The sequence below is a fragment of the Bactrocera tryoni genome, chromosome 3 (assembly GCF_016617805.1).
Source record: "Bactrocera tryoni isolate S06 chromosome 3, CSIRO_BtryS06_freeze2, whole genome shotgun sequence".
NCBI lineage: Eukaryota > Metazoa > Arthropoda > Insecta > Diptera > Tephritidae > Bactrocera > Bactrocera tryoni.
In genome coordinates, this window is record NC_052501.1 from 2,656,030 (window position 1) to 2,944,387 (window position 288,358).

Consider the following 288,358-nt stretch of genomic DNA (forward strand, 5'->3'; position numbering starts at 1 on the left):
TAGTAGAAGAAAAGTGTTTCTTATCCTTGTCACAACATTTTAGGAATATGAGCCAAATTATTTCATATATATTTTTAACTTTTAGTAATAATTTCATTTTGGCGCCATCTAGCGAGTTTGAGATTCACTGGAACTGTTTCCAAGCAGTTATTAAAGGGATATATCCACTTGCAAGGCACAAAAAAATGTGTTTTGTGCATTTTTTTGGAAGAGGAATTTTATTTTAAAGAGAAATGAAAAATGTTTTTATATAATTTAATGTACTTTATGTTTTGAACATTAGTGGATTCCTTGTCCACGCAGCCGATGTCTTGGAAAACTTCCGAAAAAATTGTTTGGCGAGTGAAGAAGATTTTCCTGATTAAAATTAACTCAAATGAAATCCAAAAAACAAAAATATTTCTTATTACAACAGATGACTACAGGAAGGATTCGTCGAAATTTTGATTTTTCACAAAATGACGGCTTCCAAAAAAAGTTGTTTTCTTTTTGAAAATAAAAAGATTTCAGCTGGCTAAAAAAACTATTACCAGAAGTCTTATTCCTCCGATCACTACCTAACATATGTATAATATATATCTAAGAAGGTGATCTGAAAATTTTTAGTTAATCGGTGAAGGCGTTTTGGTGGAGTGGAGTGTTCTCAGAGAGCAGGAGTGCTAGTAGAAAATCGTTTGGACCTCCCTTGTGTTTGTTGACGTGCGTTTTGTTGCACAGAGGCAGGTGCGTAGCTTCGCTGCAAGATAGTCCAAGTCAATCTTAGGGTCTCGGAGCGTACGCACGTCGAAAACACTGGATACGTGTCTTCCATCTGTCACAACATGATCGGCCTGGTTGGTGACTTTTCGATCCGGAAACAGTCAGGTAGCTTTATGAATTTTTCTTTGCTGGAATCTAGTACTACAGATAACGATATTTCGGGCCTCTGTGAAGCCGAACAGTTTCAATCTATTTGGGGATGTTTCATCTGGAGGCTGACCTTCCCGACCGTTGTGCCAAAGAACCTTCCATCCTGGCGTTTAAGTCGCCAAGCACGATTTTGACATCGTGGCGGGGACAGCTCTTATATGTTAGCTCCAAGCGCTCATAGAAGACATCTTTGCTTACATTGTTCTTCTCCTCCGTTGGGGCGTGGGCGTAAATCAGCGATATGTTGAAGAACCTCGCTTTGATGCGAATTGTGGCTAGACATTTATCCATGGGGGTGAATGTCAGTAATCGGCGACAGAGTCTCTCTACCACATCGAATTTGCGTTCCTTTATATGGCACCATGACCTACTGGTCTCAGTCCTTGTCCAATCTATCCCATTTCTTGGACGGTGGTGATGTCAGCCTTTACTCTAAGGGGGTCATAAACCAGTTCGACAGCGGCACCCTCACAACTAGGAGACCGGATATTCCAGGTGCATGCCCTTAAATAGCAATTCTTAATACGTTTACAGGGGTCGTTATCAAAAGGAGGGTCTCTCATCCGGACTGTTTCTTCCTTTTCATTGTGAGCGTTTTTTAAGTCGCAGGTCCCAAACCCAGCGCACAATTTTGAGTAGGGATGGTTCGTCTTCTCACTTTAGCTTGTTTTCAAACGGATGTTATTTGGCTGCCCAGAGTATACTTGGTCTAAGACCGAAAGTCCTGAGCTGCTTGTGCCATATATAAAAGAATATAAATTATATGGAAATTTTATGTGTTCTTATTTTGATACCCATCGCTTTATGGGAAATTCCAAACATGTCACGATTCACTGGGCGTTCGAGTTGTTTGTGTCGCAACTGTAAACTCAATACCAACATATGCCAACTGTCAGCCAACAATCGCAACAAAATTGATTTATGTGCATGATATCCAATAAACGCCCACAAATGCCAACAGGGGCTGGTGTGGAAGATGTATGCAAATTTACACCGTTGCGAAGAGAATTTGAGGCGCTTTGTCCACGGATAAAAATGAAAATTTGCGCAAAAAAAATAACAGGTCCACGCTTTTAACGAATATCACTAGACTCACCTAGGGTTTCTGGACTACAAATGGCTAAAATTTGTCTGTACTATTTTTGTGTTTCACAAGGGATACACAGGAAACCTTCTAACCTCACTTTAAAAATAAGTGTGGTGAGCGCCTGAATGCATGCTATACCGGAATCTTGGCATGCACATCCGTAGAGCTTGAAAATCATAGAATTTTACGCGCTGAGACTCAGTTCAAAATACTGCTTGGTTTCAAGTCCACGCACATACACTCAAAAGCATAAATGACGAATGCGGCAAGGCAAAAATGCAAACAAATATTTATATTCACATTGCACATATTTCAAACCAATGCGTCGCAACGCTCCAATTTGTGTGCGTGCGCTAGTGTGTGTGCATGTGTGTGTTTATGAGCTCACGCGCAGTCGGCGCATAAGTTCTGCAAATTCCTCGTAATTGAATAAAATTATGATTGAATATATTGTCGGCAGTGTGTGACAGTCGGTCGGATTTGTCGCTCAACGATTGCTAATGAGAGCGCTGGATCAACATGCACAAAAAAGGAATTTACAATGCAATTATGATAAGAGCTGTCAAGCATTTATGCATTGCAATGTCCTTGGCCACAATTAAAATGCTGCAAATGTTGCAAATGGTGGATAAATTACATTTTTGGTGCGGACTTTTAAATTAACTGCTCACTGCGTAGCGGAATTCAAATTAAAGCGCATTCTTTCGATTGGTGTGATTTTAATAAATGTGGACGAAATTCGAATAATTTAATATTTTTTGCATTTCAGTGCAAAGTTTATTATTCTTCGCATAAAATATGTAATTCGAGCATAAACTTTGATTTTAATATAAATTTCTTTGCGTAAACAGCGTGACCGAAGCGCGGTTATTGCTTAGCGCCTAAGAGTGGGCTTCATTTTAAATTCCATCAGTGCAGCTGTGAGCTACAAGGCTTTTTCAATTCATTTCGTTTAAAGTTTTCCCAATATTTTCAAATTTGCCAAATTAAAGAAGCTTTAGGGCAGCATTTGGCATTGTATGTAAGCAATAAATTTCAGCCAAATAGTAAGAGAGACTTTTTTACTTCAATAATTTACCATCTGATCAAATTTGACGCAGACTGGTCATTTAAATTATGGGCGCAAAACATATCGACACAATTTTTGTTTTGATTGTGTGGTAAAAGCTTTTGTTCAATAATCTAGCAAATGGAGCTCCAAAAATCAGTCCGAACCTCCATTCTTTGATGACCGTGCTTTAGATTAGATTAGATAAGTATGTGAGGATCACACCGCGATGTAAGGACTATTATGTCCACTCTTAAGTCACAACGTCTCAACTAGCCTCAGCAAATTGATAAGTTCCAATATACTGCCAGGTGCTATTGAGGCGATGTGATCCCTATGTGGAAACATGGGTCCAAGGTCCTTTATCCTGCGCCTACAGACTGCTGAGCAGTCAATTAGCAGATGTTCTAGAGCTTCAGACTCCAAGTCACAGGACCGCCAATTCGCAAAAATAGCTAGGCCCAGGTTAAATAAGTGCCTCTTGAGCTTGCAATGGCCTCATATAAGTTTGATGACTCGACAAAAGCTTTTGCAGCATGATTGTTATATGCTAACAAACCTACCATATTCTCCAGACATGGCATCTTCGGAACATTACTTATTCCGGTCATTGCAAAATTTTTTAGATGGGAAAACCTTCCCCTTAAATCAGGTCATCAAGAACCATCCAGATTAATTTTTTGCCAGCAAGAACCAGAAATTTAATAGCGAAGAACCAGTATCTTGCCCGAACAATGACAAAAGATATACAGTGGAGCGGGGTGTTATCAATCAAAGATGCTTCTAAGCAACAGGCGCCCTTAACCCTCTCAAACCACTGACCTTGCACAGCCAAAGGCACGCGTCATTCGTGGGAACTTCTGTCATTGCGCGAGTTATTTAATTTAAAGTAAAAACAAGATTACTATTGCAATTCAACAGCGATGTACTTGCTTATTCAAATTTCATCAAATGCAGCAGCTGAAGCGAGAAGGAGTAAAGGCAACAAATTGAAAGTACCGTGTAGACAGCAAAAGGGCAGAATATAAAAAGTATGCCGAAGAGACGCAGCTGCATTAAGTATAGAAATGCAAAATTTGAACACAAATGTATGCAAGTGTAAATGTTAATCACAGAAAATGTGCAAATTCAAGTGCAAGTGCAAACTTAAATCACGAAGCGCAATTCGCAGTCAGAGAAAGTCGCTAAGCTCAAATTTAATGAAGCTGAAAATTGTTAAAAAATGAAAATTTACCTAGAAAATCACCAAACATGTAAATTTAATGCAAATTGCGCGACAACTCGAAATTCTCTTGCTCTCAAACTCAAATTGAGGTATATGCCCAGGCGCTGTTTTGTGAATTTTAGAATACAGTGCAAAATATCCAAATTAATACTCAATTACGTTGATGAATTTTCTAATAAGCAGCATTTTTATATAAATAATTAAATGCGTCATGTTCAAGAACCGACTGAGAGCATGAAAAGAAGGGAGAACATTGTTGGAGTGTGTGCCACAGGGGTTATCGGTTAATTTATCAAACGAAATGGCCGTCCAAGCAGGAGGTGAGAGTGAGCGATTTTCGTTGCGCTCGCAGCACATAAAACATCGGAAAATGAATAAAATATTAGGGATTTCGTTTATGTGCGCAGCTTTGTTATTGACAGCAGATAATTGCTCGCCGCTTGGTGCGCACTCCTCCCCTTCACGGTCAGACATGTTGGATTTGGTGGTATTAGCACCATTGCTGTTGTTGTATATTAATTAATTAAATTTCGTAGCTTTCGCGTTTTTGAAGCGGACGCTACTAAAAAGTGACGTTAATCAGTCGTGACAGTCGCTGTCAGGTGACGATGGCGATGTTTGACGCACTCGTGTCTGCGTGATGTCAATGCCGATGAAAATGCTGTTTATGATGATGGTAATTGTCTCAGTTTGGGAGATATATCAAATATATTTGAGGAATAAGGGTAGCACATTTTAAAGGCAGTTTAATTATGAGCTTGTAAGTTTAGTTATACTTGTATGTATACTCAAACAGTTTGGAAACCACTATGTAAATCTAGTTATCTTAAACTCTATGTTAACTGTAAAATAAGAGCGTTCGAAGTTTAAAGAATGATCATATCCATAATGTCTCTGAACACTAAAACCTATTGCGATGTATTATTTACTTATAAGATTCTGTAAATTTCGAGTTCGGGAAGAATGCGATAAAAGCAAAATGCTTCCTTGCTGTCCTCGAGAGTTTGTGTAGTTCCAATCGGCAGTAATTTCCATATTGGCAATATTTTCTTTCTCTAAAACAGACTTGTGGTCACGCACAAACCAAATACCCCTGTGGACCGAAACTACCAAAAGAAAGTGACGCTGGCTTGGGCATACTCCGGAAAGAGAACCAGCCAAAACCACTAAGAGCTAGAAACCAACAAGACAGCCTATGGAAAGGTCGACTCGCCTGAACCCTGAAAATGTATGCGGACAGCGAAATATCTAATTTGCATCAAATCAAAAGACCAGCGCAAGATCGATAGAAAAGAAAGAGTCTCTTAGTCGCTTTTGTATGCCGCAGAGTCATAAGATAAAATGTAAATTGAAAACTAATTCTATTAGCTAAAACTTTCTTATTATGTTTAGTTTTCAATTTCAGTATTTGCCAGTGATTAAATAGTATTTTTTAAAACTAACCTTATATCTCATTACCCTCGAAAACATCTGAACTAATCAAGCTTAAAGGAAAGCATATGAGAATGATCAGAAACTTTACAGAAATTATTAATGACCCTTAACGAAGTCAACAACTCTAAATCTCAAGGGCTTTGGAGGGGTTGTTGACTCCCCAAAAGAAAATAAACTCCAAATAGGTCGTTGAATAAAGTTAAGGAAAAACGATATTATTCTCGGGAACGGGTGTTTGACTTCGCTAAATGCTACTAACCTCGAAATGGGTTGTTGACTTCACTTCAGAATGGCCTGTTAACTTCGCTTAATGGGTTTGACTCAGCTAAACGCGTTAAAATCACGAATAAATTAAAATATGTTCATGCTTCCTATAAAGAGAGGTTATCGTGAGATCCAGATATTACAATGCGTCATTATCAGCATTTCGTAAAAGCCTGTTATCTCTAATAATCTCTTTTTTGGCAATTTACAGTTAGTAGCATGTGTAACGACCTTCTTTCATAAGTGACTCCAATCTCCCAATCAGTTGTCGTAATGCAATTGAAGCTGGTACTGCATCGCGTTCAACTGCGCTTGAGCTTACTATGTAATTGAGTATTTGTCTAAATGCTATCGATACTCTCATTCACGCTGATGATTTTTCGCTGGCAAAGGATTCTCAATCGCTGGAATTGCAGTGTATTCTTTGCAATCGGACTACCAATGTTTGTGGCGTTTTATTTGTATAATGATTCAATTGTAATCCTGCTAATTAGACGACACTTTGACGTTGTTGTAACAGCCATACTGAGCGCGACACATAATAACAAGATTGCAATGAAGCGAAATATAGGAAGCGCTAATGAATAGAAACTTAACTAAATGGTGCCGAGTACATACACGAGCACATGCATACACCCATGCGGGGGCGGGCGAACCATTTTAGCTGGAAATTTGTTGCATTGCACAAGGTCAGCCGAAGCCAGCGTGGCGACCGATGGATGCGAGCAATTATTATTTTTCTCGCTTCCAACGACAAACAGTTCACATTCGCCCGACCGAGTGGGTGTGTGTGTGTGTGGCTGTGTAAATATATGAATTAGCATTGAGCTGTTTCGATGGAGTAGAAACTGACCAAATGTTGAGCTGATACTTTACTAGCCTTAGACTACTTCTGAAGGAATTACGTACTGTTTGTTTTTGAAAATTTTTTGAAAGACAAAAATGGTTTGAAATAAGAATAATAAGAGATATTTTCATGGTGGTAGTTTGGGTTAGGTAATTTATAAAGACTGACCTATACGGCGGAGACCACATTCGGACATTTGTGGACCGCTCATTTGAGATACCGAAATCCTTTTAATATGGCTCGCTCACTGGATGATAAAGATGTGAAGCTTTGGTTTTTAATTACAGTCTTCCAAAAGCTGGACCGTCTGGAAAAAGTACAAAGATGATTTCACCACGCTTTCATCCAAACAATTTTAACAAGCAGAGTAGAATTGCTAGACTGACCGCTTCAATGTCGGGTTAAACCTCCAAGTCCGAATGAGTTGCTCATGTTTAAATAAATATGTATGGGCAAAGAGTGAACCTCAGCTGGGATGCAGCGGAGCAAAAACAGAACTATAAAACTGAAAGTTTTTCAAAGCGATTAAACACAAGAAGTAATAAAAAACAGAAATGAAGTAAGGAGATAACAAATACAAAAGGGCGTAAGTCGATATAAAACAAAATAGCGAGAAGTCCGAATTGTATCACAACAAATTTTCCAATTACGATACAACAATGTATGCGGATATACCTACATACATTCACATGTCTTCAGCTGTGGCTTGCAGGAAATTTTGAAAGCAGCCAGTGAGTCTAAGGCAATGGAAGTCAGAACAAAGCGGCAACATTTAAAGTAGTGAAAATAGTTGCAAATGAAAATAAGTTCTTAATAAATTAGTCTACCAAGTCAACCTGCGTTCCTATGAAGTATTTTTACCATATGCTACCGTTGTCAGTCTTCGATTCACAATTTCCTTGTCCGTTATCTTTGGGAGCTCGTTATCTCCTGTAAATTTTTTTTCCTTAGAAGGAATTTGAATTTAATACAAAATAGTAAGCGGTATAATGCCATGAGGTCACTAGTCCATCTGTTCGGGTGGTTTATTTCGTTCGATTCGCTACTCTCTAAACATTCGGCGAATCGGTAGAATAATGTGTAAGCGTTCATAAAATCTCATAATGTAAAGCTGTAGAAATATAATGCATAGCAATTCTCTCTTTAAGACGTCAAAATCATTTCTAGGTCATTGCGTAATCATACACACTTCCGCCAGCGGTTCTACTGGGCACTTTCTTTGTTGCACATCGCCATATTTCCACTCCATGTATGGTGCATATGTTGCAGACACTGGTGTGTTTATTCATTTGTCTTTTTAACGAATTTGGCGTTGTTTTCTGTTGCTGCTTTCTTATTTTCGTTATTTGTTTTCATCATTTTCATTTTTAGAAAATTGCACTTAATTGAAATGCTTTGTCGAGTGTAAGACAAAGGCGGATTTGGGTGTAATGGAAATTAGAAAAGCGAAAGGCAAACGGAGATAAGCAGATATTTTGAGCGTCTCTCTCTCTTTAAACATTGCCTTTAATACTCTTTATAGCAATTTAATTAATTTGTTGGCAATTTTAATAATGATAAAGGATTTTTCATTAATAATGACAAAGAACATACAGAAAGATTTCGCCTCTTGTAGCTACATATAGCGCTGTAAAGCCAGTTCCAGCTTATTTGTGCAATTATTAGCTGATTCAGGGTTGCTTAATACGAAGCAGTCGAACATTAGTTCTCCACTAAATTTAGATGAATGGTATTGTAGTGGATAAGCTTTTAGAGAGATGACAGCCAAGTTAGTCGCACTTAAGTACCATGTGATAAACAATACTTCGCGGTGGCCTTCCATGTAAGATAAAGGATTTACAAGCATTCACATTTCAATTATTTAAAATAATTTTTTACCAGAATAAGAAATATTTTCGACATATGTCCATTTGTAATGACTAAACCTATTGCCACTCTCCGTGTATGGCTTAATTGCTTTTACTGTGAAAAAGGCCGAAAATTTGCTCTCCTACATACATACACACACATACACATATAATAATATAAAAATATAATATATAGACGTATGCTTTGCAGCCTTTTTCCAACTCTCCTAATGACCGATAGACATATGCCGTTAGGCAGTTTTAGGTCGTTGAAATTTTATTCAATGTTGGCTGATGACATTTTGCACTTGCCTTCTAATAAAAGGGTAGTTCTTGCTATAATTGCTCATCGCTGCTGTCGTTGGCGTAGCCGAGAAAAAGTAGTGAGCCTGTGACATGCTGACATGCTGAGCACTCTTCTGCCATTAGTGCTCATTTAAAATGCCAATGTGTAGCCAGTCAAAAAAGGCAAAAATTTATCCTTTCTCTGCCATTTGACATATTTATTTCATATTTCACTTAAGCCTTAGCGTACCCTGAACAGCGGAGAACGCAAATAATTTGTTTTTGATCTATTGAGAAAGGTTTCTTGTAATGGGTGATCCAAGTACTATAGGTACTTTTTAACATTACTTTTTCAAAATCCTTTTTTTGACAGATCACACGTGAGTTGTGTCAGGCTGTTTTGTTATTTTTTTTTTAGTATTGTTTGGCATTTCATCATGGATAAGCTTCACAAATCGTTCAGCTTTATTGGGAAAGTTCATGTTCGGCCTTCTGTACCTACTATTCGCAACACCATCTCACATCTTGAGACCCAGCATTCATTATTGGTTAATAAACGACCGAAGAGACTACGTCCAGCACGTAGGAAAGAAAATATAGCAGCCATAGCTGAGAGTCTACGCGAAGACCGTGGAGAGTCGATTCAACGCCATTTGCAGCAACTTGGATGACGTATAGAAAGGCACAACGCATTTAAGTCGAGATCTTAAATTGGAAGCGCACAGATTCAGCTTGTGCAAGATCTGAAGCTGCTCGTCTTTCCTAAGCAACATCGTTTTGTTCTATTGGTTTTTGAAAAGTTACAAGAAGATCCAACGTTTTCGAGCCAAATTTTGTTCAGTGATGAGGTCCATTTCCGGCTCATTGGGTATATAAAGAAGCAATTGGGACAAAGAGCAATTTGAAAAGATTCAAGAGCTGCCATTTTATCCAGAAAAAAGAAAAATAACGGTTTAGTCTGGTTTGTGGACCAGTGGAATCATTGGTCAATATTTCTTCAAAAATGATGCCGTTGTGAACGTAACCATCAACCCCGACCGTTATCACGCCATGATAACCGACTATTTGATGCTTGAAATTGAAGCTCGTAATCTCGGCGAGATTTAGTTTTAACAAAACGGCGCCACTTTCCACACATCTCATCAATCATTGGATTTATTAAGAGAACACTTCTGTGAGAAGATAATTTCACGCATTGGGCCGGTAGTGCAACATCACACTGTTAGACTTTGTTCTGCAGGGATATTTAAAGTCTAAATCTATGCGGACAATTCTACTTCGATTCAGGTCTTGGAGCAAAACATCACGCATCATTCGCCAGTTACCATTCGAATTACTCGAATGAGTCAACGAAAATTTTATTCGACGGATGGACCATCTGAGTCGTAGCAGCGGCCAACATTTGAAAGAGATAATCTTCAAAAACTAAATGCCAAAGAATGTTTTTTTGAATGACAATAAATATTTCCTAATAAATTTGAAGATTCTGTGTTTTTCTTTAAAAAAGTAAGGAACTTCGAAAACGATCACTTTTTATATTATCTGCCATTTAGCAATATAAAATGTTGAAAGCCAAATACTATCAGTTTTGGTACAAGCTATTATAAAACTTTGCTCGGAGAACGGTTTAAAATTTTTAACCTTTAATAAATCGAACTGCTAACTGTCATGTATTGGAGTACTTTGAAAATGTATAGAATCCAATGATCATAGCTTTTTCTATTTATTATCGATTTTAAACCGAAAATTTTCAGAAATGTAACATTTTTGTTGTATGCTCCAACCTAGAGCGTGATATTAAGAGTGCTTACGAAGAGTATTCTGCTCAAACTTCCTTAAACGCTTTGATGTTTTGTAGCCTTAGATCTATCTAATTGAATTTTACATTTTGAATTTGGCTTCACTTTGCAAGCCATTCTACTATGCTTTCAGATTTACGCGACCAAGACTTATCAATTTTTAATACAGTAAGCCATTCAAATCCATAACAGCGGCTTATGGTATTATTGACAGTTCTCAAGAAAGGACAGCTTGTCGATTACATATTACAAGTATATTTCTTTGATAGTTTCTTCTAGTCAAAAACAGTTTAAACATTCTGAAACCCGTAGTGTGTTCTTATAATAAACAAACCGTGATGAAGGTAGACAAGACTTAATGCTGAAGGACAGCAAAGTGCTGAATTTTTAAACAATCAAAAATGGCGTAAAAACCGCAAATCTAAAAAATTCATCAACAGAGTCTGTCAGACGAAGGTTCACTGCTAAATTGATTAAACGCAACACCAACCAAACCAATTTACCTACAAAAACACACAAATGTGCTTCCACTCAAATACTTTATTTTCAGATAATTATACACAAAAATATTTCCGAAACAAAATAAAATAACAGAATTTTCGGTTATTTTAATTGCGCGCTCGTTCGGTGTGGGCGAATAAAATACACCATTTAAACATAATAACAGCCAAATTACAGAGTTTAACCCTTTCGGTGTATTATCTTACACTCACATGAGCAACTGTGCGCTCTTTGTTAATTTCGGTTAATTTGGGGGTACCGTTATATTTTTAATAGAGAGTGAAACCAGCAATTCACCATATTTTATTGCGTGTTAAATCATCATCAGAATACCGCTATGATTGAGGCGAAGGTAGGTGCTTGCTATGGCTGATATATGAACGAGCGATTTAGAGAGATCAGGCCCTCTAGGAATACTCGATCTGCAGAGTAATTTTATGATGTGGAGAAATGCTATTTGCATAATTTAAGTTATCATCAGCTTTATTTCCAGAAGATGTTCAAAAGAGGCTCTTATGGATGAGAAAACAAGAAATGGACAAAATGTTCCAGAATGAAGTTGTTCCAGAATGCAGAAGCTTTAAAGATGTCAAGGGAATGCGTTAGACTCATTGTTCCTAAATATTGAAAATTTAATGAATTGAGCTTCAACCCAACCACACCACATTATCCGGCTCAGCCCTCCATTGACTTCCTATGTTTCCAGACCTGAAGACAATTTTTGCTGTAAAGAAATTTAACATGAGCGGTTAATGCCAAGTTGAGACCCTCGTGAAGCACTCATTCGACTCTGAAAGATTAAGTACCAATAATAGTTATTTTCTTGTTATTGTTGTTGTAGCGGCAGAAATCTGTAGAGTTGACAGTTCTTGGCCGGATAAAATTTTTTTCAGGTTACGTAGACCCGACTGTCGTGGGAACGGCGCATTCTTTTGATATTTCCTGCGGTTCTCCTTTCCAACGGTGCTCTGACGCAATTACTCTACCTCTCAACTCAAAAACTTTCCGACTTGTTCGTGTTTCCCTGCAGGGTGCCTACAATTTTGGAAAACGTAGAGTCCTTTTCGGACTGATTTATGTATATCCCGGCAACGGAAAGTTGTAGCCCCATCATTGTTCGTCGCAAAAAACCTAACACTTTTAGCGGCCCACATATGTGCGTACATATGGAACCTGGCAGTGAATGTGTGTACTTAATGGACTTGTGCTTATCATTAATGGCACAAATAATTATATAAAAGAGCGCAGCGATTAATTACTTCAAAAATCGAGCGAGTGTTGTCGGGGAAGAATTTCGGCTATTTTTATGTATGTGCAAATTGCGAGGCTTGCGAGCGTAGTTATGAGCCTAAGTTGTGGTGGAGTGCACATTCTAAAGTTATGTGCTCCAGACAATTATTCTGATGTTTCCACAACTGCGTGCGAACCATTTTAATTATCGCCATAGAGAGAAGCTATTATTTATGAGAGTCGTAAACTTTTTTCGGAGAATTTCGTGGTCCAAAAAATAATGACGAGAAATAAACAAAATATCGTGGAACTATTCTAAATTTATAGTAAAACTGGCACTTTGCGCGCAATTCGCAATTTCCTTATAAAATCAGCAGCGAACGAGCGCATATTTGTCGCCATAATTTTAGCCGGATATTTCGCGTTATTCCGTTATTCACTGGAACCGCATAAGTGCTGGCACCGTTGCACATCAGCACAAACACACGGGTCTACGGGAGTGTGTGCGAGTGGAAGCGGCATGTCGAAGCTGCCACAGGTTTCAGCCCCCTTGCGTGCTGCGGAAAAGTGTTCATATTTTTATGCAACGCTAACATTTTTATACTCGCTGCCAACAGATTTTCCCCGTTATTTTTAAACATCACAAGCAGCAACAACAACAACAACAACAACATGAACGGAAAGCCATTAGCAAAGCGAAATGCAACAGACACTGCGCTGACAAAATCAGAAACTGAAAGCGCGCGGTAAAAATGGAGGAAAACCAAAACAGGAACAAAAGCAATAACAATAACCAGCTAGTGATGGCAACAATGACACTGGCGTGTTCGTCAAATGCAACATTTGCCGCTGACAATGGCGACATTAAAAATATTGCAGCTGGCGTTTAGTCTTGCTGTTCGTGTGTCTCGCTTAAACGTTTTGCCGTTTAAAAAGAAATATGCGGGCGTAAAAGAGCAAATGCGCGGCAGATGCAGATGCGGCGGTGGATGGATGGCAATTTGTGTAAAATGGGCAATATAACGGCGAACGTGCTAAGGATGGACGTGAAAAGGAAGGAGATTTGAGTAAACGACATAAGAATAACGGTATTATGAAGCGTAATCTATTAACGCTGTTACCGCGTAGATAACGGCAAACCGCAGTTCGCCAGCTCAAAACCTAAAATAGATGGACATCTGGCAAAATGCTCTGTCATCGGCGAGCTTTAAGCTGCACTGACACAACTTCGTTGGGACAACCAAAAATGGATTCTGGCTATAAAATAATAATAAATTGGTACGAGGAGTTCTATAAGTTTTGAACAGATTTCAGATTAGTCGGTCGTTAGCAGTTTGCGTCCTCGCGAACAGCTTCAATTATTTCATATTTCTTAGTTATAGATGAAATAAATTTTACTGCTGAGGTGTACCTCTTCGGACCTCTAAAGTTCAGTACAGTCTAGTGAGCTACAAGAAGCTTAAATAGCTCTTACCAGTTCCCATTCCATGCTTGTCCATGCAAGCTCAACAGGCTTATACTTTCCTGCAATATCACTATGGCCGGCACCCAAACCAGTCTAATGATAAAATAATTCGAAGCTAGAGCTAAGGAGTGTAGACATTCTTTCACCAGTTTCGAGCGCATTGTCAGCGTACTCTAGGCTAATGTCACTGTCCTACTATCGGAGTGGATAGTCACTACTCTGACGAAGGTTGCGCTTCGGAGCGGTAGATCTATTGCCACCACCGCTTGGAAGAAGTTGCAGGGGCCAGCAAGCCCAACATTGGAACTGATGGAAAGTTATTGATTGTGTCCCCCTCAACCAATCCTCCCCGAAAGCTTTGCTGAAAAATAAACTCACCTCTCCTATACTCCTGCGAGACCTTCCTTCCATGCCTCTCATAAAGGTAAATGAGACAGCTAGGGCCAGGTTTATCGACCTATTAGTCCAAGTATTTTTGGGTGAAATCAAAGTGGGCGCGAATTTAAGAGTGCTTAGTCTCTCAGTCATTAAGTATCCAGGTTCTTTGAGTCTAAGGTTAGCTAGTATATGCAACAAGATCTTTAGTGCCATAGTTGGTTCGGTTCGTAAAGCACCACAAGTGCTGATGAAAGCCCACTGACCAACTTAATCTTTTTTTTTAATTTTGTTTCGAACTCCTTGAAAATCAGGTCTTGAGTTTCTTGTACGTGTTCGTTATATGTATATTTATATTCTATTTAGTTTTTACCTTGGGGTTCCTGATGACAAAACTACTTTGTTCAAAGCTTGTTGGTCCGTGTGTCGTGTAAATATATTCGCCATCTACGAAAGAAAATGCGTTTTGGTTTGAAGGACTGATGGTGACCTTAGAAGCATTAACAGGCTTGCTTGAGGTCGAGTGGTAGTCTGTTTCGACGACAGCGGGGTCTACATTCAACTCGGCAGCATTACTCAGGGACCGCGTGCCACAGATATTTGCCTGGAGAATTTCTATGGATCGATGAGAAGGGAAGATATGTATGAATAATTCTTATTTTCAGCATTCGATGCGTGTTAAGACGGCCCTGCGTGTCACTATCGGCACACAAAAAACGCACAATTTAGCTGACCGAACCGAACTCTTAAGCCTCTGCTTATCTGAATTGCCATATATCGTCTCGTAAACCGCTTTAATGGCAACCCGCTTAGGAAGAAGCTGCCACTGAAAACCCATTACCATTACCAGTTATACATTTATTACCGTAAATATTCAATTCACTATAGTGAACATCATTATTTATAAGCATTGTCATAAACTTTCGAAGCACTCGAACCACACACTGTCGGCATGTGCACGGCACCCCGCTGGCTCACACCGACAACACCTGCGACCCGGCGCGAGTTAAAATCAAATTCAATTTGCGTTTAAAATTTTCATTTTCAATTCATAGCTCAGCTGAAGGTTATTAACCCTCCGTCGGCATGAGTATCTTGTTTAGCGGAATTTATGATCAACGCGCGCACACTCACACCTCTTTCGCGTTGGTATGGCGGAAGCCGGCACTTGCCTTTTGACTTTTGACCCTCCTTTGTGGGGTTACGTTTGCGTGTGCGAGTGCATAGTTATTATTTTATTATTATTAATGGCCATTTGGCGTCAAAGTGTTTTGCAATTTATGATAATGAAGGCATTTATGGACCACTTATAAATCCAGAAGCGACACAGACACACACCCGAATCAACGAGCGCGCGCTTACACAAATAGGTTTTGTTATCGACTCGAAGATTGAAAATGTGACAGGACTACCAGCGAGGCACATAAATGAAAGGAGTAAAAGCGTCTTTTGTTACTTTATTTGAATTCTTCTTCATTGCTGCGCTTCTTAGCGGCGATTTGATGTGCTGAGTCTTGCTTTGTTTGCGTGTCACAAGTGTCGCGTTATCATAAATTTTCGCTTCGTACATAGTCACACACACATACATATGTGCATTTCATGTTTATGGGTTTGATTCTACGATAAATCGTCAAATTTGAATTTGTGTGGACCATGCAGATTTCAGACGATTCTGACTTTTGTTTGCGTACGAGAAGTGTGAATACTAAGAATGCGAAAAAAATGCATTTGAAAGTTGTCCCTCCGCCAATGGTATATTATAATTCAGCCAAAATGTAGGCAACATATTTGGTGTTGCATACTTTTCGACGTCTCCAATGAACTTTAGCGGAAAGAACGATTGTAACAACAATAATTTGTAAGCATTAAAGCTTCAGTAGTGGTTTTACGAGATATCAGTGTGATTACCACTAGATACAACCTACATTTTTGGTACATTGTTCACTTGTGTGTGACTGGAACCAATATACACTACATTATGCTCATATATGTGGATCTATTTGAGGTGGACTTGATTATTTTAGTTATATGAAACCTATGGGAAGATGTAGACTGATTTCAGCCTTTTCAGGAACAATCAGCATATCTCAGATTGCGATCGATAAATATATTGTAAGGTTAACGGATGGAGGGAGTTCTTCACTTTCTGTACATAGTGTCTAGTAAAGGTAATTCATGGCGTCATTATTTAAAAAGTTACCTCACCTTATTAGTTTTACATAATGTCAATATAAGCGATATTTCCGGTCTTTCATAAAGATATATTCAAGTATAAGTAAGGTTCAATGGTTCTGCGAATGACGATCCAACGGCGAAATCTACTTATTCACCGATGGATCAACGGTTTCATAGAAACAGGAACAGGAGGAGGTTTCTTTTCAAACTAAGTGACTATAATTTAGACTTTCAGTCCGAAATTGTGGAAATAACAGAAGGTACCAAGTGGACTTCTGATCAAACTATGAAGTCTATAAATCTTTTAGTGGACAGCTAAGCGGCAATTAAAGCTGCCTGTAGCGCCAATACTAAGTCTCAAGGTTTTGCGAGCAGAGAACAGCTAGATTCTCAGTAGGTAACTCGGTTAACATCATCCTTGTACCCGGCCGTATGGTAACAGAAGGAAATGAAAAGGCGGACGAGCTAGTCCGCTCAGAGACAGCTGGAGACACAAGCAACAGAGTGCTTACCACAAAGTTTCTTTGGGTTAGTATTGATGGTGAATAGATCAAAAAGCTCCTACTTCTAGGCAAAACAGAGCTTAGTAATATTGTGAGGGTCATCACAGGACACCTACCCTTAAGATCGCTGCAGAGAATGGGAAAAGTGGATTAGGCGGAATGCAGAAGCTGCGCGGAGGATGATGGTACGGTGAAACATTATTAAGACTGTAAATATCAAAACTTCGAAAAAGGAAATAATAAAAGTTCTATAAAATTGTAACCATACGCTACATCGATGATCCACAGTTTGAAGATTTCATAAATACGCGAAGAATATTTGCACGACTGAAATGCGTCCATTAATAACACATTTCTCACACCTTGCTGGGCGTAGCCAATTCCACATTTCAGCACACAGATCTTCGCTGCAAGAATGCTTCGCTTCAGCGCCTCGCTCAGTGTTTTGCTTCGATGAAAACGCATACGAAACCGCGACGGAAATGCAAGCGAAGTCAAGCGCTCGCCACGCCAGCGTTGACAATTTTATCAGCGGATTCTTTTCCGCGACACCCGCGGCAGCTTTACTCCCGGGCAGACTGCTGCACGTTGCGTGACGTTTGGCATGCGGCACGCGGCACGCGGCACGCGGTCTCATACAGAGACACTTGTACGGCTGGTATTTGTGCTCCTCGCAACTTCGGTATTTGTTTAGTCGTGTCATTGTCGCCGCTGCTCTTGTTGTTGTTTGGCTGTGTGTGCGTGCCGACGCGTTGCGCTTGATATGCGTGATTTTGCGTGATTTATGTGTGCGGCGTGGCATGCAATGTTAGCCCCTCGCATTCTCATTCGCACATGTTCGCGTTCAGCTGTGTGTGTGTGCACGTGTATTAGTGTGGCGGTTGCTTTCGTTGGCTGTGCATGCAAATAATTCGCAGCTCATTAATCTGCTCTGCGTGCTCACGATGAATCCGTTGATGACTGTTGTTGCTATTGTTGTTCTCGCGTTGATTTGGAAAAATGTAGCCGGCAATTTTGAGTTGACTGAGTTGAATCTTCGGTTGCTTTGATATTTCCTTGGCGCATTCTTCGTGGAAAGTTAGCAAAGCGAGGCTGCGAAATGATTGTGTTGAAATTTCTTTCCGCCTGATAAAGTGACAAATTTATGAGGTGCTGACGGTAGTCCAGACCGCATTGTGTGGCAAATAAGATGAAGAGAAACTAACATAAATAAAAACAATAATGAATTGAGCGTGGAGAAGTTGAGCAGAAGTGGAGAAAGGGTGCTTTCTCATCGTAACTCGAGACAAGTCTTAATACCTGCTTTTGATCGGAACTTTTCCATATTACTGAAAAGTTACAGTTACTTAAAATTCTATATCTTATAACCGATCTGCCCAATTTGATAAAAAATAAATTTCCAAAAGCTCTTCCGTCCCTTTGACTCTATTAGCCATTGTAGCATCGCTTTGGCTCAAATCAGTTTAAGGCCATGTCACACTTCGTGTACAACAAATATGCTCAAACTACTTTTTTGAGAAAAAGCCCCAACACTTTCCATTTCACTTAGCACTTTCTTGCTCAACTAACGAGACGCTCACTTGTAAAAGTTTGAATTCATCGCCGCTGGCAAAGTGAAAAAGTTCGTGAAGAAATGGATTTACGGCTAAGTAGGCGAAGTCATACAAACAGCACCACTACAAGTACAAGCGATAGCGATCCTCCTCGGACAATGCGAGTTTCGTACCCGCCCCCGAAAATGCAATAAAAGTACACAAACGAAAATAAAAGACGACAAATTGTTGCGACTTTGCAGCATAGCGCAAGGCGTTTTGACACATTTGGAAAGTGCATGCGAGCCATTTAAGCCATCACCTAGGCGCCCCGAAATGGTCATGCCAAATGCTTACCGAAAGCGCTGCGGGACCCAGTTCGTGCTCGTTGTGAAGCATGGCTGTTGTCAGGATTATTATATAATAGTTGCATTTAAAGTATCGGCGGGGAATAGCACAGAGCAAATAGTGGCCACTCTCCGCACAACAATGGATAAGAAGTTTGTAAGAATTTCCGCAAGTTAGTCGCCACGGGAGAGCTAAAGCAAAGTGATTGCCAATTGCGAAGTTTTGAGCCAATTTGCACTTCAAAACGAGTGTGTGTGTTTGGTGTATTCTATGCAACAATTGCAGTGTAGCAGTGCGCAGGCGAATATGTGTATGTCTTCATCAAATATGAAAAAGTAACCAAGCTTTATGCAAAATTGTTGAATTTAAAATATATTTTTACTGCTTTGTTAAGATATTATAGTTCACTAGTATTTAATAATCGTACTTGAATTTAGTGGTCACTTTAAAACTCAAATAGTACTCAGTTGTCATGATCTCCTGATGCTGTCGACAGAAATAAAAAAGCGAATAACGTATGCCCTTAAAATTTAACGGCGCGCAGAAAACTCTTAGGTATATAACCGACCGATAGATATATAATACTTAATCATACATCTTTTGGCCGACTATTTCGAAGACTGAAGTCCAGCGCATACTTAAATTATGTTGGGAACACTTCGACAGCCTTCTGAATGGCAGTGAATGTATAAAGCCAGGCGAAGGCGAACTCGGTTCCCCAATCAATGACGATACAAAGGACATTCCATTCCTCGACCATGAAAAAGTACGAAAAACAACAAAACGGCAGGGACCGATGGATAGCCGTCCGAGCTACTCAAATACGGCGGCCAAGAACTAATAATGGGCATGCATTTGCTTCTTTGTAGAATATGGTCGGACAAAAGCATGGCCAACGATTGAATATTAAGTGTGCTCTGCCCAATCCACAAAAAGGGAGATCCCACAATCTGCGCCAACTACCATGGGATAAGCCTCCTTAACACCGCGTATAGGGTTCTATTGAGCGTAGTGTGTGAAAGACTAAAGCCCATCGTCAACAAACTGATTAGACTTTATCAGTGTGGCTTTAGGCCTGGAAAATCACCAACTGACCAGAATCCAAATCTGGGAAAAGACCCGTGAAAAGAGGATCGACACACACCACCACTTCGTCGATTTCAAAAATGCTTTTGACAGCACAAAACAGACTTGCCTTTATGCCGGGATGTCTGAATTTGTTCTTAGTTCTGTTCTCTTCAGACTGGATAAGAGGCGAACCAAATGGCTCTGGTAGTGAACGAGGGCAAGACGAAATATCTCCTGTCAGTCGTTGCAGTCGCGACTTGGCTCCAAAGTCACTGTTGACTGTCATAACTTCGAAGTCGTTGATAATTTAGTCTATCTTGGAACCAGTATTAACACCAATAAGAATATCAGCATCGAAATCGAACGCAGAATAACTCTTGGAAATATGTGCCACTTCGGACTGAGTAGGCAATTGAGAAGTAAAGTCCTCTCTCGACGATCAAAAACCAAACTTCATAAGTCACTCATTATTCCCATCCTGCTACTAGGAGCAGAGGCATGGACGATGACAAAATCTGATGAGTCGACGTTACGAGTTTTCGAGAGAAATGTTCTGCGGAATATTGGAATCTTGGAATCTTCAAATGGTGCTAAACAGTGAAAAGAAAGAACGACTGACGTGCTGTTGTAAACTCGGCGTAAGCTGTGTCTACTCTAATAAAGAAGAAGAAGATTTCGAAGAAGGTCGATTAATCGATACTGACAAGTGCCTAAAATAAATAATCGCTCAGAATTCGAAACAGTTGTAAAAAAACCAAAACCATTTCCGACAGTTTTTTGTGTTCGTTGAGGAAGTGTGCTTATCGGCGCATCTTTGTTGCTTATACAAACATATGTACATATAAGAGTTATGATCCCCCGAAAAGGAGGTCAAAAAACATATAAATCAATGCCAATAAACAAGTGACCGAAAACAAAGCCAAACTACTTGTCAGAATCAACATTTGTCTAAGCCAACAACAACTAAGCATGTAGATATGAGAAACTCTTGCATATACGTATGTACAATAACACTTATGAACTAAATCGCGGCACAAAAACAATACGCCGATTAAATCTGTAAATCATTTAGACTATGTACGCTGATAGCGCTTAGCATGAAGTGGAGCGCATGGCTTCGCGCCAACTAGCGAAGCGAAACCAGTTTTTCGCCCATCTTCAGCAGCTCAGTTAGTCAGCTCATCGCGCTTTGTGTCAAAAAGTTGAATGAAGCCAAACTTTCGCAGCTCCCCGTGGTGAGTGCTTCGCTTAACTGTTTCGTCGTCGATCTACCTTGCAGCCGGTGGCTTGTGAGTAGCTCGTGCGTGAATATGATTGACTTTGATGCCGATTACCAGCCTTGTTGTTGCAGTGTTATTTCTATTTAAAGTGGACTACGCCGCGTTTAAATTAATATTAATGAGCACTGACGCGACGTTGACTGGCAATTCTGCGTCAATCAATTGGTTCGCTTACAGGTAACGGTTTTTATTTTCATACCAGTGGATATTAGCATATAGTAAGATTTTCTTTGTGTCTTAGCCTGTTGATATCTGCATTTTGTTACTGGTATTTGCGTGTAAAGGGTGGTACGAAAACAAGTTGAAAGCATTAAATCTTAAAAAATAATTTGAAAGTAATAAAAGAAAGATTCTTTAAAAGAACTTGATTTGGATCGATCACTTTCTATGGCAGCTTTATGCTATAGTGATGCTAATTGAACAATTTCGTCGAAGATTACACCACTGTCTTGGATAATAGCTCATGGCAAATTTCAAGCAGATATCTCGTCAAATAAAAAATCTTTCCATAGAACCATTTGAATTTGAACATTCAGTTTATGTGACAGCTATAGTGCACCATCTCTTAATAGTGGTCTGATAACAGCAGTAATGACAAGTGAGTACCTTCGTAGGGAGAAAAAGACGTGAGCAAAATTTCATATGAATATCTCGATAACTGAGTAACTAGTTCATGTATATATAACCAAAAGTTTTATTATAGTTCAAGAGACAAGAAATTGAAGCTGTGAATTGCTAAATATTTAGAGAAACGAACCCTTTACAGTAACTTAAAATATTCTTCGCGACAAAAAAATAGAATTAAATCGGGAACATTTTCACGCGATTGTTTTTTACTACTTCCTACGTGCTTATCAGCAACAGTGTATGGATGAACTCAACTTTTGGCGATAAGGCTCCATCAAGGACCAGTGTTTATCGATGGTATGATGATTTCAATCGAAGCCGTAGATCACTTCAAGAAGAATATCTTGCAGGATGTCCGAAATTAGTTTTTCTTCGCGAAAAGTCATATTGCAACATCGACCTACCGTGTGATTGAGACAACTATAGGCGTTTGGGAGATCAGACTACATTCAACATTGCATGCACATTTGATTGTAGAAAACATTTATTCACGTTGGAACCCAGATAATTTGTCTATCGCTCAAAAAAAGGCTCATGTCGATCGTGGAGAGAAATGTTAATATACTTGTAATACGATAGCGGTACCTTGAAACACGACGACATTGTGTAAGGTTATGAATCGTAGATTCACGCGTATGATCCGAAAGTAAACAGCAGTTGACTGTATGGGTGTTTTAAAAGGAGCCAAATCCAACAAACGTTATTCGCGCACGAAGTCTGCCTTTTTTTAGAAGAATTGAGCTCGCCGCCACCTTACCAATAGAACAACAAGTAGATTCAGAGTGCTGCACAACCAGTTGGTTACCAGTTGTCTTTGAAGAAATCTGGAAAACCAACCGCCGAAGACGGACCACTCTTCACCACGACAATGCGAACTCTCAAACATCGTCTGAAATAACAGTATTTTTGAGCTCTCAAAAATCGATTTGAGGAGCCATGGACTGGAGAGTCCTGACTTGGCTTTAAATGACTTCCTTTTATTCTCGCACGGAAAAAATTAACTGAGAGAAGCGGTTGATACGTTTAGAACGCATATTTTGGAGATAACTCACTCAGAGTGGCAAGAATCAACAGTTTGTCCAAACACACAAGCGTGTCTGGAAAGTTTTCAGCTCCCTCGAAGCTGAATTAGCTTCATAAGCTGCTTGTTTTCGACCCACCTTTTGCTTTTATGGAATGATGTAGAATGCAAAAAAAGTAAAAAAAAAACTTTCGACCACAAGATTGAATGACTTATTTGTAGTTGGATTGGACTTTAGGAAAAAAACTGTAAAAATAAAACAAAGTGAAACTATTTACATGTATTCTGTCGAAAGCGGGAGTCCTTATAATATCTTTCGAACACATTTGCGGAACGTTTTGTGACATACTTAAATAAAAACCATTAGTCATCTATTTTTTAGTGCGCTTTTGAAATTCAAATAAATTTCGATAGTGAAAGCTTTGCGGTATTTTTTTGCATGGAGAAATTTTTTGTGCGAAATTGAATGAATACGAGCTCTCGTGCTCTTGGCAAATTATGATATAAATTATTATATATGTCCAATGACTTAGATCTCTGTGAGGCCAGATAATTGAAGAAACGAATGTATAAATAAGGATCTCTTATACAAAGTTTTCTTAAATCCTTCTAGATGTTACTTATTTACTTACATAACATTTTTACGCAAATAAAAACTACTTTGTTTTTTTTTGCATTTCTTACAACCTCTCACTCATTAACTTGACGATATTCCGATTATATTGCCGATTTCTCACACTTTCATTTAGTCATGTGAACAACGATGGCTATAAAAAGGCAATGTTGAGGCAAAATGCGCCCATTTGCTAAATAAAAGGTGGTGAAACATTGGTCCAGAGGGCAAATATCTCAAAGTAGATGATATAATTTTGACTTGTGGAATGAAAGAGATTCGTACGATTCTACTACTCGCATTGTTAGTGTGGCTAACGAGTCCAAATGCAGTTCAAGGTAAACCAACTCAATAAATATTAATATTTCATAATATTCTAATCAGAGCTCTTTGCTCCTAACACAGCGCACCGCTATGTTCTGCGTCCATTGAGTGCACGCGAAGTCTATCGGCTGCTCGCCAACACAGGTCGTAGTAATGACATACCGCAGGGTCGCATTATCACACAGGGTCTCACGTTCATCGGTGACATCACTCGTCGTATAATCGGTGTGGGCACGGAACCGCGCATAACTACGCAAGAGGTTTGCTATGAAACGCGCAGCGCACGCAGTCTAGCCGAGGCTGAAGCGGTCTACGACTCTTATGTAGCGGCCAGTAATCGACCTGAGCCTGATAGACAGCATAAGCGAGTGCGTAACAGTGAGGTGGGACGCATTTTGAAGTTGAAGAAGCGTAAAAAGTTACGCGTGGACGAGGAACTACGGGGAAATCAACGCATTCGAAATGAAGATAATGCACCAATTAGTCTGCCTGGCTTGGGCTCCCGCACGACTACACCCACTTATAGTACGGACTCTGCCATTTATTCCACACCGCAGCGCTCTTCGCTCACTACGGATCCAGCTGTAACAACTATGACGACCAAAAGCGATGCGACGGTGACGACGAACCCCACAACAACAATGAATCGGAATGACGATGCCACAATTTCGACATTCACAACATCCACATCGCCGGAGGGCTCCATTAATTGCATTGTTATTAAGAAGAATGAATAAAATGAGTGAAGAAAATGTTTAAGTAACCTCGTAACTTGTTTTCGTTTAATTTTAGCTTAGTCGCGTGTGTTGTGTAATAAAAGAGTTTGGCAAAAGTAGGTAACTAACTGTTTGGGTGGTGATAGCAGAAGCTCAGCATTTGCAGAAATATTTTTAGCGGCAATGTTGACTGCTTTAATGCGCTACATTTCGGTTGAAGGCGAGTAGTCTTTCGTTCAATGTTATCCCTTTTAATCCATCCAAAAGGGGCGAGGTAGCATGGCCATTGAAATGTTTCAGAAAGTAAAAAAACCCTAAACGCAATTGGACTCCATATAGATTAAGTGCTTGCCAGAGATTATAAGAGTTGCTGTCGAAAACGAGTTACTTAAATTCGAACAAATATTTCGACAGCAAAGAAAAAGACCTTTCAAACCACAATTCTATTAAAAAGGATGCCTGTATGGATCCCCATCAAATGGGTTCAATATGGATAGGTACTTTATGACTGGTGATAGACCTTTGCTCAGAATATTTTATTTATTTATATTTTTAGGCTGATAGTCGAAACTACTGTATCTCCAAAAAGATCCAGTGTAAAGTCCTCTGATTCTTTGGACTCACTATTGCCAAGTGTAGGGTATATGCAATATTCGAAATTCGCATTTTAAGAATTTACGTAACACCGCGATTTAGTGGAAAAATACTTTCGCTATCGTTGGGTGAAATTAATTTTTCATATCTATGCGAAAGCGTTCGTGCCGCTCATTATGATAGTTGTCAATAAAAGATGTGCAACGGCTGCGCGGTGGTTTAGTCAAAGAGCAAAACTTTTGCGCAGAAGATTTAGTTGCGAAATTCCACGCGCGCGAAACGGTCAACGGAGCGAAATTAGCAACAAGATATTGTAGAAATATATTTGAGACAGACATAAATTTGCAAGTGGAATTATGCGGCTTGATTTTGTGATTTCGGTGTTCGCGCTTGCGTTAATCAGCATAACTTTGCCGGCAGAAGGTGAGCTTTTGGGAGAATGTGATCATTAGAGTAACTGTAGAATTGTTTTTGGAGTAGTTCGAGGGTTTAAATTTTCAAAGGATAAATTTCAATAATTTTTAACCTCTAAAGTCAAGCGAGATATAAATTCTCAAGTGAGAAAACGAAAGTGATACGAATTAGAAGTTCTATTCTGAAATGATCGTTTTCACCAGAAAGTTGTCCATATTTATTTGTCAAATATTATTAAAATTCCATTTATTGGTCCGAATTTAAAAATTTTGTATTTCTTTTTTTTCAATTCAGTAACACTTTTCAAACAAGTGGCAATCTTTTCCACAAACATCGCTTTCAGATGTACTGATTTCTAAATATCTGGTCGAAATAATAATATTTCAAGGATTTTAATTGAAAAATTGTGGTTTAATGTGCTTTGATATACCTTCCTTCATATCCAGTGACTAATTTCGGTTTTTATTTGCAGGCAAACGTGTAACCTTAGTTCCCCTGCCGGCCGGTGAGGTGTATCGCTTGCTGCGTGAGGCAGGCCGCGAGGATGCAGTGCCCGAGGGGCGCGTGGTGACGCAGGGTATAGCAGCGGTGTCCGGTTTTGCCGTTGGATTGGCTAAGGGCATCGGTGGTTCATTGCTGGTGGACTTGGCTGCTAATCTCTTGGCAGCAAATGGACAGAACGTAACTGGGGAAACTGAAGAAGTCTGCTTCAAAAGTCGCAGCTTGAATGAGATCGACGACGGTGATGATGATGAGGACTCGGAGGGAAGACAAAATGATGACGACGCAATTACATCGGCCGATTATTCAGATTATGATAATTCAAATCCGGTGAGGAGCGAGGCTTCCTCGCCATCTGTTACCAACGCTGGCATCGACTATGGTGATGACGAAGACATTAGGGCTGGAGACGATACCAGGAGTAGAACAATCACAACTACACAAACAGGACCGGGTGATTCAATAAATTGTGTGCTGATAAAGCAATGAGCACTCGCTGTGTTGGGTTGAGTCTCTTTCTAAATATTAGTTTAATAAATTATTGTATTTATTTATTTATTTAATGTGTGTAATAAAATTAAAATTAAATCACTTCGACGAGGTGTGTATTAGGTTCGGGGGTATCATACAGCACTTTTAGTTGAGAGACAGCGAAAGCCACTTCTGATCATGCCATCTTTATATATGTATATATGTAGCTTTATCTACCTGAGGCGCAGAACTAAATGTTTGAATTTTGCCGGTATCAGCTAGTGTCTGATCATTCCCATATCCAGTTCGGGTCGCCTGTTTCATGCTACACATGGTTGACAACGTAGTTTTCGGTTTTTCTTCTTCACTGAAATATTAGTTTTAATAATCCAATATTGACAGAAAAATATGTAACTGGCCCAGGTTTCCTACAAGTAGTACGCTAGTAGGGCTGCTACATCGGCCAACAGACCTGCCATTAACACATACCCGTTTATAACTGGAGCCGCAGGACTGTAGCCGTAATTAGCATGTGAACAGACGGTACGACCTCCATCGCAGATAGTGACTTTGTTTTTGTGTAGGTACTCAGCTTTGACCTTATCAACTTGGTAGGAGCTGCCATAAGATAAGCTACCGCCGCCATTGCTCACAAAATTATTGTTTTTACTAAGCTCTCTTATTGGGACAAGCCAAAAATTGTCGAGTTTCTGGGATTTACAAATAAGTATCGGGTCTTTTCAAAGGGACGCTACAAAAGTAGACTGTTAGGAACTATAAACGACGCCACCTTTTTTCCCACTATTTTCAATCCAAAAGCGAGTTGAAATTATTAAAAATTACTGCCGAAATTCGGAGTCAGTGCCTCAATTTCAAATTTGTGGAAAAATTTGAATTCACACGCACAGTACAAAATATTCGCGTGCCAGTGAGACAAAAAAGTGACCGTAGTGTCGAGAATATTACTGCCGCTAGCGCATCAATTGAGGAGGACTCAAATCAGTCTCTTACACGTCTTTCTGAAGCGTTGAGCATTTGTGTGATGTCGCTGTGGCGAATTTTGCAAAAAGATCTTGGCCTACATCCTCACAAGATCAAACTGCAGCCGCTTGATCACCAGAATCGTCGTAAGTTCGTGAATTGGGCTGAACAACAACTTGAAAATGATCTGGATTTTCATCGAAAAATCATCTTTAGTGATGAGGGTCATTTATGGCTAACTGGCTTCGTCAATAAACGAAATAGGCGTTATTGGTCGGGCATCAATCCACACGTACTCGATCCGTCACCATTATATACCAAAAAAAAATTACGGTTTGGTGCGGTATATGGGCCGGCGGCGTCCTTGCACGGTGATCAAGTCCAGCACGTAACTGTGAATGGGAATCGCTACCGCTCAATGATAACCGAATATTTTTGTCCCAAATTGGATGAAATGGACTTGGACAATATGTGGTTCCAACAGGCGTCACAAGCCACTCAGCGAATGCCACAATCGATTTATTGGAAACCAAGTTTAGTGAACGTGTTATCTCACGAAATGGCCCGTCAATTGGCCGCCTTGGTTTTGCGATTTGATGCCGTTAGACAATTTCCCGTGGGGCTACGTTAAGTCTATGATCTATGCCAACAAGCCAGCGACGATTGATAAACTTCATACGAATATCGGACGTGAAAACCGAAAATTGGGTTCAGCGTCTGGACTTCAGTAAGCGTGCCGGTACAATGTGTTCCACTCTATTACAATCTGGGATCCAGTGCCTTTCCGACGCTCAATTTTGATTTTTTTCCATCCTCATATATACAAAATACGTCTGGAATAATTGAGTTTATCCGATGCGTGCCCTGCAAGTCTCCTAAAGAGAAATATTGCATCTATAGGGAAATATAATTTGAACAAGAGATTTTGACTTTGAGATATCAGCCTTATGAATAGAAGTCGCAAGACTATACTTTTAAAATGTACCGTTGCACCACTATTATTCCAAACAAAATTTTTGTATGGAAATATTTGTTCCTTCCGCTGTACACTTTAATTCAATTATGAGGTTCTGCGCTGACATACAAGATTCTTCCCAAAGGCGGGGCGGTTCTAGCATTTGGCGATGTGTTGCCGGTGTGTGCGTGAGAAATCGTAGCAAATAATCGCTGGCAGCAAAGCCAAAAGTGCCGGTGATAAGCACTTGAAGGAGCACAGCGTAATAAAAACAATAAAAACAAAAACTAACAGGACGTGCATATAAGGATGAAGCCTTGAAGGAATTAAGAATCGCTATTTGTGTGTGTCTGAGGACATAAAAATGAGCTTGGTTATGCATGACCAGCAGCACATCAGCGCTGGGATGACCAACACACACGCATGTGCCATTTTATTATCCATCGGATTTGGGAGTGCTTGTATGCGTGCGCCTGCATGTGTGTGTGTGTTTGTTGTGCATTGTTGTACGTCCACAATTGTTTCGTCGGCATTACGTGTTGGTGGAAATTGCTTCAAACGCTTCTTCGCCGTCGACGCAATGCCTTGTTTCCGCACTCCACTTCGCGCCTCTTGTTGTTGTTTGTAGTTGTGCCGATTTGTGATTGCCACCGTGATTTCATTGGCCTCTCGGCCGTGCCAAGTGTCACTCAGGCTGCGCAGGGAGGGGATGATGGAAGTGCAAAACACTGTCAAATTACGCGTGCTGACTGCTGGTTACTGATTGTCGATTGCTAGTGCATGTGAGTGTGTATGTGAGAGTGGAAATGTGTGTTTGGCTCGCTTCTTCTTAGCTCAAAAGGCAATTGTCTGCTCGGCTGTCAGCGGTTTTTTGTGTTTTTGCTTCACCGATTTTCCTAACAAGCACAGGGGTGAGGAGCCAATCTACCGAACCCACTGATGTGGGTTAACCGATCCAAATACACATACGTGTGTGTGTGGGAGTGGGTGAGTGCGGGCATGCAAGTATCGCCGTCATCTGAGATTCTCCTTTTTGATGAGGGACAGATAGTTGACTCTTTTATTTTACGATTATTAAGTGTATGCTACCAAAGTGAGCATTTGTGAGTGTATATGTGTGTGTGTGTGGGTAGTAAGCGACAGCATAATAAGTGGACGCGGTTGCAGAGAAACCATCTAGTGCTTAGCTTCTCAGTGTGCTTATTACCCTCTGGTTCAAAGGCTCAAAATATCAAATAATAACTTCGCGAAGGCACACCCCTCAAAGCAAGAACGAACCAGGAAGGTGAACTAAAGCGAAACGCATAATGATATTTAGTCATAAAAACCCATAACGAACAACAACAAAAAAAATTGTATAACCATCGCCTACAATAATCAAGCAATAGAAATGCGTTGATGAGTAAATTTGCAGTTCACATTTTGGTTTTTTGTTGGTAATTCGTTTCAATGACTCGGTCATTAATTTTCATGGACCTTGCACACACACATACACACACTTGAGCACTTTCACACGTACATATTAATGTTTATTTTCTTATATATGTATTTAGCTGTTGGCGAACAAATATAAATGAAGTTGTGCAGTGACTCGCAAATTTAAAGCAACCTCAAACGGTGGGGAGCCGCCCCCTCCCCCTATCCCCGTAAAACGCCAGCGCGATTGTCAGGTGCTGAAGCATAATGGATTTGTGTATTTTTCGTTTGTGCTGCAGAAAGCTATTATGTCTTTTTATGATTTATGTCTTCACGACGACCTTTACTTTGAATAATGGAAAATGGAATAGGATTTGGTGGCAACAATCAAAGCGCTTTTGAGCAATTGTTTAATTTATTGCTATGATTAGGGTGAGGGGTACTCATAAAAAACCAGCAGCTCGAAATTATTACATTTGTGTAAATAAATAGGATGTTGATTTACTTATCAATTAATTTCCACCTGAGTCTTTTCAGTGTAACATCGCCACGCGACTGATAATTCTAGAGTTAAGGTATATCACCAAGTGAGTTACTATCTTTCCAATTGTACATATTATACGAGTATATTCATACCAATCTTGTTCCTTTTATATTTGTCTATAACTCTCCATGTAAAATTGATGACATGTGCGTTTGTAATATGGCAACCATTTGACAATTACTTTCTGACAAGCGTCTGAGAGCTGACATCTGTTATAAATTTAGTATCCAATTGTCATCCGAGTGGTAGCTGACAACCTTCGATCATCTGACATCCATTTGGCAGCTGTCGACTCATTTGATAGTTTTCGTCTGACATTTCTTTCATAGTTCCCATACAATACTAATTCGGCAGCTGCCCTTTAAGGCCAATTTGACATTCGTTTGATAGTTGTCATCTGACTTTAATCTGATATTCATTTGCCTTTAACCATTTGTCGGCGAATTTGATATATATTTGGCATCCGACCTGTATTTGACAACTACCATCTTCCATATATTTGATAATATCTGTCTAATGTCAACCTGACAGCTGTCAATACAGTCCCTGACAGCTGTCGTTTTGTGTCAATCTTACATACGATAGACAGCTGACATCTGACGTCAATTTTACTTCCGTTGAGGGCTGTCATTTGAGGTTTATTTGAGAAAGACCAGCTGACTTCAATCTGACATCCATTTGACAGCTGTCAATCTAATTGAAATTTCTCTTGTGACATCTCTTTCACCGTTACCATCCGACATCAATTTATATGACTTTAATCTGTCATCCTTTTAATAGCTGACCTTTGACATCCATTTGGTAGTTGTCATCTGGCCACAATATAGCATCTGACGTACATCTGACTGCTGCAATCTTACGTACATTTGACAATAGCTATCTGACAGCTGTCAACTGTCGCTCGTGTATCATCCGTATGGCAGCTAGTTGATATCTGACATCTATTTGACATATATTTGACAGCTGTCATTTGACGTCCATTTCAGAGTTGCCAATTGACTTCAATCAAACATCTGCTGTGTCTGACGTAGAGGGCAGTTTTGATAATATTACTGAAGGATTTATTTCTAGGGCTTTAACCCACCTTTTTTACTGTTGAATCTGGTTTGATCTCAGAATTATCAGCAGCTGTTTGTTTGATAATAAATAAGTTAATGGATGTCATTGTTTCAGTTGAAAGAACGTATAGCTTCGCTAATGGCTTAAGGACAAGAGTCCTATACACAGGTTTTGATTCTTTATAAATTGAAGCTAACATCTAGGATCACGTGGACAATTCAAAGAAAAGTGGAGAGATTACTTCTTTTATGAAAGAGGAGAAACCCCGAAATCAGCGGACAATTCTTCTATAAAACGTACTCGGTATTAAAATTGTGTTTCAACTTGTTTGGATTTTTATTTTCAATGTTACAGGCGAAACTTGTATTTTAGTTTCTTTGTATTTCCAAAATGCAGAAAAGTATTAAGAGAAATTCAATAGAATTTGTAATTTTTAAACGACTGTTGGATTCAATGACTTTACCTCTCTCTCTGATTACAACCCAGCCTCTTCCTCTAATACTGCAGGAGTTCGAGGAACTGCTGTCTCTTTTCAGCTCTCTCTGTCTCAGCACATTTAATAATAAGTTCACGATGAAGATGTTCTTAGAATATAACATGCCATGTCGAACAGGTATATACTTCCAGGTATGTGTGTGTGTGTGTGACATGTACGCATTCAACTTGCAACTTAAGAAAACTTAAGTAGGTAAATAGTTGGCAAAAAAAAGGACAGAAACTGAATGTAACAAATGATATGGGAGGAAAGTATCAGCAAAAATGGCGGCGAAGACTTCTTCAGGTAGCAAAGTGAAAGAATACTAATAAACTACTCGCAAAACTTGCTTGTGCGAGAAAATTCTAAACTTCGTCGTGTTCTGTTGTACTTTGTTGGTGTACTTAACAAGAAACCCTATTAGGGTGGGGAATAAGTAACTGGCACATTTATCGCCTCAAACAAATTGCCTCAATTAAAAACTTTCACTTGCAGTGCAATCGCGAGAAAAAGAAAAAGCGCAAAGTAACGGCAAGTCTTGCACTGCTAATAAATGTTTGTTTGGGGGGGGGGTGAGTATGAAAATACAAGTGTTTACTTATGTGTATGTGTAGAAGTAAATTAATGCACACTTTATGCTGTATTGCAATTATTTATATCAATCAGGTTATTTTAGCGCTCGGTTTGTTTAGAGTTTGTTAAGATTTTAACAATCACTAAGTTCTAGTACTGCGGGTATAAGTATATATTTGGGTCGAAAAAATACCTTCGTATTTCTAATCAAACTTCAACTTATGTTTTTACATTTATAATAAACTTTAATGAACTAAATATGTACCATTTTAATCACCCACTTTTTGCCATTTTTCCCCTCGAGACATTATTCTATGCATCAAAACTTCCCAGCCAAGCTCTCCCAGTTTTTGCCGAGTCATCAAAAATGTGTGTGTGGTCTAGCGTTGCCTTGGAAGACGAAGCCCTTTCCGTTGATCAGTTCTAGCCGTTTTTTCAATTGCTTGCTTCAATTTCAATAGTTGTTTCCATTAATGCAGAATCAATGGTGTGACCAGGCTGAAGCAGCTCATAGTGGATGATTCCTTTCCAATCCCACCAAACACTCAGCATAACCTTTCGAGGCGTCAATCCTGGCTTTGAGACCATTTGTTGAGCTTCTTGAGCATTTGGACCATGATCTTTTTCGCACATTATTGTCGTATTTGATCCTCTTTTCGTCTCCTGCTACCATTTGTTTCAGAAATGTTTCGATTTCACTTCGTTTCAGCAAAGAATCGCAGATGTTAATTCGGTCCCTTAAATTTTTCATAGACAATTCATGTGGTACCCAAACAACGAGCTTCGTTTTATGTGAATATAACGGAATTCTCGGAATTTCCATCAATTAAGGACACAATGAATGTATCTGATCAGCATTGGAATATTCGTTTAGAGATTTGTTTAAGTTATCAAAAGTCCAAAGAAAGCAGGAGAGTTTCGTGGACACCTTACACAAAAATGGTCCTTTAGAACTAAAAAAAAAAAACAATATTTTTTTTAAAGAAATGTACAAAGGCACCTTCGAACCCCTAAGCTCTAATGCTAAATATAGGTTAATGTTGTGATGTGTTATCAATCAAAATGCTGAAAGCCTTGAAGGATTAGAGACAGTTATTCTACGATAATATTTATTTGAATATCTTTATGTTATAATTTTCCACTTTTTTTCTAAAGTGAAAATCGTTCCTTAATTTGGGAAATTTGGATATGGTAAGTTTTAAGGATTATTTCTCTTTGGTCATGTGTGGTGCGTTATTTCAAAACTATGTGGTGAATTTGAAAGAGAGCAAATACTCGCATGCGAAAAATATCCGACACTGAGGGCCGTTATAAGAGAAGGTTGTTTTTCGAAACTTCGAAAGAAATTTCGAATATTTCTTTAACTGACCTATGACTGATAAAAGTTATTGGCGCACTTTTAAAATAAAATAAAAAATCTTTGAACAAGAAATTAAAAAAAACTGTTTCGAACACGAGCATAAATTATAAATATTTTCTACTTCTAAAATATGTTTTCGCATTGAATGAAAGCTTTAAAAATAAATTGTTAATTTTTCAAAATTCACGCCAACTTTCATTGAAAAACTAACGAATATGTTTCTGAATACCTTCTATGTTTTTAACTGTAAACTACATTTCCGGTTTACTCTGTGTCAAGCGATAATCGTTAAAATTTACACCGGTATGCGCGAAAACAGGCATGCCAATTCGCTTGTTGTTGTATGTTTTCGAACTTGCCACTCTTTACGCTCTTCCATTGTGCTCTTTGCTCATTTCCGAACAAAAGCCATTCGAAGTGTTTACTCGTTGTTGACATGTATTCACTTCGTTTGTCATCAAAGCCGCACGAACTGTACACGGCTCGTGTACTCGTTTTTGTGGCGCCCCTCTCGCGTCTGCGGCAGTGCGCTCGCACAGATTTTCCACGAAGCAGCGGCTGTGCTGTGCTACGACAGGCTGTTAGCTATGGCCGCAGTTGGAGCTGGTAGCCAGTCAGTAGTTTCATGCTGTGTGTCGAGTGTGTTGCACGCATACGCGCGTTCGTGGCCAAAGCAAATGCAAGCGAAATTAATTTTGTTTAAAAAATGCAAAAAATTAAATTAAGTAACAGCAATAATCGCTGGTATAATTGTTGCTAGTGAAGTTGTGATTTTCCAAAAAAAATATGTTCGGCATTAACGTTGAGTTTGTGTAGTGACAGCCTAAAAGCATGCAGCAAGCTTGCAAAATACTTGTGGCCCAAGCAGAACTCAAAATCTGGAGCTTGCTTAACGCCTGCATTTGTGTGTAAGTAGGACTTAAAAAAGTTGCTTACACCAGCTTTGGTGCTGCTGCTGATTTGGGGCGTTAAATGCTGTTGCCTACATGTAGGCGCAATAAGATAAATGACATCTAGGCATGATTTCGCCAAGCCAGTGTTGCCTCAGCATGGCTGCACAGCTGAAGTAAATGAATGAGATTACAGTCATCACCAGTGTTGGCAGGTGAAATAGCGAGGGAAACACAGGAAACAAAACAAAAAAGTAAGGAACAGCGAAAGCCAAAATTTTATGCGAGCAAAGTAAAAAGTAGAGCAGGTTGCTCACGACATTGATATAAATTGAGAGCCATTTATGCTTGAAGTGAAATATTATCTGAAATAAGTAAGTGTTATAAATGGTGTGGCATATTTTTAGGCGCCCAACAGCATAACTGACAGGCAAAGCCGTGAGCAGAACAAAAGTAGACAATAAAAATTTGAAGTTGAGCAGTTTTGCCAAACTAATGGTGTATATTATTTGCTAATTGAATGCATAAGTAGTGCGTGGATAGTGGTTTTAATTGATATTGACGACAGTAGTGCCTGCATACATCAAGTGTTGGCGCTGAAAAGTATGCAATAACAAATGTTAGTATGAAAGCGAGTTGTGAAAAGTGTCGCAAATACTGAATGTGTGGAAATATTAAAGGAAATAAATTGAATAATTTGCATTTTAAGGCGGCGATGCGTTAAGGAGCGCAAGCACGAAGCAAGTGTAAAAACAGAAAGAGAAAATAATTGCTCTAATAAGTGTTCATGAAGAAAATTTATGCTGTGTCATGTTGATGGATGACCATACAGATCGTGAAGGTGTTGTTGCATGTGCCATTGGACCAAACGTTATTACCATATAATGCGCTACAACAATAAGAGTGGTTTTGAAAGTGCCAAGGGGTTTTAAGAATAGAAAACAACGCAACTGAGTGAACGTAAAAAATTTGTTTTATAAAAAATCAGCTGTTAAAGTTACTTTTTTAACAGAGTTATAAATGTAAGCCAAGAAAGCGCAGAAAGAAACCGCGAGTACTAAAACTAAATTCAATTTGACCCATTTACAGATTGTCGCGTAAACACTGTAACGCGCTGAAAGGCGGTTAAACCGCCATTAAAAGAACAATTCCCTGTTTGTGAGCAAGAAGTGCAAAAAATACACAGAAAAGAAGCGGCAGTCACGGGGAAAAGCTGCAAAAAATTGTGAAAGAGCGAAATCTCGTCAACAGTAGCAAAAGCAAAAATTACACCTACACCAGGCACTCAATGGCAGCAGCAAAAGGGGCGAGCGCTTGAAGTCGAGTTAAGTGTTTACTGCGCGCCCGGAGGTAGGCAACGAATCGCGTGGCGTGGCAGCTGAGAAACGGCGAGTGAGTGGTTTGGGGAGCGCTACCAACCAGCCAAACAGTCTACAATTCAAGCTTACGTCTGCCCGCCTGGCTGTCTGCTTGACTGCCCACCGCGTCTCCACTTGGTCGCTAGCCAGCTAGCATTTCGCTCGACCCAACAAAGCGCACAAAGCGAACAAAACGAATGAAGTGAGCAGAGAAAACATTTAGGAAAAGCGAGAAAGTGAGAAAAAGGAAAAGCATTTTGGGTTATTAGTCCCGTGAGTGTTTTTTAAAAAGACCATTTTTCTGGTATTTCACTGGCACTAATTTGATGAAATCTTTAGTTGGCATTTTTGAAGCAACCCCCGCGGCCTGTGTAAGCCACTGTGACTGCTGCGGCTGTCAGATTTGATGTTGGCATTTTTTTTTTGTTTTTGTAAAATCGGAAATTGTAGCCATCGCGCCGAGTCATCATATTAGCGGTGGCACGGTTGTTGGGGGAAAACGAAAACATTGTTATGATTGTCGAAAATGTGCACAAATATTAGAGCGAAATTGAAAAATCAGCACACTGAAGGTGGGGTGGTGCCTGGCCCTAGGGGGTACGCGTAAGCGAAGCGCTGATAAACGCTTGAAATACTTGCTCGCGACGCTAAAGACTATTTGGGGACGTGTGCCGAGGCTGGCATAAGCGACGTGCGCTTGTTGTTGTGCGCGCGCGTGTTTTTCAATTTGCTCAAAAACTCCCTGCCAATCGTCTAACGGCAACGAATAATCAACGGAAACAACGCGGCAACGCTTGGTCGCCTGCTCGTGCGGCGCCTATTAATTCATTGCAATTAAGCAGGATCCTTGATAGTGGCAGTGTCTCAGCGGAAGCGGCCACGGGTGACAAGGTGAAACTGCAATTAGCATCAAATCAAACCTTTCACACACACACATACACACGCGCTCGCGAATTGCGCCGCGCGCCACAATGAGTTCTTCGGGTGCGCTGCGCGTGGGTGGCGCGTTCAGCTCCGGTCTGCAGCTATTGCTCCTCCTGGCAGCTATACAAGGTGAGTTGGCAAAAGCATTGTTGCTTACTTTAATTTAATTTGACTCTGAAACACCTTCGTTCTCCACAAACGCAAGCGCGTCACCTCGGTGGTGCGCGTCGGTGAGTGTGTCTGTGTGAGATTTAATTTGCGTTTTTCATTCTCGGCTGTTTGTTTGACAATGTTTTAATTTGAATTTGCGTAACGACAAAAGCTGGCTGTCGCGATGTCAGCGCGGCTCTGGTGAATTGCTGTGATGGCTTTCCATAACGGTATTGCCTCCATCACTTCTTATTCACCTCCCGCACAGACTTTGCGCGCTCCGTTACGTCAATTACAGCAAAAGTTATGTCTTTGTAAATATGAGTGTGTGTGTAGGTGTGAAGGCCGCAGCGAAAGTTTTCATTTGTTTTGTTTGACTGCGAATTCGTTTTGCTTGGAATTTTTCAATTTAACAAAGAATTCGAATTAGTTGCGCAAGAAATATTAATTTGCGAGAATTACGCAATGTCAGGCCGCTAACAAAACAAGGCGCGAAATTCCCTCATTAAATTCAGCTCTCGACGAGCTAACGCTTTGGTGAGGTAAGAGCATCCAGTTGAATAATGAAACTTTGTGAAATTGAATTAAGCCACAAATAAGTGGCGATTCATCACTATTTTTTGAAGAAGATTGTCTGTAAAACTTTCAGATAGAGTCTGTTACTGACGAGTTTACGAGAACTATATAAATTGCCTAGTATATGGATACAGTAGTTACGCCAAGCTGTAACTCAGGTTACACCAGCTTTGATATCAAGTGTTAGGATTTATGTTGAATCGAATATTTTTCTATAATTTTTTCCTTTTGCGCAATGGACGAAGTGTTTTACTTGTGGCTTTGATTCTTAATATTAGCTTTCCAGAGCAAGTTCATGGAAACATAAACACATAAACACACGACGGAACTAAGAGGTACCGAAGCGGCATTAGCATTTACCAAAGTATCTCCGACAAAAATTACTCTTATCCTTCTTAGACGGATATTTATGTTATAGTAATTATCAAAAATTTAGACTCGGCTTGACAGAAAAACATTTTTCCGGGTTTTCCGGTTTCTGCGCATTTTTGAAGCATTCGCTAGATTAATGGGCAATTTAGACGTCTTATTCATAAACCCCCGTCTCGTCACCAGTAAAGGTTGTTGTCATGACGATGATGTTGTAGGCTTCTCAACTCTGCTGTCAAGTGGTTTTTTCCAACTCTACTCAACGCAGTTGTTTGCAAACGTTACTGTCTTTTGGTATGAGAGCAACATTTTCACGTTTCATATTTTGAATGGTGCCGCGGTCGTGATTTCTTTGGAAACAAATAATTTCAGAGAAGCTCGTTAATCATTTAATTTTTTCCATAGTAAAAATCTCCAAAATCATTGCCAGGAGTGGGAAAGAAAGTGCGTTTTTAGCAAAATTAGATACAAGAATCGTTTTGAGCCTACCAGACCACTGCAGTGCAGTGTCTTCCAACGGAGATCTCATCAATTGACGACAGGCTCCTTGTTCTGAAAAATAGTGAGATCACGACAAGGAATATAGTTACATATATACACATATTGCCAAGAGGCTTTTAAATCACTAAAGCTAAGATTAAGAAAGTATGCCTTTGCCTCCTAGAGGATCTAGGATAGTCATATTCCTGGCAACTGTGCAACCAATGAACTAGCCAGACTCCTTAAGGAGGGAACATGCTATAAATATGTATAGCTATATCTCGTTGGAATCTAGCCCTGACTTGTTCAACGAGTAGACAAACTTGGCGTGAATGGAATATGGGCCGCACATGCCGACAATTAAAATTTAAATAGAATGAAATAAGAACTCTAGTAGGGGTGCTGACAGATCACTGTCTAATAGGCAAACATGTCAGTATATAACAACTATTGTAGAAGCTGAGAGGAGGTAGAAGAGTTGGAGTGTATTGAGGAGATAATAGAATGAGGGGATTTTAGTCCACGTGTTTTCACAATGAGCCTCCCAAAGGACTAGGTACGTAGTCGGACAACTACTACACCTATGTATGTACATACCTACAAACAACTTCCAAACACACACTAATTGACTTATGAATATCAAGTTTCCCACGACTGAAAAAGAAGTTTGTGCCAATCTTGGTAACTAGTTTTAAGTGATTTGTTTGACTATCAAAATGAGACAGGTGACACCTTCACTAAAATTTGCTTCCATTGATTGTATCGTTGGCAATTTGACATGCAACGGCGTCTTCTCCTAACCGAAGGTCGTGCAGGTCAAAAAAGTCATTAAATAGGATTTTGTAAACTTATGGTCGGCTTCATTTTTGAATAAATATTGACGAATTATTCCCTTTTATCATAGAGTATACCAAAAAGTTGTGGATGTCTCAATAATAGCTTGCGAATTATCAGCACTCCAAATGCGATAAATTTGCTGATTCACGTACCCATTCTTCTGATTCGAAAAATTATTTTGGTTATATGTTTGCACTATTTGGATTTTTTATTATTGATTCATTTCAAATGATGATAGCGGAATAAAATCCTTACAAAAATACGGTATTTGAAAAAATATGTAAATGACGTATTATGAAATCTCGATTATCACTTTACCATGCGAGAGTATAAAATGTTCGGTGACACCCGAACTTAGCCCTTCCTTACTTGTTTATTATTGATTCATTTCGAGGTTCCCTAGTTCCATACGGCAGTCCAAGTGGCTGCGAACAGCGCCGAATCGACTCTCCACGGTCTTCGAGTACACTCTCAGCTACGGCTTTTTTCCACTTCGTGCTGGACGGGGCCTATTCGTTCGAATAGTATCCAATAATGAATGCTGGGGCTCAAGGTTGGTGATGGTGTTGCGAATAGTACTCTGAGTAGGCTGATTATGTTGACCATAAGTTGAGGCAACGCGCGAAACACATTCTTAACAAAATGTGAAATTTCGTAATAAAATTGAAGGATTTGCTAACGTTGTTTAGGCGTAAGTCTTTCCATAATGAAATGCCACAGATAACATGATACCTTGACACAATCAAGCGTGATCTGTCAGAAGAGGGCTATTGAAAAAGGTACTTCTACTTAGATCGTTCGTTATAATGGCAACCAAAGCTGAGAACAAAACAAGTAACTGTGCGAAAAAGACCCACTCCGAAAAGGTATTGCCTCTCTGAAAACCACACGTCAAAAAAATATCCGTAACACAATTCTCAACTCCAAATACTTGGCAAAAATTTCAATATTTCCTTTATTTCCTTAATTGGTAATATTAGAAAAGTCCTAAATTGAAATCTTATCCGCTATAGTCATCCTATCACGGCTAATTAGCTTCATCACATCATTTGATAATATAAATTTTATAAAATATTTTCTAATAATTTTTCAAATTGCGAATATTTTTTAACTCAATTAAATCAGTTTCAATAGTTAATAGTGCAAAAAATTATTTTCATATTAAATTAAATATGAATTTGGGCCATAAATAAACGCGCGAAAGTTAAATAGCTTTTAAAAACACTTTCTATGAAATTATTTCCCAACATTTGTGCATACAGAAATACCATAGGCATTCAAGTCGCTCATTATGACAAGCAATTAACGTTGGCTCTAATTTAAACAATTTGTTTTTGTATGTAATTTTTTTTTTAATTTTTTTTATTATTATATATTATTTGCTAATCACACGACTTAACGGTGAAGCCGCTTTAGTCATGCTGCAAGCTTGGCAGGCGGATTAAGCAAATAATTTCTATTTAAATTTATAATTATGGAATTCGATATCGAAAAAGTTGCGCAAGTTGAGCTTTCATTGGGAAAGCGCCTAATTATATGCAATTAAATTGGTTAGAAGAAAAACGTCAAAACCGTTAGTTTTTCCACACCTAATTTGGTTTTTACGCGGCTGTGATTTTTGCTGTCGCTGCGGTTCGTTATCACTCGCACATACACACACACATACACATACATATAAAATTACTCCGTGTGGTCCGCATTTATTTTTTATTGGTATTTGAAGCCGCGTTGAGCTGCGGTTGAATTCGCTGATTGTTGAATTGTGGAAAATTGTTGTTGGCGATTTTTGAGAATTTTGCGCTTGTTCTGCTGTTCTATTCAGCAGCCGCACAAACTTTTCACGTGACATAATTTTCATAGAAAGTGCAATTCTGCGTTAGAAAAACTGAAAGAACCGTTGCCCTTGAGGTGCTGTGAATTGAGTTATTCATGGCGATATAGCGGGTGCAGCATTTGGGGCGCTTCTGTAATTAATCTAATGTAAAGGTGGTGGAAAGCCACGATTTTGGAGAGAATTCGTTTTTTAAAGCCCGCCTGCTGCAGGTTATTGTTCAGATAATAAATTCTTGCTGGCGCCACTTTTTTCTTATGTTTTATCCATGGAGAAGGCCGGAATCATTGCAATCAAAATCAAAGAACACTTTTTCAAACCATTTACGGTTTACATTTTGAAAACTTGATTTTCCAGATGAAATTAAGCTTTTAGCCGTTTTGAAGTATGAGCAAATTTTCACAACAATGAGAGGAGTTAATTCTTTCAAATATTGGGTAGTCGAAAAATTTCGTATTTCGTCATTTCGTATTTTTAATCAAATTTCAACTTTTTTTTTTATATTTATAATGAAATTTAATGAACATGTACCATTTTGGTCGAACACTTTTGGCCATTTTCCGCTAGAGACATTATTCCATCAGTGTAAAACTTTTCTGGTTTCTCGGCGAAAAACTGCGATAAGTAATTTTCACAGGCTTCTCTTGAAGCCAACTTTACTCCATTAAAAGAGTTCCGTATTGACCGAAACAAAAAATAATCCGATGGTGCAAGGTCGGAGTTATATGGTGGATACATAAAAACTTTCCAGCCAAGCTCTCACAGCTTTTGCCGAGTCATCAAAGATGTGTGTGGTCTAACGTTGTCCTGATGGAAGATGAAGCCCTTTCTTTTGATTAGTTCTGGCCGTTTTCTTTCGATAGCTTGCTTCAATCTCTTCAGATGTTGATAGTAAAATGTAGAATCCATCGCTCGCCCAGGCTTGAGCAGCTCATAGTAGATAATTCCTTTCCAATCCTACCAAACGCTCAGCATAACTTTTGGAGGCGTCAATCCTGGCTTTGCGATCATTTGTTGAGCTTCACCACGCTTAGACTATGATCTTTTTCGCACATTATTGTCGTATTTGATCCACTTTTTGTCTCCTGTTACCATTCGCTTCAGAAATGCTTCGACTTCGTTTCGTTTCAGCAGAAAATCGCAGATGTTAATTCGGTCTATTAAATTTTTCACAGAAAATTCATGTGGTACCCAAACATCGAGCTTCGTTTTGTAGCCAGCCCATTTTAAATGGTTCACAACCGTATGATGTTGAATGTTGAGTTGCTTAGCGATGTCATGGCTGCTAATATAATGGTCTTGATCAATCTTTTCCATAATTTCAACGACTTTTTCAGCGATACCAGAGCGAGGTGCATCTTTCACATCGAAATTTCCAGAACGAAAGCCAGCCAACCATTGTTGTGCCACACGAAATGATGCAGCATTGTCTCCGGAAACTTTACTAATTTCGTTGGTGGTTTGCGTGGCATTCTTCCCTTTTTTATACAAAAATTTCAAAATATGGCGAATTTTTTCATTATTTTCACTTATTTTTGAACAGCTGTAACTTTCAACTTCCCCGAATTTTTTTTTTTGTAAATAAATAAAGCTTGAAATCTCACCTTTCCAACACTATATCGTATGACACAATGTGATTGGTAGCATTGGAGATATACTTGTATGACTGCAACGTCATCTATTGACAAAATACGAAAAGAAATTTTCGACTACCTAATATTTCTCTAATGCAACACCGTGTATTTGCATTAATGTGATAAAATATAAAGGCATTGACAATTTAAATGCATCAAAGGTATGAAACTGAACTTAAAGCTGGCTTAATTGAGAGCATGCGAAGCACATTGCCGCTTAATACACACACACATATACACACCACAACACAACAGCTTTCACATGAAAAAGTGCAGGAAAGTAGAGCAATTGCAAAAAGTGGAAACAATCTTGTGAATTCCTATACACCTCAATGCGTATTGATGTACGCACACACACACACATTGTATGCACCCACACACACACGCAGAATTTATATATACGACTATTCATGGCAAACGGAGCGGCTTAGACTTTCGCTCGACTTTGACGACTTTCAGTGAAGCGCAAAGGACATTGAAACGGCCGGACAAAGGGTTGATGCGAGCAGAGCAGCGAAATTGTTTACAATGAAACAGAAAATGGGAGAAGTGCAAAAAATAGAACGAGTGCAGAAATATGCTGGCAGCTGAGCGCATAAAGTGTAGTGGTTATGGAGCGTAGAAAAACATGAGAAACATAAAAAAGACACTTGAAAACTATCAAAGAAAGGGCAAATGCGCGCACGATTGGACCAGCTGCCGCGCCAAGCGGTGAAGGTTTTGCAACGCGTGTGTTTGCTGTGTTACGCGCTTGTTGAAAGAGGAAGTGGAAGCCGGGGAGGGGGAGGAGGAGGAGGAAGAGAGAGATGAATTTATGCTTTTTATTGTCGGTTTGTGTGCAAATGACACTGACATGCAAATCTCGAAATGTTCAACTTGCAACTTGAAACATGTGTGTGTGTGAGTGTGTGTGTGCGTGCCCTACACTCGCCCATTGTTGTGCTTTAGTGTGAATGCATGCGGTGGCAGCAAGTGAAGCATCAAAACACAAGTGCGCACTACACTGGTCAGGGCCGACACACTTGTCCTCCCTCGGCCGCTGCTGCTGCCGCCGCTGCACTCGAGCGCTTACGCCTGAATGGCAAGTCGCGTTATCTGGACCACAATAAATATTAAATAAAAACTCTGCGGCAATGGGAAAAAAGCAAATGTAGATAAAAATTGTGCGCGCAAATGCAGCTCCGCTTGCAATATTTATGAGACACCGCGCGTTGGCCCATATCACTCACTCAACGCGCGCATGAATTGCTGACGCTGAAGTGCGCCTAAATGCATGCTGCGGTCGCCGGCGAGCTCTGCTAATGCAACTGTTTGTGGCGCACCCCATGTGTGTGTGTATGTGTAGTACGCGCACTTGCATATTCCATTTTGTGTCTGTATATGCGTCCTAATGACGGCTAACTGGGAGCTGCGCTAAGCTGCTGTCATTGCGGCCAGTTATGGAAATAAACCCGCTCCTACAAGTGGTCTGCGCTGTTTAGCGTTTAATTTTGCGCAAATCACAAAGCATATTTGCGCGTTTAATTGGCCTGCTGCGAGCGCAATAAAATTGCGCTTTTATTTTCTGTCTCTTCCCTCAACTTATGAATGACAATAAACTGTTTAGAGCATATCTCCCGGTGGCCATAACATTTATAAATATGACTTAAGTGTACCATCACAATTATCCCATCGCTAACAATGATCCTTAGTCACCATCACATTCTTTTTAAATATTTACGCCATTTAAATACTTTAACCCAAGGGCTCTTCATATAGAAAGCTCGAATGGTTTTGACTTCTTCAGGAACTATTGTTCCATCTCCATTACTTATGGAGCTCATTGTATTTTCCGTAGGTTTTTTCTACGGCATTTATTTTCATTTGCATGGGAGGGAGTTCAAGTGCGATTATTTGAAATTGAATTAAAGTGAAAACAATATTATTTTTTTCATAAAAATATTTTGCATCATTTACTGAGCCGTTAATTACACATACAGAGTTGTGTCTGTTGCTAATCCTGAAAATGATTATAAAGAAATAAATATTCTGGTACTGTCATGGGAAGCTCCCAATATCACTTGAAGGTTGATTTGTGAATGACAGATACTTTATTAAAATATTTTAATATTTTTGAAAAAAATATCAGGTTAGGTTGGGTTAATCTGGTAGGCCAATAAGCCACGCATAGACCAATTTTGGTCCTTTGCGATATCAGATGGAGTTCAGTTGCTAGGTGCATGAGGAGTGGTCATCCTTAAGGATGTCTGCGCTTGAAGCCAATTTCAACAGACTTTACTATCGATAACTCCTTCAGTGTATCATACCGTGGAGACGCCAAATGCTTGTAGCTTAGTCTTGTCAATGTGGCACAAATGCCCAAGAGATGCTCTATTGTTTCCCTGGTGCACTAATCTAGACATTTACTGCAGTGTTCTCGATTTGCAGCCCTATTCTGCGTGCAGTGACCAGTTGTTAATGCGATCATGTTCTTATAGTCTTTCCTATCGAGTGCAAATATGAAGTTTGTGTACTTCCGATCTTCCGTTTTACACATGACTTGAGTGTTGATCACATTTTCGGGTGTTAGTCGTACACTATCCTTGCCAATCTCGTCCTTTTTTTCATTGCCCTCGATGCCTTTGTGGCCTGACATCCACTAGAAGTAAAATTGCTTGCTTCTGGCAACACTTTTCACTGCTGCTTAGCTCAAGACACGCAGACGTTGACTCTGGAATTGCCTACAGGTGCATTAGAGGCCAACTTCGCGACTTTCACATTAGCAAAGGCCTCGGCTTGAAATGTATTGCAGTGGTCCGGCAACTTAAAAGGCTGCCTTATGACTAACTCTGGACAGTATATTCCCGCACCAACTCCATCGTCCATTTTCGAGCCATCCGTATAAATGTTTAGGGTGTTGCGCGTAGCTAACAAACATTTACGTCAGTCGGCTTTCTTTTCCAGTCGAAAAGTGGGATCATATAGGCGGTCTTTGTCCAACCACCATTATCCACCGAGCTATGCCCAAAGGTATTATATGCAAATAAAAAGTGATCAGGACGGGATTTAAACAAAAGTTATGGCTTAATTTTTGTATACCCTGAACAGAGACGTCCGTGTGTATACAGCGTTTGTCCGGAAAGTAATAGGACTGAGTAAATTTCAAAAATATTTATTGAACCCATCGTTATAATATTTTAAAAACTTACAAAATAGGTTCCTTCTGCGCCGATGCAGGACTGTCAGCGCGATTTCCAAGAATTGAAGGCGTTACGGGAGGCATTCTCCGGAATAGCCTTGAGAGCCGAGGTGCTTGCTGCTTGGATTCCCTTTCATCGGGCTTTTCAGGCAAGGAAACAAAAATAAGTCCGTTGGGGCCACATCTGGAATGTAGGGCGGCTGTGAAAGCGTTGAGATGCCGGCCTTGGTTAGGCAGCTGTCTTGTCGGACCTTATTGATTCTTCGTTGGAGTCTCTTGAGGACTTTTACGTAAAACTTGGCGTTGACGGTTTATGCAGAAGGAACAAATTCATGGTGGGCGATGCCTTTGAGCATGTTTTTCACTTTGGATTTGCTCATTCTTCCGGTCTTCATCAGCGATCTTTTCCCGGCAATCCAAAAAGGCCTGGTCCCACCGAAAGACACCACTTCAAACGCAGATTTAACGAGTTTCACACAGAATATAATCGCGTACCTCTGCTCTAACGAACGCTGCATTTTCGGCTTGCATCACTCACTGAAACACGTCGCAAGAAAATGTTTGTTCTGACTCTCCAGGTGCTCGGACACAACTGACCAGCTGCTCGTTCGTTAGCTAGGAGCGCCCTCTACCGAATCCAGTCGGTGTGCGCTCGCTCCAAAGTATAGTCGCGGCGGAAGAAAATCCAAAAGGACTGATTTTCTGCTTTCCAGACAAACTTTGTATAAATGTATATCGACATAAAACATGGCGCGCCTTGTATAATTTTAAATATTAATCAAACTTTGCATGTGAAGTAACAATTTAGCAGTGCTTAGTACAAAAGCATCCCTGGACAACCATTTCGTCACGATTTGTTGGCATACAAACTGCGCCGGGACATTGCTGTTGCACAAGTTTGGAATGGCAGTCGTCGTTGGACTTGGCCCGCGCGATGCTCGCAAATGTTTGGCAGAATTTTGGCAAAATACTGGAAAAGCCAAGCAAATTTGAATAAAAGCTAAATGCAAATACATTTGTTTCGTAAAATATTCAGAGCTGAGCACATTTGCACATTTGTTCAATAGCGGATTTGTTGCGCTGAGTGCTCGGGAGTTTGGAGCACTCATTAGCGCAGATTCATGCAGGCACGCACGCACATGAAGCGCTAGCAAAGAGGGCAGCGCCGGCGGCAGATATTCAAGCACGTTCGACTGTGTGTTTATGTGTGGCGCGGTTGAGGACAGCCGTTTGCGGTGCTCCATATTTTGCACTTGATCTAGATCGGGCGGCCATCGGCACTGTATACACTGAACCCACACAAGCACCGACAGCGGAGCGCACTACAAATTCCACGCGTGAGACTCTGCAACATTTCGCTCGCGCGCTCGGGTGTGTATCAATGCTGCGACTCTCCACTGTGCCACTTGCGGGCGCTGCAAAATATTTGGTCCATTAAATAAAATGCGAAAACCCAACAAAAAAATTTGGGTTCGAATATTTGCTGTTTTTGTTGCAGCTGCTGCCGGTACCGCTAACAGCTTGTGGCAACAATATCGGCGCGGTTTTACTCGCTGCCAATGTGGGTTTCCAATTTCTAACTGCCGCCAAAAACACACATCAATACACACACACAAATGTATGTGTTCTTGTGGCAGTTTCGGTTCGCTGTCGATGGCCAGATGCTGCATGCCACGTTTCGCCAGTTTCAATATTCGCGGCCTGCCTCAAGCGCTTCGAGTGCTTCTAGTTCAGTTGGTGTAGTTCTGGTCGGGGGAATCGCAGCTGCTCATCCTCTGCCTCACCGCACACCGCCCAGGGCTGGCCATATGAAAAGCAGCCTCAATTTATTTACATTTGCATTACACATGTGTGCGTATTGGTGTGTGTGCGTGCTCCATAATGTAGTTGCGAAATTAAAAGTTGGTTGGAAATATTGTTGAGTGCTCAAATTCCTGTTATATTTCGTCTCCCGCATCGCCCTCATTTCGCATGTGCTTTGCCCTGGCAACTCTGCACCCTGCACTCGGTAATGGCAAGTTTTCAATAACTTCACGCCGCGTGAGTGGCGCTCGTTTGCCGCGGTTTGGCCTGCACATTCGCCGCATCCATTTGGTTAACTATTCAATAGAGTTTCGAGCATCGTTTTGAGTGAATTTACTGGCGTGAAATGAAATGTAAAAGTTAATGCCCGTGCACGCTCGTCAAGTTGTGTCGGCATGTTTCGCGTAAACAATTTAATATTTTAATTTAATTTAAGAGAAATGAATTCTGTTGGAAGAATATATAAATGCTGGTGCAGCGTTCAGTTTTATTAAGATCGTTTTGAAATAAAAGTAAAAAAAAATACAAGAAGAAAAAGAAACACTTTTTTGTGGGGTAAAATTTGACTTTTATATATATAACATTAATTCAATCAAGATGACTTAGCTTGACCCAATCTAAAACTTTAAAAACTTCCAATATTCCGATAGTGCTTTCATTTATATATATCATTCTCTGATTTCATATCCTACTTTGTAGTATTATTCAGATTCTTTAAGTTTCCTTCATAGGAAATTATTTAACTCATTATTTTGTAGAAAAAAATAGGGTTTTATAACGAATTGATAGCAAAAGCTCATGTGGCCCACTTTTGGCTCCTGCCAAAATAAACTTCATTCGTTTGTATATTGGGAATGCAGACCAGTGAGTTCAGAACTATAAATGGATAACATCCGTGTCGCTCACATTAAATATCTACGCAGTTTTCAAGCTTTGTGTATCCTTCCTATCGCCAGAACTGGATGGTGTATCAGTATTATTCAGGTGAACTCCAATTCTGTGAACTGTTTCCTGGAAGTTCGTTACACACTTTCAAGTAGCAGAAAACATTGGAACTATTTCCCAGGAATTATTGAAAATTCCATGAAAACAGTGGGCGGTTAAGTTTGAACAATACGTACCTTTCAATTTTGCAGGTGTACGGATAAAAAAAAAATTAATAATAAAAACCAAAAAATAAATAAAGTAATTTAAATATTAAAAGAAAATAACTTTAAATAACAGAAAGAAAATAATCAAGTTTTGAAAAGTAAAGACGTTTTTTCCAATTTTCTTCCTCAATGAAGCTTCCAAATATGCAAATAATTTTACAGTTGGGTGAAAAAATTTAAATTTGTTTTCATAAAAATATTTATAACCTTTTAAATAACTAAAATATAACCCCTTTTATACCCCTTTTATTTACTTGCTTGTCAGAAAATGGCGTTTTTTTGTGTTAATGTACATTGTATTTCAGAAATTGGATTTTCGTTTTGAAAAGTTTAGAATTCTTTTGATCCCATCAACGATATACAAAATAACCTCCTAAGGTACAATAGACCTATGATCGCGGTGCATTCCTCATTTGTCAATCAATCAACCTCAAAACATATAGTTCTATCGCTGAAAAACATTTTTCTGCTGAAAATTATAAGAAACGCACAAATAAGAATCTTGTTGTTATTTTGATGATTACAGGTAATGATCGAAGGAGTAGTAAATGTTGAAATTGTTGACAATGTGGCGGCTTAATGGCTTAAAAAATCAAAATTGTGTTCAAAAATTCCTCCAATTCTTCAGTCATCACCTACAAAATTTCTCAGCAGATAGTATGAAAACTTTTGTCGTTTCGGTGAAAATTTCTTGACCGTTTTTGAAAGCAGCGCTTCGGAAAATATTCGTTTTGGTTGCCGCTTATGCTAAGTTAAAAATTTAAAAAAAAAATTAATATTTTCCGAATTTATCTCAAATTTTCGGATCGAATTTGGGAACAATCGATATACAAGGTGCGTTCCAAAGTAAACAGTACTTAAAAAAACAGAACAAATGGCTTTTTCGGCAAAATCAATTTATTTTATTCTAAATAGTCTCCTTCTGCTTCAATACAGCTTTTTGCACGGTCCAACAGCATGTCGAACGAGTGTTTTAGCTCGTTGGCCGATATGGCCGCCAGTATGCCAGTGCAAGCCTTTTGAATGGCCTCTTCGTCTGTATAACGCTTTCCTTTCATGGTCAAATGCATTTTTTCTGAAAAGGAAGAAGTCGCACGGTGCCATATGGGGAGTGGTTAATGGTTAGAGTATGATTTTTTTGTCAAATAATCGGTCACAAGGGTCGATCGATAAGACGGCGCATTATCGTGCAAGAAACGTACACCGCGCAGTCACCTTTCGTAAGCCCAAATGTTCGGTCAAAATGCGATAAATCGATGTTTTGGAGATGTTTAATTCCATTTCCATGAATTTGAATAATGACTTCGGCAGATTTTTTCTGAATTCACGCACAGTTTCACTGGAATTTCCGATGATCACGGATTTTGATTGGCCCATATGTTGATTGTCATTTATGTCCTCGCGACCACTTTGAGAACGTTGAAACCACTCGTTCACTCTGCTACGGTGTAGGCAATCAACGTTTCGGTAAAAGTTTTACCAACTTTAAAATAAAATTTAATGTTGGCTCTTTGTTCGCAGCTCATTTTTGCACCGATAACACAAACTTACTGACACTTAAAACACAATAACTTCACTTTCAATCTATGAAATATCATGAAATTCTCACTGGACAATCGATAAAGATAGCAGATTCTAACGTACCAGTCGACATATAGATAGCGGTACCAGAGGGAACTAGATTTAAAAAGTGCTGTTAACTTTGGAACGTACTTTGTATGAAGTTTGATCTGTTCCTATGCTTTATGTGTATACTGAAGAGTTTGTCGTTATGCTTTATAATATACATACCTGTGCCCAAAAAATAAGGTCACATTTGAATTTAAACTGCGCGCGTCGAAGGATTTGGAGAATTATTTTTTTTTAGGTTGGTAGGACTGTCAGTCACATTTCTGTCAAATTTCATGTCAAAATATTAATTAGTGTTTGAGATACGTGTCGTTATGTGAGCTGCTAAAAGTGAGTTTTTCGTTTTTTGCGATGTCGAAACTTTTTAAGCAAAGAATTTGCATTAAATTTTGTTAACGGAATCTTCTGCTGCGGATACGTTGAGGATGGTGCAGAAAGCCTTTGGTGATGTCTAAAAAAAAATGTTTACAGGCGGTATAGTGAGTTGCAAGCCGGCCGTGAACGTGGCGAAGACGAAGAGCGCCCAGGGCGACCATCAACCTCAACCGACGAAGCTCACGTTCAACAAATGAAAGATTTGGTGTTGAAAAACCATCGATTAACAATTAGAGACCTTGCTGATGAAGTTGGCACATCGAAAGGCTTAGCCAATACCATTTTGAAGGATGTTTTGGGCCTTAAGCGCGTCAAATCTCGACGTTGAATTTTTTGGAAAAAAGGCGTCGCTATGAAGTGTGTGAAACGATGCTTTCCGACTACCAGGGTGTCATGAAACGCATTAAAACTCGCGATGAGACTTGGATCTATGCTGACGACCCCGAAACAACCGATCAATCGAGCGAATATCGTGCCAAAAGAGAGCCGAGACCAAAAAAATCGCTTCAAAGTCGCTCAAAAATCAAGATCATGTTGACTGTTTTCTTCGACCATCGTGGTGTTGTGCATTATGAATTCCTTCCAACCGGTCAAACAGTCAACAAGGAATATTATTTGAACGTTATGCTCAAAAACCGCTCCGGGGAAACCGTTTTTATACGATAGAGGAGATTCAAGCCGCAGCGAAGACGGAACTGAAGGCCATCCCGGAAAGTGACTACAACCAGTGTTTCGAAGATTGGAAAATCCGTTGGCATAAGTGCATTGCATCGGGAGGGGATTACTTTGAAGGGGATGAAATCGATTTGGAAGAATAAATAAAGAATTTTCAAAATAAATACAATGTCACAGTATATATCGTACAAAATATGTAGGTTTACACATAACCATATAAATTGATATAAATATATAAACACACAACTGCAATTATGTATATTTTATTTTCTGACCAATTGAGGTTTTTAAAGTAACTTTGTTTTTGTACTTTAATTCATATTTGGATTGTAAAGCTCGTTAAATATGCTGACAGTGGTCACTTATTTGGATTTAACTGACAGAAAAAGTACAGTTGAGTTTATTTTTCGAAGAGCTTTGCATTAATAAATCATCAATCGAAAATAAGGAAGAAAATACAAAAACAAAAAACATTTTCGCAATTCGAGTTGATTTCCACATATGCCAACGGAGTCACAGTTGCTTCGCCAATAGTGTCGGCTGTCCAGCTGAGCAATTACTGCAGTCCATTAATACCGTAATAATATCGTTGCTACGCTTGCCTTGCTTGCGAACGAACACACAACGCTTGTTTGTCTAACTCTGCGCTAGCGAAATCACTCATCTATTATTTATGTGTGTCTTGACTTCAATTTGCCCGAGACCTGCCATCCACTTCACTCGCTCGCTTATCCAGATGGATTTATTTATATTGCACTGGAATTAGAATCAACATTGCAATTGTTGCTCGGATGCAATGAACTGAGAGTAAGCACTGTTGTTGCTATTGTTTCTGTTGTTGTTGTTGTGATTATGTGTTTACCCAATGAAAGTTGCAAAGCAAAGAAATGCAAGCAAAACAAAAGCAGCAAGAAGAACAAGCATTGAAACAGACACATAAACAATGCGAACAGTTACATGGCCCACAACAATAACAACAACTGTAAGCAATAATTTGTAGCTGTTTGCTTATTCGCCAGCATTTCTTTTCGTTTATCTTTCTGCTTGTTTTCGCACTGACACAGCGCAAAGTGTTGGCAATTTCCGCAAAATCCTCAACCAACCCACCGCCGTTCCTTGCACCTTGACCTCACCGAACGCTGTACATCCGTCATGGCTGGAGGTGGCACCGCTGGCTTGCACTTTGCTCCCTGCCTTGGCACCGCTCGCCCGCCGGGGCGTATGAGCAATTTGTCCGAACTTGTCCGCAGGATATTACCGTTACAAGCGTTGTCGGACACACAGCGTTCGATTGTTGGCGTTGCTGCGTCAGCTATTTGATTTTGTGCTTTTTATTGTTTTTGCTGTTGTTGTAAACCGTTTATCACAAACACCTCCCCCGCACGGCTAATCGAGATGGCGGCAGGCGCTGGAGCATCCTTCACAGAGTTCGTTGTACGCGAGAGCAGATTTTTAATTTACAACAACCACACACACATGTACCCACATGTAAATGCTCGCTCACTTGTCGCTGCGCGCTGCACGCGAATGCGATCGAAAACAAGCAAACAAGCGCAGACAAACAACCGGCGGGCATTACACTGAACAAACACAACAACGACGATTACAACAAGTCAACAACAGTCAACAGCGGTTAAGTACGGATGACTTTTTTCTCAAATTTCATCATCTCCATCAAACACGCACACTAATAAATCTCGATGAATGTGTGTAGGAGCGTGCATGTGGGAGGGTTAAGTCGTTGCCTTCTGCTGATTAAGTCAGCCGTGATTGCCATATTAGATTTAGCGCAATATTTGCTTAAATTACAGAAACAAACATTGGGTTTTATCATTAAAGAGGGTTTGATTTTTTCCTATTCTGTGGAGATACTTACCGAATATTAGCTGAGTTGTTTAAAAGTCGACTTCTGCGAATTTATGGGTTTTTTGTTAGTCTGACCGTCCATCTGTATTGATTCTCATTCTTGTCGCTTTCGGATGTTTTCTTTAGATCAGCAGTTTTCGGTTACAAAGGTAGCTCCGCATCACAGCTTTGAGATAGTCGGGAACTTTAAATCTTTTTTCTTGAGCGCCGATAATTTCCAATCCAACGCTGTTGAAGGCATTCCTGACATCGAAAGTCGTCAATAACACTATTCTTTTGTATTTAGGGCATCTACGCTGTGCGGCTTCTACACTTTCAATGACGCATTTTATGGTTCCTAAAGTTGATCTGCCGGTTCTAAAGCCGAGTTGTCTAAGGGAGAGTCGTCCAGTTTCGTTGATAGACTCTTAAAGTCTGGGTTTAAGTAGTCTCTCATAAAGCTTTCCCGCTGTGTGAGTGAAGCATACATAGTGGACGGCATGCTGATGGCCTCCTTTTCCTTTTCCCAGGGTTCAGGGAATATTCCGGCTTCGAGGCAGACGTTGTACATATTCAATAGTACTGCCGGTCGCTCTGCAGCGTTTATTTTCAGGATTTGTGCTGGAATCTTGTCCGGCCCGTGTGATTTGTTAGTCTTGGACCTTCTAGAAAATAAAATGGTGAACCGGATTGAACTGAATGGCTACCCTTTGACTGGCTCTAACTCAAAAACTATTTGAGATTCTATTTTAAAACTTTATTATGTCATTTCTAAAGGTATAAACTATACAAATATGAAAATTTCAAGGTAGGTGTGCCCCATAAGACTCCACGCAAGTTGGCTTTGTGAAGTAACGAGCCAAACGTAGCTCGAAGGAGATGAGCCTCTTCGAAAATTTAAGCGCTCGGTTGCAATATTTTGCGTGCTTTCTGGGATCTTTATTAAAGATAATGTGTATTATTATATTAATTTTAAATTATTTTCCGTGTGCTATTGAAGATTATTATCATTTTGTCTTTCAATAAAGATTTTGTAATTAATTGAAATACCTTTAACTTGGATGAGTGCTACTAAAAAAAAAAAATAAAAAGACCATTAAATTTAATTAATTTCAAAATTATAGCACCGTGGTTTTAAGTTACTGTTCACTTTTTACTTTCACTATTTAACAGTTTGCATTTATCAATGGTATCAATGGAAATAAATCCGCTATTTAAGCCACAGCCGTACTTAATGTCAAAGAGAGCGTAAAAATAGCAAACAACATTTGTCATTTGCCAGTTGCCAAGTGCCAAGGGCAAATTAATTGTGGGTTAATATCACGATATGTATGTAAATATATATAAAAGATTATACAAATACACCGTTTTATCAATATAAAAGCACTTTATTCATACATTTTCACTTATTTTTCGATTACATATAATTTATTTGAATATGTGAAGGTTAAAGACTGACAATAATAATTTCACTCATACAAAAACTGGCATTTAACAGCATAATTGTGCTTAGTAAATACGTATACAACGTATACAATCGAGGAATAATAGTCTACCATTTAACTTAATTCCTTTTAAATGTCGGCAATTAAATGCGTCGTAGATAAGAGTTGAAAATACGCGAGCCACATCCAAAAGTGGGACTTCTAACTGTTAATTGTTTTAAATTTAATTACCTGAAAATAATACAACATTCTCAATATACCAAACCACATAAATACATATTTATAAGAGATATGTATATGCTCTTATAGAGAAGAGAGGTTTATATAGAACTTTGGTAAATATATAGTTCTTAAAATTTCTATAACTGAATTGTTAAAGAAAATTTTAAATTTTGTGCTTGCAATTTGAAATTAAAAAAATAAAAAGATGTTATTTTAGTCGGTAGTGAAGCTAGAATAGCTTTCATACATACAAAAGATTTCTTAGAAGAATTTTTATCGGTTAGTTTGTATGACAGCTATACGCTACAGTGGCTCGATCTGACCAATTTCTTGGGAGATTATGTAATTGCTTTCGAAAATAATCTAAGCCAAATTTCATGAAAATATTTTGTAAAATAAAATAGTTTTCCGGACAGAGCTTGATTTTGATGGCCCAGTTTGTATGGCTGCTATATGCTATATTGGTCCGATATAGATGATTCTGACAAATGATCAGCTTTTTGAGGTTAGAAGAATGTAAAATTTCAGACGAATACATCAATCATAGTCAGACAGATCAATGAACATAGCTAAACGACTCAGATCGCCTCGCTGATAATTTATATACTTACTTCCGGGTTGCTGTCGTATATATTTGATATTATTATTCATATAATAAACAGTGAAAATTTCATTAACGAATAAAAGCGAACTCGTTTTTGACGGTATAAGAATCCAGAAGATGGTACTTGAGGTTTAATTTTGGATATGCTCATACAAATAAATGTCAATGGAAAAAATAACAAATTTAAGGCTGTTTCCTCAGTTAGGTTAACAGCATCTGTCAGTTATATTAAAAAAAAAGTTCTTTACCGAAAGAAGCGATCAAAAAATCGTGGGACCGGTCAATATGTTAAGGGATATGTCCGGTTAATAGAGCGTCCATTTAATAGAGCTTTCACTGTACTTCTTATTTATGAATTGTTTTGACTATCCTATCTTCTAAGTCGCTTCGAACTGGACACAGTGTGCTAAATTTTGCTAAAATTAGTGCAGTAGTTTAGGAGTCCATCGCGGACAAACAACGTGACACGTAAATTTTATATATAAAGATACACTTTATTTAATCTTCGACGTTTCTTTCTAGATGTTTACTTCGTGGTGCCCTGTTCTGGGTATTAACATTGTCCAAGAAACATAACCTACAATGCCCCATCCAGCTGTCTATGAATAGCACTCTTACTTGCAACAATCTTGTTTATCGTGGATATTGCTACTCGTGATTGTTTATTTGCTCAGCTGCCAACACTTCCATGAATATTGCCACTTCCATGAATTCAAGCCGCCCCAACGCAATTGCTGCCGTCTATCTGCTTGTTAGCCTGCGGTTATAATAAAAGCAGAAAAATATTTATAGAGTGTCAATCGCATTTATTATTTGCATCAAAGCTAATACAGACACATATGCCCAGCTAACTAATACAAAGAACACTTGATTTCATATTTGCTTTCTACCGCAATCGCATATACATACGCATTTACAAATGTATGTATGTAAGTGTGCTCGCCCAAATGTTCGTTTGCATTGAGTGCAGAGGTGTGTATTTATGACCAGGGGGAAGAGGGTCAAACACTCTTTTATGAAATTGTGCTAAGCCTATTTGTTCATTGCCTATATCAATATACATCATGGCTATTTATACACACGCACACAGTTACATACATATATGTATGTATACATATTTTTCGATTAAAGTGAACGCTTGTCAGAGCTGGCCTCGGCCGTGACAGGTTTTTGTAGTTCTTAAATGTCGCTCCAGGGAGAAACATGTCATAGTGAAATATTTGTTATTGCATTTTATTGATCACCGCTGCAGGGTCTAGCAATAAAATAAAATTTCAAAACACAGCCAAAAAAAACTTTTTCTAACGCCTGCTAATTTATTAAGCATATTTCCATTTCACTTGCAATGAAGCGTATTTCAGTAAATTTCCAATAAATCTTAGTCACACCTTCCTCTATATAATGAACTATAAATATGGCACATATTTGCATTTATTCACACAAACACACGCACACACATATATACATATACATGCGAATATATTTACACGCATATTTTTTCGGAAGCACATGTGCTGCAATCTCCTCGGCAGTGTATCACGCCAACGGTTTATTAAACACTCATTTCGTTCTGCGATTTGTTGATCCCACCTACTTTTGGCCACAAAACTACCCACAGATTTCACTGCTATTAGTCAATAATCAAACTATTTACTAAAGCAACAACAATGGCCGAGGCACGGCTTGATATCGGCGCGGCTCCCACGCTAAGTGCGGCTAATGCCCAAACTTTTTCCAATATATCACATCATGTCAATATCAGTTAACAGCGTGTACACACGTCGTCCCACGCACGACAGCTCGCGTGCAAATATATGCAGGCACCAGCTGTACAAAAGCTACAAAGTAGGGTAACCGATAAGTGGATTTCACATTCTCACTCGTGTTTTAAATTGTCTCACAAATAATATCAATTTCGAAGATTGACTCTGAGGATCTCAATTTCAATTTCAATAGCAATCTCAATCGCCATCACATTCTCTGACTCAATCTGATTTTCAGTCCTAGTTTTCTATCTCATTCTCAGTATCAACACACAGTCCCAGTTTTAGCTGCAGTCGAAGACCAACTTCGGTTGCTTTCATGCTATTGATTACTGTTACTCTCTGAAAAAGTCTTTTCATAGCCTTTGTGATTACAGTCTTTTAAACTGAGCTTGTGCCACACTATCGGCATAATCGGTAGCTAGTCTCATTCACACTCGCTTTCTCTTTTCATCGGCGGAACTAAATATTTCCTGCAGGGTTGTAAAAATCTTTCACATGCGATTTACAAGTGGGATGAAATGTCCATAAGTGGGTTTGTTATTTCCTGGGTGTGCCTATTAGTCAATAAAATGCAAATGTTTGCCGCCCATTCACTCGTACAGCTGCTGAAACGTATACACGTTGGCAGCACTTGCCTACACACACACCTAATCGCACACATACACAGAATTACATACACACATACAGGATTACATACTGGCTGAAAGAAAAAGGTCATATTCCTCTTTGGATTGTGCAGAAAGTAATCAAACGATTGTTGAACGTGAAATCGAAGCTGCTTAGAGATATATACAGATATGTATACGTACATACTAAGGTCACGGGACACAACCAATTTATGGGAGACGGTGGTTTGGTCGAACATATGCGTATTTCTAGGTAGGTTTCTCTTCCGAAGTTTTTGTTCCTTTTCAGAAGAATAATAGTAAGCAGGTGCGTGTGAGAAAAGTTCCTGAGCAGAAGATGGCTTTAAGAAATTTGCACCATCTGTATATTTGTATATGCACAGAGAAAAATTTCACTTGAAAATAAGTTCAATCCATAAATACTTAAACAACCTAGTCGGCTTGGCGGCCAGTATATACTGTGTGAATATAGGAAAAATCGTTTCTTTCACTTACCCATCATATACTTCTACAAGCCTTCCATTTATTAAATAAGACAAAAGGATTAACGCTTCTAAAAAGTAATGAGGAATTAGTTTGCTGCGTGCTGTTTCAATATATCACAGCTGAGATGAGTCTCTGTCTTTTACTGATAAACATCAAATCAAAAGCATTTGAGCGAAACTTTCACACGAGACATTTACATATTTACAATCGCTCAAAAAATCATTCAGATTGCTGCTGTCTTCAAAACGTGAAAACATATGCTAAATTTTATTGTCAAGCTTCGGGTATTAAGTTGAACAGGTTAATTTTTTTTAACGGAATTTACAGGGATCACGAACAATTATGTGATGTTAGTTTTTTCCAAAAGCTAGGGGAGGAAAGAGAGAGATAGTATTGGATAAGAGGGTGACACAAAATAAGCTAAGAAAGGATAAGATTGGATAAGAAAGGATAGAATTTCATAGATAGGGAGAGGTAGCCTAGACAAGGATATGATAGGAAAATATAAGAAATGTTAAGATAGGATCGGATTGGTTAAGATATGATACGATCCGATAAACAAGAATAAAACAGTAGTAGGTACGATAAGATGGGATGAATGGATTAGACCAGGAATGAACCAAGAGGGATGGGATTGGCTGAGATAGAATAACTAGTCGTTAGAACTAACGATAGAATAAAGTAAAGTGCGATAGCATATGATCGCTGAGGGTTAGAGAGGATAGTAGAGAGGAGATAAGGATTTGATAAGAGAAGATAAAGTATGACAGGATAAGGTAATGAAAGGATAGGATAAGGTAGAAAATGATAAGGTGAAATAGGTTACAATATTAATACAATCGATGAAGAACCAATTCTTTGAATATCAAATCATAAAGTTCTGGCCTATTTAACAGATACGACAATATATTTCCCATAGGTTATTTTAACGAGTCGTCAATTGTAATAAAATTACGACAAGCGCTTTGAAACTGCAATCCTGCAATCTCACTACTCAATGCCCTAAGTCTAAGCTTGACATGATCTCCCTATTGTGCCGAAAAGCGCTTGTCAATACGGTACCAGCATATCTTGCGAGCCCTGACTTTATTGGCAATATTTATAGGCAAAACAAATTATTTTTTCCGCACATTCAGGCGCTTTTGCAAATAAATTCGCGCAGCAAGCACGCACTGATAAGCGTAATCACACATGCCAGACGTGTCTTCGCTGTTGTCCCACACAACCACAGCGCCTGTCGGCCCCTCATACCCCACTTTCCCATCCCCGTTGTCATGATGCACTTAAACAGCAATGGAGAGTATCTCCTTGCGGCAGCAACTCCAGAGCCTTGGCGCTGACTTCACAAGGCAGTAGGAGGAGGAGGACGACATTAAACGCCGTTTAATGGCATGTACTTGTTGTTGTTGTTTTCTTATTATTGCATTTCCTTTGCTTGTGATGCTGCGGTAGAGCGGCGGCCTTCGTTCTTCTTTATTTTTTCCGAGTATTTTTTCATCTTTTCAATTTGTTTTCTCATTTATGTGTGCTTCCGTGCTTCGTCGTCGTCGTCGTCTTCTACGTGAGCGGATCGCACACCCGACCACACACACAGCGCACAATGCCACGTCATATTTTTTGTTTCTGCTGCTTATTTTTCGGCAAGTTTTTGTCGCTGCCTTGCCACAAGCGGCACGTCTGTTGCCACATATCCTTTTTTGACATTTATATGACAGCAGCGCCAGCAGCAGCAGCAAAAGCAGGGATTGCTCGCAACAGTAATGGCTGTGTGTCAATGTGCTGGCAAGGAACGACGACCTTCCTCGGCCGTCTTCAGGGATATGCTCACTCCGGCTCACATGCGAGCGCATTTGGCTTTGCTTACGCCATACTGTCGATGCTTCGCCTTCGCTTGGAAATCTCTCTCCTCCTCCGCGAATTCGTTGCGAAAAAAAAAAACAAATTTCTTTGCACAAATTTATATGGTTTGCTTGTTGTAAACCTTGAATTTGTGCCGGACTGCCTTTGGCCTGTCTCCCGGCGCCTTAAAAGCCATAAAATTGTTTTCGTGCTTTCCGTGCTTGTATCGGTGTGGGCAGAGTGGTGGATAAGGTATATTCCAGGTTGTTCCGCAGGTCTGCAAACATGTTTTCAGTTTTTTAATCAGGAAGTGGCAGTGTTTGTTGTTGTTAGCTACTTCAAAGGAAATATAAGCAATATGCTTCTAAGTAAATATGTTCGGCGCATTGAAATTTATCTATGAATCACCCTTTTTTTGCTCATTCCAAATAAATACCTATGCAAATATAAACATATTTTTCGGTTTTGGAATTTATTTTTGCTTTATTTTTTTTTATTTATTTTTATTTTTCTTCTCGAAAATCATTCAACAAACTAGTGATATAGAAAGTATTGACTTTACATGAAATAGGGTCCTCAGTTTCACAATATTGGTTGCTGCTAGATTGTTGTTGGCAGCCGTTTTTAGACTACATTCATATTTTTATTGTGTGGGTATGTGTGCGTGTGTGAGAGTAATAAAGTAAAATTACTCTGAAAACAGTTTGTAAGTAACTGTGATTTTCCAAAGAAGCCATAGAACTTATGTGGGCTGATGGAAGACATTTACTAATCCCAACCAATTTTAGGCCTTATCACAATATTTAATGTGTTTTAGTTCTTTATATTACGTACTAACTGATATTCTATTCGGAACTACATACAAGGTGCTTACACTGACACTTAAAACGCAATAGCTTCACTTCCAATCAATGAAATGCCATGAAATTCTCACTGGACAATCAAGAAAGATAGTGGATTCTAACGCATCAGTCGACATATAGATGACGCCACCAGCGGTCGTTAGATTCAAAAAGCCCTGTTTATTATGGAACGCACCTTGTAGTATAGTGAACTGTATGGTGGAACTCAAAACTATGACGGATTTTGCGTGGTGTTTCAGAATTACTTTAATCTAACTCACCTCATACAAATTCATTGTTTTAAATTGTAGCCATATAAATTTACCACTTTTAAATAGGAAACGGAGATCACAACTATTTTGTAGAGCGTTTTGAAATTCACCACATGCAAATTCACTAATTAAAAATTTAGTCATTTAAATTCAGTGCTCCTAACTATATTTGTATTCACCGCATTGAAACTCACCACGTTTAAACTCACCACACAAAACCTCACCCTACCCAAAATCAACATGGAGTGTCTCAAAGCAGAATTAAGTTACAATACACTTTGTAGATTTTAAAAGTCGATACCTTTTTATAGTTTTGCATATAAATTATTTGTCCAGAATGCAATAGGACCAAATTATACATATTCCTCACTCCTAAATATATTTAACTTAGTTTTATGACTTTTAAATCTCAGTTCAACACATTTTAACTCACCACACAAAAACTCACCATAACTAATTTCTACACGGATTGTCTCACGTCAAAAACTAAGTTAACATAGACTTTGTGGATTTTTAAAAGTCGATACCGTTTTATAGTTTTGCAGATCAATTATTTGATTAGAAGGTCCCCTTAGCGAAATATATCACTAAACTGAAATATTCATCACTCCTAAATTTATTTTACTGAGTTTTATGACATCAAATCTCTACATCTGAATTCATCATGTTAAAACTCACCACACTCAAGCTCACCATACTCAAATTCAACAAACATTTACTCAAAGCAAAAGGTAGATTAAAAATACTGAATTCATCACATTAAAACTCACCACATCTGAACTCACCACACCTGAACTCACCATACAAAAATTTAATATAGATAGCTCACAGCAAAAGCTAGATCAAAATATACTTTGCAGGTTTTTTAGAAGTCGCAACTATTTTAAAGTTTTCCACTGAAATACTATGCACTCCAAGCAAACTGCAAAAAGTGAAATATTTTTTTAATATTAATCGGCAATCAGCGGTAGTTTGTGCACTATGGGTTCTATTTTTTTGTTTTGTTTGAATCTGCTTTTTTCTTTAAAAGCCTAACAATAAGTTATAAAATCTTAAATCTATTTAAAAACTAGACAAGCTCAAGCAAGTGATTGAGCTGTTTTGGTGATATGATGCTCCTTGGTACGCAGCCATATCTATGGGTTCAATGAGCTCCGAAAAATATATGCACGCTAAATAAACGGTAAATACGTAAATACTTCTGTGCATACAGATGTATATATTTAACGTGGAAAATGCTTGACAAAAGGAAATAAAATCGCTATTAATTTTTGTATTATTTTGAAGAATTTTTATGTCTACAAAATGTTACTGACAAATTAGGAAATATCGTCTCGCATACACATTAGGTGATTACAACAGCACTAATGGGCGTGAGTCTGTGTGTGCGCGGTATGTGTGCGCATATATCATTGCCAGATTGCGTTACTTTGGCACGTGTGGCTTCCTATTGTCGTGAGCTGTTTAAATATTGCGGCGGCAGCTGCCAACAACTTTCGGCAACGTACGCATTTTCCGCAGCAAACCACACGTGAAACGCACACACAAACACAAACACAAGCATATGTTTATAGGCAAACAAATGCACGTGTGTTTATGATCAAATTCGTATTTGCGTGTTGCGATTGTGAAAATACGGCATCCACGCGTGTCAAATTACACGCTGCTGGCGGCTGCACACACTCACGCACACATGCACATTTATGCGAGGTCTGCGTGTGTGTACGTGCAGGAAATGAAACACCTTAAGCGATATTTAAAAGAGTAACGCATTTCGAGATATTTGCCAAATGCTCATTCTTTGCATAACTTTCGGCGCTTTGTGTCATTGTTGACTTTTGTTCATTAAGCCTTTGTTTGTGTGCGTGTGCGAAGTTTGTTTGCTCGTCGGCTTCATATTATTTTGTTGTTTTTCGCGTGAAAATGTGCTCTCGTTATTGCCACACATTTTATTTAGACTTCTCAATTTGCTTGCCACTTTCTGTGCCCCTTTGAGTGCAACACACACACGTACACATAGAACACACATGTATGCATAGTCGCATTAGCTTTCAGCCCATTACGGTATTGTAATTGTAGGCGACGAAGCATCTGCATTGCTTTGTCATCGCTTTTTGCAGACATGTCAGCGCCTACACAATTTCCGGCACGAAGCCGTTTTAATAACCTGTCACTCCAAGCACACACACACATATATATACACATTCGGCAGCAGGCAATAACAGCAAAAACCAACAAAGCAAATTTGTAAGCGTTTGCTGCTCCTCACACACACCGTCGCACCATCTCGTCTAATGACATTGCGCTTGTTGTTGTCGCCTGCCGACTCACTTACCACCATATGCTCTCCACTCTCCACTACATTGGCCCAGCCGCCCGTTTCTTCGAACTCAACAATCTGCTCTGTTTTGTAAATTTCTTTCAGTTCTTCGGCAGCTCGGCTCATTCATTTGCTTTTGACACTGAACGCCCTAATATTGCCTTTAATGAGCTTGTGCGTGTGCTTGTGTGCCGTGTGTCTCCAGCATTGTTTTGGCGCCTGAAGGACTGCTTTGCATTTCTACTGCTCCTCATCCTGCTCCTCTAGCAACTACAGCTTCTGCTGGCAGCACCTTCTCGTAGCAGCGCTTATGTATTGGTGTGCGTCTTTCCCCTCTTGGCCCGCCATATTTTCATTAGACTTAATTTTTTGCAGATTTCGCCGCTTTAAGCCAATTGGAGTCGGCCGATTTTCATTAAAGCCTATTAAAATGAAATTCCAGCAGTGCACGCGCGCCAACTTAACTGTCAGCTCGACTGTGAATTATGTTCGGCAACGCACGAACGCACCAAATCGCTTCACATTTGTGTGTGTGTGCGAGTCTGTGTTTATGAGCCAGCGCGCGTCGAGGAAAGCATGAACATAATTCAATTTTCGCCGCTTCTTTGAGTGAACGGTTTATGGCAGCGTTTTTATGAAATACGAACGCCTCTATTCTATATGTGTTTATGTGTGTGTGTGTACGCCCTGTAACAAAACGTATTTGGTTACAAGGAAGGCAACTCCGTTGTGTGCTGCAAAACTTTTCCACGTTTTTTAGCAAAGTGCGCTTAGTTAGTGGATATTTTGAGTTAAATTAAATGAATTGAGAATCAATTCCGCAATCCTCTTTAGAGAAATCTTTCAACTTGAATTATTTATTTTACAACTTGAATTCTTTCGCACTAAATAACAAATACAGGATTTTAAAAATTCGAATTTTTCGGAGAGAGCTTTTATTGGAATGATACATAAAGCTGTCAGAAGAGTATATAATGAGGGAATTGAATAACACAAGCAGAAAGCAGGTAAGGAAGGGATAAGGTACACTGTTATTCAAATAACCGCTCTCTCAATTTCATTATAATAACTCCCGAGTTGAGCGTTGTGGTATGCAATGTCTTTTCGACGATCTCCATAGAAGCATGGTGAAGAAAATCAAAACCTGCCTGCCCGTGAAAAATTGCAAAAGTTATGCGCAAAACGGTAGATCGGAAGTACACAAAAATTTCTTTTGGCACTCGACAGAAGAGACTTTAGGAGCATGATAGGAATATTAACAGGTCGCTTTCTGGTGGCGATAAACGCCCGCCAAATGGAGCTGATAGATGGAGAAGACTGCAGGAAATACAATAGAGCATGCCTTGTACAATTGTCCCGTATTGCCAAGACTACGCTATAAGCATCTGGGGTCCCCAAAGTATGATACACTGGAGGAGGTTTCGGCAGTGAGGCCGCAGACTCTGTTGAAATTCGGGTCAAGCACTATCCTAAACGATGACTACTCCTCTTGGATTTAGCAAGTGAGCTTCATCTGGTATAGCCAAGGACCAAACTGGTATATGCGTGGCTTATTGGTCTACCAGATTAATCTAACCTAACCTAACTATACGTATACCATGTTCGTATAATTACATGGAGTTGAGAGATGTATTAACCTAATTCAACCCTTTCTAGCACACAGTCATACTACTTTAAGGAAATAATTATTTCCAAATTTCCAGAAATGTCAGGACAATGTAATGTCCAATTTTGACTTCGGCTACTCTAAAACCCTCTCTTATGATCCTTGGTATAGTTTTAATGTCTTTGGGGAGCAAGGTCCTGTACCATTTGTTATTACATAATTATATGTTTTCGCTTAATGGCGTTTTGTGGGCCAGACACTGGTTTGATTATGATTACGTTTATCTATAAACTGGATCTCACTTTGTTGCCAAGCAATACGTGTTCCCGGTTCCTTTAGAAGTTTGCAATTTTTAATCAAGTTACAGCTTTAACGGACGGACGGATTTCAACTCGTCTCATCTGCCCTATCCAGGATACAATAAAACTCTCCGATTCGCTGATTTCATCTCAGCAAATTGAAACAAAGTGCAACTTTTCTGTAAATAATCAACTGAAGTTAAACTGGTGCATTTTCGCAAATTCTTCTTCTCATTTCTACATTTAAATTTTTGTTGACAAATACAAGGTGCGTTCCAAAGTAAACAATCTTGTGAATCTAGCGACCCCTGTTGGCGCCATCCGTATGTCGACTGGTGCGTTAGTATCTGCTATATTTATCGATTGTCCAGTGAGAATTTCATGACATTTCATCGATTATCGATGCGAAAATGAGCTTCGAACAAAGAGCCAACATAAAATTTTGGAAGAAAATTGAAGAAACATGTTTATGGTGAGCAGAGTGCACGAGTGGTTTCAACGTTTTCAAAGGAGTCCTGAGGACATAAATGACGATTAACAAAGGCCAATAGGATATCACCGAAAATTCCATCGAAACTGTGCGTGAATTCATCAAAATTCAGACGAAATCATCATTGAATTTCATGGAAATGGAATTGAACATCTCCAAACATCGATTTATCGCATTTTGACCGAACATTTGGGACTACAAAAGGTGTGTGCACAGTTTGTTCCGCACAAATTGACTGACGACCAGAAATTGTTCAGAATCCAACATTCGAAGGACGATTATTTGACCATTTTAACCATTAACCATCCCTGTATTCATCTGATATGGAACGGTCCGGCTTCATCCTTTTCGGAAAGATGCATTTGCCCATGAAAGGATAGCTTTATGCAGACGTAGAGCCATTCAAAAGGCTTGCCCTGGTATACTGGCGGCCATACTGGCCAACGAGCTAAAACACTCATTCGACATGCCTTTGGACCTTGCAAAAATTGAAGCAGAAGGAGACTTTTTTATATGAAATAAATTGATTTTGCCGAAAAAAACATTTTTCCTGTTTTTTTAAAGTCCTGTTTACTTTGGAGCGCACCTTGTACATAATACTATGGAGTTTGCCATAGAGGAAGGGGATGTCCTTCGATGCAAAAGATTAGTGGTTTCCTCCTCTCCTCCCCTATTCAAATAACGCAATTCTTATGATATTTTTGAGAGATGTAAAGGAAGAGAGAGCTTTCTATTACTATTGCGTTCAAAATTCGAAGCTAAATAATTCTTGGAACAATTCTCAGTGTATTAAGCTGTCATATTTTGCTTCTTAGTAAATCTTGAAGAAAATGTCTGTTTTTGATATTTCACAGAAGTTTGCTGCATAATCAACTTTCGTAAAGGCTGGTTTATTTTTTTTACTACCATCATGAAATAATAAAATTACAGCAACAATTTTTATATTGCTTTTCAGATATTTATTACGATATGTGAATCTGTGCCCTAACAATTAGACAATTTACACAGCTAAACTTTGTTAATAAATTTTATAACGTTCTCCCTCGTCACAAATAATACCAAATAAAAAATTTTATTATTTTAAAATACGCCGCAAATAAAATTGCGGTCTCTCCCGCTCTCTCATCATCCTATGTGCGCGCACAACGGCACACCTGCTACATTTTCAGCCCTCACTCTTCAGCCGCGCCGTTAGTAACCACAGAATGGGCCTAAGGTGTTATTCTTTCCAAGAAACGTCAATTCTAATTGGCCATCACATGGCGGCAATGGCAATGACAGGTGGCTCCCAGTCGCACTCCCGTCGTCTTCTGTTGTATAAGTTATTTATTTTCGTTTCCACTTAACTGTTGTTGTTATCTTTGTAAATAATACCATCGCCATTAATTCTGCATAGTTTTTGGGACAATGCCGCGCACAAAAATAGCTGATTTCAAATTCAATGGGAAATTTAAACCACAAATTCAAAACGCTGCGGTCTCATTTGCCTTGTCGTAGTATACTTTTAGGATATCAGCAGCTGAGTAATTTATCTGTGCGTGAGAGCTGGGCCGAGGGGTATGCTTGGGCTTCATTATATAGTTTGGCATTAATTATTTAGGAAATTAATGCTTTAATGGCTAGCTGGTTGGCTGGTTGGATGGTTGGTTGGTGTCGCAACAAGATGAAGCTAATGACAGTTGCTCTCAAAGCAGGAAATTGAATGGGATGATGATGAGCTTGGCTTGTTCAACGTTTCCAGAAAAGAGCGCAACATTTGGCAGACATTTTTGGTTACATTTACTCTAATTATTTGAATTTTTAATTATTCAGTATATGTTTCATACTGGTTTCGATGTTATATTGGGTAGTCGAAAAAGATGCACCTCGCTCTGGTCGACCTATCGTTGAAAAAGTCGATGAAATTATGGAGAAGGTTGACCAGGACCGTCACATAAGCAGCCATGACATCGCTAAGGAACTTAATACTCATTATCAAAGGGTACCACATGAATTGTCTGTGAAAAATTTAATGGGCAGAATTAAAATTTGCGATTCTTTGCTGAAACCAAATGAAATCGAACCATTTTTGAAGATAATGGTAATAGGAGACGAAAAGTGAATCAGATACGACATAAGCGAAAAAAATCATGGTCCAAACTAAACAAATGGTCGCAAATATAGGATTGACGCCTCGCAAGGTAATGCTGTGTGCTTGGTGAGATTGGAAAAGAATCATCCACTATGAACTACTCCAGCCTTGTCGAACGATTGATTCTATATTTTACTGTCAACAACTGATGAAATGAAGCAAGCAATCGAAAAAACGGCCAGATCTGATCAACAGAAATAGCTCGTCTTCCATCAGGACAACGCTAGACCTCACACATCTTTGCTGACTCAACAAAAAGTGGAAGAGTTTGGCTGGAAAGTTTTGATGCATCCACCATATAGCCCTGACCTTGCATCGTCGGACTACCATTTGTTTCGGTCAATGCAGAACTCCCTTAATGGAGTAAAGTTGGCTTCAAAAGAAGCTTGTAAAAATTACTTGTCGCAGTTTTTCGCCGAGTAACCAGAAAAGTTGTACACTGATGGAATAATGTCTGTAGTGGAAAAATGGCAAAAAGTGGTCGACCAAAATGGTACATATTTAGTCCATTAAAATTCGTTATAAATATACAAAAAATAAGTTGAATTTTGATTAGAAGTACGAAAAAACTTTTTCGATTACCGACTATGTTGTAAAAGTATAAACTTAAATGATGGGGAGTCGGCGCTTGTTGAAGCCGACAGCCTTTCCATTTTATTTTGGTATACTTTGGAAGGATTGAAACGGCTGTGAATATGTTTTCTGTAAGCGCCGAATATTATCCCAGCAATTCTGCCTTTTTTTTTGCAATTTTTCCTGACATTTTATGTTGGGTTTCATTCAGAGCTTTACAACAATGCATGTGAATAGATATACAGACAGTAGAGGAAAAGAAGGCGAGCACTTGCGTACAACTGTGGTTTGCTTCTTATTTTTCCATTTTCACATTCGATTTTATTGCCTTGTTCTACAATTATTTACATTTGTTAGCCTGCGCGCAACTGGTTCCAACAGCTGACGGCCTGCTGTAGGAGGGTCGAGCTTGCAGCGCCGCAATTATAGCTGGTTGATTTTGGGCAAACAGTAAGAGGTGGGCACGGATTATCCACATGTTGCAACGTTTGACAATTTTAACGGGTTGATGAACTCTAAAGCATGTAGGAGCTGGAGCACGGCGTAGTAGTTGAAATGTGTAGAGAAACCAAGGAAGTTCAGCGCGAAACCAAAGAAGGGGGACTGTATGAATGAAAGGATAACGATGTCCTGATGTCGTGATGGTTGAAAAACAACAGTTACAGGAAAACAGCAAACACTGAGGCAATGACTGCGTGTTCAGGGGAGCGCCAAACGACAGCTGAGCGCCACAACCCTACACTGCCAGCGTCGGCTAATCAATGTGCCTTTGCTTGTGCATATTTGTTGTTGCCTCTGTTTTGGCGCATCGCCAGCAACGTGTAATTAATCGTCAGGGGATGAGCAGACAAAAGCGCTGCAGCCAGAAAATGTTGAGGAAGATGAAGAGCTGGCGTTGAGGCGCTGTAAGGAGGAAAGCGAAGTGGATGCAGTTTATCAGCCGCGATCGATGCCGCGGCCCAGCGGAGCGCGAATGGCAACAGCTTGCTGCTACACTAGCAAGAGTGCCGCATGCTGCTTGGTGGCCATGCGAAGCCCAGTTTGCGTTTAAGCGCCTTTGCGCCGCTGAAAGTTTTCGTTGAGTGAAGCGAAAATTATTTAAAATTTTCAGCTTTTAAGCGACGCGGCAACAGCGCACACAAGACAAGCCGACACACGCGCGTTGCGAGACAAACTGGCGCACAAAAAGAAATCGCAAAAGTGCAAATTTAACGCTGTAAACTTCGCGACTAGCGTTGGTGAGGAGAGCGGTGCCTTCAGCCGGTGGCGGATTGTCAGCGCATCCAAGGAGGCGCGGCGTGCGCCGTCAGCAGTGAGCATGTAACACTCTCAGGCAGTGCGTTACAAATTTTAACGCGATAAAAACTTTTTAATGCCTTTTCACGATTTTACTTCGCCCGTGGCCAGAAGTTGCGCAAAAAGCGCGGCAGTGGAAAAAGTGAAAGTATTACAACGAATTACATGTCAACAATCGGGGCGATAACAATGCCGAAAGGAAGTGGTAACAACCTTGCTTTACTCCCTCCCGTAGATGTGTGTGAAACTCTGTGGAATAAATTTTTGGGCCGAGAGAGAGAGGTAAAGAGAGCTCCTAATCCAGCAGGGGAGTATTTATCGTTAAATTTCTATCGCTAGGTTGAACTGAGCACTAGCTAACGATTAACAAATAGATTGTATTGCTTATGTGTGACTAGTCTTGTATTAGGAATTTTAAGTAGTAAAGGGTCCTTAACTATTTCGCCTTCTTTAATATGTTTTCTTCTTATGTTCTGGCTTAGACAGTATAGCCGAATTAACAACAGGCTGTTAATTCGCTGAACCATGTCAATTTCGTCGTATATCTCATACACTTCATCGTTCCATCGAATGCGGTACTCGTCGTGGCCAATGGTCAAAAATCTTCCGCAGAACCTTACTCTCGAAAACTCGTAACGTCGACTTATTCGATGTTGTCATCGTCCATGCCTCTGCACCATATAGCTGGACGGGAACCTGTTGGTAAGAGTTATTCTGCGTTAGATTTCGATGCTGACGTTGTTGTTGCTGTTAATATCCGCAACTTCGAAGTTATGACTATAAACAGTAACGTGGGAGGCAAGTCGCGTGTGCGATGACTGTTTGTTTCGTCTTGCCCCCGTTCACTACCTCACGCATTTGCTTTTCTTCCTTATCCATTCTGGAGAAAGCAGAACTAACGGCGCGGTTGTTGAGGCCAATGATACCGATGTCATCGGCTTACGCCAGTAGTTGTACACTGTTATAGAAGATAATACCTTCCCTATTATTTCTGCATCTCGAATTATTTTCTCCGGCACTAGATTGAAGAAGTCACACGAAAGGGAGTCGCCTTCTCTGAAACCTCACTTGGTATTGAACGTTTCGAAGAGGTCCTTCCCGATCCTGACGGAGGGTTTACGGGAATACCAAATCCATTCATTTCAAATTGCCAAACACGTTTTATTACTCACGCGCTTGTATTTCCTTCGACTATCTCCTCCCATATGTCTCTCAAAACTCAATGTATGGGCGTGTTCCCACCCTTGCAGAAGTTACCATAACTTGCAACGTCATTAACACGAATAAATACATATGTACAAGTACTTGTTTGAGAATACTCACAAGCAAGCGAGTAGACTCATCAGCATATAAGCTTAAGGCAAATGTGGGTGTGAGTATGTGCTTATGCGAACGCGGCAGATAACGCAACATTGCACGAGTTGTGGATGATCGTAATGTGCTTTTAATACAGTTACGAATTTTCGGCTACTAAAGCGTTAAGCTGCTACTTTTATAGCTGGCAAGTGCTGACTATTCGCGAGTGTATTAACTTTGCTCTCTCGGGTGCAGCAAGGTGATGACGAAGGCAAATGCCGTTGTTGAGCGCGGTGGGTTAAAATCTAAGCGAAGCGCGTAAGATGTTGAGGTTTAGCACATCTTAGGATTAATTGAGTATTCATAATTGGAATTTAGTTAGCTGAGTAGGTGAGCCTGTAGTGTGATAGGGTCTTAGTTACTCATGAAGGGAGGGAGGTAGCTGGTTTAAGTGAGAGAGTGAACCATGTTGTTAAATTTATGTTAATATTACGCCTCCCACGCCAAGTAATATGTAGGATATTAGGTTGGGTACATGAGAGTTAGGTGAATGTTAGATGTTCATATGTAATGTGTGGCGTCAGGAATTATTATTTAAGCAGATTTAATAGGTATCACAAAGGTAGCTATGGGAGATTGTGTGGTATAAAACTCAGTTCAGTCCTCCAAGATTATTTACCAACTCCTTCCATCCATTGTACTCAAATATTTCGACCGATTTGGATCCATAGTCGAAAATGTAAACTTCGAACTGGGCTTTGTGATTAGAAACTGCTCAAGCTCATACTTTTAAATCGTCCGTTCCAACATATTACATATGATAAGCAAAGCAACTTATGTCGCACACATGAGCGAATCTCCAAGGTTCCGCGGTGTGGCAACAACAATTCGACGCAATTGCAGACAAACTCCAAATGGCTTAAGTTGCTTGTGCGAACGTGTTGCATGACTTTCGACGTTTCGAAATTGGCAAGCGAAAGTGAGGTTATGCAGCATTTATCCAGGCCATCGCAGTCAGCAAGGCAGTGAACACACAGAAAATTGCTACAAATTGCAAAAGGCAGAGCAACATGAAGCTACAGCAACAACACACATTCTTCGCTTACAGTTACTCTAATAACAAAACACACATGTAACAGCAAAGCAATAACAACAAGACGGACATGCGTGCGCAAATGTCAAGACGAGATGAGCACAAGAAGAGGAAATTATTTTAGATTGCCTCGGGGAAATGATTTCGTGTTCTTACGGTGTACCACTCCTCCCACTTCAAGCACTCAACTACAGATATGTGGCACGCATGTATGCTTTCCGAGTATTGCTCACAAATTGTTTTCTAATTTATACAACTTTTCCATGGAATTGCTTGTATTGCGGCCAACAAAGGCAAGCACGTAAACACATACAACGAATACAGTTATGTGGGCGTGTGAAGTGCTATTTCTTGTGTGTCCCCCTGGTGTCCCTGAGTGTGAATTTGCTGTTTGACACAGTCCAGTTTGCTGACATGTTTCATTTGTGCGAAATTCCAATTGGACCAACCGCTGATCATAAGCAGAGACAGAAAATGCAGCTCGCACTTAAATTCGAAGAACACTGGCACTCCCCGGTCTTAAAAGTGGTGATATGTGTTTAGAGATGTTAAATAACCTCACATTTATCGCAAATTTTGTTGAAAATAGAAAGAAGTTGATTTTGTATAAAAGTTCAGCATTATTATTTTTGTTTTAAGTGTCTGGTTAGAACATACAATAGCATTCAGTGCTAGTTTACACGTTGCACCTGTACGCATAGCTGATAGGTGCTTTCAGGTAAAAACTCCTTTAAGCCTTCGAGAAGCTGGGTGGCACTTTGAAATTCTCCACAACTTTGATTCTATTCCTTACAATGTAGATCACTGTATCACGGAAACTTCACCCGGAAGATCCTTTTCTGCTGAGACTCCTGCAAGGGATTTGTGCTCGACCGAAGCCGTTGAAGATGAGCTACAGGGAGCTTCGTCAGAAATGCATCTAAGTGAAGAGGGAAGGTAGGAGTTATCTGTCTGGAGCTCTTCATTAACTCTAGTTCTATGTGGCTGCAGAATTGGAGCTCGCAGGCTTAATGTTAGTCAAAGAGGGCGTGACCTTATTACGAACAGTTTCAAGTTTTTCGATATTGCGCTCACAGGGGAATCGCCGAAAACTGAAAAACCGATGAACTTGCTAGCGAGGACACTCCTGTCCCAGTTTCACCCGATTGGCACCGATAGTCGGTGGTTCGATGTCTCTTACCGCTTTAGCGCTGAACCTGTGGACTTCCAGTGAGCTTGTGTGACTACGAGATCCTATTGGTCTAAAGTAAACTAGAAACGATAGTCGGTGATCCGATGTCTTCTTGCGCTTTAGCGTAGTGCCTGAGATCGTTCAGTGAACTTATGCGATCCTTTTGGTCCAAAGCAAACTTTAAAAGGTCTAACAAATTGCACTTAGCAAAGTACATAAATTTCACAGCTATTGAAGTTTTCTGACTGGATACTGTCCAATAGGTGTACATATGGGGTGGTTAAATATTCTGCCCGACGCTCTCTACAAGTTTCAATATTTCTTCAAAGCTGAAACCTTTTGGTATGTCCTTCATCTATCCAAAGCCAAAGTAGTACTCAAAGTGGGCTGTATTGATGGTCTTTCAAAATTTGAAGTGTTCGCCATCATCCTTTCCTTTCAAACAGTCTTTGAAGCAGCTCGAAAATCTTGAGCATCTCATGAGAACCACGGCTCGGCCGCAGCAGGAAAGACGAGGGTTAACTCGTCCGCATTTTCACTGCCACCTAAATCTTTTTGATTCTCAACTCATTTTGCGAGATTTTAGGTACTCGGTAACCGTTTGCTATAACTCAGTCAAGCTGTAGAGTGGAACCATCACTAGAAATGTGGATTGATTTGAACCCCTGAAGTTATTTTGAATCTGAAAATATATTATGTTACCTTAGAAAACATAGCACATACCTAAACTGAATGACATACAACAACAGCTGATAAGAATTACTACCGCACAGCTCCAAAAATGCTCAGCGAGTGTCATTCTCTGACGTAATGATGAGCTGTTATGTCTTTTTGGTTTTCCAATTTGCTATACAATTTCCTCTATGTAATGAAAGTGTGAGAACTAAAATCACTGATGCACTGTCAGAGGGAAAAAATAATGAAACCAAATATTTTCTCACGCCAAGTACTTGTCAAATTTCGCATTTTATGCCTTGCCATGCCACATTTAGCTTTTATGCGCACATTAAACTCCCTTCCACTAAGCACAGCATCACAGTGCGCCATAAAAGTATGAGCACGCATTAAAACGAGATTTCAGCTGCCGAGCTATGGAGCTAAGTGACCACTGGAAGCGTTTAGAGTTTCATTTAGCCTCATATGTCCGAGCTGGCTCCGCACGCCGCCACTTAACGCCACAGCACTAGCAGTGGCATTCGCTACGACTCCGTACATGTGGCAACTCCTAATCTCTCTGCAAATATACACACACACACACAGGGAGAGCTGATTTTCGTGCATTTGCATTTATGTTTATGTGCAGGTTTCAGCGTTCCCCCATTTATTTTTGTTGCTGTTTTTGCATGTGGTTCTGATCTTTTGCTGCATGCATGTTGTTCCTTTTGTAGTTATTTCCATGCAGTTGGGTTTGCACAAGCACGAGCACTTGTTATGCGGCATTTAAAGGATGACGGAACAAATTCGAGGCGAAACGAAAAATATTTTTAAGCCAAAAGTATGCAACCACACTCAGAACGGGCTGGGACAGAGCAGGAGGCTTTGAATGCCACTAACGCAGTGAATATTTTGTATTGTGTCCGCCCTGTGTTCTATGTTCCTGCATGCGCGTGAGCTCGTGCGTTTGTTCTTATATGCATGGCGTCGTGTGTCGCTTTGTTTTCCCTGTCATTGGCGCCGGCAACAGTTTTCAGGCTTAAACACCAATTATTGCGTAGTCGGGATGAAAGTATTTCTCAGACTTTGTCCGGCGTATCGCCGCTACAGACTTCGCCCACGTCAGTCTCGGAACTGGCTGGCGGCAATCAATGTGATATTGCAACTATGCGCAAAGGCGGCCCTGTAGGAAATGGAGCACTAAAGCTGTTGGTAAGGAGTGGAGCTGTGAAATATTGCGTCAGCAATAAATTCATTCTTCAGAAAAGTCAGCTCGTGCTGGGTATATAAGTTTGTTCCCTTAAATGGAAGTGAACTCATTTTGACTACTTGGAGACTGGTTCAATGTGAGCTTTTTAAATCATTCGCATTCATATTGCTTTTCCTGCTGCGTCGCTTTGTTGTTGTTGTGCAATGTGTGGATGTGTGTTAGTGTGTCAACGCTTGTTTTAGCTGCGGAAGTAAATTTTAATGAAAGCTGCTGGTATTCGAAGCGCAAACAAGGCGCAGCAGCGGATCAAGTGGCGTGCGGAAGAAGCACAAGAAGGCGATCCGCGTGTGTGGCAAGATGCATGCAGCGGAGCGCGCAACAGTCTTTTATTGCGTCAGCCATTGCTGGCGCTTCTGTGGCTGCAGTTGCCGTGTCTCTGGCATGCGATTTCTTGTTGGTCTTGTTCCGCGCCGGGATTACATTTATTATTATCCGGGCATATAAATTTGTTAGTTGCACGCGCGCTTGTTGACAGTGTCCTTTACCGTTGCAGTGGCTTAACGGTTGTGTCGGTTTGTATCAGTGTTGCGGCAGCGGTTTACAGCATAAATTAGGCATGAAAAAAGTGCGCGAGTTAAGCCCTTGCTGAGGCAATTAATTAACATCTTAGCTGGAAGATATTTTGCGCCAAAAGTGTGGACGTCGGCAGCAGATTACTTCGCCTTTTAAAATTGAGCACACAAATTCTCCACACATACGCTGTGAGCTCAAGTGTGCGGAGCGGCGTTGGACTGCGCTCAATGCCTTCCCCTCAATATGAGCCAGCAAAAATACGAGCAACAACGCGGTATGAATTCCGCTGCCGGATAGTGCACTACGAACACTGTTCATAAATTTCTTTTTTTTTGTTTTTGTTGTAATTATTGTTATTGTAATCATTATTACCCAGAGCTGCGAATTTTCGCGATAAAATAGAGAAAAATCCTCAAGGCTCAAGTTTGTCAACTAGTCTGCATGCAGGCGCGTGTAGCGCAGCGCCAACTGAAAGTCAGCGAAGTTTGTTTACGCATAGTTGCGACTGCATGGGGAACTTCCGTCCGCGCTCACGCACACGCACGCACACACACGTGCGCGCTGCTGCAAAACTTGACATGACAAAACTTTAAATTGCTGCTTCAAAATCGCAGAATGAGACTTTCATGCGGAGTTTGGGGGAAGAAAATGAACGTATGCACACACACACACACTCTCGTATGCAATTATGCATGATTCAGCGCCGCACACAAGTTGACAACGTGCAAAGCCTGCCGCAGCCGCACTGTTGTCCCCAAAGTGTCACAATTCGCCCATAATTCTTACCCACACCAACACGCAAGCACAAACACACACACGCACACATGTATATATGCAAACAAACACATGCAAATAGACAACACATTCATCAGCAGCGCTCCACACACGCGTGTGTGTGCTCGCATGTGTTTTGCGAAAGTTGCTTCAGATGCAATCTTCGGCATAGTTTTGCGCCCACTTGTTATTCTGCAATCACTCCGTGTTTCTGTGTGTCTCTGTGCGCTGCAGCAGTTGTTGCAGTTGTTTTTTCATGGCTTTTCAGTTGATTTTACGACTTTTTTCGGTGCTTCGAACTAGGCAAATGGGTTTTTGCGGAGCTGGCGTTGCTGCCCGTGTGCGTGTGCGTGTGTGTGTGTGGCAGCAACATGTTGCAAAGTAGGTCAGCGCTAATGAAAAGAAATTATGCGTAAATAATGAAAATATGCTGCTAGCAGCGTTGCCAGCCTGCAGTTTTCGCATTTTGTTTGCACATACGAATATGCTTTTATTCGCCATTTTATTGGTGACGCCGCGCTATTTGTGAATGCATCGATGCAATTGTGGAGCTTTGCAGAAAATATGTTGTCGGTGGGTTTAGTATGGACTTGTTCTTGGCTGGTATAGAACTCTCCGTTTATTATTATACTTGTTTGGCGTGATGTAGGGGTTGTGTGTAGTTACTTGTCAATTTCAAAAAACTCGCTTCTGTTGTTTGCATATATCGAGTATAGATATATTTTGAAATAAACCCCGAAAATTTGAAGTTGATCTGAGTAATTAAATAGTTTCAGAGATATGGGCGCACTTGTAAGCATTTTTTGTCTTAGTCAGATTTTCTCCCAAAACATTAAACGCGTTTTCTCGAATACCTGTTATCAAAAACGGCGGCAAAAATTTTTCTGAAACGGCTAGACCGGGTACAACGAGGCAACGCATCCCCATAGTTGAAATCCGTATGTCCTAATAGGTTTCAATGTTTCATTGCAGACTAACATTTTTTTGATGTAGCAAAGGGTGATTTGCTGCCGATTAACAAGTTTATTTTGTTGTATATTAGTTTTAGTTCTCAAACCTTCTTTTATATATGCTCCTTCCATTTCAAATTTGCATCCAGCGTCATGGCAAAATAATTCGCAGAGGTGGAGTACGGGATTACTTCATTCCCAATATGTAAGGGGATATACTTATGTAGCACTTTTGTTTGGATAGAGTTAAAGTACCATTTCTGTTTCCATTCTACAATTTGATTTAGTGAAGATTGCATTCTGTTCGACGACTCAGCTTCCTTTTTGGCAGTCGTAAAGATGCAGGTACCAGCTGCAAATGTGGCGATTATGCAGTATGGCGGCGTCGGCATGTTGATAACAAACGAAATGTATAAAAGTGGTCGCATGACACTTCTTTGGGGTACACCTGCTTTTATTGGCTGAAAAATAGTATATGATTGTCCCTGCTTGACTCTGAAGAAGCGGTTGCTCAGGTAAGAGGCAAGTAGTTCAGTTAAATACTGTGGAAAGATAAGTCTTAATTTATGAAGTAAGCCAAGGTGCTATGCTCTATCGAACGCTTGGGAAGCGACAAGAAAAATAGCTGTGCAATTGTGCTTTTTTCCTTCGCATCTTCTGGTATCATTAACTAATCTAACATCTAATTGAATCATTAAAGCTAGGTTCAAACCAAAAAAGGCTCTCGTCTTTGATTTGGTGACTGCTGATATATTAAAAAAAGTAACGGGAAAAGCATTTGCCAAGCTTATATCGATGATAAACGCTTGCTTAAATCTGATATACATACGTCCAATTTTCATGGAAGGTATCTGAAATTATTATGGTACAAAAACCTGGCAAAAGCGCGCATGAGGCCTCGTCATATCGTCAAATATCACTGTTACCTATTTTGTCCAAGCTACTTGAAGCTGTAATTATTATATAAAACTACAGAACATAATTGAAGAAAAGGGCCGTATATCAATTCCTCAATTTGGATTTAAGCCACTATGACGTTACTTCTTATACAACAAACGATTTTTTAGGAATAAAAACCCGTTGCTAGAAGCCTTAGATCTCTGATTTTTTATATTTGATTTTTTATTGAAAAAAGCAGAAAGAAAACACTTACAGAGGACAAGCTTTGTCGCATAGCTATGCCATTTTTTTCACAACAAACACTCATAAAATTCAGAAGTTTTTTCACCATTATCCTTTTTCCTCCTGCTTTCTCTCGCTATTGCTCTCTTTCTCTCCCTCTACTATGACTGTGTCTCTGACTCTGCTGGTCGGGTTTAACATGTTTGGTTTCACTTGATAGACTAAAAAGCAAAAACTCACTATAATATTAGCATTTAAATGAAATCGTATGACTTAACTATATATTATATAATACTTATGTCAAATTGTCATAAGGCAAGGTAGTAAAATCAACACATCACAAATTTTTACACTTCTTTGAAAAAAAAATGTTGCTGAATTACATACATAAATGAGTTTGGGCAATCACAATTCTCAACGCAATTTTTTCTGTTCGTTATAGTTTATGATTTCGTGAGACTATATGAAAGCCCTAAGCGATTTTAATTAAAAGTTGTTACAAAATAAAAAGAGGCTGACAACTTTCAAATTTGTTTATGAAATATTTTTTTCTAAATATTGCTTTCAAATTCATTACAAAAGAGCGTTGCCAGATTAAAAGAATTCATACGCAGATATTAACACAAATAGAAGAAATGTCAATTGCAATAACATTTGGCAGAAAAAAACCTTAAAGCGTATATAAAATTTGGTACAGTTGCTTTTATATAAGGTCAAAAATAGTTCTCAAATATCAAACAGAGTTTTCCCGCTCGACATACATACATACATATGCATATATTCAGCGCTCTCGAATAAAATTTATTAAAATAGTTAATTTTGCCGCTTGAAAAGCCCAAAAGTATGCATCGGAAGTCAGCGAGCACATAATCCACAGCCGTCTCTGCCGTTTTACTAGCTCGTCGGCATCATTTATGCAAACTCAACAGCAATGCAGTGGCAACGCAAAACAGAAAATGAAACCTAAAATTGTGAATTTGTGAGAGATAGCGTTAACGAGGTATTTTGTTAATATTTAATGCATGGAAATTACTTTCAACTTTGCGCATGTCAACTTTGGTCTAAAAGCAGAAAGCGAAATTTAAAACATTTCAACAAAGTTTCCCATAAAGTCTGGCGACCGACGCTACATATATGTATGCAATATATAATGTCCTCTAGTGACTTGGTGGAACATTGTGGCTCCGAGGGTAGTTGTGGCAACTCATGCAAAGTCGCATTTGTGGCAGTATTTGTGTAATGAATATATGAATACAGACTTACATACATTCACCGCTGGACTTTGATTCCCAAGCGCACTCATACATGTACATTAGGTAGCTCATTATTTCCTCAGTAGATGCAGTCATATAAAATAGGTTACAACTGAAACAAGCTCTTCATATTTTTTTATCAAACTTTGCCTAAATCACTTTTCTTTTCCTTTGTGCATAAGATGAGATTTTTTAATAGTTTGCATGAAATAGTAAACTTGCAACTTTTACAAGATTATAATCTAGTACGAAGGTGTAAATAATTTTTTCAATAAACCTTCACCTTCAAAACTTAGAAGTAGTTCGTGTTATATATCAAGTTCACAGATGCTCAGCATGCTGCACCTGAATATGCATACAGTACACCATGGCGTATGAGCAACACATAATTGATGAGGCACTTGAACGAATGTCCAACAGACTTGATTCATAAGTTTAATAGCGAATAACTTCTGAAAGAATTATTTAACGAAGAATATATCTAGAAACGATTTTGCAGAGCTAACATTTTTTTTTATTAGAATATTATCTTTTCAAAGTTGTAGGTTTGTTTTATTTAGAGGTATAAAATTTCTAGCAAAACACCGAAGCACGCTGAGTTAAATATAATGGCTTTTTTATAAAATAAGAAGAATGCCACGCAAGCCACCAATGAAATTTGTGAAATTTACGTGGACGATGCCGTATCAGTTCGTGTAGCACAACAATGGTTCGCCTTTTTCCGTTCTGGAAATTTCGATGTGAAAGATGTACCTCGTCACATAAGCAGACACGACATCGCTAAGGTACTTAACATTCATCACAAAACAGTTTTGAACCATATAAAAAGGCTGGCTGCAAAAAAAAGCTCGATGTTTGGGTACCAAACGAACTGTCTGTGAAAAATTTAATGGACCGAATTAACATCTGCGATTCTTTGCTGAAACGAAATGAAATCGAACCATTTCTGAAGCGAATGGTAACAGGAGACGAAAAGTGGATCAAATACAAGCGGTCCAAGCGTGGTGAAACAAAAAAAAAGATCTCAAAGCCAGGATTGACGCCTCGAAAGGTTTTGCTGAGTGTTTGCTGTCAACAACTGAGGAGACTGAAGCAAACAATTTGAAAAAAAACGGCCAGAATTGATCAACAGAAAAGATCTCCCATTGGGCAACGGTCCCCGGTGGTCTAGCCACACACATCTTTGATTAGAAGTACGAAAAGACTTTTTCGACTAACGAATAAGGGAAGAGAAAATTGATTTAGGCACGATTAAATTGAAAATAAAGAGCTTGTTTACATTCTATGATTTTTAGGAGAAAAACTGACTTTCAGCAAGCGTTTGTCAAAGAAAAATCAACTTGAGCAATAACGATCACCCTAATGTACAAATATTTAGAACACATGCTTTCCACACGTCTACTTATACAAGTGTATTTAAGTTCTGCAGTATATAATGCACGTACATACATATACGTATATTACATTTAAATTTGTATGCAAATGCATATGTGCGAGTGCATGTTACAACAACTAGTTGACGAATTATGCTCACACTTACGTTGAAAGATGGTTGTGCGGCAACAACAATAGCAACAATCCACTTACATGCGTCAAAACTTATTTTCTCCAGCGGTTGACAGCAGTTGCTCACGCTCTATTTGCAAGCGTGCGTGCGAGCGTGTGTGTGTGAGTTTCATTATTTCTGACAATTTATTTAAGTGCTGCGCGGCACAAATCATTGCAGCGACATATTTGCTTGTTTGTTTGTGTGTGTGTGTGCCTTATTGCTGTTGGTATGACAGTTGCGGCATGAGCAGCCTAAACATTTGTCTTTCGAAATTGATTATGAGTTGTAAATTTCAAAGCAATCTCTGGCGTTTGTTTAGCGTGTCAAGAAAGTTCGCAATTCGCGGCTGCAACTTTACTTTGGGATTTGCGATTAATTGGGAAAGTTTGCGCGCGTTGACACAAGTAATGCGCAGCAACGAGATTCGGCGAAACTATTTGCACGAGGCATTAGAACTGTTAGTTCGCGAGGCTTTTGGGTGATATTGCGTCAGTTTCAGTTTTAATCCCGACGGTAATGCTATGGCCATGTGATAGGGTTGGGGGCATCTGAAAGTAACAGTGAAGTTATAAGTGGAATTTGATAGTTGGAGAAGGGGAATTTCATCAAGGATAACAATGAGCTTGAAAAATTAGTCGTATATATGTCGTTCGTATTTATAGATCAGAAATGATAACTAACTAACGATTGAAAGACGCAACAGTTAGTTGTCAAAATTATACGTTCCTCAACGTACAAATACGTTCTTCAAGTAAAAAAGTTGTACTCTTTGTTAAGAAAATGTTTGGAAAATGGGAAAATGCTATGAACTCGACTTGTATACTAACCATTTTCAATGTATTTTCCAGATTGGCTTACATATATTACTCGTTGTTTCAAAACTCAAAGGAAAGCACTTTTGGAACAAAAGTTACCCTCATTAAAGCCTAGAATATTTTAAGGTTGATGTGACTTTTACTCCAAAAATATTTGATCGAAATGCTAGAATATTGGAACACTAGACATAAAATGCCTTTGTGTTAGAACAATACGAGATTTACACAATACCACTGGGTCTCTTACTGCTTTAGAATACACAAAATATTAAATAAATGTCGGCGACCATATAAAAATTGTACGAGGTATGTTAAAAAAATGGCGGGAATTCTCCTAACAAAAGGTTTTATTAACTCGCCTGTATTAAGATTATCGCCTTCCAAATATTCTCCAATACTGCTGCAGCAAAGTAAGCAGTGAATGCAGCTGAAAATTGTATCATACTTAAGGAGCATATGTATCTCTATACAATATTAAAGAAAATAGACTCTCCAGACCTGAAAACACACAGGTAAATGCCAATTGTTTTGCAAACCACCTAGAAAAGGTATTTCAACTTAATTTCCCAAAGAATAACTTTAAGCTGTCCGACTTACCCAACACAGCTAATGAGTCGCTCGAGTTTTTACGACTTCACTTTCTGAAATTATTAGAATCACAAAAGAACTTAATCCACAAATGTCGCCAGGACTGGATAATTTTACCCCAAAAATGCTAATGAGTTAGCAATTATTGCTGTAGGGGTGCTCTCTTTGCTCTTCAATGCAATTATGAGTTTCGGATAATATCCAATTTCATGAAAAAGGTCGCAGATTATGTTGATACATAAACCTGGGAGACTTAACACAGCCATCTTCTTATAGACCAATCAGTCTTCTACCCTGTCTTTCTAAAATATTTTTCCTCCACGAAAATAATATAATACCAGCGCACCAATTCGGCTTTCGTGCTAAACATGGCGCTGTAGTGTAAGTAAATAGAATTACCAACGAAATCAGGAAAGCATTCGTGCACAGAGAGTACTGTTCAACTATATTTCTAGACGTGGCTCAGACGTTTGTTAAGGTGTGGCATGAAGGCCTGTTATATAAGATAAAAAACTTCTAACTCTAGAATTGTATCGAAAGTATGAGAAAGTAGGAGATTTCATATCTGGTGAACGCCAGAGAAGGGCTGATGTGGCAAAGGGCAGTGTTTTAGGCCTAACTATATATATCACATATACAGCAGATCTGCAAACAGCTAATAATGTATTGGCATCAACTTTTGCGGAGGATACAGCTTTGGTGAGCCGTAACAAATGCCAGATGATAGCATCAGGAATATTAGCGGAGCACTTGAGTCCTGTCGAAGAATGGCTAGCCAACTGGCGTATAAATGTGAATGAACCAAAGCCGTAAGCATGTTACATTTTCGCTTAGACCAAAAATGTACTCGGCATTAAAAATGAACAATATTTTAGTTCCCCAAGCGAACGAAGTAACTTATCTTGGCATTCACTTAGATATAAGGCTCACGTGGAGAAAACATATTTCTGGCAAAATAACTTGAAGGAAGATTAGAGCTGCAAATTTAAATTGGATTTTAAGTAAAAACTCTAAACTTAGCCTAGACATCAAATTGATTTTATACAATTCTGTGAAAGAGTTTTTAATTTGCGAAGATTTTTTCCGGGAATTTGGTATGGATTATTTTTCAAGGCAATGCTACAGTTTCTGAGCATATTGTTCAAAACGGAAAGCTACAGCATATAGCTGCCATTCAAATTAATTGATGGACATTTTCATACATTTTCTTCTTTCCATACTTTTTTTCTATTATATTTCTATTTCCTGTAATATTTTAGATTTTTAGATTTATAAAGTTATAAGTAGAAAAAATAAAACAAAAAGCAATTCTAAGAAATGGTTATTGTTTTTTGCCATTTTACCCTTTACCTCTTAGCCTTAGTCGCTTGTCCCTTTAGAATATGGCGACCTGGTGCGAGTTCGACTAAAACATATTACTTGCGCATTAACATTTCGTTTAACCGTTAACCTGCATAAATACTGAAATGTCTATAAATATAACAGTGAACGCTTTTGCTAACGAGCGGACTTTTATTGCTCCTGGAATTTCAAATTGCGTTTTAATCATTTTGTTCAGGATATTAGCAATTTTTATAAAAAAAAAAAATAAAAATTCTTCGAACAAAAAAAAGTTGTGCCGCATTCTGCGCAGCAGATGACACAACAGCACGCAGCAGAAGCGTATTAAGTGGCATTTTTACACGCACTCCACTTAATTACCTACATACCACACGAGCGCCCAAAGCCGGCTAAATAGACACCACGCAAATCAATCACTGCGGCCCGCATCCACACCCGCGCCGACAGGCACGTAAACCGTTACAATTTAATGTTTCGTGATTGCTTAGCAGCGCACGAGCGCCCAACTGAGATGATTAGGCAACGGCAAAGCTTTGCGCTTTTATCTGCGCGCTCGGCTGAGCAAACGATGGTGAGGCTGGGGTATGCTTTGTCTACTTGGAAGACTGTGTTGGCTCGTATTATTTACATAAATGCGAGAAAGGACACAAAGCGGCTGTCAAACGGATGTGCAAAGAAAGACTCAACGCAAGCGAAAGCAAAGTACAATGGAGCGCACGAGAAATGAACACAAAGGGCAACAAAGACTGAAAGCGTTTATGTTGTTTGCGCAAACGAAGCGAGCTTTCATTTGAATTTGTCACTGTCATATCAACATCTTGGCACTGCCATGCAATTAAAATTAATTTCGTTTACACAATACAATGTTTATTGCCACCTACACACACACACACAAGTAATCGTGGCGACATGCCGGGCACATAGCGATGTCAATGTAACGCGTAAACACATATGTGTTCGTGTGTGTGTGTGTTTGCGTACTAATAACAATAATACACGCTGCCTTCCGCCTAGGAGCCCTATTAAGAGCGTCGACATCAATGTCAGGCCTGCTATGTGATCGCCGACTATGCCTAGAGGCGCTGCTGGATAGCGCAAAGCGACAAACACACGCACACAAGTTGTAACTAGCTACTGAAGACGGCTAACTAGCGCTGGTCGACGGGCGGCGGTCGACGTTCGTTAAATTGGTGAGCATCATCAAGGCAAACGCCTCCCTGCTCTCCTCTCTCCTCCTTCCCATTGACAGGCAGAGAGTGGGGGTGCATAATCACTTCGGAGCTTCGCTGGTGCGATAATTTCATTTACACAACAAGCTGGCAACTAATAAGCAAATAAACGTGGCAGAGCGCGTGGGAGAGCGCGCAAGCGGTGAGGACATGACATCAAATCTTCGATTACGCTGATTGTGTTTGATATGATTTGTTTGTCACTTGCGGCAGTGAGCGATAGCGAAGTGAGTTGACGTGCAGCGTTTCCGCCTTTAGTTCGGTTGTCAAAGCGCTGGATTTCCGGTATGCAGATAATTAAAAATTCTCACGAAATTTCAGAAGGGCGACTCAACTTAAATACGCCCTATTTAATTTACTTAGTATACTCAAAAGTGAAACATATATTTTTTATTTTTATGGTACAAAGCCACTCGTGCGTGCTGTCTATTTCTTTTGGGTGTGAATTTTAACCGCGATTCGTCGTAATTTTCTCGGAACCGTGTGAAATATTCATAAACATGTGAACCGACATATGTCTGCTATGAAATGTTTGTACACATAAAAAGTGAGAGACACGCATGTTAATAGCTAAATGAATAGAGCAAGAGTTAGGAGCCTCTACTTAGGCGAACATCGGCGCAGCTGTCAAAATAAAAATCAAGAAGAAGAAGAAAAAAAAAATGCACAACAGTTTAAACTCAGTCACTAATACCATGTATGACGGAATAGTATTTTATAAGTTTCATATTCCAGGTTGCGTATCTAATATTTTTATACAGCATACCAATACAAATATATTGGATAGTCGAAAAAGTCTTTTCGTATTTCTAATCAAACTTCAACTTTATTTTTTTATATTTATACCAATAAATAAATGAATATGTATAATTTTGTTCGCCATTTTTTGCCATTTTTCCGCTGGAGACACTATTCCATCATTGTAAATCGAAATTTCGAAATTTCCGGAACGGAAGCGAGCGAACCATTGTTGCGCTACACGAACTGTTACAGCATCGTCTACGTAAACTTCACAAATTTCATTGGTGACTTGCGTGGGATGCTTCCCCTTTTTATAAAAAAATTTCAAAATACAGAGAATTTCTTCATTATTTTCACTCATTTTTGAACAGCTGAAACAACTTAAATTTTCAATGTTTAAATTTATCATTGAAAAACATGATATTACACTGGTCTATAAAACAGTGGCTTTATTGTATAATAACTATTTTGGATATACATATTTGTACCCACAATTCTTGATACTGTCAATGATCTTGTAAGACTTGCCCCTGTTCATTTTCAAAACACAGTTAAACGCCTTCATAAGCTTTTTCTTTATAGTTTTCTAGTTGACAATCTCTTTAAGGATTGTCAGTAAACGGTCATAACCAGATCTTCCCATTTACCTTAAAACCTTTCTTTCATCACTTTCAGCTCCTGATGGCACCGCACTTTGGTTCTAATTATAATTTCCAAAGTTAGCCGAAAACTTATCCAGTTGATTACGCAAATAGTCTAACTTCATATTAATATTTGCGCCTAGTATCTGATATTGTTTTTGCATATTTTGCGCATCTTCTTCATCATTTGGTGCTTTATTGTTAGTTAGGACTAACAATGTTTTCAACTATCAACATGAAACTTTTTCAAAACTTCCTTCCCAGAACGGTCATAATTATGATAATAAATTTGTATCTTTTATTAATAGCTGTATTCGAGGACCAACAAGTTCTCCACTTCACAACGTCTGCATCCAAGCTTCGTAAATTTTCTATAAATGTTACTAAAACAATATCCTTCAACGTCCAAACAGATTTCTTTATCCTTTATTTGATTACGTTTCAAAGCCCTCTCACTTACTTTCACTGGTAGACTGTGCTGATTTCGGGAAATTTGGCGACATTTCTGTTTTGGAGGGCATACTCATTACCTTTGAAACCAAAGCGAGATTTTCATTGTATGTAGGCAACTCTAAGTGAGCTTTTTTTTTTGTGTGGGGGAGCCTAATTTTGAGGCTTCAAAAAATCGTTTTTTGAGGGCGGGCAGGATAATAACTTATCTTCTAGAAAAATAAAGAAAATTTCAAAAATAGTTTCAAATTCTACAAGTTTTAAAAAATTGAAAAGAAAGTGGGCTTTGACCAACAAATTTTTACTTTATGTTGCTTAAAATATGTCCAAACATTAATTTTCTTAGCTTTCTTAATTTTAATAGAAGATAATTTATTGCCAAAAATAATAAACTTTGCCCCAATTTCATACGACGTTTGGTTTTTTTCTATCCTGCCCCCCAATTAGCTCAAAACTGGTATAGAATTATTTTAAAAGAGTTTCTTTGCTCCAAAGTGGAAAATAAAATTGGTACTCATACTATGATATATTTATCTAATAGGGAATAAAATTTGTCTTAAAAAGGGAATACTTTCAATCTCTATTGAATGCATTCGAAACAACCAATGGCATTCCCATTAAAAAACAACTTCTAAAATTTTTTCACATTATTTACTTGTTTTAGGGTTTGTGTGAGTCATTAGTTTTACATTGTTATATTTAGATTATTTTCTCCATTTGATAAACAAATTTTTTTTCTGTATGTAAAGGAGCGCATTAAAGTTTGTGGAGAGTTTCCCAATATTATAAGAGTCTCCCTAATTCCAGATTTACATGTCACATTTCCGCTGACGCAACTGGCAAATTCGCGGCACACGCATCCGCGTTAATTATGTTGCATGCGCGCGCAAACTGGGTCATCACTAAACGCCAATAAAGAGAAAATAAATAATCGAGATGTGTGCCCATATGCATTCTTACTCCGGCGTGGGTGTCTACGTGTATGTAAACATGAAATTATTTTCGCCAAGGCTGTGTGCACTTCGTGAGACTCACGTGGTTCTTTTGAGCACGCAATAACGGTTTTTCGTGGCATTCGTGTAATTAACTTTAATTTGTTTTACTGCTTATTATTTGCTTTGTTGCCTCCTCAGTTGTTTCGCACTTCTCTCGTTTTCCTTGATTTATAAAATTTCCAAGCGACTGCGTGTGGGGTATTATTTGCTTTATGCCCGGTTTAATGTACACACTTTGCAAATATGAATGCCGTTTGCACTGGTTCTTATGAGTGTACTCAAATATTTACTTTCGGGAAGGCTTTTAGCTGGAAAAACATATGAAAAATTAATTATGAGCACAAGGAAATTAATAGCTTATTGAGGTTTGTTTTAATTTCCGTGACACGTTTGGTTTCAAATTCATGTGGTAGAAATAACAAACAAAACGGAAATGGCTCGGTATTTGTATTACCTTTCAGCTTTGAAGATTTTAAGAATTTCGTGGGAGTTTTTGATGAAGGGAAAATTTTCTCTTAAGGAAATTAGAAAGGCTTAAAAATGCCATGTTTTTGAGGTGCTGAGTGGGATGAGCGGAAATGAAAGTGGTGGGATATTATGAACAGCTAAAATGCCTACGCAAAGTATGCAGATTTGTGGGCGTTAATTCCGTGTTTAGAAATCTGTTAAAAGAAATTTCTAGAAACTTTTCTGAAGATAGGCGAAAACTTAATGAAAGAAGTCTTTATTGGGTAGGCAGAAATGGGATGCAAATGAATGGACTAAGCCGATATACATATTTACTTATGTCTACAATATTTTCCACAAATCATTTATAAAGATTTTGAAGACTGATGAAGCCTTTTTTACGGTTAGAATAGTATTGCTTTCTACTTTCGATTTACTTTGAGTTACCTAAATATTAATCATTGCTAAGAAAATTTTTCCACATATGAACGTGAGGCTTTATACCTTGTGGAAAACATCACGATTTCTTTAAGGGGTTTGTCATTATTTTCTAAAGAAGGTAGCGAAGTTCGTAAGTTGATATAAGTGAGGTCTGTAATTAAGTGGTGTGACTTAAACAACTGTGACTGCTTGACTGACTGCTTCTTTGAGCTCATTGAAGTAAACATAATAATAAGCAGCAGCTTTCAACCATGTGCCCCAACATGTTATGTATGTTATGAAACTGTTAACATGCGAAAGCCAAGTGAAATGCTTCATCTTAGGATACATTAACAGCAGCCAGCATATTAGATTCTGCATCCGACACATTTGATTGATTGATAGACGAGGGATGCACCGCGATCTTAGGTCTGTTGTGCCCTCTCCTAAATCACAAAGACTCACCTAGCCCCAGCATATTGATGAAGTCCAATTGAATTGATTGTTAGCGAAGCGATGTGATCCGTAACATTTAGTAAGGCTCTGTCATACTGATTACTTGCATTGGAATTATTCGAAATAGGTAGTATACGAATTAGCAATTATACGTCTTGAATTGAGTATAAAGTGTAACTCACCATTTGGCCAAAGTAACGTCAAACTGTCGTTAACAAAGGCGGCTACAGCGGTAGAAGTTGCAACATTGAAAAAAAAAAAACTTTTTTCCCGTTCCTGTAAATCACTCGTCAATACTCCGAAAATGAAGTTCATGGCCAGTCATTGCTCTAAGTCGGTTGTCGCATCTACATACAAGTATATCTAAATATAATTATTGACAGATTTGATTTTTAGCTCAGTTAAGACGTTTTGTGTAGAAGAGGCACGAAACTCTGTCCCCACCTTGATTCACAGGGAATTTGTTAGTTGGTATATTTCGAAAAAAAATTTTACAATTGGATTGTTTATTCTTTTTAACGGTATATTCGCTTTGAGGAACGTTTCATAAATATCTATAGCAAATGTGTGTCCGTCTTATGGCTGATATTTTGTTAGCAGAGTTTATGCTTGTGAGGGTTTTCGCTTCACTGTATCTAAATTGAACATAGTCGTATCTATAAATACAACAGTCTTATCTATAACATACAAATACATATAAACGTTTTATTAATTATATATTTAGCTATTAGGGTGAGCCAAAAACTAACCAATCGATTTTCTAGGTTAAAATAAACCTATAAACTGAGAAAAATATTAGAATTAAGCCCAATTTTGAAGGGTGTCGGACAGTATTCAAAGTTTCCTATATAACCATCACGTGAAAACAATTATTGGTCAATCTTATTCGATGCTAATCGCTCACGTGAACTGCTCCATGGATCTTGTCAAGCACAATTCTCTCTGGAATGCTCCAAACGTTCTCATTTTGGTTCGTCATCGTCTATATTTGATAAGATATATGATAAGATGAAAATGATAAGAGACTTAGAGCCATCGTTGGGTGAGATATTAACTTCTCGATTGCCTATCGATCGCCATAAGAGAGGTTTTGCGTTGGATCTTCAGCCTCACATTGTTAATGATTGCTTCAAATTCCGCCAGAGCATAAAATTTTCTAAAATACCTAAGTTTGTGTAATATTTTTGAAAGTTGTTTTTGACTCACCCTAATATATGTATATACACAAAAATATACATATGCTTTTTCTTTCAACAGAAATAACTCAAGTGCGGAATATATGTGTTTTTCTGATCGCACAGCATCAGATTGAGGCATCTACCTAAGGGAAAATTACTGTCACACACAAATGAGAGTGTATTATAAAGGATGTCAAGCGAAATGTGCAAAATCAAGCATTTTACTGACGGAAGTGCAAAAATATATTTTGCTCGGCAAATAAAGTGCACATTTTAATATGTCGCCTAGCTTAACGGTTGTGGGCGCAGGCCTTTACTTGCGACGCACTCGTAAAAGGTTAAGATGATATTAAGACCTGCTCACTTGACACAGGCCCTAGACACTTTATCGTAATTAACCGACTGCCACGACAAGCCATTACGCCGCTATGTACACGGACACATATACTTTACATGTATATTATATGTTACATATGTGGTGTGCGATATTTGTTTTGGGTTTCGCTTACGTTCGATACTTGTGCCACTTTCACGGAGAATAGCTGACGTTTCTGCCGCGTCAAAAGTCAACATTTGACAATTTCCTTTGAGCTTGGGCTCACAAGTGCGCACATACATGGATGCACACTTGTAGTGGTCGTGTAGGTGTATGTATATGCCGTGTAGGTGTATGTATATGCAGGTGCTCTGTTGTATGTGTATTAGACTGGCTAATAAGTGTGCAATATTTAATTTGTGTCATCAGCATAAAATGTAACTTGCTTGCCAGTGCCGGATCACATATAACATTACTTTTAATATTATACCCAAATATCTAAGTAATAGTATTAGTATCAAAACGAATATGCGTTAGCCTAAGTGGGTGTTTACGAATCTTGCGCAAAATGGCTCTGAGATGAGCGAGTGCCTGTCTTTATTGCTCTTTGGGGGACATAAAGGGAGTTTTCAGATTTTTCGTACTAAAAATAGCGTTATGATGATATGTATAATCTTAAGTATATTTTGAGATTTTATGGGTATGAATGGGCAGTATAATTTTGAGGAGTCATTGTAGAAATAAAGATTGTAATTATTTATTTTATTTGCTGATTTTCATTTTTGTATTTCAGGTAAGAAATATGCGTTGGTTGAGCTTGAAGTTGTGAGTATTGCCGCCTACAACCGCCAAATATTGTGACTTTTATGTAAGTAACTGTAAATCTTCATCTTTGGAGCTCAACCTAGTTTCTTTACAGGTAACTAATTGATTTTACGGATTTGGTTTTTTCCTGAATCTTTTGCTCCTACTATCAGTTACTTTTACTTTGCTTCCTACTTTTTGGTTACCATTTTCATTATTTGTTGGTTCTGCATTTTTTACTAAAAAATATACCTCTTACCCAATCATATTCCGGCCGCATTCAAAAGGCAGGCAGGCTACAAACTTTCAACGCAACAAAAATATACACGAGCAGGTATTTATGAGCATATTCAGATACACACAAATGCTTTGTGTATGCTTTGCCGCCTGTACCTCTTCAAAAGTGGTCGAAAACTGTAAATATTTGGCCGCAAACCGAAATATTATGAAACCCAGAAGATTTCTAGTGAAATAAGAGGAGCCTGCTGGAGGGGAGAGCATTCCAAGAATAACTGGATTCGGCAAATGCACCGTGGTCGCTCTCTGCGGCTATTAAAAACTCATTTTCCATTAATATTTCCGAAGCGGAATGCAAACAGGACTTAATGTGTGGCTTTCAAACCGCAGAGCCATATATGCGCAAATAAATACAAACACATCAGATATATATATATATTTATATATATATACATACTTATATGTACACGAGTACCAACTTTGCGCACTCGTATATAAACAGCTGGAACAATAGCAGACGCACACTTTGCAGCCATCATATAAAGCCAAGTTGAATGAAAAGAGAGCAAAAGCCTGTGAATCAGCGTGTGTGCCGCAAATAATAGTGAGCAAATAGTTTGCTTGGCCGCAGCTATGCAGTCTGTGCACAAATTGTTTGCAATTTATTTATGGCCAAATGAGGGCAGGGATATTTGTATTCACTTGAGCCAAGTTAGTTGGCCGAAGTATTATTATAGTCCATAATAGTTTTCAATTTAAATTAATATTAGGGAATATTTGTAAATTATTATTATTGCACATTTTAATATATTTTTCTATTCTTATTTTTATTTTTATTTTTATTTCAATAGTTTCCATATTTGACTGCAGAAATTGAAAACGTTTTTTTATCCATAAAGTGAAATCATATATGCATATATGTATTGATAGAAGAAATTGTGTCTAATCACTGACATTGAAACATAACGAATGTCTTTGCTGATTAGAAAAGACTTAATACATAAAAGTTACTCATACGCCCTATCATACTAAAATAATGCTAACGCAAGGCTAATAAACAAAATTAGAAACAATAAGAACACTCGACTTAAATGCCAAAGAATTTATAAAGAATGATTTATTTTTCCCTGTCTTATATTATAACCTGAACAATTTTTAACACCCAGAAGAAACAACAGAGCCCTGATCAGCGGAAAGAGCACAAACGATTTAATCAAGCGAACTAGTCCCTCAGTTTTTAAGCTATCAATCTAATATTTTGGCCTCGTCCGTTTCTCGTCAAAATGCTGCCTATTTGCCTAAATCATCAATATCGGACGACTATAGCATATAGCTGTCATACAAACTGACCGTTCACACTCCAGTTCTTGTATGGAAACCATTTCTATTTGGCAAGCTATCTTCACGAAATTTTATGAGGCTTACTGCCCAAAGAAACAAAACCGTCTCGGAAAAAATTATTTAAGTCGGAACAGTATAGCATGTAACTGCCATACAAATATATCGTTGAAAATTAAGTGTTTGTATGCAAAACTCCGGTATTTGATGAAATATGCTCACGAAATTTGTTACAGAGTATTGCCTCAGCAAACGATACAATTTTGTGAACAAATTTTTTTGATCGGTCCTCTATAGTTTAAAGCTGCCATACAAAGTGACTAATAAAAATGCATTTCTTATATGGAAAAATTCTTTATTTGACAAAATATCTCTACGAAATTCAATATGGACACAACGCTTTATTGTGGATCAGATCATCGTTATATACTTAAAAACTTTTTTCCTTCTTGTTCATTTTATATTCACCAGAGAGAGTCGGCGTATACGCAACATATGAATTTCTAAAATATTATCTAATTATAAGTAAAACACTATTGAACTGATTAGCAATTTTTAGGAAAGTTTTATTATAAAAAACTTATTTGTGACTCACTTTTTTGTTTATAAGCCGGCCTTTGGTGTATTTGGCCACAAAATGTGTAAAACAATGTGCGAGTTTGTGCACGAAGGGGGCATGTATTATGCAGTTAATGTGTAGAGCTGGCATGAAAGCTGCGCCTTGAGTCTCGTAACATAAATTTGGAATCTCTTACGCAGATTGCGTAATAATTAAACTTTTACGACCAAATTAAGTTGAATGAATACCAAATTTAGCCCAATAAACTGGAGAGCGAAACGGCAGCGGCAGCAGTGCGGGCAATTAGTGCAAACCAAACAAAATCGACAGCAACAAAGCGACTATTATTGGCCTTGACGTGACCCTGTAGGCACATGAATCACAAATATATGCATATGTGCATGCGTGCAAAGAAGAAAGATGGAAAAAATTATAATTATTATTGGAAAAAAGAGCAATTTGATTTTTCGCAAAAAGTTTATTTTCTTAAAATATTTTTCACTTTACCTTTTTTGTTGCTTGTCGCAATTAGCGTTTGTCAATTAGAAGAAATGCTTCAAGCGCTTTAACAAAAATGTGATTAATGCGAGACGAAGAAAAATGTCAGAAGATCAAAAAAAGCAGGCAGTGTTTTTGCGCCGCACAAAGCCTGTGTACACGGCGTATACGCAACATATTTAATAATGTTATAAAAATCTCATTAACAGCCGCCTAGAAAGAATGCCCGCCATCACAGACGCTTCGGTGGCAGCATTCATCAGTCAAATTGTCTGGCATGTATGTAAGGGGTCCAAATATGCGCGTCTTGCCTATTTTTATGGCGTTGCGTCAGACAGCCAAGCCCTGTCGCTCTCACTCTCTTTCATTCTCAGTCTTTATGTTTCGCCCTCAAACACCTCTGCCGACTGCTGAAATGCCATAAAAGACTTTGACTTTGTTGGTTGGTGGGCTTTTTCGATGTTTGTTTATATTGCTTCATAGTGTCTAAATGGAACTTAGGGCCTCAACTTTATTTCCCGTTTCACTGTAATTCTTCTGCTGCGTCTACTCTTCCAATGCTGGTAGTGTTGGTGGGGTCTTAACGACTCTTCTAGCTGTTCTTTTTGATTGCATTTTAATGCTTTTGTTTTGCATTTTTATTGTTTTTCTATATTCAATTCCGTCTGCGCCCGCACGCGGAGCACGTACGCCCGCCTTTTGCCGCTTTCTCGGGGTAAAATAATATTTTCATGGCTATGTAAATGTATTAATGCAGCCAATTCGTATGCATGTGTGCGCACGTGCGTGAGTGGAAAGAAAATTCTCGATATGCGAGAACATGTAGATGAACAACAACAAACTTGTTGTCGATTTGGCTGGGAATGCACAAGAAAATGCCGTTGTATGGACTTTCTGTTTTAATATCAATATAAATATTGAGGATTTGTAAAGAAATTTCTTGACTTTTGAACGTTGGAGACTCACTTTTTGCAGAGCGGAAGCCTTAAAATGTCTTTCACAATTCTCAATTTATTAATAATCGCATGAAGATCTCTTTAACCTTGTCGTAAACAGTTCCAATTTCAAGTTTTTCATAATCGTTGAACATTTAATGAACATGTCGACATTTTTCCTTATCTAAAAATTTTTTCAGTTGAAAACTTCACCTGTGTTGTAAGCCAAAACTTTTCATCACAGTATTTTAAGAGCTTTATGGGTCTGCGAACTTATCCAACTTGTATACAATCGCCTTAAGGAATCGTCCTACTAATCATGTCTATATTTCAAAGGTTATGTTAAATAAAAAGGTATTTGTTGGGTAGTCGAAAACATCTTTTCGTATTTCTAATCAAACTTCAACTTCATTTGTTTTATATTTATAATGAACTTAATGAACCAAATATGTACCATCTTGGTAGACCACTTTTGCCATTTTATTTAATTTATTCCATCAGTGTAAAACTTTTCTGGTTTCTCGGCGAAAAACTGCGACAAGCAATTTCCACAGGCTTCTCGTGAAGCCAAATTTACTCCGTTAAGGAAGTACTGCATGGACCGAAACAAATGGCAGTCCGATCGCACAAGGTCAGAGCTATATGGTGGGTGCATCAAAACTTACCAGCCAAGCTCTTCCAGTTTTTGCCAAGTCATCAAAGATGTGTGTGGTCTAGCGTTGTCCTGCTGGAAGTCGAAGCCGTTTCTGTTGATCAGTTTTGGCCGTTTTTTTCGATTGCTTGCTTCAAACTCATTAGTTGTTCGCAGTAAAATGTAGAATCAATCGCTCGATCGACTGGAGCAGCTCATAGTGAATGATTCCTTTGCAATTCCAAAACACTCAGCATAACCTTTCGAGGTGTCCATCCTGGTTTTGCGACCATTTGTTGAGCTTCACCAAGTTTGGACCGTGATCTTTTCCGCACATTATTGTCTTACTTGATCCACTTTTTGTCTGCTGTTAAAATTCGACCAGAGCGAGGTGATTCTTTCACATCGGAATTTCCAGATCGGAAGCGAGCGCACCATTGTTGTGCTGCACGAACTGATACAGCATTGTCTCCGGAAACTTCACAAATTTCGTGGGAGGCTTGCGTGGCATTTTTGCTTTTTTTATAAAAAAAATTTCAAAATGAAGCGAATTTTTTCATTACATATTTTCACTCATTTTTGAACAGCTGACACAATGTGATTGGTAGCACTGGAGATATACGACTGCAACGACATCTATTGACAAAATACGAAAATACTTTTTCGACTACCCGCTCTTTCAATTATTAGCTGTACCCGAAACGTCAGTTTTAACTCTGGTGAAGTTTTCATATGAGATCTCTGCAGTTTTTGAGTTTACTCTCCGCTCTCCTAACTGTCGGACGCTCTTTTTATCAGCGCTCTGTTTGGCCCTTCGCTTTTGCACATGACAAATGCATCTACCTCCCAAGCACTTAATAAAAATAGTTACAAATTGATTGCATTATCCCGTTATGGCAGAATTTCTTAACCTCTGCGTACCAAACCGCAAACGCCGCGCCGTCATTTATCGTTAGCATCAATCAGACAATATAATGTAAATGTTACTTAATTTTTCGACTTTTTGAATTTCTGCAAGCAACCGCAACGAAGTGACCCCAAAGCGAACCGCAGCCTACTTTTCATAAATATTGACTTTGGCCCATTGACCGGAATTCGTTTATGGAAATTTAACCAAATTGCTGTGCATCGATGAGACGCGCCACTGAGACGGGCAGCAATGCCGTTATACGCCAGCGATGGCTTTCCGAATTTTAATAGAGCACACTGACACACACACATACACACTTTGCATATGTGTGTGTATATTAACTCAATGGATGTGTTTGCCGGACAAAGCTTTGCTTGCTCGCCGGCGTGGTTCAAGGCCATTGGCGTTCGATAGGTTCTGTTTATATAAGCTGTTTGAGAGTTTTTAATATTTGCCATGTATCGTCGGCTGCGGCAGCTGTTTTAAATATTTATTAATTTTCCGTTCAGGTCTGCTGGCAACGCGAACTCGTGTTGTTGGCTTTATGTTTATATGCTTGCCGCGTGCAAGTTTCGCAGCGCGGCAGCCAACTTTAGTGCTCACAAATTGCGGGTGCACATCGTCATAATTAGAAAGCTTCGAAAAGTTGCCTAAAGTTTGCTGCTTGGATAGATTAAATTTGCAATTTGTTAAATCGCTTCAGTTCATTTTGGTATTTTTATAACCGAACTTGCTCGTATAAGTGCGTATGCTATTTCGAGAAAGAAATTTTAGACTAATTCAGACATACTTTTTTACAGCTTCCATCAGGTGCTCTTTCTCTTGCTGTGATTTTTTTTTGTAATTTGCAAGACCTGCTTCACCCAACTAAAGCTTGCCTTGCTGGCACTCACAGTCCCTCGCTGCCTTCTCCCCGCTCATTATAAATGAAAGTTAACGGTACGCAGTGCAAATATTTTTTTACGACGCAATTTATTCTTCCGTCAGCCAAAACTGACTTCTAGACTCCGCTGTCTGCCTAAACACACAGCCTCCGCGCCCATCTTTGCCTCGTCAACTTCAGCATTTTTCTGCTACAAATTAATTCGTGTTTTTCCGCTCGTCACCGTTACGTAACTGTGTGCTGTCGGTGTGTTACATTGCCTAGGTTAGTCTAATTGCATTATCTGTGTACAAGGTTGTTGCCGAGTCGGCCTAAGGCTGAACATTTCCACGTCATTTTGCGCTCTCAAATGAGAAGTGAGCCCAAATTATATTTTCATGTTTTTTATTTCTTCTTGTCCCAGCCACTCGCACAAGTTATTAGGTTGCAATTTAATTCAATTTACTGGTAAAATGCCTCATCTTCAAGTCGCACAAAATGTGTCTGCCGAGTTAGTAACTCCAACGACTGCTGGAAAGCTGGAGATTGCGGTACATTGGTGCAAGCAGTTGGTGAGTTGCCACTCGAGCATCTTTAGTTGTGGCAGCCTGAAAGCGCGCAGCTGGAAAATATCTCTGCATTAAGTTAAAAATATATAAATAATTCATAGTGAAATAGTCAAGTGGGTAGCACATTCGGTTAGTAAAAGAGCACCTTTTTTTGACTGAGAAATAAAATAACTAAAGCAAATAAAGGACTAGCTGAGGGAGTGAAACATAGAAGAGTTAAAATGTTTACCAAATTTACAAATATAATTTTGTTCTGCGACTACTCTCATATATGGCCGCAATCGAAAATAAAGTGTTCTCTTCTTTCCAATCCGGCACAACTTCTTCTCATTGAACTAAGTAAGCAAATATGATTGATGTGGAGTTCTTATGGCTAGGAATGAATATAAGACTTTATCTACTTTTGATTCCATGGGAACGAGTGATGAATATATCATCTTCTATGCTACCTGTTTGGAGAATGCCGCTGACGATTCGGTATATATGGAACCACCGACTCTAAGTCGATCTAAAGAAGATTTCTTACGTGTCAAGAAATCTGATTTGCTAAGTTTTTTTCGTTCAAAAATAAGCTGATTTTGGTGTGCTTAAATCTTCTCACATCTAACTAAAAAAATAAAAATGAATATAGTTTAAAAAAACTAAAAAACACGCTTTTAAAACATATCAAACTAAAAAGTGAAAAATAATTCCTGCATTATTGTGAGAAAAACCTGGGGTGATTGGTCATATATCGAGCATTCCACGCATATTGGTGCTTTCAAGAAATAAGCAGAGTCTTGATGACAATGTGTGCAATATTTCTGCTCGATATCTCAAAAACTGAGAGGCTGGCTCGTATAAAAACATACTATTACGAGCAAAAAATCTTTCTTCATAATTTTAAAATTTTTAATTTATTCTTCAACCCATTTCGTCCCCCTCAAAGTAGTCCCTCTTGGCCCTTATACGCTTATGCTAACGTTGTTTCTAAACCTCGAAACAGTTATTAAAGTTATATTCCGAAATATATTTCAAAGGTTTACGTTTAACGTCTTCCATTGACTCGTTTGAGTTTGCTGAATAGCCAGAAGTCACACGGAAGTAAATCAGGCAAATATGCTGACTGCGGCACGATATTGGCATAAAATTTGACATCTTGGTATTCGAAAAGTATTGTTTCACAGACGTTAACGGGATTTGGGTGATTTTGAAGCCGATCCTGTTTCACTTTCTTAGGCCCAAATGATCTTTCATATTGATTTGGATTCTTGGCTTTAAGTGGTTTTGGATTTAACATTTGTTTAAATATCTATTAAACTTGACATTTGCTCATTTCTTCATAGCTGTTACGGTTTTGGACTATATTCTTTGTGAGAATGACAAAATGTTTTCATGTTTTTCTTTGCTTTTGTAACTTTCACTTCTATTTTCAATTCCACCGTTGGACAGAATTCGCCAAGTCATCTTTTTACGCTGTTTCCATGAAGAGCTAAGTGCCGACCACTTTTTATGAATGCTCTAATGTACCACCTGCAAAGCAGAAAAGAAAAGAATTATGTGTTGTAAATTCGAGAGGGAACTGGACTGCAATGATTAAATGAGGCGCAAATGTACCGTAATCATGCCCTTGGCTACTCAGATTACCCGTAAAGCTGCTCTGCTGAGCGCATATTAATACCGGTGTGAGTATTTCGGTACATTAGAGAGCATGAGCATGGCCTGAAGCTGCCTCGAAGCGCCAAGTAATCAACTTTTTCATATCGTGTGGCGGAAAAACTAAAAAGGAATGCTGGAGACTTTGTCACTTTAAGTGTAGCTGTGCCAGCACGGCACTGCCCGAATTTAGTGCAAACACCTATTCTTTAAAGCTTTGCCCAATTCGCTTTAGAAAGTTATAACTGCGCTTGGCAGCTGTCAATTTTATGTATACGAGCATTCAATGCGACCATATAGATACCGTTAGACGCGCCGGGTGCTCGTCACTTAATTACACTACACAGCTGATATTTAGGCCACTGAACCGGCTGTAGTCAGCGCAATAAAGCGGAGAGGAAGCAAAGCGCTCATCAGCCGAATGACAATATCATTCAGACGCCGTGTAGCACTATCGGTGTGTGTGTGTGTGTGTGTGTGTGCTCAACCGCAAAGTCAGTCAACTTTTGGGCACACGCACACACACATATTCGCACACACCCGCTTGTGTGGCAGTCAGCCTGGCTGCGTTGTCACTGTCAAATCCTCGCAAGCGCTATCAAAGACCCCATAAGTCATTACTTAACTAGGATTTTCACGCTCATCCCTTGTAAAGCTTCACGCAGACAAAATTTCTAATAAGTTTGGTTTAAGCTTAAGTGTGCCGGCGAACAAGTGAGCTAACCCACTGTGTCTGCGCGAGTGTGTGTGCTCGCGTCCTACATTGTAGCTGGCGCGCGCTCACATGCGCGCCAATGTATTTGGGTTTATGTGAGTCGCTCATCCATTTAACCGAGCACATACGCGTCAATGTACGTTCACTTTGTTGTAGACGTGCTGCATTTGTTTTGGCGCACCAAAAGTAGTTTCAAATGTGTCAACATGCATAAGTGCTAAATACTCTCATCTGCTCAGCCATTCTGCCACACTCTCCGTCCCGCACCTTCGGTTTCACAGTTGGCGCAGCTGCGTGATTGTCCGTTGAGGGGCACCCACCGTCCTTGCAGCGCCCGCACCAAGGCGCCAAACGACGTCTGTTGTGCCCCAGCGGGAGCAAAAGTTATGAGTTATGGTGAGCACTTAGAAATGGATTGACGGGGTTGCCCAACCAAAGTGGGGCCATAGAGCAAATAATGAATAAATGCGGATACAAGCTTTTTAGAAATACAGCGATAATGTTACGAGTGCTCAGGAATTTTTGAATTGAAAGGCAAGAGAGCTTTTTATAAAAATTAAAGGATGATTTAAAAATCCCTTACGACTTAACGTGATTATAAATATTCGAAGCAAAGTAGATTTGACGATTATTGAATGAATCAATTTTTATAAAGAAGCTCAGCTTTCAGCGTTAGCTCTTTGTAAAATCTCTCCACTCTTCCCTCAAAATAAAGGCGGATGCGCGCGGTCGCAGCATCTAAACACAAGCGCAGCGATCTCAGGTTATGGCTGTCCGCATTACTAGGCAAATTAGTGTAGCAAAGCAGTTTAAACGTTTAAATAGTTCCTGACAACGCCGGCTTAAATGCGAGCAAAGAGATTACAGCAGCAGGTAAGAATAAAACAGAGAAACATCGCAAAGAGCGAAGCAAAACTGCGAATTACACAAGTTTTGTGGAATTAGCGTCGATAGCGGTACTTGATTGCGGTAGCGGTAATTTTCGGTAATAATAACTATGCTCATCACCGCTTGGCTGCCTGCCGCGGTAAATGATGTGTAAAATTATGCAAAACATAATTTGCTGCTTCTGGCGACAGGTAAAGTTATGACGCGGAACAAATGAAGGGGAGGGTAGCTGGTTAGGCTACTTAGTGGAAAGTTGGCACAGTGCCCCAGACGATGGCACAGACTTGAGCATAACAATGGCATTTGTTTTAGCTGTCGCTTCAGAAGAACTACTTCAAAGTAAACTTTATCATTTCTTAAATTTTCTTCTCAATTCTTTAGCAGCCTGGAGAGAGGCACGATTTGCATACAAAGTTGCGGCTACTGCAAAGAAAATATGAATTTTTCCGAAATGAACATTTAAGTTACTACAGACACTCCAACACAACTTAAATGCTTTCGTCTTCGTTTTCAAGGCTAAATGCTCGGCATATTTTTCTCTTTTGCGTGGCTTCTTGAAAGGTTTTGCTTCGAAAGGACAATAAAAATGCATAGCAATAAAAGTTAGCTTAAAACAATAAAACAATAACAATAATTTTAAAAATCTATAAAAGAGGCTTGTTTTCAAATTGGCTACGTATTAGATAATTTCTAAGATCTGTCTAATATTAGAATGGTCCGATAACTTTTGAAAGCAACAAAAAATCTCAGTAAGATGAAAATCATTGGAAAAGGAAAGTAAAATAATAAAAGTGAAAAGAAATTATTAAAAGAAATTTCCAGTACTTCCTCTCAACCCGAAAATCTTCCAGAGCTTGGTAAAATAAAAGTCGACCTATCGCTTTGTTGCATATAGTTAAATTGCTATTTAGAATATATTGTAAGAGCGACTCACGTCTGGTGGTTATATAATAGGGTGCATGTTAGGATATCTTCTTTTTCGTTGTCCTTGATTAGTTTTTTAAGTAATGCCGGTGGTACGTCCACGTCCTGAGCCATGTGGGCTGAGACCAAAAAGAAATGGGTTTTCGTTTGTTCCACCTTTAACACCGTGGTATCTGCTGTGCTGATATTTTTGCGGATTAGACTCCCCTTGGTTTACCTTCGTTACGTGTGTAAAAAATATTGTTATTGCTGCTGTTTAGCTCTTTAATGGTCTTCGTCAGCCGCACTGGAAGACTTTCATTCTGGCCTTGCGAATCCCGAAGCTGATTTTGTGGGCAGACTCCTGAGAGCCTCTATGGAATCATCGCATATGGCCACTAGTATTGGTCTGCTGACTTTGTTTGGTTTCTCTTCCTTTATCACCTGCCACTCATCTGTGCCTGGCAGCTTGATGCACGTGAGGACTTTTTCCCCAGGCTCCTCTTCTGTGGGCAGCCAAATGTGAGCACGAGGTCTCTTCGGAATGCTCTTGGTGGGTGTAAGCCTGAGTTGTAGGCCTACAAAGGCGTCGCTGATTTTAACAACGCCACCCGTTAAGAAATCCAGAGATACCTGATCCGCGCACTTTATGATCTTGCATCTCCTAAGGGTTGCAGAGGAGTCAAACTCCGAGTAGGGATTCGTCAAGTACATAGCTTAGCACCATACTCGACAATCTGACGTCAATCTCTACCCATCTTTCCTGCATTGTGCTTGGTGAGGAGGACTTGCCGTCAATAACGGCTACTTGTAGGAATGTCTCTGACTACATCGCAGAAATGTCTTGCTGTTGTTGAGCTGTTTTTTTCACCCTCACTCTGGTTGGGTTTTTTGGACGGAGTGCCTTGCCGATTAATGAATGAGCCATTCGTTTTTTGAGAACAGCTCGGTTTTGTGCTTCAGGTTCGGATTGCTTCCTTTTCAGAAAGCTTTCGTAATCCTTCACTGTGCCTTTGAGGCGCTTGATTTCTTCCTCATAAACTAAGGTGCCGGCTGCATGATCTTTGGCAATCTTTCCTAGTACAAAACCTGCCCCCTAGTACCGGTTTTTCCTCCGTTGGTTTTAAGATTTTTTGCGTTTCTTGCGCTGGTTGCCTTCTTTAGCTTCCAACTTTGGTTGGTGCTCATAGTGGCTTGATATGTGGAGGCTTTCACCTCTGGTTTGGTAGTTTCTGCGGCTGTCACTACCGGTATACGGTGGCTAGTACGTCAGGTAATACTCTTAATCGTCTCCTGGCTGGATGTGAGTAGATTGTCCTCATCGGATTCCGTTACTGTATTCCGATATGTCACAGCTGTTCCATTAATCGCAGCAGTTGTCGTCAAGTTGATTATCGTTGTTATTGGTGTATGTTTATTCATATTCTGGTCCCACGAGTAAGCCGGAAAGGTCTGGTCGCTCGTGCGCAGAGTCAGTATGTGTAGAGAAGGCATTTTAATACCTCCAACCTCGACCGGGCTTCGGAGGGGACCGTTAGCGATCAGCTTTTCCTTACCGCCCGCTGACCATTCAGCCATCGGCAAGGATACCTCAACACCTTGGTGGTGTTGGTGCGGGTGTCCTCACACTTCCACAATAGGAGATGGGCGTAAAGCCGAGGGTTTCTTCATCCATATCATTATTGTGAGAGTTATGAGGTGTTGCTCTTGGTTAATTTGTTTTCAGAGTCACAAATAATATTTTCAAAAACACAGTTTAAAGAAGGCGACAGATGAGTGCACCTTCTTCATTTAGGGAGCCCGATCAGGACTTCATGAAAAAAAGATAAAGCTTAAACAAGGGCTAACACCCTTGATACAATTTGTCATAAATAAATTAATAACTGTATTTCCCGACCTTGCCGCCTCTCTGAGTTGCCACATTTCATAAGCTCTGCACAGATAGCTTTGTCCATTCGGCAGAACTACGGATACTATTTAATATTTTAAAATACATTGAAATTGCCTGCTCCACTTGGGTTATTTACATTTCATTTCTAAAGTGGCAAGAAATATTCATTACTAGTACAAGTAAGTACTTTTAGCGTGGCGCCTAGCCTGCATGCCTCTTACCGCGGATTTTTAATTCTTCGAAATCAATAATTGACCAAACTCCAAAGCATTTAGTAAATATGTCAATAGCTGATTTCACCGCAGGGCGCACATATATTTCTCAATCGAACTGGAATTCCAAATAACTTTTATATTTTTATCGTGTATGTGTGCGTGTGCGTCTTTTAAGCATTGAGAAATGTCAAAATCTTACCGCAGCAGCAGGCATTTCCTTTGGCCAAACTGTAGTCGGAGGTTTTGACTGCATGCGACGGCAAACGCTTCCATAAATAGGCACTCATACAGGCAAGCAAACAGAAATACATGTTCGCATGTGTGTGTGTGTGTAGTGCTTGTACTTGAGCAGACGGCTGCGGTTGTGGCATTAGGAAAAGCGGCAGATAATTGAAAATTTGAAAAGAGCTTAATTGGATTTTCGTCAAATTTTCATTTGGAATTCATTTTATTTCACTTGAATTTCAATGGAAATGTCATAGAATTGTGTTGCGTTCAAGAAATAAATACCGATTCATCAAGTGCTTCCATTTTCTGCGAAAATGTGTGTATATTCATGAATATTATTCCTATCATTTCATAAATATTCATGAAATCGTTTAAAAATATTCTAAGGAAATTTTTTGTAGTCAGAGAAAGATATTTTTAGCTCGACTATCTGCAGTCAGGGAGCTCAAATCATAAAACCGCAGGATTTGAATTATTTCGGAGTAAAACTGAGGGATTTTTCGTCTTCTCAAATATACTAAATTTTTTGGCATTATTCTTTTTTCTACTTACTTCAGAGTTGCTTCAAATGGAAATTAAGGCCTCGTGTCTTCTATCTTTAATTGCTCGAGTGTCGAAAATGAAGATTTTCTTTAACAACGACATATTCTTCTAGGGATTTCAATAACTTGAGATACTTTGAGATAGTCACTTATCCATAGATCAAAGCTCAGCATAAGAAAGGCTTCCAGCTTTTCGATTTTATGTTTGCTTTTTGCATTTTTGCTCGATTTTATTATTTTTTTTTCTCATTTACTTTTAAATTTAATAAGCAAATGCCAATGTTGACTTGTTCTTGTCGCATTGCTTTGTCGCCCTCAGTTGACACTCGGAATTGTGATAAATGGTGCAGTTTATTGAAATTTTCCTTTTCTTTGGTATTTTCATAATTTTGCATTTTTATTCGCGTTCGCTGAATTTTTTCATTGGCGCAGCGCTACTCATGAGCGTACTCCGCCCGGCGCACAAATGACTTTCTTTCAGCTTCAAGTTCATTTTTGTTCCACACACCCCCACACATACACCTTCACATGCAGAAGTGCGGGCATTTTTATATGAAATACTTTTTTTTGCTCGCCTTGCTGCTCGCTGATTGCTGCTAGCGCGCTCTTTGCAGCTGCCTGAGTGGCTGCGCGCATGAAATGAAATAAATGGCCAACAACAAAGCGTCAGAGCGAAAATTTAAAACAATTGCCCACAAGAAATAAAAATAGAATTAAAATAAATATGATAATTTGACAGAAGAGAAGTTAATGCGAAACTCAAGCCAGCAATGGAAAAATTCCGAAAGCCACAAGCCATAAATCACAGCGGATTTGTGAAATATACAACCGCAGTGAAATTAAATAACGGCATATGTGCACATGTAATAAGCTAAAAAAGATTTTTTTATATTTTAGAATTAAATTTTATTTTTTGAAGCTTTTAAATCAGTCGTAAGTGAAGGAAAAAAGTTAATGTGAAGAACACACCGAGGAAGAATTTAGCTAAAGGAAAGCGCAAAATGCGGATTTAATCAAAAATAAAAACTTTCGTAAATTGAAAGGCATAGAGTAGGGTGTAGCAGGAGGTAGGTTGGGTTGCCAACTGAATTCATAGATCTTTGTTTTACCAAATAACACTTCTAAAAAGTCTCCAATTTATGGATGTTGTAAGTAGTGAGTTTCAGTGCTTCAATAAGGGATGCCACCGGAACTTCTCCAACAGTCTACGTTACAACTAAAACATTCATAAATACATACGTGTTGTATTCATCCATAGACTTGAACAGACGGATAGATAGAAAGAGCGAAACTCAATCGTTTTCGATAGTTTTGATATATCGACCATCGGCATTATGGACCTTACAATTAACGCAGCTATAACACCCTTCATAGGTGTAATTCTTTTAGCATAAAAGGGTATAAAAATATTTGCCATAATTCTTGATAAGCGGTTTAGGATTTTATTCGCTTTACATTACAGTGTATTCTTAGTGATTCTTAAAGCTTTGAGTCTACTACATATTACCCCCCCGATACTAAGGTTGTGGCTATGAATGAATCTTTCTTTACTTTTGTAGTACTTCAGACCGATACTTCAGTAATAAACTCATTGAATCGGAACCATTGGCGTAGATCGTTTTTGCACTCATTTTATTTCCTCCGGAAGTCATCTACATAGATGTTTAGGCACTGCTGCTGTTTCGGGAAATATCCCTTCTTTTAAGCACACATTGTACATTTTTGTAAATAATTTTAATTTCAGAGTCATGGTTCCCGGCTTGGGCCTTTTTTTGGATTTTGGCATATACGTTCTGTATGCTATTCTCCAAGGGTCTTCGTTCGTTTCTTTTTTGTGGCAAATAAAATACTCTACGCAAAATTTCATGAAGATATCTCGTCAAATAAAAAAGTTTTCCATAAAAGCATTTGATCTATACATGATCCCATATAAATTGAACACTCTACCCGATATCTGCAGTTTCGACTTATTATCAGCTTCTTAACGGGAAAAATATGTGTACAAAATCGAGCTCGATTTCTTTAAATCTGATGGATTAGTGCGTATATATACAGACGACGAAAGTAAAGACGGATAGCTGAAGGGATATGACTTAATCGACTCAGTTCGTGGCGGAGATTACAAAAAGTATATAAAATATTTTCTTCTGTGTTTTAAAAATTCGTGCCAAACTTATAACCTGCTTAGGGTATAATCATTTAATTTTCAGTGCAACCTACAGGGCGATCAAAGGAGGAAAAGCAAATGAAGTAAAAGTGAAAGTGAAATAATGTTGTTCTGATTATTAATAATAGCGTGACTATCGAAGAAGAAGAGAAGGAAAGAAACTTGTAAAAACAGTCGCATTTCAACACACACATGCCACGCGTAAAGATTGTGAACTTTTCTATGCGGTATACGTATGCGGCAAGCGGTGGCAACAGATGACACAAATCTTCAAAACACGAATTCACACACACACACTCGCGCATGCTCGGCATGAACGAACGCCCGCACGATTAAAAATGCATTTGCGTCAGACACTCCCACATACACACACATGCACAAAGCAGGGATCCATTTGCGCGGCGCGAACACATGCGGGCGCGGAGAAGTCTACGCCATTGTGTTGCAATGAATCTAAAGCCAAAACATCAACAACAACAACTAATGGCTGTGAAAGTCAACACAATAGTTTGCATGGCGGCCGGAGTTGCCACAGTGCCTCGACGGAGGCGCGGCGCTAACAACTGCGCATGCAAATGCTGCTCCGTAGGGGTGTGTGCGCAGCAGAGCCTGCATCAACTATTGCCCGAGCAAACACTACCAACTGTAGGCCACATGTTGCTAACTGTTTTTGTTGTTGTTGTGTCAACTGGCGTTGCAACTTTTAAGTGACAGGCATTAGTCGGACTGCCTGGAACGGTGGTTGTTGCCGGCACTCGCTTGTTGCCGCTGTCACAAAAGTGTTGTTTACATTTAGAACCGACTCGAACCGCCCATGTCGGATGCGTGCGCTCCATACAAGTGGCTTTATGTTCGCTTTGCAAGTGCTCGTGTGCTCACAATTACTAATCTGCATGTTTCTCGCTTCAGTTTCTTTTGTGCGATTGCATTGTTGCCTGCCGCTCCTCGCCGTCAAGTCGCAAGACAAATGCGCGAGAGTGGGCCAACAGCCAGCAGCGCCTGGCTTTGTCTTCGCATGACACATATTTGGCACAAAAGTCGCCCGCTTTACCCGATTCGGCTATTGTTTTTCGCTTTCGCGCTCGCTTTCGGCTTGCTTTCGACTTTACTTCCACTTTCACTTACGCCGCTGGCCTTGTTTTCAAATCGCTCGCGCTCTAAGTTTTCTTAAGTTTATGAAAACTCGGTGCCGTTGCTTGGCCTTTGGCGCTGCCGCTGCGTCGCGCTTCGTTCAATGGAAGCTCCTTAGCAGTGCTGTGGCTGTGGCAGGGATTTATCTGGGTGCACCCGCATATTTATGGCAGAGAATGAGTGCGAAAGCGAAATTGTTCGCGTGTTTTGTTATGCATTTACTTGCAGAAATTGCGAAAGTTTTCAAGTAGTCACAGCACTGGCGGCATGTCGCACATGAGAATGTGGGTCTTGTGCTCAAATTTCGGCGGTTAAATAAATGTATCAGTAGTTAGACCCGTTAAGAACGTGTAGCATTTAATTTTTGTGTTCATCTAAGCAACTGGCGGAGTTTGATGAACCAGAATTTTCTTATAAATTACTATTACTAGCGGGATCTTTCACCTACCTGTATCGCGTGGCATCGTAAAAATTAAAATAATGAAGATAGAAATTAAAAAGTAGTACTCAAGGTAGGTCATATAGACCCCTAAATGCGGAGAATTCTGAAAGAATAAACCGCTTTGTAGAGCATTCGTTTATCACTAGTAGTGAATGGAGAAAAATATAACCGGTTTTATAGGTAATTAAGTATATATGCGACAACCGAGTACTTGAAGGGCTATGACTAACTCTAATGAGATTAAAAAATATATATTGTCAGATATCTCCCTTCCACTTTTTTGCTCTTTATTCAATGCTTTATTATGGTTCAAATATGCGCCGTTTCGTTCGATGATCTGTTTTCATCTAAACGGCAACTTCATAATACCCCCTTCGTAGAAGGCCCCCTCCTTATTTGCGAAGAACTCGAACAGCCACTTTTCACAAGCCTCTTTTGAGTTCAACGAGGACGTTCGCCATGGATAGGAACAGGTGGTAATCACTTGGCGCTATGTTCGGGCTATATGGTAGATGCGATAAAACCTCCCATCCGAGCTCCCGTAGCTTCTGAGGAGTCATCAGCGATGTGTGTGGTCTGGCGTTGTCCTGGTGAAACACTACATCCTTCCTGTTAGCCAATTATAGACGCTTCTGGCCGATCACCTGCTTCAAGCGGTCCAGTTGTTCGCAGTAGATGGTAGAATTAAGCGTCGGGCCATATGGGAGTAGCTCATAGTGGATGATTCCCTTCCAATCCCACCAAACACACAGTAAAACCTTTATGACCGTCAATCCCGACTTGGCCACTGTTTGGGACGATTCACCAGCCTTCGACCACGACCGTTTTCGCTTGATTTTGTCGTATGTGATCCATTTTTCGTCACCAGTGACCATCGGCTACAAAAATGGGTCGAGTTCGTTCCGTTTCAGTAGCGTATCTCAGGCGTTGATTCGGTTCAGAAGGTTTTTTTGCGTCAAATCATGCGGCACCCAAACATCAAGCTTTTTGTGTATCCATCCTTCTGCAGATGGTTTAAAATGGTTTGGTGACTCACTCCCATCTTCTGGGCGATGCCACGAGATGCGTCATACCGGTCTAACTCGATGTTTTCTATGATTTGATCGGTATTTACCGTCACAGGTCTTCCGCCGGCTGGCTTAACCATGGTGTCGTTTTCACCCGCTCTGAATCGTAGAAAACCATTCCTCCGCAGTTCGAAGTGATAGAGTATTATCCCCTAAAACACCATTAATCTCACGGAGCGTTTCTCTAGCTGATTTGCCTTTAACGAAGGAAAACTTTAAAATAACGCGAACTTGGGCGTTAGTGAACTACATGTTTACACGTCTATAACTGTTGAACGCAATATCCAAACTAATTATACATAGCGTCCTTTTGTTGGTTATGTGAAGACCTTTCAAAGCTTTATACATAGCCGCGAAATTCAAAAGACAAAAAAGCGGATATGTGACAACATAATATATCCATCTGATCATTCAACGAAAGAGAACCAAATAGTAAATGTTAGAGACTAACCTCTTCTGACCCAATTTACACTAGCTAGTTGTTCGCTGCAAATCTAAATCTTCATGCTGCACCACTTTTAACTTCGAAGTGTGACAGATTTTTTGTTATTCCTTTACGCAAAATCCACTTACTGTTTTTGGACTCAGCACAAACCACCAAGCTAGCACACATAAGCTTCCTATGCAAGTCATGGCAACGTAATTGAGGGAATCAGCAGGAAATGCTTAATTCCGGTTAAGGAGAACACCCAATTTTGAATTCATGTCAAAATATGAGTAAAAACTGTTTCTATTCAAGCACTAACCACAACTCTAATCAAAAAATTTCTTTGTTTTGAGCAAGCATAAAGCTTATCAAGGTGCGGAAGGAGCAAGTGGCGTACATGTGTGTACGAAAATAATCTCAAAAGCACAAATTTCACAAAAAGGACATGTGAAAATAACTTATCAAAGTTTCGGCGCCTGCAGGTCTGCAATAGATTTGCCCCATGCACAGATATTTTCAATTCCGCTGCTTGGCTGATTGGAGCTGTGTTGATTGCTTGCATAGCTGTGGGTGTATATGTGTGTGTGTGGGCGGTTGAGCGGGAGTTCGTTGTCAACACCGCCATTGCTGTCATTGGCCCCGTTTCCAAATGGCAACACAAATAACAAAATTGGCACAGACAAACGCACAGGAACGTGTTTTTGTTGAGCATTTAAGTTGGAGCAACTATGTACATACAAGACATACTTGTATATGTATATAGATATGTATACGTATTTATGTAGTAGTTGCTTTTGTTAAAATTCTATACTTTGTTTTGCTCTTTGTTTTTGTTGGTATTCTCTTCTTTGCTGTTCTTTACAGTTTGGCTGATTTTCTTACACGTTCGAAGCGGAAGTTCAGTGTTTGGTATGGCAACTTTTGACCATTTTCTTCGCAAAAAATCCTACAACAAAAGCTGTGAAATTTTACTGTCTTCCTAACTTGTTTGTGTGCTTCTTTGCTGAGTGATTTGGCGTGGTGAGGAATAGTATTTGTTTGCAAGTTCATAAGCTGCCACCTTAGGCCAGCAAAGCAGTTTCCTGCTTCCATATCGCTCTGATATTTATGTAAAGATTGCTGGAAGATCTTGTGATTCCCTTATTTTATAGGTAAATGTTTTTGTTTAAAATACTTATAGTAAATGTCGTTTGTTTATGGCGATAGCCCTGTGTGTGCTCGAAAACACGCACATTATAATATAATTATTAGTTTTTTATAAAGTGAACAGGGCAAGCTAAGTTTGCTTCTAAGTTTGTAAGAGTTAGTTGTTCAGTTTTTGAGAAAATGAACTGAAACTTAGCAAACGCCTTTTCAGTGCGAATGACGTTCTGATTTGTTGGAATCACCGATAGCAAACTACTATAGCAGTTCGCTGCCTTAATTCCTCCCTACACACGTGGCCACGCAAACCTTACCACTATACTTTTGAATTTGTTTCATTTGTTAAGGATTTTTTAAGTTTGGTTTTTTTAATGTTTTTGGTAAGCACCAGTAAACTTAATTATATTATCTAGTTATAATTATAGTCTTTAATGTAAGTATTACCTTTAATGAGTAAAACTCAAATTAGCTTTCCTTTGCTTTTACAAAAGCGGCCGACTTTATAGTTTTTAAAGTAATACCGCGACTAAACTTCTTGTTTCAATTAAAAAAACCGAATATAAAACATTTATTTCAAATATAGTGTAAATAAAATTAAATTAAAAATATGAAAAATATCTTTTTTTCATCGCATGTAAGTCGCTTAAATTTCGAGCTCATTTTGTAAAGCTCACTATCTTTCTAACGATTTTGTCTATGATTGAATGTGTTTTGTTTTTAATTTTTAATATTTTTGATAAATAACATTTCACTAATTTATTTCTAAATAAAAAACTTCTATACCGCAAAACTTACCGCTATAAATATGCACACACTTGAAAATTTTTAGTGGTAAGCTTTGCGCGGCCACGAGTGTAAATTCGTTTTTCAAAACCAAGTCCTTTTGTGGAAATCTTGTTTATTTGACGAAATGGTGAAATGTTCGAAAATATGCCTCTGAGAGGACTACAATATATCTGTCATACAAAGTGACAGATCAAATTCAAATAAAGTAATTTTTATACATATTATGCTAAAATAAATCATTCGGTGAAGGTTACTAGAGCTTATTTTGTTTTCGAATAGTTTTTTTTTATTTATAAATAGCATGTAATAACTGAAAATAAATATGTTTACGAGTAAAAGTAACTTGGGAAATTAGAGTCATGTTTTTGGATATATTAAAGTTTTGCCAAGAACGATTTAATTTACAGGAAAATATTGAGTCGTTCACTAAGTAAATTCGATTTTTTGTTGCTTAAAACATTTTATGAAATGATGTATTCTAGGTTTTGATTCAATACCATTTGACATCTTTGAGGCAAGATATTGGTTAAAGGCTCATAAAATTTTTGACCTTTGCATGCAAAAACTGGTCTAAGAGAATTTGACATCTTCGTTTAAGGTGAAGGTTTTCCCATCAAACGTTTTTGTAGAGACCGGAACAAGTGATAGTTCGAAGGAGCCAAGTCTGGTTATGGGTGTGGTAACATATCCTATTTAAGCTGCAAAAGCGTTTGGCGGGTCATCAAAATTACATGAGATCTCGCATTATCCTGCTGGAATACTACACCTTTTATATTGATCAACTCTGGCCTCTTATGTTTCAGTAAATCATTCAATTTGTCCAGCTGATCACAATACACTTCAGTAAAATATGACAAAAGTGCTGGTTTCGATCTTCAATTTTCGACAGGGTTTGTAAAAACAACTTGCTTTATCAATAGTTCAATTATATAACGGTAAAGGGGTTAAGTGTGAAGTTGGCTGCACAAAAAATCAATTGAAATTACTTACTGAACGATTTATTATGTTAAAATATCTCGTTATTTGCTGACAATAATGTAATTTCATTAGAATATCCGATTCGAATTTTATATTTTTGAAAATTAATGCCAAAAGCTAAAATATATTATTATTATAATTTTTATTTAAATTTTATTATTGAAATTAAATTCACTCACTAAATTTGTAAATTTTGTCTTCTTCACAAATTTCAGCCAGCAAATGCATTAAAGAGCCAAATGAAAATTTGTGAAAGTTGTTGTTCGAACGCTTGGAGCTAGAACTGTGTACTAATTAATGCATTCACTTTCAACTTGGCAAATTGCCCGTCGAACTAAAATGCGCACTAAACTCGCACCACCACCATCCGTTAGTGTGTGTGTGTGTGAAAGTGTGAATGGTGCTCGTATTTCAATTAAGCAATCGCGCAAATGTCGGCCATCAAAGCGCAGAGAATGGCGTTAGGCACTCGAACACAAGCATATATACGTATATACTTTATGTGGTATATGACTATCAGTTTCCATTATTAGAAACAAGTATTTGCCACAGCGTTGGCTAGCGCGCTTTCGCCTGATTCGCCGTTATGCTGGCGCTGGCAATCGAATGCATTTCGCAACGCCTCGTTATGACGTTAATTAATTTTATTTGCACATCTAAATTTATGTCCAAATCATGAACCCAATCAACGATGGCGGGCAAGGCACATAACACACATACCACATATCTATATACAAATGTTTGAATGGCTCTGTGTGTGTGAATGCATTGTATGAATTGGTCAGCTGCTTTGTGTCGGTGTGTGTGTGTGCGACCGTTTATCAATAAAAAAATTCATATTTTCACTAAAAGCTTTAGAGGAGTTCGTGAAAATAAAATCAGCTCACACACATATTTCTAGGATAGTAATTTTGGTTGCTTTATTTTTTATTAGTACACAAATTGGTTTGGAAGTTATTTAGCGCTTATTTGCCAGTGTCAGCTCACTTATGTATATGTATGTGCAATTAAAACTGAACGATACCCCACTTTGCTCCTAAACTTTCTAATATATTTTCGTTTTTTGGCGCTATTTTACTTACTGAATATAATTTTTTGGAAAATAATTGCAAAAAATCATTGTTTTATTACTTTTATTTAATTTTTGATTAATCTAATAGTTGGCAACCCTATTATACCAATCGTTATCCACTAATCAGCCTTTTTTGCGTACCAAACTTATTACAGTTATATTCCCTCATCATTGGTTTTGAAGAATGTGGTAACGCTATTAAGAATATTTACAGCATTTTTGCAAATTTTTTTCCAGTATGATCGTTTTATGTATAGGCTTTTAAATTTTCCTTCATTAGTTACGAGATAATATGTAATATTTAACAAATGTTTGCTTTAGCCTAAGTATATAGCTAAGGGCTAAGATCCTTCAATATTATACGTTCCATTAACTTCCCCAAGATACAGAAAATAGATCCGAAGTTCGAAAATCTTTCCATTAGCTTTATGAGGGCTAAGGAAAATATTCACCCGGTTTTTGCCACTGAGACACATGAGCACATACTCAAAAATTGAAAAATATTTTCGGTAAAAAGTCAGACATAGAACAAAGGTCCCCATATTCATCAAATGGGAGCTTGAAAAGTTGTCGTACAATTTTGGCAGCTTTAGACGCAAGATGGGATACTTTAGAACTTTTTGCGCAAAGATTTATTTTGATAGCTTCATTGGTGCTTGATTTATATACAGAAAAGAGGAAAAAGGGTTTGAATTGGCCAAGTATAGGGTTTTCCAATAACATGAATATGATTTAATACAAAAAAAAATCTTTGTTAAGGAAAATAAATGTTTTTCACTTAGAGTGAGGTGCAATCGACACAATTGAGTTCTAAATATAATGTCATTCAAATTGCCACGACTTTTTTGCAAGGAACGAATTTGATTAATTCATTTTTGGAATATTTTTTCCACAAAATCAAGTTACATATGATGTATTATGAATAGTGCGTTCAGTATTGTCTTCAAAAGCTTGGAGGCCAATCAATGTCACAATTTCTTGGAATAATCAAAACTCTCAACTTTCGGATTTTCCACGTGTTGTGTGGCACGTATCCCCGTCTTGTTGGAAGCAGATGTTGCCAAGATCAGCTTCTTCCAATTGTAGCCAGAAAAAGTTGCTTATCATCGATCCGTACCGCTCTACATTGACAGTCACTGTGTCACGAGCTTCCTTTCGAAAGAAGTAGGGACCGATGATTCCTCCAAATCAAAAACCACACCAAACTGTCATTTTAGTTGAATCTAATGGTGGTTCATGAATAATTTCTAAATTTTCTTCGCACCAGAATCGACAGTTTTATTTATTTACCGCACCACTCAGATGAAAGTGAGCCTCATAGGAGAAGATGATTTAAAAAAAATCGTTACCTTTTCAAGTTGTTCCAAGGCAAAATCAGCAAATTCACAACGTTTACGGTGGTCCAATGGCTTCAGTTCTGGAGTGAAAAAACTTTTCTCGGATTCAAGCTCAAATCCTTTCTAAACATCCACCAGGTTGTGATTCGAGACAGTTCGAATTCTTAAGAACGTCTAAGAATCGACAAATTGCGGTCTTCAGCAACACTTGTCTGAACGACAGCAACACTTTCGCAGTTCCTTGTCTTATTGGCACTTGAACATTATGTAAAAGAAATATACCTTCGAAGTTTTCAGCAATTTGGGCAATAAGACAGGTGGACGATTAAAATGGCAAAAGCGCATGAAAAGTTGCAGTTGGAGAACGAGTAAGTTTGGGGAATAGATCTAAACTAACTTGGAAGGCAGATGCATTAAACCTATTAGGGGGCGTGGCAGCACCCACTTTTTCTTACAGTTTTATACAGGGTGTCAGTAGTTTGATTTCCCCCTACGATACCAATATTCTCATATATTTACTCAAGTTATATCGCTTCCACAGACAGACAGATTTCAACTCATCTTATCATCCTGAACATCTACATATATATAACTAATTCTCTCCAGCTAGTGCTGGATGAACAAAACCAAAATACTCTATAGCAATATGCTGCTAGAGCACAAAATTTAAATAAAAACGATGACATGACCAGAGATATTTCATAATTACAGCTTTTCTTCAAAGAGCGTTTGAGTGCTCTTGTGTAAATAGAAAACCATCAATGAGTGCTTACTTAAGCGTCACATTCAGTTTACTTCAAAATCGCTTGTCTGGCACCACAGAGCAGCCATTCATTCATCAATTTACCGATTAAGCCAGTAAATGACTGAATGAGAGGAATTATGCTAAACAGTTACATACAACAACAACTGATGTAACCGATGTGTGTGTGTGAGGCGGTGGGTTCTATATCCGTCAGACGCAATGAATGCTCAATCAAATAGAAAATTAATTTTTGCAGCCCAACACATATTTTCATGTATATAACTACGATATAAATAAGTTAATTTGCTTGCCTTCAAATTCATATTAGTGTAAGTGTGTGTGTGTGCGGTCTATTGACGCATCAACGCTAATCGAAAGCGAGTTGCTGCATAGCTGCCTATGATGAAGTCATAAAAATTCAAATTATTGCGCTAAGATAACTGCTAGGTGTGAGAGAGCAGAAGAATAGAAGTTACGTATACGCTCAAGTGCACACTCAGACATTCACGTTTATTGTCATAATAACAGCGCTCAAAGAATGCTCGAAATGAAAGTGGAAAGCTAAGTATTTTTAGAGCAGCTGCCGTGTGAGGGCGTTGTCTCAACTCGCTCAACCGTAAGGGCACACACATATGTATATATAAATATACATATATATATTTTGTGGTAAATTTGCTTTATTTGGCGCTAAATTTGGCTTTCCTCAATTGATTGTCATTAATACATTGACTTGCAGACGATGAGAAAAATCACTCCTGAACTAACAGTAAACATTATGGCATCCGTTTGCTCAGATAGATATTGATATTCCTAAAACTTTTCCTGTGTAGGTGTGCATATGAAAATCGCAAAGAATTATTTGCTTGGAAAAATGCATTTATTTTAGTTTCTGTGAATTGAGTGACAACAAAAAAGGAGAGTTGTGAAACTTTATTAATTTCACTCCCTTTTGTTCAACTCAGAATAGATTTTGCTGTTGCTTTCACAAGCAAATACCTTGACAAGTCAGTCAAGCAGAGCAGAGGTAGACACAAGAGCAGTTGGCAGCCCTTTTGTGTCTCTTTATTTCATTTGCGTCAATGGAAAAGCACTGTCCCCCATTTCTTCAGAATAATAATCGTATTTTCATTCACTCATGAAAACTATTTTTAGTTTTATTTTCTACGAATTTGCGTCCTACAGATTTGTGCGCTCTCTGTGTGCGTGATATGACATTATTCCGGGGGTAAAGATTAATTAATTCTTAGCTAAAATTTCGCTTCGAAAGACAATAAGCAAGGACACCATTGCACTTGTAGGCAGACCGTGGGAGGCTGCCGGTTTAACAAGAGCATAAACTCGTACTTGTGCAGGAGCGTTTTCTGCCGAGTATGTGGATTTAGAAAGCTCGACAACATGCTGTTATACCAAAATCTATACAAGCACACACCCTCAGGCAATAATTAATTTTCGAGAGGCCGAGTGAGGAATAGTTTGGAACATATTTTTTAAAAATAAATCGTTTGAAGCCGCTCTGAATGGAATGTCTGCACTTTTACCTACCACTGTAAGTGTTTTGGGGTTCACTTATAAGTTTCTCTTGAAACGTATTTCATGGAAACTTTGTACCTTCAATCAAGTTTACAAAAACGAAGACTTTAGGAAGAAAAATGAAAGCAATCGAAGGTTGTATAGTCAAACTTTTGATGACTAACTAATCTAGAAAGCAGGCGAAGTATATGAATACGCTCGAAAAACAGTACCAAAATTTCAAAATTTGATCACTATTGAATATAACATCGGGTCTCCAGATTTCTTCCACATTTCGGCCACATTTATATTTACAGAGTTTCGACCCATGAATAGGCAATTACAGTAAATCTTAGGCAATTAAAAGATTTACAACTTCATATTAACAGATTTTCCACATAACCTCAAAATTGGTGTGAAAAATTGAAATAACTCATACATTGGTTACCACATGTCGGTTAAACATATCGTTCAAGACGGAGAGACACTCACCCGGACCACAACTTGTCTCGTCATCCTTGTCATTTGGGTGATTTAGGTTTTTAGGTGATACGTACAACCGGTAGGTGAACAAAACTACATACTCTATAGCAACCAGTTGCAAGAGAATAAAAATAGAAAATTGTCGAATTACAGGCCCGTGAAGTGGGGAAATATTTGTGAATATCTTGTTTAGGAATATAAAAATATAATTTCAACAAATCAATATTGTTTTTACAGATTTATAATTATTTTTCTGCAGATTTATCTGCCTATGCACAATACATAAATTCATCTATCACTGGAGTGCTTTACAGAATGAAGAGCGCTGTTCGCAAATATTTTGCACCCACTGTACGCTGTGTCGCAGGTGTTGGGTGCGGGTGCTCCCTTTGGCTGTTTTGTGTTGTTCGGCGAGCGCTTATACATGCGACTCATTGAGTATGACAAACATGTCGCCTAATTCGACAGGCATTTGATGTGTTGGAGATATGTTTTTTAGCCGCGCATTCGTCAACTTGTGGCTCGTCGAGTATGTTTTGATTAATTGGCAATCGTGTTGCCCCTGCTCTCAGCATGCATGCAGACGCTCTCGTGCGCTTTCTTCTTGTTCAAGCAATTAAATTATTTTTGTGGCATTTACACGCGTTTTTCTGACGAATTGATGTTTTCTGTGTGCGCCGCATGACAAGTAGGGGGCATGGAAACGGCGACACGTATAAGTGGCTGCAGAGGAAGTTTGATTGGCGATCTCATCCAAATGGATTCTAATTGATTGTTTTCCTTGCTGAACCGTGGAGGAAAGGTCACTGTTTGATTTATTACTAAAGTAGAATTGTTTTACTCATTTCGGCTTGTGAAAATATTGAAAATAATCATTTATAATGTAATGACTCTAGTTGCTTGTGCTAACTAAAATGTTTGTCCTGCTCAAGCGCCCAAAAGTAGCTCACAAACTGCACACATAACTCCAAGGTGAATTTGCTGGATTTATTGCAAATATTTACCTATTTTTGGGATATATTTCAATCTTTAATAACGAAAAGTTACAAAATGCTTAAATTTATCTAGCAACGCACTGACTATGCGAAAATCGTACGCGATTGCTGCATGTTGCATTAGAATCAATCAACCGGGGGATTCGCTCGGAGAACTCAACGTTCTGGCGTGTTGGTCAGCGGGCGCTTGCAAGTGGCAGCGCAATTTCGAATGTAATTTTTCTAGCTGTCAGGCCAACGCGTATGTGTTCCTGTGAGTATGTGAATGTGTGTGGTTCCATACACCCTTCAGCAATTTATAACCTGACAGGAATCGGTTGGTCAAGTCGCCAATCATAAATCAAATAAACCGCTTCAAATGCGTTGCGGTTATTGATAACCGAAAACCAAAGCTAAAAGAGGGTTACATAAAAAATTAATAAAATAAAAAATAAATGAATAAAGAAAAATAAAATAAATAGTAATAAAAAGTGCAGACGGATTGTTTCAAATCAGTGCTTAGCAAAGCTTAAAAGCTTAGTGGTAACGCTCTGATTCTTTGGAGATGAGTTGGGTTGAATTGAGTTGAGTTGAGTTGAGTTGAGTTGAGTTGAGTTGAGTTGAGTTGAGTTGAGTTGAGTTGAGTTGAGTTGAGTTGAGTTGAGTTGAGTTGAGTTGAGTTGAGTGAAGTTCGAAAACTGTGTGGGCATAATTATACCCTGAACAGGGAATTTTAAGTTTGTCACGAAGTTTGTAACACCCAGAAGGAAGCGTCGGAGACCATATAAAGTATATAATTAAATGATCAGTATGTCTGTCCGCTTGTATATATATGAACTAGTCCCTCAGTTGTTGAGACATCGTTTTGAAAGTTTGCAAACGTCATTTTCTCTTCAAGAAGCTGCTCATTTGTCGGAACGGCCGATATCAAGCCACTATAACATATAGCTGACATACAAACTGAAAGATCGGAATCAAATTCTTGTATGGAAAACTTTCACATTTGACAATGTATCTTCACCAAATTTGGTACAGATTATTTTCTAAGGCAACAATGTAATCTCCGAAGAAATCGTTCAGATCGGTTAACTATAGCATATAGCTTTTCTTGAAAAAATAAACAAATTCAAGAATCTGCACACATTCCAATACTTCCATACGTCATTGGTTTTGAGCTTATAGGTATAAAATCCACAAATATTAAAATATAATAATAATAAATAAATAAAAATAGTTTTAGGGACTGTCTCTATTTATCTTCATTTGTGGCAATTGCTGTTTTATTAAGGGGTTTTCAATTTCACCCAGAACTTCACAAATTTTGAGACGCCAGCACTACAACTGCGTACCCACAAGGACACAAATCGCCCGGGTAATGATCAGGAGACATTGTTGTTGTGCGTGCAGAGAGACATTCCAAATTTATTTAGTTAACACTATAATATATCGAAGCCAAAATCCATACACGTGTGCAACCCACACACATGCAGTTATGGGTGCGCTGTTTGCTGCGGCATTGGTGAATTTTCCACACTTTTATTGCAAATTTCAACTTTACAACATGAAAATCTGGTCGGTCTTTGTATTTTATTTATTGCAGCAATTTGTTAACTTCGGCAAATGTTTGCAGTTTCTGTGTGAAATATAAAATAATAAAAGTGAAAAATTTGCGCAATGCATTAGGCGGGCGAAGGAAAATTGATTGCTGTGGGACTCTTTATCAAAATGTGTTTACGAAATTTGTTTGCGCAAATTTATCTTTTACAGCCACGTACATACATATTTACATAAGCTAGCCATAGCTCAAGAATAGCAAGAATAAAAATAAAATGAAATTATAGACATTAGAATAGAATACAAACAAATTTGTATTATTAATCATATGCAATTGATAGGAAAGAAAGAGAACAACAAAAAACACAAATGCGATAGAAATATGAAAAATATAATTATTCAAGTGTAAAAGTTCTAAGCCCATACTCGTAGGTCTAATCGAACATCGTAAAATTAATAATGAGAAACATTGTAGTATCAGGAGTAGAAAAAGTTCAATTCTTGAGTCCCCTTGCGCTTTTGGTTCTTGTTATCTCGCTGCTGTCAACAATATCCTAAAGATTGCGGTCTGTAAATAGTAGCTTTATGCATGAGGCTTTTTGTTGCAAAGTTTGAGCATTTATTTAAGTAAGACATGTACATACATGTACATATTATTCAAAGTATTGTAAATCTACAAGTATATATCTATAACAATTTTACATCCTTCTGGCAATTTGTGGATTCTATACCAGAAGAACCGCATCGGCTTTGCGGTTAACAAATAATCAAGTAAATTTTTATACCTTGTTCTGTTGAGAACCGTTTTTCAGTGGAGGTCTTCTGCAATGACCGGATCAAATGGTGGTCAGAAAGTCTATAAGATGCGTGAAGAGAATTCATATGAAACTCAATTACCCTGCTTTTGAAGCTTCTTTGCTGCTTTTAAAATGGTTGGTTAAGTGCTAATAGAGTAATGCTGTCAGGGTTTAAAAACTACAGGACAGGATAGACCTTCAAAGTAGCGGACTTTAAACGGCTGAACAATATAAGCACTATATAGTAGACTGTCGGGGATATGCGCTCTTTTCTAAAATGGTTGTAATTTTTTTTACATATCGTACATAGAACCACAAGATGGTTAATTGACCATAATTTCGTTGAAAAATAATGCATTGCCTTATGACTAATTTTCTAGAATAGGTAATACATATGATATGCAGTTTACCCAATTCAGCAAAACGAAAAATCTGTTAGCCTTAATTATCATTTCAAAAAATTAGTCCAGGTATTCCACTAAAGAAGAGTGACAATTAGATTTTTTGTAGAAAAAAACTTGGTTAGGATTATGAGATACCTAGGCGAAATTTTGGCTCAGCTCCAAAGTTATTGGATATTCAATCTAGTAGAAAGCCCAACAAAACAATTGAAGAGATTTTTTTGTTTGACAACATTTTGAGTACTGCGTATTCTCTTAGTGACAGTCACCATATGTCTTTTTTACTTTAGCTTTAAAATAAACAGCCTAGTTATGTGAAACTAAAATAAACATGTTCATATCTAGAATATTGTTTGCTTATATATTTTCCATATGTATTGCGCAGTAATAGTCAATTGTATCTCACTACCCTTTTTCGAGACCCCCTGTAGGAAAAAACAGCCACACAAGCTCGTTCCTAGCTTATAACCATAAAAACTTGCTAAAAAATATTTGGCTTCACAAAAATTTCAAAAAAATTATAAACTCCACACTTTAGACTCGACAATTTCTCTGCTGTCGACAATTTATGAGGCATCGCCACATCAAATCTGCACGGACATGTACAAATTCTGGAAGTGAAGCAAAATAATATATTCTTGGCATATTCACGCGCTGCTCCGAATCATAACACACATAACATAACAACAACAAATATGCCAGCAACATATTCAATAATTGAGAGTTCAGCAAGAAGCTGACAGCAGCAAGCAGCAGCAGCAAACCATTTTATGCTCGAGCATTGTTAGCGGTTTTTCTGACATTCTCATCTAATTTTATATTCTTTTGCATCGGTGCATCCTACACTCTACTAAAAAGCCACACTCGGCAGCGGGCACCAACTGGAGTTTTGCTGATAACATTTCAGCGCCACAAGGCGTACATGTGTGTGTGTGTTGGTGGCATGAAAGAATTGCAACGAAGCAAAAACAGAGTGAATTTTGTGGCTGCAACCGCATAAGTGACAATTGCGGGCTGTTGCCGGTTGTCGGTGCATTGTTGCATGAATCTTTTGTTCCTCGCTTCCTTTTCAATGTGATAGAAAACATTCAAACGGTTTATTATAAGGCATATGCACTTCTGACTGACTGTTTATTGTGTTGCGGTTTCGTTTGTATTTGACTTTCTAGCAATTTACAACTACAATTTTCCGTAATTGAAAACTCAAGAATTGTTGCAATTTTTTCTTGTATTTTTATTGATGGGTTTTAAGGTGCATTTATTGTTGAATAAGAGCTGTGTGAGCTTAAGAAACAGAAATGTTTTGCTTTTATATAATTTACTTGAAAAATCGGTTGACATTAGTGAATGACAGCAACCTATTTCATATATCATTATATTCACCAAAATGCTGGGAAACAAATGAGTGTTGAAAGGTCTACAATTATTTATGACTGTATTGTATAGCATATATATATGTATGTATGCACATATTCAAATAAATACTTTAAAATAATGCCTCAATGGTGTGAAAACTGAGGCCAGGAATGGGCTTATGCGCCCTAAGCAATCGCTTTTCTGAAGGGATGATGCTTAGAATTTCATCTCTTTTATAAAATCAAATCAAAAATAGTTAAAATCAATTTTTTCATGATTTTTAAAGTGAAGTTAAATGTAATTACTTATAATGTACTTACGTACACACATATATATATATATATATGTACATATATTATTTACTTAAGGGGCACCTCTGGCGTAACAGCTTAAATAAGCAAATTTTTCGAATAAAAAAAAATATTATTATTTCGAAGTTTTAAAGCTATATTTACTCATATTTTATGTAGACAGAGTAAAATTGTTAAAGGAAATTTTTTTTCTTTTTTTTTGTTACACGAGATCTCCTACCGCGCTAAAGAAGTTCTTTTACAGCTGCATTGATTCCGTCTTTCTTCGTGTATGAAACAAAAAAAATATTTGTAATATTATAAACTGATCTACGGTCAAACAAAAAACTAAAATTAACAAAACGACTTTTTTGAAAATGTGTTGAATTTTCCAGTAATTGTTATCGTTTTGGCCTCCCAAAATTCGATTCGAACTGATCAAAACACTGGTAGGGCAACATATCAAACTATTATATATACAGAACAAACTGAAGAATTTCATAGTTCTCGGACCGATTGTCTTCAAGTGTTCACTCAAGCAAATTTGAAAACTGTTCTGAAGAAAATGCGTTTAAAGGTAACCAGACTGGCTACAAACTTTGGACGCAATGTGTCCATGTTTAGAAGTGAAAAATGAGCCGACCATCTTTTTGAAAACAGAGATCGTTGGCGTCGATTTGATCAAATTCCGGAGAGAAAAAGCCGACCAACATCTTGTTATAACACTCGCTATTGCTGTTAACGGCATATTTAGCCTCATTTCAAAAAAAAAATAAATAAATAAGGCACGATGCTGCCACCCCACGACAATCTGCACGAAGGCGTAAATGTTCAGAATGTAATTCCGCTTCCTGCACCGTCCGACATCTACTTGACTCACCCCGATAGCGAAAATTTTGTTTGTTGACGAAGCCATTAATCCAGAAATGGGTCTCATCTGAGAAGATGGTTTTTTCGATGAACATGCATTTGGTAATTTTTTGATGAACGTGAATTTATTTTGGCGTTTATATATTGGATCAATTCTAAGCATTGTACCAAGGTGTAACGTAAGATAATGAAATTAAAAATCTTACAGAACTAACACTAATAAAATTTGGTACAACTCCGTAAAGAAACACGCCGCCATGAGCTGTCACAATCACGCCATCCCTATTGATGGACGTTGTTTATAGATTAAGCTCTTCAATATTTTCACATCTAGCCTCTTTGAAAACTAAACAACTTAATTTTTAATACACGTCTGTTCAAAACCAAGGCTTCATTCGCACTGAAGGGGCAATCCCATTTAATGGTCTCTTTTAAGGGATTTTTGTTTCTAAAAGTAAAGATGCAAGTTTTTCGTTTTCCATTTGAGTTTTTGCCACAAAAAATTTAAATTTGGGGAATTTTTCGTTAATAAAAGTTCATTGCACGTTTTTAAATGTACTTAGTGTACCCCAGAAATTTCAGACAATCGATCAAGCTGGTTTAAAAGTGTTTAAACACTCCGAGAGCCAACTTAGCGCTCTGCACAGCTTCTTCTTCTAACTGCTGTATCTTTGAAACGGCTTCGAAGTTTTAGAATTCACTTCACTATTATTTTCTATATTTATAAGTATTCTACACATTTAAAAAAACAATTTAGAAAACTTTAATTTTTGAGCCCTTAAATAAATTCGTAGTTCCTTTTACAATCCGAAAATCCCTATTTGGTTTGTATAACGGTATGGTGTGAGGGTGCAAATTTTATTAAAATAAAAAAATCAAAGAAAACTATTTTTGATTTCAACTGAAAACACGCAAAACGCACACACCTTTCTAACCCAGAAAAAAAAACATCAATTTGATGTGAAAAATTCACTTTTTCTCGCAATTATTTTTACTGTTAGTTGTGTTTGCAGTTTTTGGGAAAAATGGTCATTTTGCACGGTGCCGTGCTTGTGGCGTGTGTCTACAGCTTTATTTACTGCCAGTGTCATTTATTGTCCGAATTTGAGTTTTAGAATACAGACATTGCGGCAAGTGACAGGGAGTTTCACCGACTTGTCCACCTGCAAATAACAAAAAATAAACTTCGTATAAATTTAACAGAAATTCTGTTTACGAGCATTTATTTGATGACAATCATATGTCCGAAAAATACAATGAATATGCTTGTGCGAGAAATAAATTTGATTTTTGGTTGAGTAAAACAACTTTATGCAAATTTTTTGACGAGAAGTACTGTGTCATGTTTGTGAGTGAAAATTATTTGTTTTTTTATGAATTTGCAATTCACATCAACCGCTGGTCAAAGGTTAGGGTGGATATGGGTTGGATGATTGTAGAATTGACTTTTTAGATATCAAAAATCTCCTAGATATGGATCAAGAAATTCTCATGTAGGAATAACGTGCCTCGAGGCCTTCAAACATCGGTTGCGGCAAATAGTTTCGATGTCATGGGTGTCTGAGGGTATAAGATGCAAAGTGTTTTAACCTCGGGTTATCAAGAAAATATTATGCTTAGATATTTCTAGATTGCTTGATTCAAAACTTGGCATCTGCCACATTCCTAGCAACACGGGTTGGGTGGTTATTGAGAAATTAGTTGCTAACTTTTTTACAACCATTGTAAGATGAACTCTGCAAAGAGTAGGAGTTCAGCAGACCTTCTTTGGTCTATATAAAGAGTTTGTAATAGCGCTCACCGAGCTAATACGAAGCTTATTCGTCAGTATTAACTGAATCCAGATGGAGGAGCTACAACCCATTCCCAACTAATAATAACACAACGAGAGTGTACTTCATTGCAAGAATCATGAACTTTATGGCTTTCCACAAGAGGCAATATAATTTCCCCATATTGGGAAGTCGAAAAAGTCTTTTCGTATTTTGTCAATATATGTCGTTTATGTCAAGTGCTATCAATCACATTGTATCCTACCATATAGTGTTAGAAAAGTGAGATCTAAAGCTTTATTTAACCAAAAAAAATTAAATTCGGAGAAGTTGAAAAAAAGTTACAGCTGTTCAAAAATTAGTGAAAATAATGAAGAAATTCGCTATACTTTGAAACTTTTGTATAAAAAAGGGAAGAATGTCACACAAGTCACTAATGAATTTTGTGAAGTTTACGGAGAAGATGTTGTATCAGTTCCGGTAGCAAAGCTATGGTTCGCTCACCCCGTTCTGGAAATTTCGAAATTTCGATTTACGCTGATGGAATAATGTCTCTAGCGGGAAAATGGCAAAACATGGTCGACCAAAATGGTACATATTTGGTTCATTAAAGTTCGTTATAAATACGAAAAATGTGTTGAAGTTTGAATAGAAATACGAAAAGTCTTTTTCGACTACCCAATATAAAATTAGCTAAGACATCTCCCTCTTGAGGAGTATAGTCAATTCAATAGCCTTTTATACGGATAGTGGCGATAGTCGGGGCTACAGCATCAGATCTCTCAGCAGAAGCCCTGATGGCCTCCGGTAGACCATTTGTGCTGAGAAAAATGTGGCTAGAGTCAGTTAGCCTGGTATTGGGCATATTAAGGCAAGAGGTGCTACAATTTTCGGGGACCTCTTAAGTTGTTAAACGATCACTCACCAGCGATAGTGGCATCTGCTTTGATCGTTGCTCGTAAGAACCGTCTGCTAAGCAGACTTTGTGTTCTTCTCCGGACCGACCAAAACGCAGCATGTTTTTTGGTATTAGATAACATCTTGAAATGTTGCGTAATTTAGACTGATTACGATTGTAATCTTGCTGACGAAATAGGCTAAGGCACCACGAGCAACAGGAGCGCATCCCTCTACTTAAATTTAACTACAAACTATTTTGCTTTGTGGTTAAAAGTGATGAGCAGCAATAGACCGCAAGCTTGCGCTCCCTACCCTTGAACGTGCTTCTTATATACACCCGCATACACTCACACACTTATGTGTACACTCAAACATACAAAAGCCGTTTATTTGGGAATTAAGTGGGATTAAATTATTATTACAAGTACTTGTTGGCGAAAATGCCCGGGCGTATGCAAATGCGCTCAACTCGTCTACACGCTTGGCTGTGCTTGTGCGCTCACATATTTCCAGAGAAAATAAATACTTCGCATTGCACTGCTGATTCGTTTATTGCGATTTTTTGCTGCTTTAAAATCTTTGCATTTTCTGCATTCATTTCTTCGCACTTTTGTGCTGCACTGTGAGCAAGCTGCTTGAAGAAGTGCGCACTTGACTCGAGTGCTGCACTTAGTGTCGCCGGCAGACAGCCTCACTTTGGCAGGCGGCAGGTGGCAGGCCGTGGGCAGGACAGAGGCGCTCAGCCGACAGGCGGCAGGCAAAAGAGTGAGCGCTGGCAATGAGTGTCGCTCATACGCCCCGCCGCCCAATCAGCGCGCGGCACATACAACGCACATACAAAGGCTTATGAGTCTGAGCAGGTGATTGTGAAAACTAAGCACTCAACATGCGCATGTGTGTGTGGGACTGTGTGTGTCAAGGGCGCGGACTTGTTGTCGCTGTTGCTGAAAATACGCAACTAAGCAGCGCACTCGTTCTCCGAGCGTATGCAAATAGTTCTTCCATATTTATTTATAATCATTTGACCTTGCGCTCACTTTAGCTTGCTTATCCGAAAGAATTTGAGTGGCTGTGTGTGTGTGTGTGTGAAAATGAATGTTGCTTGCTTATGAATGAATGAATGAATAAATGCACTTAACTGTGCACGGATGCAGTTTTTAAGTAACTATAATGTAGCGGGATTCATGGCTTTGCTGTAGACAACATTTGCTTGGCTCCTCCACCACTACTCGCCTGTTCTCAATCTGCTCTCCTTATCCTCAATGGCAGCGACAGAACGCGACTTGACTGCGCCAGCTGCTTAGGTAAGCAATTGCTGACATTTGCGTCATTACAACTCTGGAATTCTTCGAAGTCTGAACGAGCGTTCTATGGGCTCACGTGGTTGTTAGCTTGCCCGAAGGGTTTACAACATATCATTTTCATTAGTTTGCATTACATGGTTACGAACATATGTAAGCAGAGTACTTGTGGCATGTCTAATGATACAGTTATGTTTATATACATTTGAAACATAGCTTTGAAAATTGTAATTGCGCAAACACATTTTTGCATACAACAACAATTTTTTAAAAACAATTGTAAAAATTTATGATTTTATGATTTTACGATGCGTTATGACAGGTTGTAGGTACACCCTAAATATCTTTCATTCGAATTTTTCCTAAACTAAAACAAAGAGGGAGGATACAAAGTTGTGTCAACAACTGATTTTTGAGTTTTAAGAAAAGTTCAGGATTTAAAAATAGATTTTAAAAAGTTTGAGTTCGCAATGAATTAAGGGATCCCTCCGAAAAATCACTGATTTTCGCAATTTTTTTAATAATGTTGAAATTAACTAAACTGTCCGGTTTTGTTTTTATAAATAAATTCATCACAAATACAAAATTATTTTTGCTTATGTTTTTTTATTGGGTGTATAATAGTTAAATAAATTGTTGAAATGACACTAAAAAAAAGTTCTTGCACGATGTCTACGATTGCGGCCGCAATTCAAAAACAATATTAATCTGTTTAGATTTTCCGTAAATTTCACACTGAGACGACCTCTTAATCAAAGCTGAATAATCAAAGCTTTAACACCGGTTGGTTGTTGCGGTGTGAAGCCTTATTCAAAGGTGAACTGTATCACACTCATATTCTTTTCGATGACCTCTTTCATTTGGCAGATAAGATTTATTACTTGATGGTTAGGTATGAAGCGTACATACATTTTATCGTTTTCTAATAATAACGCTATGCTTTCGATCTTCTAATTAACTATAGACCTCCCAATATATTTAAAGCAATATACTCCTGTATATATGTAGCTAAAAGTTTCGGCAAATAAGTATGATCTTAAGTATGCTATATGTTCAGTCTTTGATGCTTCTAAAAATGCGGTCACTGTACGCCTTTGCTATGTACAAACGCTCATATTTTTCCCGTCTTCTCTTACCTCTGCATTCACTATTCTTTCCTGCTTAGCTCGGTGGCATTTTGATTTATTATTATTATTTCATTTCATATTTGCATATCATCGTATTACATAATCTCATTGGATTTGTGTTTGATTTGGTGACGTACTTTTTGTTGTTATCATTGCTGAGCGTTGACAGGAGTGCATTGTTGTAACTCTCCCCACCAGTTATACGTTTTGCTTTCGCTACTTGACAACTTTCACTTTGTGAGTAAAACGCATTACCCTGAGCTTGGTCTCCTTCGCCTCCGTCCCCTTTCACCGCTGTTTCTTGTGTTTTTTCGTTTCTCTGGCAACGTGTCGCGTCGTCGCCCGCACTTTTGTGACTGCCTTGTGGGGAGAGTGCACTAAACTAAAGATCCAATGGATTATTAAAGCGTGTGTTGAGTTCTAAATATTATTAGTTGACTCCTTTCGCTCTGTTTTTCAAAAGCTAGCTTCTGTGACGTGATTTATGAGCAATTGCAAAGCTTTGAAAAATCATTTTTTATATAATTTTGCTTGTGCTTGAATATGCTTAGAATGTAACACACATAAATAGAATATTATGACAAGCATATTTAAGAGTCGGAGGTTATTGTTTTTCTTTCTTTGAACATAAAGTTTCGTTGTTTGAAGTAAGATGCAAAGATATTGTGATGCAGTTATAGTTTTAGACATCGAGAAGGTCTTAGAAGACAATAGCTGGCTCTAGGTCGCACTGAGGAACAATTTGAGAATTAAATTAAAATAAGTGGAAGCCAGATTTTCATCAAAAAGACAGCAAGAAGAGATAAGTAATGAACAAATCCCAACTTCATGGGGTTTTTTACTTCAAAATTTCCTTCCTCAAAAAAGTTGGTTGGGAATAGAAAATACAGAGAATGCAACAAACGTCATCTAAATGAGGATTTTATAACACGTTACTGTTTCTTCAAAGCGTTTTTGATTGTTTTTCTTTAAGAGTTGAGATCTCTTAAAAGTAGAGCTTTCACACAACTAGCCTATAGAAGCTTTAGATAAGCGAATATGCTTAATAGACTATTGTATTACCGCACAACTTACTCTTCTTCTTCCCTAAATAAGGTTATATTTATTTACTGAGTTCAAGTTTAACTTAATGCGTTGCCAGCTACGTGACGGCATTTAAATTACGAAAACATAACAGAACATTTGTTTTCTAAAATCGCAGCACAGCCGTAAATATGTGAGTCGAAGGTGGAGGAATATGCCAGAATGAGAAAATTTCGCCAAATTCCCTTTGTTTTGTAAACATACATATGAAAGCATGAGGGCGCTTCGTGGAGGAAATTTCCATGCACCACACTCTGCTCAAGATAGGCTTTCCACGTCACGCCGCCTTTCATATTCGCTCGGTGCGCTTCTCCATCTGCTGCTGTTCGAGTCGCGAAGGCCACGAATTTACGAGTATTGTTTATCAATGTTCATCAGATTTATGTAAGGAGCTAATTTTAAGTTTATGCCAATTACGTACGTGACCAAGATTTCACGCCCATTGCGCACAACAACAATGCGAATATCGACATGGAGCATAGCGCAACAACAGCGTGGGTAAGTTCAGCTGTGAGTGGCGAAAAGTTGCCTGGTGCGCTTCAAAAGGGCGCACGGAGAAATCGCTTCTACATTTTTCTAACTCTATATGTTTGTTGTTGTTCTTCTTTGAGAGAAATAAATAACATCCGCTTTGTAGAAATTTATTTTATGATCGTGACTCCAACGCGAAATGCGAGCACTGACGTGCTGCGCCAGTTGGCTGGAAACTGGAGCGAATAACAAAAAGCGAAAGTTCCTTTCAGAGAAAGTTAAAAGTATCGGTTAAACGAGGGCGGTACGAGCGGTACTTAGTGCAAAAAGAAGAAGAAAAAGTATTTTACGTGGCGTTTGCAATCGGCAGTAGAGCACCGAACAATTCTGATTTCAGTCTGAAGTGATGTGAAAGTCATCTTAACTTACCTATTTCTCAAAACTGTTGAAGAAATCACAGAGCGATATATATTTACTTCCAATGTGTCAGTATAGACCGTGACAGTACGCGTTAGGACGCTTCAAATACTTCATGGTAATTCGGAGAATCGAACAGCCCATCTGTGCTGAGCACATCGGGACGCATCGTGTTGTCCGCTCAGCTCTTCAAACAAAAAAAATGTATATATACTATGGGTAATGAAGGCTAAACGCAGTCTTATCTGAAAGTGCTCGAACTCACAGAAAACTGAGCTTGTTATGTAACTGAAAGCAATCCACAAATTTTGTCACTTCAGCATATCTAATAGCGGAACAAGTGGAAGCCACTAAAGTGTATATTTATATTTTATAGTTGCAAGTATAAATATGAGATTGATGTGAATGTCCATATGTATTTTCTATTGTAAATTTCCACCGCACAAAGAAGGGCATATGCAAATTCCGCCACTTTCTCGAGAATGTTTATGAAACACTCGAAGAGCTTGTGTCGCCACGAATTTATTACCGCACCAGTGTTTCTTCTTGTCTACACTGTGCAAATATTTCCGCCACTAGCGGAGCATTGACTAGTATTCACATACATACACATGTTTATGGTTCTTTTATATTTATGATTTCTTACAACATTTCGGGTTACTTTTTATTGATCTTCGGAGGCTTGGGAGTTTACGATTGTACTTCCATTTTTTCGCCGTATTATTGTTTGTGTGCCTTTGTGCTGCTGCCGTAAGTGACGCCAAACTAAAGTGGTGTCTTATTTTACGAGTATAAAAGCGGCGCTTCGCATTCCTCTTGAAGTTCGGCAACTCTTGGAGGTACTTAGAAGATACTTCTAGCTTTTAGCATGAATTATAATCTAATGGATGCGTCATATTAAAACTTTGAATTGTCAGTCGGTGGGGCATAAAATGACAGCGTAGGAGGTGAGGCCACTTAAACTGCGTTAGCGAGAGTTGAAAGGGATCTGAAGATGTTCATAAAAGACAAATTAATGGTTTGCCTTTATTACTGCGTATTTTGAAGAGTAGTTTACATATTTTTGGTGACTTGGGATAAAATGAATAAGTGTAGAAGGCTTGGCAGTGTTAGTTCCGGAACTTCATAGATTTGACAAGTCTGTTTTCCACTTTATCTGTTAGCTGAAACGATTATGGTAGAACAATGTTTCCTCAAAAGCGTTCAGAAAAAGAGCATAGACGAAATTACCAACTACGACTTCCAAGTTATGACTGTCAAAAGTGACGTGGGAGCCTAGTGTCTGTTTGATGGCAGGAGATATTTCGTCTTGTCCTCTTTCACTACCAGACCCATTTGCTTCGCTTCTTTATCCATTCTGGAGAAAGCAGAACTGACGGCGCGGTATTGAAGCCAATGACATTAATATCATCGGCGTACGCCAGCACCTGTACACTCTTAAAGACCATAGTACGTTCCCCATTTAGTTCTGCAGTTCGAATTATTTTCTCCAAGAGCAGATTGAAGAAGTCGCATGAAAGGAAGTCGCCCTTCTGAAACTTCGTTTGGTATCGAATGGCTCGGAGAGGTCCTTCCCGAACCTGACGGAGCTTTTGATATTGCTCAACGCCAGCTCACACATTCGTATTAATATTGCGGTGATACCAAATTCAGATATCGCGGCATAATGCAGCTCCTGTTCGTGCTGTCAAAAGCAGCTTTGAAATCGACGAAGATGTGATGTGAGTCGATCCACTTCTCACGGATCTTTTCCGAGACTAGGTGCATAGTGAATATCCGATCAGTTGTTGATTTCCAGGCCTAAAGCCACACTGATAAGGTCCAACCAGTTTGTTAACGGTGGGCTTAAGTCTTTAGCTCAGTACGCTCGATAGCACCTCATATGTGATGTTGAGAAGGCTTAACCCATGTTAGTTAGCGCAGATTGTGGATTAAAAGTTTTAAAGTAACTGGGTTTACAATTTTCTTCTGAAGATCATAATATATATACTGTACACACATGTCTTGGTTAAGGAGTCTATAAAATTTTGGAAAGTTTATATTTCATGGACTACCCTAGTACGTTTCCAAACATAGTGAGCTATCAAGCGTAGTTCAGCCGTTTATAAGCTTACGCTTTCCTTTTCTTTATTCGGTTCACTGAGAAGTTCTCCGATAAGAGTTCAACAAACTTTCGACACACACACACTTGAACCGCATGCGATACCCCTTTGCAGTAGTTGTTTTCAAAGAATACAGCATTGCATTTAGTAAATTCATCACTCATGGTGATTGCCACTAGAAATCCTTTTAGCCGCACGTGGCGAAAGGGGAAGGGCAACTGCAAAAAGAAGTGAAAGTATTTGTTGGGATTAAGATGCGCGAAACACGCTGGGTGGATGGGTGGCTGCGCTAGAACAATGATGAAACTTTCAGCGCGCATGTTCAACGCCTACGGCAACGCTCGTCAAGCACACATATTTTCCGCGTTTCCACGGAAATCCGTAAAAATTTAAAAAATCAAAACCTCAAAACAGTTGGCGTTTCGTGAGCTCACAGCGAGAGCGATTTTAGGCACACACACACACATTTTACCGTTAAATGTTTTGTTATTTTTGTTGTCTCCTTATCTGGCTGTCTTTATCCGCCACTCAATTGCGTATCCGCTTCGGCGGCTTTCTGAGTTCGTGCCTTGTCGAACAACTCACGCGGCAAGGTGAGCAGCAGGAGGGGGGGCTTGAGCGGAAAGGAACACAGAAAGCCGCATGAAATTATAACAAGAAATCAAACAAAGGCGGCATACTCCGGCATTAAAAACATCCTTCCCGTCAACAAAGCAATTGAAAACACTCAAGCTTTTTTCTCAATTGCACAAAGCATGCGGGCTTCGGCGTGGGGTGTACGGGCGTCATGTGCATGTGTGGCATGTGGCATGTGGCAAGTTAACTGTTTTGTGGCACAATTTGTAAAGCAGTAAATCTGCCTTGCGGCGCAAAAAGGATTTTTTCGTCAAGTCTTTATAATGATTTCCGTTATTTATTTTCGCTGTCGACACGTTTGCGGCAAGGCGCGGGCTTAGCATGTATCATGGCGTCAAATAAAAGGCAATAAAAGTGAAGAAAAGATAAAATTATAAATAACAATAAAAAGCATATAAAACTTTGTTGCTATATTGTTCACGAATGGACTCGAACACATGGAAATGAAAATGTGAAAAATGCCTCAGTCTTCTAAGAGTTTGAGAAGCGTGGTCATGCTTTGTTGAAGGTTATCTCAAAGCTCGGTTGCGTATTTTTTCTGATTTAATGTCACACCTCGGCTTTTAATAAGGCATCCCATTTAACTCTTGTGTTTTTCTTTGTTTTTGCAGAGTCGCTGAGCTCCTACTCGACCACAACTTCAACGACGACGGTGTCGCCAGCGAACCTGCTGCCCTACTTCGACTTCGATGTGCCGCGCAACTTGACGGTGACGGTCGGTCAGACGGGTTTCCTGCATTGTCGCGTCGAGCGTTTGGGTGATAAGGATGTAAGTATTATATCTCTTGCAGTTATATTTCCAAATTGTATGCAATGTTATTATACAAATTTTTCTGTTTGTAAATATATCAGGATTCTGATAGTTTTGGATTGAGCTAGGCTAAACACATAAAGCTTCAAATCCAGTAGTCTAAGTGGCAAGAAAGTGACTTTGAGCGAGTTTTGGGTATGAGCGAATACCTTCATTTGAGCAATCGAAACAGCTTAAGGTTATACTTTTATCTATTTGTGTTTGTGCCTAATCAAACTCAATACTTGAGGTTTTACTCCAGTTCTAAGGTGATTAAAATTGTATACCAAAATGCTTTTAGTCTAGTATAACAAGATTATAATTGATCACGTTTTTTTGATTGATCACGTGTGAGTATTCCCAAGCTCTCATAGCAAGTCTTATGGCTGAACAACGTTTAAAAATCGTTCAACTTTATTTCGAAACTTAACATTCTGCAAAGAATGTGTTTTGCGCCTTCACTCAACATATGGTCAACATAATCGGCGTATTGGGCGTACTATACTCAACGCCATCATCTATATTGAGACCCAACATTAATTATTGGATAATATTTGGCCGAATAGACCACGTCCGGCACGCAGTGAAGAAAATATAACAGCCGCAGCTGAGAGTGTACCCGAAGATCGTAGAAAGTCGATTCGGCGACGTTTGCAGCAACCCAGACTGATGTATGAAACGAGTTGGCGCATTTTATGTTGAGATCTTAAATTGAAAGCTTACAAAACACAGCTTGTGCAAGAACTGAAGCTGCTCGACTTTCCCAAGCGATATGGCTTTGCTCTACGGGCTCTTGAAAAGTGCCAAGAAGATCCGACGTTTTCGAACGAGTTGTTCAGTGTACAGGCCCATTTTTGGCTCAAGTAATCTGAAGAGATTCAAGAGCTGCCATTTCATCCAGAAAAACAACTGTTGGATTTATTGAGAGAACACTTCGGTGAGCAGATAATTTCACATTTTGGTCGGGCGATTGACCACTTAAATCGTGTAATATCACACCGTTAGATTTTTCCTGTGGGGATGTGTAAAATCTAAAATCCATGCGGACTATCCCGCTTCGGATCAGGCCTTGGACCAAAACATCACGCGTGTCATTCGCCAGTCAACGGATGGACTATTTGAGACGTAGCCACGCACACCATTTGAAATAGATAAGAATGTTCTTTCGATTTATAATAAACCAGCCCCATTAAATTTAAGGTTTCTGCATTTGTTCTTTATAAAAGTAGGAAACCTCGAAATGGATCACCCTTTAGCTGCAACAACAATGATATTTAGAAGGAAAAGAAAACTTTAATCAATGCTTAGCTAGAGCCACGAGAACAACAAAAAAAGCAATCTCTAAGTAGTTAAGCTTTGTATTTGAATATGAGTTTCTCTAGTTTGTTTAATTTTTGGCTTAAACTAGTGAATGACTGTATCACGTCTAGATTTCATGTTACCTTCTTTTAACTGTCCATGTTGCTTTAAAGAATGATCAGTTTTACAGCTTTGGATATAAATTTCTCCTGCTTAAAGACTATTTAAATTTACACAGCAAAGACTAACTATTCGCCGAAAATTTGCATCCCCGCCGGTTGTTTTTCTTCTCTGCTTTTTCAAAGCAACCATAAAAAATCACTTTGACAAAGTAGAATCGCTAAATCCATGGCTCACGATAAATCAACCCCACTTTAGACTCACGCGATGACGAAGTCTGCATTATTAATTTTCCAAGATAAAAAGAACAGAGTTTTTAAACATCTTAAGTGCGGGACGTTTTGCCTACGATGCTGTAAATCACATTCGGGTTGCTGGTACTCCCTTACACAGAAAACACCAGACAACAACAATAAAAAACTGTTAATTTGTCCATGTTGCTAAAAATAAATGCGTTCGCAAATTTACTGTTATGCATATATACAAAAACATACATTCTCGGATGTGAGCGTTCGCGAACACGTAGATTTCATGCTGTAAAAGTTGCAATCACTGAGTTACTGTTTAGTCCACAACTAGTACTAAGCCGAGCAGTTGCTTTGTCGCTTTTGGAATATGAAGCTCTTTTATTCCTTTGCCCTGTGCGCTGAGGAGCCAACTTTCTCAGCTTTGGAGGCTGAACGACCTGCGCAACATTTCAGTGAAGCATTCTCTACAAAAGACGCGATGTGAAATCGATGTTTGAATAAGGAAATCAGCTGAAGAGTTAAACATGCTGAGCTGAGCTTGCTTCGGACTAGTCTGAAATTGGCTCAGCGGCCGCGTGGTTATTACCATAGTATACATAGGCAAATGAGCATGTGTGTGTGTGTAAGTGCGTGCGTGCGTCTGCTGCGTAGCAAATGGCATGCAACGTGATTGATGGTTCATAAATTAGTCATTTTGGGCGGTTGTTGTCGATCCTGTCGTTATTTCGAACATCGCTGCCGGTCATGGCGAACACAAAATAAATCGCAAAATGGCGAAGAAAACAAAGGGTGCGAGTGTGGAGGAGAGCGTGAGAGATGGGCAGGAGCGAGCGGCATATTGCCTCCGGCTGCTTTACGGTTACATGCTCACATGAAATGAACCAATGTTTCTTCTGCACTTTTGTTGCTTTTGCTTTATCTTCATGTTGACAATTTGTCGTGCGCTGCCAGAGCGATTTCACTTCGCTCCATCCGGACGTACGTGTGTGTGCGTGGCAATTTGTGCTGGTGTTTTTGAATTTCGGGGCGGCATGAAGTGCTTGTGATGTTGACATATTAGCGTAGCCATGAGGGCCAACATGAGGCATATGCCCAACTGGGCGAGGCGCGCCTCCAAGAGAGAGAACCGATTACCGTTACGAAAAGCAGCATCAGTCGAAGATATTCAAAATACACACATACACATACACACACACACACTTTGAGTGGACAGTGGCGCCCAAATGCGTGACCGGCTAAGATAAAGTGTAATGATGTCGAACATTCATTGCGTTGGCCTGCGAGTGAAGGAAACTAAAGTACAAATAAGAAATTCAGGCGTGTGTGCGTATACAAATGTGAGGGAGAGCAGAAAAAATTCAAACAGGCAGCGAAGCGAACAGGCCAAATGGATCAGCCGAACGCAAAAGCGATAAGCAGTCAGGACAGTGATTGAAGTGCTATTGAAAGCGACGGTGGCGATAAGGATTACGTTGATTTAAGCTGAGAAATTAAGAAGACTGGGCCGTAATCAAATGTGATGCATGAGCGATGCTTAACTTGCACCCTTTCAATACCGGCGCCACCGGAGTCAGTGAAGTCAAGGACACGCAAGGCGTTCGAAATAAATAGAAATCTATACATATCCGAACACACACACAAACACAATTTTTTATCCACAAAAAGCGTTGATTAAATTTAAGTAAAAAAGCCGCTTAAAGTAGTCGCACGCGTTCGCTCTCACGCTCCACATATTTCCGCAACTTAATACTATTTTAAAATTAAAAATTTCAAATTGATGTATCGCCTGTTGTCGTGCGTTCTCAGAATTGATGATTATCGATGACACTTGCCAATTAAGCAATTCAGTTAGCATTTGGTTTAATGGGTTGCTGATAATCCCGGACGACTTATAAGTAAGTGGGAAAATGAGGATTGGGAGGATAAAGTCAAGGCTTCTTCAGTCATTGTCAGACAAACATAGATCACACTCTAAGAAGTTGATGCCTGAGGTTTCTATTGTCGGTTTAGTGGTCACAGCACCTCCGGGTTCGTACGTGCTTAATAGACAATTTGTTGGGAATATTCCTTGACTATGCGATGGACGGTAGAGCTTCTCTTGGCGGAAGCGTCATTAAGGAAAGTCCATATGTACCCTTTGCGGACTTTTTTCGATCTTTTGTTTTAAATAACTTGAAAAAGCATCTCTTGTCTATCAACCTTTAACCTTGATCTTTTTATAAAATTATTATTTCATCTTTTCATCTCCTTTCCTCCATTGCCTATCAAATGTAAACTACGGACTGGAGAATATGAGTCAGCGCATTTGGAAATCCTCAGGATAGTCTACAGGATAGGATTGAGTCGATTTAAAAAAAATTATTGAACCAAACGTTACAATTCTTTAAAAAGTTTCAAAATAGGCTTCTTCTGCCTCGACGTAACGCTGCCAGCGCGATTTCCAAGCATTGAGGGCGTCACGGAAGGCATTCTCCCGAATAGTCTTGAGAGCCGAGGTGCAAACTGCTTGGATCCTTTCTGTCGTCTCAAAATGGTTTGTCCAGGAGGAACAAATTCATGGTGACCGTTGACTTTGACGTCAAAAAAGACAGATGCTCATTTTCACTTTGAATTTGCTCATACTTCCCTTTTTTGGACGTGGAGACGCAGGCGCGTGCTCATACTTCCTTTTTTTGGACCAAGAGACGCCAGCGTGTGCCACTGGAAAAGAAAAGACTTGGTGCCAACGAAACACACCACTTCTTGCTTAAGAAACGTCTGGGTAAACCTGCTTGATCATGTCAAACGTCTCAAAGTTTCAAATAGAATTTAATCGCGTACCTCTGCTTTATCGGATTGCACCACTCACTGAAACACGTCGCGCGAAAATGTTTGTCCTGACGCTCCAGGTGCTCGGAGACTACTGACCAGCGGCTCGTTCGTTAACTAGGAACGCCCTCTACCGAATCCAGTCAATGCGCTCACGCCCCGAAGTACAGTCCCGGCGGAAGAAAACCAGTGCTATTACTTTCCGGAAAAACCCTGTAAATATTGATAGCGTAGTGTTTGCTATGCTACTTTTCTGCTGAGCGTCATTGGACCATTAACTATATTAATTATTTTACTAAAATTTATTACCAGCACATTCCCACTTTAGCAGTTAATTACGGAGCTCTTCCTACTTTATTCACTTTACATTTCTTTCACGTTTATCCGTCTTTCCTGCAGCAGACAAGCGTTACATTACATTACCGTTAACTTCACAATTCCTTATTTAATAATCTTCTATTGTTGTGGTCTCAAGTAGTAAATAAGATTGAATTTCTCCCATCCGAGTGCTGCCGGCCCACTCAGCATACCGATTATGTAACACTCAATTGTTTTGATTTGATATTTTTTATTATTTTATACTTGTTGTTGTGCAACGCTCCGCTGACCAACTCCCACGCCGGCAATTGTATACTTTTTCCGTGCGCACAAAAGCTCGGCAATAAATTAAGTTTTCACTCGAAAATTTATTATCAAAACAGAAGAAATAAATAAAGAAGAATTGCCGTTACAATGGCGAGTTGTCAGCGGCGTGTCATGTCATGCTTGCTCGCAGCGGGGGTTTACTGCCCCGAGGGAAGTTTGTAGAACAAATGAACAATAGCTTTGCTTAATTTACATTGGGGTGTCCTTAACTGACGCAAATTTGTAAAGAACTCCGCACTTGAGGACAATTAAAAATTGACAGTACAAAGAAAAGCAGCGACAAGATTTATATTTGTACTTCATATGCTATTGAAGACTTCAAAGCCAGTACATATCTTAGCTGGCGGCAACCACATGAGCACAAATATTGCCAGCGCAGCACAGACGATTATGTTAAGATATTTGAACTTTAAACTTACTGATTAATCTATCATTCGACTAAGCTCGTATTTTCTTCGTTTCAATCCAATAGCTCTTCCAATTTGAGTTGTTAAGTGAACAAGTTCTTCTTATCATCTCGAAGGTTCCAAAATCTATGAGAAGTTGTATTTCTAACTATGACTCTAGGAAAGTGTGGCAAAATATATACATCTGATCCCGTGATACGTGTGTAGCAATGACACGCTTCATATTCAAAAAAGTAACGAAAATGTATTGTGTGGCTTCACAAGAGATGTTGAGATCCTCCGATATTTTTCTAATGCCAACAAGACGATTTTCAATCACTCACTCTTTAATTTATTCGATGTTATCGTTATTAACAGTAATTGATAGCAAGTATTCGATGTCTTAATAATTTTGACTTCACAAAACATTTCTGTGGCATTTTCAACCAGTTCGTTACCTTGATTCTACTGGAAAGACTAACTCCTCACGTCGCATACGAACAGTTGCCACATATTCAAATTGACATATGGCGATCAAATTTTATACGAAGATGAAAAAAGGGCTTACGTCGCCAGGAATAAAATGTTTATCGATTCGATTCAGTTTAGTAGATCAGTCCGGGTCAAATTTGATCAGATGGTAATTAAATGTGTGGAAGTGTCTAACCTCGCAATTCTTCGATCATTCAAAAACAAGGCTTAAATTCAGAATACAAAATCAAATGCTTTAAACAATTAAATTTTAAAGCTATATTTGAACATAAAAATTTTTATAGACAAACGAACACACGTACTAGTTACAGAATAGAATAAAACGCGAACTCAAATCGCCTGTTTTCTATTTATCCAAATTTTTTTGTAGACGTCGACTGCTTTTTGTCTCTTCTTTGCTCGAGAAAATGCCAATATCTGAATTACCAAATATTGCATATTTTCACAAACTCGTTCGTCCATCCAGTATGGCCCTCACTTCAATGTCGGAAAGCCCATCAATGCTAGAAATAACGCGAAATTGAAGCTCCACAAGCGCAATGAGTGCAGCAGTCCAAGCACACGTTCACCTATATTCACCACGAACTTTCACACCACAAGCCACGTAATGCATGATCTCCGATATTAACCAACTGTCAATGATGTGCCCCCCCGACCGCTTGACACTTTCCCATCACGCACCTAAAGCATCGTTTCGAATTCGTAGAGGCAACCCTCGAGCGGAATCTCAATTGTGGCACACGTTGTCAGTTTATTGCAGTGGAAGGCCACAGCTGCAGCCACGGCTGCCCCCTTGCAGCTGGCCATTGCCCGTGGTGCTTTGCCGCAACAACTCAATGTGTCAACATCGTCGGCCCCAAAGTTGCCATTGTCGCCGCTGCGTTGCAACTCAATGCCGCTTAGAGATACCGGCAGCTCAACGCTCTCCTGTGCATTGCCGATATGAACCGGTGGTATACTGATGGCAGCAAAGGTTGGAGGTATGGGTGGGCTTGCGTGGTAGGGCTGCTGCGGCGCGTGTGTTTCTGAGGCTTGCGGTGCAATGGCAGTTGTTGATGCCTGATGTTGTTGTTGTTGTGCCATGTCAGCCATATCGGAGAGCTCCTGTGCGAGCAGTTGGTTCTGCAGCCGTCGATTCGGGCGAAATTGGAAGGGTCTGCGGTTTTCCAATATTAGTTTGATGTCACGGGCCGATTGCCACCACCTGCAGTTAAGAGAATGTGGGTATGAGAGAAACGTGTAGGAAATGAGCAAAATGTGCATTAACGGTTTGACAGATGTGGGATTTTATGTGACGTATGCTTAATATCCGCTACGAAAATTAGAAGACCATGTTTTCGCCCAGAGCCATGGCAAGTAGAGCGTGACAAATGAGTATGTGTTAAGTGGTATTGCCTACTACTAAGTAGTAGAAGCGGTTCTTTGGCCGCAAGTGTCGAATATGATCAGGACCGCTAACTGAACTTAATATACTTGTATATGTTTCACTTCAAATAGCTGCCAAAGGAATTGGGTTAGGAGTCGGATGGAAAAAGTATTAACATGGTGACGTTTTTGTGTAAATTGAAACTAGATTTTGAAGATAATAGCTAAGCTTTCTTTGCACTCCACTAAAACATATGGTAGTCGAAAAAGTACTTTCGTATTTCTAATCAAACTTCAACGAATATTTTTTCATATTTATAATGAACTTTAATGAAAAATATATGTACCATTTTGGTCGACCACTTTTTGCTATTTTTTCGCTAGAGATATTATTCCATCAGTGTAAAACTTTTCTGGTTTCTCAAAGAAAACCTGCGACAAGGAACTTTCGCAGGCTTCTCTTGAATCCCCCTTTACTTCTTAAAGGAGTTCTGCATTGACTAAAACAAATGGTAGTCTGATGGTGCAAGGTTAGGGCTATACGGTGGATATATCAAAACTTCCTAGCCAAGCTCTCCCAGTTTTTGCCGAGTCATCAAAGATGTGTGTGGTCCAGTGTTGTCCTGATGTAAGTCGAAGCCCTTTCTGTTGATAATTTTTATAGTTCTAGTCTTTTTTTTATTGCTTGCTTCAATCTCATCAGTTGTTGACAGTACAATGTAGAATCAATCGCTCGATCAGGCTAGAGCAGCTCACCTTTCCAGCTATCGTTTCCCATCCCACCAAACACTCAGCATAACCTTTCAGGGCATCAATTCTGGCTTTGCGACCATTTGTTGAGCTTCACCACGCTTAGATCATAATCTTTTTCGCACATTATTGTCGTATTTGATCCACTTTTCGTCTCTTGTTACCATTCGCTTCAGAAATGGTTCGATTTCATTTCGTTTCAGCAAAGAATCGCAGATGTTAATTCGGTCCATTAAATTTTTCACAGACAATTCATATAGTACCCAAACATCGACCTTCTTTTTATGTGTTTAAATGGGTTAAAACCCTTTGATGATGAATGTTAAGTTCCTTAGCGATGTCATGGGTGCTTATGCGATGATCCTGGTCAATCTTTTCCATAATTTCATCGACTTTTTCAACAATACGTCGAACAGAGCGAGGTGCATCTTTCACATCGAAAATTCCAGAACCGAAGCGAGCGAACTAGTTTTGTGTTACACGAAGTTATACGAGTACAGCATCGTCTTCGTAAACTCCATAAATTTCATTGATGGCTTGCGTGGCATTCTTTCTTTTTTCTTTACAAAAATTTCAAACTAAGGCGAATTTCTCCATTATTTCCACTCACTTTTGAAAAGCTGTAACTTTTTTTCAACTTCCCGGAATTTAATTTGTTTTTGGTTTAATGAAGCTTAAAATCTCACCTTTCGAACATTATATGGTATGGCACAATGTGATTGGTAACACTGGAGATATACGACTGTAATGACATTTATTGACAGAGTACGAAAAGACTTTTTCGACTACCCAATGTTTCACAAGTGAGTCGTAGTTAAACTTGACTAAGTTTGTGTTCTAGAGTTTGGAGTACAAAACTTGTTTATGGATCGGTCTGAATGCTAAACTACTTTAATATCTACATACGTCTTCTTGTCAGCAGCCATACTGAGTGGCAGACAGGACTTGGTTTCATAAAAAGAAAATTTCTTGCAAAAAAGCGAAAAAAGGTAGTAAGGGGCTTTGAAAGTTTTTTATTTCGAAGTTCCTAGTAATTTCACCTTCAAATGACATATCGTAATAACGATTTTCAGAATCATTGCTTTCAGAAATTCACAATCTTTTTATTTAACGAAGCTCAGGCATCTATCGTGTATGAGACTCTGGTAATAAAATTCAAAAGCAATGCTTGCATGTATTTCCGAAATAGAAAACCGACTGAACTTTTCCTGGAAAAACTCACTCGTCGTATTTATGAGAGAAATCTGTGAAATCAGTACACTTTGCCATACTTACTAGCCGAGTGTTGTTCGAATTCGTGGAAAGTACAGTTCAGGAGGATTTTTGTAACGAAATTCTTTGATGCTATTATACTTAATTAAGGGAATGGGGAATGAATCGGAAAATATGAAACTGCCTTTGTTGGGTGTTTATATCCAATTAAATTAAGTTCGCAAATTTGTAGCAAAGAGTCATGAAACTAATAAAACTCACTCTGAAGAAGGTCGAAGCGCCATCCCTGGTAGGGAGTTGTCACACACACACACTCCGAAAAAAACAATAAAAACCAAACATGTGAAATGTTTATGGTCTCCAGGGAGACGTGGAAATGATTTCGCAGCTTGCAACTAATTGAGTTTGCATACAAATTATAACGGTATGATGGCGATGTAAAAGGAATCGGAGGACGGGTGCATGGAAAAGCATTCTACATATGAGTACAGTTAGCGGTGACAACATTGTTGTTGCTTTAGCTGTTGTTGCTGCATGCGGACATGTAGTCTTGTTGTCTGCAACTTTTTGACAATAAAATCTGAAACAAGCTGCTGCAAGTGCGCTCACACACACATGTTTGCATACATATATTTTTATATGTTTCAACTCTTAGTGAAATTTACTTGCCACCAGAGACCATAACTGCTGTCGGATGGGATGTGCAACCCGGCATACGCAAGCTGGAGCACACCGCACCCTCCCGAATGCACCGACAACCAGCTTCAAAGCCAATTGGGAGCTTTTAAAGCAGCGAACAACAAAAAGCTAACAAAAATCAGTCAACAATGTTTGCCACGCTTCACAGTTAATCCTTTTCATTCGGCAGCTTGACTATTTGACTCTCATTCGTGCTTATCTCTGCAATTTCGATAGAGTGTGTTTTTGTTTCTGACTTTATTTGTTGTTGTTTGCATACGCTGCACTGACACGCGCTGGCTGCAGCTTGTAATCTGTGCTGTTATCGCGTTGCAAGCGTCCAAAGTAAATAACACAAATCAATTCGTGGAAATGGCAACTGAACTCTGCAATGAGAGTGTTGTGTTTGAGAATGGATAGTGGAACCAATGCTGCAGCAACACAAAGAGGGAGATTAAAAAAAAAAATTATAAATTTAAAAAAAATCCGATGAAACCATCGTTATTATGGCAGTATGTTTATCTCTTGCTTTGGCTGCTCAAGAGGTTCACCGAATACTTGCACTAATTAATATTTTCGTCTGTCGCTTGCCGCACTTACATATACCAGGGGCTCAACTGCGACTTGAGGATCATATAAATATTTATGAAGTAAATCGTCAGCTGAAATAAATAAAAAAAAATATTACTTGATTTATTTCGAGTTTTCCGAAGTTTCTAAAAATTTATTTAACATACCGTTGTGAATAGGAAGAATATCAGCCAGCCCTTGGTCCACATGCGACTCAAAAGCCAGGATTGCCCCTGCAAGAAATAGTATTGTATGCCAACGAGTAGAGTTCCGATTATGCCGAAGGCGACCAGCGTGAGCAGCGAGAACATTTGGCAATCCTCCTAGAAGCGAAAGCATAGCGAGTGAGAACGAAAATATATGCTGCAATCAAGCTTTTTCTTTATTATATCTATTTCAATATAAATATGTATTTATTTATATGGGGCAAATATATATACTTCATATATAGAATATGTGTATTTAAAATATGTACAATAAGATCAGAAAACGTTCGTGGTTTAGCTCTCATCGATCAAGCTTAGAATAATTGGAGAAGCTCGTAGAAAGGCTATATTTAAAACGCTGCATACAGTATGAAGAGCAATCACGTGAAACGTTCAGATCACTGAAATTAATTTATTCCTGCTGTGCGGTCATACTCACCTGCAATGCACGGCGGCTCATTGAGCGGGAATACCACATTCGCAGCGATTGAAAGCACGTGTATCTGTAATAAAAATTTTTATTGAAAATAGACCGATCAAATTATACACCTGCTTTTCCAATAAAAGTGATATGATTTCTTAAAAAAAAAATGCACTAATTGTTAAGAAAATCCAAATGTTTTTTATTTACTGTGAAGTACAAGCGACACAATTAAGTTCTGAATATAACGTCATTCAAATGGCCTCCACGACTTAGTTTGCTCGAACGAATTCGATGAACCCAATTTTCGAGTACTCTTTTCTCTAAATCAAGTCATGAATAGTACGTTCAATATTGCCTTCTAAAACTTGAAGAACGACTGGTTTATTGCTAAAGACCAGTGACCTCAAATAAACCCACGAGAAGTAGTCTAATGATATTAAATCACAACTTCTTGGAGACCACTCCATGTTATAATTTCTTGAAATAATCGATTCTCCTAACTTTTCTCGCCATATTTCGGTTTTTGCACGTGCTGTGTGACACGTAGCTCCGTCTTTTTGGAACCAAATGTTGTCAGTCTCAACTTCTTCCAATTGTGGCCATAAAAAGTTGGTTATCATCGATCAATACTGCTCTCCAAGACAGTAATGGCGTCACCAGCTTCATATTGAAAGAAAATACCACACACCACACCAAACTGTAAATTTACGTGAATGTAATGGTTGTTCGTGAATAATTTGTAGATTTTCTTTGCACCAGAATCGACACATTTTTTATTTACCTCACCACTCAGATGAAAGTGAGCCTCATCGGAGAAGGTCAATTTCTTAAAAAGTCGTTATTGTTTTCAAGTTGTTTAAAAGGAAAATAAACAATTTCACGACGTGTACGGTGGTGCAATGGCTTCAGTTCTTGAGTGAGAATAAATTGTAAATTGTGGTTTGAAACAGTCTCAGCTCTTGAGAACGTCTTGGATTCGGCAAATTGCGATCTTCAGCCACACTTACCTGAACGGCAGGAATATTTTCATAACTTCAAGCGGTTCTTTGTCTTATTTGCACTTGACAGGACAGATTAGAAGGGCCCTATACGACGAGTACGTCAATATGTGAACTAAATTGTGAGTGCAGTGTTTTAAGGATACATTCAACAAACAAACATTTTTCTAAAAGCAAAACAATGTTCTTTTTCAGAATAAGTTTTTTAGATGAGACAATCATTCCCAGATGTGTATGTATGTATGTGGTAGTAGTAAATGTAGTAAACTAACGCATATTAAATGGGGCAGAGGTAAATCCAAAGAGCTGTATACTCAAAAGAGCAATAATCATGCATTTTAGCCACATACGCATTCGCTATATATGTATATATATATGTATGTATTTGTGTCCAGAAGAAGTTCTTAAAATTATAACAGTGAGCAACATATGCCATTATATAACCTACAGATGTACAAAAATATAAGTTAGGTTGGCTCTTTGAAAACCAAATTTAGTATTTTTTGGAGCTCTCTTTTCAAAGGGCCACGAGGCAGGCTGGAATGCACCTCAATCAACAACAAAAATATAAGTGTTTAAGAGATATTATTATTTTCCCGTGTTTGAGAACAACCCTAGCATGAGTACATACATATGCGGAAACTCAATATTCCACACAACACGCACACTCCGCTCTCCGCTTGCATTGGCTCGCGGTTAACTTGATAAGTTATGACTTTGCAAATCAAAGTGTGCACTGACAGTCCGCGCCTCACTGAGCAATCGGTATTCCTAATGTGAACCACAAATCGAGCGAATAAAGCTGCCGAATTTGCTTGTTCCACACATATTTGGCCGATTGTGGATCATTTTGTATGACTAAGCAGAGCAACAACAAATTTGGCCAACAATAAAAGCCAGCATGTGCTACAATTTATTTGCACACACACACACACGCAAATGCGACCATATGTGGTTGCGGAATACAATTTTTCAGCTCATTTGACACCGTTACTTGCGCTATACCCGTTTTCAACAGCCACTCGTCCAGCTAAACGCTCCGTAGGGGCGGTTATGGAAGGGCAGGGGAGAGTGGTGGCGATTAGGCGATTCATTTTGTAGAGCATTCATATGTATGTATGTATCCCCGCAGCTGTTGGGATATATGTATGTGTGGAAACACGAACAATCCAACAACGCTTCAATGAACATAAGGCGCTGGCTGATTGTTTGGGCTGGCAACGCCCCCACATTCGGCCCAAATGCGTGTTAGACGCATACCCGAGTGCGTGAAATAAAGCGTACATTGTTGTTGTGTTTTGGATTTTCCCCTTCCTTTGTTGCAGCTGCGGCGCCACACACGCCCTTTGCCACTTCGATGTTGGCAACACTCGCGTCCTAAATGCCATTTACGGGTTTAATTTAAAAGGAAATGGCATCTCGCGCGCGCTTTTAACATTATCCCGCGCCACATACCCACACACACACACACACACTCTCAAGACCACCGCTTGCGAGTGAGACTACAATGAAAATGAAAATGCGAAAAATTAGAAAACAACAACAACAGCAGACATTGCGAAGCAGCGCGCGTTGCCATGAGAGGGTATTATCCGCATGCAGAGCTTCACGGGACAAGTGAAAGGACGCACGCCTCGTCGCTGTTTAATGTTGACCGAAGCATTGTTGCTGCCCTTGGCGCTGTTTTTGCGTTCGACCGGATTTGTAGCGGCGTGGATAGCGCGTCAATGCGTCGAAGCCTACGCCCTGATGTATGGTGAAGCGTAGCAGGAGGCTGTAAAACCAGCTGAGAAAGCATTTAGGAATGTTCACATTCATGTTTTCAATTTCACGGCAGGCAACGCAAAAAATCTGAACACGCGCGCTTACAACGGTACTTTGTTGCGACTTTTATTTTACTTTCTACGCAGTTTCTGTTGTTGTGTTCCTTGTTTGAATCCCCTCTTCTTTATTGTCTTCATATATGTCGCTCTTTCTGATTCTCTAACTTGTTGGTTTAAAGGGTGATAGCCACTTGTAAATAAAAAAAAGATATACAGAAGTATTTGCTTATATGTACATATGTATGTATATCGAAAATTCACATATTTGAGAATACTAACAAGGTTTTCAATAGAGACGCTACAATAGTAAACCGATAGGGGCAGCAAACGACGCCAGATTTTTTCAGCTCTTTCGACATTTCTTTTCATTAAGGTTTGCCATTTTGTCATGGAAAGATATACGATCCAGCAATGAGTCGAAATTATTAAAATTTACTATCGAAATTCGGAGTGGCCATAACTATAAGAGCGCTACGTCCAATTTATTGTCGTCATAATCATCCTGTCTGATCAACAATAGAGTCTTGCGAAAAAAATTCGAATCCACAGGCACAGTTCAAAATGTACCCATGCCAATGAGACAAAGAAGTACCCCTAGTGTCGAGAATATTGCTGCCGCTAACGCATCCATTGAGGAAGGCCCAAATCGGTCTCTCACACGTCGTTCTCAAGCGTTGAGCATCTCTGTGACGTCAATGTGGTGAATTTTGCGGAAAAATCTTGGCCTATATCCTTGCAAGATCAAATTGACGCAAGAGCTGCAGCCGGTAGACCACCAGAATCGTCGTAAGATCGTGAATTGGGCTGAACAACAACTTGAAAATGCTCTGGATTTTGCAAAGCAAAATATGCGTTGTTGATCAGGCAGCAATCCACAAGTATGCCATGAGTCACCATTGCATTCCGAGAAAATTACGGTTTGGTGCGGTTTATGGGCCGGCGGCGTGGTTCGGCCGTACATCTTCCGTGATGATCAAGACCGGCACGTTACTGTGAATGTGAATCGGTACGGCTCAATGCTAACCGAATATTTTTGACCTGAATTGAATGATATGGACTTGGACAATATGCGGTTCCAATAGTACGGTACCACAAGTAGCACAGCGAATGTCACAATCGATTTATTGAAAACCAAATTTGGCAAACGTGTTTTCTCACGAAATGGCCCGGTCGTACGATTTGACACCGTTAGAACATTTCCTGTGAGGCTACGTCAACTCTATGTTCTATGCCAACAAAGCCAGCGATAATTGATGAACTTCGTACGAATATCGAACGTGAAATTGCAGCATTATCGGCCGATTTACGCTTGAAAACCGTCGAAAAATGGGTTCAGCGTGTGGACTTCTGCAAGCGTGCCTGTGGTGGCCATGCAAAAGAGTCGAGATCTAGATCGAGTTCCATACATTATGGCATTGAATGTAATTTCAAACGTTATTAAAACCGTTTTCGTTTTATTTTAAAAAAATTTTGTAGCACTTTTATGGAAAAACCCGTTATATTGAATATGTACATATTTGAGAATACTATTTGTGAGAATTTTGTATCTTAGTGAAACCGGCGTGTTTCTCGAAATGCTGTTTTCGAAGTCGGTCAGGAAAATATCTCCGAAACGACCAGATCAATAGACTGATATTTCTACACGACCATCCTAGAATAACTTGTAAGGTTAAGATATAAGAAATAAGATTTGTGATAATAATCCCGATTTTTTAAACTAGTCTCAATTGAATTTTTTCCACAAAATAATAACTGTTTTTGGGAAAACAACATTTTGTCAAAACATCAAATTCTAATAATACCCTTCCGTTATTGCGTCAACTATAACAATAATATATCTTTTTTTTAATCATTGGTTTGAGACAATTTTAAGTAGATAAATATTGTTCAACAATCGACACCATTTTTCGTGAGTCCTCCTGAAGATCGGCTACGTCATCAATAGGATCTAAGTACTTATCATGCTTAGTTACTAAACAAAATACCAACTCAAAAAGCCAATTAACGAAAAATCGGGGTATTCTGACTTGCAAGTTGATATAACATCCACATTTACCTAACATATAATCATACGTATTGAGCAAAACAAATCCATTGAGCTCCTGAACTATTTGATAATCAAAAAGAAAGAAAGGAAAAATAAGATCTAATCAAGAATCCGTAAAAAACTCGTCCATCAAAATAAAGGGCATCTAGTACTCACTTCCTAAAGTACTTGTGTTATCCAAGAACAATCATCAGTTGATCAAATATTCTCGAAACAAGTCTGTACGGCTTCTGCACGTGTTTCTAAATGAACCCTGCGTCATTTAACGGTCTTACTAAAACATCAATTTTATTTCTTACTTACACAGAGCATATGTCGATAGCAGTTCTAACGATTAGCTCTCTGAAATGGTGAAATAATAAAGCCAATGATAGGCGCAAAATCGGTTTTGATAATAATTGATGGGGTACCCAGCCGCAAACTTTTTGATTCGAGTGCTAATAAATACTTAAAATCCAAATTTTGTAGTCTACTTTCCCACAAATACAAGTACTTGAATGGCACAAAGTACTCATTAAAGGTTCTAATGTTATTGAAAACTTTCCGCGTAGATCCACTTCTGCAAATGACCATAACATCGAAAAAGTGAAAGCAACAGTGCTTGTAAATCATCGCGTGGGTATCAGAAAGATAGCTGAGGATATCAATATCTCATATGAATCGACGACAATTTGGTTGATGTTTTGGGTATTAAGCTATACAAGTCTTGACTTATCTATCGTTTTCGCCAGATTTGACTTCCAGTAATGTCTTTCTGCTTTCGAATTTGAAAAATTCGCTTCGCTTAACGTTCTGTGAGACTATTGACTCAGTCTATATGTACCACCAAACTGTTTGTGTTGTAAAAAACATCAGTCAAATTGATATTCCTTTGAACATAAAACGAGATTTCTTGTGAAGTGATTACGTTTTTCGTACCAGCTCTTAATTTCGATCGTTTCGTTTGTACGGAAGGTATATGCTATAGTCATCCAATATCGGCTGTTCCGAAAAATGAGCACATTTTTGGTAAGAAAAGGACGAGGGGCAATATTTCATATCGCTATCTCAAAAACCAAGGGACTAGTTCGACCAAATACAGACAGATGGACGTACAGACACGCGAAGTTGGCTAAAACGACATAGTTCGTCACGCTGATCATTTACTTATACACCTCTCTGTATGTTGAAAACACCGTAGTAAACTTAATATACCCCATTCTGGGTATAAAAAGGTTGTACAAATCTCGGAAAAAATATTGTTCCTATTTAGTTTGCGCTCGCAGGTGTATGAACCAGTCCGTGTTAAATTTGATCTAGTGTGTATGTGCTTAATATATAATACATTAAATCGAGTATCCCAAGTCCTAGGGCGTGGTGTACCCACCTTTAACCAACTGTCGAATCGGGCGCTCGTGTTTAGCGCGCATATTTTCATAATTCCGCATGCGACAAAATGCAAATAGAATTATGTTTTAATTACTTAGTTGCCAATGTCAATATTTGTGTAACAGTGAATATTTCGGTTCTTTACAATCGCGCTGCTCCCAATTGAATTCACTGAATTCACCAGCTGTTGTAATCGCGATTCATTAATTAGCGCAAATATTTTCCAATTACCGAACCGATATGCAAAGATAAACAGCGCGCAAATTGCACACCCCCACCCAACCCTTCCGACGAGGGATCTATCCCGGAAACATACACACACCCACACTCACCTCAGCGTCTGCACGGTGTTGTACTGGAACTGGCAAAGCTCGCAGACGGTGCTCCTCGAGGTGCTAATCCAGCGCTCCAGGCAGTGGATGTGCACATATGTCAGCGATCCCTTGCACAAACACGGCGAAACTAATCTGCGCATAGAAATATTTCAAATTAAATTGCATTCACATAAATTAATATATTTGCAGTGTGTTTTTTGTATTTGTTGTAAATATGCGTTAATGCTATTTGATTAAAAATCGCTGATAAACGCTCGCCGGCACAGAGATAACACGCGCTGCAGGCGCCGCCGCGTGCACCCGTGTGTGCTTTGTGGAAATTTCATTTTGAATACATTTTTAGAAACAACAACAAGTATAAAAAAATGAAAAAAATAAACAACTAATTATTGGCACTTTTATGTAAATTTAATTAAATCGCAAAATATGGCAAATAGTGCGAGTGGCAGTTTCGGTTACATTATTGGTTATACAAGATAATATTTAACTAAGCGCTTAATATTTCATGAATTTTCAAAATTTGTACCTCCTCTTTATTGTCTGAGCGCTTAACACTACCAACTCAACATATACCGTTACTTGCGCTTCTGGATTTGTGCGCAAAAACTGGACAAATATTAACTGGTCGAAAAAGTCTTTTCGTATTTCTAATCAAACTACAAATATCTGCGAATATTACCATAAGTCCAAGACTTCTTCGCAAACTTTTTCGAACTCCCAGACCTTAGCTAAGGGTCGCTAAAACCATAAGGAAGTTATCCAAAGGGACTACGTCGACAAAGTCACTAAAATTGTGGAACCCTGCTCGCTGATAGCAGACATTTTTCTTATCTTTCCCGGATAATATACACCTAAAAACGCTAAGAACTCTAACGGTATAAAAAAATTCGAAACCACAGAAACATTTTAAAGCTAAAATTGGGTACTGGGTGTCTACCTGTCCAAATACAGCTTTATGTATTCGTTAGAAACGTGACAACTAATGTTAGAACTTCGCGAATCCATATTTTCTTCTGACAAAATAATTTATTACATTTTACAAACTCTCACCTCTCGGGATCTTCAGAGTTGTGACAAATGCGACAAACCAGCGAACCGATCGAGCGCACGGAACCTGTGGGTGTAGTCTGTGGCGCGCCTTCTGCATTGCCAACCGCTGCTGACTCACTGCCTTCCGCACCTGTCATAATGGCGCCATCCCGAAGTGCCGTTAAGCTCTTCTGCTTGATGCAGCCGCTACCGGCCTGCAGCACTAGCTCGTGGGCAATACGCTGACTCGAATGGCAGTCGAGCTCCACATGCGCGGTCGTTATCGTTTGTTCCGAGTGCGCCAGCAGTATGCGGTCAAGTGTCTGATTGGCGACAAATGTTTTCTCATCGGTCGCTGGTGGCGCGAGCGCCTTCAATGCATTATTTTCCGATTGATCGGACTGTAGCGTACAGTCGGAGTCATCAGATTTTTGGCTAAGCGGTTTATCGCTACACTCGCGGCCAAGCAGATTTAAGGCTGTCTGTTTGGCTATTGCCACGAGCTCAATGGGCGCTGTTGTTGTTGTTGTCGTGAAGGTAGATTTGGTGTCCTTGCTCATGTCTGGCACCGCTTTCAATTTGGCAGCGGCTTCGGCTGCCAGCACGGCGAGTCTTTGTAGGTTCAGCTGCTTCTTCGCATCTGCAGGCGCTGAAGGAAAGAGAGACAGTGTGTGAGCTAACTGAAGGAATATTATATTAAAAGCATTAAATTTGAAAGTTCTGCTGTCCGTTTGTCCCAGCCGTGGGTCATTTTTGTTGAAAGACATGTGCTGCAGCTAATTAAAGTAATTATAAGTGCTTTCCACTCATGCAACGTGAACGTCATGCTGCCGCTTCGACGTATGTCAACATCGCAGCTCTTATTGAGTTTTCCTTGAATCAGCTTAAAAGCATTTATATGAGTGTGCGCGGGGAGGTGGAAGCTGCATTAAGGCGCTTCTGTCGTGCAATTCGCAACCTTCCTGGTGCCTCTTACCATCGTGAGTGCTGCCCCTGTCGTCGTTGACTTCTTTAGTATTCTCAGCATCCATTCTCTTCTATTCCTTTTGGCTTGATCTTGTTATCCGCTTTCGTTTGTTGCTGGCAGGAGATGGAACGCTTCCTGTTAGTATGCGATTTTTATATGATTTTCTTAGATAATTTACGAACAATTTTGCTTCAAAATTACAATTCAGTCACAATACTTTTTGTTTATGCTTTTTTCTTTTTTATTTGTTCCGTTCAGTTTTTACTTAAATTGCAAAGTTCATAAGCTTTTCGATTAAATCGTTCGTAGTGTATGAATAAGTCAAGCGTGAGCTCATTTCTTTCATTTTATAACGAATATTTTGAAAGCTCGTTTGAGTCCTTGGTATTTTCATTAAAGTTCCATTTGCATTTGAGCTCTTCCGGAATCTAAATTGTTTGGAGTTATGTTCGCTAAGGTTCTCGAACAACAGTTCAAGATGGCTTTTTAACTGCCCGAAAACTTGAGCGATATCACACATGTTATAAGTATATGGGACTCAAATTAAAGTAAATGAAGCAACTGAAGTATCCGTACCCATCTGTTCGATACTCGATACTTTGCTATATCTTCTAGAAGTATTTTAGAGGTGGTAAAGAGCCGATTTATGGGTTTACATGGGTTTCCTCGGGTAAAAAACAGTATTTTTTCAACAATTTTGTTCACATTTAGAAAATGAAATATTTTATTAGAATTTTTGTAGTTACAAACATATACTATTAACAAAGAAATTCTGAAATTTCGCGAAAAACTTGGCCAAAGTGATACAGGATCATTTAAAGTGACAAAATACGTGTTCTAACTAAAATCTTAACTAACAATTTCGTTGAAAAAAAACTGAAAATTGGATTTTTGGCAGTAATTTTTACAAAAAAAAAATAAAAATATCGTCACATTTTTATCAAATAATTGTAATCGAAGAAAAGTCCTTCGTCCCAGTCTTTAAGAATTGTCACCCAAAGATCTGTGTAAAATTTCACGAAGAACGGTTGAGCAGTTCTCGAGAAATCTGGCCAATCGCCTTCAAAAAGAGTTTCGGGAAAAACGCGTTTAAAGACGGCGCACTTGGCCTAGCTAGCCTCAAGCGCAAGTTCTCAAGGACAGGAACATTTAGGACAATGTTCTAAAGGTGTTGTAGAATTTCATAAGGCAATAAAAAAATCGATTTTTTAAGCCCGTAAACGCATGTAACCCCTTAAGCCTATCTAGCTGAGCTTGGAGTATAAAAGGAAATATTATATGAGCTAAAATGTTTTTGGGTTAATAATTTAAGAAATAGGAAACCCCTTGACTTCTTTTTGCACTGAACCTACAATACCTTTCCCAAATGCAAAAGCTTTCCAAACAAGCACTTTATTCCAATTATTCAGTTTGTATGGCCGCTATATGCTCTAGTCATCGGATGCCAGCCGTTTTGACAAATGAGCAATTTCTTCGTGAAAAAACAACGAGTGCAATATTTCATTTTGGATATTATAGAAACTAAGGGATTAGTTCGCATTTATACAGACAGATGGACGGACAGAAGGAGGGACAGACGAATATGGCTAAATGGACTCAGCTCGTTACGCTGTTCGTTTATATATATATTTTATAGGATCTCTGAGGTTGCCTTTTGGGTGTTATAAACATCAATTGAAACTTAATATACCTTGTAATGAGTATAAATAAATTTTTGTCCGCAGACATAATCTCTTTCATGAAAAGTGCATTTTTTGGTTCCATTTTAACCTCCTCATTTAAGTGAAATCCGTTTTCAACGAGCCCCTTTTTGAATCTGTGGATTCTGGCGAATACGTTGGGTTGAAGTTATCGGTCAGTTTGCAAGACGAGGTTCAAAGAATGGTACATATGAACTATGGGTTGTTTTAGTTTTCGAAACTGACAAATTCATCATCAAACCTAAAACTTGTAATATATGTGTCTCTCTTACCGGAAATTATGTAATTTTTTAACTGAAAGAAACTTCGCTCATGTTGGCATTGACATGCGTCCAATCTAAACTAGTGCTCTGCTTCTTCTACCCTTCTCACCTTGTGTTACTCAAATTCTTAATTTCATTTGGATGTTTAGTTTAGATTTATAATACACTGTTAAATACGGAAAACCAGAATTTCTGAATGGACTGGAATTCCATTTAAATAAATCACAGCACCAGTCACGTAATAAACGAAATGAAGCCATTCAAATCCAAAGTCAAACACACAAATTTACAGATATAGAAGCATAACGGTAAAGAACAAAATTTATGTGCACAATTCACAATTTTCTGGCACACTTTAGCTTTGATTTAAGCAAACGAGTTTCTAATAAGTTTCCGGTCAGCGCGCCACAGAATAGCACCAACACAGGCACGCACACAATCGGCCACACTCGGCCACGTGCGGCTATTTACAAATTCGCAGGCTTTTCGTTTTTGAAGTTTTTGTTGCTGAAAGCAAACTTCCGATCAACAAAATCCGAAGCGGATTTCATGCATGTCTATTTGTGTGTGTGTGCGTATACAGGGTGCTCCTTTCTAATAGTACAGCTTATTTGATTGTATGTGTGTTTGTTTTATTTGGTGTATAAGCAAAACTCACCGAGCGATAAATCAAAGCCAACAGGAAGCCGAAGTTGTACCATTTCCGGCCACGAAAGTATTGTACAATAAGCGTGCGTGAAACCAGCGGGCAAACCGGTGCCTGGGACTAGGAATTCGCAAAGTTTTCCGCAAAGCGATAGCAAATGCATACAAAATATCTTGTGGTGACCTTGTAGGAAAATCGAAAAGCAGGAAGAGGAGTCGGATTTTGCTCCTCTCTTTAATGTTCTCCTTTGTGGCATAATTCGCTTAATAAACGGAGTAAACTAAAATATTCATATTATTTACTAAGTTTATCCATTTTTCTTTATCTCAGTAACTAATTTTTTTAAATGCAAAGTAAGTCAAGTGAAATTTTTTTTTCTCTCTCGTTTAAAATTTACTACTGGGTACCTTACCTTAAATAAAGTCTAAAAGGTATCTACCATTTTGCTTTCTACTTCGTGCCGTCATTTGCAACAAACCGGAATTTCTATCCCTTTAAATACCTCATAGTTATCGTTCAAATTTTGTTCCGACCACAAAGAAGTTGATGAGCCAGCTTTAAAACACTTTCAAGCGTTTGCTCGCTCTCCTATTCACACTTTTGCAACGAAGAAGTGAGAAAGTAATATACAGTAAACAAAAACATTGAGTGAACAATCTCTCCACAAGTTCCCTATGTGGTGATCACTAATTCAGATATAACTGTTTTTTTTTCATACCCAATTATATACCCCTGCACAACTTAATATACCCTAAGTTTGCACGAAGCTAGAATACCCAGAAGGAAACTTCGCAGACCCGCGAGATTGACGAGATATTTTCTCGAAATTTGATGCAATATCCGAAGAAATTGTTGAGGCCGAGTCGCTACAGCATATGGCTCCCATACAAACTCACCAATCAAAATCAAGATGGAGGTCTTTCTACATCATTTTATGCACCTATGGAGCGTATAAGAGCTTCAGTGGGGCGGAAAATAATGTTTTTGCTTGTTTCATGTGAATTTTACGTGGAGATTCATTGTAAAAGTAGTTGCTGCGGACAAAAGTGATGTTGATATAAAATTTTAGCCAACAGCTCTATTATTCTCGAGGTTTGTTTTATAATATGTATTTTGGTTTGTATTACTTTTCTTTAGTTATTTAGGAGTAATGTGGACATATTGGAGATAATGATTTTGATGATCAAGAAAAAAAGGAGAGAGAGATTAAACGGCAGAGAGATTGGTACTCTACTAAGAGATAACATCAATGTGACAACTATATATCTGGGAGGATAACTCGGTCTTCAAACTGTGGTATTTTGAGAATTAGTCATTCAGTAAAAGAAAGCAGTTCCTTTCGTGATTTTGTGGTTTTCATTCTCTTCAAGTGATGGTTTTAAAGTGAAGTCTTTAAGTTTTAAAGAGTCATAAAGTCTCTCAATGAACTTCAGAGCCTATTACTCCAGTTTTCTTCTGTACATACATAAACACATTTAATACTTAAATATTGCATTATCGCAAACAATACAAAGACTTTTCTTGTTGCTAAGCCATTAATAAATTTTCCACTCGGAACTTCGCAAGGTCATCAACTTGCTTTAAATATACCACAAATTTCTTATATATAACGAATTATGCACTATTATGTAATATTTAGAAAATCATATAATTATGAAAATGGATATTTGTGACAAGCTGGTTGCCATAGCTGCCGAAGTCATAAAACTAACGGTTGCTCCTGTCAACAGGCATGCACACCCGTGCCACCAGCACCCCGGTGACCAAGCGCTAACGAGGCCGGTGAAGACTCTTTAATGCAAAAACACAGAGAAGGGAATAATTTTTCTGAGAAATTGGCTACTAAAAGTTCAACAAATATTTATATTTTCCCTGCGGCAAACAGTAACGGTAACGGTACGGTAAATGGTGAAGCCGGCAAGCGAAAGTGAAGGGGGAGTGGAAATCATTGCAAAGTGAAGCGAGTGAAGATGGCTGATGGCCAAGGTCAACAACCAACAACAAATTGCGGGGTTTGAAGAAATTTCATGATTTCTTAATTCTAATTTCATTTCCTGCCTATTTGCTGGGCACGGCTGTGGTCAGGGCGAGGAAAGCTCCTAAAGTATGGTTTTCAAAGATATTTTCAAGGGACAGCAATGCTACAAAAATGTTAATGTGTTTAATGCACTCTAAAGGCTTCGAAAACTTAAACCCTTTAAATTGATTGATGGTACAGCAAATATGCACGACATATATACATACTTACATACTGTTCAACTATGGTTTCATTTATTTGTGCAAAATTTAATTGGTGCTGATCCAGAGGCCATATCGATAAACTTCCTGCTTGCCGCCTACATACATACACATATACTCTATACTCTTATAGACATCTCCACATGCGAATGCATATTAAGCTAGGAAATTGTTGCTGATTGGCAGGAAGATATCACTCGGCCTAACTGTTTTTGTTGTGGTTTTTGTTCACACTTGAGGCACTAAAATATCAGAAAAGTTTTAATGCATTTTTGGCAAACATTTCCCCAACCTGCAGGCCAGCCCTTTCGTCCAGCTGTGCGCTGCGCAATACAGCGAAGCATTACGTAACCACTTAAACTAATTCTTGGCAAGTAACTAAGTACGAGAGTGTCGCACACAGTACACGATATTAATAGCCGAACCACAAGCGATATGCCACAGCTTACGACCGAGCACCGGCACCAGCACCTTTGTAGCATCCACACCAGCGGCAAGAACTCAAAGTGCAAGTGATGCGCTTACCGGGAGCGCAATGAGGCGGTCAGGGTTTGTGCGGCATCGTGACATGAAAAATTACCGGCGATAACGAAATTCTGTTACACAGTGTAAAGTGAAACTACTGTACAATTTATTCAAACCTAAAAACCTTATTAAATTGTTCACAAGCAAAAGTTTTCTTCTATAACCACCGGGGGAATACAGCTTCACCTCACACAATACACACACATACACGCACACATATAGAGCGTGGTTGCTGGCCAAAGTCACACCTTCCAACCGAAAAGGCGCTTCATTATGCCGCATCGTTGGACGACGGCTCGTTTTTAACGCTTCCGTACACACAAAGACGTCGAGGCGGCCAGCGGTGCGGTGGTGCGAGCAAAACTTTTCACTTTTGGAATTTAATGAAATATTAAAATCTTTTAGGGTGTTTTATAGTTTGCAAAACTTTGTTTATGTCTTAAGTGCGACCGAGACTCATCCTTGATATCATAGCCTGCATTTGCGTGTAATCCTCGCAGTGTGCTCTCCATGTGCTGAAGTGGTGTTGGGTCCCATGACGGCTTCGAATAATGTTAAGCAATACAAATCTTCTTCTGCTATTAGTCCAACTTTCTCGTAGTTGGTGATGGTCAAGTGTGGCGAAAAGTTTGTTTAGAAACGCTCTCTTAACTTAATCAGAGGGAATGGTGCGCCCCACAGCATCTATAACTTAAAAAGTACTTATATAAGTTTGACTAAGTAATATGCGGTCTTGTGAAAACTGAATAGTTGAAAATCTGTCTTGTTCTCTTCTGACTGATGACCAATTTATCGCCTATTCTTATGTTCATAGCCCTATCAAACTCTTCTACTTCATTTAAATGACTACAGGGGCTGCCTGTTTCGAACTCTGCAGGATCTAACATAAAGAACTAGGTACGCGACATAAGTTACCTTTAACCAACAAGTATAAATCTTCTGGATACCTTCTTCTTTACCAGCTTAGACACCACTTACATGGTTATAGTCGATTTTCATTGGGAAAAACTCTGGGAAGGGATGGTTTGTCTTCTCACTTTGGTTCGGCTTCAAACGGATGTTTCATGGCTATCCAGAGGATACTTGGTCAAAGACCGGAGCTCGTGAGCTGCTTGAACCATATGTTAAAGAACCGTTTATGGGTACTCCCAAGTCTCTCAGAGAACTTTCCTTACTTGCATGAAATTCTGCACGTGACTCTATCCTCCAACCTATATCGAAATTTTAATACCCCTCACAAATATAAAAGATTCATTTCAAGCACTTGATCGGTCAGTTTGTAGGGCGTTCGCTTAGATAATGCAAACACCGATAATAAAAAACTGACGGACGGATATATAGACATACAGACGGACATGGCTAAATTGACTTAATTTTTCACGTTGCTTCTGTATACATATATTTTACAAGGTCTGCGACATTTCCTGCTGGGTGTTACAAACTTACTCAGTTCAGGCTATAAAAAAATAAATTTAAAGACCTTTCTCAAACTTGAGTTTATGGAGAAATATAGCAAACCTGACCAGCATGAGCCGAACAGATCGTCTTCTAAATTCTGTACATTTCGACATTTTCTTGGTATAGAAAACTGTTTATAAAATCTTAAAAATGTACACTGCTTATGAGAGCAGAACTCTTCAAGTCAGAAAATCTCTTTTTCTTGTTGCTTTGCTTCACTCAAACCCCCACTTCCTTGATAATTGCGTGAAGTGATTAAATTTAAGTGAGTGAAAGCATGTGAAAATGCAAGGGTTCGCATTGTTTTCCTTTCTGCCGGTGTGCTCCACAAATAAAAGAATAGGAAGCAAACATACAGCAGCGTGGTGTGGGCCGCAGAAAGCGGAGAGCAAGCAACACGGGTGAAAACACTTGTTCAGCGCGTTTTTCTAATTTCTTAGTTTGCCGACTCGGACCCTTTGAGTTTCGCAAGCTTTCAATTGCGATTAAAGTTACCTCACGGCTTGTGGCCGTTAGCTCTTCACTTTTTTGTTTTCACTCATCTTTGTTGTTGGTACGCGCAAATACCGTTAAATTAACATAATAAGTTTAAGGGCAGAAATGAAGAAATTGAAGAAAAAGTGAAAGAAGTCTTCCCTTCCCTGGCGTAAGTGAAAGGATTAGCTAACGGTGAGTTGGTGCAGACGTTATAGCGGAAGCTTACATCGGGTTGAGTTGCTGTTGAGGATAAGCGATGAAGCATTCGAATTTTACTCGCTTCGTCGGTTTACGCGAAAGAAAGGAAGAACGAAATGTTTGCTTGCTTCGTATAGTTTTGTTGTTGCAAAATTTTTACCGTTTACCAACAAAATTTTTTCAACATTTCGCCGTTTGTACTGCAACAGATTCTGGAGATATACATATGTCATTGTCCGAAAGGCTCACTTGGGCGCCATAATTTATATTGCGACTTCACTTACTTAGCTGCTGGACCGTCTCACCGTTCGATTTGAGTAACTAAAAGTTGTTTAGGAGACCAAAATGATGAACTAGCTGTGTTCCTATCACTTAGTAGTGGCTTTGAGAATAAATTGAACTAAACTCCGTCCTCTGAATAACGTTCCTCTCATTTTTAGAGAGCTGGAAATACTCTGAGTAGTGAATCGGTGGAATCGATGTCGATGAATATGCCGCATTTCGAGACATAGAGATTGCTACGGCTCCAAATGCTTTGATTAGTATGGAAAGTCTTTCCGGCTCTCTTCTAAATTTTTCACTATTTTGGGAGTTTATATACCTCTCAATAAGCTCTGATTGATACCTACATCTGTCGTAGAGAGAACGTATCGTTCATAGTCGTGATTTTAATCTTTCAATTGTGAATACTTAAATGATGTAAAGAGAGAGAATAGAAAAAACAGTATTTCGTCACCTAAAATACAAAACAAAGTATCATCAAAAAAATCGAAATATAGTTCTTTATTGCTTACGATTCACCACAACATATTACATATATGTATGTAGTATAAAATTTTCACTTCCGCTGTCAGATAGAAGCAATATATAACCAATATATAGCCTTTTTATAACCATTTTATGACTGTTTTATAACCACTTTATAACCAAAACTAAAATTTTGTTTCAATGTGAGTAGTTTCTTTTATATCGTTTTTCCTTCACTTGTTACTTAGAAAGAAAATTTAGAAATTGGTATTAGGTTATTTTGCCTATTAGGTGACGATTTGTTTCACATTCAACAGATCCTTATATTAGGGTGTCTTCAGTTAGCGAACCTGAAATGACTACTGAATTCGTCAAAGTTGTTACAATTTTATATTCAATTTAGTCAGAGTAGAATCACTGTGTCACGCAATAAACACAGTGAGCTCCCGAGAGCAGCATTTCATATTGTTTAAGTTCTCATTTCTCTCGCATGAATTCATTTTCACGCATAACGTGACAGTTTTTCCGTTTATTTTAGCGCGAATGCAAACGAATTAAGAGCAGAAGTTGGATCAAAGGTCGATGGCACAAAGCGAACCAAAAATGTGACATTTTCGCGCTTATTTATTTAGTTTTTTTTTTTTTTAATTTTTATCGCCGTGTTGGCATTGTCGCCAGGCGCACATATGGGTCGGGTCAGTCTGCCTGGGATCACTTAAAATATATCCTTTTTCTGCATGACTTTTCGCTTTTTTCTTTTTTACTTCGACCTCAGTTGCCGTTCAATCGCGAGGAAATTAAGCTAATTAAGAGCCGATTGTTGACAACATTCAGGTCGCGGGGAAATGCGATTTAACTCAAAGCATCAGGAAATGTTTTTTATGGAAGTGTGTAAGCGTGAGTTGTGAAAGAATGCAGGAAAAGTAACACAGTTGTCGCGACGTTGGAAACAATTTGTTGTGCGAATAAAATTGCCATTTCATTAACGTCTTCTTCAATTGAGCTTCATTAATTTGCTTCTTATTGCTTACTTCGACATTCAAAAGTCACTGGAGTTAATTAGTTATATATTTTTATAGAACAAAATTAGACTTACCTATGTATGGTATATTTATGTATATAATTGAATATATATGTATTTTGCATATATACACATAGAACAGACTCTGACGAGCTCTGTCTAATTTTCGCTCTGTTTTCAAATTTGATCATTAGTGCCTCTGTAAACAGTCTGGGTTGAAATATGCTTGCCACAATGTCTATATGTGAGTGTGCATGTATAGGTATGCACAAATATATCTGCATGTAAGTACTATACGTTGGGGTATATGTGTGTACCCGCATGTATATTATATTTTCGAAAAAATTACGCAACTTTTGCGCACGTAATTAAAATTGAATGCCACCAAAACAATAAAAGCCAACAAATTTGCCGTTCACTAAATGCTAGCAAACTAAAGTGATTAAATAAATCTTAACAATGTGCGAATGGGCAACAATCACAGCCGCAGACAGAAAGCACAAAATTAATATGGCGCAGGGGCGGAGGCAGACGCTCCGGCTTGAAAGCGAAATGCAATTTTCATAACTTTTCTTCACATTCGGCTTTGCGAGCACATACATACAGACACATATAAACTCACATGCTAAACTTGGGCACTGGCTTATTCTTTGCCCTTGGAATAGGGTACACTGTTAAAAAAAAAAAATATTAATATTTGGAAGTTCTCATATAAAGAGATGAAAACGAGAAAAAGCGCATAAAATATTGCTTTTATGCAAAGACTGGGTCTAAATTATTATTGATGTTATAGTTCACTACATGCATTTTAAAATTTTATCAAATTTGAACCGGACTATAGAAAACATAAAATAAGCTTCTGAGCCAATACGCATAATCCATTTATTCATACAATTTAACATCTGATCAAATTTGAACCGGATTGACAAAAAGAATTTAATTTTTAAGTATCTTAGTAAACATTCTTACTACCGCCTTGAAAATAAGCTCATGAGATAATACGCTTGATTTAATTATCCATACAATCTAACATCTGATCAAATTTGACCTGGACTAATCCAAAAAGATTTTTTTTAAAGTATTTTAATAAAAATCTTTACTATCACCTTCAATAGAAGCACGTGAGCTAATATGCTTAGCCCAATTTTTCATAGATTTGTTATAAGTCTTGGCAGAGATGACCTCCAGTGTCTTCAGCGAACTATTTTTATTGACGTCAATGAATACTTGACGTTATCTGCGGAGGGGATTTTTCTGTTTCGAAGCCGAAAAGGACTACGGGAGGCAAATCTGGCAAATGCGCTGGCTGAGAGATGAGTCGCGTTTCGTGTTTGGCCAAAAGGTCGGTGACAGAATGAGATGGCGCTTTCTAGCGGTTAAAACACCTGAATTTCCTGGAATTTTTGTACACCAAAATGGCCTAGAAATATATTTTACTGATCGACTGTTGTGACCTGTCATTAGAACATCAACCGCCATGTTGTCCTTTCGAGACCGTGCGAGTAAAAAACATGCCTATTTTTGTAGTTTTCGGGGCTCTGTTACATGATCTTGGTGTTTCCGCATGTCCTTAAGGCATTTTATCATGCCCTGATTCGTCTGTCAGCTCTTTCGAAAATTTCATTGTATATACATATGTATATCGTTCTTCCGTAGTTACTGTATTGATCTGCCTACCGGATTCTTCTTTATGTTGTTTCCTTCCTTGATGGCCATATCAGGTGCTTTCCTTACTTTAAAGACTTCCGCCTAGAAGATGCTGCATTATTTGGGAAGTTTGAAGGGTCGCCTGAGATTCAGCTTCGAACATAAAATTCCAGCTTCCTCTCTATTAGCTGTTTCAGATCCGTCTATAAAGATCTTGCAAATTATGTTGGTGTGGAGTATATTCCGCGACAGAGGCAATAATGTCTAATTTTTCTCAGTGTACCCAAGTCTCATATTTGCGCAAAAATCAATGAAAATGAATACCAAATATTTTGAGAGAAAATACAATTTTCCCGTTATTGTTTTTGTTGTTCTGAATCTATGTATGTGGCATCCTTTGCCGCCAGCGTTTATCATAATTTAAACTTTCTGTTATTCTCCATAATGTATTTGTTTAGTGCTGTACCATTGTTGGCAGCGCCATTGTTCTGCGAGGCTTTTGTGGCACACTCACTGATTGCAACAAAAAACCAATTTTCAAAGGTTAAAAGCAAAAACCAACAAACAAACACTCGACTCAATAACGGCACTAACAAAATATTAAAAAGAAAAAAAACCTGAAAAAGGGAGAAATTTAAACGGAAAGTTACCTTTGCACGACAAGCCTTTGACGCAGTAACTCGCTGCCGAGCCGCAACCGAATGTGTCGCAGAAGTTTTTAAAGCAACTTTATCATGTTAAACATTAAAAAGCAACGCAAAGGCAGAGGGGGGAGCGACAAATTTGAGTCGGGTTGCGAACGCGCTTGACTGGAGAAGAGACGCTGCCTGCGCTGTCGTCGCTTTGCTGCGTGTATTTGCGGCGCTTGCTGACGCCGCTTCAATTGAGCCGTTAAGTCAGTTGCGAGTTCTTTTCTTGCGTTATTTATTTGGTGGCACTGTTTTGACACTTGAAGGGTTGCGCTGACTTGCTGTTTGCGCTGTTGTTTGTTCAGTCGCCGTTATTAGGGTTGCCACTTCGCCGGTCCGACGACGACGGCCTTGCCTACAATTGGAATCGGTTGCCCTTCTTGCACTGACAGCAGCTATAATTATTGTTGTCATTGTTGTTGTAGTGGCAATGTTGCGTCATTTTGCGCCAGCGAAGCGAACATCATTGCGACCAAACAGTCGAAAACTTCCGAAAGAGTTGGGGAAGACTGCGGCCGTCAATGCGACGTACTTAAAGACTTTAGTTGGTTTTCTGTTTGTGTTGTTATTGTTGTCTTTTGTTTGCTTACTTCTTTGTTAACAGCGTTGACACTTAAGCCGGCGAAATGCCGGAGAGTTGGGGGGTTCGCTGGTAGGACGTGGCTTTGCGCATATATTCCCTTGAAAGTTTAAATGTATTTATAACATTTTAATTGTATTTAATGTTTGTTCACAACTTTGTTCGTGAATCCGGGGTTTTTATGGGCTTCAAGGGCTAAAGCCGCGTCACTGGATGATGTGTAAGCGTTGAAGAGTGGCTTTTAAATTAGGTAGCAACTGATTTGTAGGCACCTTCTTTTGTTTTGCTTCGCTGACCTTCGCCTGTCGAGTTTTACATATTTGTTGTTGTCTTTTTTGCTATTTTGGAAATATTTTTGGTGACCCCAATACCGTTCGGGTAATTAATGTTGCTTTGTTAGCGCTGGCAAGTGAATGTTTGCGAAAAGTTGCGAAGACTTGCCGCCGCCGAGCGCTGCGTTTAAGCGAGGAAATTAGCAACGACCACGCTAGCGTGTTGCAAACATCTGAAAAAGTGAAAGAGCAATTAGGACCATATTTGTGAAGAATAACAGTTTATTTATTTTCTGCTTGCTCTTTAAAGATTGATGATTTTGGTGGCATCTGAGGGCAGTCCAATCTCGAAGTAATAAGTTTTCAGCAATTAAAAGCCGAAAAGTTCACTTTTCAAGCAAGAGGTTTTTCAAGGAAATATTTTTTCAATTATCCATAAAATTATATTTCGTACAATAAACACATTTTTTTTTAAATTTACTTAATCAAAATTATTATTTGCTTTCAATTCACAGGTCTCCTGGATAAGAAAGCGTGACTTACACATCCTAACAGCTGGCTCAACGACCTACACGTCAGATCAGCGATTTCAGGTGAGCTATTTGCGCTTATGTAATTTTAAATAACAGTATTTATTTTTGAAATATTTATAGTGCGCTCATAAGGCTTCACAAGCTTGAGTTTATTTTGTTGTTAAGCCAAAGCAAGCGTTTTCAAAAATTTCATTTTATTTCAAACTAAAATTGCTTGTGCCCTTTGAAATGCAACCTTGCTTTGTGACAAAGAGATACTATTTCCATATTCAGTCAGCATATAACTTTAAAAATACCGTACCATAATTTGAAATCGATACCTTAAATAGTTTTTCTGCCACAGCTGTTTCAGTTAGCTCCATCCGTTTATCTTTAAGCGCGTTTTTTTCAGAACTGCATTTTTCCAATATATTTTAGTGAAATCTCGAAGGCAAAAGATTAGACCACTATCAATCCAATCTGCATAGAACGATTTATCAGTTTTTCGATCTGATCATAAATCGAATTTAGGCAAGTCAAAAAATTTCGGGTGAAACTCCTTTTTTTTTAAAACACACTGGGTAGTATCCAAACCTTTCATCGGCCAACAGAGCCATCGTACACAGAGCCGAATTGCCTGAGCTTGAGATGAAAGTGGATTTGTAGATCTGAAAGAGGAGTTCCCAAGCTCAGCGGGAAATAAATAAAAGGGGGAATAGTTGTAGGTCCACAAATACGGCAACTGATAGAGGGCGTTTTGTAGAAAAACTTGCCTGGAAATATAAAGATTTGGAGTGAAATATTTTCTTAAAAATATGTATGCTGGACTCTCATCTGGATTTTTCGTGGGCAATTTTGGTTGCTGTGGGAGATGAACGAGGCAAGAGTTGCAACCTCTTTAGTGGAAAATTCAGGAATGTTAGCAGATTGTTTGTGGAGACTTATGAAAGACTTTCTATAAGATAAATACTCATGAAAAACATAAGAATGTTACTTTATTAAGCAATAATTTCTCCATATATAGCTGATGTTTGTATATTTCCAGAATATATGGTGCAAGCTCAATTGTTATTATTTAGTGATCCATACACATTCAAAATTTAATTAGTGTTTTTATGTGTAAAAAAAAAATTTAAATTTTGTTAATTAGTAGTTTTTACCGTGGATTTTTTTAACATTACTAGAAGAAAACTTTCTTGTATTTAGGTTCCATTCAACGTGAAGGCAGGAACCTCAGTAGCATTAGAGAAGATCGGTAGTAACTTGAAAAATAATCAATTTTTTCTTCAAAAATCTTACTGTGCACTTTGAAAATATGTATAAATTTAGCTTTAAAATTTTGAAACAGCAAAGGAGCTCTTTTTAGATTGTTACACTAGGTATACCCCTTTAACTCGAGTATGTTAGTAATTATTAATTTACAACTTGGCTACAAAAAAAGTGTAATTTGTCTAAACCATTTTTCGTTTTAGGTGATACGACCTGAGAATTCGGGCAACTGGACACTACAAATCAAATATCCGCAGCAGCGTGACTCTGGCATCTACGAATGCCAGATCAACACAGAGCCGAAAATGTCGCTCTCATACACGTTCAATGTGATCGGTGAGTGACCGGAAAGAGTCCACAATTAAATATTTTACTGACTTACGAGGCATAAGATATGCAAAGTCTAGAAAAAAATAATTTTATTTTGAAAATTTATGTATTTTCTCTTTTTCTGTAAATTTTGCTGTTTGAGATGATGTTTAGCACTTTCGCTTCACTGTAATTTCATCACAAAGCATATAAAAGCATACCGTGCGATGCACCATAGTAATGTGTAATTTATATTTTTAAAACCACCACAAAGAAGAGATTTTAGAAATCATAAAAACTCAAATTTTGAAAAAAGATATGAAAATTTGACTTTTTTTGATTTTTGATTGAGAAGTTGAGTGTCGATATTAATGTAAGCAAAATATAGAAAGACTTTGTTCAGAATTTTAAAATTATTGGCCCCAATACACTTGTGCCAACGATGTTTGCAATCCTAGAAACAGCTGTTAAAGTCAGTTTCCGGAATAGCCTTCAATGCGCGATTGACGTAGAGTTTGCTGAATAGTCAGAAGGCATACGGAGCTAAATCAGGCGACTATGGTGATTGCGGGCAAAATATTGGCGTAAAATTTGACGAGAAACTCACCATACATTGGTATTCTTTGTTGACAGTTTGTCTGATCGGAACGAAATCGGAGTGCACCACACCTCGATAATCGAATAAAACTGTCAACATAGCCTTGATTTTTGACCTGCTTTGAAGTGGTTTCTTCCACTTCGGCCTACCTTTACTACGGTATTCGCCGATTAATCATCTGTTTCCGGGTCGTAAGCTTATATCCAAGACTCATCGCCAGTAACAATATGTTTCATGACATCTTGAAAAATGCGACGTTTTTTCGAAAAATTGAGTGATTTTGCAATCAGTCGGCCGTTCTGGACATGGTTTGACGTCAACGCGTTCTCGACTCACAACTGCTCGCGACAACATTCTGAACGTTACGGCAACAAAAATTGAAATTTAAATTAAGAAGTCTTACTAACTTTACTTTTTCCCTTACATTGAAGTGTTTTTTGTTCAAAGTTTCATTTATATGCAAGCAAGTCACTACAAATTGCCACATATTTGTGCTTCAATTTGCTTGAGGAGCAAGTTAGTCTCACACCGTTGCTCGTCAAAGTAGACTGAAGAAGAAGAAAAACATCGGATATTTGAAATTGAAAACTCTACAAATTTAAACCAAAAAGGAAATAAAGAATAATAAAACTTCTATACAATTTTGCTAATGCAAAATAATGTCAATCGGAATAAATATAAAGAGCTTGAGCTCTTGAATAATGCTTTTCACTGTCTACAAACATACACACACACGTGCTTGCGAGTTTTGCATTCAGGAATTGCATTGGATTTATTATAACGAAAAACTAAATAAAATGATTAAAAACAAATCCCTCAAAGTGTGTGCAATGGCATTTAATTTCATTTTTAAGCAGATTACTATTTTAGATATTTTCTTTTACACCACAAATTGTCACTTAGTCACCTTTGCTGAAAGCTGCTGCTGTTGCATCGTCGTGTTTGAATTTAAGTCACCTGCAAGTTCACTTATGTAAGTTATAAATGCAATTGCAGCATAGGAATTTCAAATTTAGCATTGGCTTTTGGGCTTATCTCCTTGCAGTAGTTTGTTTAAAGAAAGCACAAATCGCTTGTTCATCATACGCCCCGCTGACCCAATTCCAACAGCTCAGGCCAAATTGCAATCTACCAAATCTGCACAATCATCATTGGCTTTGCGGCGGCTATTTTCGTTTATTTCACGTTATTTCAATGCATATCCTTAGAAGTGCTTTCATCGGAGCTCCGGTGTTTGCACAACTGAGCTTTAAAGTAAATATATGCGCGTGCACACAATTGTTGGTAATATGATCTCGAGCATATTTACGATGTAATCCGCATAAGTGAGCGTAAGACGTTATACACTATAGAGTAATAACACAGTTTGTGTGTACATGCAGGTAAATTCTCACAGATAATATTTCATAATATGGCCTCACGCTGCTTTTATTAGCCGTCTTCAGTACTACAAGCAGATATCGGAATCTACTGTTATATCAATATTAAATTTGTAGAGGATTTTTCTGAGCAATCTACAAAGTTTCTATGTATATAGCTTCACCTTTAATTCGAGAAATTTATACGTTCTTTTACCTTTATGCCTAAATCATTCCATCAAGATTATATGCGAATACAATGAAAGTTGAGATTTGTTGTAAACTGTAAATGAAAATTGATAAGTACTGAATAATAATAAGTAAAACATTCAAAATTGGTCAAAAGTAGCAAAAAGTAGCAAAAAGTACTCCAACATTTTTCTAAGCTCATCATACCTTTATAATATAAAAAGTATTAATTTTTTATAGTAGAAAAAATTTTGATTATTTTTTCACAAGTTGATAAAAACATGAACATTTTTTTGCTTTCTAAACACATTTAGGTAAATTACACCGGTCAAGAAAAAAAAAAATTTTTTGGGGTTTCTGTTCTCATGCTTGAATTCTGATTCTAGACATTGAAAAACACTTAAATATTAATCTGCAGTTCTTTAAGTTTGCTTTGGGCTGATCTAAATGGATAAATATATTTGGGGTTTATTACGAGAAAGCTCATATGAGCATAAAAGAAATACAAAAAATATTCACTTTTAGACAGTAATTTCTTGATATTTTACATTTATATATTATTGTTTATCGCACATATTGAATAAAAACGACTCTTGTATCTAAAAAAAGTTTTCTATTTATAATCTATAGTGAAATTGTTGAAAAAATATAAAAATCATAGAAAAATTGCTCTAATTTCTACGAAAGCGAACTTTAGCCGGAAAAAACAATTTTTCTTTATTTTTGTCCAAGCAGAAACTAAAATTTAACATGTAGATGCCAGACCCAAGAATCGTGTTGACCGGTGTTATTTATGTATAAATCATTGCGTTGATTTCTTCGTATCACAATTAAGCGAAAGTTGTAGCACATTCCTCTATGTATATCTGTTATTGATTTCTTCGCTTGCCAAAAGAAAATATTTGCTAAGGAAACATATTTGTTTACATTCTCAACTCTTACATTGTTAAACATAAATAAGTAAATATTTCTAATGCAACATTCATAGGTAAATATGTGCCTAAGAAGTGTAAAACATGTGCCTTTTGTTGCCGTGTTATGTTGCTGCACAAAATACTACAAAAGTACTGTTAGCAAAAGTTTTAACAAAATTTTTATTTTCTGCATTCATCTGAATCTGGATTTATGCATTTAATGCAGATTGCAGTTAAAAATTCACTCGCAAGTTTACAATGCAATCATTAAGCGAGGCAGAAATTCTAAACTGGCTCTGAGAGAGATATTTGCATTTCATTTTAAATCTGCGAACTCGATACTTTACTGCCACAGCATGAAGAAAAACGCGCGTGGTTGTATATTTCTGTATAAATCTTTGCTTTTAAGTGCACACATAATTCACGCTTGTCTGAATTGATCAGATAAGTGGCTGCCTATTCACTTGCATTGATTATATAATAGTGAGAAATGGCTATTTACTTATGTACAAGTATATCAATGAACTTATGTATGTACTATATTATTTCATTATTTCCAATTTCAGTGAAGCACTCTTTTCATGTAATAATTTTTAATTATTAACATAATTTCGCCGTATTATAACTTTGATGTATCAAATCAAAGCGGTTCTAACTTAATGTTGGTAAAAGTGTTGAAAATGAGGTATATATGTGAGTTTAAATTGACTGGAAAATATATTTCGTTGAATCTGCCAAAAAGTTCGTAATAAAATTTCTTTATTAAGCTACAGTGTTCAGTTTTACTACAGATGCAATTACCAATTTCACAATTTATATATATATTTAATTAGAAGGAAGCATCGAAAGCCGGAGTGCGCTACTTCAATCCGCTAAACCTAACTTACTCCCATGTCATGTCTTTTCCACGCGACCACTGGACAAAGTATTACTTCATGGGAGGGAAGAAAACACTTAAGTCTCCTCTATTGTACGGACTGACTGACGCCTAATCTGTTGTAAATATCTCAGTCTTATCATAATTAGAGCTGCCGCTTCAGCTATCAGCTTTCCGTTTTAAAGAGGACTCGCACATATGTACATAAACGCAGTAAAATTTTCAACCATCAGATTACCTCCTTGTGTGGTTTTCAGCTTTTCCCTTTTAATTGAAAACCTAGGGCAATGAAAGAGTACATGCTCAGAGTCTTCTATACACTCTGTACACGGCGGACACTAAAGTCATGACGATATTTGATTAGGTAGCTTCTAAAGCACCCATCGCCACTGACTATTTGGGTCAGATGAAAATCTGGGTCCATATGTTGTCTATCTATTCACGTATGTATGGCCGGAATCAGTCTGTGGGTCCACCGTCCTTTGAATGAAGTTTGCCACCGTTGCTGCTATATTCCGATGCTTTTGATTCTTTCCTCTCTTTTTGCTGCGGTAGACGTCTCTTGTAGGTTCTACAAGTAAATTCGGGCGAATGGCTAATACCTCAGCAGCGACATTTGATATGGTTTTGAAAGCACTTATCACGCGTATTGAATATATTATTTAGGTGGAAATCTTTTTGATTAAATCAAACTGCTTGAAAAATATTAGATACTTGTAAGAAAAAATATATATGCATTATACGTTAGTCATGGATGACGACAAGGCCAGTAGAACCGCCTGTCTATTTGTGTATATTGTTACTTTATGTATCCTCTCGTAGTTATTAAATAGAGCTTCGCAGACCTTCTCTATGCCAAGTACTTCCTCTTGAAAGATGTTAACCGAGTTCGGTAGATGGATAGAGACTCTCGTGCCTAATCCGCAGTCCATTTCGAACTCGTCGGTATATACGGAAATGCTAACTTCCTCTTCTATTATGTCCCTTCTCCATTCTCGTCTAGAGGGTATCCTCACCTGGAGCAATGGGAGAATGTAGTGTGAGTTATTGACGTTTACACTGAGTTGGTTCAGGATATCACTATGTCCATAGTTCTTCTGATTCCAACCACCCATTTCTATTATTCTTATTGCAGAACATACTGCTGTTTTGCGAATATAGAAGTCTATAGGTATCACATTAAGGGCGTCAGTCAGACATGACTTGATTGCACCACACATGACATGCTGCACTTTGTATTCCATTTAATTTTCTGATCTTGTATTGTTTCAATAGCGCTAGCCATACCACACCAGTACTCCATATGTAAGTATAGGTCTAATGACAGGCTTGTATGTCCATATGATAGTACTAGGTTTAAGGCCTCAATTCCTGCTGACGATTCTCTTGCAAATGTAGTAAGCCATATAGATTTTTTTTTATTATTTTCTTTCTATACTTATTTTCCAAGTCGACGACGTATGTTATACTCCAATTATGAATGAAAATCAAATTTATAAGCAAATTGGCTTGAAAAAGAAACATACATATATCTAGGGACTTCGCACTGTTCAATTGCTCCTGTACTTAACGCCTTTTACTTTCTACTTAGATTTTTTTTTCTCGAAAACCACTTAAAATGAATAAAGATAGACTTTCCAAACGCATTCCGATTCGAGCAAAATGGACCGCACAGCTCATTACTCTATCATATATGCATGTGCCTATGTATAGGTGTATGTAAATATATTTCGAATGAGTGTCTGCAATGTAAATTCACAGCTCATAAACGAGCTGAAGAGCACTCCAATGCACCTTTTGATTTGTTTATTGAGTTGCTTGATAAATGAGATAAATTCGTACACACACATACACACATACGTTTGCACATACGCGTTTACATTCGCATTTGCTTTGTGTAAGTAAATCTATGCATATAACTGCCCTTTAAGTGTGTTAAGTTGTCTGAGTGTAAACTTATGCGCATAAAAGCTCCACTTGACTTAAAGATAAATTGCCGTTAAATAAAAACAGAAAACAGAGCCTCGCCTGAGTTGTGAATGCAATTGGATGCCTTTGTTTAATTTATTGAAGCGAGCGTGTTGCAAGAAATACATTTATCCGAGCTTTTGTATCGCTTACGGCGGCGCCTGCATCAACTTAACAAGCAGCTGCTGGCGTCTGAGCATCCGTTATGCATACGTTGCATTGTATTTCATTTATTTATGTGCTGAGAGTGGTTTTAAGCCAAAATACGTTGCATTGTTGCACGTTTGTATCGATTTAATTTTCATGTGGAGACACTGCGTATGAGTAACGCTGAAGCAATGCATTGTGTGGGTGTTGTATGAATTATTATTGTTGTTTTTGGAAAACAAGTATTATTTTAATCGTATGCTATTTTAGTTTTCTCTCATAATCAAGTTTCAAGAATTTATTTATAGTTTGGTTTTGTTGGCTTTTCCTTGGGATTTTTTTACACTGAACACTTTTCAATTCAGAAAAAAAATTTAATTCTGAAAAAAAATTAATTTGAAGCAAGAGTGAGGTTTTTTATTACAAAGGCACATTTTGTCATATTTAAGCTTCAGCTTTCTACGGACGTGTGATGCAAATGCCGCACAAGAGTTCGCCTCGGCTAATCTGAAAATAGATATTAAATTTGTATTAAAGCGGGGAAACCAGAACCCATAGCTCATTTCCGGTGTTGTGCCTACAATCAAATAAGTTTTTGCTATTCTTGCTTCCACTGAAAACACTTTACCTCGTGAATTCCTTCAAGTAAAAGTGCTTTTGTGGATCACTCGTCGCTCAGCTGCGCTCTTGACAAGCGTAATATCTAATTTCAATTTTCGGCCGCCTTTGTGCCCCCTCACCACTTCAGCAATCTTTAAATTTCTTCAATTTCACACAAAATTTGATTAGATCAGCATGCGTGGGCGGCACTTGGTGTCATAGTGAGTAGTGCACAAGCCCAGATGTGATATGGTACATCTGTATTTATATGATATACATGATTCTATAAGCTAATATGAGTGCGTGTATGTATGTATGTGCATGTGTGGCATGAAATTTGAGACGTAAACTCAATTTAGTTGGAGAATTGCAGCCGATTTGCATGAATTACTCATTGACGACGCATTTACCTGTGCATAACGGCACATGTGAGGGCGAAAATATATACCTGTGTGTGCGTGTACGTTGTAAGTGAGCCGCACCTCAAAGTGCGAGTTTATTTTTCTTCATTATTTTTCATGCTCAACGTGCAACACGCAACGAGAAAGTGCTTGTATGTCGGTAACGGAGCGCTCAGCTGGCTTTTGTTGCGATGAGGAACAGTGGTGGTGTGCTCAACTAAGAGAAAATTTCAGGTCACGTTGCTGTTATGAATTTTAATATGCAAAATTGACAAAATATGTTAGCCAAGCGCACTCATAATAAATAGAAAACAACTAAAGGGCAAACACCTTCATTCAGTGTGCAGGTGTATGTGTGTGTTTGCGTGCTAACTGGTATGTCGTGCCGCTTGTGTTAAGTGAGCAGACATGGTATTGTTGCCCGGGTAATAGGTACTGTCAATCTGTCTGCATGGCACGCATTCTCACCTAAATTGAGAGGAAATATTCAAATTGAATAAATAAATGAGAATTTTATGCAGCGAGCAAGAAGTAATCTATTTTGCTTGCTCAGGGGGTGCAAAGTTTTTTCTCATTTCAAGCTGCTACTTTAAGCGTAAATGCAAGCCAGCTCAAGCATTTATTGAGTTGTAGTATTAATACCGCATACATATGTCAAAATATATAATTTAGGCTAGCACTCGTTTCGCTAATCTATTTTTAATCGCCAAATTCCATTTGCTGACCAACTAATTCGTGCCAATTTCAACACGAAAAAGTTCGCTACAACTCTGTTCTCAATTTTGCAAAGCCCAAATTGTTCCAATTTCCACGAAAATAACGGCATACAACTAGCAACCGCTCAATGCGCCTAAAAGCATGCAATTCATTTTCATGTTCCCAAATATGCAAGCATGTAACGCTTTTATTTTCATAAAGTATTATTTTGTCTTCGTTTTTTGCTTTGCTTTACTCGCATCCATTTCATTCTCCGTGTGTATGAGTGTGTGTGTGTACGGGTGTTTGCTTACGCGCTACTAAACTTGGCATATTTCAAATTTATCACACTTGGCCTACAGCCAGGCGCAGCACAAATGAAAAACAACAACAACAATAAAAACAACAACAACATTTGCAGCAACCGTTATATGTGCAGAAGCAAGTGAAGTATTTATATATATATATATACATATATATACCTGTATATATGTAGTGGTTAGCCTGTACCGTAAAAACAACAACAAAAAGTCGCTAACTGAAAAACGGAAATACAGATATATGTGCATACGAGAGTGTATGTGTGAGCACATGCTTGCACTTCGAGCAGCGCCGTTAGTCTGTTCGCATGACTCGCTTAGTCCGTGTATTCCGGCGCAACGTGGAACATAAAAATGCACTTGCTTTGAAGCACAGCCTGCATGCATTAGCCATCGCAGCAAAAGAAAAATATATTTTATTTGTAGTTTGTGCTCTGTATCTACACAGTCCTGTTCCATAGTTACTCTACAACATTTGGGGCAGGTTGCCGGGCGTTGTAAGAATCTGAAGCAGCGACATTTACAAGCTTAAAGTTCAAACCAATAAACACAGGTGCAAACGCAAACAAGTAAAACTGATTTATGCTTCAAGATGTGTTTGTTTTTCGGTTTTGGTTTTGGTTAGGTACGAACTCTTTTAATATAAGAAAAGCTGATAGTATGAAGTAATGTCCAAATAAAGAAGTTATATACACATGTACACATATTTAAGCATATGTATTATGTGAATTTCTGAAGTTGATCCGGCAAATAGTTACAGTGATTTTAGCTTATTTTTGAAAAGAGCTTAACTTTGTGTAATCAGTTTCAAAGAGATTACATGGGTTTCATGGCATAAAAAATTTTTTCCTGTCTTACTTAATTATACTATATTTGTTTCAAAGCCGGCAGTCAAGACTTCTTACGATTTACTTAACCGATTTTAATGAAAATATTTAAAGGTTGCCGAGCAATAATTAGCAAAGAACAAAGGATTTTTTTAAAAACCTCGCAAAATTTTATTATTTATTATTTTTTACTAAAGAACGTATTGCTCTTATTTTTACTATGGATCATCGTGTAAGCAATTCTGTTGTCAACGGAGAAGCACTTTTTTTCGGGGTACCTGCCTGAAACGACTTCGTGGTATTTTCCGTTGAAAATTCCTAAAATCTTTGCAAAATATTAAACTGTAGAATAAGAAAAAGTTTGAGTAAAATAACTAATATTTTAATAGAAAAAAAATATTGAAAATGGGCTGTTTTTTATTCGAAGAAACCCATGTAACCCCTTAAATTCGGTTTTCTCGAAACTTTCTCCGAAACAGCTGAACCAATCGAATTAAAAATTTCTCTTAACCTTTTTTGACTTTTTTAATATATTTGTCAGGTAGTTATTGAAAAATAAAATTGATTTAAAAAAAAAACTGATTTTTGAAAAAAAAAATGATTTAAAAAAAAATTTATTTTTGAAAAAAATTGATTTTTGAAAAAAAACGAATTAATTTTTGAAAAAAACAAAATTGATTTTTGGAAAAAAATTGATTTTTGAAAATAAATTGATTTTTGAAAAAATAACGGGTTTTAACGACTCTGAAATGTAAATTTTTCACAAAAAATGATTGTGTTTTGGAAACCGCCATTTGGTAAAGAATAAAAACTTTGCTTCCAGTTTTTTTCTGAGCATACCTAAATTCGTCTATATTAAACAATTTTTTTTTTTTGAATTTGAGATAATTTTTAAGCAGAAATATCTTTCCCACTGCCAGCCATCTTTTTTCAGAGGTACTACTGGAGATCGGCTACTTCATGCAGGGTATCAAGGATTTTCCGAAACGATTCACCGATTATCTAAGTACATTAAATTCTGTAAATGAACTACATTTTTATTTATTTGTTAGATTAACCAAAAACATAGCTCACTTTTGGGCGCAAATAATATTAAAGTATTTTTAAATGTTTTAGACCACTGCGTCATTTTAGGCACTCACAAGCAAGAAAATTCATTAAAAATTAAGACACAAACTCTTTGTAACGCTGAATATGTGTCGACTGTCTGGCACGAAGCCTTGCGCGGTCTACGCTCTCTACTAGCAAAAAGGCAGCAAAAGCCCCCAAAAGCGCCACCAAAATATTTACAAATGCTCGTGCCTTCACATATTTACACATAATGCTTCGCACACATACTCTGACATATGCTCGCGCGTGTGTTTGTCTTTTTGGGACCAACGAAATATATTCACGAATATTCGCAGAAAAAAACGGAACTTTTACAACTGTCTGAGCGTGTATGAAAAGCAATATATTTCAGACACTGGGCACATGCACATTTCGTACATTTTCACACATACAAATGCATGCATATATTGTGTGGCCACACTGACACACAAGTGCTGGTTGCGAAGCACCTTGAGCTGCTAGGCTCGTGCGGCGACCGCATTGCTGTAACGGAGTGATAAAAATTTATTGCCCCGAATATGTTGATGCATGCGCACATTTTCCCATATTTATTGGGTAATTTCTATTTAAGTGGGTCATTACTCTGCCCTGGGCGCAGGCGCGGCGGAGGACACATTTCCACACAAAAAGTTGAAATCAATGTCGCTGACACAGATCGCTAGTTAAAAGACCGCCAAGTAAACGGGAATGTGTGTCACATTAGAGAATAAATAATTTTGAAATAAATATTTAAATTTTTTTTTTTTTAATTTCAAATACTTTTAAATTAGCGGTAAAAAGGGAAATAAATTAAATTTAAATTGAATTAAAACAAGAGCGGATTTCAGCTCAACTAAAAACCACAAACTTCCAACTTCCACAGAAAAATTAATTTTTTCGTTTCACGCTGCCCCATTCAATTCTCATCTGCATTCTATTGGCTTTTTTCCTGCTTTGCGCGCCAATCATTAATTTTTACTCAGTTCGCCCAACTGTTCTTTTGGCTGTTTGTTCGCAAATTGAGTGGAATTAATTGACAAATCAAGTAAACAAAAATGAATTTGCCAAAGTCATTTGCACACGTAGCTGGAGCTTTTTTCTCGTTTCGACGCTCTGCAAACAAACAAAGTGCTCGGTGTGTGTCACTCATACGCCCTGGCAGTCGCTGTTCTATTATGCGTAGTAACTTTGTTCTTTGACTTTGCTGTTGTTTGTTGATTGTTGTTGTGCTAGTTGCCGATATAAATGATCGTGGCATCGCATGCAGATTTTGCGACTGTCAAAATCAATTTGACGCAATAAATTATTAGGTCACATGTGCTGTCGCCAAAAGCTGGCAGTAATGGCAGTCAATTGTAGTGAGTGAGTAAAGGTGGAAGAAGAAAGCAACTGAAAGGAATGGGAATTCATCAATGGAGAATCGAAAAAGGCATGCTTGTTTACACATTGAGCGAAGCATTGAACTATTTTTCTCTATGGGCTGCATGCTTAGGGTCCATAATCTCATAATCTAATTTTGAAAGGGTCGAAATGTCTCATAATAAAGTCAGATAATTTGCGTTATGCAAAAATAATTCCAACACCATTGCAACGGCAATCAAAATCTCAAAACGAATTTTCCATCGAAATCTTTTGTTCTCTAAATTTCCCTTCTGCAATCCAATATATTCTTACTGCATTATTCTTTGCCCACACACAAACCGCTGCAATAAATTCGGAACTCCGTTTCGACCGCATTAATTTAATTACCGTTGTGTGCAACTCATTTCTATGCAACTCCACAAAACAAACATAAAGGCGAGATAAACTCAAAATCTCGCTGTGGCTTCCGCTGTCAGCAGCGACAGCGCGTTTCCGGCAATCAAAAATCAACAATCAACAACAACAACAAAGTGGGTGAGCGGTCGCTGTGTGTCAAATGCCAGGTGAAGTGAAAAAGTCAGCAAAGCATTATGGCTGCTTGTGGCAACGCTGTGGCATGCAGCACACGTCCACGTACCTATAAGCTTGCTAAAAACCCGACCCGAAAATCAGATATAATAAATTCGTTGCGGGGACACTGCCAATACAATACACACGCGGATTTATGCATAATGTGTGAGTGTGTGAGTTTTTGCTGTCACACGTCGGTTATGCAGCGTGATTGTGGCAGCAACGTTGTGGCACGTGGTGGAGATAACTGTTTGCGGTGCGACGAATTGCGGCACATTGTTGTGATCGCGCAAAAATTATTTCGTTTGCCACGAAATTGAACGAATACAAAGCGACAAACACGAAGGCGAAATATGCGCGTAGCATATCGCAGGGCGCACAGCGTTTTCATCCATAGATTTGCTAATGCAAATATATACAGGGTGTTTGAGCGCAAAAATTGCATTTATTTGTATTAACACAGGTGAAATGTGTGGCACAGCGTTGAAAAATGTTGCGTTACTGCGAAAAATGTTTAGCGGCAGTTTCAAATTCAAGCAGTATATGATAAAATTCTGCTAACAAATCCCCTTTTAAGCGCGTATCAAATACAATTTTTTACAAAAATCCAATTCTAAAGCTCCACATTTGAGTTCCATTGTGTCCCATTTAATACCACACCACAAACGAAGTCGAAAATTCGACAAAACTAACCGCTTTTGTTGACTGGGTGTGCTCAACGCTTTGCAGGTGCACCACGGCAGGCGCTTACTCACACTTGTACATGCACACACACGTGCGCGCTCTCATACTCATCACGAGATTTATATCACGTGATATGCGCCCAAGATTTGTTACACTTGTGGGAAATAATTTGCGAAGCGACAAGCAAAGAACGCTCAACACCGCCAACAATGCATGCGGAATATTGGAAAAACAGATAAAAAGCGAATTTACAGTTACCACAATAATCTCACAATGCGCGTACATCGCTCACACGGCAAGCGGTGGTACTGTCGCAGAGCTGTTAAGATTTTAATAAACCTTCAACATTTGCAATTAACTTTTTTGCATTTCAATTCACTGGTGCCACATAATTTAGCGAAGCAACGCGTTGCAGGCGTCGTTGCTCTTTGTGTACATATGTATGAGGCGGTGTGCGGTTGTCATTTGAGCGCGGCGCAAACCACTTTAAAGTCACTGTGTGGCCTGCAGTGCTTACATGTTAATGTGTGTGTGTTTTTGTCTTTGTGTGAGTATATGTGTTCATTTAGAGAAATGCTTTTTCACCTAATGACAGCCACTGCTTAACAAAACGGTTTCAATTAAATATGCAGCAGCGGCTCTTTGTGGCTCCTATAAATATGCAATGCGTTTGCAGCTTTCGCTCTTATTGCCCATATCCATTTGGTGAAATATTGCTCTGTTGCTTTTAATGATCCGCCAGTATAGTATTTAAAAACTTGAACTGTTTAAATAAAATAGTGTGTATATATAAAAAGGGTTTGTATATAGACCCTTTACGAAATTCTAGCTGATAATTTTTCAAGAAATTTTGAAACTTTTTTCGAGTTGTGATTTTTTTTCCGCTTTATTGAATATGATAATGATTTTAGCTTAGATCTATTTCGAAAACTGGTTGAATGTGAAGCAGTCATATTTAAAGATATTGAAACATTCCTCTGTTAAAGTAGCTAAGAAAGAAGAGTGTTGTTTTAGAATACCACTAAATACGAACTTCACATTATTATATGACAAAATTATCTTTTATCTATCGCATCGTTTTAAAGAGAGAGTTGCGGTCTCTTAAAATTCGAGAATTCTTCCGAAGAATGATACATTATATGTTATTAAAGGGTTATTTCCACTTGCAAGAAAAAAAACTGTTTTGGGACTTTATTTCAAAAGGCATTTTATTAAAGAAAAAAAGAAAAGTAGTATATATGAATAAAACAGAATTTAATGTACTTCAGTAACACTAGTTTATAATCCTTGGTGACAGTGATGTAAGAGGCTGTTCTTGCTAATTTCGAGCTGTTAACAGCAAAATTTTCCTAAGTCACTCGACAAATTTTCATTAAAATTTAATAATATTCAATCTGCAAGATAATCTACGAGAAAGATGTTGGACAGTGTGAAAGATCTTCCTCCTTAAAATTGTCTCAAATCAAAAAACCAAGAAAAACATTATAACAATAGAGAACAAAACAAAAACTCAGCGTGGATTAGAAATTCGAAATTGTTATTAAAATCTTATTCATCGCTCGTTAGTTAACAATATTTGTTAATAATAGCTTAGAAGATCTTTTGAAAATTTAAAGTCGAGCGGCCCAGATGTTAGAGTTAATTTCCATAACGACTCTGAAAACGCATTTAAAGTTTTAGAGGCAAGCACCAACTTTAGCGACCTTCACAAGTACAAAATATTCCTTATAAAACTTGATTTGACTGATTTGATCAGTCAGTTTGGATGGCAGCCATGTGTCATAATGCTCCAATATTATATTTTCTTAGGAAGAAAAGCACGTGACGAAAATTTCAGATCGATATCTCAAAAATTGATAGACTAGTTCGTGTATAGACAGACAAACGAACAGACGGACATGTCTAAATCAACATACATTGTGACAAAAACGTACTCGGAAATTTAAAACAAAACGAAAAATATTTAATTATGCTCAACATTTATTTTGTCGTCTTCAATGTAATCCCCACCTGAAGTAATACACCTATGCCAGCGATTTTTCCAGTATTCTTAACACTTTTCATAAGCACTTTTTGCGATCAGCTCCTTCAGCAAATCTTATTTGATCTCTTCGATCGACTGAAAACGGATTTAACGGAGTGGCAATTTAAGTTTGGTGAACAAGAAAAAATCACAAGGAGCAAAAATTGGTGAATACGGTGGTTGTTCGATGTTATTCATTATTTTTTTGGCTTTAAATTCGGTCACAATCATGGCTCGATGCGATGGTGCATTATCATTGTGTAAAATCCATGAATTGTTCTTCCACAATTCCGGCCGTTTTCGACGGATATTCCCACAAAACCCAATACGGCCAAATAGAACTCCTTATTGTCTGTCCCTCCGGAACAAATTCATGATGCACCACACCAAGCATATCGAAAAAAGAACAATAACCATCACCTTGATTTTTGAATGGCTTTGGCTTAGTGTTAGTGTTCAGGGTTTCGGCTCGCTTTTTTCCCTCCATTCTGATGATTATTGACTTGTTTGCATGTCACACTCATAAACCCATGTCTCATGGACAGTTAACTCTTTATGAATGTCGAATCGAAATTCTCACGGTCAAGCATGTCCTTAAAAATATCTTCCAAACTATTTCCCTGATCAACCCCAAATTTTCGAAGAATATAAATAGATTTTTTTCAACTACCAAGAAACTTAAGCATTATTTACTATGTTATTTTTGAGATTTAACTTGCCTTTTGCTTTAAAATATTTCTCAATCTATGCCTTTAAATGCTGGAAAGTTTTTCATCGCTTTCACTCACATAGAAGCTCACACTCGCCCACTTTGAATATTTCATAACAATATGTCCAATCCACATTCCACATAGTGCTGTTTGAAAACTAGCTCGAAGTCACAATAATTTTTGAATTTCTCCTCCCCCCATTTTTGGCATTTCAAAATGATAAAAACATCTCCAAGTATGGATTCCCAAGTGGGCAGCTGTATTATTATATAATAGTATGTATATATACATATTATATACGAGTATACTATATAAAATATATAAGTGTGTGGTAAATATGCGCAAGGCATCACAAACATTCCGGCCGGCATTTGGTGAATGTGCCACAATGCGTCGTTTGCTCATTTGCATGCGAAGTTTTCATGTCGCTGACTGCTTGCGCGCCGCGAAAGGCGAAAATGCCGCCGATATGCTGCAGATATGTTCGCGGCAAATTGAGAAGTGATTTTTTTCACATCAGCAACAACAATTAATTTCCAACACGACGCAAATTGGTTTAAGTGCGTAAGACCGAAATGAAGTTGCGTGAGCCATTAACGGGAGGCGAAGGGAGGCGAAGGGAGGCGAAGGGAAAAACAAATTACAATTCAGGCGTTAACTAATGAGCGAAGTTAATTAAAATATATATTTTATAGCAATTGTTTGTTTCAGTTTAATTAAAATGGCGGCGCGAGTGAAGGTCATTAAAATATCGATTGGGGTTACGGACATTTAAATTTGTAGGATATTTTAAACTTTAATGAATTAATGATTTTTAAGTGATATGTATTTGAGTTAACATGTGCGTATACTGGCCTAAACGTTAAGTGAGTTTTTGATGGAAAAGTTACTAATTTAATGCAACGGCTGCGCTTAGACCACAATAACTTAACATACATTTGAATTAGATAGTTCTTTGAACAAAAAAAAAAACAAAAATATTGATGCAACAGCCAGTCTACACGCTTGAAAAATTGCGGTTCCTTCCTCCAGTCTTCTTGATGGATACATTTCACACTGGAAACCACAGCTCATGGCCTCCATTTCGCGCTCCCCGCTGTCGCTTTAGTCAAATTTGCCATATTCCGCATCACTGACCCACTTAGGAAAAGTAACATCAAACAAATCGTAAAATCCTTCAACAACATGCCACAGCAACTTTCACTGAAACTTACGAATTTTACGTCACTCACACACTCACACACACACACACACATGCACAGGGTGTTTGTGGCGTGAAAGCTGCCACAGCGCACAAACATTTCTTTCATCCTCTTAACCCATTTCAATAAGCAACAACAACAACTTTTACGTTATAAAAGCAATACCTGAGTTATTATCATCACAGCATTGCTGCGCATGTGTGTAACGCCTTTCGGCGCACCAAAGCTTTGAGTGTAATCACTTAATGTGTTGTTGTTATTGTGATAGAAAAACTTTCCAAAACCCTTGGTGGCATTGCTGTGTGGCAATGTGTTGACTTTTTTGTTGCATTATGCATGTATGAAAATAATATATATGTGTAAGTGTGGGTGAATAGCAGAAAATAGTTGACCGATTTTATTTTCGCTTTGTTAAAAAAAAAAATAAATAAGCTTTTTTCAGCAGAAGCGTAAATATAACCTAAGTCACGTGAATGCTTATAACAGTTTATGAAAATAATAAAATATAGGTATGTATGCGTGACCTGCAGTGGCAAAAATGGTTTCTAACTACATAGTTCAATTCCAGCAAAGAGCATATCTCGACATATCCATATGCAGTTATCGGAGGAGTTGGAGGTCCTAGTTCCAATACGATCATCTGGTCAAATTTTATCCGGACAGGGTTATGTTAACTAAGGCAAAAACCCAATCTTATTCGTGGCTTTGCGAAATTTGTCGGTTTTTCCACGACGTGAAAGCTTTATGGCAATATTTTATTAGGGAAAATCATTAATCAACAGGTTGGCTTGAAATATTGTGTTTCTAATAGAATTTTGAGGATTCTTCCAGGTACAGTAACAGAAAATGTTCAAAATATCAAGTTTAATAATTATTTTCATGCCACAAAGCATTTAGTGAATGTCGTGAAGTTAGCGAAAACCTGTCTCATGCGACTCACCCAACCATCCCTGTTACCTTCGTTGATAACATCGAAAAAGTTTACCAGTAGATCTCAACATCGCTTATGAATCGACTCAACACATTATGGTTAATGTTTTGGTTAAAGTTTTGGTTAAAGTTTTGGTTAATGTTTTGGTTAATGTTTTGGTTAATGTTTTGGTTAAAGTTTTGGTTAATGTTTTGGTTAATGTTTTGGTTAAAGTTTTGGTTAATGTTTGGGTTAATGCTTTGGTAAATGTTTTTGATATGAAGAGGTGCAATGCTAGAGAAAATTGGATAAAGCGTTCGAATACTTTGTTTTGGCGCAGGAGAATATTTTGAGGGCGATAATAAAGATTTGTATCGAAATACGTAAGATAGCAGGTTTTGTTCAGTCCGGGTCAAATTTGATCAGATGTTATATCATGGCTATCTAGTTCACACGTTCTTTGAATAAACCTTGACTTATATTCTCTAGATACTGAATGGCAGCTCCGTGATTTGCAGCTTTTCTGAACCCAAAATAATCATTTTTACAAGAAAAAAAAACGGTTTTCTAACTTCTGTTCTACTTTCAAGAGTCTTCGGAAAAGTTTTTAGTTGCAGTATTAGTACTGCAGAATTTCCTGCAGGGCAACAACACATATGCGAACATACGAATACAAGTTGCTTTTCGCTGTGCTACGCCGCTGACATGCGTGCCCAAAACAATCGAGTAACGGTTTTGTGCATTTTCATAGAAGCCGACCCTGCGCCGACAAGTCTGCAGAGCGCGAGTGTGTGGCAATTTTTCACCTGCGATCGAGTTCATTGAAAAGTGAACACTGAGCTGAAAGAAAAGCCACGGCCCACACGATGCGCCCCCCGTGGGGATATTAAAAATATGAAAAGAGTGCAAAATGCTGGAGCAGAACTTAGAAAAGCAGAAAAAAGAGAAATTAAGCAAATGCCAAAGAGAGCAGAATGAACGAATTGATTTTCACTTACACGCGCCCACACACATACACACATACGCTGAGCAGGAGTTAAGTTGCCTTACTGGCATATACACCCGCACCTGAACGACCACCCACCCACGTGACTTGGACACGCTACATGAAGTGCAACATAAATTCCAGCGAAAGAGAAAATACTTGCGTTTCCACATAAAGTTGCAAGACTTTCAGCTCAATTCAGCGCCACAGAAGTGTGCATGGCAGAAATAATATTTCTTCTTTAGTTTCATGTTGCCATTCAAGCCTTCGCCGCAATCGCCTTAGCTGCGGCGGCTTGAGTGGCGTGCAAGTGGATGGCATTTGCTGGCGAAAGTGCTTGGCGCGCACGCAGTCGGAGGCGTGTAGAGCTCGGATTTTATGGTGATGCTGCGCGATTGTGTTTTTCTTTTGAGTTTTATTATTTGCGTGGAAAATAACGCCTTAACGGTGCACAGGATAGTGTAGAATAAACCAAAGAACATTGTGCACAAACAAATTAAACTAAATAAATGGGACCAACTAAGCGAGAGCATTCCTAAGATGCTTTTTCAGGGGGACAGAGATATAATCTTTTTAGATACTTTAGACATTAAGGCCTTTCGAAGGACCGTTTTATAGAGTCTTACATAGCTTCTTCTTCTTTTTTTTTGGGCCGACACCGCTGACTCGCCAGACGTTATTATTTCTCGCTGTTTGGCGACAATTGGAAATACTAAGTGTTGGCAGTTCCTTCGCCACCTGGTCTTTCCAATGGAGTGGAGTTCTTCCACTTCCTCTCCTCCCCCGGCAGGTACTACTAGTTAGCGCAGCCGCTGTCTCTTAATTCGCTGAACTATGACCATAAGTCTTTCGCAGAACCTTTCTCGGGGGAAGACTTTACTCCTCAATTGCCTACTCAGTCCGAAGTAGCACCTGGTGGCAAGAGTAATTCTACGTTGGGTTTCCAATCGTTGGGCATGTTTTTGTCCGACCATATTTTACAAAGAAGCTGATGTATGCCCCTTATCAGTTCTTTACTACCCTGTTTGAATAACTCGGCCGGAAATCCATCGGCCCCAGCCGCTTCGTTGTTCTTCAGATGGGTAATTACTATTCGAACTTCTTCGTTGGGGAAATGGAGTTGACCATCTGCAGGTGTCATGCTTTCACTGGCTTTCAGCAGGATGGTGAAGTGTTTCCTACATCATTTCAGCACGCTCTTTGCATCATTCCTTACGACATATAATTACCATTAAGAAATCTTATATATTGAACAACACATAAGATATGAAGTTAGCTGGAAGCTGGAATATCTTTTAGGTTTGCGGGGGCAAAGGGAAGTATTGACCATTTTATTTATACATTATGTTCCGAACCTGACAATGATGGAATACATTTATGATACAATTTGTGCAAACCGCTAGGTGAGATTTTATATCCTGTAGTAAAGTGTTGCGAGAATATAAAAATTCTATCGTTTTTCTTTTTTCATTTACAAATTATTTGTTCTCTTTGACACTTTGATTAAAGTCCATAGCTTTTGAAAATAAGACAACTCAAAAACAAAGTGTTAACTCACAATATTTGAGCGTGAATCCAGCGTAAGTGTGCGTATTATAACTACATTCGCTTTCAAACTCACATTAATCCCTATAATATAGCTGACAATATTGATATCTAATCAGCTCGTGGATGTACTCTGATAGTCTCTAAATTAAATGAGCTCTCAATTTATGTTTGGCCTCAAGGGAGGATTCTACATCTAACGACGCGCGAACTGATTGTCTAAACTTTATGCAAATACTCGACAAACGCTAGCGCACATGCACTCATATATACATATACATATATAGGTATGCAAATGAACAGTTAATATAACCGTTGAACAGCATCTAGGTATACACCACGCTAATGCCTTGTGAATTTGCCATTGACTTCTGCTACTGTTATACATTCTATTACAATGTGAATGGAGTGCTCATTGCTAACTGTTATTGTTATTGTTCGCTGTTATCTTTGCAGAGCTCAAAGCCAACATAATCGGGCCAACGGATTTGTATGTGAAAAGCGGCAGCGACATAAATCTAACGTGCCGCATCATGCAGGGGCCGCACGAGTTGGGCAACATATTCTGGTACAAAGGTGCGTATACGCCATATTCACACACACACTCACTCACTCACTCATACACACATACTCAAAGATAAGTACAGAAACATGCATTCAATGCCTATTTATATGAACACGTGCGCTCTCCCAGAAGGACAAGCCATAATTTATGCACGCGTGCGCCTTACAATTGTTTTTGTTTTCGCTTGTTGTTGCTTTGTTGTTCGCTTTCAGCCGCAAATTAATTAAAAAGTTGTTTTCCTTTTATTGGCGCTGCCATTTGCTGTTGTTGTGCTGTTGCCGGCGCCAGTATGCCGTGTGGCACCAACTGACGCGCGCCTTGACAATCGCATTAATTGCGTTAAGTAGCAACAACAAAAACGGCGGCGACAACAAAAAAAGTAGCTTAACAGCAACAACGGCATTTGGACGGAGCGTGTCACTTTTTTCGCCTCAACACTTCACATTTCAATCGCATTTCGCTCACAATGACAGCGATGGGCAGCGGCAACAACAAGTCCGGTAACAACAACAACGTCAGTGACACCAACTACGCCTATGAGTGTCACAGCAGCGGCTTGTCAGCGTCGTCAGCGGCTGAATTATTCAACGCCAATAACAGTAACAACGCAAGCAACAACAACAATGTCGTTCGTTGGTGTTGCTGGCAACGCAATCGCAAATGACTTTACTCAATTATGTTGCAAATGCGCCAACACATAATTGATGTGACAATTAAAGGCGCATAATTGTGGCAATACCAATACACGCGCAAACACATACACACACATATCTTAAAATATACACACATACATAGACATACTTATGTTTTCACCAATTCTCATGCTTTTTATATTCCATGTTTGCAGTCTCGTGCGATATCTGTGTTGAATTGTCCGCATTCTCTTTTTATAGCTTTCCTTTTTATCCATATTTGTTCTGCTGTTTTTGTAAATAATACTACATATATATGGCCTTTTTATGTGTGTCTCTCAAAGTTTTCAATTAAATTTTTCAGGCACAGAAATCATCGATATGTCAGCGAATCTAAATGAGATCGACAGCGTGACGCGGATTAGTGTCGACAACGATTGGACAGATGGATTGACATCAAGGTGAGCCAAACGTTAATGCCAGCAACTTTTTATTTCAAAAATAGTTTAATTATACTATGGACAATAATTCACTAGAACTCTTGTGACAGTAGCTTCAAAGTGGTCGTTGCCAATAATGGTATATTGGTTACTTTTCCATTTTAATTTTGCATTGGCTGATCAGAAGAAAAAACTGAAGAAAATTTTCCGAATTTATTTAGAAATTTTGTTAGATGAAGTGATCTTTAAATCTTGTGCTTGATCTGACCCCCGAAAAAGGCATTCTGACAAATATTGCTGAAATAAAAATTTCTGCGTATACTTAATACCTTTCTCTCCTTCTATTCCCTATGGTATATTAAATTTGCAATTAAGTTTGTTATACCCAGAAGAAATCGTTGAAGACTCTATACAGTATATGGATAATGATGACCGTGACGAGCTGAGACAATTTAGCTATGTCCGCCTAACTGCCCGTCTGCCAGTATTAAGGCTAACTAGTCAATTAGTTTTTCGAATATCGATCAAAAATTATGCGGACGTTCTTTTTTCTCAAGAAACTGCTCACTTGCAGGAACCGCCGATATCGGATCACTATAGCATATAGCTGTCATAAAAACTGGTGATGATCAAATAGTTTTTGAAGGATATTACGGTTTAGGGGAAGCCGAAGTTAACGTTTTCACTTGTTTTGTTCAGATCGAAAAGAGTGCAGAAAATATATAGAGCACGGCACCAGCAATGGCGCATCTCTTGTATACTTAGCACGACTACGCTGTAAGCATCTGGTGTACCCTCGGTATGATACACTGGAGGAGATGTCGGTAGTGAGACGGCAGAGACTGTTAAAATTCCTGTCAAGCGCAGGCATTCTAAAGGATGAGTACTCTTCTTGGTCCTAACATCTGGTATCGAAAAGGACCAAAATACCAGATTAACCTAACCTAACCCACCTGCTTTGTTCTTTATTTCATTGAAGGTCAAAATAGAATAAAGGTCTCTTGCATACTCCTTTTCATTTCCTCCCTCTTGTGGCAGTGCTGCAATACATACAATATTTCTAGCTCGAAGATGATAAACAGTTCTTCTGAATGGAAGAGATTTTATTCTATCTGATTTTATATATTCTCTTGCAATCAGATTTTCAAATAATTAACAGAAATATAATTGAATTAACATACAAATATTTTTTTTTTATCTGTAACAACGAAAATCTAAATTAAAAACAATTTTAAAATTTTAATCCTAAATATCCCATTGAAAAAAATGTTTATTACTGGTTTTTAATTAATTAATTAAAAAAATATAATACATTATTTTGGAATTTATGTAACGCATTCGTGAAGCGTGCTTCGTATTCAACTATTTTGAGCTGTTTAATTAAAAATTCAAAGCCCTGCTTCTGATATTATGTTATTCACAGTTGATATGAATACACAATGTCACTTAAGAGACTTGAGCTGGCAGTTTGATTTTTCAACTATATACATTTTTACCTGAATCGAACTCTTTTTTCTCTTTCAGATTGAAAATACGCCGTGCCATGCCCTCTGATACTGGCAACTATACGTGCGTGCCAACGATAGCGAAGTCATCCTCGGTTTATGTGCACGTCATAATAGGTAAGCACATAGCCACCATTTGAATATATGTGGAAAACTCCTTGCTTATGCAATTCTTTTATTATGGTACTATAGTTTGATATATTTATTTTGTTTTTGTTTATAGTTTGATTAGATTACACTTTTTATTTCCAATAATGTCGATTTTTCGTTCGTTCTGTTCGCGTCCCTTTCATTCAGCCAGTGTTGTCGTATGTCAGAAACGTGCAGTCCGAATGGGCGTATTTCTTTGTCCTACATATGTATGTATATTTAAAAATCTATGTACATACAAATATATAAACTGCTAAGATGTTTTCCTCTACAACAAGAAAAATCAACTAAAGTTAATAATTTCAGTGAAAATTTTATTATTATTTTTGTTTGTCTCGGAGTGTGAAGGAACTACTTACGATAAAATAAATCCACGCAAAAACCATAAAATAAAATACGTCTCTACTTAGAAAGAATTTTACAAAAAGACAAAAATGTAAGATGTAATGGGATTCTCAAATTGACATCTAGTGGGGAGCTTTAACATGTTTTTTCTCACAAAAAAGTCTAAGTAATAGGAGCTAAATAAAAATACGATATTTATTTTTACGAAAATATTTTTGAATATCTAAACTATCGAATTGTGACAAAGATCTTGGGTTTTTTATTACTAAATCAACGGGTGATCCAAATAGAGGTACTTTTCTCAATCTGTCTTTTTCCGATAGACCACGCGTGAGTAGTGTCAAGTTGTCTTCTTATTTTTGTTCAGTATTGTTTTGAATTTCATCATGCAAAGATTGTCGTCTGAACCACGTTTAAAATCGTTCAACTTTATTACGAAAATTCACGTTCTGTAAAGAATGTGTTTCGCGCGCTTCGCTCAACTTATGGTCAACATAATCGGCCTATTCGCAACACCATCACACCATCACCCACCTTGAGAACCACCATTCCTTACTCCATAATATTCGAGCGAATAGACCAAGTCTAGCACGCAGTGAAGAAATTATAACAGCCGTAGTCGAGAATGTACACAAAGGTGATGGAGAGTCGACTCCGTGCCGTTCGCAACTCGGACTGACTATGGAACGTCTTGGCACATTGCTGACTCGCGCCATTATAACCGACGAGTTGATGCTTCTGGCAGCTTTGAAGCTCGTGATCTCGGCGGCATTTTGTTTCAACAAGACGGCGCTACGTCCCACAAATCCCATCAAGCAATGGTTGTATTGAGAAAACACTGTGGTGAGCAGATATTTTCACGTTTTGAGTCGGTCAAACTCGATCTTGGCCACCAAGATCGTTTTTTAGACTTTTTCCTGAAGTCTATGTTGACAATCCAGCTTCGATTCAGACAAAATATCACGCCAATCAGTCGGCAGATACCAGTCGAAACATTCGAACGAGTAATCGAAAATTGGACTCAACGGATTGATCATCTGAGACGTAGCTGCGGCCAACAAATGAAAGAGAAAATCTTAAAAAAATAAATACCAAAGATCGTTCTTTCGAACGATCGTAAACATTCCCTAAATGGATCACCATTTAGAACAGTCCTTTAATTTTTTCACCGATCTATTTCAGCTTAAAAAAACATCTAAAAACATCTAAAAACATCTAAAACATCTTTTAACTATTTTCCTCGAAACATTGGGATCAGCTGTTGTTTTTATATAAGTTAGCCATTGCTGAGTTCACATCATAACATACATATGTACGTCGTAATGTAAAACACGCATTATACTTTGAATATATACTCCCCAGTAGTTGAATATCTGAGTATAAATACGAAGCTCGCTATGAAGATTTCGTGGAAGGAGGTTTTAGAAAGAGATTTTACTTCATCACCAGCATCACATATCAAACATATTTTTAGTTCAATTACTATACCATGATTGTGAATAGTTCAACAAAACCCCCTTGTTTTGTGTTGTTAACGAGTAGTTATGTGCATATCACAAATCATGCGGATTTATCAGCATATTTCTCAACTCGCTGCTTGGGGGCTTATAAATAAACCTCTCTTTCGTGTCCTCGTCTTCCTGTTCAAAGCGTTAATGAACGCTCCTGCTTAGATAAACGAATGCTTTTATGCATGAGCTTTCCCGCTTTTGTCACGAATAAGCCTTAGCTACAGGTGACAACAACAGCAACAATAGGAGTGAACCGTTACCAGTCCTATTCGACGCTTGTTTGTCATAAGTCGCGAGCGGTAAGAACGACTAAAGCCCGCCAGTTGATGAGCAGCTTTACGACATCACACGATAGTAAAACATAACAGTATTATTGCAGTAGCCATTGTGACTGGCACTGCGAGCGTTGAATATACGATGTGCTTGAGCTGCTTATGGAAATGCTCGTGGCTGCTGTCGCCACCTTTGCCACTGTCCGTCCGCCATAGGTACGCCCCCTCGTATTCTGCTTATTAGCGCGCTAGCAACACCGTTACTTGCATTTTTTAAACTTTTCATGTGTGTGTGTGCTGGTGAGTAGTTGAAATGCACTTTCGCCAACTCGTAAACTTTCGCCGACTTCGCTGCTGAGTGCTGCGGTTGGCGTATAATGAGCAGTTGGGTCAAATTACCTGCTGGCAGAACGGATGCAAGGCGGTTTAAAGCGTTAGTGCGCACGTATACAGCAGCACATGAGTGCACACATGGATGTACATATGTATGATGCTCTCTTTATAAGCAGACGAATGGCACACCTCGAAGGCGTCACACCCGCCCTCTTTAAAGCGCTCATTTTAACGGTTGGCGCTAAGCTGAAAGATATACCTTTGGAGCCACAAATTGGCATGCAATAAAATTCTAAAATAATAAAAAAATCCCGAAACTATAATTTGCTTCGTTTAAGAACTGAAACACAACAACAAGTGTAAATAGACTGCTACATAAAGTTAGGAACTTTTATTTTAGAATCCGCACAGTATTTGGTTTATGACGCGAATGTGGTCTGGCCTGCTCTGAATTTGCAGTTAGACACCCCGCTCTACTTGCGGATAGCAGAGTAAAATGAGGCAACGAAAATACCTAGCATTCGTAGTCAAACCTTCGTTGTGTGGTTGAATGCCACTCGGCGTGTGTGTGGGCGTATGAGTTCAGCTGCTTGACGGGCCGTTTATGCAAATTACATGCCGCAGACCAACAACAGTGTCTATGGGTTTGCTTTTGTTTCAGCAGTTCTTTGTTTGCACAGTTTTTCCAAGAACACTTCATTTCGAGCGCTTTTTAGAACAATTTTTCCCTCTAATTCTCCAATCTCCTCTGTGGCATTATTGCCTATTTATTAGTGGCACAATTTGGCCGTCTGGCGGCATTAGTCATAAACTGATTTTATTATCATGCTGAGCACAAGCACACAAGCGCAATTTTAGTGAGTTGCTGAGTTTTATTTTCTACGAACTGACTTACCTAGTCCATATTTAAAGCAGCCTGGGAGGAGGTGTGTATGTGTGTGTGTCGTAGACGAATTTGAAGATTATTCACAAGACCGAAATGGAATAAAGTCCCAAAGTGAGAATGCATCTAAATGCAAAAGTATTTTAATGTAATTTGACAATAATGCCGACATTTGTCATGAATATATTTTAACTTTGATAGTAAAAATCTGGCAATTTGATGGCAAATTGTTCAACGATGTGTTAATCGGTTTGATTGTCAAATTTCATGTTTATAGTCATTGAAATACATAGTCGTAAAGATTGCAGATTGAAGCGAAATGAGAAATAAATTTAATTGCGATTTTTTAGAATAGAACATAAGTATGTGTGTGTGAAATGTGCTGTAAAAGCTTAAGTGGCAATAAAAGTATTTATAATTGAGTATATCGTCACGTAAAGCGAAAAAAACTATGCAATAGAAACCACTAATATTGAAAAAATTGGAATTTTGATTATAAAATGGTAATATTCGGGAGCCAAGCAAGACTTTTCGTATTTCTAATCAAAGTTCAATTTATTTTTTTATGTTTTTACAAATAAATAAATAGACAAATCGAAAAATGGTTCATTTCTCGACCACTTTTTGGCATTTTTCCGTTGGAGACATTATTCCATCAGTGAGTACTTTTATCGAAGTTTCGAACGGAAACCATTGTTGTACTGCACGAATTGATACAGCATCGTCTCCTTAAACTTAGCAATATTAATTTTGGCTTGGCAAAATTTTCAAAATTTAGCAAATTTCTTCATTATTTTCACTCATCTTTGAACAGTTATAACTTTGTTTCCATTCCTCGAATTTAATTCTTTTGGCTGAATTAAGCTTAAAATCTCGCCTTTCCAACAAAATATGGTATGACACAATATGATTGGTAGCACTGGAGATATACGACTACAACGACATCTATTAACAAAATACGAAAATATTTTTTCGACCACCCAATATATTGGTTATCAGAAATCATATTGAATCAAAATTATAGTTTTGGTTAAAAAAATGGTTATACATACATATATAGGTTGCTATATTTGATAACGATTTAAAAATGTTTTTGATGATACGTTATTTTGCCTTTTATGTGACGATATGTTATACAATTATTTAAGAAAGTGACGTATACGCCCTGTAGGTACAGTAATTGAGATCTACATACCATATACCTTGTATTAAGTTTAGAAAGAATGACATGTCATTGTGGAGAATTAAGCCGCTTGTAGTCACTTCACCTTCATTCACCCTTTCCTCAGGAGACCATTTCTTACATGTGTCAGACGATACAACTATTCTATATAGCATGTCATATACTTCCATAATTATTGGTTAAATCAACTATTTCGACTTGATAATGGAATATCAATAATTTAGCTTAATCTAATAGTACTACTTATATAGTTTAGTCGATTCCCTGTCGTTCCTTTCGGAAGCTGATCAAAGTCGCATAGGACGGTTGAAAAAGAGGCTTAAAGCAGAGTTTTGCTTGCATTTACGTATACATATACCGATGGTAAGACGGTAATTAAAGCAATCATCTCACATTACATCTCCTCAGAGAATGTCTCTTGAAGCAGGGAGAGCGTAGTTTTGCGGCTGCCGGAAAGCGGCTGCATAGATATTGGGTTTCAGACCACAAGGGCGTACCGGGAAACGAAATAGCCGATGATATTTCCAAGAGTGCCATTCGCTTCACTAGAAAAGCAGCTTAACAAATACGCAAGTCGTTAAAAACGATACACAAAGAAATTTTCGTAAAGGCTGACAGATCGAACTAGATGGGATGGTAAGCCTTAGGGGCATACAGGATCGCCAAGAGAACGGAAAGAAAACACACTAGCTTTCTACTCACACGGTCTCAAAAAGATACCAGGACGATTGTTGGTTTAGTCACGGGTCTAACCTTATTAATATTTGATGAGAGCCACATGGCCATTATTAACGGCGATATATGTAGACAGCGACTGGAGGACGTGTCAGAATTAAATCTCAAGTATCAATTCAACTTTGCAAAAAGTTTTGACGTTCTGCACGACGTAAACTTCAGCTAGATTATTGGATGTCACAAGGAATAATGCATTTGATGAACAAAAGGACTTCATCTACATTTCCAAGAAAGTTATTGCAAACTCAACTTGACCATGCTTTTTAAAAAATTCAAAGTCGTTTAGTACGTTCTTATGTTAATACGCTTTGTACGCAAAATATTAACAAAAACAATAACAAAAACATTAACCAAAACAATAACCAAAACATTAACCGAAATATTAAGAGATGTTGAGATACTCTGCTATCTGTCTGAAGCTAATGTGAAGATTTTAAAGCAATGTTCTTTAACACTTTCGATGTTATCGTCATTAGCAAAGGTGGATGGCCGACTCGCTTGAGGCAAGTTTTCAATGACTTCACGACCTTCACTTGATACATTATTTGCGCCACTCAGATAGTCGTGTTCGTGAACATTTTCAACGAATCCGATTCCGATTAGACGTTCGGGCAGTCTCAAAAATTATATTATATGTCCATATAGGCATTTAGCCTTAGCTAGGAATATTTGAATGTGGTAAGTTAGTTGGTGATTTATTAAAAATAGTGTAAGTGAATCGAAAGTAATGGAGTTAAGAGAGTTCCGGGTGGTAAAAAAATAATAATAATAATAAAAATCTAATGATCAAAACTTAAACTTTCAATGTGATTTCGATAAAATGCGCCAGAATCATTAATCAAGAGTGAAACAGTTGTAATTTTTTTAGTCAAAAGGAAATGTACAGATCTGGGTGACGCAGTTAACCCGCATGTTGCAACAGCCAAGCTTCAACTCGCCATGTACCTTTGAGTTGTTGCAATTTCCTTCCTTTTGATTTATTTTAAAACTGCTGCCTTTTACCCTCCCAGCCATTCTCCACTTTTATGCGAAACTATTGCATAAATGCTTTCAAATTGTTGCTTTTGTTATTATTTTGCCATTTTGGGGTTAAAAGAGTCCGCATGCATTCGAGGAGTCGCACAAAGGCTGATGACTGTGTATACAGGAAGTGCCTCGAGCGGCAAAAAATAATTAACTACACACCAATATTTATACAACACATACAATAAAGCACTTACACACCAGCCGTTATATAGCTTTGTGTGTGCATGTTAGTATATATATGTTTGTGTGTGTGTGTCCATGCGGTAAGCAGATATGCGCGTGGCTTTGTGTGGCAGCTTACAACTTGCTTTCTATGCGAGTGTTGCTGTGTGGGTAAGTGCGTTCTAACGGTGTTGCTGAATACAGACTGGAATTGAGGCGCCGCTGGCGATAAATAAACTTGTGCCAAATGGTTTCTTTTATGCAACAACTATTACACTATTTTCTCCAGCCACTCGTTTTTGCAATTTTGTTGCAGTTTTTGTTGCATTTTTTGCATTGCTTTGGGTAAATGTTTGCTTTCTTTCCGAGTGCACACCAAGAAAGAAGCTTTTCTTCGCGCAAAGCGAAAGAAGAAGAAAGCAAAATAAATAAATAAGTGCAAATGCTTGTGTGGGGGCTGTGTGGAGGGGGGGCTTTGGGTTGAATTGAGAGGAAATGCATTGCGCATTGCAAACAAAAGCAAATGGCGAGGCCGCTTTAACGGTCGATTACCCGAAACAACAGCAACAAAATGGCGCAGTCACACAGCCGCGTCACGCGACACTACAGCAGGACGCTGGGCAATCTTGATACCCGCGCAGCGCTGCAGTCATTTGACAGGCCACTTAAAATGTGCGCGGCAATCCGTCACAATGGCATGTGGAGTGTGTTGCAAGCAGCGCAGAAAATATTGTGTTGCATTGCAATACTCCTCTATCGCCACTTTCTGCTTATGAGTCGTATTTGGCCTAAGGCAGCTCACAAAACAAAATAATATTTTTACTAAAAGGTTGTGCCAATATTTCCAGGTCGCGCTGGTCCGCGCTGCCGCTTGCCGCCAGCCAGCAGGCTCATTAGAAAGTCTTTGCAGCTTCGAGTCGCTCCGCGTCCAATTGCTGACTGCTTAGCGCTTGCCGCATGGCTTTCGCACAAACGCAGCATTGCATTTCCGGCACTTTTCCACTCACGTCCTCAAGGGCCAAAGCTTAATTTTTTCCCAGTGCTTCATGCTCCATTCAGTTATTCCACTTGGGGCGCACAGCTAGTTAGATCCGTTAGCCGGTCAGCCTTTGACACTGCGTACGAGTTGAGTGAGTCTGTGCGTTGTTGTTACGCCTTTGGCGATGTCGTGTCGCAGGTGACGTCTCTTCGTCTGTGCTGCTTTTCGTTTTTTCGCTTCTGTGTCTAACATTTCCGTTATTGCAACACTGTTTGGGACAGTCCCAGTGCTGCTCGCAAAGATGTTCATTTAGCAATTATGTTGTTGTTGTCATGTTAGTACGTCTAGTGTTGGCAAAGAGCGCTGCTGTCAATTGGCTTTCAGCCATTCACTCACTTCGGCTACTTCGCTTCGTTCTAGTTCGCATCGCTGTTCGTGCCCTCCGAGGCCTGGCTTTATTTTTATATTTTCAAGTGCCACTGTTACTCGTACTAAGCCCTTTTTATATAGCACCGAGAGCGACCATGCCTTCTGCTATTTGTAAGCATTGACATGGCATTTGCACTGCTGTTGGTCATGTGTATAACCTGCAGGAAAAAAGTACTTCAATGCTAAAGCCAAGCCTCGAAAACCTTTCGTTGAATGCTTAAGTTGTGGAGCAAAGTTTGGGTTTCGACCTTTTAACCACCTCGTTCTTTAAAGTGTGGTACCTCGCTGTTTTTACTTGAAATCTAAACCTCCAGTAAACCATATTCGTTTCCATTTTGGTCACCATAGTAAACTTTGACTAAGAATAATTGCAAAGGGTAAAAGGATCAGTGCAAATTTATTAAGTGAGTTCTGAGATGAAATTTCATCGAAAAGTAGGCGATGCTAAACCCATTGAGCACTTTCTGAGCTGGTCTACATTTGATGCGTGTGATCAAATACAGCTTGTCTTTTGAGACTCTTTGGTGAATGACCTTAATTTTGGTAGTTTGGAGCATAATCAGTAATGAATTTTTTATGTTCATAACCTTTTTTCATGTGGCTTCAGTGTAAAGGTGTATGGTGATGATGAACCCATCCTTTTCAAAATAGGCAGGCGTTTAAACACTTGTAGTCTCTAGCACTGAAATGATGCGCGTCTTGGCGTTTGCTCTCAAAATGCCTCTAAGCTGGAATACATGCGTAAGTACATATCTAAGTAGCCTTACATATGTTGCCATATGGCAGTTTACATATGCTTCGCGGAGGATGTGAGGTTCCCTCATTGTGTATTGCAAACAAAAGTTCCATTTGCCTCAGGCGCATCTCATTTTATACTACAAGCAGTTGCTTAGCTGCCACTCGCAACAAATATGTTTTTTACTTTTACTTTGAGCGGTTTAAGTTTCTGCCCTTGCCTCGCCTTTCTCACGTGCGTCGCCTTGGTTACTTCATAGTTCGTGAGACCGTTAGGTGCAACAAAAATTGTCAAATAGTTCTTTTTAATGCTTTTAACATCTGAATTGGAATAATTTTGGTTAAGTCGAGAAATGGTATATCATGATGGTGAACGAGGTGCTCAGTTTCTCTTATTTGAAAAAAAAAAATAAATAAATAAATCAGTTGTTCGAAAAAGAAACGGACCAAACAATGTTTTGATATCTGGTCATAGCGGAATTGCCGGAAATCGCAGTGATGATGAGCTTCCTGGGTCAGTTACTTCAACAGGTGAGAGCGTCACTGGTTTCTTGTAATTTTTACTTGATGGTTAGGCCTGAGACGAGCTCAGTATGCACTGATCAGATACTAGCAATGGTAAAGTCGCAGGCCAAAGGTTAATCACAGTAGATCTGGAGCCTAAAGCCAAGTTCGGTTTTTAATAGTTATAGATGTGTTAACTGGTCACTACCCGGTAGGGATTCATGTATGATTGACAATTTTACCGCATATTAGTAGCATAAGCTAATTGCAAGAAGATGAGATAGAATAACTTTAACACTTGTTCTTCTCGAATACCCCGACTTTACCAGATAAAAAAAAAAAACAAAAAATACCTGGAATCTCATGCCTTTAGAAATCCTAGTGAAATAGCGAAAACAAAATGAAGTTGTTAACAGAATTGTGTTAGGTTTAAGGCGCTTTGTGTAGAGCTTATACATAAATACAGGAGTTTTTATCCCTTCTCACAAAGGACTGTATTTAGCAGCCTAAGTGTAAGCCTTACGCAATCATGGTGGATCCGAAACTTAAGGTAATTTAACCTTAGTTTCTTTATGATCAGGAATTTCTTTGTCATTACCAGACCTTGCAACAGGTCACAGGTTAGCCCTAACCTTCAAAACGCGCTTGTATAGGATCATTAGTTTGTGAATTACATCATTTTGAGTGAGGCAACTTTTGTTATTGCGACAAAAAATGATAAAAAAGGATTCTCGCGTGTTGATAAAATATTGCTTTTTGAAGGGAAAAAGTACGGTTGAAGCAAAAACTTGGCTTGATGACGAGTTTCCGTACACTGAGCCAAGAAAATCAAGGATTGGTATGCTAAGTTTAGATGTGATAAAATGAGCACCGAAAGCGGTGAATGTCTAGAAGAGTTTACTACCGACGAAAATATCAAAAAAGTTTTCAAAATAATTTTGGATGAACGTAAACTGAAGTTGTAATGATATCAACTGAATGTCTATATAATCTCAGGTACAAAGATTTGCGTTGACATGTACCTCCATCATTTCACTCCGAAGTACAAACAACAGTCATCCGCGATGATGAACCCGCTCCAGAGCTGAAGAAAAATAGAAAGCAGTTTCATCAAGAATATGCACCGTGTTGTGTTATAGTGCGTCGGTGAAATCGCTGACGAATATCCATGGATCGGGCTTCGAATTCCTTTCACATCCACCATATTCTCGAGATCTGGTCCCCAGTGACTATTTCCTGTTTCAGATCTCAAAAATGCTCTCTAGTAAAAAAATTTCGTCGAATGCAGAGGTAATCACCGAAACTGAGGCCTTTTTGAAGCAAACGACACTCTACAAAAATGATATCGAAAAGTGGATGGGCCGCTGTAATCAGTGTATCGCCCTTGAAAGGAGCCATGTTGAATAAAAAGAAAAACAATTTTACCAAAAAAATATGTTGTGTTAGAGCGGGTCAAGAACTTTCCAACCCACCTGTTATGTGTCGGGAATTTAAAACTCAATTAACCATAAATTTGTAAGTTTATTCTGCAGAGAAATCATATCCACGTTCTGTCAAGGTATATGCTTTAAAATACCCTTTTCAGTAGCTAGTTACCAGTCGAAATGCTCGAACGAGTCATATAAAATTGGACTCAAAGAATGGAGCATCTGAGACGTAGGCGCAGCCAACATTTCAAAGGGATAAAAAAAAATAATGTTCTTTCGAATGATAATACACATTACCGATTAGATTTGAAGTTTCTGTGTTTTTTTTCGTAAAAAATGTATAGTATCTCGGATGAATCACCCGTTATTAGAGCCCCATTGTTTGTGCGTATATTTAAAAAAACAGTCTAAACTTCCCATAAAAGCCCACGATAGCTTTGGCCAAATTCATGAGAGCTCCATATATATAGTTTGTATATTTTAAGGGGTTTCCATGCATAGACTTTTGCGTTATTTGAAGGTAGTTTATTTGGAATCAACACTCATCAATCGAGCGATGAAATTCGAAGTAAAGGTCGCGGTACGGATTTCGCGGATTTCACCATCAGCAATAACTGCAACATAGTGTGGTTAACGGAACTAAGACGCCAAATAAAAAGGCGACTCAATACACGCACAAAATCCAACGCGCTGGACTCTAAATAAGACACTTTTTTTATTTGCGAAATAAAGTTGCATGCAACTGCAGCAAATTCTAATGCCACTACGCATTACGTGAGTGCAACATTTTGCAAAAGCGAGAAAGAGGAAGTCGGCGGCGGGAAAGAGAAGGGGGCGAGTGAACTAAATAATAGAAAAAGCCATTTATGTTATCGGCCACTTCCAGTTGGTTTGGTTGCCCTGCCAAGGATGCAGGTGAATGGCGCCAGCAGTTCTACGCAGCCAAAGTATACTAGAATGCACAAACACATACAAGCACAGGAGTATACATTTTTGTGTGTGGCGTGCAGCAGTTAGCATTTCCTACTTACACCGCTGACTCTTCACCTGCCCACGGTGTGGTCGTTTTTCAAGTTTCTAGAATAGTTCATGCCTTGGCTTTTCAACTGGCGCAGTACCGTTACTTTATGGACTTTTGCATTGTACCCGCTTCGTGATGTTTGTGTTTACTGTTACCTACTCCATGTAAACAACATAAATACACAATGTATTTAATTATACAATAGGAGCGAACGGAATGAAGGGAGCGAAAGACCTCGTTGGGGCATCTTAACACTGGCTCTTTTGCAGCAATACTTTGGAGCAGAAATGAGAGAAGGGCGAAAGGGTTGTGCGGAATGCACCTAATGCTTGAATAGTTGATTTATTCATTCAAAGAATGTAGACGCTTGAGCTTGAAGTTTTACAGAATATTCAAGGTTTGTCCGGAAAGTAATAGGATTTAAAAAAAAATATTTGAACCAATCGTTATAATTCTTTAAAAACTTACAAAAGTTTTCTTCTGCGTCGATGCAGCGCTGCCAGCGCGATTTCCAAGCATTGAAGGCGTCACGGAAGGCATTCTCCGGAATAGCCTTGAGAGCCGAGGTGCATTCTGCTTGGATCACCTCTGTCGTCTCAAAATGCTTGCCTTTCATCGGCATTTTCAGGCAAAGAATCAAAAAAAGTCCAGCGGGGACACATTTGAGTTGTAGGGCGGATGCGAAAGCGTTGGGATTTTGGCCTTGGCTAGGTAGCTGTTCACAAGAAAGGCGAGGTGTGCTAGGACGTTGTCGTGGTGCAACTTCCAATCGGCTGCGATGTCTTGTCGGACCGGATTGACTCCTCTTTTGAGAATCTTGAGGACTTCCACGTTAAAGTTGGCATTGACGGGTTGTCCAGGAGCAACATATTCATGGTGGATGATGTCTAAGTTGAAAACTTTGCGCACACGAGTCAAATTGTCGGTGTTTGTCGAAGTGCAGGTCTCCCAGCACGGTCAATTAGTCCTATTACTTTTCGGACCAACCCTAAAAGAACTTAGTGACTGAATAAGTCTGAAAATATGTATATTTAAAGGAAACTTTGGAGTTTGTTTACTTCGAGATTTTCTTGGTTATGTGGCTCAATCTAACTGATATTAGTACCCATCCGGAAATCTGACCTTTATCTGAATGCTGGGAGACCCTCGAAGAGCATTCACTTAGAGAAATATAACTAAATAGAGAAAGAAATATTTCTCAAAGTTTCCCAGAAAGTCTTCAAATTGAACAACTTCAAAACCTTTTGAAGCGCAATCGGCATTAGTGGACCTTCAACAGTTTATTTATACTCAGAAGCGCCTCAGGAAAGAACGCACACTCACCGTTATATTCACTCACGCATTTATTTTTCCATTTCTTAAGTACTTCTATGCTTGTAGTTTAAGGCGTACACACGCTCAGTTATTCATGACCGCAGAGTTGCTACGTAATTTTCTTATTCGAATCTTTTCTCTTTGCTCTTTGCAGGTGAGCACCCCGCCGCAATGCAACACAACTCGAGCAGCATGTACAGCGGCAATTTCTACTGTAGCATTTGTTGCATGCTCTTCACCATTTTCACTTGCTGTTTGCAACACTTCCTCGCAACAACAACAGCGGCTGCAACACTACTCACGGTGGCAACCAGAGGCAACAGCAAATGCAGCAGAAGTAATAACATCAACAATAACGACGGCGGCGGCGGCGGAAGTGAGTGTAAAACTTCAACGTCAGTAGCACGGAGCACAGCTCGAGCTAACGACGTCGGCAGGTGCGTGAGTATAGGGAGCTGCCAGAGGCGCCACTACCAAAGACACAGCCGTAGCCGCAGCTGCAGCCGCAGCCCGAGCCGCATTAGCACTAGTGGCGCAACCGCAAGAAGTTCGCATGCAACACGCGAACTCAGCGAAATTACGAGATGAAGATGAAGCTGAGACCGAGCACAAACAATTATACTGCTATTCGCACATACACACACAAACACATCTATACAATGCATATACACCAACACATGTACAGCCTGCGCGCTAAATGAAGTAGTTGACGCAACAGTTGTGCCACACTGAAGGGCCGCACAGGCGTTGAGTCGCCGCAAATGGAATTGGGCGCAGGGCTGGAGCAGCAAAAGGCGCTTTGCGGGGCGCGGGAGCATGCAGAAGGGCGTAAACACATTAAAGTTAAAACACTCACGCACTCAAGCGCCGCAACCAGCTCGGTTGCCGCAAGAGACCAGGCGCAGCTGGTGATTAAATGGCGAGCGCTGCGCTTGTGTGTGTGTGGGTATGCGCGCCGCCCGCCACCCGACAACACATTAAGCAAACACCAGCAATTTTAGCGAATAAGCGCGAGTCTCTAGTCGCGCTCTTTGCGACCTGCATTCGAATTACTTGTGGCGCTTCCGCCCTCTGGCTTGCGCCCAGCTAGAGTGCTAGGCGCGTTAGTGCCGCGTCAGCATATACGACCAGTTTACTGCCGACTTGAGCGTAACTTCGCGCCTTGCCCAGCCGCGCCACGTTACCACATTGCCACATTTTTCTCATTGAACGCACACGCTCGCTGTACGGCCATTTGGGTTAGAAATTTTTACGAAATTACTTTTACTTTCCTACGCGCACACACACACTCACTCACACTAATGGAAGACGTACTACTGATAAACTGATAACTTAAGCTGTGGATGAACATAAGACACAAACACACGCACGCAACCTTAGAAATACATACATATATTGAGATATTTCCAGAAATTAAATAACTGTAGTGAAATTTAAGACAAACACTTGTAGTGAAAATAATAATTATAGTAAAACAAGAAGAGAGGAAAAACAAAAATCATAGCGAATAAGCCATCAACTCCAACTGAGGACTCTATCACACACACACACACATATATATATGTATAAATAGTATAACTTAATACCGTAAGTCTGCAGGTGAGTAGTGAGTAGGCGCCAACCTCTTGAAGGTCTGCAATTGAATTGCTCTCTCTGAGGCTGGCACATTAATAAGGTAACCTTATAATGTAAGACTTAATAGCCATAGTTGAAATTGTTACTGTATGCGTAATCACTTTTCGTATGTGTGTGGGACTTGTGTATGCATGTAAATATTGACCCTGCGCAGCAATATACACTGATTCAAATAGAGCTTAACTAGTGCTAGTTTTTCACTTAATCTCATATATTTACGGTTATACACATAAGCTACAATTTCAAAATCTTTCAATTTGATTTTATCTAATGAAAGTGTTAAAAATGGAGTTCCTATCGTTATTCATACTGCCTGCTTGGAGTGTTCACGAATATTCTTCCACAGTTTCCTCAATGTAACAGCAATCAAAGTGATTTGTTTTCTCTGAATATCATGACTTCAGCAACTTGTAGTAAAAAATCTGGAATGCATGTTTCGACAATTTTTTGGTAAGAAGAATTACAATTTTAAGGGATCGATCGTCTCAGTGTGACCCATCTAAAAATCACTGGTTTTCGAGATTTTTTTGATGATGAAATTGACTAATCTGTTCGATTTTTTTATAAATAAATACATTCATAGAGAATACAAAATTATTTTTTTATGTTTATTTTTTGGGTATATAAAAGTTAAAAAAATTTTTGAAGTGACATTTCCAAAATATAATTAATCAGTAGGAAAAACTCTATGGAAGCTTTTCGAAAATTTCACACTAAGACGATTTCTTAAGTGTCACCCCAGGACATTCATCCACATCAGCAAAAACCGCATTTTTCCTATTGATCAAACCAAATTGGCGAAGGTCACATAGAACATAATTTTTAAATGGTTGATGTATGAATGATACAGTTAGTTAATTCTTCATTTATGACGGAAAAATAATTTGTAAATTTGAAACCTTGTAAAACATCTCCGTCACGTATACTGGCAGCTCAATAATTTTAGAACGGGAAGCGGTAGAGTCTCTTACCAAACGTTGTGCTCTGGCTTTACGAAACCGTATTTAAGCCAATTCTGTTCTATTATGTATTTGTCTAGTGGAGCGTGCTCGGTAAATCCACACTCGCTAAACTGCTTTCACTTCGAAGCAGCTCTGATGACTTGATCGTCTATTACTAGTGGTATCTTTTTCGTGCACATACCTCCGAGAGATTCGTAAGTCGACTGATTTACTGAGAAGAGGCGCAGTGAGCTTTTTCACGGATCAACCGAAGCTCAAAGGAAAGATTGGTGGGAAGACTTCTATCGGGTCTCAATCAACTATTGTTTCAGTGTGATAGACCCCTTTAGTGTCCTTCAATTAGAAGTGGCGGTCATCAAGGTAGCAGCAGAAGCACTTCTTTCAAGTACGACTTCTTTTTAAGGAGGCATGCATCCACTCCGACAGAAGAGTCGCTATACAGGCCTTGAGCTCGCGGACGGAATCAATCTTTCGGACGGAATCAAACTTTCCACGAGCTCGGCGATTTGGTTAGAGCAGATATTCGTCTTCTTCTTCTTTGTTGTCCTTCTTATGACTGTCTGGCGCCGATTTGAGATTCCAATTGTAGTCAGGTGCTTCTCCACCTGGTCTTTCTAACGGTGTCGAGGTCTTGCTCTTCCTCTGCTTGCCTCGGTGCCAAAAGCTGGAGTGTTTCCATCCATTCGGATAACATGACCTTACCAGCGTAGCCGCTGTCTCCTAATTCGCTGAACTACTATATGAATGACGTCGTATATCTCGTACAGTTTATCGTAGCATAGACCGAGGTATTTTCTATTGCTAATGTGCAAAAGACCATAAATCTTCCCCAGAACCTTTCTCTCGAAAACTCGTAATGTCGATTCATCAGATATTGTCATTGTCCATGCCTCTGCACCATATAATGAGTGACTTATAAAGTTATATATCAATATCATCGGCATACGCCAGCAGCTGTACATTCTTATAGAAGATTGTACCTTCTCTATTCAGCTCTGCAGCTCGATTTATTTTCTCCAGCAACAGATTGAAGAAGTCGCACGAAAGATAGTCGCCTTGTCTCAAACGGCTCGGAGAGGTTCTTGCCGACCCTAACAGAGCTTTTGGTGTTGCTTAGCGCTTACACAGTTCTATTCGTTTTTGGGAATTCCAAATTTAGGCATAGCGGCATAAAGGCCGGATATTTTCCAAGATTTGGTGGATTTTTAGTCCGTTATTGATTTACCAGGCCTAAAAACTTACTGATAAGGTCAGTTTGCTGACGGTGCGCTTTAATATTTTACACCATACACTCGACGGAAACTTATATGTGATGTTTAAAAGGCTTATTCCACGGTAGGTTGCGCAGATTTTGGGGTCTCCCTTTTTTGTTGTTCTTTAGGCGGGCAATGGAAAGTCCGCTCCATCGTCATCGATTGTGTAATTGCCTTTCACTGCTATTCAGCAGGCTGGAGAAGTGTTCCCTCCATAATTTTAGTATGATCTGGGCATCAGGCACTAGATTAACTCTGGTGGTTCTACAAAAGTATGCTCCGGTCTCGAAACCTTCTGCTAGTCGCCCCATGTTTTCGCAGAATTTTCGAGTATTACTCCTTTCGGCCACCTTGTCAAGCTCTTCACCCTCAAACATTGCGGCGTTTTCCTTTTTTTGTCTGCAAATGCGTCCCTGTATCTATTGCATCCCGCACGTGTTGTGGTCGATTGTAACGGTGCGAGGTAGGTAGTCTGTTTTCTCTCCACTGCGATACGGCACCTCTTATCGTACCAGCTGTTCCTTTTCCGAAAAACAAAGGTTCCAAATAAACTGGTATAATCGAAATTGATGACTTCATTAAATTTCACTTTCTCTCGTAAGTAAGATTTTTGACATGTGGACAGAGTCCAAACTCAACAAGTATAGTAGACAGATTCGAAAACTCGACTTCGAAAATCTTTTAAAAATCATACAAGTGTTCTTTCATTTTTCCTACGTATGGTATATCTCTAAGTGGTTCTTCAGAATTAACTTAAGGGGCTACCGAACGTCGCTTGCCTTCTTCACTGTTTAACGCACTTGACAAGAGTAAAACATTGCAACTTATTTTAAAGCCTTTATTTTAATTTTGAATATACGTTATAAGTATTCAAGCGCAGTCTGCTTCACATTTCTGAAGTTTTGAATAATTTCAGAAATAATAGCGAGGAGGTACAAATACAACCTGTTTGCTGCTGCGGGCTTTGAACGCCAATTTTTTGTGTATTTGTAATGCAGTGTTCGATTGGCAGTAGGAACGGGTGTGCGTGTGGCGGAGAAGATACTTCCATAACGAAGTGTATGTATTTATGATTATGGCCGCCAGAGCGTTTGAGCCACACACAGTGAAATGAATGATAATAAAGTTAATCGGTTCAAATGTGCAATACTGAGTGGCTAAATTAAATTGAATACTTTGGTATAAATATAAAGTGGTCATTTATAATAATAAGCATAATTTTTTAAAGCCCATTTTTGTAAGGTTGTACATAAATATATGCTTACTGCGAATTATATATACATTGAAATTAATAGAGTAAATTATTTTTAATTTCATGTCGGCATTTGATTTCAGCTCACTTCTGAACAATTGCATGGAGCTTTATTGGCTTAACGATGCTGGAGCGCAGCAAATGCTGAAATTATAAATTTTCAATGTCACTGATAGCAAACAGAAGGGTTTATGGTTAAATGGAGGCACAATTTTGTATTCTGAAATAAAACATTCTCAATTATGCAATTTTCGTTGTTTTTTTTTTTTGCAGCTGAAAGGGCAAATTATATTTGATAGCAAGATTGGACTGCAATCAATTAATTACGGCGATAAATATTAATAAAATCTTTCTAAAAAAATTTTTCAAACAAATAATTATTGCTATACCCATTTGAACTCCGGTATTCGCTACGGATTAGCGCTAATATAAATATAAATTTTGAAACAGCTTGTAATTGCACTGAATGGCCGGATACATTTCTATATGAAATTCCTCAAAACGTCGATTTGAGCGAAAAAATATTTCTAATCAATGGTGAATTTAGCAAAATTGTGGCAGCATTTGTTTGTATGCCAATATGTGTTCGAGCGTATCACACACACATTTAGGTTGGCATGTAAATAAGTATTGCACAATTAAACCCTTTTTGGGCTGTAAATATTTTATTAGTTTCGAATTAGTTGTTGTTTTGTAGGCAAAACGTGTAAATGAACTAGTTTTGCTCGAAAAGTACTACTTAAATTAGAATTTTTTTGGAAATCGAACAACGTGCGATTAGACAAGCTGTTGCTGTTTATCAACTGAAAAATAATTGTTTTGGGTTGTGTGCATGTGTGAGTTTGCATTTTCATATGCTCATAAAAGCAATGCGTATGCAGTTTCGCGCAGTTTTGCATTTCCATTTTCACACGCACATATGCACCCACACACATGCTGTCAGCTGCGGCGCTGCGCTGGCGTTAATTGCCACTGCAACGGGTTCAACAACGGCGGCAATTGAATGCTAAACGCGCGTTTGTATATGTAAATAGTAGGCGAACTGTGCAAGTCAATAGTTTTAAGTTAATTTTAAAGGGAATAAATTTCAAAATAAAAGCGAAAACATTAAACACTTAATACACACACACACACATAAAAATATATTTATATCGTTGAAGTATAGTGTAATTGGGGGAATGGTGGAAGTTAGAGGCGAAATGCAGATTTAAATTTTAGATGCTAAAAACAGTTAGATTTGCACGTGCTGCAAGGCATTAGCGGTTAAGTGAACATGAAAACAAACAGTGCGAAATAACGGTGAAGCAAGAAATTGTTTTTTGCTGTAAAAAAAATCGATACAAATGTACAATAACCCAAATTTGAAATGCAAGCCACTTTTATAATGAAATAAGTTTGTAATTGCAACCACGAAATGGACTTGAAAGTGGTTATTCCGCAGAAATTCTTTATTTAAAGATTTTTTTGAAATTTGTTGAATTATAAATTATCTCACGAATAGTAAACTAAGTGTGTCTCTGGAGATGTGTTTACACTCGAAAATTTGACATTTCAAAAATATTTTCAAAATAAGCCACGAATACAATATTTTGAAAAATATTTTAAACTTTTTCTGGCCAAATATTAGCGTTAATTATATCATCATCATAAGTTTACAGGCGAAGGAAAAACGATAAAATAGAAACAACTCACATGGAAACAAAACTTGCGTTTTGGTTAGAAAATGGTTATAAAGTGGTTATAAAATAGTTATAAAACAGTTATAAATTGGTTATAAAATGGTTATATCTTGGTTATAAAGCAGTTATAAAATACTTATATATTGGTTACATAATGGTTATATCTGAGAGCAGTTGACAATTTTATGCATGTATATGATGCGAGGAAACGTATGTCATAAAATGTGCAATTCCGATTTTTTTGATGATGCGTTGTTTTGGATTTTAGGTGACGATATGCGCAATGATGCAGATAACATTATAATGAAAGGTAACCACTTTAAAGGTTAAATCCACTCAAAAACTTGACATTTTTCTAAAAATACTATATCAAATGTACAATGTCATACTTGAAAAATATCGAAAATTCAAAATTGATCCAACAAAAGGCTTCGGAAAGATGAGCTTTATGCCCAATTCACATCGAACTTTTCTTCGCTTTGCTTCAGACATTTGTTTTCACCGAAAAGTTCGATGTATGCTTTTGTATGAGTGCATTCACACCAAAGCGAAACGCAGCAAGGCGGCGCAAAGTGTTGGGCAACTCTTATTTTTTACTCCTTGCCAAGCAATAGGCGCTATTTTTATTAGAGAGTAACACTGAAGGAAAGCACTCATCATGGCATACCCTTTGTTTTCTTCGATCCGTTATTTCAGTACGAACTGTCACGGAAAACGGGAAAAGTTGTATGTGAATGAGACTTAAGAATTTTCAACTTAGCGCAATGTGTTGCCAAAACTTTAAAAGTGTTTTCTCTAATCGCTCTTTTCAAAAACGGTGCTCAAAGTTTCGACAAAACGACTGGACCGATTACAAATCCAAATTTTGTCTAATCTCTCGATCTGCATTGTATTCATGCATAGTGATAATAAATTTTTCGAGTGTTTGGTTAAAAAGAAAATTTAAGCAGAAAAAACATCTTCCTACAACTTTTTTGTGGCGGTCCTACTGGAGATCAGCTATGGGACCGTGAGAATCCAATTTTTCTCAAAATGAATCGGTTATAAAGAATATTCAATTTTGTAAATGTACATTATTATACCCTGAACAGGGTAGCTTCGGGGTTTGAAACCTAGAAAAAAGCATCGGAGGCCCTATAAAATATATACTATTTTTGAGATATCAATCAGAAATTTTGCAGTTGCCCTTTTCAAAACAAAAGCTACTCACTTGTCGGAACAACCGATATCGTACCATTATCGCATTTAGTTGCCATACCAAACTAATAATCGGACTCAAGTTCGTGGATATTACTCCCTCAATGCTTTGTTCTTAATTTGCAGAAGTACGAATGATAATGGGTGCGCCGTTGCCTACATTTCGGCGCGGATAAACTTGAAGTTTTTATGCAGTACATATTTGTGGTTTTTTGCCTTTCAAGTAACAGTGTCCCGATCTTTGAGATTATCACCTCTCTTGCAGACACAATGAAATTTGAAGTAAGATTTTATGTACAAAATTTCTAAACAAAATTTTTATATAATAATATTACTTATTGTTTTTGTATTAAGACTTATTTGTTTGTGGAGAAAGTGTGAGAAATTAAAGCAGAGAAAATCAATTTTATATGAATCTATATTAAGCAGAAACAGTGTCTAAATATGAAGAACATTGTTAGCAAAGTAAGCAATTTTTGTTTGATTTTTATGGAAAAATAAAAAAATGTAAATAATAACCAAAAATAGCCATAATTCTTTTCAACTAAGCGCAAAATGTGCTGTAGCATTTTAAGATTAAAGTATTACAAATCGAATTCATAAAAAAAACAGAAGCAAAAATAAACAAAATTGAACTAAAAATACAACAAATTTGTACATACATAGTATATTAGAGTAAAGTAAGCAGAATAAAATAAAAGCAAAATAAAGTAATTTTATAATGCATTTCACAATTAGTTCATTTTCAATGCTCAGAGCTCGATTAGTGCATACAAACATACAAGACATATGTTATGCACACATACATGCAGACCCGTGTATGTGAATACATATGTATGTATATACATAGTTTCATCTATCCTTGGCATACAATAATGATAATGATATACTAATGATAATAACAGCGGATTGATGGTTTGGTGTAAAACAACAAAAATGCAAAATAAATAACATAGTATACAAACATACATAAATATATATTCTTAGTAATGCAACATTAATATATGTAAATGAATAATAAAAGTTTAGCATTGGAGCATAATAAGAATAATGAAATGTAAACAACAAACAACAGCATAGCTGCATATAAACGAACACAAACAAACACACATTTAATTGTACTGAACACATGCAGAGATTAATAAAATCATGATTTAGAAAAATTTCAAATTATTGCATTTCATTTTGTCTATTGGAAAGGGTTGGAGGGACAAAGAACCTGGCACGACGGGCGTGAAAGAAGTGAGGTTATGTTTTTACACGCTCTCCATATGTTGTGCAGAGAGTTTCGTTAAACCAACGGTTGTCTGTCACACATTGGTTTGGTTGTTTGTGGGTGCGTTGGTGTTGGTAAGACAACCAAAACTCGAAACAATTTCTTATCATAATTGGCGCCAGGTGTGATTCAGAATATATTGAAAGTGATGACCTCCGATAATCCGTTTGACTTTATACCGCATGTAATTTGACTAAAAATTGTGTGATGTTGATATATAATTTCTCGCAGCAGTGGTTTAATAACAAAATTACTTCTGTTGACCCACCTGGTTTTTATAATACTCGGACTGATCTGATATGTATATCGATATTAGTGTTACCACCATGGGCTCAATTAAGGCTGGATGCGCCATTTTGATGCACTATCGCATCTTATAACATTGCTATCACTTTTAATCGCTACGTTTAAGCCGTTAGGTGCTCTCAATGAAACTTCTTATATCCGTTATTCTTTTTATGGACAACCACTCAGATTTAGTACCTAATGGTTTCAAAGTTTTTGGAATTGTAATAGAGCTGGGCATTCACAGGGAAAGTGAAACCCCTCTTACTTATTCCCTTCTAGTTTGCAACAGCGGCAAAAAATGTTATAAGACAGGCCCATTTTTATCTGTAAGTTTGTATATATTATTTCTGAATCTAAGTAGTAAGTCCTTGGTTCTCTTTCTGTCATATTTGTGTAATATCTATTTTGTTATCTTTCCGCTTGTTATTGAACTCCATCTGATCTGAGATATTTGTTCAAAAGGTGTAAAAATTTCTCTGTTGATCGTTCTCAGCGGTCATGGCATTGACTCCACTTTGATTTCGTCTAAAGAGGCTGTGACCGAGACCCATATTAAGAAACAGGAAGAATTGCCGCTCCTTAAAGCCTTTATGCAGCTCTTAACTACGCTGGAATTTAGCTGCTGTTGATAGGGCTAGAAATGCCGCCTGCCTACCAGTATATATGGTTGCTTTCTGTATCCTCTCGCAGTTATTTAATAGAACTTCACATGCCCTCTCCATACCTAATACTCGTACTTCTGCTTGGAAGATGTTGGCTAAGCAGATTGAAAGAGAGATGATCTTCATTGTCCCCGCCCCTACTATGCGGTCTATTTTGAACACGACGGTATAAGTACAGACTGCCATCCTCTTCCATCAAACCTTTTCTACCAAATGTCTGCTCCACTCACATCTAAAGGGTATTCTCAACCGGGAGGTGGCTGCTGAAATCTAACCTTGGGGAACTATAATCTGATTAACGTTATGTTTAGCCGGTTCAGGATGGCACTATGTCTATAATCTTTCCTGTTGCAACCTCTTGAATCATTTATTCTTATAGCAGAACTTGCTGCTGCTTCTCGAGAAAAGACGCCTATTGTAGCTCCTGCAGGAGTATATTGAGCACGGCTATCGGAAATGATTTAACAGCTCCGGTAACCCATGCACAGAATGATCTCTGTCCATGTAAACTGTGCGCGCAAACCGAATCGATACTTTTTTTTGTCAATATGTCAATTAGTGTGGTAGCCGTTTTTTTTGCGACGCGTAAAGTTTGTCTAGCGAATTTTACCATGGAAAATAATTGTACAATGAGTTTGCTAGAAATTGTGTTTCCAATGTTATTACCGCTATGGAGTCTTTGTAAATCAAAAAAGGAAGGAAACAGCGCTCTGAATTTGTCATGTTGGATGTGAAATAACAAAAGATTACAACCTCTATTATGGATCGTCTCAATACAAATTTAGACTTCTGCGCTTTATTTTCACTTTAAGCATCATTCTTTGTCTCTTCTACGTTCAAGGTTTCTGCTTGATAGTCTCAAATACAATAAGTTTTTTGAAACTTATAGAAATAACTCTAGTTAATTTGCTATTCCTATCATAATATTAATATCAATTCTTCTTCCATTAAAAATCTCACATATATTTCATTTACTGTTAGTGATAATCTTCGCAATACAGTTATCGCCAAATCCAACACTGTTTTATCATAATCCATCACAAATTTCTCATCAAACCTCACACACACATATTTGGCGGTTTTGCGTTAAGAATACAAAAGAGCACAAGTCGAGATAGCACACAGTTCGGTTTCTTCCGTTTAGGCCTGCAATTCATTGAAAAATTAAATACATTAATATTTTTCTATACTTTCCACATAAAAATTTAAACAATCAAATCCAAAATACAACAAAAACAGCATCGAAACGTTCACGAATCTACTCTCCTCAAAATATTGAAAAAACGACTTTGGCTCTTTTATTCTTCAATGCATGCGTAACGAAGAAAGTGCCATGTTCTGCGACAAACAAAGATTTGTGCGTGTGTAAATAAAAATAGTTGCGCACAAATTAATCGAAATGATGATGGATCTTTTGTGGGAGAAGTTATATTTTCGCCTAACTAAGAAAGTAGGTCACACAAAAGAATGCACACAAAAGCCGAAACAACCAACAAAAACGAAAGAAGAACACAGCCCAGCTATCTTCTGAGCGAAAGTTAAGCAAGCCAAAATAATGAAGAGAACGAAAATGCTGTAAATAATAGCCACTAAAGAAAAACAAAAAGAATTCGCAAACAAAACAATGTCGTAGAGTGTCGGAGTCTGCAACCAACCGACTTGTAAACCACCGAACGCACATTCGTATCTAACCGAATCCAATTAGAATAACAAAGGCCGTCGTTGCGAAAGTCAATCACTGAAGCGAGGCTATAAATACGCCGGCCAAAGTGTCGCTCGAGTTTAGTTAGTCAGTTCGGCAACGCATGTGAATCTATTAGCAGAACAGATCCAAAGCAGATTTCGATTATCTTACGGAATGTTAATTCAGCGCGTGTTATTGGTGGTCACAGCGCTTTGCTGGTCATTTCATGCGGCAAACGGAGGTAAGCTTACACTTATTTGGCATTAAATTCGCTTTCACTTAACGCATTCATCCCGGCATAGATACAAAGCCCGAAAAACTCACAAGCTTTCGTCCCATCACACAGGCTGAGTATGAGGCAATACTCAGCCTAACTGATGGTGAGACGGTTGTATCGGAGGGTCGTCTCATAAATGGTGGCCTCGCGGCATTGGCCGGTTTGACAACGGGCTGGGTTACGAGTTTGCGTTTTCCTAACATCTTCGGTTCCTTTATGCCGGCGCAAAAATCACCGAACGCCAGTTATCCACTTTGTGTCATAAGAACTGAAGAAAGTCCAGAGAGCCAGCATCATCACGAGTATCATGGCTACCATGAGCATCACAACCGACAAGGCCGCTCAGACGACAGTGAGAGTCATGAAAGTTCGGAGGATGACTACTATCATTATGTTCAACAACAGTACCATGAAGATCACTCGCATGAAGACCATAGCGGGGAACATTTTAGTAGCATTGAAATACCGTGGAATATGAACAAGTTGGCACCGGTCGTAAATTGTATTGTGGTGCTGAGAGAAGATGAGAATCATGGTGATGATGACGATCAGCATTATCATCACACTACAACTAAGCGACCGAAACGGAAGCGCAGGAAACATAGACCATACCCGGTGTTACTGCCAGTGGCCCCACCAACTCAATATGCACCTCAACATCAAGCACCACCGCCTCCACCACCATCACCAGCTGTTGCGTATCCATACTCGGCAGCGCAGAGTCCTTACTCGCCTTACGGTAGTTATAACAATCCCTGGTATTGGCAAACACCTTACTACAATCCGTATTCCAGCGAGCCGACAACTTTTACTGCCTATCCAGATATTTACGCAACAAATAATCCAGGCCCTAATACTCGCAGTTACCCAAGCGCCTATTCTGGCCCTTTTGCCTCCTCTCCCGCAAGCAATAATCCTGGTCCTTATTACGACGCCACTCCAGGCGCCTATTCAGATCCTCCCCCAAGCGCTTACCCAAGCGATTCTTACAACCCTCAGCCAAGCAGCTATACAAGCCATTATTCCAATCAGAGGGTAGCTGTAAATCGCGAAAGTCCTTCGCAAAACTCTGAACCCAGCTACAACTATGGTCCACCACCCAACAGAGGCAGTTTTGTGGCATTAGACCAAGAACCCTACAAAAATTATTACGATGAACGCATTAGGGAGAACCATAAGACTTCAGCAAAGCCTAAAAAGTCAGCCTCAGCTTCAAAAATGCCGAAAATTAACAAAAAACCGAAAGCGAAGTCTACCGCCAAACCACGACTACCAAATGATCACATAGACTCAGCGTCGACGTCAACCAAAATTCCAATTAGAGGAAGGCATACAAAAGTGAAACGCGACGAGAGCGGCATACAAACTCGTTCGTATGCGAAGATCGCAAGTTATTCGGAAAGCGGCTACCAGCCCACGCTATACCCACAATATAACTATCAGTCCAGTTACCCGAAGGTATCATACACCCACGCTCTGCCCTACCCAGCTCCCGTTTATGTGAGAAATAGCATTGAGCAGCTGTCTACAGCGCCGAACACGAAGCAATACCGAGCATACGCGAATGACGCCGAGAACGAGGGCTATCTGTCGGAGCACATGCAAGCAAGAAGAAAAGTCTAGGGTTTCTATTAATATTCTATTGCATTTAATTAGATTTTTAATTCAGACTTACAAAATATAATTTATTATTTTTATTATAAATAAATACTTTCTTTGAATATTTTAACTCTATAAATAATAGGTGTTTCATTTCGAGAATATCCACTTTTTTTAAGAAAAAACTCAGAAATTTCAAACTTAATGGGGAATGTTTATTATGTCTTGTGGACTTCATCGCTGAACAAAATTTGGCTCGAAAACATCGGATCTTCTGTGAACTTTTCACGAGCCCGAAGAGCAAAGCTATGTCGCTTGGGAAGATCGAAACACCTGCGCTATAAAAATATTCTGAAACAGGGTTTCCATCTGATTTTATAACCTTTTTAAAGGCTTATGCTACCGTTTTTATAGGAGAAAGGGAAAAGTGTCTCCGGTCTTTGCAGCAAGGTGATACCAGCTTCATTTCTTTGCAGTATTTCAACCAAAGTGGAGCAAATAAAATTAGTCAACTATTTATTTTAAAAGCGAATACAAACTGCTAAACAAGCAATTAAGATTGTGTTTACAGTTTATCACGTTGCAATCGGCTTGTTAACTTCCACCGCCTCCGTACGACAGACAAACTCGCAGAAAGCACTTATCCAGTTATTTGCTGAGCACATAAAATCACTTTGTGGGCTTTGCATGATGATTTCGGGGGCTCAGCTCAGCGCAGCTAAGGTGTATCGAGCACCCGCTCTTAGCGCTGCTCACTTAAGCTCTCCCCCACGCCTAATAAGTTGACAATTTGCATAATAATCAGTGCAACGACGACAACGTAAACAAAGCGTCTAAGCGGATTACATTGAGACAATGGCAATGCTCACCTATTAAATATTCCAACTAACAGTTCAGAATTACCCCACCAACAAGCGCACATAGAGCATTGCACACGCACCGACCTAGCAGCCATTTACGGCAGGAAAGCGAGCACAATGACCGAGAATCGGTGCGCTTCCTGCGGTATGCTGCGAGTTCGGCCGTTCGTGTGCGGCAGGTGCTATGACAACCGCAAGTGATTTGCATACATTTGAGCTATCGACTGCAGCAGCGAAGTCTCCCAAGTCAGACGACGACGAGACGGTCGTGGGGGAGCGCAATCGCATCACAATATCAAAGTTTGATGACTCAGCTTTGCAATTGTCGTGCGTGGACCAAAGTGGCGCCCAAAGCGGCTTATACAACGGCAGCTAACAGGCAAACGACGGCTAATCTGAACTGTTCAAACAACAAATGATATGTGAGTATTGGTCATTGAAATTAGACCGATTGTCTCTCAGATCATTCGATACCGGCTTTAAGGTAAATCTGTCGGAAATGTCATTTAAATGCAAGCAACAGCAAGAAAACTCTCACAACTGTATTTATAAGCGTGTAAGTGTCAACGAGCTGGGTCCATAGTCAATAATAAGTTGAGTGTATAAATTAGCATAAGATTGATTGAAATTAAGTAGTAATATGGCTGCATACATACAAAATATTCGATTAATTATATTTGAATTACAGTATTATCTCTTTGCATGTGAATATTAGAAAATATTTGCTTTGACACCGACGTATTCTGTCCGGTCAATGTTTGCTCCGGTGTCGCTTTGCTGCCTACGGAATGATTATGGCCACAGACACAGATTTGCATAAATCGCATCAATTACTTTACTTTATAAGGACTACTTTTAGACGCATCGATGAGCATCAACATTAATGGTCTAATTGAGGAATACCAGAAACCGTATTACGTATGATTTTTGAATTCTTTGGTGTAGGAGAAAGACTATTCCCTTAACTGCGAAATTCATTAATCAAAACAGCAAATGGCACGTTTAGAGTCTCATAGAAATCAAATTCTTGCCACATATGTCTCTCCGATATCTTCGGATTCGACTTTTATATATGTACTTACAGACTTTATATTTGGTCTCCGATTTTTCTTTAGCGGCAAACTTTGTAAATGAAAGGTAGACGAAAAAGGCTTTTCGTATTTCTACTCAAACTTCAATTTTTTTTTTTTATGAACTTTAATGATACATACGTACCAATTTGATCGACCACTTTTTTTATATATCCGCTAGAGACATTATTCCATCACTGTAAGACTTTTCTGGTTTCTCGGCGAAAAACTGCGACAAGTCATTTTCGCAAGCCTCTCTTGAACTTCTCTTTACTCCATTAAAAGAGTTCTGTATTGACAGAAACAAATAATAAAAATATTGACAGAAATAAATGGATGCATCAAAACTTCCCAGCCAAGCTCTCACAGTTTTTGCCGAATCATCAAAGATGTGTGTGGTCTAACGTTGTCCTGATGGAAGATGAAGCCCTTTCTGTTGATCAGTTTTGTCGGTAGTTTTGTTTCGATGGCTTTCTTCAATCTCATCAGTTGTTGACAGAAAAATGTAGAATCAATCTTTCGATCAGGCTGGAGCAGCTCATAGTGAATGATTCCTTTGCAATTCCAGCAAACACTCAGCATAAGCTTTCGAGTTGTCCATCCTGGTTTTGCGACCATTTGTTGAGCTTCATTGCGCTTGGACCAAATTTCACACAGTATTTTCGTATTTTTTCCATTTTTCGTCTTCTGTTACCATTCGCTTCAGAAATGGTTCGATTTCATTTAGTTTCAGCAAAGAATCGTAGATGTTAATTCGGACCATTAAGTTTTCACAGACAATTCATGTGGTACCCAAACATCGTCTTTTTGTGGCTAGCCTTTTTGAAATGGTTCAAAACCGTTTAAGGATGACTGTTGAGTTACTTGGCAATGCCATGGCTGCTTATGTGACGGTCCTGGTCAATCTTTCAATGACTTTTTGAACGATATGTCGACCAGGACAAGGTGCATCTTTCACATCGAAACTTCCAGAACGGAAACGAGCAAACCATTGTTGAGCTACACGAACTGACACAGCATCGTCTCCGTCACAAAGTTCATTGGTGTCTTGCGTGGCATTTTTCCCTTTTTAATACAAAAATTTTAAAATATAGCGAATTTCTTTATTATTTTCACTCATTTTAGAACAGCTGTAACTTTTTTTCAACTTCCCCTAATTTTTTTTTGGTTAAATGAAGCTTAAAATCTCACATTTCCAACACTGTATGGTATGGCACAATGTGATTGGTAGCACTGGAGATACTCGACTGCAACGACATCGATTGACAAAATACGAAAATACTTTTTCGACTACCAAAAATATATATTAAAGGCTCAGTTAACCGCCAATAAGTCTACTATAGACTAAACCAAATTTGTGCAAACCAGATAGAATTTAAGTAAGCTGCAACAGAGTTCACTGCGTTTATCAAATTTCAAGTTAACTGAACTTAAGATGATATATTTTAAACCAATCCAACCACTAAACAAAACTTCCCATTGAAAAAGCTTACAACTTTTTCTTGTAGGGTTGAATCACTTGAAACTTGCAAACACTATTTCCCCTCGCCATGTTTATTTAGATGCTCGTGCATCTCAGCTCTCTCATTAAAAGTTGCCTCCTTGACCGGATGTAGCGCCAATGGCTAGAAACGCTTTCAAGTGCTCTGAAAATGTGCCGGAACCTTGTAACACTTTCCAGATCTCCGTTAGCCATAGTGCATTTGCTGATGTGTATGTGTATGTTCGTGTTCGTATGTGCAGGTGTTGCATTTTATGAAAGCGAGAAAATTCGCTCACGGCGCTAGGTCAGTTTGCCAGCAGATTGGCCATATTCAAGAGCACCGTATGTGGACCCACGAATGCTTGCAATATTTGCGTATTTACAGTTACATGTGTTTGCGTATTTTCGTCTACATAACTGCTGGAGAAGTACCAGTTGTAAGTGCTTTCATTGTTCGCCATCACAGTATGACGAAAAAGTATAACAATTTGAAAAAATTTAAGTTTCTTAAATTTGTCTTCGTCATTGTTCATATGTATTGGTGCAAGAATAACTCTCACTTTATAACAGCTTCTATGCCAAATCTCGACTCGATGAGATTATTGTTTTTTAAATATTTCCTAATTAGGCTGTGGAAATTTTACTAAGAGTCTTTAGCCAAGTGCAAAACAGGTTTCGTTTCAAGGAGAAACACATTGTTCAATCAATCCCTTCACAGCGCAGCAGTTTTCAATAAACCAAAAAGTTCAGTATTTGAGAGGCTACTAATTTTATGTTTTTCGGGCTCTTTTGAACGTTCTGTTCACTATACGAGTCAGGGAAATCACACACTTATCAGCGAAGCCTACGTTTCCGGAGTCAAACCCAAAATATCGTATATCCCTGCCTTTAGCCATACTAGGAATAAACTCGAAGTTTCGTCTGGACACTCGGGTTTTACTCACATGAATCCATAACGCAAGTAAATCGAGCGTCGGAATGCGTCTCATTGGTTTTCAAACTCGAATCGACGGCTCTTCTTCTTAACATGAACACTCCAACCATTCGGATTTGCAGGGGAATGTACGACTTTAACGTTCTCCACGAACAAATGGAGCTATTCGACGAAAATCATTTTACTTCTCTAATTATAGCCATGCCCTCTTATGCACACTCCGCTTTTTGTCTTTCCCACCTCTTTAAAGCGTCAATTTCTTCTGGTTTAACGGTTTACATTTCAGTCTTTATTATTTCCGCTCGTCTCTTCTCTACATTTTTTCGTTCTACCTCAGCAGATTCCATTATATACATATGTATATGCACGCTTTACGACTCAATTGATTGGTGCGGCTTCTGCACCCTCTGCCTCGTCGCCGCCATTGCCTTCGCTCCTTTGTCGCATGTAAATTAATTCTACAAGCGACTTTTGTGCAATCAAAATGTAAATATTTATGCTGTTGACATGTCAAGCGTATGTTGTTATTGCCTGTTATTGTTGTTGTTGTTATTGCTGCCTTTCTTCTTCTACTTGATAGTCCTTTAACTGAGCTTATAGTTCCGCGTTCGCCTTATATGTACACATACTCCTGTATTCGCTTGCATAGAAGTGGATTATGTACATATGTATTTGCCTGCACTCCTTTACAGCTATCTGGTTGTTGTTCTTCTAATCATAAAGAACACTTGCATCTATGCGGATGCATTCATACCGATCGGAAATTGTATACTTGCCTGCTTGTGGTTACAGCTGCCTCACTCAGAAGCATTTGCCTGTTATGTACAGTTATAATGCTGAAGACATACATATATGTATGAGTGTGGGATAATGTGTGAATGCACATACATACGTCAAAGGTTTATTGAGGAAATATGTAGTTATTTAATTTCTCATTAGGAATAGTGCAGTGAACAAACACATTATTTACCTGAAGTTGTAAGGCAGCATAAATCTAGCCTGATCTCAGCAATTCTTTCGGAGTTTGCATTACTTAAATAGGCAGTAACCCCCGCTACATTTTGTCAATATGTCTTGTCAAATAAAGATTTTCTCCATACCAGAACTGCATTCCGATTGTTCAGTTTGCACGGCAGCTCTATGCTATATTGGCTTTATATTACCGTTTCCGACAAATGGGCAGCTTCTTGGTGGGAAAAGGACAGAAAGGGAGAAAATATCAGATCGACATATCACAAACTGAGTATCAATTTCCGACCAAAAAGAGAGAACTGAATTTTTCTGGCATACAACTCACAGAAAAACCAATGGCTTTTACGGAATTAGTTTCGTTCGCTACTAGTTGTAAAGTAGTTTACGAAGCTGATTTACCACAGGGAAAAAATAGCGTAGAGATAATAATAAAACCTTTCTGGCTGTCGCGATGTATTGCATGACGTCACACGCAGGCAAAAGCGATATTAAAATGCACAGAAACAAGAATAACAATTATGTCAATTAAAGCATAGATCACGATGCCGCTACGACAATTACGGTAAATAATAATATGAGCAGAATGCGTGAATAAAAATAAAATAGAGCTAAAACTAAATGGAAAATTGCAGCAGAAAGACAAGATAATTTCTTTTGTGAGGGGAAGACGGGAAAGCAGTCCATTCAAAATGAATTAAACACAAATGAGAAATGAAAACATAAAGAAAGTTGTTGCAACGGCAGTGACGAGGGCTTACTAGAAAATCTGAGGTAAATATGTGCATTAATGGATATTATTTATAGCAGTTGCCCACCTGCTAGTTGGAAGAGTGAATTGCTCAAGCAAGTAAAAGTGAGAATGGAACTTAGTGCACAGCGAGAAAACACATATCCCGATTGGAATAAAATTTGTTAGTATAGCGGTAATATTGTATAATGTGAAGTTATTTAGTGCCCACAGAACTTACTGTTATATCGTTCCTGTGCCATTTCTTGCGACGTGATGTGATATTTTGTGATGATATGATGTGATTTAACAAATAAAAATGATAAGTATTTAGAGGCAATATTATAGAGATAGAGTAACTACATCCGGTGGTAGTTTTATGGTGGAAAATTTAACGACAGTCCACTGAGAACTGGAAAGCTGTCAGCGAAGCGATATCATGAAAAAACTGAAAAGAAAACATCGCAAACGTTTTCGAAGCGCTCTTATTGAAAAACCCGCTCTTAAGGTTAAAGCCACTGACTCCGAACTTCGGTAGTAAGTTTTAATAATTTCGGCTCGCTTTTGGATCGTGAGCGAAATGTCAAAAGAGCGTTCCTATTATAGAAGCCGTTAGAGTAAAGTAAACGTCCGTCAGTCCGTACCATAGAGGAGACTTAAATATCTTATCACTCCCACGAAGTAATACTTAATCAAGTGGTTCCGTGGGAGAGTCTGGAGTTGGGAGTAGGTTAGGTTAAGCGGATTGAAGTTCCGCACATTCCGGCGTTTGATGCTTCTCCCTACTTTAAAAAAAGGAGGTCTTCAAATGAAGGATGACAAGCCGATATGATTTCAAATGGCTTGATTTGATCATATGACATGTGATCTGTTATGATACGATTCCCTCGAATATGATGTAAGCTCATTGAATACAAGCTAAAACCTTACAGATCCAAAAGTCATTAGATCACCAAATAATTATAGTTATTTTCCGAATCAAATCTAGATCAATTCCAGTAATGTTTAGACAGATGCCGTGAGAAAGTGATGTGATATAATATGATATGTATTAATCACTTGAAACCTCGGATGTTCATGAAGCAAATTGCTTAAGTAATTACTAGCATTACTAATCAGGCAACTCAATTCCATTCTTCTCTGGGTAAGAAATATTTGCTTCTTTTCTATATATGCCAAAAAGTGTCTAAAAGTTTAACGGTATGCTCCCTTCTCCAAGAACGGGGACACCCCTGACGCAGCGCAACGGCAAAATAGCAAAACAATCTTCAAGGCGAAATTTCCCTCGTTTAAAGAGAATTTTCATACAATATTAGAAAACAGATCCCCTTCTGGATAAGGCGTAAGCCTCTTATTACATGGAATCAGAAGCCAAAACAGATGTCTTTTACATACATACTTGTTAGCAAAGACTAACTAGTTCCCTTTGTTTGGACCTCGGATGTCATACACATCCGACCCAATACTGCGTGCTGATGACATTCAGGATTGGGAGCATATTCAAAAAGGACTCACAGTGACAGATACAACCACATCTTATTTCTGTATCTTATAATTACTTATGCACTTAATAACCCCTGCAACTATATTAATTCATTTCTAATGTGTGTGTGTGTGTGTGTGCGACTAAAAGCATTCAAGTATGGCATTGGAAGCGACGGTCTGTCACTTGTAACTGGAACACCTAAGAGTGTAGGGCTCGAAACCATTCCACCGGGCAAGGGCTCCTTAAGCTTCATAAACCAATTAAGAGCGCACACCTCCCCAACGCCCAGCCTTACTTTCACAACAACAACAAGTTAAAGTAATATTTGCATTTTAATTTTCAGGGCAATTGCAATATTGCATAATTAATCATTTTCTGCTGCACCACCATAACTTTGGGTGCGTGCACCTGCAGATGGGCGGCTGGGCGGGTGCGCGTCGTGGAAACTGTCAAATATGCGAAGTCGGGCTGAGTTGCCACAAGGGTTATGCAGTTTTTATTGTGTTGCAACTTGCTTGCGTTTTATTGCACTTGTTAGCTGCAGCTGCCGATTGCCTTGGCAGACATACCCATGCTTTGGTGCATTGATATGGTTATTGTTGGAATTGAAACTCCCGTCAGCCATTCCATATTCATACCTGAGTAGACATGTTTCGCTGGCATTGCGTTTCAGTATTTGAGCAAATCAAATTTTCATCAGAATTTCATTTATCTTGTTTACTACGGGGAGGAACGTATCAGATATTCCTCGTAGTGAAATCAACAAGTTGCAGACCACCTTCCAAATACTTATCAACTAGAGGGCTTACGATCTATAGTGGTTGTTGGAAAGGGGTAATCGAATCTGCCCATATGTAAACGCCATTTCGTTAGGACCAATATCGATCCGACGATATTTTAAATTCTAACCCATAGAAAATTGATTGTCTGCAAATATTTGTATTCTCCCTTTTAGGTAACTTTTGCTTAAGGCGAAGATTCATCGGCTTGATTTACAATGAATTTGTATGTAACTGCGAATCAATTCATAAATGACAAGCAGCTTTAGCGGCATCACAAGCTCAGTTTTCATTCGAATTACTTCTAAAAACTTTACTTTAGTTACTCAAAATTGATGAAAATAAACTACCTTTAGAGCTGCAGAGACAGTAAAAAGAGTACATTTTTTATCGATAAATCTGAATAATTGATAAATTGTACTGACAGTTTGAAACAGTTGGAATATATGGTCAGCTCTAGTTCTTAAAATCGCTACACCATAAGAGTGAACTTGAAATCTCGCTACTCCGTTAGATATGCTTCGAGTGGTGTCATCCGAGTGATTGATACCTTCGGCTCCTTATCGGCTGATTCTGCTACAGACCGCGTATTTATGTTACACACATTGTGTCCAAATCCGTTGAGCAGGCTGAGCAGAGGATTACCTCGATTTATGACGCTTGATTCATATTGAAATTAACTCTTATTCGAGGTAGTAGACTTCTTCGAAGACTACTGAACGATACCATTACCAAACCTACGAGATTAGCTACCGACAATAGTAATTGAATGTTGCAAAAATTATCGCTATGTTACTGGAGACATTATGAGTACTTAGAATTTAAGAGAAATTCAGTATAACCAAAACCTCTCTAAGATTGTTCCTTCCCAGCCGCTGAACTGTATCGAGGACTCATTGTTGGTTCACAACTAACGCTTATATCTAAAGATCTTTCCTAACCGCAACCTGTGACCCTTTCGTCTACAACTCGGCTATCGCAGATTACCTCATATACGGGACGGGAATCGGCTCGGTTCTGCTCGTTCGAACCATTTAAGCGATTCGAGCTTACTAATATCATTTCTAATGGAGCCTTAATTAATCGGAAAGTGATATCGCTGCTGAAAATATATTTTTATATAAATGTTCTTAAATCTTTTCCATTATCTTTATGACACATACTATATTCCTTATGTTCATATGTAACTGAAGTATGCTTTCAGTTTAGGATTTAGACGAGTTGGGATGGCTTAAGGCCATGCAGGATGTTCTAATCATGAGCAAGAGTCCCGAAGAAAACCACGTAAGCTTTTTACATATATGGCCTCGAAAGTATCGCAGGACGGTTGTTGGACTAATGACAACTCCCAACCTACTGGCATCATTTTTGAACCGGAAAAGAATAAGTAAGGACGATATTTGCAAAAAGTGCAAGAAAGCAGGCATGAGAAAGACGCTGCGACACCTCTATGCTTCTCTTCGCTATTATCTAAATGTCGATGGAAGTATGGCGTGGAAGCCGACCAATATAACCTATTCTCACTTACGCTCTTAGTTAGGTGGCTTTCCAAACAGTTAGTATTAAAAATATAGGCAAATTCGAACTATTGATGTTTTAAAATTCTTAGCAACTTCAGTTTAGTGATTTCGAAGCCTTAAAAGAGCTTTCATATGTAAACGCATACATATACAATATCAGTACCAATATTTTATAGGAAATTATATTTGTATATATATGAACATATATTATATGAAGAAGATACGTACATTTTCGAAATGCAAAAACGATTAAAATCGGGCGGACAACTGTTTGCGCCAGAGCCATTTGATATGGGTTTTTAATTACTATGTGAAATAAATCTCGGAACTCACGTTGCCGCAAACGACCAAATGACATTTCATGGCAGTAAACAGCAGCTACACATATGCCACACACACACACACATATGCATTTGTCGATTGCAATGCAACTAATAAAAACAAATAAGCACATTGTCATATTTATTGCATCACAGTGCCATCAGCGCTGATGTCATGATAAATTTAGTATTTCTACACCAACACAATGTTAAGCCATTTGTTGCGACGCAAATGCATTTATCCCTGCAGCCTTGCGGCCCTTCGTCCACGCGCCGACATACATTTGAGTGTATGTGTGTGTGTGTGTGTGTCGAGCGGAGAGATAATCCATTATTCTGACGCTGCATGTTTGATCCGCCCAACATTATTTCACTGCTTTTTTCGCTCGCTCCTGGTGGACTTTATGCAAAATGCCGCTGCTGTCCGGCGCTCGGTGGCGCCACGTGGGCAAGCATGCAACACATTTTAAATTTGCCACATCACATGTCATGTTGTCGCTGCTATTAGACGCATCCATTAGTCTTGCTTGCTTGCCTGCTTCGCTACGGTCGCATGCGAGTCCGTCTGTGTAATGATGTGGGCATTTATGTGTGCGTGTGTGTGTTTGTGTGCAGCGGTGTGGGTGTGTCGGCTTTCATCCATTTATCCACCCATTTGTAACTCTTTTTTTGCGCCGCTCAAATTGGTGCAACAGCATGTAGTTGTAGTAAAATATTTCGTTTGCTTTCCGCACCCGCCGCTCTCTCCGCTCTCTGTGCTGCCAACGCTGCTTTCGCATGCGACATTGCCAATAAATTGTAAGCGCAACGCTAATGATGGCGCACAGCGCACGACATGCATGTTTGTGTTTGTGTGTGTGTGTAGGTAGAGCGCGTTGCAAATTGTATCCATCAAAATCAAAAGCACACACACCCACATTTGCTTGCCTCAACATCAAGGAATTGTTCGTCTGCCTGCTTTCATATCCTTACAGCTACCCACTGCTGTGTGTGTGTGTGAAAGGCGCCAGCGGCGCTTGTGTGCGTGCATGCGGCCCACGTCGCTGCCAAATCGAGTGGTTTCGATCTCATTTGATTGATTTGTATTCAATTACGCGTGTTGCGCTATGACTATCGATTATCAGCTATTTGGGTTTTGTTGTTATTGTTATTGTTGTTGTTGCTTTTAATGCTTTTTGCCTTGTCGTCGAAAAATCATGGTTGGCAATTTGTCGCTGCGCTGTCGGCAATGCCAGCATGTTGCAAGCATTATGCTTGTAAGTATTTAAGAGAAGGGCGTAAGGCCTGACCCAGTAGGAAAGTGAACACGGACCGACACTCAGACTTCATTAGAACAGAACTTTCAACAAAAATTGCTTATTAGCCTAAAAGCGCCGATATTGATGGATATGGATATTAAAACACGAAATAGATGTGGATATTTTGATAAGAAAATTCCAAAAAAGTAGCCCTAAGCAAAAGAAACACAGTACTTGAGATCTTCAGCCTCATATCAGACCTATCAAATGATAAGTGTGCTTTAAGTTTAGGTTAGGCATCCAAAAGAGTCGAATGTAGTGCTTAATAGTCAGATTTGGAGATGGTAATTAGAATCGCCTCTCTCAACTCTAAAGAAAACCTCACATATCGAAGCTCGTGGTTTACACAGAAAAATACTAAAATTTCGAGAATGTGCATTGTATATGCCAAATAGCCAAATCTTCCTTTTATCGGAGTTCCCTTCGTATATATACATTGTAATCTTGGCTAAAACTGAAACCTTTTTCAACCACTTGAGTCAAATTTCTCATTGAAATCTGTGAGAAACCAGATTTTACTCTCCTTTTGAGAACCCTCCATCTGAAGCTACTTTTTATGAACTTTCCAGCATTTTCATCAACATAATCATAAGGAGCGAGAATTGTGGAAGAGGCCCTGCTTTTAAATTTGTAAAATTATACTGATCCAGAGAAATCTCTAACAATTTGCAGATTCAGTGTATTACATGGCACCACTTGTTGTCACTCAGCTGCACCTCAGGTAATATATTGCATATCAGACCGCACAAACATTCATCGAAATGTAGGCCAAGCGGAACTGATTGAGCCGTGAGTTTGCTGCATTCAGTTAATTCAGTTTATTGGCATTCACTGCTCATTTGTATCTACATAACTCCCAAACCCACACACTGAAATAGCTCTACGTAAACATATCTAATTTCCATATCATATAGCTGAAACTGCAGCGGCTCTGTCACTTTATGTTGCGGTTAGAAATATTCTGTGGCGTGATCCCTTCAAATGACTAACTCACAACTTGTGATGTGATAGTATTAGAGTTGCACTGAGTGGCCTGCCGATTTGGGACTACACAGACTAAACAAATGTAATAAATTTCCTCAGCTAAGTGAAACCGGTGAAATAATGAACTGTAATTGCAATCAGTTGGTTCATGCATCATCATTTGCATGCACAAATATATACCACACTCGTATAATTGGCTGTATGTGTGTGTAATATCTGTTGGTATCAATACACTAATATCCATTCAGTTTCGTAAGTTCTGTGTGTTTTCAAGTTATGTTTGTGATTAGCTTGTTTAGTAGCGTACTAGTGAGCTCATACTACAGCTACACATATAACATGTTTTAAGCTTTGATTTTTCCTTAAAGATTTTGTGAGCGGTCTTTCAACAGGCATCATTCCTTATTCTTACGAAATATTTGAGTTGATAACGAATAGATCTATGTTCTTTAATCTAATAACCTACTTAAATTATAATTTAATTTTATTTCCTTCAGACGATCACATTTTTGATACTATATGTTAGAATTAATTGTCTGGCTAAAGGAGCAGCCCGTGATTCCCAGCCATCTCTGCCAATCCAAGCAAACACATATCGAAGACTTTCTGAGAGTCATTCGTGGCTTGTCAACCCTTTGCATCGGCTCACTGCGATTCGACCACCCACGACCGTGTTCGCTTGATGTTGTCGTAAGTGACCCACACTAGAAATGAATCTTGACTTGGAAGCACCTATACATCGAGCTTTTTATATCCAGCCTTATTTAAATGGTTTCAAGCGGTTTTTATACATTGTCTTGTTTCTGGTCAATAGAAATAGTGCTTACATGACAGCCGACGACTTCCATCTTTTGTCGATATTTTCGACAACAGGCCTTCCAGAGCGTGGGGCAACTTTCTCATAAAAATAACCAGAACGGAATCGAGGAAACCAAAATTACTGTCATTGTTGTTGTAGCAGTTATATACAACCCGCTGGTTGGTAAGGTTTTGGTTGGTTGTCATCGAAGTCAACAAACGGTAGGCCTAAGAAACGTACTCTTTCGACAGACATACGGAGAAGGGTGTTAGATAAGTGGGATTTGATGCACAAGCAAAGAGGTGCACGCTGGAAATATATTTGGTATGTCGGTGTCGATTCTGTATAAGTAGGAGTTTAACGTACCAATGTACTCAAAACGGAGTTGCGGGTCACTCTCGATTTTTGCGACAACACGAGCTCGTCTGCAACGGATGGTGCTTTGACTTTCAGTACGCCATTTACTGAGAGCGAGTCGGTGAAGTTGTTAATGGCGGTCAGTTCGTGTTTGTTGCGTCCGAGGTCTGGTCGGCGTACTGTTGGATGTCGTCGATGTAATCAAGAAAAGACATTTTGATGTTTCTAAGAGACGGTCCTGCTTCAAGCAGCAGGCATAGTTTCTGTGAAAACTTCTGGTAGAAACTGCTTGGAAATAAGTTAATTTGGTTCTTTGAATGGAACTATGAGGGCCTCGCTTTGTGAATGTCCAACAGGATACATCAGAAGGCATCCTGTAATCGTTTGGAGTGCAGTATTCTGACACGTTTAAAGATTCTTCAGCAGTATTTGATTAAATCCAGGCGACCACATCGGTGCGGCGTAGTTTATAACTGGCCGGCTGACTGCCTTGTAAGTATGTTACCAAAAAGGTTTCTTTGTCCTTTCTCCACAAGACCCACTTGAGGATTTTTGTAAGAGGTTGTCGAATGTAACACCTAAAATCTTTGGTTTGTCGACAGTCGAAACAGCATCGACCGTGATATTAATATTCAGTCTGTACTCTTTCGTCCAGTTAGTAAATATGTTGCTTTGAATTTGGTGGGTGAAAGTGTCAAACTCCTTACAGAGAAGAAGCGAAGGAGGTCGAAGAGATAGCTTATTACTTTCGAACACATGCCGACGATTCCATTGTCTAATATGAAAATCGTACAATAATGTGCGTATGAGGTACCGGAAATTCTCTCTGGAGGCTGAGGGAGTTTTGAAAAATAGAAGTCAAACGGCAGCAGAGAGAAGACACCACTCTGTGAATTCGCTTTTTAATATTTCTTATCTCAGGGTTTTGTCCTCGAAACAGTTCGGATGTTTGCCGATCGCTCATATACATAGCTCATGGTGGATAGTTCGTTGCCATTTAGTAGCGTTGTGTTATTGACTATGTCCAACGGTACGATGATTGTTCTTTCACAGGGTGGTTTTTGGATTGGAATTGTTCCGGAATACATAAAATTTTTCCCTTTGAGCTGAAAATGTCTACAAAGAAAAATTAAATTTTTTTAAATTTCATTCAATACTGCCTTGGAAAACTAGTTTGTATACGTATGTCAGGTTTGTGCTATTCGAAATAATTTTAATTTTGAATATACTCGTATCTATTGCAAAGAAGTTTAACTTCCATAAGCCACAATATGTGGTTTTTATACGATATTTAATACTTTCATACTACTATACATGAAACAGCAGGACTTCTACGTAACGGAGTGGATAAGTGGAGAGTATAATAACCGATAAAATAGACAAAATCGCAGATTTTAATACGGCTTAATGTGATTTCTCTAAGGATATTGACATAACTGTATCGATAGTGATACTTATTGTGGAATTTTTGTGTGATTGAAGTCTAATTTTCTAAGTGCACTTTTTATCTCTCTCCAAGGAACATCACAGAATAATTAAGCGAGCAAACTAAAGATAAAGAAAATGCCTGGCGATCCTCAAAAAATGCGTAAGAAATTGGTTATTATTAAGTGCTTGTACACAAAGTTGATTAAATAGTCATTGTGTATACCATATTACTACATTAATTAATATAAATTGTGCGCAAGATGAGCGTACGTCTTCATTTTTTATCTTTTCGTTCGTCTTGTTTAGCATAACTAACGGTATAATGACTGGGGGTACGCCACATATTTCATTTATTATCTAAACTATATTAAAATATTTGCTCAACGATACAATTAATCACTTGCCGCGCAGCGAACCACGACAAAAACTAGTCGTACAAAAGGCAACATCAGCCTGCTCAGCAATAATTAGTGCGACCGCCTTCTTGCGCCGCCATTACACCCCTGCACGCGTGCTTAAACAAAAGCGGGTTACGTGCGGTTAGCTGCGCTCTGCTCAGCCACAGCTGTACACGGCACCGCGCGCAGCCCCACTGCCTAGAGCGCGTGTCTAGGCCGCACTCTAATGACCATAATTATAAGTTATTTCCGCGCTAGTCATTCCGACAGTTGATTATCGCAAATTAATTTCATTAATCAAATTAAAATGAGTTGGGGAAAAATTGAAAAGAAAAGCAACAACTCATCAGCGTGCGACAAACATGGCAGCAGGAGTCCGAGCCTCGGCTACGTTGCCATTAAACTTGGGGTGAAAGCTAATTTCTAGCTTCGTTCTGCTGCTGCTGTTGCTGAGTGGAATCAGTTGCATTGATTGCTGTTTTGTATATTTGTTTACCTCGTTATAAATAGCTCAAGTAATTACATACTCGTATACATTTTAATTTTTTCCAGACAATTCAATTAGCTAAAGATCGGATAAGATATTTTATAATTAATAGACAAAGAACCTCCCTGCCAACCTACGCAGGTAACTTACTTCAAGGAGCACATTTATAATCATTCTGAGTTTTGAAAGTGTGTAAAGTGAAGCGGAAAAATTAATTATGATGAGCAAATGATATGCTCGCGATGTCATGTGCGTGCTCTCCTCCTGCCGCTCAGTGGTTGATTGTTTATAAATGACTATCGCCCTCCCACCGTTGCTTTCTACTGATTACTGCCAGGAAGGCTAGCGAAGGCTCGAGCGAAATATATATACCCTCCAAGTATTGCTCATCCCTTGAGATGTTTAAAAGAAATGTGGTGTATATTGTTTTTAAAAAATTGAGCCTTGAACCTTGTATAGTGAGGTACACGTCCAACGAAGTATACTTGAATAACAATAAACTTTCACTTCAGGAGAAAACCTTTCTAACAAACAAGCCCTCCAGACTTGATCATGTTTTTCTACATTGGCATCTGAGAAACCATTACATCTTGGAACAGTTGGTATCAAAAAACCCATTACATTTTAGAGACGGTACTCAAGAGCCTGCTTTCTTTGCAAATATGTTTCCAGTAAGCTTCGGTGTTTAAAAGTTGAACTCGTAAGAAACCATCGAGCAGCTAAACACAAATGTCCTAACGATGAGGGGTATTTACTCAGCGTCACCAGTCAACTGTCGAGATGCATCTCGCTAGAAACCGCTTTACTATTTATTTGCACGCAAACAAGTTTACTTTGCTTTCCATTATTAACAAGTTCTTCGTTTTGTGTTTCATTCGTCAACTCAGGCTCGTTTGTAAACTCGTTTAATTTGAAGGCCAACGGACGGACGTCAGCTGAGTAATGTTCTCCTTGAGTCACTCCATTGCCCGGTAGCCGGCTGTTTGGTGGCCGGTGGCCGGTAGCCGCTGGTCGCTGGTTTACTTTGATTGCATTCGGATTAAGAAAAAGTGATGTAGAAATGTAAATTATCGCCGCCACGTCATGGTGCTGCGCTCGGCGCGCACCTCTCGCTTGCAGCGGCAAGAGCGCAACCAACTACTCAATCAAATGCAGCTGTTGCCGCAACCGAGCTTTTTATTTTCATTTTTCATTTCAGTTTACTTGCTTGCCCCTCTCTTCACACGGCCGCTGACCATTTGCATGACGAGTAGTTGTAAATTGAATTTGATGTTGGCACCGCCGCGCAAAAGGTTGCACAAAATGATTTATGATTACGTAAGCAACCGAGGTCACTCGTAGTTGATAATTTAACAAGAAGTTTATTAGATTTTATCAAACAGCGAAGAATGGTATTTCGCAAAACCTACTCGCGCCAAGCAATATCAACTGCAACGAAATAATATCTAAGCGATCTTGGTGCTCTGGGAGTTGTAAATAGCGTGAGTTTTTATTGAAATGGAGTAAACTGCAGTGCCATTAATAAAGAGTGACTATTCCAGCCAAATCCAAAGAAACGTTTTGACCAAAGTTGTTTCAGTCAATATCTCTAAATAATCTCTTTCTCAAACAGCACGAAATCAGTTAATCTTCAATTATTATTAAAGACGCATATTACACCTAACTTATTAAAATACCATTGAAAATTCAATTCAAGCGTTGTGTTTATGACCGCAAAATTTCAGAAGACAATACGAAAATAGCTGTGCTTCAGTTACCTTTATTCCTATTGGGTGAAATATATTGAATGAGAGTGCTGGAGTGACACTGCGTATAAGTAACTGCCAACCTCCTAAGCATAATTTCCTGAAGGGGGTATTCTGGTCTAGACGCATGAATTTTAGGCATTTTTTAAACTAAGATAAAAAAAATTAAAAACATTTTTATTATCCATTTTTCATATGTTTTTATTGACATTTTAAAAATTATAAAAAAAAATTGCAAGAAAAAACCCAAAATTCGTCGAGATACGGGCCGGTGGAGTGGGGGCTTCAAAAAACAACGCTGCGTCCTGGTGGACGTGATTTCAACCCTTGTAGAGATCTAAAACACAAAAACCAAGAAGATTCTTCATTAGTAAGGATGTCGTTATCGGGTTGACCAGTTTCAAAAAAAAGAAAAAATAACAAAATGGCGTCGACTTAAAAAAAAAAAAAAATTTTTGACCCGATTTTTTCGACCTTTTCGAATTTTTTAAAAATACTTCAAATAAAAATTTTTGAAGTAATATATACCAAATTTCAAAGGAATCGGTTCAGTAGAACTTGAGATATCATGTCAACCACCTCAAAAAAAGTAGTTTCGAGAAAAACGCGTTTAAAGTCACAAAATCGGCTGTATCTCCGAAAATAAGTCGAATTTTGAAATCCTTCCAAGGTCATATTTTTGAAAGTCTAAACTTTCAAAATATGCAAAAAAAAATCGTTTTTTTCTTAAATTCTAGACCAGAATAGCCCCTTAAAATAAGGCTAACTCCCACTGGCATTTTTTAAATTTTTTGCTATAAGTCATTCGAAGGAGAGGATGAGAAAATCAGAAAATTGAAAAATTGGATTGCTGCTGTAAGCCAAAAGAGGTATGTTCAAATGATCTCCCGTTTTTACACTCATTTTCTTCTAAGACTTTGAATTCTTCAGCTAATGCTAAGGAGACGGTAGAGTGAACAAGTGCGATATTATTATCTTTTTTCACTCTTAGTTAGTACGATCCATGAGCACAACCCTTATAGTCTCTATAACTTTAATATCATAAGGATCGATGTATTTCTTACACCTGCTTGTAACTTACTTTCAAGCCTCTAAGTAAATACGTGAATGCTCACGATGTCACGAGTTGACTTTTTCCAATTGTTTCTTTGCAGTGCTTTCAGCAAAGAGGACGTGTGAAGTATGCCATTTAATTTTTTCCGAATGTTTTCCTTCAACTGGTCCAAAAGGTGGCAATAAAATTCAGAATTAATTATTTTAACACTGTGCAAGTAATCCATGAACTAAATTTCTCTCGAATCCCAAAAACTGATGCCATAACCTTCTTGGCCGATTTCTAGACACGAACTCGTTTCGAAGCCCAACAGCCAAGTTCACACCACTCTTTAACCTCTTGTTTTGATTCTGGCTCAAGGTGATAGACCCAAGTCTCATCCATAGTGATGAACCGATGCACAAAATCTACTTTATTCTTTTTAAAATGCTTCAAATGTTGCTGAGAAAGTCGCATTCGAATGTGTTTTTGTTACGTTGTTAGCGAAAGCGGAGCCAATTAAGCACACAGTTTTCCAAAACCTAAAATTTCACTTAAAATATGGCTCACACTGCCTAATAAGGTGTGTAGAGTCTTTACTAAATTTCTCTCAGTCAATCGACGATCTTCTAAAACCAAATCCTGTACTTTGGTTATAATTTCTGGTGTTGATTCGCTGTGACGCAGTGACACTAATTGGCTTGTACACAAAGAATGAATTGATAGATTGAAATGAAACTTCACATACCTTCATATTTTAGTCTAGTAGCAACGTCCTCTCTTCTCGAACAACAAAACTTATTGAAAACCCTGGTAAGTATTACTTATCCCTGGAAAATTTTAAGTGGCATGTGTAAAGAAATTTTTCTGGATGGATGCGCCTCGGACCTTGTTATGAATGGGTCTAGTTAATTTAACTGACTAACTTATTTAAACCAACAATTTCATCCAAATTCTCATCATCAAACCACATTTCAACACTATCCATTTTCTAATTATTCCATAAAACGAAGCCTTTAAATACACAAAGAAAATAAAAATATTTTAAATATTCTATAGAAAAATAATATATGTAAGCGACTCAACCGACTGGCGTCTGTTCTATTGTCAGTTCGCATTCGCAATAGAGGCGAGAAATTAATATTTTGTAGAAATAAAATTTTATTTTCAGGTTACGTATACACCATGGCTAACAAGAAGATTGAAAAATGCACTTGCTGATTTGCATTTCTGCATCACTGCAAATCAAATTCGTTTATATTTTAATAAATTGTTAGAAAATTTCACTCAAACCAAGAACAAAAACACATTGTAACAACAAAAAATGTAAATATCTTTTATTTCTCCGAATTATTAATCTTAATTCGTTATAAATCCAATATAACCGATGATTTCCAAAATTCCTCAACATACAGTATACCAACCAATTTGTAAATTATGCTCTCAATATTCAGCAAAATCGGTCGCTTTAGTGAATTCCTTGGCAATGTGGAGTACCTTATTAAGCCATCACTTTCTGTCTTTTATATAGTACTTAACGATTTGAAATTGTTTACCTAGCTCAGTCAAAACATTCATACACAGCAATTGCAATATTCAGCTTTGCTAACCTTTGAGTTGTTGTTGTTGAAAATAAAATATAAATGTAGTAGAAACATAAATCGGATATAAATATACACACGCATGTGATAAGTAAACAAGTAGATTTGAAGATGAAGATGATGTTACTCATACGGCCTGTAGCACCTTGACTAACTTGTCAAGTGTGAGCAGAAGAGTAAATGGCTGAAATTGGGATGTGATAGATATATGCTCTAATTACGTACGTTTATTCATGTATTCCGCTGTGTATGTGTGGCATGCAACACAATTGACCCAATAATTTAAAGGATGCCTCTGGCTTGAGCAATATTTACAAATACGAAAATAATGCAAATTAAGCAATGAGCGGGTTTTTCTGGAATTTTGAAGTTTGAAAAACAACAAATTAGACACAAAACAATAATATTTCCAACTAGCGATGATTGGAATTGCTTTTATTGCAATTCAAACAAAATGAGCTATAAATCGTGGTTATAATTCCCATAAAATGGGAAATCTCCAAATTAATAGCGCCTATGCCACAAAGAAGCGGTTGTTAGCTCGGCTATAATCGCGTAAGCGTGTCTACGCCAATTAAGAAGAAGAAGAAGAAGATGCCACATATATTGAAGCATTTCCGATTACTTTAAAAAAATATCCTAAACTCACCACGTTTCTACTATAATATTTGTAGAGCTGCACTCTATTTTTCTAATTTTTTTAAATTTATTTAGAGGTGACAACTTTCTTTGAATGCCTAAATTTAATATTTTTAAAAATACCAACTATATTTGTGTATGTATATGCACTCATCGCTGGAAACATATTCTGCAACAGCATTAAAAAATTTAAAAAAAGTATCTAAGCTAAACAGAAACATAAGCGTGTGTGTGTGCAGGCGAATGCTTCCGCCAGTGCTTTGTTACATTTATATCTGACTGATGTATTCAAAATCACATTCCCGTGCTGTTGCGCCATAAGTCGACTGTACACACATAAATCCATCACGTTTCCATCATCAGTTGCTTCACCTTCACCCCGGCTCCTAAGCGACCCCTCGCTACTTTTTAAAGTAACTAAACTAAATTCCATGACGTTTACTATTTTCATTTGCCTGCCTTTTTATGAAACGGTATTTTTCCATGCTGACAACCTGCAAATACAAGAGAAAGCGTGCGCCGGAGAGGCAGCGTAACGGAGGGAATGTAAATGCTGCAGCATGGACGCTAAGACCACAATGACAATTTCGAGCACGTTTTCGTTATTAACGCCGACAAGTTTAACTCTGCTCAGTTGCAACGTGTGGGTGCCTGGGCAGTAGGTCTAGGGCTGTGCTCAGAATTGGAATGCATGCGGTCGGCGGATGTGCAGCAGAAATCGAGAATCGTAAGAGATGTAGGAACATTCTCTTCTAGTATCAAGCTCGCTTATGTAATTAAATGGTAGTAGAGAAACAATTGTCTCTGTTTATTGGAAAGAAATCGGCTTATTATAATCTTGGTACTTGGTGTACTTCGTATGCTAATCTTGTTCACCTAACAGTTGCTTTTATAACCAAAAAATGGTATAAGATTAAGATATCAAAACTATCAGTATTATGAGAAGAATTGATCTCATCTCCTCATCTGACGATCCATACTTCTAGCCGTACAAACTAAACTAGAAAATGCGAATTACGCCGTCTTAGAATCAAGGTATGTCAACGTAATGGTTAAGCTACGATAAGCCAAAGCTCAAGAAGGAGGAAGCTGATGGTCTTGTGAGGTTAAGTTCGATATGAAGGGATATCAAAGCAATCGAGGTAGTGATCGCGACAGCTTAACCATAAACTTCGCTCCTCACATCTGGAGGTATTTTCAACGCAACCATTTTGCGAATTCCGTAACGTTAGCTATGATTATAGCCTTAAGCACAAATGCAAGTGCGCATATACAAACATAAATAGTAAATAAATAAATATATGTACATATCTGGTACATATCCGGTATATATGTATCTTGTAAGTATATGGTATATATCTGGTATATTTTTGGTATAAGGCATATGTGCTAGTAAGCTCTGATTATTATTATTTTAACTTTTATTTCGATTTCAATGGAACGAGTTGCAAATAATTCACACCTATTTGAACATTACTGCGTTTTTTGTGATTTCTGCCTTTACCGTTACTATCATATCCGCGACTGTTGATGATGCCGAGGAACGTAAAAATGCCAATTCGGTAAATAAATAAATAAGTGTCGAAATGGGACATATATACACATATGCCTACATATGTATGTATGTATGTATATGCGTACATACGTGTTTGTAGATGTGTGTGTTTGTAAGCCGCTCAGCGCAATCGTCGGTCGTTAATGCTTTCGTGCGAGTATAAAAATCACAGAAATCATTGTCATACATTTGGTCGGCTTCTGTTTGCAAGCTGCCCTCACCCTTCTTTGCAGCGAGCTCGTACTCCTCATCCCGGATTTCGTGCAGCAGCAACCCTCGTCCCTTCACAATTGTTGTTTGTCAGTTTTTTGGCCAACTGTCACGACAAGCAGCGACCGCCGGGCGCTCGAAAACTAACAATCAACTGCCACATACGCACATACACGCAACCACATAGGGTTGCCAGTTACTTTCCCCCTCGCAAGCGCGCATTCAATTGCAAACGTTGGCGGCCATTATAAGCCATTAGAGGCGCTTACATGCAGTGGAAGTTTTAGTGGCATTGCCCGCGGTATTTGCTCGAGCATACACGCACTCACACATACACACACACGCACGTAGTGACGGGCGTTTACGTGCTTTTTGTGTTTTCATTTGTGCAACAAATGGGCGTCCATTGCGCAATGAATTAAAATGGCACCGCGTGGGTTGGGTGCGGGCGCTTGCAACGTGTGTGAGTGTGTCGGTGAGCGCGCGTGCGTGCGTGTTTCGGCATATGTGCCATGTGAGTTTTCGTGTTGTTCTTCGTTGGCGTGATTTTGTGTATTTTAGCGCATAGGCACGAGTCGGGGATTAACAAAATAGCCGGTGCATTAAGAGCGCTCGACTACCGCGCGAGGGTGGCGCAGTTGAGGGCGCGCAGCAACGGAGGTGTTGGTGTGATGTTCCTGTAAAACATGACAATTCCGAGAAATCCTCGCTCAGCTTGAAAAAAGCAATTTATATGGACATTCGTTGTCAGTGAGTGCATAAACATATTCAGTTACAAAAGTAAACCAATTTGCATGTACACAAAAAAGCATAACATCACATACTGGAAGTGCACCGATTTTCGCGAATGAAATTAGCCAAGCTCTAGGCTGACGGGTATTCAATCGATAAAGTTTTGCTTCTGCATATAATTAATTACAAAGATTAGTAAGAGTGTGTGTGCAACGAAGGTTGTGCTTTGGACTAAGTATTTGCACTAACCAAGTAAATCAGTGATTCATCTAAGCACTTATTAATTCATCTCGGGCATTTTTACTGCAATGGCATCTCTTTAGAGAATTACTAAGTGTATGTCTGGTCAACAATGTGTGTGCTTTCTTAGTAAAAATTATTTGACAAATTTCTGCGTGCATCTCATTTCAACAAAGCTAGCAATTGTCACTTACATGCCGCCCATTGACAACCAGGACGGCGAATTCGCGCGATTGGACCAGCTATCAGAGCCTCAAAAAAGAGGAGCGAACCAAAAGCATCACAATGTTCCAGCAAAGGTGGCATCCCTTAACGAACGGACGGTTGATCCACAGATTAATCTCGCACATCCATTCGTCGACAGATAGACAACATGGGACCTAGATTTCCACCTAACCCAAATACGGAGTGGTCATGGATGCTTTAGAAACTGTCTGTTCCGATTCCAACATCCTCTTAGTCCGTATTGTCCGAGGTGCACGGAGTGCATAGAAAACTCTGAGCACATATTCTTCCAATGCCTTCATTTTTCAAATGTAAGGGAAAATTTAAAAATTTCACTTGGCGGTAGTTTTTCAGAAAAATTTCACAGCACTCATGTGTCGGTCCACTAGAAATGGAAAGCTGTCAGCGAAACACAGCGTTAATTATAACAAAACTAAGACATATAGTATGTATACAGCATATTAAGCGTCAGTCAGTCCAGCTGATAAGACTAGACATCCTCCGCTTGAAGCTACAAAACTCATAGGCATGCTAGCTATTATACCTGTACCTTTAAAATCGTCTGAGCTCATTGACTGCAAAAGATCTTCGCTCATACGTTTCGCCTCTACAAAAGGCTTCCATATTGCAAATCCAAGGCTTCTTAGCAGTACTGTGGGGTCAAACATTCAGGTGGTATCGGAGTAACCCAACCTGGCCTAAAGTTAAGTTAAAAATTATTCAGATTTCGCTCAATATTAACAGTCTAGGCGTCGATCAGTGTTAGGTCTAGAGAGGAGATATTCCATTATTTTTACGTTAAATTAAAGATTTTAGCTAAAATAAATAGAACTATCTGATTTAGATCAAATATGCATCTTTCTTTTCGATAACTTGTTACGCTTTTGAAGGTAATTTCCTAATAAAACTCTCTGTCCATTGTCAAACAACTGGCACAGTCAATGTTCATAAGCTTAACTTGAGGCTATTTTTATCAGCAACACCATTCGTTGTAGATACTAACAAATAGATGTAACATGATTTCAGGACGAAGGTATAAGGTGGTGACATAAAGACATCCCAAACAAACTTCCGAAGCTTTTGGTAACTCACTCCCTACATGTGTGGTCGGGCGTTATTCCGATAAAACAGCTTTTATGGTTTCAAACGGTTCTTTACAATATCTAGCTCCTAAGCAATCGAAACAGCGTTATTTATGATCCGACTAATCGATTTCCATTTCGACATTTTCTCAATTGTTCTTCCAGAGGAAAGCGCATATATAACGTCAAAATTACTGCATTGGATTAGACGACGTTTTTTCCCCTTGACTTAGAAGTGAAGGTCTTTCACGTTCCTAATGGAACTTTTCCCAATTGAAGTGTGTGATGGTTCAGGATTCTGGCTACTTTTAATCGAAGAGATAGCCAATAAATCATCAACATGTACATATGTATATATGGCACCCTTTATTTTTGAGCATCGGACAAACTCTGAACCATACTATCTTTCGAAAGAAGCAAAAACAAAAAATTTTAATTATTAAAAAATTAATTTCCTTAATTCTAAAGAATTTCGCCAGCAACTTGACGTGCTGTTTTGCAGAAACTATCTAAATACTTTATAAATGTATATTTATTTCCGTACGTACGTCTATATGTATCTCTCTATTTACTATGTATATATGTATGTATACATAGTTTATATGTGTTGACCAACTAAAAGTGAATTCATTTCTGTAAATCATGTATAAATAATTTGATTGCAATGGTTATGGATTTATTTTCATTTATTTCCATTTTACTTCGCCGACCGCACGCTTCACAATTGGCCAACCGCGATGAAAAAGTGAAATATATTTCATAACAGCTACAACAACAGCAGCAACCATAACTGCAATAGTTTCAAGCGAACATATTTGCAATGAAGCAAAAGTCAAAAGGGCAGCCACTGGCCCTGGATGAAATGGCAACGAAGTGGTTGGGGAGAGCCGCAAGATGGTGCAGGAGCATGGAAAAAATCACTTAAAATGCTATCCGGCTCATAAATTAACAATAAATTCTGGCTCACCACAAGCACCAGCGCACGCTCGGGCCAGATAACAACGAAAAAAAGAACAATGCCAATCTACACATGCATATGTACACTGGAAGGTGTGTGTGTGCTGCCAGCAGCAAAGTGGCAAAGCGGGGCAGCAAGCTGAGGAGCTTTCAAGAAGCGCAAGCAACTCACACTTCCGGTGCCCGTTGCTGCTGAGTTTTGTGGTCCTCTAGTGTTGCTGTTTCGCCGCTGTGGCTGCTACTTTCGTTTTTATTGTTGATGTTGTTGTGGCCGCAACTGCCGAATTATTGCCACTTAGGAATATGTTGCTGTTGGTGCTTATGGCCTCACGAATTTATTGCTACTATCATAAAATTTTGCTGTTGCTGTTGTTGTTGTATGCTGGCATTGTTGTTTTTGCAGCTCTTGATGGACTACACACACTTCCGATCAACTTGAATGCTGAGTCATTTAAAAGCGGCCAACAGTTGCGACGACTGGCACCTACGGCGCACGAGCGCCACTTCCGCTATTCAGAATATTCCGAGTAACTGTGCTTCTTATAAGTATGTATGTGTGTGCGAGTGTATGGGTGCGTGCAAACACTTATGTTTACAGAATCACGCACACACATGCATACATTTGTTTCTATGTATGTGTGTGAAATGCTTCCACTGGCTCATGCATAATAAAAGCCTGCATCTGTGAACATGTGTGTGTGTATGTGTGTGTGTGAAAACCCCATTCAAACAAATACTTATATGCATGGTTAGAGTATGCAGTGTGAGGTGCCATTGTACTCATGAATGGTGCGCTGTTGTGCAAACAGCGCGGACATCCGTCAGCAGGCAACAAAACAGCAACGGCAACGGCACTCTGACCTCACTCACACAACGCCAATATATGGCAATATGCATGGTGCGAGTGCTTGCAAATATTTTAGTGCATTTATTTCCTCCAACATGGCGATATGAGAATATGTTTTCCGCATTCTAAAAACTAAATTTCGAGCACTACATACACACACTCAAATGGTTGCACTCATTCTGCTGGAACGACGAAGCAACTTTACAACGCAGTGAGTATCGTGTACCGGGTCTTGCCTCTGCACCTGCCATTGCTGTTAATTAGAGATGTGTGTGCGACAGCATTAAATTACTTCTGTACAATTACAGTAAGGGACGGTCGTGGCTTTAGTTGGGCTACACTTCGGTAGTTTGAGTTCGTATTTGCATTGTATCATTCCATATAGTGTTGGAAAAGTGAGATTTTGAGCGTCATTTAACCAAAAAAATCTGGAAGTTGAAAAAAGTTATAGCTGTTCAAAAACGAGTGAAAATAATAAATAATTTCGCTATATTTTGAAATTTTTTTATAAAAATGGGAAGAATACCACGCAGGCCACCAATGAAATTTGTGTGTGCACCTCGCTCAGGTCGACCTATCGTAGAAAAAGTCGATGAAATTGTGCAAAAGATTAACCAGGACTGCTTATGTGACAGTTTTGACATCGCCAAGGAATTTAACATTTATCATCAAACGGTTTTGAGCCATTTGAAAAAGGCTGGCAACAAAAAGATGTTCGATGTTTGGGTACCACATGAATCGTCTGTAAAAAATTCAATGAATCGAATTAACATCTGGATCATTTCTGAAGCGAATAACAGGAGACGAAAAGTGGATCAAATACGACAATAATGAGCGAAAAAGTTCATGGTCCAAGCGTGGTGAAGCTCAACAAATGGTAGCAAAACCAGGATTGACGCCTCGAAAGGTTATGTTTGGTGGTATTGAAAAAGGATTAAGTTCTATGAGCTGCTTCAGCCTGGTCGAATTATTGGCTTTACATTTTACTGCCAAAAACTGATGAAATTAAAGCAAACAATCGAAAAAAAGGTCAGAACTGATCAACAGAAAGGGCTTCGTCTTCCATCAGGACAACGCTAGACCACACACATCTTTGATTACTCGTTGAATTTTGATTAGAAATACGAAAATACTTTTTCGACTACCCAATATATCTGAGTAGTGCGAGTCTAAAACTTACATTTGGTCTCTCTTTGTCTTGAAAATAGGTCAAGCGTAAAAACCAGCATCAGTTGTAGCTTCCAATTAGCTTTGATTTATTAAAAGAATTTTGAAAAAGAGGTGGTGGGCACTCAGCAGTCAGTCTCATACTTTTAGGTAGTGTGCTTGAGTCATAAAATATTTTAAAGATGCTGAAAAGCTAAAGCTATATACAATTTATATCAAGGCAGGTCTCTTACTTAGATTTCAGCCCAAAAATAGAAAATCAATTAGAAGACAGGGGTTCATTATCTCCCTTTACAGCGGTCAGCAGTCACTCATTCTAATTACCACATTTTCTCCATTGAAACCAATCGCCACAGCAAAATCCAGTCCAAATTAGCATCAAACCAACACAAACCAATAAAAGTGAGAGGAAAGAGCCTACACACCGAAATCTTATTTTCGAAAATTTCAAACAATTACCCCAACTAAAAGTTAAATATTCCTCTAAGGCTCTACAATTACTTCCTCGTGTGCAAGCAACAAGAATGGTGCTCGGTGTATGCACACCTTTAAGCATAATTACACACCTATAAGCTCGGAAAACCGTAAACACCTGTTGTTGAGTGAAATGTGCTTAAAAACGCTCAAAGTTAGCTGCCTCATTACACAGCCTAACCGCAAACACCGGCACTCGTTGCAGTAACTGCCAACATGGAACAACAACAATAACACATCAGCTTAAGAGGAGGCTCCAACACGAATACGGACTAGCTAAGCCGCCTTGCCGCAAGTTAACGGACTGCAAGTCAAGCGAGGTGACGTGCTGGTGCACGAAGTTGAGGCTGAGAAAAGTGGCAAGAGGACCTTTAACCTTCTCGCTTGCCGGTGACTGGCGCAAAAACGAAAGATACACAAAAAGCGCATAATTGCTCGGTTGGAGCGGCAAGCAAACTACAGCCGCTGCAACAACACAACAAAGAGGTGTCAAAGTTTTGGTGCTGTTGCACCAACAGTTGCTTTGTGCACACACAAACAGCCCTTCAGCAGTCAGCAGCGCCTTGTGTGGGTGTGTGTGTGTGTTTAAGCTGACTTGTACTAGTATAGGCTGGGCTTCGCTTAGGATTCCAAGTGACTGGCAAGTTGTCAAGTTGATGGGCTAATAGGGCACTGAACTGCATTTACGGAGCCGTAGGAAGTTACTGGGTTCAAAGAAGCGAGTGAAAGATTGAGCGAAGCTGCATGTTACTTATTGGTATTGTAAATCTATGTTTGCAAGGCAAAACGGTCGCATGTGTGGGAAGTTTGAATGGCAAAATACGTTTAATGAATGACCTTAAACTTAAAGTCAACTAGAGCTGATTATTTTATCATTCCACACAGCTTCAAGTATTGTTCATAGTTACTAACTCGCTGTTGCTGTTGGTCTTACCACCGTAATGGCCCTATTAAGGGTTCGTCTAACTTCACGATTTGAGAAAATCGATTTTTTTACTAATTATCAATGTAAACATCAGTAGAACATGTTTAGATTTGATGGAAGGCTTGTCAGTTGACGAGATCAAGCGCTGACAATTCACGTCACTCAGTCAGCATTAAAGGAGTATTTCCAAATGTAGTGTTCTTTTTTCATTCTAGAAACCTCTCGATTTTCTCAGACAGAGATATTTTTAAGAAAATTGTTTTTTTTCGATTTCTTACAGTATTTTGCAGCTTCAAAAACATGACTATTCTAAAAGTACACATTTTTTAATTCGCTGATATTTTATCTTATTTATACAAGTAATAAAATAGCTTTCGTTTAGACCTGACTGCGATTCCAAACTATCTTATTCTTTCTCTTCCTCTGCTTTCCCCGGCGGGTACTGCGTCGAAGACTTTCAGAGCTGAAGTGTTTTCGTCCATTCGGACAACATGACCTAGCCAGCGTAGCCGCTGTCTTTTAATTCGCTGAACTATGGCAATGTCTTCGTATACCTCATACAGCTCGATCGTTCTATCGACTGCGATATTCGCCGTGGCCAACGCGCAAAGAACAATAAATCATCCGCTTAACCTTTCTCTCGAAAACTGGTAAAGTGGACTCATTTAATGTTCTCTTCGTCCACGCCTCTGCACCGTATAGCAGGACGAGGATGATGAGTAACTTATAGAGTTTGGTCTTAGTTCGTCGAGAGAGGACTTTACTTCTTAATTGCTTACTTGGTCCGAAGTAGCACCTGTTGGCAAGAGATATTTTGTGGTGGATTTCGAAGCAGACGTTGTTTTTGGTGTTGATGATGGTTCTAATATAGTCGAAATCATCTACGACTTCGAAGTTATGACTGCCAGCAGTGACGTGAGAGCCAACTCGCGAATGTCACGACAGTTTCTTTTATGACAGGAGATATTTCGTCTTGCCCTCGAAAGCAGAACTAATGGCACGGTTGTTAAGGCCAATGATATCAATATAATCAGCATACGCCAGCACCTGTACACTCTTATAGAAGATGGTACCTTCTCTGTTTAGTTCTGCAGATTGAATTATTTTCTCCATAAGTAGGTTGAACAGGTCACAAGAGAGCTCACTTAAATTCCAATCGTTGTGCATACTTTCGTCCGGCAAATATTCAAGAATAAGGATGAAAATGAAAAAGATAAGAGCAGATATGATTATGACCTTTTTTTGCCATCCATTTGGAGAAAATAGTCCTGAAATTGGAGCGCGAAAGTAAACGCGCTCCGAGAATTACAACGAACCTTTTTCGTGTGGAAAATTTATTCACTTTTGAAGACAAAATAAATGCAGAAAGTTTTAGGTATCTCATCGTTTTAAACACAAGTATTCATGAACACATAAAACACAATATTCTAAATTTTAAAATGGTTCGAAAATAGGTGCCAATGTAATATCAATTAATGTCATCAGGACATTAAAATTCACACATATTTTCCAGTTTTTTATCGATACCAAAAAAGGTCTGATACGTCGTATATTCGCCGTTATTATGCAGCTGTAAATATGTATGTTATTTAATTTGAACTAAACTCACTCGCCAGCCAACTGCACTCCGTATTTACTCTACATTAGGCAAATGAGTAAATAAATTAGACATGAAATTAGCATAAGCGTGTGTCATGGCTTACAAAACAGATCGCTATCGAGCGCTGGCCCGCGGGATTAAGTGCCTGCACCGCACACATGCACACTCAATTATTTATATTGATTTATATTGCATATGCGTTAATTACTAATTGCCAATGGCGTTGGACAAATTTCATAATTCACAAAACAATCGGTTGTTTGACTAATAAATGTCAGTTGTTATGACATATGCCAAGAGGACGCTGAATGCGCTGCGAAACGCGAAACTAATTACTTAATTGAAAGTCACTCATACGCCGTGTAGTCACCCTGCACCTGACATTGGCATAGCAATCAATTAACAAGCGACTACATTTTTCTATTTTCGTTGCATTTGTTCACAAAATTGGATTAAATTTCGCTAAATTCATCGGAAGCCATAATTTTTCCAGTGAAGCGCGATACAACTTTTTTACACAGCAATGAAAAGGCTAACGGATAATTGTATTGAATTATTTTATACAAACACGGTTTTCCAGTGATGCCACTAGAATTATATGAATTTCCAAATTATATTATGAATGAATTGTATAGAACCGGCACAGCTTCGCTGGAAAACCGTTGAATAGCGTCGGTAAAATGTTTTATCTGGAAATGTCAAGTATTTATGTATATCGCAGCAACATGCTTTGACAGTTGATGAAATTATCAGCGGTGCTGGCATTTTTATATTTGTCTCTGCCACATCAACAGCTATTATGACACACACAAAAATTATTGAAAAAATATTTGACTTTCGAACTTCAAAAAAAGTCGCCAACAAAATTTTGTGGCTGCGCACAATGAAAACCCGTTATATTATAGCCGAAACACATGTGCAAAAAAATAGTTGTGAAATGGAAGCTAAAAGCTGTCTATTGGATTGTATGAGCTAGAAACATAGATCAAAAGAGATATGTCACGTGTTGATGTTAACAAATCCTAACTGAAACACAATGTGTGCGCTCAAACTGTAAACGAATCACGACTGCTAATCCCAAGCATTCACACGTGCGCCTGTGTGTGTGTCTGTGTTTGTGCCCAAGTACATGGATTTAAAGTGAAAAGAAACGGATGAGGCTTAACATTTAGCTGCAGGTAACAAGTGCCGTCCTTGTAATGCCAATTAGTGGCAACCACAGAAGCAACAAGCAGTGACACGGGGCAAGGCATAAATCTGAAATGAAAGGTAATTTTAGAAAATGAAAATTTTATTGGAAATTTCATGGCAACCCAGAATTATAAAAGAGTTTTAAGTTTGAAGTCACAAAAATTTTAAGATGCTGAGTACAGAAGAGTCTTTGATGGGTATTGCGGTCGAGTTATTTGAATTCTCAACAAATTCAAAGCTTATATTGGGTAGCCGAAAAAGTCTTTTCGTATTTTGATAATAGATGTCGTTGCAGTTGTACCTGCATGTGGAAAGTTGAAAAAACAGTTGCAGCTGTTCAAAAATGAGCAAACATAATGAAGAAATTCGCTGTGTTTTGAAATTTTTTTATAAAAAAAAAGTTATTGTATAAAAGTTAAATTTGTGAAGTGTACGGAGACGATGCTGTATTAGTTCGTGTAGCACAATAAAGGTTCGCTCGAATCCGCTCTGAAAATTTCGATGTGAAGGATGCACCTCGCTCTAGTCGACCCATCGTCGAGAAAGTCGATGAAATTATCAACAAATGGACTCCTAGCTAAAAACTGAAACAACAGAAAGGGCTTCCTCTTTCTTCAGGACAACGCTAGACCACACGCATATTTGGTGACTCGGAAAAAACTGGGTGAGCTTGGCTGGGATCTAATACCATTGGGCCACCATTTGTCGGTCAATGTAAAACTACCTTAATGGTGTAAAGTTGGCTTCAAGAGGAGCCTGTGAAAATTACTTGTCGCAGGTTTTCGCCGAGAAACCAGAAAAGTCTTACAATGATGGAATAATATCTTTAACGGAAAAATTGCAAAAAGTGGTCGACCAAAATGGTACATATTTGGTTCATTAAAGTTTATTATAAATTTGAGAGAAAAGTTGAAATTTGCTTAGAAATACGAAAGGACTTTTTCGACTACCCAATATTATTTCTAACAACATCAACAATACCAATTACAGTGGACGTGAGTGCTCCAGCGGACAACAGATTTGCAAATAGAATACAAATGTATGTTCCATTAACAGGTGTTGCCATTTTTTGCTCGTTTCTTTTCAAGCTTCACAGCAGCCAAACCAATGAAAGTGAGCAAGCTGTCAACCCAAGTACACGTGCACTCATGAGAAATTTATACTGGCAGCTAAATCACAACCGACTCCAGGAAATCCACATCTCTGCGAACGCAAATACATACACATGTATGTCTTTGCATAAATGAAGACTGCTTCTGCTTATTGGAGAGCAACAGGACGATGCGCAGCCTTGAGTGTCGAACAACACTCTTGACACTCTTTGTTCGTTGCCAACAAAAAAGAGCAATCAATCATAATTTGTAAATGTCATTTCGTTACTTTGATGATGACTGATGAAGTTGTTTCTCTGGCAATGAACACGACAGCGCGCACGTTTAGCACAGATACACACACACACCCATACATGCATGCTTAGCATGCTATGGAAGCTGCACAAAGCGCAAAATTATTCTCACAGAGTTTCCAGTAGCTCTCCGGGGAACTGTCACTGTGACTACCTGACTGACTCAGTGACTATAGACCAGAATGCTTACTGTCAAGTGTTGAGTTTGTAGCTTAGCGCATTCACAGACAAAGCCGGCTAAATTCCACGTGCGGCAGTTTACAGCCTTCTTTTAATGCGCGTATGTGTGTGTGCGAAGGTATTCAAAGAATTCCGGCACGGTCTGCCTGACCAATATACACCTGCACAGCTCAGTCTTCAATAGCTTTCCGCTTCGCCTTTTAAGTCGCGGAGTTTGATGTTTAGCTGACAACGTCGACTGGATTGGCGGAGCTGTTCGCAGAAGTCCTAACTGTCAATGTTACATGATGTGATGACAGATAAATGGCAAGCAATATTGCTAACAAAGGATTTGAAGATTTTCGAATTACAATTAGATCTTGATCGGATTTGTAGGCTGCAAAGATGCATTCAAACTATAAGTCGCTGAGCTGTATCTGACTTTCGGCTTTTGGCTTTTAGCAGTGGACTCAAAATTACCTTCTACAGGTGATGTATTGCGATTTAGTAGTTAAACTTCTTTGGCAGCCATTATCATTGAAATACTATATAAACCTAGATTACTAGAGTCAATGTTTGTACCTACATCCTCTTCAACTATCTATAAATGGTAACAAATTAATAAAAATAATTGGACGAACTTAAAATAAGCTGACCCAATGATTCTACTGTTCTTCAAAAACATTTGCTTTCTACAGCCTTTATAGAACTTAGCAAGGCTGAAACACAAAAACTGCTCGGAAGGAGTTTCAAAGGGATGTGGAAAAACCATTTCCAGAATAAATATGTTAGGTTATAATACATTTTTACCCAACACTAGATGGACTACTTCCTAGAGAACATAAAGGTTTTGTAAAATTTAAAAGTCTTCGTCTTAATCGTGTATTTTTTCATTGCTTCAAGTTAGGCTCGGATTGCTTCAAAACATAGCCTCTGCTTCGATTATATTTATGTTGTAAATAGATCATTCTTTTGGTTGCTTTTAAAAAAAATGAAACCTTTAGTAGTAGAAGGTGTTACTGAAACTTATCTTAACCAGTTTAGAGGATATGTTCTCGTGCAGAGAGATTCCTTTCAGTACCCTTTCGATTAAGAGATTATGGAGATGATTACGAAAGTGGTTGGGTCGCCCTGTAGCCCTGCGCTGCTTGAGAAGAAAGTATTCAGTTTCTTTTATCGGGGTCGAAACAACCTGGTACCCAATTTTGTAAAGGAGTAAATGCAGGTTGATAAATTATTATATTTCGATCATAACAGAAGTCTGTTAATTACAGCTTTAAAGCTCAATCTTGCAGGAAATGAAGAAATGTGAAAGTAATTATTCCCTTATTATACAAAAACAGCAAGTAATACAAACTACAGTCATAAAATTTCCACAACAACTAGCACCCTTCTCGCAAATGACCTGGCAGACAGTACAGCCATTTCATTTCATCTTTCAAAGGCTTGTGCTGAAACTCGCCCTCGGTGGTTGGGAAATTAAAGCAAATAATGCGCTCATTCATTCGAATGCCGAAACATTCAGAAATTCCAAAGTCAAATATTCTCTGCCAGCAGCACTTCAGCTTCATTCAGCAAACACTGAAACCTTTTCTAATGTGAAGCAAACACTTCCCTTCAACACGTACGCACACACACAAGTGCATTGTTGGCACTACAAAGAAGTCCGGTAATTTTCTTAATTACACCAACTGACTGACTTTAGTCTGCTCCAAGCCGCCGGCTTATTTGCGCGACATTACCTGACGTTCTTGACTTTGCTAAGCGTTTGTTTGCACTTCACTCAACCGCCAGCTATGGGCAGGCGGCATATGAACACACACACATTTACACACACATTTTTACACATTAACACGTACACTTGCCCATTGAAGCACACAAGGACAAGCAGAGAATGGCGAAAATGGAAAGAAAGCAGTGTGAAAGAGAATTGAGACCGGGTGAGACTAAAAGGACAAGGTTATGCAGAATTACACTGCGTCTCAGTGCTGGCTGACTTTGTCTGTATATGTGCGTCTTTGAAGCGCACACTTAGTTTCTGTTTCGGTTTCTTGTGTCTTATTTGCTCGGGCAATGGAATGCAGCAAGTGACAATTATTATGATTGCTCCATGACTTCTCACCCGCCTCCATGCCGCCCAGATAAACGGCATTTCTTTTCATTGCCTTTCTGTCAAGCAATTTGAAGTCTTTCAGTTTCGTCATCCCTCCCCTTCCGCTGCTCTTTATTGCGATGTACAATATTTGAATGCCAAGTCATTGCAGTTTTCCACTTCATTGCTGCTAATCCTGCTTCGGGTAATCACACTCCAAATTGCTGCTCTCGAGAACTCTTCACTCACTTTCATACATATATAATATAATTGGCAGTTATTTGTATACGAGATTCTTGTATTCGAACGATATATACAAGTACATACATACTTGTATGTAGGAATGTCCTTCATTTAGGAAGGGTTGTTCGTGTCATATTACGAATGCGATTGCCCAGACTTAGTATTTGCAAGCCAAAATGAGTAATTAGGATTTACAGAAATTATATTTGCTTTTCCGTCATGTCACAAATTTCAATTTTGTTAGTAAATTGCACTTTTATTTTTTGACATGAAAAAGTGAGTTTAAAGCAAAATAAAAACATTAACTTTGACTTTAACGAAGCTATAATACCCAGCCAACATTAAAGGGTATTGTTAGGTCTTTATATTGATTTCTATGGGTCGGTTTGTATGGTAACTATATGCTATAGTGGTCTAATATCGACAGTTCCGTTAAATGATTAGCTTCTTGGAGATAGAAAGATGTGGGCAAAATATCTCAAAAATTAAGGGAGTAATTAACATATAGTATATGTAGTTGGACAGACAGACAGACAAACACGCAAAATAGACTCACCTAGTGAACACTGCTTATTTATATGTAAGTACTTTTTTCAATAGCCCTTTCTTGACAAATCACGTGTGAGTCGTGTCAAGATGTCACGTTCTTTTTGTTCAATATTGCTTGGCATCATGGAAAGACTTACGCCTGAACAACTCTTACAAAAAGGGTGTACGCGTAGACCGTGGAGAGTCGATTCGACGCCGTTGGCAGCAACTCGGACTGACATATGGAACAACTTGACGCATTTGATGTTGAGATCTTAAATTGAAATCTTACAAAATACAGCTTGTGCAAGGGTTGAAACCGCTCGACGTACCTAAGCGAAACAGCTTTGCTCTATGGGATCTTGAAGAGTTTCAAGAAGATCCAACGTTTCCGATCCAAATTCCAGCGCTGAAGCTCATTGGCCCATGAGCCCATGGCTCAACGAGTATATAAACAAGCAAAATTGTCACATTTGGGATGAATAGCAACCTTAAGAGATTCAAGAGCTACCATTTTATCCAGAAAAAACAACGGTTCGGTGTGGTGTGTGGTCCGGTGGAATCATCGGTCCATATTTCTTCAAAAATATTGCAAGTGAGAACGTAACCATCAAAGGCAACCGTTAGCGGGTGAAAATAACCGAATCGTGTTCTCGGCGACAATTAGTTTCAACAAGAGGACGTCACTTCCCTTACAACGCAACAATCATAGGATTTATTAAGAGAACAATTCGGTGAGCAGATAACTTCACCTTTTTTGTCCATCGATTGGGCACTAAGCTCGTGTGATACCACATCGTTAGACTTTTTGCTGTTGAGATTCGGGCCTTGGAGCAAATCAGCATGCATGTCATTCGCCAATTACCAGTCGAATTGCTCAAACGAGTCATCAAATTGGACTCAGCGGAAGCGGCGGCCAACATATGAAAGAGATAATCTTCATAAAAAAAAAAAACAAAAATGCCAAAGAATGTTCTTTCTGTGTTTTTACTTAAAAAAAGCAGAGAACTTCGAAATGGATCACCCTTCATATAATTCGAAACGTTTCCGACATTTCCTTGTGAGTGTTACAAACTTCATGGTGAACTTAATACTCCTACTTCTCAGGCATAGGAAATTTATTAATGGGATACATTTGTAACTATTTCACCAATTTATATATAAATATGATTAATACTCATGTGAGATCATGATGTGTTTACGATGAAACTTTTATTCTGAAGAAACGGTATTTTTCAGAAAGCAAAAGCTGAGTAAAAGTCTATAACAAAGAGCTATGTTAAGACCTACTTAAAATATTACTAAAGTTTGAGTCCTGACTGGATACTGTTTAATGACGGATATTGTCTAATAGGTTCAAGCACGGATTGATATTAACCGGCCTAATAGTTCTGTTAGCTCCGAACACTTGCTGTACCTTATGGGTAACACAGAGGACGAATACCTCTCCAAGTAAGATTTATCGATTTTTTATCAACCCTACGACCTATCGTAATTTAACCTAGAGGGAAGAATAGATCGGAAAGTGATAATGATGTTATGATGATGTGATCTAAGGTTGGGGATTTCGTGGTAATAATAATAAAAAGTAAGGATATTAAGACCAAGTTGAGTGCTTCGAGAAAAAATGGATTAAAATTGATCTTTCGTTTTCTTGAGATGCTTTCTTGAAAATGTGAGAGTTTAAGCAATAGCGAATTCGGAATATATATGGGTCATAAATATTCCAAAGTACCTCATCATATAGACCTAAAACTTATTAGTCTGTTTAGATTTATAAACACAATAATTCATCGGTTTGTTCAGGAATAACTATACTTATTAAATGAGGGTTTTTATATAAGTTTACGGCCAAAGAAAGCGTTAGCAAATAGATTCTTGAAAATCAAATACGCGACTGTTGCACCAAATATCTTAACTTAAGTTCCTGACCAGTGTGACTCAATGTTAACGACCACAACTGCATGGCAGATGCAATCTTCAACACGTGGTTTTAAAGCATTTACAACTACAGCAGGAAAGATGAAGATTATTACTATGGACGAAATTTCAGTTCGGCAATTTAATTCTAAGTTTCTTGTAGTATAATTCCAACTGATTTATTATAAATATTATACCTCAAATCAATTTGATCGAACAGAATCAATACGTTTTCGACATTATCCAAACATACTATTTGCACCATATTCTCAACACACACACATATGCGAAGCATGTTTTCGGTATTCCCTCGATTGACGAATGCATTCCGAAAACATATTTGCATAGCGGTATATTAATGGAAATTTATTCATTTGGTCAGTGAGCCGCAGCGGATCGAGCCCAAAGAATTATGCAAATCTGTAAAGCAACAAGAACAACAACAGCGACGGTAAACAGGTCAAACTATCGGCAAAAACAACACAAAAAACTGGAAATAAACTAATAACACAGTGAAACCGGTCCAGTTGTTGGCTGACACGCAATCACGCATACGAACACACATATATAAATATAGCGCTATTGTTGGTGTTGTAAGTGTAAACGCACCAATGAATATGGGAATGATGGACAAATGGCAAAAAAGTTTTAACAAAACTCCATGAATAGTGAGGTCGGCGCTGACCAAAGCACAAAGCCACTCAAACTCACTCACACGTTCATACACGCATATGTCAGTGTGTATGAGTAAAAGCTGCTCTGTGTTAATGTTAATGCTGCCCATGCTGTTGATGGCTTGCTATCGACAAGTCTATGAATAAAATTTGACGGAAATTATGACAAATTTGATGTGCGAAAGCGAAACGAAAGCGGAGAGCGTGATTTGTTGCAAAAGCCAGCCGCAAATTCAATCAATTTCAATTTACATAAGAATGTACAAACAAATATTTGTAGAAGGGGAGGGGAGAGATTTTAATAGAACTGACCACGGTAACGGTACTTTCGTGCAGTTAGTATTGTTTTGAACTGTTTTAAAAGGGCTAACTGAACGAGCACAGTGTTCTAATATGCCGTTTAAGACGATTAAATTAGAAAAAAATTCAATTCTTGTAAAGTAAAAAAAAGGAGGCAGAAAGAAGAGTATATTTTTGCCCTGAACAAGGTATATTAAGTTTGTCACGTAATTTTTTATACCCAGGAGGAAATGTCGGGGACACTATAAATTGTAAATACGTGAACTAAACTTATTGTCCGAACCAATTTAAAATATGTATTTTATGTCATTAATTTTTGAAATACTTTTCTAATTTTTGAAATAACCTAAATAGCCTTAGACTACACTGTAATACAGCAGCAACACCCATAAACAAAAATTCCAAGGCAAACAAGTAAGGGAAGTGCTAAGTTCGGGTGCAACCGAACATTTTATACTCTTGCAACTTGCAAGAAACAAATCCAGGAAAATACTTTAAGGTGTTAAGCCAATCATATAGAGTAAAGTCAGGTGGATGTTCGAAAATCCTGATATTAGTTATATAGGGGCTATAGGCCAAGTTTTCGCTCAAATTTATCGATTTTAGGCACAAAGATACACTCACATATCGGCCGATATATGCGGTACAAATTCACCTCGAAGTTCGAAAATCTTTAGATTAAGTATATGGTTCCGATTCAACGCATTTTTGACATATGTATAAACATACCATTATAAGAGAAGAATTATCCCTTAATTTCAGTTATATATATCACACATTGGTCGACATTTTCGATCAAAAGTCAACTATAGGTATTATATATAGGTGATTTGTGTACTGGAAACTGAACGAATCAAGTGGAATTTGAAGTGGTGCTATATGGGAAGTAGGCGTCGTGATATCCGATTACGCTCATAGGAATATAAAAAGAATGCCACATATCAAATTCAGTCGAAATCGTTTGGTCGGGTCCCGAGATATGGGATTTCATGCCCATCGTCCAAATTTTACGCCGGCCTCCAAGAAACTTTCTCATATCATCTCGGTGGTAAAATGTAATGCCTTTGGCGTAGTTAGTTATTATTATTATTGCGCTTTTAGTAGTTTTTAACAGCACCGTTATATTTGGAGTGAGCGGGGTTATCTACCGATTTCATCCACCTTCTCACTGTCGGCACGATTTCTTATAATATTAGCGCTGAGCAAATTTGGTTGTTGTAGTTTGAGTCGTTTACGAGATACATATAAAACTGCATAAAGCTTAATAGAGGGCGGGGCCATGCCCACTTTTTCAAAATTGTTTGCCCACAGGGGTCCCTGGCTACTGCGATCCCTTTTTCCAAATAGTAGTTTTAAATCTTAATTTCGTGCTTAGTTATGTCACTTTATAGGTTTTCGGTTAATGAAGATTTGTAGGCGTGGCAGTGGTCCGATTACGCCCATCTACAAACTCGTATTTTTTTTATACTAATAAATTAGAATAACTAGTTTCATCAAGATATCTCAATTTTTACTTAAGTTACAGCCTGCACGGACGGGCGGACAGGCAGACCTTGACCCCGGATTTCAACTTTTCTGATCATTTTGATCATTTATATGTATATATATATGTATATAACTCTATATCTGTCTGGATGAGTTTTAGGTGATGCGTACAGCCGTTAGGCGAACAAAACTATAATACTCTGTAGCAACCGATTACAAGAGTATAAAAATGAAACAAAGAGAGAGCAGAGAGAAACCTTTCTGCAAATCTTTAAATCTTGTGATAGCTTTGTGACACTCTTTGTTATATTTTAATGAATTAATTTGAAACTGTTTCATATATAGTTATAAATACATGTTAAATGTTGGTTTAATAAAGCTGATCAGTTATAATGGTTTTGAACGCATTTTCTCTACTTTAATCCAAGTTCATTCTTTTTCATTGTTTAACTAAAAAAAGAGAATAATAGAATTGAACGACACTAGTATAGAATAGACCTCATTCGCATGGCTCATAAAATTGAGCGAAACTTCGAAATTCGGTTTAGTTCGGCTGGCAGCGTTCTTGCTAAGCAGTCTAATTAAGAAACTTACTAAAATCATATTAAGTTATAAAATAATTTATAATGAAATTAACGGATATATGTTTATTAGCGCTGCTTGGGTTTCTACAACTAATAGCTAAGAATGAAGGTATAATAAAGAAGCGTTATAAAGAAAAGCATAAAATTTTCTTTTTATTTAATTGTTTTTAAAAAATTTATTATTTCACTTCCTTCAGGTCGAACTATTTTTAAAACTCGAAAAATTTCAACTGAGTTCATGGAAGAAATGCATAAAACTGATCAAGCGAACAAAGGCAATATTCCCGAGAAAGAAGATAATATCGAGATATACGAAAACCAGCGAGTAAAATCTTTGATAGAAGAGCTTCTACTGCAAGGAGAAAATAAGGTTATAACGGACAAACTACTAAATCCAAACTATTATGAAAAAAAGAATGACATGAATGCAAACACAGCTACTAAACTAAGCAAAGACGATTTATATCAAGGTAATTTAACGGAGCAAATCGCATCGATAAACACACATAATCCAGAATTATCAACCAATGTAACCCCAGAAGGATTGCTTGACGAAATTGAGAATTTGGTTCCTATTAAAAATACAACAAACTTCGACAATCACAAGCTACTCACTAAGAGCAACGAAGCTACTTTTAATTCCACTCAGAACGGCACCAACCACAACTCGCTCAACCCACCGGATACTACAGTGCGACATGCCACGATATCGCTCCATATTTACAGCACCAAAGAACAGAATGAGTCTGGGGATCATCCAATAGACATCCTGAGTATGAACATAAGAATTAAGAATGTTGGCGGCAATGAAACTCTGAAGCAGCAGTTAGACTTTTTACAAAAGAATGCGGAGAATATCAAAAAACAACAGCACATAGTTGGTGAAAATGGTGTGAACATTCTAGAAAGGACTGAATATACTAATGTAGACCTAACGAAAAGCGCGCTAGTTAATAATATAAACAGTAATCATGAAAACTTGACAGCCATTGCTGCCACAAATTACAACCAAAAAGTCAATCAGACTTCCTCAACTAATGTATTAGCGGAATTACCAATGCCTCTAGAGGAACCAATGGATTTTAATGAAGAACCAGTTAATTCATATGCAGTTCCTGTCTTGAAGGATCTTACCACTACAATAAAAGTAGGACAACAAAATGAGTCTACAAATCTTAACGTTGCGTCGTTTTATCATGACAAACTGAAACTATCCGAACCTCCAAATCAATCTAGCGTTAAAAACGAGAGTCATCAAGCAGAAATTACGCCGTCTGATGATGGTATTTTAGAACAGCAAAAACATGGCACTTACTATGTTACTTTAAACCAACCGTCGAATTATAGCAATGAATTGGTTAACGGCACGACGTCATATGATCCGATGAAACTTCGCCAATCACCAGCAAACCCGTCTAAGGAAAACCAGTCTTCAAATTCAGACGATGAAACGAGCCCAGGCTTTCCATCAAATGAAGAATTGTCACAATCAATTGAATTGATGGATATCTATGGATTTAGCAAACCACAAAAGTTAGTCATGGGTTCCTTATTTGAGCCCTCGGAGCCAACAATATCCACAAGCGCATCATCAAATACTTTCAAAACAGCAAATATAGAAGAGGCTTTTAAGCGTCTCACAGAAATATTTGATGAGTATTCAGTACCCATTTCCAGCGTGTTACAGCAACTATCGGAAGGACTTGAGGAAAAACCAGCAATCGCAAATTTACCCATGAATACGGACGAATTCGAAAATTCACAAAAAACTCAGGTTTTCAAAGAAAACAACGAAAGACCTGATATGATAGCAGCTTCGAGGCATGATGAATCCGATTCTATGGAGCTTGGTTATGGCTCGGATTATACCATATTTCAGAGCCAGATGAATTTCTCAAATTTCATACGTACCAAAGAGGTTGTAAGTGACGAGAGTAGTTCGAATCAAAGTCTTGCTCATGAAGTGCTTGATAGTGACGAAGACACAGAAGATAAAGTACCACAATCTAGTCAACTCAAGAAACCAACAACGAAATATCAATCGGATGAATATGGCGAAGGTAATGAAAGTGAGCACGAACTAAATGACACGTCAGCAACAGAGTACAGTAATGTAAATGTTCTAACCGCAAACCCAGCAGCAACAGAAACAAAAGTTTCAACAACCAAAGTAATGACATTATTTGATGCAACCGCAACGCCATTCGCAACCGATCCGATGGCAACGATTGCAAATGAGCCAGCAAACAATTTAGAGCATCTGGAAGTGGCAATTGGAAACGATGTAGGAAAGGAAATTGAAAATATTGACAAAACCAATGAAATGCAAGTGGAAACTATTCACCAACAGCAACAGCAACACCAACACTTCGAAGCCGACACAGAGTTGCTTGCGGAGAACACAAACGACAAGTCGGCTTGGGTGGCTACCGGATTACAACACATCAGCAACACGCTTTCAGCACAACCGGGCAAGACGACAAGCCCAGAGAGTGCGGAGGAGGAGCATAAAGGGGTGCCAAAACCGGAAGTGATGTGCAACAAAACGGAGATAATTAAAAGTGAGCAGTACAACAAAACAAATGAAAATGGAAATGAAAATGAAACTGAAACCGTGAATGAAAAAGCAGACATGATATCTGGAGGACGTGTGTTGCTCGGACGCTCCTTGAGTTATACGATAAGCTGTCATATCAGCAAACACGAAGTGCCCACTACAATCGTACCAGTCGTACATGCAGCCAACACTACCGATGAAATTGACAATAACCGGGAGAAAATAATAAAAAATCATGAACAGTTGACAATTACAAGTGCCGATGACAGCAGAAATGGACTGCCAGTGGGAACACTGAAGCCCTTGGATGCCGAGCGGACAGAGCAGCGCACTGAAATGGACGGCAGTGGTGACAAAGCGAATGAAGGCGTCGCTGATGTAGGTGTAGGCAGCGCTGATGGCAGTGGATATTATGGCGTAGGCAATGAAGAGGAGGGAATGGAAAGCGGCGAAAATTACTACATTGATGGGGTTGTGCATGAAATTGATGGCGATACCGATGCTGATGGCGATGGTGCCGCTGATGTTGATGGCTATGTGACCGGCCCTGCATCGTTTCATGTTAATGACATTCAAAGCCGTGTGAGGCAGGCAGCTGGAATGACAGCAGTCGCACAATTGACAACCAGTTTAGAAACAGATAATGACAAAACATACGAGTATGACACTCGACAGCCACTCCAAGGCGGCTGGAGTGATAAGGACGTCAATTTCCAAAGTGTCGAGCATGTGGCACCAAGCGTCGTCAACAGCAAAAATACCAAACAAGTGGACAGCAGTGAAGGTGGCGCTGACAAAGATTACCAAGATGATGATGGCTACGATGACAACGATGGTGACGATGATGACGATGATAATGATGGCAATGCGTCCATTGAAGACGTCGAATTTGTGACCAGTGATTACCAAACAGAGAATGACAGCAAATATCGAGAAGCAGCGCATATTGGCAGTGTGGACCGTGAACCCAACAGCATTGCTGTGACTGCCGATGCTGACGCAACGGTGGAAGCCGATAATATGTTGCAATACAAGCTTGCCAAAGCGGAAGCTGCCGCTGTTGAAGCGCAGGAAAATAACGAGAACTACAATGCAGAGCTGTTGAAAACCGAGACAGAATCAACAAAATTGAAAAATGCCAGCGGTGGAGTTAGTGACGCGAATAGCGATAATTCCGAAGATGACGACGACGACGATGACGGCAAAGGCGAAAGTGCCGACGCCGCTGACAGTGATGAGGACGAGGACGAGGAAATGGCGGATGTGAGTGGCATAGCTGTTGATGCTGAAGCGGAAGATTCCTCTGCTGCTGCCACTGATCCGATGATTGCTGTCGCAGCTGCCACTAAATCGAACGGCGACGACGTCAAAAGCGCACAGAGCAATGCATCGCGCTGACACCGCTTCATAAGCGGATATTACAACGACAAATTGGTGGCATGCATTGGCAAAGACGGAAATTAGTACATTTCTAAATGGCAACTATTGCGCAGCGTGTATGTGACAGCATTGCCAACGCAAGCTACATGTGCACATGCACGGTTTGAGCGGGCGGAAATCGCGCGGAAATCAATGGAAATGCAAAGTAACCGACCGGATGTGGACGAAGGCGACGAAAATGCGTGGGCACATGGTTAAGTACGGATGCCAGTGACCACTAAGTGGGCAACGGGTTAAGTGTGACCGCAATTATGCGGGAGTGTGGTACACCCATCAGAAGATAAGCGCTGTGTTTGTGTGTAGTAGTTACAGATTGATTTAGATTAGTATAAAGGCGTAAGTTACTATTAAAAATATTTCATTTGAAATTGAAAACCCAATTTTTATGTTTAAATTATTATTTTGCAACAAATAAATATGCTGATAAATATTTATGACTCCGCTTATTCACATTTTATTTTAGTTTTTTATTTTTTTGTGCTGCTTTTCGCATGAAACTTATTTGCGGTCCCCTTCGTCGGCTGCATTCTGCGTTATTTGCGGCCGCCTGCCCGGATTGTAGATGAGGTCAATGAAGAACGGCGGAAAGAGCGCTAGTTTATAGCCATTCGCTGGCACCAACTGGCTGCCATTATAACGCTGCGCAGTCTGCACCACCTCACCGATTCGGTATTCACTTTTAATTTCACTTAATGTCAGTTTGGAGAGACGACGCAGAAATTCTTCATCACTTTGCGTTAATTTTGACAATCCACCAACTATCAGCGTAAAAATCACAGCAATTAATTGTTTATGCGAAATCATTCCAACAACCCGAACCTCAATTCAATTTATCTTCAAATGCCCGCGGTGAACCAATATTTTTGCTAGCGCTGAGTCTGAAGCCGAAAATGAGTCTAAACGTGTCATACTACGGTTGTTGGCTGTGTGTATTGAAAACGAAAGTGAAAGCTTGTTATTTTGACTACTTTTTTAGCTTCTCTTTGCTTTCGCTTTCTTTGGTATTCGCATACTTTCTATGAAATAATGTTGATGATATATGTCTACAAATATTATAGTAGTATTAGCTAATCTTCATTATTAATTGAGCTAAGATTGGCTCATACGAAATTTCAAACGACGAGACAAGACAAATGAAACGATTGTGGCAACAGTGTTGGTCAAAGAAAACAACCGATTCTTCAGTTTACTTTCACTAGCGGTCATCGAACTCTTTAAGAAAACAAGTCAAAACCGCTCGAAGATAAGAAAAAATGCTAACTTCGTTTGTATCGAAGTTATATTGATGACAGGGGTGGGTAAAAAGTTCAACCTGTACCGGCTCCGTTTTCTACTAAACTGCTTTAATAACGGGTTTTTCAATAGAAATGCCACAACAATTGAGGAAAACACAAATCAATCTCTCACACGTCGCTCTCAAGCGTTCCGAAAAGTTCTTGGCCTACATCCTTACAAGATCAAATTGATGCAAGAACTGAACCCGCTTGACCACATGCTTGAAAACCGTCGAAAACTTGATCCAGCGTATAGACTTCTGCAAGCGTGCAAGAATTTCTTTGATATCCAAAACCGTTTTTGTTATTTACAATATTCCCAATACACCCTTAGCAAACAATGGCCACATCTTAGACAATTGATAATGGTAAATTATTTATCCGAGAGCGATCCCTCAAACACCCTCCGCTGAATGAATTAAAAATGCATTAATATCAATTTTATTGCAAGTTTTCAACAAAACTTCAAGTAATCGATTTATGGCAAAGGTCTTAAGTAAGTGACACGAATCTTTCTTCCTTATTCTAATCAATCCAAATCTGCAATAAGTTGTTTGTAATCGAAAATCGCTGGCTGGTAGACGCTGTTATTTGGTCTATTCACACGAACAGGTTTCGATTTTCCAAACGGCTGAATATTTGGCTTACGTCGCTTCATGGGTTTGGTCTTCTTATGGCGCTTGTCAATACTGTAGACTCGCGTGTCCTCACAAGGAAAATAAGCACACAAAGGCGGCTGTGCTTCTACGTTCGTAATCTGAATTTCGCAAGCCCAATGCCGTGGATGCGCCTCACAAAAACCAACTGGTGGATGAATGGGACTCTCGCACATCCAATATGTAGGTACAAGATTGCAGAAGCTTTCAAGTCCTGCTGGTAGCTGTGAGTTGTTGTCCGTGGAACTTTCTTGGGCTGCACAGGCCCAGTGCGTGTTGAATTTTTCACAGAAACCTGTGGGGGGTATCACCGGATCTTCACACAACCAATCGGTAGGAAAGTGCTGACAAAACCACTTCACCTGTTTGGGTCGTTCTGGAGAGCGCTCTAAGAGAACGCTCAAGTGGCTAATCTCCTCATTCGTTAAGCAGGACCAATGACTGGCAAACTGATTGCAAAACGTATTTGGCGTCTTCACGCGCGCATTACACATCCAATGCGAAGGAAACATTTGGCATAGCCAAGTAAGCGTCTGAGTCGGAGCGCTTAATAAATTCGTGGCGGCGCATGACGGATTGAAGTGTTCACAAAATTGCGCAGGTGGTTCAGGTATGTCAGAGTTATATTCGAGGTTGCACAGAAAAACGACGACTTCGCAGAAATCATCTTTCCTTACCGATGGACTAGAAGTGTAAGCTTCGAGGTCAGCCGGTAAATGTGGAGTCAAGAGTGATAACGATGTTGATATTGTGGGCTGCGACATATTAAAGGCATCTGGGGATGGTGGTAGAACGGATGATGGGGAAGATAGAGACTCTGTCGGAGGTGTTGGAGATGGCGATAGCGATAGCGAAGGCAGAAGTGATGTCGTTTTTGATATTGCAGGTGACGGTAAAGTTAGTGGATCTGATGATGTTGAAGGCGTTGGAGATGGCGACGCTGATATTGTAGGCTGCCGGATTTCGGACATTTCTAGTGATGGTGAAGGCAGTGGATCTGATAATGTCGAAGACGATGGTGGTGGCGATGGCAATGATGATAACATCGATGGCGATGGTGATGGCGATAGCGATGGAGTAGGTGATGGTGATGCTGATATTGCTGGCTTTCGCATTTTAGACACATCTGGTGATGGTGAAGGCAGTGGATCTGATAATATCGAAGGCGATGGTGGTGGCGACGATGATTGTGACCACCTAATAGCTGGTACATATGGCGGTATTGGATACGGTACTGGTTGATACGGTACTGGTGGATACGGTGGATACCATGGTGGTGCTAAATATGAATATCGTGGTAGAGGTCTTGGATAAATCGGAGACGGTACCGGAGGTAGAGCTAAAAGGGGTCGCTGATATGATGGGCTGTGACTATGCGGGGTCAGATGTGGAAATCGATGTCTGTTGTGCTTCCTACGTGTCACGGTAGTAATTTTGATAGTAATGGGATATTCTGTATTGTTTTGTACTTCGTGGTGAACAATTAACTTTCTACCCTCAGAAACGGCAGTGTGGAGTGAGTCTTCACGTTCATAGCACAATGCAAAGCCAAGCTGCAAGAACAATAAACTAACGGAACACCGACAGAAAATCATTTTTTTTGTGCGAAGACAATCACAATGTAAATTAGAACACCGAATTCTTCCAACTTAGAAAACTATTGACGAACTAAGTGAATGTCTTATAAGCCAAATACTATTTATAGCGATGTCAGTCACTAGTAACTTGAGTAGACAAAGCATCAGCAAAACTGTTGGTAGCCTCTCTTGCTAACTTTCATTCAACTACAATGAGTTCAGTAATAAAAATCCAGTGTCTTTCATTCAATGGTTTGTTTCGGAGCTCACAAAAGAATATTTTATTTATAGGTTAAGTAGAATAACAGTCAAAATAGTAACGTTATGCCTAAATAAATTATTTCTGTAACTAAAAATAGACAATTTTACCTTGCTTTAACTGTAACTGCTGCTATAAAATTGCACGGTTGTTTCTTGCAACTTCGCATCGGCGAGGTATTCCTATCCCGTAATTGTACGGTTGAAAAAGTACCATGGTGGATAGTTGTAGTAATACGGTGGGGGATAATATGGTGATGGATAATAAGGTGGTGGATAATATTGTTGCGGATATTGTTGTTGTGGATATTGTTGTTGTGCATGATATGATGGTTGAGGATAATAAATTGGCTGTGGTCCATAATGAGATGGTTGTGGACTAGCTACTGGTGGAGGTTGCGGTGGCGCTACATACCAGTGCGATGTGTGTTGCCACGATGGTGGCCCATAATAGTGATCATCACATTCGTCACTATCTTCACCGTCGTCATAGCATGGTCGTGGACGTCTTTTCGGTGGCCGCCTAGTAGGTCTGCGATGGTGATGGTGATAATGATGCTCGTGGTGGTCATGCTGTGGTCTTTGGGTGGTGGTTGTTTGCAGAGCCAGTAGTGCGCCCAAATCACGTGGACCCGCTGCAATCGGCACTTCAAGAATCACGGTACCCTCATCGCTGTAGTCCGGTTCGTTTACCTCCTTTTGTGGTATCAACAGCGTTTGTGGTTTGTTGCTTTGTGTTGCCGTTCGACCGCCTTTGCTTGTCACTGTATGAAGCAGCAGTGCCGTTAGTAGAACGCTGAGTTTAAATCTGTAAAGCATTTTGCTTCTCGCGGCTAAGCCGTTCGATTGGCGAGGCACAACTAGTTCAGTAAATGTGACCCATGAGCTTATTTATATGTGATCTATGTGGTCGAGTGTATTAAGAACGCTTCTTTTGTTTGTTGTTACAATAAAAAAACAGTCGAAGAATAATTGTTTACCTTCTTTTCTTTCTTACAGCGGCCTTTCATCTGTTCCATAGTTTTTCATTGTCGATCTGATAATGGGCATTCCATTGGCGGTCGGGAATTTTGCGGCTTACATCTTCACTTACTTATCGAACAACTTTTGTGAGTATGGACAAAAGCTTTAAGCGTCATGACTGCCCTTCGCACTAACGACGATTTGTTCTCTTCACTTCTCTGTGAGGATTTCCAATTATTCGTTGCTTCGTGTGTGGGTGGCGTTGTCAACAAACGAATACATCTTAATTAATTCACTTGTTTGTTTCGTCAGCGCAATAGTTCCGTTGATTTGCTCAACTTGAAAGCTGTAAAAATTGTAACTCGACAACTTTTAAGTGTCACTTTCAAACTTTCTTCCGATTGCTAACTGTTCACTATAAATAGTACCACGCTAGTCGGTTCCTCTCAGTTATCCACTTGCGCTGCAAACTTCAGACGAAATGAGTTTATCTTGTCGAATTTTATTCCTCACTTGCGCAACATTGTTCGCCTTGTTTGTTCCGTTAAGTGCGCGCGTTGCAGCAACAACAAGCAACATTGGACAGCAGAAGATACTATTGTGGCTGGACTTATTGCAGTTGGCCAGTCGCATACAGTCCGATGAAATTGCCGCAGCGACAAATGGAACTGCATCAGCTCCACTCTCAGATGATTACAGTTTGAATAATGCTGACTCTGCTGATGAGACCACACGACCATATCGTCCCGGGGTGTATCCTGTATTATTGCCACTCTATCCGCCAACGTATGTGCCACCATACGCTCCACTTCCTCTCAGTCAGCCCTATCTCGCCGATGCCACAGATGAGGATACTCTTATACGCGCCGAGTTCATAAAGGGTGTTTTGGAAGGTCTGCAAGGCACTGGGGCTGTCGCAGCAGATATGAAAATCACTTCAGACGAAATGGATAGCAATAAAGTCTTAAGATCAAGCTCAAGAAGAATAGGTGAGAACACAAGTGAGAGAAAGAAGCTGAAGCGTAGAAAGCTGCCTTTTGTCTTATTAGACGACGCGAATGTGGCAGGCAGTGGAACTTCACACAGCAGTGGTGACACCGAAAAGAGCTACAATATTTACGAAGTTCATGTAGTTTAGCCGTATTATGCTCTCGAGTGCACACTCTGGATAGTTTTTATATCCATTACCGCAACTGAACTAAAATTACGATAAACTTAAAAAACACCTTGAGATGAAAGTTGAAAAGAAATAATTAGTGGTGACAAGTTAAGTTTTTTTTGAAGAAACAGTATTCAGTTCAGTGCTACCAATCTCAAAGGTTGTGCTGCCACTTTTGCACAAGAAATTCGAATAATGAACCACAACTCTATCAAGTTCACATCATTGTTCATTTCGGGTACAGAGTGTTTGTGCGAATTCTGGTCATTATCTTCCAGAATATAGTTGATATTGTTTAGTATTTATAAAAACATTTTTTAAGTGTTTTACTATGTCGATATTTATACGAATAAAGAACTTTCTGTGAAATGTGGTGAGTTGGTCGTTTTTATTTTTTATATTTTCTGTGCTTAAAATAGATTACAGATTACCTAGATCCGACAACAGCACCCACACATGTTCGCTTCTTATTTAGTTAGCTCTTTCAATGAAATTGGCTTGCTACAAAACATTCCATTAAAGACAAAATCTGGTACTAATCATACCCACTTCTTACATATGAAAATTGCATAAATCATTTGGGTAACTAACTCTGTACAAAATATCTTCATGCCATTCTACTCTTAAGTACACCTTCTATAATAGATAACATAGATACAAAATCCAATATAGTAGGTTAGTCTACAGACAGTTATTGACAAATCCTGTATTTACAAATTAACTAAAGGTGGGAACATTGTTTGAAACTCTATCCAAAACTCAAGGCTTTTACATAATGTCTGGTACTCGGTAATTGAAATTTAAATTCCCGGGGTAAATTGTATTTCAAAAGAATGTCCTTTGCTAAGTGGATACGGCTGTCGTTAATTACTGTGCCGAATATGAGTGCGATCTGTCAATCAGTTGGCTTACAGCAGCTGCTTAAGTCGATACACCTCAGTAGAGCGTTGCGATTCTTACAGTGGACAAAAATATCGACCAAAAAATGTTTCTCAAATTTCGTATTTATGGCCAAATTTCCTGTGCGGAATCGTTGCAAATGATGGAAAAGGCGTACGGGAATTCAGTTTGATCAAAAACACTAGTCTACGAGTGGTACAAAGCCTTCAAAGACGGTCGAGAGATCGTTGAAGACATGCGTCGTTCTGGACGACCTTCGACCTCTTCAGCTAATAAAAATGTTAAATAGTGAAGGATATGGTGATTGAAATCGTCCGGCAAGTGTTAGATGGATGGCAAAAGAGCTCGATATCTCTCGTGAGTTTGTTGGATTGATTTTGATGTATAGTTTGGGTATAAAACACGTTCTTGCTAGACTCGTCCCGATAAAGCTTATTTTTTTTCAAAAAGAATACCGTAAACAGGTCTCTTTGGACAGATCGTGCGAATTTCGAACAGCTGCGTCGGCTTTGCGGCCAAAAAAGAAGCTACTTTTGTTACCCTACTCTAATGCTATCCGTAATCAAGTGAGACCATTTTTCAGAGACCACAACAAAGGGTATTCAGAAGAGGCAAAATCTGAGCTATCAGCCATTGTTTTTGAAATAGTTTTTTACTGGGTTTGTAATAGGAGCCCGATTGTGATGAGTTTTTGTCCATTAGATAAGAATTATCTTGACGTCATGGATAACCGACTTTGCAGTTAAATTGGCTGATTGGCCTGATTTCCCCTATGACATTATGAGTTCAGCGATGTCGTAATGGATCCAGTTTTCATCACAAGATACTCGTATACCATAATTCCATTCAACAACTTTTTTGTAACGTTCAAGCAGCATTTCTGACATGCAAAAATATCTTCCGATTTACGATATAAGTCTTGAATAATGCCAACTGTCTTTTCTTAAAACTATTGTCATTTCTCTCTGATGCAATAAATTCTGATCTGTGGCGAAAATTGTACCAGCTTTAAGAGGCTCTTACTTCTTGAGGGAGCTTGTTGTTGCAGAGAATGTTGAAGTAGCAAATGTAATATTTATTTTGAATAAAAAAAGCGCAGAAATGCTTTGAGATTTGCGAACCATTTCTTTATTGAAAATGCATAGTTAAGGTTATGTTATTTACATAGAGAAATAACTAGGCCACAAAGAACAAAAAACAATTCATAGATCTTTACATCTCATGCTTATTATCTCAACCGATTTAAAATTCTTTCTTAAAGCTTGCCGATATAACAATGAGAAACAATGATCGAATTGATGAATGAATTGAATCGAAGCTTAAAATTATTATGAAAAGAATATGATAATTGGAAAGTAAGTTCCTTTGCCATACAAACAGTCGCTGCCTATAAATAAATGGCACAGCAAGCCGCGGCTGCGCAGTGACAAGCAGACCAAAGCACGAAAAAAACGCAAAATGCGTCGGAAAGTCTTCGCTTCTCTTCTACTCTCGCTGATCATAGCAAACGCAGCGGCAAAAGAGGAGGTAAAAGATTTTACAGAAGAAATTACCAAGAGAGTGGAAACGCGGCCCCTCTCGATACTGAGGATCGATGACATACGCGAGGTAGCACCAACTGATGGCACCGAGGCGGAGAGCGGGCGGCAGGATCCTCAACTGCTATTATTGCAACAGCAACAACTTTTGCAACAGCAATATCTGCAGCAAAAACTTATTTTGCAATTACAAAAGAATCAGTTGGATTTGAAAGAAAAATTGGAGATACAAAAGCAGCAACAAAAACAAGAGTTCCGTCCAGTGGAAGATCTAGACGAGTTTGGCGAATCCGTTGTCATTAAAAACATTGATCTTAGTCAACTGTTGGCCCAAAAATATGCCGCACCGGCAGAGCCGCCGCAGTCTCACCGCCCACATCACAACCATCACCACCATCATAGGCGTCACAACGATGACACTGATGGGGACGATGGCGATGATTACCAATATTATCGCCCCCGCCCGCCACCACCACATTATCATTATCAACCACCTCCTGGCTATGGCTACTATGGTCCATATCAGGCTCCACAGTCTAATTACTACCATCCAACGCACTACCCCTTTTATCCGTCTTACTATAGTCCATATGGTAGTTACGATTACCGTTATCCCTACGGCGGTGGTTATTCAAACGCTCCATCGCCATATGGTCGTTCGACAAAGACACCAAAAAAGAAGAAGCTTAGAGCTCCGGCCGGTGTTATACCACTGACAGCGGCAATTCTACGCGCAGGCGTCGAGGAAAGATCAGCGACAGGAGGGGATGTACACGCGACAGTATAAAAAAACGAAAAAATATTGAATGTATATATAGTATTAGTAAGTGGAATGAGATTCTAGAAAAAGCAATAAAATCATGGAAGTCTGGAAGTTATTTTTTATTCCAAAAGGGTATGAATTACCAGGATGTATAAACTGTTTGCGGTAAAGAAATATTATTTAAGATATCGCCTACGAGAACGGATGGACATAGGGGCGATAATTGGGTGCATTAACGGACTGAAGGATGAGCGAACGCGAACGGCACATGCAAAAATATAATCCATCATTTTTTAAGATATTTCAAGCCATTCTTTGGTGAGTAAATCTATGATACTCTCTGCAACATGTTTCGGGAGGAAACTACGCGGTTAAAAACTCTTTGAGCTCGATTGAAAAATAAATAAATATACGAGGGTGGTCACTAAAATTTCTTGTCTGACCGTCGAGAATTAAAAGTTAATAAAATATGTGCCTTGAAACCCTTACCGCTACTTCTGAACGCAAAGATTGTTGACACACGGCTTGTTGATGTTTAGAAGAGCTATCAGTTAGCCTCAACTCTGTCGGCTACGTGCTAATGTGGGAGAATAGGGTGCAGTTGGTCAGAATATTTGTCATTAACTTTTTTAAATCCCTCTAAGTCGGCGCTTATGAGAGTGATCTGAGAATACTGACATTTCTAAACCCACCGCAAGCACCAATATCACACCATGTTGGCGCTTTAGCATCAAAAAATTTAGCCTCATTTATAGTAATTCGATTAAACTTTTTCCAAAAATGCAAAGAGCAACCCTAGCTAACTTATTTACCTCAACTTCTCGCGTTTTACATATGCATATGTAAGGTACATGAGTGTATTTCGACGGCTTAACTTTTTACTATCTAACTACACCAAAAGCAGAGACTACATGCTGGCGCTCAACTACCAGCACCGCCAGCATTCAGGAATGTGTGCGCTTACCACACACCGCCGCCTCGGCTGCTTACTCAACTGCTTGACTTGCTAGTTGTCACTTTGTTACAGCAGACAAATTTTCCTGCTTATTTAGTCATCTGCTGTATACTTGTAGTTGTTGTCGCGCGTTCGTTGTTGACAGATTCGCTGAGTGCATTAGGATGCAGCAAACACACAAGCCGAAACTGATTGACATGTTAGATATGCGCAAATTGAACTGGAACAGATTGATGATGTTGCGGAAATTGCAGTGAAAATGCTCTAAGATACCAAAATAACAAGTAAACACATTTTTTATAGAGCAGACTACATTTTAGTTAAGTCTGAGAGTGATAAAACCCACTTAGTATTCTTGGAATTAGTTTGTAGATTCTGGTAAGATCTTTCAGATGATTGAGAAACTCCCTATCTTCGATGTATTGTTGGAGGAAATAGTAAGAGCTGCAGAGCTAAATAGAGAAGGTACATTCTTCTGTAAGGAAGCGGAGCATACGGGTCTGGTTCTGAACGAGGGCAAAACGAAATACCTCCTGTGATCAAACAAACAAAAACTTTGACGTCTTAGATCATTTCGTCTATCTTCGAACCAGCATTTTCACAATCCAACGCAGAATAACTTTTACCAAAAAGTCCTTCTTTGGACTGAGCAGGAAATTGAACAGTACACTCTTTTTCCGACGAAGAAAGACCAAACTCTACGAGGCTTTCATCATTCCCGTCCTGCTATATGGTGCGGAGGCATGGATAAGCACATCATCTGATGAGTCGGCCTTTGGAGTGTTCGTGAAAAAAGTCATGTTATCCGAATGGAAGAGATCACACCAGCTTTGAAGGTTTTCGATTCAAGACCCGCCAGAGGAAGCAGAGAGAGAGGAAACCCCCCACTCTTTTAGATAGATCATGTGGAGAAGGACCTGTCTGACTTGGTCTCTCCAATTGGCGCCACATTGCGAAAAGAAGAAACGAATTGGGCGCTGTTAACTTGGATATAACCGGCCAGTACAGAAGAAGAAGAAGAAGATAAGTCCAGCCATTCGGGTCGGGTCTACAAAACCGGAACGGACCCGGATTTTTATCCGGCCAAGGACAGTCAACTCGCCAGAATTCTGCCGTTACAACAACTACAACAACAAGAAGAGACTTCGTAACCCAAAACTTATTTTAGTATCTTAATTCTCCATCTGACTGAAATTTATAAAAAATTTATCAAAAAAATATATATTTTGATCTCACAATTTCGTAACCTTGTCCTATGAGTTTTGTGCTCACTCTCACCACAACATTCGGAAACATGTCATCCCGCCACTTGGCTAAGTTGCACTTGCTTTCTTAAACACTGCTCTCTTGTTGTCAGAAAAGAGTCCCAGAACATCACGGCGAATGATAAGCTTTCGATTAGTATACCCAAGCGAGGACAGGTCTTATTACATTTTAATTTTCTTCAATGAAATTAAACCAGCAATGTATAAATATAAACAATATTTTAACAATGCAGATATTCATATAAGAATATGGATTTATTGAGCGCCTGTGCAGCTTCATTTAAGGCTTTTCTCATAAAATACCCCTCCCTATAGTTTTAGCTCACTCAGCTTTCTCTCCTCCGCCATGGAAAGCTTTGCATAGCTCATTGCAGGCAAATCAATTTCGAAGAGTGGCGCAAAAAAGGCCTTAATTTCATTAGACAAATCCGGCTGCGCAGCAATTACTTTTTAATTGCCCAAATCGGAAATTATCTTGTCAATTCATTTAATCTCTTTCGACGTGATTTAATTTTGATTTGCCCCTACTGTAACCCTCGTCGCCCGCGGACGCAGGTGTCTGAACTCATGGCCATCGTTGGCGGCTAGGGTTCGTTCGCTGTCGCAGCCCAATCAGGGTACTTAGTTACTTAACAACAACAACAAAGGAGCACAGAGGCAAAACATATCAGCAATTAATGCAAATTGAAACTCTTGACGCGGACACGGAACAGCGAGCTCTTTAGGCGCGTTTCCTTCAACCCCACGGGGTGAATGCTTGCGCTCAATTGGACAGATTGGAATGCTGCTTGAGCTCAATTATAACGAGTTCATTGACTAGATGCCTTCGGTTGTTTATTTATTCGCATTTTTAAGGACACACTGTTGCTCGATTAAAAATGTCTAATTATATACAATTATTGCGTGTAACTGTATCTTTACGCTTTTATTGAGACACTCAAATCAAAGTGTGTGCGAATTCTAGGAAAAATGTACTTTCTTCTCAGAAAACTGTCGCTCAATTATACCAGAAGTGTATAAATAATAGATAAGTAATTGTTTGAATGCTCATTTATCAAGTTTATAGGTTTTATATTTTGGATTTAAGGATCTTGATGACAATTGAGTAAACATTAATCAATATATTGTGCTCATTTTGTACACCAAACTTTTTCAATTTTCCAAATCAAAGAGATTTTTGCCAACAAATGCATTTAATTTTAAAATTCATCATCCGAATTCGCACATTTTTGGTAACAGATGGAGTAACAGGGCAAATTATTATCAATGCATGGATTATTTGTGCAATATTTAGTGCGGATGTCATCATTGACGTTTGGTTTATATACTGTAAAGTGGAAAAATCAGTTAATTATAAAACTCTGTTATATGGGAAATAAGCATTATTGTAGTCTTATTTTGACCATTGTTACACTAAAAAATAACGATTGCCGGGATACTGATATATACCGAATTTGGTTGAAAGTGGTCTCATATTTCTACACTTTTACACAGAGTCTTCTGACACTAATTTGTGCCAACTCGGGTATCAATGGCTCCAATTCGCCCATCTGATATTTCAACCTAACTTGGGTAGCAAGTTTCTTCAACATATATCAATTTCTACTCAAAATGTGGTTTTCATGGACAAGCGGCCGAACGGACAGACGGCCCAGTAGCGAGAGTACAAAAATATATAAGAGTACCACCATTAATCTCCTTTGTCCTTTTCCCATGTGCTGCCGGCTAGCGACTTGACAATTTGGTTGCGGTTCTGTACTTTGGCGATAATCGGGCTCGTATGAGGATTGAAGGCGCACAGACTGTCAAAAGTCACACCTAAAATTTGAGGATTATTGACTGCAATATTAAGGCCAAGTCTGTACTCCTTCATCCAGTTTGTAAATATGGTCGCTGTGAATTTAATGGGGGAAAATGTTAAGTTCCATGCAGCGAGGAAGCGAAAAAGATCCGAGCGATAGCCGTTTACCTTTAAACATATCCCATCGATTCCATTGCCCGACGTCAATATCGTGCAGCGTGCGAGGTAATAGAACTCCCTCTGGGGGTTGTGGGAGTTAAGAGACAGTAAAGGTAAATAATAGCGGGGAGGGATACCACCTTGCGATACCCCTTGTTTAATTCTTCTCAGTTGTGAGTTTTTACCTCGAACTAGTACGGATGATTGAGGACCGCTCAGGTGGATCATGGTCCACCTCTGAAGTTCTGGATGGAGCTAGTTTTTTCGATGTCATCCAGTAGCGTGGTGTGACACAGTCAGTCACTTTCGAAAAGTCCAACGCTGCGAGGATCGTTCTCTCACTGGATGGTTTCTGGTTAAAACCACGAACTATATGTGAGTTTATGGTACTGTGCACTTTTCGGAAGTCATGCTGATGGTTTGCTGGGCTCAGATGGTGAGTGAAGGTCGGGGGTAGCAAGGTCTCAGGTGTCTCCACTACTGGGGAGAGAAGAGTTATCGGATGATAGGACTCCCCTTTGTTGGCGGGTTTTCCCGGTTTCTCTAGTGGGACCACTCTTCCGACCTTCTACACATCGGGTATTATAGGACTTCAAGTACTCTATTAATTTCGTCCCCTTTTATTGGTTTACCATTTGCCTAATCTCCAGATTGAGATCCCTTATTTGGGAATCACAGGGATCGGCATGGTGTAAGGTGTCGCGCTGGTTAGCTAAAACCTGCCTGCTTCGGCTGGGAAATTAGGGCAGAGTTCGGCGGTTTTTCCAGCCGGGATGAAGCGAGCGATAGGTGCTGCGATCACCTTGTAGAATCGACGTTCTCCAACGGTTACGTCCGTAGGATTGGGTAAAGCGGTGAAGATGTGCTCAGTAAATTCTGTGAAGCCGACACAGTTAGTTTTGTTAAAGTTAACGAAATTGCGTTTGTTCACAAAAATAAAGTCGTTTTTCAATAGAGATAATTAAGGGCAGGTGGTCTGTTGCGAGAGTTGACATAAATCGCTAGGTTATACCATTTCTCAGACCACTGCTAGCAATGCTAATATCAGGCGAGCTCTTACAGGGGCCCATATTTCTGGTGAGGGTGCTTCATTCATTGTGCAAAATGTCCAATCGTATATCTGTTTCGCCAGATCCACCCCCCTATGATCATTTGCAAGAATGCCAAAGGTCGCCTGGTGCGTTAAAGTCGCCTGGTATCACCACGGCTTTCACCAAGAAGTAGCGCACCTATATTCTTGTAGCTGGGCCTTTGCGCCCTGGAAACGGCGAATACCGATTAGCTGTACAAGATATATGACGATATTGACATAGTTCAATGAAATAAGAGAGGTTATGTCGTCCGAATTGATAAACACACTCTAGCACTTAGAGTATTCGGCGAAGTACCAGCCAGAGAAAGCAGAGTAAGAGAAAGACCAGGTCGAGAATCTCTAATAATCACGTAAATGGGGTCTACACCAATAAAGAAGAAGAAGTTCATAGACGTTTGATCCAATCAATCTCAACTCTTGGGCTCAAATTGGCCCCACTCCTGCAAGTCTGTAGCGTAAATGATTCACACAGTCCAGGAAGGCTACAAGAGACGTTAATCCCAAAAATTATCGTGAAAATTTGTGAAATTGGAAGATAGTCATTTACCTCTCAAAGGAACGCCTAAGCCATGTCATTCGCGATTTTTCACAATTTTGCAAGATTTGCGTGTAGTAGATGTCAGTTTTCTTGAACATCGATCAAAAAGCCATTGACTCAAGAGACAATCTGGAACTTATCACATGTTTAACAGCTAAATTTAGTAACTATTTTTATTATTCTTAAGGAATTTTTCCGGCTCTTAGTCGATAACACAAAACTTGTTTATGATCAAGATTTCTACGATTTTAAAGGATTAAGAATTTATATTAAGTTCTACCACCGACATCAAAATCTCTCCTAATTTGTAGATATAAAGCTTAAATTTAACTTGTATCTCCGATTACTATGTTCTCAATTTCACGAAGGCTGGAGAATGGAAGAGCAACTACACCAATTGAGAATTCCCTAGCATAAGGTGGTATTCTGGTCTAGGATTTTGAAGAAATCGATTTTTTTTGCATATTTTAAAAATTTAGACTTTCAAAAATATGACCTTGGAAGGATCTTGCAAAATTCGACTTATTTTCGGAGATACGGCCGATTTTATGACGTGGCGTCCGTGTTCACTGGGATTGTCTCTTAAACTTTAAACGAGTTTTTCTCGAAACTACTTTTTTGAGGTGGTTGACATGATATCTCAAGTTCTACTGAACCGATTCCTTTGAAATCTGGTATATAAGTATCTTCTTTATACAATGCTCTATCGTGTCTGCTTGGATTTGCAAAAATTTTGATTTGAAGTATTTTTAAAAATTCGAAAAGGTCGAAAAATCGGGTCAAAAAAAATTTTTTTGTTTCAAGTCGACGACATTTTTTAATTTTTTTTTTTTTTGAAAATGGTCAACCCGATAACGACGTCCTTACTAATGAAGAATCTTCTTGTCTTTTGTGTTTTAGGTCTCTACAAGGGTTGAAATCACGTCAACCAGTCCTCTTCAAGTAGTTAAATAGGCTTCCGACATCTTTGGAGCATCTCTGAACCAAATCACGCTAGTGACGCATACAGCATACACGAACATACCCACACACATTCTTAGCGAAATTCGAATCTGTTTGTGTGTATGTGTACCTAGTGACGTCGATGTTCCTTGTGCGAATACTACGTCCTTCGTATTGTGTGTGGCGTGTTCGTCCATAAATCTAGTATGGAAATGCTTTTGTTGTTATCTGATGCTGTGCTGTTATTGCTGTTGTTGCTATTATTATAAGCAATAGTATTCGTACACGCTCGCCATATCTGCATAGCACAATGATATCTATAAATAAAATCACAACAAATATATCGTTGTTGTTGCGTATTAAGTGCGACTCCACCGTGGAGCTCTTTAATGGTCAGGGGATTGCGAATGTTCGTTGGCAAGTAATGAAAAGTATCATTTCGAAAAGGGAAGGATATTTTGGAAAATAAAATAAAAATCAAATAACAAAGCTGAATGAACGGTAAAATCGAAGTCATGTGTCGTATAGACAAAATCAAAAGAAAAACAAAGACATAATAAATACAACCAAAACAAAAACAAAGCACGACGCCGGCGAATCCAATAAAACGGAAAAGATAACATGAAAGTAGCATTATCGATGTGATTTCGCTGCGGATTTACGGCCAGACTTTTAGTGAAATTTTATTTCGATTTCGCCATACTCCTTAAACACTAACAACAACAAATGCAAAGCCACAAGCAAATTGAGATATTCACTAATACTTTTGAGCTAGAAAGCCGGCATCTGCCCTCACACACTGTCAACTTTCGCGTCCTCCCATTCTTCAACACTCCGGTTTCGGCCGCAGCTACTTAACCGCTTCCCTCCCTCCCCGACAACATTATTGTTGCTTTATTTTCATTAGCTGCTTGTTGCAAATTTCTTACAATTTTACAACTATTTAAGCTGACCTTTTGCCCTTTCGTTCCTTTGGCCTTGACGCCGGCTCACTGCCTGCCCGCTGGCCCTCTGGCCATTTATCGCGTTTGTTTTCCAACTATTGAATTTTCATTTAGTTTTTGACTTTATGTTTTCACTCAAACATCCACGCGACATTTTAAAGTTACAGTTCACCATATAATCACAAAAGTGTTGACTCGCTTAAGCTTTGACCTTCACAATATACCTAACACTATCTTCTGATACAGTTCTTATCTACCTTTTGTCTTTCGTTAGCGCCTCACAATAGACCTAAAGCTCCTACGTCATTCCGCCTCGCGATATTCGCCTTATATTCCCACCGTTTACGGCTTTGTTTTCGTAGCGTTTCGCTTCATTTAATTTTATTTTCCATATCCTTCATTTTTCTTTTACGATTGTGATTATTTATTTGCAGCAGCCGCTAAATTATTGCCGGTTCATGTCTCACAAATGAAGTCCGCGTTTGAGTTTGCACCCATTTCGCCTAAAACTATGCTCACTTTATGCTATGCGCGCTGGAGCAAACCGATTCTTTTGCTATTGCTAAAACATGTCTGCCATTTTCAGTCGCTTACTTCCTCTCCTTTCTCTGCTCGCTCCGCTGTTTGCATTGTCTCCGCTTCGCGTTGTCGCTATACACTTGTCATTTTATTTATGTACTTTTTCAGACTTACTGGCGTCGCTAATTAAATGACCAGACCTACAGTCTTTAAATGAACCCCCGTGCGCGCCGCTCTCGCTCACAACAGCCTACTCGCGGCCCAAAATGCTGACTGCTTTATTGTTTATTTCGTTTATTGCTGTCCATTGTCACCGCTTCTAATACACACTAGTCAAAATGTTGCTGCCACTATTGTTGTTGCCGAGCTTTTGCCTTTAATAGGCCAAGTCGTAAATATTGTCAGAGTTAAAAAAGTTCGCCGTTTGCAACATATAAATAAATTGAGCGAAACTGTGGAAATAAAATGGCAGCAACTTCTCTAAATCGGCCATAAATACACATATCGTATATGCATATATATCAAAGGAGCGGAAACTTTCGCTTTAAGATATTTTTGTAGGCTTTTGGAGCTGTTTTGCACTGAGACAGGAAGTACTTTGCATACGCCGACAGTTAACACAGTTATTTTTGATATTTGCGACCGACTGATTGATAAAGTGGTTTGCATTTCTAAAGAAGAGAAGGGAGTTAGGGTGGGACCCTGAGCGAGAACGAAAAAAATAAGAGCGGCTATTATCTATATGAGAAGAGGGATATTTAACGAAAATCAACCAACTTTTAAACGAAAGTATATAAGCTTCCCTTTTCAAGCACTGCCTTGTGTTAAATACTAAAGAACAACTAGCTTCTATCAGAAAAGGAACTCTATCAAGTCGAAAACAGTTTTAAATTCATGGATTTCAGACTGAAAGTATTTTATTGCCTACAATCAGGCGCAATGATAAAAAAAAATATATTAACCACATATTGGAAAGGTTACTTGCATTGGCACAAAAATCCATAATCATAACCGCTACCTCAAACTCACTCCCTTGCCACAGCTAGAGATTTATTTTCAAGAGCTTTACTTATATACATACACATGAACCTATATATGTAAGAGATACATATGTACGGTCTCAAGGAAGCACGACACACATGGTGTGCTACAGCGCTACGCAACAAAAAGCCATAAATTGATTGTTACGCTTTATGTGTTTCGGTTAACGCTACTTTAACTAGTTCATTCATTATCTGTGCTGGCTTCCTGGTTACATAACTCATAAGCCGTCGGCCGCTGTAACAACCGAAATATGAAACATGTGACAAACAGAAGCAAATTCTTAAGCCTTCACACACAGAGCTTTGGCTTTCATATTTCATAACGAAAATTTAAGAAACATTTAGCCCCTCAAACCCTTACAACCCTTCCACCCCAGACGCAACAAATATTCTTAAGTGGGGTTGAGTCATTATGACATCGCCATACACAAACATATGCAGGTTCATATTTACATGTATTTGTTTATTTTTAGGTTGAGGTTGTATTTGGTCGTTTATGTGGGGTATGTGTGAGTATGTGCGTGCGCCGCGGGTTGTAATGCAATAAAAGGAAACATGCTGTAGGCAATAAATATTCCAGGCTTAAGCTGTGTGTGCCTACAAATGCGTGCATTTAAGCTGAAAACATACCCAACAAGTAAGGAAAGGTGAAATCTGTGTGGAGTTGAGTTTTATGTTTCCATATTCAAGAGAGTAAGGACTTAACACTATTGCCAAGAGAACTATTTGTTCAAAACATTGTTTCGATATCCCTGCTGATGCTTGAGCTAGTCAAAATGAAACCAGATCATCGTCAATGTCTTGACAATGTCGCAACCAAATATGAAGGTAACCGAGTAGTTTGTGTGATATGAAATTCCATATCAAAGTGATAATTCCACACAACTAGTTTTTATAACAGGGTAGTCCAAAAAGTATTTTCGTTTTTTATCAATAGAAATGATTATGGTGAAAATTACTTGTCGTGGTTTTCGCCGAGAAACCAGAATAGTTTTACACTGATGGAATTATGTCTCCAGCGAAAAGGTGGAAATAAATGGTTGGCCAAAATGGTACATATTTTTTATTTATTTATAATCTATGTATATAAATAAAAATGAATACCAAAAATGTATGTACGCGCATAACTCAATAACGCCTGGACCAATTTGGCCAATTCTTTTTCTTAAATGTTTGTTGAAGTTCAAGGATGGTTTTTACGGCGAGAAAAATTCGAATAGTTTCCGGAAAACCCCTAAAAACAGCCTTTTCTTTTCCCATACAAACGTTACAATAAATATGAATGTTTGTTTGTTAGTAACACTAAGAGAACGGTTGAACCAATCTTAATGAAATTTTTAAAGGTTGTTTGTTGTGGATCGGGAAAGGTTTAGAAACAAAATACCTTATACCTTTCATGAGGAGAAGTCGGAAAATTGGACAATTCCAAAAAGTAACATTTTCCATACACATTTTTTTCAATTTTTGTTTGTTTTGTTTTTCAAAATTTTGATTTGTAAATTATTTGAATCGTTCAATTGCGGTCGCTTACTTTTTTATTCCGGCTATCCAAAGGAAAAATTATTGAAAATTATTCAGTGAAAACTTTATGTATGTTTGAGACGATGTGATCAATTACAGATTGAAATTTGTTACGAAGCCACGAAGAGGTGGCGCTAATATTGGTCGGCGTTCTTTTTGCCATCAACGTATGGCAGCCCAAAGAAAGACAAGAAGTACTCCCAAAATGCGATGACATATGTACGTGCGGAATTATGGATCGCGGTCAATCAGCTAGCGATCGTAACGATATCACAGCACGACTTTTTAAACAATAGCTGCGATGTTTGATGGTCTTTATCTTGAAGCAACCTATGGTATATATGATGCTGTTAGATGCTGTATGTGTTCTGTTGAGTAGCAAAAAAGAGGTTTGCCGCACGCACACATTCTTCTTTGGATGCGGATGGTGATTACACTAGATCAAATTGATGAAATTATTTCAGCGGAAATTCCTGATTCAGAGATAAATCCAGAATTATACGAAGTGGTGAAAACCAATATGATTCATGTACCTTGCGAACCTTACAATCCCACTTTGGTTTGTATGTCTGACAATAAATGCACGAAACACTACTCATGTGCTTTTCTTTCGGAAACGGAAATGGGAAATGATGGATATTAACTGTATCGGTGTCGCTCACCAGACGACAATGGCAGAACATTTAGCATTTAGAGGCGTGAAAATCGACGTTAACAACACATCGAAGTTGACAACACATGGGTCGTACCATATTCACCCCTTTTGTTTAATTCACATTCAAAACTCATGTCAATGTTGAATATTGCAGATTGGTGTAATCGATCAAATACGTTTGCAAGTACGTCACCAAAGAAAGCAACATAGCGGTTATTGGCCTTGAACGATATGAGATCAGCAGTATCAAATGGGTCGATATGTGAACTGCAATAAAGCGCTTTGAAGGATATTTACTTTTGCAATTCATGAAAGTTTTCCGACTGTTTTGCGTCTCGCGGTTCAACTTCATTTAAGTCATCGCGTATTGTGAATGGTACAGTGTGTGCAACATTTTGAGAAGCATGCCAGCAGTAGCATTTGCTGGAACATGATAATCACTGGAAACAGATGAAGGACAATGCGATAGTACTTCGCATGCCACTGAAGTTCGCATACTTTTCGCGAATATCATTTCGACATATCCACCTTTAAATTCGCGTTAATTATGGGATACGAAAAAATGAAATTGCCGATGACATTTTACATTGTATTCGCTAAGAATTGGAAATGGGCAAATTTCGGTTGATACTTCCATTGGTTTGATATCAATTTCACCTCCCTTTTGTCAATTCACTTCAACGGAAGATGAACTCATCACGAATGTTTATCCGAACATTGGCCAAATTATCGTAACTGCGATAGCTTGAGTGCGCGAGCAATTTTGGCTGCCAAAATTACCGATGTTAGTGATTTAAACTGGAAGATTCAAAGTCAAGTTCCGGGAGGTTTGTGCTCATATAAATCGATCGATCGTCTTGACAAGGAAGACGAAACCGTAAATTATCCAGTGGAATTTCCAAATACCATACCAAGCCTGCCCCAGCATCATTTGCGTCTTAAAGTTGGATCTGTCATTATTATGTTTCACAATCTTCATGCGCCGAAACTGTGTAATGGAACCCGAATGATTATGACGTAGTTATCGAATACAAGGGACAGCTATTTCAGTTCAAACTTATTCAATTTCCAGGGAAAATTGCCCTTGCGTTGACAATCAACAGGACACAAGGAAATCGGGAAATGCTATGTTTTTCACACGGCCAGATATATGTGGTGTGTTGACGAGTTGGAAACCCATCTTCTCTATATATTTACGCACCAGAACAGAAAACAAAATGTTATGTTTATTAAGTTGCGCTACATAAAAAAAATGTAGAAAAATCGTAAATAAATCATTTTCGACAGAATATAATTTCAACTTTTTTCATTTCAAAACACATAATTTCACGCAGGGCAACGGCTGCGGGGTCAGCTAGTTTCAAATATAAAAAAATAAGTAGAAGTTTGATTAGAAATAAAAAAAGACTTTTTCGACTACCGTATATAAACAAAATTTGGCGCCAAGTGCTCACTAGTAAGTTATAGTAACTTTCAGCAGGGAACTTGCTACTTCAAAGGCTGAAGATTGTGCTATATGCTTTCGTTAGCTACATAAAAATTTTAAATTTGTGACTCTGACACTGAGCGCGTGTTTTTTGAACCCAACGTAGCATAACATTGGTTAAAAGTACATAATACTGCACGTGCGTTATGTAAGGGCAGGCTTAGGCGCTGTATTTCCGCTGCAATGACCTGGAGGCCAAGTGTGCGTCAAGTTCAACTCATTGAAGCCGAAGAAATAATGTCGTTTCTTGCAATAGTTTATGCGCCGCACAAAAGACGTGCGAACGTGCAGTTGGATGCAACTTGCAGCTGCCTTTAATGCAACACACATGCGTGTCTGCACACACACACAGACATTTATAAAGTTCGTTGCGCATTGAACAGCAGCAGCTGCATTAAATTGTTGGCGTTGCGAAGTGCTCACGTTGAGTCGCATTGCAATGCCTGTCTGTGTGTGTGTGTGTGTAAGTGGTTTGTATTGCAACTGCG

The 288,358-nt window shown here is 38.7% G+C and overlaps 6 protein-coding genes across 6 annotated transcripts; 5 read left to right on the plus strand and 1 right to left on the minus strand.

The window, feature by feature from the left end:
* Window positions 1-23,751: 23,751 nt before the first annotated feature.
* On the plus strand, window positions 23,752-24,544 carry LOC120773028. The gene is made up of 2 exons (XM_040101958.1): window positions 23,752-23,821; window positions 23,889-24,544. The coding sequence occupies exons 1-2, from the start codon at window positions 23,752-23,754 to the stop codon at window positions 24,542-24,544; spliced, it is 726 nt and encodes a 241-aa protein (XP_039957892.1).
* A 929-nt stretch (window positions 24,545-25,473) lies between these two features.
* LOC120770106 lies at window positions 25,474-26,521 on the plus strand. The gene is made up of 2 exons (XM_040097275.1): window positions 25,474-25,540; window positions 26,004-26,521. The coding sequence occupies exons 1-2, from the start codon at window positions 25,474-25,476 to the stop codon at window positions 26,519-26,521; spliced, it is 585 nt and encodes a 194-aa protein (XP_039953209.1).
* A 7,996-nt stretch (window positions 26,522-34,517) lies between these two features.
* LOC120772169 (zwei Ig domain protein zig-8) lies at window positions 34,518-208,816 on the plus strand. Its single transcript, XM_040100609.1, has 8 exons — window positions 34,518-37,167; window positions 135,960-136,117; window positions 168,885-168,962; window positions 170,354-170,486; window positions 190,891-191,010; window positions 191,996-192,092; window positions 193,596-193,693; window positions 206,740-208,816. Exons 1-8 carry the CDS (start codon window positions 37,086-37,088, stop codon window positions 207,171-207,173), a joined length of 1,200 nt encoding a protein of 399 aa, XP_039956543.1. The 5' UTR covers window positions 34,518-37,085; the 3' UTR covers window positions 207,174-208,816.
* Window positions 142,818-156,131, minus strand: LOC120772168. The gene is made up of 7 exons (XM_040100608.1): window positions 155,918-156,131; window positions 154,963-155,590; window positions 153,910-154,044; window positions 147,357-147,420; window positions 146,879-147,034; window positions 146,742-146,803; window positions 142,818-143,340 (listed from the first exon to the last, which is right to left on the minus strand). Exons 1-7 carry the CDS (start codon window positions 155,970-155,972, stop codon window positions 142,818-142,820), a joined length of 1,623 nt encoding a protein of 540 aa, XP_039956542.1. The 5' UTR covers window positions 155,973-156,131.
* Window positions 208,817-218,647: 9,831 nt separating the features above from the next.
* Window positions 218,648-220,373, plus strand: LOC120773029 (adhesive plaque matrix protein-like). Its single transcript, XM_040101959.1, has 2 exons — window positions 218,648-218,714; window positions 218,776-220,373. Exons 1-2 carry the CDS (start codon window positions 218,648-218,650, stop codon window positions 220,371-220,373), a joined length of 1,665 nt encoding a protein of 554 aa, XP_039957893.1.
* A 41,738-nt stretch (window positions 220,374-262,111) lies between these two features.
* On the plus strand, window positions 262,112-265,819 carry LOC120773031 (protein PFC0760c-like). The gene has a single exon (XM_040101961.1). It carries the CDS (start codon window positions 262,112-262,114, stop codon window positions 265,817-265,819), a length of 3,708 nt encoding a protein of 1,235 aa, XP_039957895.1.
* The last annotated feature ends 22,539 nt before the right edge of the window (window positions 265,820-288,358 follow it).

What these genes read in the sequence shown, in the direction of transcription:
- LOC120773028 (XM_040101958.1), top strand. Translation starts at nt 23,752, where the DNA reads ATGAAAGAGATTCGTACGATTCTACTACTCGCATTGTTAGTGTGGCTA. An exon ending in GAGTCCAAATGCAGTTCAAG is followed by an intron (nt 23,822 to 23,888) that starts GTAAACCAACTC and finishes CTCCTAACACAG; the next exon opens with CGCACCGCTATGTTCTGCGT.
- LOC120770106 (XM_040097275.1), top strand. Translation starts at nt 25,474, where the DNA reads ATGCGGCTTGATTTTGTGATTTCGGTGTTCGCGCTTGCGTTAATCAGC. An exon ending in CATAACTTTGCCGGCAGAAG is followed by an intron (nt 25,541 to 26,003) that starts GTGAGCTTTTGG and finishes TTTTATTTGCAG; the next exon opens with GCAAACGTGTAACCTTAGTT.
- LOC120772169 (XM_040100609.1), top strand. Translation starts at nt 37,086, where the DNA reads ATGAGTTCTTCGGGTGCGCTGCGCGTGGGTGGCGCGTTCAGCTCCGGT. An exon ending in CAACATATTCTGGTACAAAG is followed by an intron (nt 191,011 to 191,995) that starts GTGCGTATACGC and finishes TAAATTTTTCAG; the next exon opens with GCACAGAAATCATCGATATG. An exon ending in ACAGATGGATTGACATCAAG is followed by an intron (nt 192,093 to 193,595) that starts GTGAGCCAAACG and finishes TTTCTCTTTCAG; the next exon opens with ATTGAAAATACGCCGTGCCA.
- LOC120772168 (XM_040100608.1), bottom strand. Translation starts at nt 155,972, where the DNA reads ATGGATGCTGAGAATACTAAAGAAGTCAACGACGACAGGGGCAGCACT. An exon ending in AACTCTGAAGATCCCGAGAG is followed by an intron (nt 154,045 to 154,962) that starts GTGAGAGTTTGT and finishes TTCTATGCGCAG; the next exon opens with ATTAGTTTCGCCGTGTTTGT. An exon ending in TATTCTTCCTATTCACAACG is followed by an intron (nt 146,804 to 146,878) that starts GTATGTTAAATA and finishes TATTTATTTCAG; the next exon opens with CTGACGATTTACTTCATAAA.
- LOC120773029 (XM_040101959.1), top strand. Translation starts at nt 218,648, where the DNA reads ATGTTAATTCAGCGCGTGTTATTGGTGGTCACAGCGCTTTGCTGGTCA. An exon ending in ATTTCATGCGGCAAACGGAG is followed by an intron (nt 218,715 to 218,775) that starts GTAAGCTTACAC and finishes ATCCCGGCATAG; the next exon opens with ATACAAAGCCCGAAAAACTC.
- LOC120773031 (XM_040101961.1), top strand. Translation starts at nt 262,112, where the DNA reads ATGCATAAAACTGATCAAGCGAACAAAGGCAATATTCCCGAGAAAGAA.